At 47.6% G+C, this 251,639-nt stretch overlaps 10 protein-coding genes, 2 long non-coding RNA genes and 2 other non-coding genes across 56 annotated transcripts; 7 read left to right on the forward strand and 7 right to left on the reverse strand.

Moving 5' to 3' along the window:
• Window positions 1-389: 389 nt before the first annotated feature.
• On the forward strand, window positions 390-27,870 carry RPUSD3 (RNA pseudouridine synthase D3). 6 transcript variants are annotated; one of them, XM_019984475.2, is made up of 9 exons: window positions 390-538; window positions 863-1,002; window positions 1,856-1,900; window positions 2,023-2,122; window positions 2,895-3,002; window positions 3,083-3,167; window positions 3,392-3,515; window positions 7,104-7,243; window positions 8,004-8,433. In XM_019984475.2, the coding sequence occupies exons 1-9, from the start codon at window positions 438-440 to the stop codon at window positions 8,193-8,195; spliced, it is 1,035 nt and encodes a 344-aa protein (XP_019840034.2). In that variant the 5' UTR covers window positions 390-437; the 3' UTR covers window positions 8,196-8,433. The 6 variants fall into 6 exon arrangements, with proteins under 6 accessions (XP_019840034.2, XP_070632358.1, XP_070632356.1 ...); XM_070776257.1 differs by lacking the exons at window positions 7,104-7,243; window positions 8,004-8,433 and adding an exon at window positions 27,681-27,870; XM_070776255.1 differs by lacking the exons at window positions 7,104-7,243; window positions 8,004-8,433 and adding an exon at window positions 12,970-13,183.
• TTLL3 (tubulin tyrosine ligase like 3) lies at window positions 10,352-34,076 on the reverse strand. Of its 15 annotated transcripts, none has more exons than XM_070776241.1 (15): window positions 33,888-34,076; window positions 31,828-31,919; window positions 29,862-30,027; window positions 29,629-29,726; window positions 28,480-28,608; window positions 27,654-27,768; window positions 26,714-26,806; window positions 25,313-25,508; window positions 21,935-22,083; window positions 18,373-18,616; window positions 16,921-17,356; window positions 12,036-12,208; window positions 11,256-11,332; window positions 10,857-11,083; window positions 10,352-10,666 (listed from the first exon to the last, which is right to left on the reverse strand). In XM_070776241.1, the coding sequence occupies exons 1-15, from the start codon at window positions 33,928-33,930 to the stop codon at window positions 10,361-10,363; spliced, it is 2,544 nt and encodes an 847-aa protein (XP_070632342.1). In that variant the 5' UTR covers window positions 33,931-34,076; the 3' UTR covers window positions 10,352-10,360. The 15 variants fall into 15 exon arrangements, with proteins under 15 accessions (XP_070632342.1, XP_070632341.1, XP_070632336.1 ...); XM_070776240.1 differs by having other exon boundaries at window positions 29,862-30,030; XM_070776235.1 differs by lacking the exon at window positions 33,888-34,076 and adding an exon at window positions 32,080-32,504.
• A 474-nt stretch (window positions 34,077-34,550) lies between these two features.
• On the forward strand, window positions 34,551-41,000 carry LOC139178584 (uncharacterized). The gene is made up of 2 exons (XR_011562964.1): window positions 34,551-34,645; window positions 40,644-41,000. It is a non-coding gene; the product is annotated as an uncharacterized lncRNA (long non-coding RNA).
• On the reverse strand, window positions 35,139-44,936 carry ARPC4 (actin related protein 2/3 complex subunit 4). Its single transcript, XM_019984478.2, has 6 exons — window positions 44,818-44,936; window positions 42,215-42,333; window positions 40,889-41,000; window positions 39,498-39,593; window positions 38,382-38,552; window positions 35,139-36,049 (listed from the first exon to the last, which is right to left on the reverse strand). Exons 1-6 carry the CDS (start codon window positions 44,818-44,820, stop codon window positions 36,044-36,046), a joined length of 507 nt encoding a protein of 168 aa, XP_019840037.1. The 5' UTR covers window positions 44,821-44,936; the 3' UTR covers window positions 35,139-36,043.
• A 244-nt stretch (window positions 44,937-45,180) lies between these two features.
• On the forward strand, window positions 45,181-55,445 carry TADA3 (transcriptional adaptor 3). 3 transcript variants are annotated; one of them, XM_070776249.1, is made up of 10 exons: window positions 45,181-45,329; window positions 45,669-45,726; window positions 46,400-46,632; window positions 47,990-48,240; window positions 48,359-48,464; window positions 49,857-49,996; window positions 50,088-50,193; window positions 51,722-51,831; window positions 52,782-52,967; window positions 54,893-55,445. In XM_070776249.1, the coding sequence occupies exons 3-10, from the start codon at window positions 46,426-46,428 to the stop codon at window positions 55,083-55,085; spliced, it is 1,299 nt and encodes a 432-aa protein (XP_070632350.1). In that variant the 5' UTR covers window positions 45,181-45,329; window positions 45,669-45,726; window positions 46,400-46,425; the 3' UTR covers window positions 55,086-55,445. The 3 variants fall into 3 exon arrangements, with proteins under 3 accessions (XP_070632350.1, XP_070632351.1, XP_070632352.1); XM_070776250.1 differs by lacking the exon at window positions 45,181-45,329 and adding an exon at window positions 45,475-45,545; XM_070776251.1 differs by lacking the exon at window positions 45,181-45,329 and adding an exon at window positions 45,531-45,549.
• A 639-nt stretch (window positions 55,446-56,084) lies between these two features.
• OGG1 (8-oxoguanine DNA glycosylase) lies at window positions 56,085-84,986 on the reverse strand. 4 transcript variants are annotated; one of them, XM_019984717.2, is made up of 8 exons: window positions 84,829-84,986; window positions 83,962-84,069; window positions 83,407-83,654; window positions 82,666-82,845; window positions 80,744-80,925; window positions 79,554-79,704; window positions 79,337-79,386; window positions 78,770-79,107 (listed from the first exon to the last, which is right to left on the reverse strand). In XM_019984717.2, exons 2-8 carry the CDS (start codon window positions 84,066-84,068, stop codon window positions 79,018-79,020), a joined length of 1,008 nt encoding a protein of 335 aa, XP_019840276.1. In that variant the 5' UTR covers window position 84,069; window positions 84,829-84,986; the 3' UTR covers window positions 78,770-79,017. The 4 variants fall into 4 exon arrangements, with proteins under 4 accessions (XP_070632354.1, XP_070632353.1, XP_019840276.1 ...); XM_070776253.1 differs by lacking the exons at window positions 78,770-79,107; window positions 84,829-84,986 and adding an exon at window positions 56,085-65,965 and having other exon boundaries at window positions 83,962-84,813; XM_070776252.1 differs by lacking the exons at window positions 78,770-79,107; window positions 84,829-84,986 and adding an exon at window positions 70,770-70,972 and having other exon boundaries at window positions 83,962-84,813.
• On the forward strand, window positions 67,902-78,833 carry CAMK1 (calcium/calmodulin dependent protein kinase I). The gene is made up of 12 exons (XM_019984715.2): window positions 67,902-68,341; window positions 70,607-70,721; window positions 72,705-72,836; window positions 74,043-74,117; window positions 74,227-74,365; window positions 75,174-75,300; window positions 75,394-75,469; window positions 76,161-76,273; window positions 76,802-76,880; window positions 76,977-77,064; window positions 78,329-78,446; window positions 78,554-78,833. Exons 2-12 carry the CDS (start codon window positions 70,639-70,641, stop codon window positions 78,634-78,636), a joined length of 1,113 nt encoding a protein of 370 aa, XP_019840274.2. The 5' UTR covers window positions 67,902-68,341; window positions 70,607-70,638; the 3' UTR covers window positions 78,637-78,833.
• Window positions 84,987-86,095: 1,109 nt separating the features above from the next.
• BRPF1 (bromodomain and PHD finger containing 1) lies at window positions 86,096-101,682 on the reverse strand. Of its 5 annotated transcripts, none has more exons than XM_070776232.1 (14): window positions 101,340-101,682; window positions 98,881-99,489; window positions 94,460-95,419; window positions 93,495-93,657; window positions 92,837-92,968; window positions 92,331-92,459; window positions 91,227-91,536; window positions 90,582-90,902; window positions 89,974-90,258; window positions 89,333-89,480; window positions 88,400-88,536; window positions 88,179-88,297; window positions 87,677-87,831; window positions 86,096-86,946 (listed from the first exon to the last, which is right to left on the reverse strand). In XM_070776232.1, exons 2-14 carry the CDS (start codon window positions 99,477-99,479, stop codon window positions 86,763-86,765), a joined length of 3,642 nt encoding a protein of 1,213 aa, XP_070632333.1. In that variant the 5' UTR covers window positions 99,480-99,489; window positions 101,340-101,682; the 3' UTR covers window positions 86,096-86,762. The 5 variants fall into 5 exon arrangements, with proteins under 5 accessions (XP_070632333.1, XP_070632331.1, XP_019840273.1 ...); XM_070776230.1 differs by having other exon boundaries at window positions 92,313-92,459; XM_019984714.2 differs by lacking the exon at window positions 89,974-90,258.
• A 5,034-nt stretch (window positions 101,683-106,716) lies between these two features.
• On the reverse strand, window positions 106,717-128,943 carry CPNE9 (copine family member 9). 10 transcript variants are annotated; one of them, XM_019984778.2, is made up of 20 exons: window positions 127,560-128,943; window positions 127,002-127,042; window positions 126,829-126,875; window positions 126,630-126,733; window positions 126,156-126,192; window positions 125,582-125,658; window positions 121,910-121,973; window positions 121,694-121,797; window positions 121,396-121,500; window positions 119,661-119,702; window positions 119,275-119,350; window positions 119,114-119,167; window positions 118,614-118,675; window positions 117,855-117,901; window positions 116,516-116,697; window positions 116,160-116,287; window positions 110,686-110,788; window positions 109,983-110,040; window positions 109,530-109,603; window positions 106,717-107,119 (listed from the first exon to the last, which is right to left on the reverse strand). In XM_019984778.2, exons 1-20 carry the CDS (start codon window positions 127,625-127,627, stop codon window positions 106,934-106,936), a joined length of 1,659 nt encoding a protein of 552 aa, XP_019840337.2. In that variant the 5' UTR covers window positions 127,628-128,943; the 3' UTR covers window positions 106,717-106,933. The 10 variants fall into 10 exon arrangements, with proteins under 10 accessions (XP_019840337.2, XP_070632368.1, XP_070632367.1 ...); XM_070776267.1 differs by lacking the exon at window positions 126,829-126,875; XM_070776266.1 differs by lacking the exon at window positions 126,829-126,875 and having other exon boundaries at window positions 110,686-110,800.
• Window positions 128,944-129,074: 131 nt separating this feature from the next.
• On the reverse strand, window positions 129,075-173,754 carry MTMR14 (myotubularin related protein 14). Of its 6 annotated transcripts, none has more exons than XM_019984779.2 (19): window positions 173,450-173,753; window positions 171,641-171,789; window positions 165,493-165,601; window positions 158,221-158,296; window positions 157,843-157,903; window positions 156,250-156,372; window positions 155,206-155,279; window positions 150,615-150,685; window positions 149,938-150,012; window positions 145,169-145,235; window positions 144,235-144,320; window positions 143,898-143,974; window positions 143,624-143,660; window positions 141,176-141,246; window positions 140,165-140,223; window positions 139,857-139,995; window positions 138,949-139,128; window positions 132,396-132,551; window positions 129,075-129,666 (listed from the first exon to the last, which is right to left on the reverse strand). In XM_019984779.2, the coding sequence occupies exons 1-19, from the start codon at window positions 173,603-173,605 to the stop codon at window positions 129,483-129,485; spliced, it is 1,950 nt and encodes a 649-aa protein (XP_019840338.1). In that variant the 5' UTR covers window positions 173,606-173,753; the 3' UTR covers window positions 129,075-129,482. The 6 variants fall into 6 exon arrangements, with proteins under 6 accessions (XP_019840338.1, XP_070632359.1, XP_019840339.1 ...); XM_019984781.2 differs by having other exon boundaries at window positions 129,469-129,666; window positions 132,396-132,546; window positions 173,450-173,754; XM_070776258.1 differs by lacking the exon at window positions 149,938-150,012 and having other exon boundaries at window positions 173,450-173,754.
• A 6,012-nt stretch (window positions 173,755-179,766) lies between these two features.
• On the forward strand, window positions 179,767-179,873 carry LOC139178734 (U6 spliceosomal RNA). Its single transcript, XR_011563228.1, has one exon. It is a non-coding gene; the product is annotated as a U6 spliceosomal RNA (small nuclear RNA).
• Window positions 179,874-199,672: 19,799 nt separating this feature from the next.
• On the reverse strand, window positions 199,673-208,786 carry LOC139178585 (uncharacterized). The gene is made up of 3 exons (XR_011562965.1): window positions 208,253-208,786; window positions 207,280-207,433; window positions 199,673-205,218 (listed from the first exon to the last, which is right to left on the reverse strand). It is a non-coding gene; the product is annotated as an uncharacterized lncRNA (long non-coding RNA).
• A 38-nt stretch (window positions 208,787-208,824) lies between these two features.
• LHFPL4 (LHFPL tetraspan subfamily member 4) lies at window positions 208,825-240,279 on the forward strand. The gene is made up of 4 exons (XM_070776280.1): window positions 208,825-208,940; window positions 209,863-210,351; window positions 233,297-233,533; window positions 236,780-240,279. Exons 2-4 carry the CDS (start codon window positions 209,946-209,948, stop codon window positions 236,878-236,880), a joined length of 744 nt encoding a protein of 247 aa, XP_070632381.1. The 5' UTR covers window positions 208,825-208,940; window positions 209,863-209,945; the 3' UTR covers window positions 236,881-240,279.
• Window positions 230,161-230,233, forward strand: TRNAE-UUC (transfer RNA glutamic acid (anticodon UUC)). Its single transcript has one exon. It is a non-coding gene; the product is annotated as a tRNA-Glu (tRNA).
• Window positions 240,280-251,639: the final 11,360 nt, after the last annotated feature.

A 251,639-nucleotide genomic window follows, 5' to 3' on the forward strand; every position in this document is an offset into this window, starting at 1 on the left:
CTTTGGCCTTTTTTTTTTCCCTTTTGGATTATGCACCAGGCTGTACTCTTTGAAGCAGGTTCACGGGACAAATGAGTGTGGATTTTGTTTTTTCCAATTTGCCTTATAAAATTGTGCACAGGGGCGGTTTTTTGTTTTTGTTTTTTTTTTTTAAGTCAAAAGACTCCAGAGAATTGCAGTGAGGAGCAGAAAACCTGACTTTGTCCTAACACCGGTCCTCCGACCTGCAGTAAATACCTCCTCGGCTCTGTGCTTCGGTTTCCTCAAAATCACAGATCGTGAACTTCTGCATTTCCTTCCGGGGCAAAAGCAAAGCTCCGCTTTCTCACCACTCGGAGCCTCGCTATTCCGATTGACAGTCAATCTGACCAATCAGCGTGCTGTGGCAGATCCCGGGGCAGTCCTTCCGGACACAAGCGCGTGTCTTCGTTCCGGAGATGGGTGGCTGTCGGGTTTTGGGTCAGGCCTCGGGTGGCTGGCGGCGGGGTCTGGGGATCCGTGCAACGTCCACAGCCGCAGGCTTTGGCACCAAGGCCCGGTGATTACACAACCCCCGCCCCGCTTTGTGTAGAGGGAGGAGACTGGGGCCGGGGGAGGGTGTGTGCGGGATCTGGAGTTAGGTAGATATGGGTTCTAATTCATCTCTGCTGTGTGACCCTAAACTAGTCGTAGACCTCTCTGAGCCTCAGTTCTCTCTTCTGTACATTGGGGCCAGTAGAACCTGAGATTTCGGGAAGCTCAATCCAGGCTTCCTGAAGCATTCATAAGAAGCCGCAGGGTTTGGGAAGATGGGTGTGGAGATAAGAATGGGCAGCACCTCTGGAAGCAGTAATTCCCCTGTTGTTTACAAAACCGTTCCCAGGCATCAGCTGCAACGTCGAGGCGCCAGCAAACCGTCGGATCCCCCGGGTGACCAGCCTTTCCCAGGACTGCTGAGACCGGGGACCTTCAGTCGGGAAGAACTGGTCGATGTATTGAGGGCGGCTGTGGTGGACCGTAAAGGTGAGGGGTGGGAGGGACAGGTGCCGAGAGACCCGGAAGGGGAGGAGTCTTCACCCGAGCCTTCTGAGGATCTGGTTCGGTACTTTACGAAAACCTGTGAGGTCAAATCCTGGTTCTCCCACTCACGAACCTCACTAGCTGCGACCAGCCACGTACTCTCTGCCTCAGCATCATGGGATGCAGCTGTGGAGAGCGAGAGTGTAAATAACCAGAGAGCTTTGCACTAGTAGGCTCTCAGTAAAGTGTTAATATATTGAGGGACAAAACGGGCTTTGGAGTCATATCTAGCTCTGTAATCAGCTTGCTGTGTGGCTTTAGGAAAATAACAATGTCTCTGTGCCTCAGTCTCCAGTGACTTATGAATTTTCTCAGCTATTTATTGAGCACAGGTTGTGTTCCAGGCACTGCTCTAGAACATAGCTGTCCAGTGCTGAACAAAATAAATATGGTTCCTGCCTTCATGGAGCCAACATTTCAGTGGGAGAAAATAAATGAAAAAAGTACTTACTAGTGATCAGTACTGTTAATAAAACAGCAGTGGTAAGGATCTGCAAGAAAGGAGCAGACATCAGATTGGAGACTCAGGCCTCTTTGTGATGATCACATTTGATGATGTGATGATGATATAAGGAGCAAGCCACGTGAAAATCAGACATGGAAAGCAACAGGTGCAAAGGTCCTGAGGTTGAGGCAGCAAGCTGAGCATATGCAAGGTTCAGAAAGAAGTTCATTTCAGGGAGTGGTTGATAACTCCTGTATGAGAGTTGTACTGGGACCACATGATAATACAAATTGAGAAAGTCTTTGTAAACTGTTTTTGCTGTTGCTCACGTTTATCTATTACATGTTTCAGGACCTCTGGTGACATTGAACAAGCCACAGGGTCTGCCAGTGACAGGTATGGGCAGGGAAAAGAGATGCAGTGAAAGGGGTTTTGATATGTGTGAGAGCAGACAATATCAAAGAGAAGGGATGTTGCCTCTGAGAGCAACTTGTACTCTTCCTTTTTTTTTCACCTAGGAAAACCAGGAGAGCTGACGTTGTTGTCAGTGCTGCCAGAACTGAGCCGGTCCCTGGGGCTTGGGGAGCAGGAGGTCCAGGTTGTCCGAGCATCTGGGAAGTAAGTGGTGGAGGTGATAGAAAGGTAGGAAGATAAGCATCTATTTGGGATGGGGGCAGAGCCACTTAGGAATAAACATTTTCCACTGGCTGCTTTGGGATCACAGAGGTAGGAAACAAGGAAAAAGAGGAGGAAGTGGACAGATCTGGGTTCAAATCTTTATGCACAAACTGATCTTAGGTGTCACTGAGCCTTAGTTTCTTTAATCATAAAACAGCTCAGTGTATAGTCACTTCTCCAGGCCAGTATTGTTAACTGATCTGTGATACTCTTTCCTCATAGCCATCGGTAGAGATGGTGCTTGAGATGAGATGTTTCTGCAATTCCACAAACTCATAAGCTTGTTTGTGGGGAATTGAGCCATTCCCTTCTCCAAGGGATCTTCCCAACCCAGGAATCAGACCCAGATCTCTGACATTACAGGCAGATTCTTTACCATCTGAGCCACCAGGGAAGCCCATTTAATAGCTAATATATGTGAAATTCCTAGTAGAGTGCCTACTGGTAGACAGTCAGCAGTTGGTGGTAATTGTTATGATGTTTGGCTCTGAGCTCCCTGGGAGCCAGAGCAAAATGAGAAACACGTTTAAGCTATGTACTCTTTATTATCAAACACGGGGAAGACGTACTTGTTTCTCAGGAGGAGGTCTGCGTTGTAGTCCAGATGTTACTCCTTGGCCTTCAGCAGGTCCGTGTTTCTTCCTCAGGGTCTCCTTCTTTTGCCAGTGGTCCCAGGGGATTTTAACTTCTGTGATTTGTCTCCTTTCTCCAGGGAGGCCTCGGGCCTTGTGCTCCTCTCCAGTTGTCCCCAGACAGCAAGCCGCCTCCAGAAGTTCTTCACTCACTCACGGAGAGCCAGGAAACCCACAGCCACGTACTGGTGAGAAGGGCTGGGAGGCTCCAGGGCAGCGGGGAGGTCCCAGCAAACAACTCTGTGACCTCCTCTTGCCTCTTTCTCAGTGCTGTCACTGATGGGATCCCAGTTACTTCTGAAGGGAAGATACAAGCAGCTCTGAAACTGGAACACATTGATGGGGTCAATCTCGTGAGTCAGGGCCTGGGTGGGGAAGACGGGACCCTCAGACATACCCCTCAAGAAGAGTCAAGGGTATAGATATGGGGTGGCTGGCCCTTCATTCCCCTAAAACAGGTGAGTGACCACGGCCTATACTGTGGCCCTTGTCCTCGGTCTGGTGGGAACAGGGAGGGTTTGGGGGCAGCTCCCAGGTGTGTGTGAAGCTTGTTCACCCTTGGGGGCTGACACCACAGGTTGTTCCAGTGCAGTCCCCATCCCGAAAGGACATCATGGAAGGTGTCAAGAGGACCCTTAGCCACTTCCGTGTGGTTGCCACGGGCTCTGGCTGTGCCCTGGTCCAGCTGCAGCCACTGACAGGTGGGTCTGGAGCCCCAGCTAGACTTGACAAACTGTATTTGGTTGGGGAGGCAGGGAATGGGAGGAAGGTGGTAGTTTCACTGGCGGCCTGGGGAGTCTTTAATGGACTGTAAGGGTGTATGTGACCAGCTCCACCTGGAGGGGGCAGTGCTTCTCCTGTCAGTCTGATGGTCACCCCTTTGCAACTCACCTATTTTTTTTCTTACTGCTCTCAGCATCTCTTTACCTTCGATGTTCTCTAGTTTCACTGTGATGAATCAAGGTGTGTGGGTTTAGTTTTATTTCTCAGGATTCAGTGTGTTTGCTGAATCTGAAGATTAACCTGTTTAATCCATCCTGAAAAGTTCTTCAAATATTGTGCCTCTTGCATCCTCCCTTTTGAATGCCTGATAGCATCTGAGTTTCTCATTCACCTGCTATGTCTCAACTTTTCTAACACATTTTTCACATCTTTATCTTTGCCGCATTCTGGGTAATCTTCAGACGTACCTTCCAGCTGAGTAATTTTCTCTTCAGTTGGATCTAACCTGCTAGTTTAACCTACCCATTGATTGTATTGTTTACATCTACAAATTCAAGTTGGTTGTTTTACAAATACAGATGGCCTTTAAAAAAAAATAAGGCATCTGTTTTTTTCTTTCACATCAAACTTTTTAATTTGCATAATGCTTTTAACAAAAATAGCTTCCCCCCAAAAATTTTAAAACACTTATTTACAATCTTTGGTCTTCAAAAGCTGTGAGTGTTCCTATCCAACAGTCAAGCAGCCAGGGCTGCCCATGTGCACGTAGCTCTGTTACAGAGCAGCCCATATTCTCTCTGCTGAGGTGTGGGCCCTGGCAGGACTGCACCCAGCAAGGGAGCAGTGCTTTCCTCCAGTCCACACGAAGGCCAAGTCAGCCTGAAAATCGTGACTCAGTCCTGCCAACTGCAAGGTAAATGAACTTTTATAATACTTCTGAAAAAAAAAAAAGAATACTTCTAGACTTGTTGCCTGCATTTTTTTTTAAGATTTCTTTTAGTTTTTGGCTGCGGTGGGTCTTGTTGCTGCACGTGGGCTTCTCCTGTTGTGCAGTGAGGGCTTCTCTGTTGTGGTGGTCGAGTCTCGTTACGGTGGCTTCTCGTTGTAGAGCATGCGCTCTAGTTGTAGCTCAGTAGTTGTGACACACGGGCTTAGTTGCTCTGCGCATGTGGGATCTTCCCTGACCAGGAAGCTGTGTCCATTGCATTGCAAGGCAGATTCTTAACCACTGGACCACCAGGGAAGCCCTTGCCTGCGTTTTTTAACCAATGTTTTACTCATTCTTATTAAATCAGTTTTTTTTTTCTGGCTGCATGGCATGGCTTGAGGGATAGTTCCCTGACCAGGAATTACTGGGCCCACAGAAATGGAAGAGCAGAGTCCTAACCACTAGACCGCCAGGGAACTCCCAAAGTCCTAACATTTTTGTCTAGACTTCAATAAAACTAATGAGAACAGTATTCAAACCCAATAAAGCATGATGCTAAAATCTCAGATCTCAAAGGATATTCAAGTTATTATACCTCTAACCACCTTTACTGCACATACCGTGGACCACCACCCTGCCTTTCTGATTTAAAGTTTTGTCTGCTCACCAATTGCTGTGGTCCATCCTGTGGTTTTATTTTTCACACCAGTAAGTAAAGGTGACCAACAGCCACTGATTCAAGTTTTTCTAAGAATTATATGACCTGGTCAGTCTTCAGATTGCTTCGCACCTTCTCTTGCTGATCTGTCAGCTTTTTCTTTACCTATAAATCCCAAATGGCCAAGAACACACATCAACTGACGGTCCATGCTCTGGGCAAGCCTCTTTGTTGATCACCTCCTTCCCTGTGCTTGTCGTCCATCCATTCTCCTAGCCTTGAACCCAATTAGCGATGGCATCTGTTTTTTTCTCTCATTACTTGTTCTTGTTTGTTTTTACTCATTTAAAGCACACCTATATGGTGTTTCTATAATTCTTTTGTCTGGAGATTCTAAGGGTCTAATTCTGTTGTGATTTCTGCAGACTTGCTCCCCTTGGTGGAATGTCTCCTTATTGCTCTGGGGTTCAGGTTGTGCTGGGTCTTCATCTATGGAAATCCTTTACTGCCTCATTGGCGGTGGGGACTTGAGGGGTTCTGCCTTGCTTCTGCTGAGTGGGCTCACATCACTGCTTCAGGACCTAGAGATTAACACCTCAGTTGGAAGTTCACAGATCACTCAGGTGGTATTAGAACCTCAAGCCTGTGTGAGAGCAGCTCACAGTTGGGAATTCATCTTCCTTCCCCTCATCCATACCTACAGAGTTCATCTGCCTTCCTTGATGGCTGGCTTTTTCTCCTAGTCCACCCTTGCATGGAAGATGTAGCCTCTCAGATTTCATTTGGGCACAACCTCATCCCTGGCCCCTTGTCACTACTTAAACCCAAGCCCCCTTAGCCCCAAGATTGGAAATACCCCTAGAAGAGGTGAAATGTTGACTCTCTTGTGCTCTGGATTTGTTTTCCTTTTGTATTTTCATCCAGGGGACTTTACTTTCCCCTGTGTCCCGCTGTGTATTTAAAAGGATGATTGTTACAGTTTTCCAGTGTTTCTAGGTGGTTAATAAAAGATGGGTATTTAGATTACCCAGTCTACCATATTGCTAGACATGAAAGTAGACAGACAGCTCCTGGGTTTGAATCCCAGTCTGTGGTGGGCTGGTTACTTCTTGAGCTGAGATTTTCCTGTCTATAAGGTGGAATGATGCTGGGTCTCACATTATAGGGTTTTCAGGAGTATTAATAAGTTTACATATATGAACTATTTCATACCCATTACGTTTCCCCAAAACAAGTTCAAGTTGGTGTCACCCAAAAGAGCAATTTAATGACTCATATAACTTCTAAGTTCAGGCTTGTGCACGCTCTGGGGCCCACCAGCCACAACTAATGAGCCCCTGTGCTGCAACTATTGAAGCCCTCGCCCCTTGGAGCCAGCAAGTTGCAACTACCGAGCCTGCGTGCTGCAGCTCCTGAAAGCCTGCACACCCTAGAGCCTGTGCTCCACAACAGAAGCCACCACAATGAGAAGCCCATACACCGCAACTAGAGAGTAGCCCCCACTCTCCACAACTAGAGAAAGCCCGCATGCAGCAATGAAGACCCAGTGCAGCCAAAAAAAAATATAGTTCGGGCTTGGCTGCATCCAGGCTTGGAAGATGTCATCAGAAAGCCATTTCTCCCTCTCTTTCCACCTCCCGCGTGCTGGCTTCTTCCTCCCATAGGAGCAGCAGTTATCCCCCATGGAGGCAGAGATGCAGGTGCTCCAGCAGCTCCAGGCTCACTCTACAGCAGGAAAGAGTGCTCTTCATTCCCAGAAGCATCACAAAAAATTCAGGGTTGCGTCTCTTCATGGATGAGTCCCGCAAGGCTGGTGGCTTGACAGCTCTACCTGCCCCGACCTTGCTCCAGAGGCTGGGGTGGTCGTGTCCACCTCACTGAAACCACACCATCTGAGAATGGGGGCCAGGGGGCGCGGCAGTACTGGCTGGGACAGAATGAACTGCTTGCCTGCCATCTGTCCCATCTCCTGTCTTCTAGTGTTTCCCAGCCAGCTACAGGCACACATGGCCCTGCAGCTCTGCCCTGTGCTTGGGGATCACACATACTCTGCCCGCGTGGGCACTGTCCTCGGCCAGCGCTTTCTTCTGCCAGTCGAGAGCACCAAGCCCCAAAGACAGGTACCCAAGTCCACCTGCCTGCAGCCTTCTGGGGTGGGCTGGGGCTTGTTGGGGTGGAGGGATGGATAGCATCTCCAGACGTCCGCTACGCAACTCTGGCTTCCAAAGCTACCAGTAGCCCTGTCTTGCTGTGTGGCACTAAGTGACACCCTCTCTTATGGGTCTCTTCTGTTCAGTAAGGAAATCAAACCAGCCGATTTCTAAAGGTCCTTCTAAGTCTGCCATTCTGTAATGGGTGTAAGAGGTTGTGTATTCTGGTAACACTGCTTTAACAGAAAAACCTCAAGTACCAGAGTATTAACACAACAATTTCCTTCTGTATGAAGTCCAGTTAATGGGATGGGGTAGGGGCAGGCTTTGCTCCAAACAAGTCACTTGGGGGGGCCCCTGGCTGCTGCCATCTCATCAGCAGAGGAGACAGGGCAGGTTCGTGGAGGTGGGGGTTGGTTTCTCAGGCCAGGTCAGGAAGCGGGACACATACTCAACACTCCTGTTGTGCTGAGTGGGGCTCAATCACGGCCTCCCCAACCTGCAGGAGGTGCTGGGGAATGCAGTTTAGCGAAATGCCTAGGAAGCTGATTTGGTGACTCCTAGCTGGTCTATGCTGTAGTGTGTGTGTGTGTGAATGTGAAGGTATTTACGTGTGCAGAGGCACGCAGAACACGGATGCAGAGGGAGGACAAAGTATTTACCTTGCTCCTCTTTCGCTGAGCGCTGCTGGGAACTCCCCTGGCTGAATGCTGGCACGTCTCCGCCCCAGGTCCTGGATGAAGCCCTCCTCGGCCGCCTCTGCCTGACCGCCTCCCAGGCTGCCCGGTTGCCCCTGCACCTCCATTTGCACTGTCTTCGCCTCCCAGGCGCCAGGCCCAGGGACCCACCCATTGAGCTTCTGGCTCCTCTGCCCTCTTACTTCTCCAGGACCCTGCAGTGCCTGGGGCTCCACTACCAATAGTCCTGCTGGAAAGCGGTTGGGGTGGGAGGTGAATGGGCTGTGGTCAGGCCCCAGAAGAGTGTGGTCAGGCCCCAGAAGAGTGTGGTCAGTGCTCAGCATGCAGTCAGGCCACCGTGTAAAATGCTGGGCGCTCTAGTGGGATAGACCTGAGATCGCATCCTAAGGCCATTTGCTGTGTGGTGTTGGCCAAATTACCTCACCTCTCTGGGCTTTAAATAATAAAAGTACCTACCTCACAGGATCGTTTTCAGGATTTGCTGAGAAAGAAAATGTTTATCACGGACTGTGCTTTCTGCTGAGTTCAACACATAGTCTTTATGTTTGGCTGTTTCTGGCCTAATTCTAGCTGAGAGAAAATGTTAAGAGTTTTTTTTTTCTTTAATTTGTGCTAAAATACACTTCGTAGACTTTACGATCTTCACTGTTTTTAAGTGTATAGTTCAGTGGCATTAAGTACATTCACATGGTGGTGTAGCCATCTTCTGCATCCAACTCCAGAACTTTCTCATCCACCCAAACTGAAACTCTGTTCTCATTAAACACCAACTGCCCATCCCCTACCCATCTCAGCCCCAGTAGCCACTGTTTCCTGTCTCCAAGAATTTGACTACTCATTTAGATGTTAGATATTTTACTTTAAAAAACCATGTAACATATCAAACATACCGAGTGCATAAAACATCTGTGTGACTTAAAGAATAACTAAGGTGACACTCACGTAACCACCACTTGGCACAAAATAGAAGCATCCTTCTCCTGTCTTAGAACAAAGCTGTTCTCAACCCTGGCCCCATATTAGAACCCCCTACCCTGCCCCCTCAGAAAGCTTAAAAAAAAATCCCCATGCCTCCCCTGACTGCACCCCTAAGATACTTTTACCAGTCTTGGATAGAGACATCTTTTTTAAAAGCTCCAGAACGGGCACTAGTGTAAAGTCACAATTGGAAACCACTCCCCTGACTTGAGAGAATTCTTTCCTTGTCTGTTTTTTTAAAGTGTTACCACATACACATGCATCCCTAAACAATGTATTTTGTTTTGCTTGTTTCTCAAACTCCTGTGGAATGGAACTGTGCTATATATATCCTTTTGTGACTTGTTCTTGCTCCACCCTGGGAAATGCATCTGTTGTGTGGCATGGAGTTGGAATGCTGGGGCTTGCAGTCTATCCACCCAACGTTAATGGACACTTAGGTCATCGGCTGTGACCACAGTGCTGCTGTGGGTCTGCCTGTCTGCGTTTTCTCATTCAGCTGTGCAATAATTTCTGGATCAGAGTGTATTTATCTTGATTTGACTAGTGTGTTTGTTTCCTAGGGCCACTGCAATGAATTACCACAACCTGGGGCCTTCCCTGGAGGCTCAGTGGTTAAGACACTGCACTTCCATGGCAGGGGGCATGGGTTCAATTCCTGGCTGGGGAACTAAGATCCCATGTGCCACATGGCGCGGCCAAAAAATAGGGAAAAAAAAAATTACCACAACCTGAATGGTTTAAAATAGCACAAAATGGATTCTCTCTCCCAGTTTTAGAGGCTGGAAGTCCAAAATCAAGGTGTTGACAGGGCTGTGCTCTACCCAAAGGCTCTACGGGAGGATCTTTCCTTACCTCTTCCAACTTCTGGTGGCTTAAGCACCCTCTGACTTGTGGCCGTATCATGCCAACCTCTGCCTCTGTCTCCACACAGCCTCCTCCTCGATTGTCTTCTCTTCAGTCCCTTGTAAGGACAATTGTTATTGGATTGAGGCCCCATCTGGATGATCTCATCTCAAAATCTGAACTTTAACTTATATCTGCAAAGACCTTTTTTTCCAAATAGACATATCCACAGGTTCTAGGAAGACATACCAACATTCAACCCATTATAACTAAGGAATGTTGAGCTTTTTTCAGATGAGAGGGGCTTGTTGGATATTTCCTTTTGAGGTGACCTTGGCCCCTTGCAGAGGAAGGGACGGGCCCACTCCCTCAGGAGAGGGCTGGGGTTTAGCCAGGTCCACTCTTCTCCGCTGAGTCTCCTGTTGTTGCTGGGTGGGAGTGCGGGGCTGTGCTTTGGGGGGGAGTTGCTGACAGCCTCTGGCTCTTGTCCTGGGCCCTGGAGTACAGGGTCACACTATACCCTCTCTTCACCCTCCAAGAGAAAAGGAGCCGAGCCTCGAAGACCTCATTTGCTCTTTTTTATTTGGCGCTGCATCCAGGATAAGGGTGATGGTGATGGAAGCAAGGGCTTCTGTGGCCACCTGTCCCTTGTGCCCTGCAAACCCCGGTCTGTGACAAGGGTCAGAGGTCCTGGAAGGCTCAGTGTCGTCACGAGGTGTGTCTTGGCCTTTGGTCTGTCACAGAGTCTGGCCTTGCATTTGCCTTTGGTCTTGCTCTTCCTGTAGATGCTAGGAAGATTTCCGTCTTCAAAGGGCTGAGACCACACATTACTTCCAAAGTAGGGACCATGAAGGCGCTGGGGAGCAAGAGCCTCCGTGTGAAAGGAGGGGAGAAGGAGGAGAGATGATCAGGAATCTGTTCAGGAAGGGGGTCCTGAGGGATGCAAGCCCTTCCCTTGGGGCACAGGCCAGCCTGGGGGCTACCCTCTACCTGTGCCCTCCAGCCCTGACCCCGATAGTCAGCACTACCCAGCAGGGTACTGGTCACAGTTTGAGGCCCACCTTTTTTGGTTTCAGGGCGTTGGGTGCCAGCTTGAGCTCAGGGTTAGGTGGGAGGGAAATCAAAACCTTGGCGGTTGGTAGAGTCATCAAGGCCTTGTCTGTGGTCGACAGGGCCTTGGTGCCCACCAGCTTGCTGTGCTGTAGTCTGAGGACCTGCCCCTGGGGCCAGGGCACATGGGGAGAAGGCAGCCGGGGCTTGCTGTGGAGGCTTGGGAAGTGGTAAGGGGCTGTGGGAGCAAGAGGGGCCGTGAGGGGCTGGGGAGGGGCTAAGGCTGACCAGCTGCCCCTCAAGGTGTGCGTGGAAGGTGGGGAGGCAGGGGGAGATGAGGGCAGATGGAGCCCACCCAGTTCCTTCTCCAGAGACCATGGGAAGGACACAGGGTTTGAAGTCCAACAGACCTGGGTCTGCATCCCAGCTCTGCCCCTTCTGAGCTGTGCAACCTCGGGCAACTTCCTTACACTTCCTGATACCTCGGCTGGAAAATGGGGATCATAGCACCTCCCTCGCTAGGCTGTGAGAACTAAAGGAGCTGGTCAGGTAGTTACACAGTTTAAACTGTTATGTGCTGTACAGATATTAGTTCTTTCCCCCAGAGGCAACTTTGCATGGCAGCAAAGACAGAATACTACAGCAGGAAAAGTTGGGGCTCTGGAGTGAGATCAACCTGGGACTGAGTCCTGGCATCTTCAAAATGAGTACAACTGCCTCACCACGTGACTACTTTGCAGGGGGGTGGATCACAGTCATTCAGTCATGCAGTTTTTAAAAATACTTTGTAAGTGGTGGCTTTTACTTACTACCGGTGACTCTCTGGTGGGGCTGTGGGTGGGGGCAAACCCAGGTGGTTAGGAGGGGCTTGGAGAACAGGAAGAAGTTGTCTTGAGGCCCTGGGGTGTTTGGGGGGAAGGGTCTTACCCAGGGCCTGGGAGTTCTTCAGACTCAGTGGCAATCTGTTCAGAGAGTAGGGATGCCTGTCCCTGCTAGCTAAGGTCATGGTAAAAATGCAGCCCATCCTCGTGCTGGGGGTGTCCCACTTCCGGAGATTGGGATGGACCTGGGCTGTGGCACTTTTCGCCTTGCCTTTCTTCCCCTTTCCAGGGGCTGAGGTGGTGGCAGTGGAATCTGGCTTCTCAGTGTGCCCCAGGCTTCTGGCCCCAGCAACTTTCCTAGAAGCTGACCTGTGGATGGGGCTTCCTGAGTCCTTGCTTTCCCCAGAGCCTCTCGGGGCCAGCAGGTGAGGGAGGGCTGGGCGGACGGCCATCCGCCGGTGACTCATCGCCAGGGGCTTCTTGATGGTGGAGCCCTCTACTAGAAGCCGGATACCCACATACTGGGGCACCTCCACGGCAGGCTGTCGGGAAGAAGGGGAGACAAGGCCTGCTCAGACCATGGTGCTAGAATCCTAGGTCTAGAAAGACTTAGGGCAGGGTAGATGGAATTAACTTCTGGGGCACCTGGTCAGGAGACATTTCTGGGCTGAGAAATGCAAAGTCCGTCTCTGTCCTCTAAGGGGTCTGAATCAGTACCTGGAGGGTCACAGAGCCCCTGAGATAAATAAACCAGCGGAGTGGGAGGCAGTCTTAGCCAGGCCCCCACATCCACCCTTCCATCCACCTGCCCTCCTCAACTCCCTGGCCAGGAATGTGTGTGTTCTCCTCCACCAGCTGCTGTCAATGGACAGCTTCCTGAGATGAGCCAGATTCTCTGCTGAGAGCATGTGAGTTACAACACCCAGACAGATAAGAGGCCTGGAGCCTGACTAAATTCTCATTTGAACCAAGGGAAGCAGAACCTTAAAGAAGGCATTCTGTGGAGAGAATAATGTTGCAAATATACAGAGGGAGACAGAAAGATCCAAGAAAGGAGCTCCTGGGCCATGTTCAGTTCTTACTAAGCTGAGCTGTACTTCCTGCACTGGACACAGAAGAGCCCCTGCATATTGCTAGGAACACTCCTGTTAACCTAGGGCTAGGCTGAGGGGTTTTCCATGTCATCAACAGATCCTGATTAAAACCTATCTAAACATCAGTGTCATTTGGAGCTTGTTAAAAATACAGATATCAAGAGACTTCCCTGGTGGTCCAGTGGTTAAGAATCTGCTTTGCAATTCAGGGGACGCGGGTCCAATCCCTGCTCAAGGAATTAAGATTCCACATGCCATGGAACAACTAAGGCCCTGCACCGCAGCTACTGAGCCTTCACGCCACAACTAGAGAATCCGTGCCCTGCAGCAAAAGATCCGCAAGACGTAATGAAGATAATGAAGATCCTACATACCACAACTAAGATGTGATGCAGCCTAATAAATAAATATTTTAAAAATTTACAGATATTAACATCCTACTGTATAGCACAGGGAATTACATTCAATATCCTTGGATAAATCATAAAGGAAAAGAATATGAAAAAGAATATGTATATGTATAACCGAATCACTCTATAGAAAAATTAATACAACTATAATTTATATAAATTAATACAACTGTAAATCAGCTATATTTCAATTAAAAAAAAATACAGATATCAGAGCTCATGGGAAGCCCAGTTGATACAGAAAAACTCATCTTTATGGGAGAATCTCAGCTCATAAATGCAGAAAGAATGATAGAAATAGCAATGTACCATTCTGCAACACTAACAGAACAGGCAAGAATCAAAACTGGATATCAAAACAAGTAGGTGAAAAGGATGACAGGAAAATGTGTCATCTGCACACTGCCAAAGAATCACCTTACAAAGAAAATGATCGCTGCAAAGTGAAGGATGCAACTTACCATGCAGAGATCTGGTAGCATGACCTTAACCGCGTGATCAGACTTAGCATCACCAATCACGAGACACTCTGACAGTGGGTGTCTTGTGAAGCTGTATGAGGCACCCAGTATCACCTCTCAAGTGTTCTTGACAAAAATGTGTAATGTGAACCTCATCAAGCTGTGTGACCTAACTTCTAGTTTATAGGACATTCAGATAACAGAAGTTAAACACCACCATGAGGAAACAATCAGATAACTCCAGAATGTGGGACAGTTCCATAAAACAATCAGTCTGGTGCCTTCAAAAGATCCAAACATGGGTGGGAAAAAAAGCAGTGGGGCTGTTCTAACTTAAAGAGATTAAAGAACATCAAAGAAAATAAAATACCAGGAATAAATTTAACCAAGGAGGTGAAAAACCTGTACACTGCTGATGAAAGAAACTGAAGATGACACAAATAAATAGAAAAATATTCTGTACTCATAGAATGGAAGAATTAATATTATTAAAATGTCTATAGCACCCAAAGGAATCTATAGACTCAATGCAATCCCTATCAAAATTCCAATGACATTTTTCACAAAAATAGAAAAATCAATCCCCAAAGATGTACAGAATCACTTAAGACTTCCGAATAGCTGAAGAAATGTTGAGAAAGCACAAAGCTGGGAGCATCACACTTCCTGATTTCAAACTATTGAGTTGGCCAAAAAGTTCATTCGGTGTCCCCCCGCCCCCCCTGCACCCCCCCAAGCACATATGGAAACTCAAATGAACTTTTTGGCCAAACCAATGTATTACACAGTTATAGTGATCAAAACAGTATGATACTGGCATAAAAACAGACACACAGATCAGTGGAACAAAATTAAAACCCCAGAAATCAATCCATACATTTGTGGTCAATTAAGTCATGATAAACGAGGCATGAATATACAATCTCTTAATAAGTGGTGTTGGGAAAATGGGACGGCCACATGCAAAAGAAAGAACCTGAACCACTATCTTATACCATATAGAAAAATCAACTCAAATGGATTGAAGACTTGAACATAAGCCCTTAAACCATAAAACTTCTAGAAGAAAACAGCCAGGAAGTTCCTTAACTCAGTCTTGGCAATGATTTTTTGGATTTTGCAACAAAAGCACAAATAAAGAAACTAAAAATCTTCTAACAGCAAAGGAAATCAACAAAATCAAAAGACAACCCAGCAAATGGGAGAAAATGCAAATCACTTGTAAGAGGTTAATAACATACAAAGATATAAAGACAATCTTTTTTTCATGCAGGATCTTAGTTTTCCCAATTAGGGATCGAACCCACATACCCTGCACGGAAGTGTGAATGAAGTCTTAACCACTGGATTGCCAGGGAGGTCCCCAAAATATATAAGGACAATCTGATTAAAAAATGGACAGAGGATCTGAATAGACATTTTTCAAAAGAAGACATACAGATACATGAAACAGGGGCATGAAAAGGTGCTCAACATCACTAATCATCAGGGAAATGCAAATCAAAACCACAATGAGATACCATCTCTCACCTGGCAGAATGGCTATCGTCCAAAAGACAAAAAATTACAAGGGTTGGCAAGGATGTAAAGAAAAGGGAACTTTTTTGCAGGTTGGTGGGAAGGTAAATTGGTGTGCCCACTATGGAAAACAGTATGGATGTTCTTCAGAAAGTTAATGTTAGAGCTACCATACAATCCAGCAATTCCACTTCTGGGTATTTACCTAAAGGGAATGAAAAACCATTTGAAAAGATATCTGCAAGCCCATGTTCATGGCAGCTCTATTTATAATAACCAACATATGGAAGTGGCCTAAGCATCCACTGGCAGATGAACAGAGAAAATGTGTACATGTAAATATATTACGGAATATTACTCAGCCATTAAAAAGAACAAAATCTCAGGACTTCCCTGTCAGGCCAGTGGTTAAGACTCCACGCTTCCACTACAGGGAGCACAGATTTGGCCCCTGGTTGGGGAACTGCAGGGGCACTGGTTTGGTCCCTGTTTGGGGAACTAAGATCCCATGAGGTGCAGCCAAAAAAATAAAAATAATGAAATCTTGACATTTGTGACAACGTGGACAGACCATGGATATATTATGCTAAGTTAAATAAGTCAGCGAAAGACAAATATCATATGATCTCAATTATATGCAGAATCTAAAATAAAAAACGAACTGAACTCACTGATACAGAGAACAGATAGCTGATTGGTGGGCAAAATGGGTGAAGGGAATAAAAAATTACAAACTTTCAGTTACAAATATATAAGTCATGTATAGAATCATGACTATAGTTAATAATGTTGTATATTTGAAAGTTGCTGAGAAAGTAGATCTTAAAAGTTCTCATGCAAGAAAAAAATTTTTGTAACTATTTGATGATCTATGTTAACTAGACCTATGGTGGTGATCTTTTCACAATATATACAAATACTGTTATGTTGTACATCTGAAATTAACAATGTTGTATGTCAATGATATCTAAAAAGACAAAAACAAACAGAAAACTTCAGAGAAACCCAAGCCATGCCTATTAGGCCCTTTAAGGCAGCTACACATCTTTTAAGCATCCCAAGAGTATACCTATAGGTCTCAAGATTCAGTCTTGAACACATTTTGAGTGAAAAGACAGAGCTGCATGGCCTTTTGGTTAACAGTAGAGTGGCACCCCACTCCAGTACTCTTGCCTGGAAAATCCCATGGGCGGAGGAGCCTGGTAGGCTGCAGTCCATGGGGTCGCTAAGAATCGGACACGACTGAGCGACTTCCCTTTCACTTTTCACTTTCATGCATTGGAGAAGGAAATGGCAACCCATTCCAGTGTTCTTGCCTGGAGAATCCCAGGGATGGGGGAGCCTGGTGGGCTGCCGTCTATGGGGTCACACAGAGTCAGACACGACTGAAGTGACTTAGCAGTAGCAGTAGCAGAGCTTCTATAATTTTGAGGGCTGCTGTTTTACTGGAACCTCATGGAAGAGGAGTTATTTATTTGAGCAGGGATTTGAACCCAGGGAGGTTTCAGAGTCTATGCTTGTAACAGTATGCTACCAGCCTCTAGAAGTATTATCCAACACACTAACTCATTTCATCCCCTAAACCCCAGGAGAAAGATGGTAACAGCATGTCCATCTTACAGACAGGGAAATGGAGGCTCAAGAGGGTGGAGTGGCTGTACCCAGTCACTGCAGCAAGACCAGGACCCAAACTGGGTTTGTGTGACTGCAGAGCCCTAAGCTTTACTACAGGGAGGCCTCCCTGGGTCCTGCCTGGGCCTGGCCACCTCACCTGCTTGTAGATGAGCTCAAAGGCCCCCGTGTCACAGTTGCGGTCCAGTCGCCGGTCGATGACCACACGCAGGGTGTCGGCCTGCACGCCGGCACAGAGCCTGGCGGTGACAGCCGTGGAGGGTGCCATGGTGGGGCTGGCGTTGATCTCGATCAGCCAGGGCTGGAAGTCCTCACCGAACACAAAGTCAGCACCGTAGAGCTCGAAGCTGGCCTTCCGACACTGCACGGTGTCCTGGGAGGTCTGCAGGGCGTGGATCACTGCGGCCTTCATGCCAGGCACGATGACAGTGGACCAGGCGTTCGGGGCCCCCGTCTCCTGCAGGTGGGCCTGGAATTTCTGGCTTGACCACATGTTGTCTGGGGGCAGCAGTGGGTGCCGGTGGCATGAATTCTCCAGGTGCTTCTGGATGGAGTTGTTGCACAGGTGCACGGAGCTGGGACAGAGAGCAGGAAGCTGAGGACTGGCTCCCTGTGCCCCAGCCACTCAAATGTGGGGAGGGCAGGCAAACCCCAGAACCAGTCCTGCATACACTGAACTGTGCAGCTGAGTTGACAAAATGCTCATCACCATCTTCTAGGGCCGCTACCAGTCTGTGCTCAGGACCTCTCTGAGGGTACTAAGTATGGGGCCACAGTGCCAAGTGCTTCGTGACAGTGTCACAGTTAACTCTCCCAATGCCTGGAAGAAGGCAGCTCAGAGTACAGGGCTTGTAATCACCAAGACGTGTGCTCAAGTCCTGTCTTCATCGCTGACTGGTGAAATCTCATATAACTCGTTTAACCTGCGTGCTCCTTTCAACATGTAAAAGATAGGGGTAGTAACAGTACCCACTTGGCCAGGTTTTCATGAACGTCAGAGATAATATACATGAAGTGCTTGGCATTCGTCACATGCAAGCACTCAGTTAACCGACAGCTATGAGCTCCATGTTACTGGCTCCATTCTACAGATGGTGGTGACTGATGCTTAAACAGAGTTCCACTTGACCCAAGTCACAGAGCTTGGAAGCTGCAAAAAAGGAATTTGAATCCAGGGCTCCACAGGCTTCCTCTCACCTCCAAGTGAATGCTGCCTCTCTATTTCTCCTGATCCCCCTCTACCCTGCTCTACATCTTTTCTCTCATAACACGTATCACCTTTTAACCCATTGATGATTTTACTGATTATGTTCACGGCTTGTCTGTTTCTCCCTGCTGGAATGTGAACTCTTGAGGGCTGGGTTCATTTCATTCACTACTGTGTCCCAAGTGCCTAGAATGGTGAATGGCTCAGGGTACACGTGCCATAGGCATCTGCTGGGTGGAAGGATGGGTGGATGGATGACACCTGCCTGCCTGCAGAGGCTGTGTTCAGAGCCCAGCACCGCACTGGAAGCACTATTCCTTGCCAGCTCCCCAATTAGATTAGGAGCCCATGGGACTGAGGGGGCTGAGGGTTGGGGGGGCTCACTTGTCCAGGTTCTTCAGGGAGAAGGGCTGTGTGGAGAAGCGGATGTAGCTGTCACGGTAGAACCACACAGTAAGTGGGTTCCAGTCAGTCACCAGGAACCACTGCCTCAGATCAAATTTGGTGCCAAAGATGAGCAAGGGCCGCTCGATATACTTCTGCACCACCCACTTGCCGTCCTTCATCATCATGGGGTTGCAGTCCACCAGCTTCAGCATTTCCTCCAGGTGGTCCATGCACATGATACCTAAAGGGGGAAACAGGGCTGGTTAGGGATCAGGCCAGGCTTTGGCTGGGAGATGGGCTAGGGGACTATGAACAGTTCATCCTAAGCCCTCATCCCCTAAGGACAGGCCCGAGTGGGTAAGCCTGCCTTTCTCCATGTTCCCTCTGGGAAAGCTGAGAATCTGCCAAGGATTTTTTTTTTAATTAACCAATTTTGATGATGGAAAGGAATATATGCACATATAAAAATTTAAACAGTATTGGGTCTTTTTAAAACCATATACATATATGACTTTGATTCGTTTTTCATAATAACAGAATATAAAAGAGCAGAGGCAAAAAGTAGGCAGTACAAAAGGGTACACAATTAAGAAAAAAGCAACAACACACATCTCCTGCTCCAAAGAAGCCAGGTGCTGCTTCCAGGTCCTATGGATGGGCACTCAAGTTATGGGAGAGTCTGTGTGTGCCTCAGCTGCACAGCGTTCTATGCATTTAAACATCCTAAGGAACTGGAACAGTGCCTGGCACTTGGTGAGCATTAAGTAAATGTTAACTCATCCTAATTACTAGTTACCTGTGAAAAACATCTCTAGTTATAGATTTGCTGGCTCAAAGGGTATGTGCATTTTTTCAATTTACAGAACAAAGATGTTCTAACAACTTGCACTCCGAGTAAGAGTGTATGAGATTGTGTGTTTGCCCACATACTACCAACACTGTTGATGATTTATTTTTGCCATTCTCCTAGGTAGAATGGTATCTTTTAATTTTATCTGTTTTATAACAAGTGACGTTAAGCATCTTATGCTAATAAGGTATTTTAATGCTGATAAATACAGCTGACCATTGAACAATGCAGGGATTAGGAGTGCCAACCCTCTGAACAGTTGAAAATTATTGTATAACTTTACAGTAGGTCTTCTATATCCCTGGTTCTGCATCCACAGATTCAACTATAGATCATGTAGTACTAAAGTAGATACAAAGTGAAAGAATCTGCATATATGTGGACCCATGCAGTACATTCATGTTGTTCAAGGGTCTACAGTAAGAATCACACTGCAAACAAACACCTACACTCACAAATCAGTCATTTCTTCACTGCTTGGTCCTCCAAACAGTCTGACTGCCTGCCAATGGCACAGAACAACTTGTGCTTGGTTCCCAGGCCAGATACTTTCTCAAAAGCCCAGACTGATTACTAAGATTGCCAATATCATGATGACTTGTATAGCCACAGATTGAGACTGTTCACGACCTCTGACCCAGCAATTTCATTTTTAGGAATTTATCCTAAAGAAATAAGTGGAAAAACTACTATAAATGGAAAGATATCTGCACAAGATATTCATCAGTGTTGCTAACAGCAATTAACCAATCAATAATCAAATAAATAGGGGAAAAACTGATGGCCATCTAAATATCCATCAGAAAAGGATTAAGTAAAACCACAAGAGTACATATACACAAGATTAGACTGTGCAGCTGTAAGACAGAATGAGGTAGGAAAGTATATACTGTACTTTTATATAAAATTTAAAAACAGGCAACACGAATCTATGGTATTGTAAGTCAGAATAAGGGCTTCCACTGCAGGGAGGTAGAGACCAGGAGGTAGTACGGGGCCCTCTAGGGTAAAGGTAATGTTTTATTTTGTAATCTGGGTGCTGTGTTTCCACGAGTGTGTTCCCTATGTGACAATTCACTGAGTTGTATATTCACAAAGTGTAGCCTTGTCAATGAAGTGGACTGTATACATATTTCAATTAAGTTTTACTAAAAATGGAGAGAAAATGTTGAAATACACTGGAATTCACTGTACTGTTCTCTTTGCTTTTGTGTATGTTTGAAAGTGACTAACAATAAACTAAAAATGGGGGCCAGGGGGAAGCAGATCTAGATGTACAGAAATGGAGTGACTTCTAAGATCTATTAAGAAAAAATAAAGGTGAAAAAAAGTAAGTAATACTCACTGATATGGAAAGATAAATAATGAAAAAAGGAAGCTACAGAGTAGTATGCTATTATTTAGAATAAAACACACATACAGCCAACATGCATAGACCAGAGTATAGAAACACACCACAAGATAAACAGCAGTTATCTCAGTGAAATCAAAGGTGCCCTTAGTTTCTTCCACGTTTCTGTACTGTCTGATCTTTTTTTAATAACAAGTATGTATTTTCAAACCTAGAAAAGACCAACAAAACGACTTCCAAGGTAGAAGAAGACAAGACTATGATGCTAGTTTTAGAGAGACATCCCGAGAGTGTCCCACAGTGTGTGGAGCTGCGGCAGCTTCACTAGGACATGAACAAATTCTCCCAAGGGCAGTATGTGGGGCGATCCATTGCCAAAAGTCTGTTTTTTACATCTTCGAAGTCCTTAATGATCTTTTAAAGGCTGGGCTAATGCACCATCCCAGCCTGCTGGGTGCCCTGTTCAAATTCCATTCATGCTGAGCAGTCATAATAGTGGCTAAAAACTATAGCACTTACATAGCAGTTACTCTGACAGTATAGGATCAAAGCACTTTGCATATTGTACTCATGTAATCCTCTTGGGTAGGTATTATTGGCTTCATCTTACCAAGGATGAAAATAAGGCACAGAAGAGGTTAACTAACCTGCCCCAGGTCTTTCGAATATTAGGGAGCAGGGCTTGGGTTTGAACCAAGAAGTCTGACTCTCAGCATCCACACCCTTAACCACTAATCGGAGAGCCCTTAGATGACAAGTAACTGCAGTGAGTACCACCAGGCCTGCCTAAATCATTAACCTACACTCTCAGGGCAGGAGATGAGGCGCTGGTATCATCATGATGTTGTTTAGTTGCTAAGTCGTGTCCGAACTCTTTTGCGAAGCCATGAACTGTAGCCCGCCAGGCTTCTCTGTCCATGGGATTTCCCAGGTAAGAATACTGGAGTGGGTTGCCATTTCCTTCTCCAGTAGATTTCCCCGACCCAAGGATTGAACCCATATCTTCTGAATCGGTGAGCGGATTCTTTACTGCTGAGCTGCTAGGGAAGCCCTATCGTCATCACAGCAGCCAACACTCAAGGGGTGGCTATTGTGTCTGGCACTGTGCTGAGCGGTACATGCACTACCTCATTTAATCCTGGCCTCAAAGGAGGTATTATCATCAACTCTCACAGATGAGGGAACTGAGGTTCAAAGAGGTGATATAACTTCCTCAAGGTCACACAGCGCATCAGGAGCAGAGCTGGGATTCGAACCTAGGCAGTTTGGCTCCAACAGAGGCTATACTATTAACCTCCTGTGCCTCTGGTTGGGGAGGGTGTAGGGTGCTGGTACAGGAAGCAGGGGCAGACCCCCACCTCGTCCACGGGACTTGGCTCCCGGCTTCACGATCCAGATGTTGCGATCTCCTTCCATGTCCATCTGGGGTACCACAGCCCGCAGCTGCTGCAGGATGTCCTCACAGCGCTGGACCTGAGTGTCGAGGTACCTGAGTTCTGCCCCCTCGCTGTGGGGAGATGATGGGACTTGGGCAGGGCTGGGCCTGGGGGCATCCTGGTGAACAAGGCAAGGGGAGACACAAGCCCCCTGGCCATGGTCCCACCAGCTTTGGTCACACCCTTCCCCTCGAGACCCAGACAGGGCTCTCCCAATCCTCCACCCCCACCCTCAGGCTGTGCCCCCGATCCACCCTGCCCAGGGCATCGTCCCCAACTGCTGGAATGGGACTTCTACCTACCGTATCCCCTCCCACTCCAATACTCCACCTTCTGCCACCTCTCTATTATATTAAAACTGCTCTTTGGCAGAATTTAATCATACCAGCATCAAATGATGAGGCACCTCTACATGCCAGGCACTGTGCCAAGGGCTTTACATACATTATCACTAATCCATCTTCGGGGAGATGTTATTGGTCCCATCTTAGAGAAGTATAAACTGAAGCTTGCAGGGTTAAGGGATGTGCCCAAGGCCACACACTGAGTTAAGAGGCTGAGCCAGGATGCAAACTCTAGCCTGCCTGAATCTTTCATCCACAACTGTTTTTGGAGGTTCACTCCTCTCCTAATCTTTAACCTAACACTGGTAGATAGGCAGGCCCCTTCCTCATCTAATTCTTTTCTTGCACAACTATATCATACATCTCCTAGATTTATTTCTCCTCCCATCACTTACCACCTGACACCTACACTTATTTGGTGACTGCCTGTCTCTGCTCACTCGAATGTAACCTCTATGAGACCAACTTTCGTAGTCGTTATTCTCTGTTAGACTCCCGTCCCCAAGTAGTACCCCAGCACTTATCAGGTACTCCCTAGAAATTTGTTAAATGAATGAATGGTTGGATAAGGAAGTCTCTGGCAGCGACTGGGCTGTATGGATAAGAGTTCGGGGACAAAAAGGAACCTGATTCCTACAGGACACGAAATGTCCTCAACTAAACCAAGTCACAAAACATCCCAGATGGCGGCCTCAGCCAAACTCTCCCATTTCTTTTCTTTTGACTGAACAGGAAGGAAGCCTCCGCTAGATGGTAACCTCTCTTTTAACATCTCTCGGATGTTAAAGAGGCTGGAGCCTCTTGGATATCTCCAGCCACAGAGAACTTATCTCTGTTACTAAGGCTGGCATAGCAGTGGCAGCTGGGCAGTGCTGGGAACAAGGACAATCAAATGGAGGGGTCTTGGCAAGGCCTCCTTTTCACACACGAATCCTGGCCCTTCTATTTCCACAAGGTTTGCTGGAAACGTTTCTGTGGCCATGGCATAAAGAATATACTGAGCAAATCTGTGATCTGGCCCAGGAAAGTGTCACATGGCAGTGGCAGGGACACATGCAATCTGAAAAAGCATATTCAACATGACAGTATGATTTTATATTTAGTTAAAAAAAAAAAATTAGTTCTGTGGAAAGTGGACCTGACGGTCAGGGGATGGGGAAAAAAAAAAGCCTGGTTGGTGAGTTGTAGATTTGTTTTTAAAAGCTGAGAAGCAGCAATAAATATTGACTTAATTAATGTTAATTATCTAACAATTCAGTGCAATGTTACATGAGGTAATATTTTATGTAATCCTGATTTTTTTTTTAATTAACTTTTTTTTTTGGACTGCTTCATGTAGCATGTGGAATCTTAGTTCCCCGAGCAAGGATTGAACCTGCACCCCATGCACTGGAAGCAGAGTTTTAACCACTGGATGACCAGGGAAATTTCCTAATCCTGCTTTTGAGAGGTTCCTTCAGCCCTCGACCTGCCCCACATCCAGAAATGTAAAGGACTGACATTATTTCCACCAACTATTCTAACTCAGTCCTGACGATTCTTTTTCTTTCTTTTTTTAAATATTTTTAATTTATTTGGCTGTACTCGGTTTTACTTGCTTTCTTTGTGGCATGTAGGCTCTTTTAGTGGCAGCATGTGGAATCTAGTTCCCTAACCAGGGACTGAACCATGGCCCCGTGTATCAGGAGCTTGGAGTCTTAGCCACTGAATCACCAGGGAAGACCCCCAGTGATTCTTAATTTCAGAAGGGCAGCTTTATGTTTTCTGGCAGCTAAGGGGAAAGTATGGGATCACCTAGTTTTCCTTCTCTAATGTTTAAAAAAAAAGATACAAATGAATTATTCATCAATGATGTGGGTTTGCTGGCTAAGTCATTTGTTCAAAGTTCATGTACTAGTTCTTCAGTCTTCCCTATCAATCATTAAATCTGTCTGTTTCTTTCTATTCTAACACCACGCCACCTGAGGCCTTTAGCCCTCCCCCTGACTTGCTCCAAGTCTCCTCGCTTGAGCTGTCTGCTCGTGAGGGCACGGATTTTGCTTCATTTCTGGGGTCTGGCACAATGCCTGGCACATAGGAAGGGCTCAGTAAATGCTGAGTGTTTTCTTGCCTTCAGGCCCTCTTCCTGCCAGTTTTTCCTGCACATTGTGCTGAACAGCATCTCCCTACAACAGGCCCAGGCCCATCTCAATACTCCTTTCCTCTGCTCAAGAATCTTTCCCCACAATGTGTCCTGAAAATACAACCACTAAGGATTCTTGGGGCAGGGGACTGGGGTCACATAAGTACAGGATACACTGCACACTCTGTCTCTCTTGGGAGTTTACACCATCTTCTGAAAAGTCCTCTATCAAGGAAACCTATTTTAACTTTGTTCAACCCAGTGTTTTCCAAATGTGACTGGCCACAAACCCCTTTTTTCACAAACTCCATTTCAGCATATAGAACTAGCATGCTATATAATAGGCTTTGCAAAATGCTGGTTTCCAGGATAAAATCTAAATGACCTAACAGAGTCTTACTTTGTGAATGAATACTATGAGTCAGTGCTGAGCACATCATAAAAATTACCCTGTCTAATCCTACCTTTGAGGCAGAACATTATTTTTAAACCTATTCTGCACTTGAGAAAAGCTAAGATCAGATAGGTTAGTGAGATTCCCAAGGTCACAGAGCTTGGAAAGAGCAAAGGCAGAACTTGAACTCAGATCTGTCTGACAGCACAGGCCATGCTACACCGAGATCTGGGGAAGAGTAGTTTGGACCCTAATATGAAGCCAGTGAGAACTCCTGAGGGTTCTGGAGGAGAATAGTAGGGTGAATGAAAACAGGGAGACTTGGGGAGGAGCTGGGGGCGGTGGGCATTCGACAGAGAGGTTCTGTCCCTGACCATCAGGTGGGAACATGAAAGCTGCCCGAGAGCACGCCCCATGGCCCGGGCTGCAGAGGCACTCACTGGACCACTTGGTAGTAGCGCTGGAGGAAGAGGGACCAGCCCTCAGGGCCCAGGCAGGGCGGGGTCGCCACATCCTTGTCGATGTCCAGATGCGCCAGGTTGTTAAGGTGCTCCTCGCAGGCACACAGAGCCTCATCCACAAACTCTGGGGACACCGACACTGGCTTCTTCTCCTGTTTCTTTGGCTGCTTGTCTCCTGTAGAGATGGGGTAGAGGTGGGGGCTGTCACTATCCCACGCTCCACAGCTCCCACTGCCCCAAGGCCTGTCACTTACTCGTGATTTCACCAGAAACACACCTGCAGTCCCTACTGCTGTGGGACCTGCCACTCACCTGGGGCTTTGTTCTAAATTCACCTGTGGTCTCAGTGTGCATCCTTGCCCCTCACTGTGCAGGACCTGTCATTCATTTGAGGCTCCATCCTAAATGACCCCAAAGCATCTCAGCACCTAGAGTCCCAGCAGACACACCTGTAGCCTCTCTGTGCTTGGGAGCTCTGACACACCTGAGGCCCCTTGAGCCCCTGCTCCTGACACACCCAGGAGACAGCCATGGGGAGGTGTCCCTCTTGAAGAGCCAGGGACTTTCTTCTCACAGCAGAGCTGCCTCTCCGTTCAAATCCCTGAGGAATTCTGGGAACTCTGGCTGATGGGCCTCTGGCTACAGGATGGAAGCTGTGAGGTAGGAGCTAAGTCCAAAAAGGGAAAGGGCCAGCAACTGGTTGAGCCGACAAGTAGGGAGAGACTCTCTGGGTCCCCCTTCACACAGCACGAGGGGTCCTCAGACCATATGCAACTACATGGTTTTACTGCTGCCTCTCCTCACAGATCTGAGCTCCCCACAGGCAGGGATGGACCATGTCCTCTTAAGTCTGTCCTCTCTAGAGCACTCTGCCACACGCTAGGCCCATCGGAGGACTGAGCGAGGCAGTGGGTCAATTAACAGATAGGAAGACATGTGGGTAAGTGGGTGGGTGGGACAGAAGAATGATGAGTAGATGGGCCAGAAGATAGATTAAGTGGTGGATGGCAGGATGGAAAAGAAGTACACGGATGGGGAGGCGGGTCTGTGGAAGCATAAGTAGGTAGATAGGCAGGAAGGTGGAGTGGGTGGATAGGCAGTATGGAGTTGACAGAAGTAGGTGAATGAACAGATCGACAGTGCGGGGAAGGATGAATGGATGGATGGGTGGATGGGTAGGTGAATGTGAGATGGGTGGGTAAGTAGGTAAGCAGATGGATGAATAGACTGTGGACAGAAAGAAGGGGAGATGTATGGAAGAGTGGGTAGGAAGGGGTGGTGGATGGGCAGACGGATGAGAAAAATACCATGACAGATGGGTGAGGTGTGCTGGGTGGGAGGATAAATGGTTAGGGGGGCAGAGGTGACCACAGTACTTACTTGGGGCCTCTTCTTCTTCGACAGAGTTTGACTTCCACTCGCACTTTACCACCAGCTTGAGAACGTTGCGGGCAGCTGTCAGCCAGAAGTCCTCTGCTCCCAGGGCAGGGGATACCCTCCTCAGCCCCTAGGCTCCAGGCCTGTTCTGGTTCCGGAACCTGATCATGACCTGCCCCACTCTGGATCCGGAACCTGACTACCGTTTCTGGCTCTAGAATCCCACTTAGAACCTGGCTTCTGTTTCAACTGTGGAACGAGCCCCTGAATCTGACCTGACTTGGTTCATATTCCACCTTCAGAATCTTGCTTGGTTCTGCTGTCTGATTTCTCCTCCTCTGTTCCTGATCCACTTTTTTTTTTTTTATTGTGCATGTGTGTGATTTTCTATTTTTTTTATTTGAAGTATAGTCGATTTACAATGTCCTGATCCACTTTTGATACTTAATTCTAGCCTGAGAAGCAGACCTTGCCCCAAATCTATATAGGATTTGGAGACTAATTTAAACCTAGCATCTAATGTGGATCCAAATTCTGACCTGAATTTACAGCGTGTGCTGGAGTTGGAGCCTACTCTGTCCGTGAGCCCCAAAGTCTAGAAACTTTTCTTGGAACTAGACTTGGAACCAGATCTAGTCAGTGGAATCTGACAGGGGGCTGGAACTTATTCTGGATTCCAAACTCAACTAGGTGACCAACTTTTAGAATCTGCTCTAGAAAATAAGATAAACTATGTCAGCTCTTCTGGAGGTCTGGGGTGACCAAGGTCGGGGGGCTCATTAAGGGAGGCACATAAGGGAAAGATGAGGGTTGGGGATGGAGAAGGAAATCTGCTGGGGCAGATGAGGGCATGAGAGAGGCCCTTTGCTCTCCAACACCAGCCAGGGCTTTAGCCCTCCTCCTTCGGCTTGAGAGGCTAGGCATGGGGCTGGTATCTCCTTACCTATGAAGGCCTTTTTGTCATCCTCAGCCCCCAGGCGGTAGCAGCGTGGGAAGAAGGAGTCGGCATCAGCCTCATCGAACCACGGCAAATTCCGGAGATTGAGACACAGACCCACCTATGGAGTCAGCCGATGAGGAGGCAGGGTGGGACTTGCCCAGGGGGCCTCCAAGGGACTCTCCACACTGGGCACCCACCCAGAGAGCTCAAGGGGATGCTGTGTGGACAGGCTCAGAGCCTCTGCCCCACTTGCTAGGCTCATATCCAACTCCACGTGACGCTCATGTGGTTCCCTTTGCCCAGAATGCCCCGCATCCTTCCAAGCCACCCTTTTGCATCCTTAAAAACCTGCCTCTTTGAGGAATCCTTCCCAATCCACACTAACAATAGACTAGCAGGTCCCAATTATAAAGCCTATCATTCTTGCCATAACCCTAGAGGATAGGTCTTACTGGAATTCTTATTTAAAGAAGAGGAGCCTGAGGCTCAGAGAGGTGAAGTCACTTAACCAAGACAAGATATACTAGAACCATCAGCCAGACAGTTTCTACTTAGGAGAGAAGGTCCTCCTGCTCACAATCATTGGCCATGGTATTTGTTCTTACTCCAGACCCCGATTGGCTCCTGGAGTCTATTTACAGTCACCATGTCTATATGTGCCAGACATGCTGCACAGGTTGGATTTGAACCCAGGTGCGTCCAACTCCCACTGAATCACGTACTTCCCCACCTCCTGAGAACTCTTACTGACAAGGAGAACAGAAAAAGGGACTGCCAGCCCAAGAGCTGGGGGGTTGGCAGCTGCATGCCTGCGCTCTGAAGAGCTCACCTTTGTGGTAAAGGAGCCTGCCCGAGCATAGTGGTTTATCATCTGATCCTTGGAGAGGAAGCGACAGTCCAGGATGTCCCGACGAGTAGTCCAGATGAAGTAGGGGATCTCGTTCCGAACCATACGTGACTGGGGAGAGGGGAGGAGACAGGGAAGGTTGATGTGGGCACCACGAGGCCTGAGGAAGCTTCTCCCCGCCGTGCTGAGCAAGGTGGGTGAATGGAGGGAAAGGATCCTCCCAAGGGGGCCTCTAGCTCACATGTCATCTTTTTTAAGTTAAGAAAAGACATCTCTTCCCTTTCGGGCACACACTGGTGAGCAGAGAGCAGGCAGCCTTGCAGCTCTTTCAAGGTGCCCCTAGGCTGTGACTAAACCCCACAACTGAATGCCACACCTTGTTCTGGGTCTTGGCCGTTAGTGACTTACTCAGTGGCAGGGCAGTGACTCTAAGCTGATGGTCACAGAGCATGTGACAAAGGTTTTCTCGTGAGCTCCACTTCTCCCCAACCTTCCCAGAACTCTGGGAGGAAGGATTACTGATAACCAGTAACACCAGGTGCCAGGCCCTGTGCTTAAGCTTTCCATGTCAATTCATTCATTTATTTATTTTTTCATGTCAATTCATTTGATCCTCACCATAACCCTATGTGGTAGGTGCTACCATTATCCCCATTTCACAGATGAGGGAACTGAGGCTCAGGGACTTGTCCCAGGTTCACAATGTTGGGCCGTGTGGAACTGCCAGTCCTCAACCTCACCTGACAGACAAAAATGGCAGTTTGGCATAGTTCAATTCAGAAAGTGGTGGTACGAAGATTCAAAGCCAAGTGTCTTGATCTCAACACACATATCCTCCCCAAATCATATCAGCCTCTTTCAAAAATGTTTAAGTCCTTCCTTCTAACCTTCACTTGCCAAGGATGGAGGAAGATGAACTATGGGGTTTTATTTGGAAGGGGGAATTCCCAGGCCAGCCTCCTCTGTGTCACTCACCACTCCACTGGCCTACCTAGGCTTTAGAGAACCGATCGTTTTTACCGCAGACAGGGAAACTGAGATTAGAAAACGGCTTGTCTGGGGTCACCAAGCTGGACTCTAGTGCTTTCTCCTGAAAGAAGCAGCCCCCTATCCAGCCCGCTGGGTCCTCACCATCAGAGCGTGTGTCCCATGTAGGTCATCAAATTCCAATAACTCATCGAAGTCAAACAGCTGTGGTGGCCGGAATGCCTCCTCCTCATCTTCATCCTCTGTAAATGTACAGCCCATGTGTGGGAAGGCCCCGGTCCCCGCCCCTCAGCCCCACATCAAAGCCTCAACTTTGAGACAGTGAGAAGCAAAGCAAAGGGACTCAGGCAGCTTGTGGGAAGGGAGGGATATCTCACCATCCTCAGCTGTGTCACTGTCACCCATTACCGAGCTGTCCAGATCCTTATGTGGTTGTGGCAAAGTGGTACCCAAGTGATGGACCATCTTCTTCTCCACCCAGCCCCTTTGGCGCAAGAGGCACCGGATCACAGGGTAGCGACCTTGGATCATAAAGATCTTCTTCTGCTATAAGGTGACAGAAGAATACTTTTTCAGTTAAGTATAGCCTAAGTGCTGGTCACAGGGGAGATAATGGTGAGCCAGACAGCTATGGTCTCTGCCTTCATGAAATTTATATATTCTAGTAGGAGAGACAGACTGTAAACAAGCAGAAAAATAATCTGCATAATCATAATAGCAACTATATTTTCTAATATTTATTGAGTGTTTACTATGTGTTAAGCACTTAAATACATTACTAACAACAATGTATATTTTTAAGACACTGTTATTCCCACTTGGTGATTCCAAGGTGGTGCAGTGGTAAAGAATCCACCTGCCAATGCAGGAGATGCTAGAGAAACGGGTTCAAATCTTGGGTTGAGAAGACCTCCTGGAGGAGGAAATGGCAACCCACTCCCAGTATTCTTGCCTGGGAATCCCATGGACAGAGAAGCCTGGCTGGCTGCAGTCCATGGGATCACAAAAGAGTCAGACACGACTGAGCATCCGCATGCAACCAATCTCTACTTAACTGGTTATGAAACAGAGGCGTAGAGACACTGAGTAGCTTAGCCACCCAGTGGTTAAGTGAAAGAGCAGGAATTAACATCCAGGCTGGGAAGCTCAAGAAATAGGATTTTAATGGGGATCCAGAGAATCAATCAGGGGAAGCTGAGAAGGAGCCAGAAATGTACAGAGCTGGGCAAATGGCAGTTAAGGCAGAGGGAAAAGCACGTGCAAAGGCCTTGAGGCTGGAGGGGTCAGAAGGAATTGGAAGGGAGCCAGGGTATATGGAGTGTGGAAAATGAGGGGAGACCTCCTAGGAGGTGTGTGGAAGGCACTGACGGCCTTGGAATGAACTTGGATTTTATATTAAGAGCAGTGTGAAGCAATAAGGTGAAGGGAGGGAGTGACATGGTTGGAGGCTGTTAAGTGTGGCTTGCTGTCCTATGGAAAACAGATGGGGGGAAGGAGACTAGTGAGAAGGCTGTTGTGGTTTCTCTAGGTGCCTCCAGCAGAGATGGGAACAAGGTGGGAGTTGAGATTCCTTTTGGAAATAGAGACTAGTTTTGCTATTAGGATTAGACGTGTGGGTGAGGGAACAGAAAGATCAATTTCCTGGCTCGAGCAACTGGGAGATGGAAAAGACCCAAGAGCAGGGAGAAGAATGGGTCTGGGCAGGAAAATGAAGAGTATGGTTTAAGACATGGGTTTGAAATGCTTTGATGCTCCCTCGATGGAGATGTCAAGTGGGGGACTGGATCCACAGAGCGGTGCAGTCAGAAGCCAGGCTGGGCTGGAGAGGGAATGAAAAGAGTGCAGGATGGATTGAACTCACAGCCAAGGAGACAAATGTAGAGAGGGGTCCAGGGAAACAGGAATGTCCTGAGAAGTCTTCAGAGGCAACTGAAAAGTAGCTGCCTGGGAGGGAGAAAGGAAAAGCGTGTGCAGACAGCCAAGAGGAAAGGTGTGTTGGTGCAGAATGACACAAGGTGCCAAACCAAGGTCAGGACAGAAAAGGTGGATCTGGCTCCTTAGCGGTCACCAGTGACCTTAACTAGAGAGGTTCCTGATGAGAGTGGTGAAGGACAGGGACCCAGAGTGGTGGGGCCTGAGGACTGAAACCCAGATAAAGAAGTTGAATTCTGCCAAGAATTTTGGTTGTGAACGGGGTGTTGAAAACTGGAGAAGTATTTGAAGACAGGTGTGGGATCAAGGTTTTTTCTTCTTTATTTTCTAAGGAGGGGAGAATATAGTGCAAGGAGGCAGGGTGAGCCACCCTCCAGGCTTTTTCTAGCCCCTCCCCCAACCCCCTCCAACCTTGACAGCTCTCTCCACGTGGATCTTGGCGTTTCTGAGCCGGCCCATGTGTTGAGACGCCTTGGAGAATCCTCGCCAAAGGACAAGAGAACCTGCAGAAAGATGCGGCGAAGGGGTGGGGTAGGCACCCCTTCTTTCTCCACCCTTCATCCGATGCCTATCCTCTACCGCTCTTCTCCGGTTCCCCGGATTCTCATGTCCGCCCCAAGACTCAGCCCTGGGCCAGGAGGGGCGAGCCGCAAGTGGCCTCACCGTCCAGGGGCGGGGCGTCCTCCTGGGCCCGGGTAGGCGAGGGCCCAGGGAGGCGGGGATTCTCGGCGCCCTGGGCGTGGCTGTCGTGGGCCGAGGGGCGGAGGGCGCAGTCTAGGCGGCGCGCTGAGGCTGGGCTGCAGACCCAGTCTTGGCCGTGCGCCGGACCCTTCTCTGGAAGCCGGAACTCGGAGTGGCGCGCCCTGGGCCATGGGGCGGGGGAAGTGGCGCGGCGCTCGAGCGGCTGCGGCTTCCGTGGCCAGCTGCACACGGGGCCCCGCTCCTGGCGGTACCAGGCGGTGGAGTCCGGCTGTGCGGCCCCCAGCTCCCCCGCCCTCAGGAGCAGCGCCGCGGTGGGCCCCTGCATGAGACCCTCGCCGCGCGCGCGCGCATTCCCTGGGCCCCAGAGCCCGCCTCCCCTCCGCGCGCAGCCGCGTCTCGCGGGAGCGCCCTGCGGGGGCCTGAGCTGAACCCTCCGTTCTGAGGCCCCGCCCTCTGTTTTTTGTCGCCTTAGAAACGATTCCCCTGGCACAATCAGGCCTCGGGTGGCGGTTCGGGGGTCTACTTCCAGCGGGGCCAAACTCGGGGCCTTGCCTGCCCCAGACCCTTCATGAATGGGGCACTGAAGCTGGAAGCATAGAGCACTGGCTGCCCCACCAGTTTCTAATAGGGTCCTGATTCCTTATCCAGCGCTTCCTGGGGCTTCAGTTATTCCACAGTAGTCAGCGAAGACCACGTGCTAGGTAGTGGGCTAGGTGCTGGGGATCAGAAGAACAAACTACACATGGCCCCTGATTTCATGGCGCTTACTGCCCGGTGGAGGGGAAACAAAAAGCAAGCAACAGAGGAATAACACAGGTGTTTTATACTTTAGCTAAAGTGGTCAATGATGTCCTTTCTGAAGGGGTGACATTTAAACTGAAACCTACTGAATGCAAATTGGTGAGGAGTTGGCCAAGGGAGGAATAGCATTCCAGGGAGAGGGGTCTCTGCAACAGCCCTGAGAGGGTAAGAACTTTTCTGGGGCAACTAAAAGGAAGCTGACCAGACCTGCAGCTCCTGGCAGATGGAGCTTGGGTAAGGTCCTTGGGGGTAGATTTGAAAGCCAGGGCAGTATTATGGGGAAAATAAAAGGGCAGAACCCCCAGACCCTCCCCCCCCCCCCCCCGCCCCCCGCAAAAAAAAAAAAAAAAAAAAAAACACACAAAAAAGACAGCACTTGGAAATAGAAAATAAGTATCGTTTCAATCTACCAAAAAAAACAAGTTATGCAACAGCCCTCAAGACAAGACAGCAAGCAACCTTTTTGGATTGTATGAAACAGTATGAAAACTGTTACACCCTCAAATGTCACAGGTGAGAAAAATAAGGTTCCAAGATGTTAAATAATTTGCCTTAAATCGCATAGCAGAGCCCTGGAACCCAGGTCTGACTCCAAAGCCCCACTCTTAAACACAAGTCTGTAAGGGTTGCCTATCAGTCATGCAAGTACCAAATGGACAGTGTGAGAGGCAAACTCTAGCAATGCCCTCTCAAGCAGATTCCAGGAACCCAGCTCTGTCAATCACTGATAGATTGGCTCACACAAGTGAAGGTGGGTCCTCCACAGACCTCTCTAGTCAACCCCAACCACTAAGATCACCCTTTCTCAACCCTGCGGCTAATGACTGGGCTTCCCAAAAGGTATGCCCTCAGGAGAGGACTGGCTGATTGGAGACCATCCAGTCTGTTCTGATCAGCCAGCAAATTTGGTTTTAGCTCTGAACCCTGGGAGATGGATCCGTGACAAACTAGAATTCTGGCTGGCTCACCCAGGCATTGCTGTCCTGTGAGGGTTGAGTGAGCAGCTGCCATACTCTAGTGGATGTCCAGCTTCACCGCACCTTCACGTGAGCAACAATCACTGCAAAGCTAGGCCATGGCCGTGTGCCCCACAGAAGGGCACACCTAATTCTGCAAGACAGGAGGGGGAGGTCACAGAGGTAATGTCATAAAGGGGATGAGAGCAGTCCCCACCCCCAACCCCTCCTTGCTTTAAACAGTACCTTGTCCTGTTTCAAGAGACCCATTTTGGCCATATGGAAGACTCTTTTCAAAACTCGGCAGAGCCCAACTCTTCTCAAACTTTTCTTGGCATCCTCTTCCATAAAGATAACACCCTGTGGGCTCCCACTGACTTCCATTAGTGAACATGAAACACTTCAATGCACCTCTTTATTTACATATGCAACACTTCCACTGGCCCCCAAGTCTGAAACAGGGATGTCACCCCCCACAACCAGCACAATGGAAGTTACCAACAGCTTGGATACTGGGCTGGTGGAAAGATCAGTCATTGTTTATTCACTACTTGTAATGGCAGGTACTGTGTCAGACTGACATTATCTCCACTTTATAGATTTAAGAAACTGAGGCACAGAATATAAATAACTTGCTCAAATTCTTAAGAATAGGACTCAAACATAAGTTTTTGGTTTTTTTTTTTACTCCAAGGTGTAAGAGGCTTTAATCCTGTCCAACAGAATTTTCTGCAATGATGGAAATGTTTTATCTACGACCGTGTGATGTGGTAAGCATTAGCAGCCATGTAAGTGTTGAGCACTGGTGGGACTGAGGCAATAAATTTTAAATTTTAACTGTAATAATTTAAATAGCCACATGTGGCTAGTGATCAGTATCACAGCACAGGTAGAGGCAGATGTCTTACATCTGAATTCCACCCTCTTGCTCACTAGCTGGGAGATTTGGGGCAAGCTGCTGTATCTCATGATACCTCAGGTTTCTTAGCCATGAAATGGGATTATTTCTCTGTTACATTCTAGCCCACATGAGCTCACTATGTGAAAAGGGTCAAAACTCTATACAGGTAGAGAGCAGTTTCAGAAATGGGTGCAGCCTGGACTGTAATGGGTCTCTCGGATTAGGGCCTTCCAGCAGGGCTACTGTCAGAGGCCAATCACAAGGCTGTCTCTGGTGGGGACCCCCAGGCCCAAGTGCCTGCCACATGGTCTTAAGGAACAGCTCCACCTCCTTTCATCACATATACACACAGAGCACAGACCTCATGCAGCCCCAGAGGGGCAAAAAGAGACTTTAATTGGGGGAGGGAGGACCCACCAGAATAAGAAAAGGTACAGCGAGCGGGGAAGCAGAGGAGCCAGAGCAGGCAGGAGGTCCTGGCAGGGATGCTCTGGAGGACTCACCTCTCCACCTCTAGCACAGGCACTGCACTGACAGACAAGGCGAAACAGCGACCCCTCCCAGCTGGGAGGGCACGAAGCGGCCCCTGAGGCCGAAGGCTGCCTAGCTTCTAGGCCCCAGCTCCTTCCTAGGTGTGGCTGGTGGCCAGCAGTTCAGCCCTTGTCCCCAATCAGTGCTGGGTGGCCAACTGCAGGCAGGGCTCAGGAAGCTGGTAGAGGGTCCCCACCGCTTCTACTGAGCCTAAGGAGACAGGAGGACGAGGGAGAGGAACACAAGCCTGAAACCCCCCTCCCTCCCCACCTGGAATGGCTCCGGGGAGGAACAGTAGTCGCCTTTTGGCTCCAGGCCCGCCCAGACCCACAGCGACCAGTAAGGTACAATCACTGGGACCAGTCACAGCCACTGGAGGTGGAGATTGTTTTTTTTTAAAAAAAAAAAAAGACAAAAAGGTTACAGTCTCCTACAAGCACAGAGTTTTAAGTTTCAAGACATTAAAAAAAAAAATCTGTCCCGGCCCAGGGGACTGAACATCAGAAGCCAGCCTGACCAGGCACATGTGGCCTCGGGGCAGGTCCACTGCTGCTTTGTGGCCCAGCGAGCAAGCACACCACCCCCCTCCCGCATCTAATGCCCACCCTGACCCAGCTCCCCTCCGCTGCTGCTGCCGCTGCCGTCGCTGCACTGCTCTGGGAAGTTAACTCCAGGACGACTTCACAGAGACACGGGGGATCCTGAGGGGGAAGGCCACGAGATCCAGCCAGGTGGTTTAAAACTGTCAAGAGAACCAAGAGGCAGTGAATGATGGTTATTACTGTATCCTGGCAGGCCTGTTCTGGGGAGGGGGGCTGATCTGTGAGCTGTAACTATACTCACATTTCTGTGGGGCAGGACTAGGTCTGAGGACACACTGTGGGCATGCGCTAGTTGGTCCCAAATCAGCAGGCACTGGCCCTAAAACTTAGCATTAGACAAGGCAGAAAAATTATGGGTGACATGGGCTCTTCCACAGCTCCCCTTCGTTTTGCCGTGGAGACACCAAAAAGCCTTGTCACAGTGCCTTGCTTGCTGAACTGAGGTTGCCTTCTGTAGAAATGGGGGCTCATGTGCAAATGCCTGGGGATTCAGAAAGGGACCCAGGAGCTGGTGCTTTGCATCAAGCTCTGAGGGGTCCGCCAAGCAGGAGAGGCCCTGGATATGCTTTGTGCCCTTAAATATCCCCCACAGTGCCCAGACCCGCCCTGGACATTTTATAGACCAGATGCTGTGGACTTCTGGCCCACTTGCTAAACTCAGCCCAAAGATGAGCACTGTCTGGCTCACAGTGTTTCAAAGATTATGAACTAGTTGCTATGAATATGAATTAGACAACCTTGAAAAAACAGAAGACACTGCACACAAATCCAGATTCTGAAATTATTTTGATGAAGCCAGAGGGCTGGAGCTGTGTGGTGGTGACCCTCCTAGGGTGAGGCATGTGCTCCCTAGGTCCCCACAGAACCCACCTCACTCATGCACATAATGGCCTGAGCCTTACATGTACCTGAGTGTGTCACCCTGCCAGATGCCATGATACTATCTCAGATTTGTGAGTCAGAAAAACTGAGTCCTGGTACCTTCACTTACTGGCTGAGGCACTTTAAATATGTGACAACTTCAAGAGCCCAGCTGATACATCCATGAAGTGAGGATAAAGATTCAAAGACTGTTTTAGATGTTAAATGAGATATTGCTGATACTTGGCTTTTTGGATGTTTCTTTTGGCCATGCATGTGGCATGTGGAATCTTGGTTCCCTGATCAGGGATGGAACCCGTGCCCCCTGCATTGAAAGTGCAGGGTCTTAACCAGTGGACCACATGGGAAGTCTTTTTTTTTTCCCCTGAAATACTCATATGTACTTTTTCAGCTGTGTTACTATAGAAATGCAATTACTGTAACAACTAAATGACTACTGAATGAATGAGCCAATACTAAATTGGGACAAAAACTATTTTTCATTTTCTTCAGTTGAATTTAGAGGCCTGCCCGTGCCCTGGCCACATAACCTTTGTGCTATAATACAGGGAGAGTTTACTATGTACCAAGTGATATGCTTTATACACATTTCCTCATTTAATGCTCAACTACACTGAAAAGGTATATACTAATTAACAGTCTCATTTCAGGGTTGAGGAAACTGAGGCTTTGTCAAGAAGTTCTGTAAGATGCCTGAGGAGGCAGTGGACCCGGATGCACACAAAGGTGGTCTGACCCTGCCACCTGTGTGACCTGAACAAGCGTGCTCCCCTGGGTGCACAGCACAGCTACTCTGTACACTGCCTGCCCTCGGTATAATTAAAGCCCAGGGGAAGTGGGTTTAATTTCCATTTTTAGGAGCCTGAGCTCCTTCTAGGCTGGACCTGTATGCACTGGTAGGAGTAAACACTACTTCTACCATCTAGGGATCATAGTCAATTCTGAGTGGAACATGTCAACAAACCAAAGACTGTTTGGAAAAAGAAGAAAAAAAAAAAAAAGGTGGCATGCTGTGAATGTCTAAAAAAGAACTGTGTCATCAGTTCATTAATGTAAACAATCTGTCCTCCTCAGAGGGCTGCAGTCCTTTCTGTCAGGAAGGCACAAACAACTGAAGAGGGATCTGTAGGACTTAAGCCATGAAAATGATGGAAAACAGAGCGAAGAAATCATGACTTTAAGCCTGAGAAACAGATGCTGAAGGAAACTATTCGAGTCTGTTTGAGAAGTGGAATTATACTATGATTAACCGCCCTATATTCCCAGAAAATTCACATGTGGCTTTAACTTGACTCACTCAGGGACGAACAAGATACATGGAAGGACTCTATATATTCTGAGACGTAGAAATGAACGACTAAGAGAGGCACTACCCAGGGCCCTGGAGATGCTCTATAGCTCTCCAAGATGAACCTTGGGGCCCTCCCACACCAAAGCATGGGGCTGACCTGCTGCCCACCAGGGTTCCTAGAGGCCTCAGAAAATATTTATGCACAGTTGGCACCATTTCCCCACCAGATGCTAAGTTCTCAGCACAACCTTTAGGTCTTTCTACTTCTGTAAGGAAACCAGGAAGGCCACTCCACTTACATTCTTAAGGAACTCCTCAGCCACAATGCGTGCACGGGCATTGACAGACAGCTTCATCTCACTGATTTCTTTGTCAATTTCCTCCATGAAGTGGATCACAAAGTCCACCAACTTGTGCTTATACATCTGTTCTGTGTGGAAGTTGGTGATCAGAAAGCTGATGTCATACCCCTAGGGAAGGAAGACAGTGGAGAGGAGGGAGAGAATCAACATCCTGGGGCACTTCACTGGCCAGGCCCTCTATGTCACTCAGCCACATGCTTCCAGCTGACCTCCCAAGCTACACACCCTTCAGGCAGCAGCCCATCTGCTCTGGTGGCGATGTGTATGCTGGATCCAAGGAACTAACAGGTGGATCAACTGATCCCAATTGAGAATTTTGTCTGGCAGACTATCTGTGGTATAAACAATTGTGTTCAGAATGAATCAAGGGAGAGTGAAAGGACTTGAAATCTTGTTACAGAAAAATCTCATCAAACAACAGGAACATTTAGTCCAGAGAGAAAAGAAAATGCTGTGGGAGGACGGATTGAGGTTTTTAACTATAGGTCAAACTGTGTAGAACAGCAATTTTATTTATTCTTGGTGGCCCTGGAGGTTAGATCTAGGAACAGGAGAGATTTTAGCTCAGGATAAGGGCGAGTTTGGCCAACAACTAATGTGTCTGACAATGGTGTCCGCTGCTCTGTGTGGCAGTTGCTTAGTCACTGACCGGCAGGGAGTTGAGCAGGCAGAGAATCTGTAGTGAGCGCTCAAGTACAAAGTCAGGCAACAACTGACCCCATATTAACTGTGGCCTTGAGAGACTGACTCAGTTGGTGGCAGAATTTAGAATTCTGATTCGTCATGCCCTTTCTGCCACTACACTATAGGCTCTGGGAAGGTGAGCAATGCACCTCATCTTTTTTTGCCTTTTCCACAGCTGAGACAGACTCAACCTCCTAAGCTGATTCCCCTTATTCTTACTCCAGCCAAAATGAAGACCAATACTCAACTCAGGCTGTGGGTACCCTACAGCTTGAGGAGCAAGCAATCTCAGTTTTAGAAACAATCCGAGGCCACTAGCAGTGGACTCAGTAGTGAACTCTGGGTATTACCAACACATGGATCACACACCTCCACTGGTTTCCTTCGGAGGATAAAGAAGTTCTCTGCTCGCATCATCATGAAGCGCATGAACTTGTGACATAGAATCTTCTCGATTTCATCAGCCTGGTAAAAGCAAAGAAGAAATGTGTTTCCCTAAAGTCATTCCCTAAAGGCCAATAGAAATTTGTAGCCTGGTCTTCTGACCCCAATTTCCCCCACATTCGCTAGAGACACTGGGGTTGGGTATTGAAGTCTGAATCATGCAGTAACTGGTTGCCAGCTAAAAGGAAGGTCCACTACATTAGAGCTCTCCAACTTAATGGGGCATTATCATGATCTTGCCTTTACCCATTCCAGAAAGGTAACTCTGACAAACCCAAATCTTATTTTTTTTTAACTTAAAAACACATTTTGGCCACACCATGTGGCATGCAGGATCTTAGGTCCCAGACCAGGGATCGAACCCAAGTCTCCTGTAGTAGAAGCCCAGAGTCTTAACCACTGAACCACTAGGGAGGTCCTGGCAAGCCCCAATCTTTTATCCAATCCTTCCAGAATCCACATCTATATTCAAATCTGCCCTTTCCAGTCTCATTTCACTAATGCTACATCTTCCAGTCAGTGATACACACTATGAAGAATGTCAGATAACCTTAGATGCTCTCCACTTTAATAACAATGAACATCAAACAATCCCCAAAGTTTTTCCCTGATGAACTCTCAACATTTCTGATGAAAGAATTTTGTATTACGGGCTGGCAAGACCTTAAAAGCTCCCAATATTTATTAATCTCCTCTTTTAACAAAGAGCAGGCACTAGGGATAGAGCTTTCCGGAGGCAAAATTCTAACTCTGCTTTATTTTCAATGTGCTTGTATTTTAGTGTTGTCCTCAATTCGGCAAGGCATATTGTTTTTCTTTTTATGGTAAATTTAAGTAAAAGAAAATAAGTTAATTGAAAGAAATCTATTAAGTAAAGAAGTAGCCAAGTGGTCCATAAACATGGAAGAAATAATGGGGGTAGTGGGAATGTCAGACATTTGTGAAACAATGAAGAAACATTAAACTACACTTCATTTTCTTACCCTAAATCTCACTTTTGGAGTTTATGGCTATCAAATGGATACCATTACTACTTATTTGTCTGAACTGAACTTATTCTTCATTCATTAGGAAGAGTTTTATGACCTAACACCAAACTGGCCCATAGCCCTGGCTGCTACATTACCTGCCGTCTAATCCAGAGCAAAGCCTAGAAGATAAGGCTTTCCCTTTATTCTACTGATCTGGTAAGTTTAGCAAATCATTTCCTGGAAAGAGAACCTGGGTTTCATTGCACCCTGAATCTGGCATGTTGACCTCTTACAGAAGGGGTCCCTGGCCTCCCCAGGGAGGCAGGGGATCTAGGGTGAGCTTACCTGTTTCACAGCAATGCTGACCCTGACAGAGTTGATGGAGCCTTCAATCAGAACCTTTTCCTTTTCATTCCTGCTGATGGTCACGGGTTGTAGCAGGAGCTCTTTGCTACTCCTGAGAACACAAAATGACAGAGGTCTCTGTACTATAAAAGAACAGAATGGTCAGGGAGACTCCATGGCAGGTTCTAGAATCACTATCTGGGACCACAGAGTCCAAGGAATAAGAGACTCACAAGCAAGGGTGCTCCAAGATGGGGGCCAGAGAGCATGTTCTCCAGCAGAAGAGCACAGGCTCTAGAGTCAGGGTGAAAAGGTTCTGAAATTCAGCCTCCTTTGTTACTTCCGTTGGGCAAGTTATCTGTTGGAATCTCAACTTCCTCATTTGAAACACATCAAAAAGGGTCAAGTGTGTAACAAGTGAGCCTGGCACATTGTAGGAGCTTTACAAATGACAGCTCCTATTTTCTTAACTATGGGCAAACCCATACCCTGTTTAGGGAATGAGAGAGCCTGCCCCTTAGAGATAAGGACAAGCTAAAATCAAACAGTTTGGCCTCCTCTAATAATCAATCCAGAATAATTCACTTATTCAAAATTATGACCCCTCTCAACTCAGTTCCCATTTTGATGCCTCTGGATCCCTCTGACGGTAGTTAACGGTATTGGTGGTGTCTGTGAGCTATTATCCTTTAAAAATGCCTAGTGGAAACCATATATGTTAAGTAGCATAACAGGACACATTTTAACATCATGTCAGTTTTCTTACATTCAAATCATATCAATTTACTGTGGTAACAATCCTTATCTCAGTTGTATATGTACCAGATTAAACGTCAATGGGGAAAAAAAATTTACTTACAAAACATAAATCAGATAAAATAATCCAAAGTATAGAATATTTGTAGTAGGGGATGGGAGTCCAGTTGTTTGTTTGTTTTTTGAGGGGAGGGATCCTTGATCTTCAAATTTGAGAAGAGCAGAGATGGCATCTGAGATAACTCAATTCTCAAGTCTTCTCCTTAAATTGCTGGAGGGTTCAGTACCTCCTTGGGAGATATTTCCCAAATGGCCCTATGTTGAGAAGTCACAACTTGTGTCAAGCAAATCTTGGCTCCAGAGTAGCTTCTCCCGAGTTTTGTCCTGTCAACCCACTGAGACCCAATTTTCTGAACTTCAAATTGGGAACCATCATTTACCTGGCAGCAAGACAAAAAATGTGAATTGTAGTTGTTGTGACAACTCCAGGATGGAAGTTTATGGCCCCCTCTGACAACAGTCATCTCTGGGTGCTGCATCCATCACCCCCTAGCCCCTTTCCTCCCATACCTGACTTCTACTTCCGGCTTGTTGTGTCGTTCCACGACCTGGGAGGAGAAATTCTCCAGGCAGAGGGCAGCCTGCAGTGTGGCCCGCACGGCACTCAGGTAGGGGCGGAGAGTGGCAGTCTGGAGGAAAACCCCAAGGGACAATCAAACTCTGTCTCACAAAATCCGCTGATCCCATAGTCCAGCTACACAGGAGCCAGGCAGTACTGAGGTCCTTGGCTCTCAGACACTACAGTGAACACAACAGACTAGGCCTTCAAGATGTCTTTCATTTTAAGTCTAGAACAGTGGTTCTCAAAAGGAGACCATTTTGCCTACTAGGGGACATACGGCAATGGCAAGACAGTCTTCATTTTCACAACTGAGGTTGGGTAGGAGTTATTGGCACTGAATAGACAGAAGTCAGGGACACTGCTACATAGCTTACAATGTACAACAGAATTATTCAGCTCCAAATAGTGCTGAAGTTGAGAAACTGTGGTCTAGAGGCACACAGGTGAATGACTGTCTTCAATCTGCCCTTTGAGTCAACAAATGTATATATCTATAGTGTGCCAGGCACACGAGGGGTTGGGAATTCAATGACTAAGACCATTTCTACCCTTACATAGTTCAACCGGGTCAGGGAGACAGACAGTTAACTATGATACAATGGGTAAAATGTGAAATAGTTAAGATTTACAAATCATATTTGCAGAAGAAACTGGTTTTGATTTGAAGATGGAAATAGCATTAGGAGGATTTTACAATGATAAAAACAAAAATGATATTCCCGGTAGAGGAAATGCCATCTAGCAACAAAGGACTATCTTCAATTCCTTGTATTAGCTAAAAGTTCTTTCTCACCCCAGGCCTTCACACATGCTGAACCATCTATCTTGCAGGTTTCTCTCCCCCTTCTTTGCCTAAGTCATCCTTTAGATCTTGGCTTATTCAGAGAAGGCCTCTTCTTTCCTCAGAGGTCCTTCTGGACTTCCCTTTTCATAGCACTTATTATAATTTACGATAATACACCCTTCAAATAGCTCCAAGAAAAGTAATTTTCTCCTTTACTAAACTGAAAGCTCCATGGTTAACAGACCATATCTATTCTATTCAAATTTACATACCCTGCAACTTGCTCAGTCAGTACCTTTCCTATACACTCTTACTCAGTTTCTGTACAATAAGTGAATGAATGAAAAAATAACAAGATTAGAGTAACAAATAGGGGCATTAAAGTAGAAATGAGTACAATGTTGCCAGGAAGCATTTTAGATTCAATGGATGAGGTTGCAAATGGTGGTCCACAGATTCATGAGGAATCTCAAATGCCAGGCTACTGAGTTTAGCTCTTCTCTTAAAAGTGATAAGGAACTTCTGGGGCTTTCTGAGGAGGAAGTTACACAACTACAGCTGCATGGAGACTTTGTGGAGAATGGATTGGAGGAGAGGGAAGTGACAGAGCCAGCAGAGAGGGTTATTTAAGTCGGGTAATGAGAGCCTGGCCTGGGGCAATGAGGGACAAGCAAGATTGTATCTGTCAAAGGTCATAGCAAATCTGAAAAAGGTACATTTTAGGTGGTCAACCCTATGACGTCTGCCCTTTCACAAATGGAGTAAGCACCTTGTGTAATACTTCAACAAGTATGCTGTTTAAAAAAATCAAGAGGCATCCCCTCAGTTAAACAACAAAAACAAAAAGAAGATCCCAGGTTTCTAGTTGAGGTAAGAAAACACAGAGCAAGAATAAGGAATACAAGAGAACAAGCAAATTTAGGGAGAGGTGAGTTTTAATCCAGACGCCTAATTTCAAGGTGTCTTCAAGATATCCAGGTGAACCTTCAAAGAGAGCTAGGAAGGCAGATTTAGAAGTTATCATAAATTATATGCTCATGAAGACCTGTACATTAAATAGGTATCGACAGGAAGAGGATAAAGAAGGGGAAGGCAGTGAGCCAAACTCTCAATTGACGTTCAGAAACACCCACAATTATCAAAAGGGATGACTTCCTGAAAGGGAAAGGTCAGCGGCATCAGAGCTTAACATTCCATATTAAGGCTAATACGGTTGAATTCTGACCAGGAAAGGGTCTGCGTGGAGGCAGCAAAAGAGAGATCCTTCAGTGAGGTAAAAGTATGAGCTGGTGGCAACGTGAGGAGTGGGATAAGGAAGTACGGAGGCTTCCCTCAGAGAACTGTGGGATCAAGCAAGCGAGAAAGAAAACAGTGTATTTAGTGAAGGTCTACTCTGCGTAGAGAGGTATCCCTACTACATGCCTCAGCGGCCCTACTACGGGCTATAAGGTTACTACGTGCCTTCGAAGCGCTACCACAAACCGAGGAGGAGTCACTTCTGGCTTCCCTTCTTGCCTCAGTATCCCCCACCAGCTTCAAAGGACAGAATAGGACGCCTCAAAGCCTGCTTCTTACGAACGCGTCCCCCGCTCGCCCCTTCCTCACCTCAGCCCCTGCCCCGCCCTCTTTCTCCCAGCCTCAGGGTACCCCCGCACCCCCAGCATCCCTCGGCCCAGGGCCTCTCCGTTGCAAAGTCGCATCTCCCCGAGACCCAGAGCCTAGAGACAGAAGAGTGGGGGTCCCTGGCCCGAGGCCCGGCTCTCTCACCATCGCGGGCGCTGGCTGGGCCGGAAAGCGGAAGTGCGGAAGTGGCCAGCCCCGCGACGCCTGCCCTTTCTCCAGAAGCGCAGCCGCAGTGTCCGCCCGGACGTCCGGACCGTACCATCTGTGTTCCGAGCGGGGGAGGGGGAAGCTAAGAACATTTGGTCCCTCGGAAGTTTTCCCGTTAGGACTGTCTTAGTAGCTTTAGGCTCCTGAAGCTTAAAATCAGTACTCAAGCTTCTCCCGTTCCCCATGGAGCTCTTGCTTGTGACTTTGGCTTTCTCGTCTTTTTTTCCGCCGTCTTCCCTCATAGTCATGCAATGGTGCAGCCCGACCTCAGGTTGGGCACCATATTAGGGCAAAGCAAGGCGGAGGAGCTTTTCGATCCTTCCGGTTCTGAGCCCCATCCTATCTTCAGGCCCTTCCTACCTGCAGCCTTTGGGGCTCGGCGAAACTAACTGCCGGGCCGAAAACCTGGCTGCCGAGCCCCGCCCTCCAGCGCCGGGCTGTTCCCTAGGGTACGCCCGTGGCATACCTTCTGCACCCCACCTGCAGCGGGCTAGCTCGCTGCCCGCAACCCTCCCCCCTCTAAAGACTGGGGTTGGTACTCCCGTCTTCCCGTCCCCTTGTCAACTGCAGGGGGCCCTCACATAGTTAGTTCCGGGGCGGTTGCTCTCACCGACCGGAACTGTCCGCCCCTCCCGCGGCCCCGGGGCCGCTGGAGGCAGCGAGGAGTAGGTAGAGGGGGCGGGGGCCGCCATAGGGTGTCCTTAGAGGACTGGGACCCTGAAGGCGGGACATTGGGGCGATCCATGGGTGGGGCCAGCCATTAACCAGCCCCACTTTTCCTGTGCCAGGCACTGAACTGAGCTCTTGACTGGCATCAACTCTAAATCCTCAGAACATCCCAGGGAGGTAGGTACCATTATTACCCCCATTTTTACAGATTCAGACTTAAGGGAAAACAGACTCAGAGTTAATTAACATGTTCAGGGCTACATAGACATAGGTCAAGCCTGGGCTTGAATCCAGGTATATCTGGCTGTCCAGAGATCCAGGTATCTCTTTACTATCTGGGGCAAAGAGAAGGGGCAGAGGTGGGGAGGGGTGAGACAAGAAGAGGCTGGGAGGCACGAAGAACATTAGCGTTAAGTACCGGATGCTTGGAACTCTGGGCTCAGCAGAACCCAGGAAGAGTGGAAGTGAAGGGAAGAGCATCAGAAAGACAAGCATAGTAGTATAGTAGTATATCATGGCAGTTAGGTGATCAAATTCAAAACCACCTGGATTCAAATTGCATGTTGGTAAGCTTGGACCTGCACCATCCTTACAAAGTCTGTTTCCTCATCTGTAAAATGAAGATGAGCATGGTCCCTGCTCTTGGGGTTGAGTGAGGAATTCAGTGAGCAACCAGTAAAATGTCTGCCCCTCACTTGGCACACAGTAGGTGCTGGAGAATAGGAGCTAAGCCATCATCCTTGTCAATAGGGCGCTGAAACCTGACTCCGCGAAGTGTCGGTGGATGGAAGGAGCCCTTGGACTCTTCTAGTGCCACTTTCCCCCCCATCAATGGTCCTTTCCTCTCCAGCTCCACAGGGTCCCCTATCCTGAGCCATGAGTGAGCTGAAGGACTGCCCCTTGCAGTTCCACGACTTCAAGTCTGTGGACCACCTGAAGGTCTGTCCCCGCTACACAGCGGTGTTGGCCCGCTCTGAGGATGACGGCATCGGTATCGAGGAGCTGGACACATTGCAGCTGGAGCTTGAGACCCTGCTTTCCTCTGCCAGCCGACGCCTGCGGGTGCTTGAGGCTGAAACCCAGGTTATACCCTACAGAGGGGACATCACTACAGGGATGTCACTACAGGGACATCACTACAGTCCACTACAGGGATGGACTATGACAAGTTATGGGATGTGTCATTGAGTTAGCCTCAGCTGCTGAGGCCCAGGTTACAGGATCTCAGGGGTGAAGAGAGAGACCCAAACATTGCTCGTGTGACACATAAAATATGCAAGAATGTGCATGCTCCTTCTAAAATGTGAGATTTCTTATTCACTAAGCATCTAGGGACCCCCCCCACTCCACAATGTTCTGGGTCTGTAGAGTTAATTAGGACAATTCCAGCCTTTGGGGAGTGTGCCAACTAAAGGGAAGGGGAGGTCAGACACGTATCAGGTGAATTGCTGTTCTGATTAGGAGTACTGGGGGAACTGGAATGGGAGGCCTGGATTTGAATCCTGCTGTTTCTGAGCTGTGTGATGTTGCAAAACTTACCACCTGCTTCTGCAGATCAGTCCTCTGTCTGCAAAGTGGGCTGGATAATAGGACCTACCCTCAGCTTTTGTGAGGATTAAGAGAGATTTTTACAAAGGCTCAGCCCAACGTCTGACACTTAAGTAAGCATGTCAAATGTTATTTATTGGTCTGACTCTCATTATTTCTATTTATGGCATAAACATCCTCTGAGCCCTGTGTGCCAGGTGCTCTGCCAGGACCTGGGGACCAGAGATGGCTGAGATGAACTTCCTGGTCCCCAATAGCTTATAATCCTGTTGAAGAGACAAGGTACTCCGTTTATTCTAGTTATGACCAGATGACATGATCGGGCCTAGGGGTGCGAGGTACCAGAGACTCCTGTAGAAAGAAGATGCCATTTTAACTGAACCTCCAAGATGAATAAAATTAACTTGTGGTCCCTGGGAACCCATGGAAGCTTTTCGAGTGGGGCTGTGGCACAGTCTTTTAGCATCTAAGAAGTAGAAAGCTGGTACAGGAAAGGCTTTCTAGTCATGGTAACATTTAAAGTGAAGGTTTGCTGGGAGCCATACGTGCCTTCAGTAGAAAGTTACTGCCAGCATGTTTTCCTCAGGCTAATATGCACTGCATTGTCATCTACTTGTTGGACCTGCTAAACACTGTGTGACCAGGGTGGGTGCTGCAGAGGTGAATCAATACAGACAAGTGAATGGAATGAAGACAAGTATATGAAAACATCTTGTGAGCTGGGCACAGAAAAGGAGCTGAGTTTTGCAGTATGATTAGGAGTTTGCTAGATAAAAAAAGGAAGGGGAGAGACTTAGAGCCTTCTTGAGTTCCAGATCCTAATTTTTCATGGGGAGATGGAGTTGTCCTGTGTCTTCCCTTCTCAACCTCAGTGACAGTCTTTGAATTTCAGATCCTCACTGACTGGCAGGATAAGAAAGGTGACCGACGATTCCTGAAGCTGGGTCGAGACCATGAGCTTGGAGCTCCCCCCAAACATGGGAAGCCCAAGAAGCAGAAACTGGAAGGGAAGGCGGGACATGGGCCCGGCCCTGGCCCTGGGCGACCCAAATCCAAAAACCTTCAGCCCAAGATCCAGGAATATGAATTCACCGATGACCCAATTGATGTGCCACGTATCCCCAAGAATGACGCCCCCAACAGGTTCTGGGCCCAGGAACATAGATGGGCCTTGGGATTTGGGCACTGGAGGCTGTGGAGGGGCCTGGGGCTGAGGCTGGTGGGGCAGGGGCACCCCCTCAGGCTCTGCTTCTCCCTGCAGATTCTGGGCTTCGGTGGAGCCATACTGTGCTGATATCACCAGTGAGGAAGTGCGCACGCTAGAGGAGCTACTGAAACCCCCAGAAGATGAGGCTGAACATTACAAGGTGAAGACCCCAGGCCTAGATAGACATGATGGAGAACAAGAGGGCTCAGAGATGCCTCAGAATCAAAGATCACAGAGCTATATATCATCTTCTTTTTCTCTCTCCCCAGCCTCCTGACAGTTCCATTAACCCACTCAGACACCCAGGTTCTAGCTCTCAGCTTCCTCCCTTCCACCCCGCTACATCCTAAGGCATCTTCTTCAGTGAGGTCCTCCCTTTGTCTCTGTCATCCCCTTTGCTTTGGCTCAAAAATTCATCAGCTTTTACCTTTACAGCCTCTTAACACTTGCTTCCCTCTAGAGGGATTCTCTCTCCCTTTTTATTGGATGCACCAGATGGCATGTGGGATCTTAGTTCCCTGACCAGGGATCGATCCTGCACCCCTTGCAGTAGAAGTGAGCAGTCTTCAGCATTGAACCACCATGGAAGTTCCTCTCTCTCTTTTTTATTTTTTTAATGTATAGAAGTTTTTTTTATTTTTAGTCTTTATGATGAAAATAAAAGAGGTTCCGTTAAAGAAAATTTAGAAAATACAGAAAAATGTTGGAGGGGAATTCTCCCATAGGTCTGCTGTCATGATTAGAGGTGCTTAAAACACAGCCTCGTGTGGCTCCCACTGCCCACAGACTCAGGTCCAAGCCTCAGTCCTTGGTAGCACAGCCCAGGTGCCCCTCTCCAGTGTCCTTGGCCACACCACCTCTTTACTGCTGTTATTTGCCAGCCCCACCAAGCACCTTACCCTCACTCCAGGCTCACACAAGGTCCTTTCTGGTCTCTGGGCCTCTGCACATGCCCATCTCCTCTTGGCAAACTAACACCCTTCAAGTCCCGTATTGCACGTTACCTGCACCAAAATGGTTTTGCAGGTTTCCCAGCAGAAAGTTGGTCTGTCTTTTGCACTGCCACAACACCCTAACCTACTCTGTCACTCCACTTGTCTGAATTTTTAAAAAGCTTATTTGAAAAGGTAATCTGTACGGGCAGTCACAAGTTTAAGCAGTGCATAAGCTATTTCTCTCTCATTTCTGACCTTAAGGCCTGTAGTTCTCTCGAGAGATAATAGCTGTCAACTGAAATTGTCTGTGTACACACACCATTGTGCACCTTACATCGTGGAAATTTTCCTGTACTGCCTTCTGTGTGTTTTAGTTGTTTATGTACCTGGCTTCTTTTCTAAACTATGAGTGTAAAGATTTTTATCTCCTGTATCTCTTCTCACCTGAGGCTCAGGCCTCAGCCCTGGGCTAGATACTTGGGAGACAGATAAATGAAGGAATGAGGGTGAACTAAGAGCCTGTTAGCAGTTCCAAGGGCACAGAGAGACCATGCCACACCCCAGGCATCGGTGGCCTGTATTTATCTCTTTGGGGCTGGGTGGGATGTCTCCCACAGATCCCGCCCTTGGGGAAGCACTACTCCCAGCGCTGGGCACAGGAGGACCTGCTGGAGGAGCAGAAGGACGGGGCCCGGGCAGCAGCCGTGGCTGACAAGAAGAAAGGCCTCATGGGGCCCCTGACCGAACTGGACACTAAAGTTAAGTCCCTCACCTCCCCGCCCACCCCAGGCTAGGACTTGAGTTCCCAGAACTTCAGCCCACCAGTCTACCATGTTTCTGCCCAATGCAGATGTGGATGCCCTGCTGAAGAAGTCTGAGGCCCAGCATGAGCAGCCAGAAGACGGGTGTCCCTTTGGTGCCCTGACACAGCGCCTGCTGCAGGCCTTGGTGGAGGTGAGTACCCCCAGTGCAAAACAGGAACCACTATCACTCTATTTCAATGTTTAACTGTTTATTGAAGTGTATATTTAGAAAGGTACGTAAGTCATAAATGTACAGCTTGATTGATTTTCACAAATGAGCACCCTTGTGCAACTAGTCCCAAGATCACAAAATAAAACATCATTGGCATCCCTGAAGGCCCTCTCGTGCCCCTCCCAGTGTTTAACCTCCCCCACCTCCAGGGTAGCCACTACTCCACAGTTACTTTTGTGGAGCATTAGTGAAAGGCCCTGTGCAAAGGGCTTTCTACACATCCTCTTGTTAGAGGCAGATAGTGGTTAACCCCACATTACACCGAACAAGGTTGAGGCTCAAAAAAGGGAACTGTTTGCTTGACATCACACAGCTAATAAGCGGAAGCAGGTTTCAAACACCAGATTCAGCGTCCCTTTCTTTATGCCCACTGACTATCCCAAGGCATGTCTCGTCACCTTATGAGCCTCAGTTTTCCCTCTGGCTCAAACACAATAGCATTTTTCTCTCCCATGTAGTATTCTGGGCACATGTTCCAGATCAATTGAGCTTGGGGGAGATCTCTGTTCCACACCATCAGACAGGGACCCCAGGTTTGCTGGCTTTTGAATTGTTTAAAAAAATGCATATATGTATCTTTGGCTGTGCTGGGTCTTCGTTGCTGCTTAGGTTTTTCTCTAGTTGTGGCGATCAGGGGCTACTCTGTAGTTGGGGTGCTCGGGCTTGTAATTGCAGTGGCTTCTTTTGTTGTGGAGCACGGGCTCTGGGGTGCACAGGCTCAGTAGTAGCAGCTCCTGGCCTCTAGAGCACAGGCTCAGTAGTTGTGGTGCCCAGGCTTAGTTGCTCTGCGGCATGTGGGATCTTCCTGGTTCAGGGATCAAACCTATGTCTGCTGCATTCCACAGAGCCACCAGGGAAGCCCACTTTGCTGTTGTAAACATGAGCTCTGCACAGGGTCATTCCAAATGTGACTGGCACTCCAGCCCACAGAAAAAGAGCAAGGAGGAGTGTGTGAAGGTCCCACTGGCTGTGGCTCTTATCTCGTCTAATCACTTTCCATTGGAGAGTATTTGTCACATGACCACCCTGACCACAGGGGAGGCTGGGAAGTGGGGTGTATCTGGGTAGCCATTAGCCCAGCTCCTGTAGAGGGAAGACGAGAATGGCTTTTGGACAGCCAGCCACCTCTGCCACGGTACAGCCCCCGTGCTCAGCACAGCCCCTGGTGCACTGCAAATGCTTAACGAGCCCTAGTTCTTCTCATTACTGCTGTTGAATGTTACCATCACTCTTCTGTGCTCCCTTTTGTATCAGTACAAAAACAAGAATTTATAAAATGATGAAAGCTTTTTGGAGCCAGTTTGGGAAGACTTCCCAGAGTGGGTGGAATGCAAAGAAGAAAAGATTATTTCTGGTATGTGAAGACTGTCCATGTAGGTCAGAGGGAAGCAGGAAAATGATAATACTACAGCTCTTTCTTCTTCTGACCATCTCTGTGCTCTTCTAGGAAAATATTATTTCCCCCATGGAGGACTCTCCTATTCCAGACATGTCTGGGAAAGAATCGGGGGCGGATGGGGCAAGCACCTCTCCCCGCAATCAGAACAAGCCCTTCAGGTGAGTGACATCATGTCCACACTCCACAGTCTGGCCTCTGCTTCTGTTGACTTCTGTCAATCCCAGCCTGGGGTGGTCTTTATATTCATAGAGAGACTGAGGACATTTTTATAAAGTCCAATAGAAGTCACATGTGCGTGCTGGCCAAGCACTTCCACATACACAGAGTTAGTTCAGGGTTTTCATTATGGCCCTGTTCTCACTGTAAACCTAAATGTCCAACTGGAGGGGACTGGCTGGCTAACTCGTTGTAACTCCATATGATGAAATAACTTGCAACTATCAATCATATTAGAGAAATATAATTAATTGATATGAAAAGATGGGATCAGTAGAGTGATAAGTGGAAAACATTAGTTGTAGCACAATATGAACAGTATGACCCTATTTTTACTTAAGATATATTTAAATGTGTGTACATAGCAGGTAACAAGCTAAAATAATACATAATAAAAGTGGGAAGAGGGACTTCCCAGGTTGTCCAGTGGTTAAGACTCCACACTGCCAATGCAGGGGGTGCGGGTTCAATCCCTGGTCAGAGAACTAAGATCCCACAGGGCCATGAGTGTAGCCAAAAGATTTAAAAAAAAGTGAGACTAATATTTAACACAATCTAGAGTATGTATAGTATTTATATAATAGTAACATAAAATACATATTTTTATGTATATACCATATGGGAAAAAAATGGTGTGTAATAATAACAGATAACATAATAATTCTCTCTAGGTTGTTAGCATTATAGGTTTTCCTGTATTTTATATTAAATAATATATTGATATCTGTTGCTTGTGTCTGAAACAAGATCAAATGTGTCTGTCTCTATATTTTGATATGTAGATAGACAGAGAGGGTGTCCCAAAGAGAAGGGAAGGTGTTTGCTAGCTTGGGTGCCTCAGAGGGGCTCCCCCACAGGCTGGCCTTGAGCTGAGCACTGCCCTCCCCTGCAGTGTGCCGCATACGAAGTCCCTGGAGAGCCGCATTAAGGAGGAGCTGATCGCCCAGGGCCTGCTGGAGTCTGAGGACCGCCCTGCAGAGGACTCAGAGGACGAGGTTCTGGCAGAGCTGCGCAAGCGGCAGGCTGAGCTGAAGGCGCTCAGTGCCCACAACCGCACCAAGAAGCATGACCTGCTGAGGTGAGTGTGGATGGGAGGCCTCGGCCGCAATGGTCACCTTCTGGGAGCTTGACGGCAGGCTTTTCAAACCTGGCAGGGCCTCTGAAGACCTGAGGAGCTTTGAAAAAAAAGTCATTGCTGGGCACCACCCCACTGGTTATATCTCAAACATTCTAATTCCCCTGACTAGAGATGAGGCATCTGTGAGTTATTTATTTACCTCAAACTGTGGTAAAAACAAATAATAGAAAATTTTACCCTCTAAACCGTTTTCAAGTGTACAGTTTAGTAGTGTTAATTATATTCACATTGTTGTGTGGCTTAGTTTTTAATCCTCTCCATGCTGATTTTCTTTTTCTCCCAAAGTGTGCTTTTTTTTTTTTCTTGATTCTTGTTCTTTGTTTTTGGTGCCAAAACTCAGGATTGAACCAGGGACCTTTTGTTCCCCCCAAGTTTTATAGTGAAAATTTCATACATGTAGAAAATCTGACAGACTAGCACAGTAAACACCAATATACTCTCTACCTCAGATTATCAACTATTAATATTTAGTTGGGCATCTGTGATTATCAGCCTCTCACCAGGAATTGACCAGTGTTGAAGTGCAATGTCATTCATTTTGTATTCATTTCCATACATCTTGCCCTGCATTGGTCACAACAAGGATGCAGGTAGAAACCAGAGGGAGATCACGGGAGGCACTGCCATTTTATTGGGGAGATAGACAAACAGCCCAACTAAGTCCCCTTGCTTCTTATAGGCAGGTGCTGTGTCTTCACCTCACAGAGCCCCAACAGAGCAGGGCACACTCATCCATTTGGCCAGGTTGCCTATCTCTTAGACCTGGTGCTGTGGGTTAGGAGAAGAGGCAGGGCAAAGGGCTTACAGTCATTGCATGAGTGGTTGGCAAAGACATGCACCATTAGGAAAGAAAGTTGCTGACGAGCTGCTGGGGTATTTAAGGATGAGGGTGTACTGAGTGTCTACCATGTACCACGGGTTTTATGTCTGCCCTCTTACTTAATCTCCTGTACAGCCCAGAGAGTAGCTGGTAGTTTTTTCCCTGTGCACCAAATGAGGAAATAAAGGCCCAGTGAAATGAGTGCTCTGCTGAAGGCCACACAGCCAGCAAACAGCCAAGCTGTGACTCAAGCCCAAGGCTGAGTCCAAAGCCTCATTCTAGTTCCCTCTCAAGGGCAAGAAGAGGAAAATACAGATAAAAGAGTATGGAGGAAGGGAGGGCAAGGGCAGAGGGGGAGAGAGAAGTAGGGCTGTGCAGATGTGGAAGTCAGGGGCAGTGAAGGAACTAGATTGACTGTCAGAAGGCCCGCATGTACCCCTCAGCCCTGTATGGACAGGCTGCAAGGCATGTCCTGCCCCGAGCAGCAGCTTCCCCTTCTGAAAAATCAACAGGTTAAACTATGTGGATCTCTTTAGTGACCTTCCAGCTCCACCATCAATTGAATTGATAGGTCAGGTTCCATTCAGAGGCATCAATTTGGCGTCTCACTTGCCTCCTGTAGACCTCAGGCTGCCTGGACCCTTAGATGGCTCTGGAATTTGGATGCTGAAGTAAGCAGGTCTTTTGCTGGCCCCGGGACACCTTTTAAAGATAGTTGGGAGCCAGCCTGCTTCGATTCAGATTTCTGCTCACTAGCTGTGGGATCCTGGGGCGTTTCTTTCCCTCCTTGAGCCTCAGTTCCCTCAGTGGTAACAAGAATATTAGTAGTACCTACCTCACAAGGTTGTTATGAGGATTAGTTGAATTACTGTTTTTGAAGAGGCAGTACTTGACACAGGGCACCACCTAAGTGTGGCTCAGTAACTTTGCTTTTTGGTATGGAAAGGTCCACGGTCCCCGGGTAGCAGATGGGCTCAGTCTGGAAGAGGGAGGAGCCCCTGTCCTGGTGGGCTTCCCATAGCATCTGGTTGGCTGGTCCCCATAGGCTGGCGAAGGAGGAGGTGAGCCGACAGGAGCTGAGGCAGCGGGTCCGCATGGCAGACAATGAGGTCATGGATGCCTTCCGCAAGATCATGGCTGCCCGGCAGAAGAAACGGACCCCCACCAAGAAGGAGAAAGACCAGGCTTGGAAGACTCTGAAGGAGCGCGAGAGCATCCTGAAGCTGCTGGACGGGTAGCTCTCACCCCTGCTCAGGCCGCCTTCCCCTGGCCTGGGACGGGAGGCCCACTTCCTTCCGGCTTCCAGAAGTTTGGCCTGTGGCTGCCTAGCTAATGTCAAATGGCAGCGGTCTCTAGAGCCTGGGCCCTTCCCTGACATGTTCTGGCGTAAGTCTGTATAGCCAGGACATGAGAGGCCCTGCTGGGCTGGCCTGGGGCCCAGTCTCTGCTTGGTCCCCCAGATGAGGAGGGTCTTCATTTCTGGGTCTTCCTCACCCCCTACCCTCTCTACCCCTCACCCTCAAGGACTTCTCCATTGTGGTTTTGTAAAGTGCAGACTTAAGAATAAAGCGACTGAAACATGGTTTTTTTAAAAAGCATCCAGAATCTCTGCATGTCTGTTACTGTGGGGTAGAAAGGAACTGGTGGAGTGGCAGAGTTGACTAGGGCATGCTCGATGGCTCTCAGCCTGTGGCCACTCACCCAGGTCATTCATTCAGGGAGAACTTTCTGAAGATATCTGTGACCACAGGTAACAACATCTCAGCTCAGGGTGGTTTGACAATAAGGACATTGTGTTAGCTAGGGGTTTGGTGCTCTGGGGGCAGGGTGGCATCCACCAGGGTTGACCAAAGGGCCAGGGATCTCCACACTCCCATGGTGTCAGCTTTTGTCTGAAGTAGGTTCCCTTCCTGCTGTGCAGTGGCAGCCAGTAGCAGCTGATGGAGGCCAAATGCTTCCTTATTTCTGTCCAGCACAAGAGGGCAGGAAGGCATCAGCTGGCTTCCACGGCCCACCCCGAAGAGCAAGAAGCCTTTCCCAGCCACCATTAGGTCTCACCAGCCCAATCTCGGTCCTACATGCCCATTCTTGAACCCTGGTGGATGCCACCCTGCCCCCGGAGCACCAAACCCCTAGCTAACACAATGTCCTTATTGTCAAACCACCCTGAGCTGAGATGTTGTTACCTGTGGCCACAGATATCTTCAGAAAGTTCTCCCTGAATGAATGACCTGGGATGACTCTAATGGGTTTAAACCACTCTCTATGAGAAAGGAGTCTGCTTCCCCACTAAGCCTAAGGTAGTGGGGAGACAGGGTAGAACAGATGAATAAACAGACTCTTGTCTCTGTCTCCAATTGTTCCTAAACTATGATGTCAGAGAGTCGGAGAATAATTTGCAATTTACTGTGGGAAGGTTGAGGTCCACATGGAGGTGTGGGGGGGCAGAGATTCCCTAAGGAAGTGACCTATGAACTGAGCCTTAAAGGAGGATGGCCAGGATGGCCAACATTCTTATACGGCCAACACCTCTCCTGTTAGAGAACTGCCTTTTTCCCATTCCACCTAGCTCTGTGGGCTGTCAAAAGAGGGTGGACATGTGACACCAGAACGGCCAATCTCAGTCTGCCATCCCTCTAGCCACAATGATTGGTCCAAAGAGTGGGCAAGTGACTCAAGCTGGGCTAATCAGAGGCCTTCCGTAAGACTGCTCTATGGATGCTGAAAGAAAGGAGGACTTCTCTTTTGAGAGAAAAAAACACAGAATATAAGCTTGAACCACCCAGTAACCCATTTTCTGGCCACATGGAAAAGTCTGCCGGAGAATACAGCCAATTCAGGAAGCAGAGCCAGGAGATGGAAGACAGAGCTCTCGAACGATATAGCTGATGCCCTGGATCCTCCACTGGAGTTCAGTTATATTCGCCCACAAATGTTTATTTCAGCTTACGCTAGTCTACTTTGGAGCTTTGTCATTTGTCAACTAGAAAAGATGTGACTAATAAAAGTGTATTTTGGCAAAAAGAAGGGTGGCGTGCGGTCCTGAGAGAAAGGACAGTGTGAGGGAGGCTCTGCCTCCTGCTGTGTGGCAGTGGAGGGGCGGGGGAGGTGCTGCTGCAGATTTTCAGTGATTCACTGCCCTGCGGTTCTGTGCAGGCTTCTCAGAGAGAAACACCCACACTTAATTTCTAAAATTAAGTGCTCAATAAATTCGGCCTTGTACAAGGCACTGCTAAACTTTTTAAGCTATTGAATCTTCTCAAACATCCCGCATGTAGGTACTAACAATATCCCAGTCACAGATGAGGAAACTTAAGTCTTAGGAATTGATATACCTTGCCTGCTCAAGTAGCGGATTAGTGGTTGAGCATGGTTTCAAGCTCAGTTTGACTTGCAGAGTCTCTTTATGACGCAGCACATTAGGGCCCCACTTCCTTAGAGTCTGCGTGTGGTACTTCAGGTTTAGGTGGTGCGCAACCTCTACAGCAATACACGCAAGCCCTGCCTACAGACCCCCTGTTCTTAGTTACTGCTCGTTTCCATGTCCGTTACCATAAGTATAGTAGGCGTCATTAGCACAGTGTTCCAGGAACAGCGACGATTTTGTGGAGGAGGAAGGATGGCAGCCGAGGTCCCGAGATGAGGTAGAATTGTGAGAGAGGGAGGTAGACATTATAAGTAGAAGGAAAAACCCTAGAAGACTGACTGGGCCTAGTTCACGAGGGAAAAAACGGAACTTTGAAGGATTGGTTGTGAGAATTCTAGTTATTCTCTATTGCACATCTACCTTCTGCCTGGTACTGTGCTGGCCCTTTGCTCCATGTCTTATATGATGCTCATTACACACCTACAAGGCGAGGAGTAACATTTACCTTGCAGAGGAGGACATCCAGGCTCAAGAAGGTTGCACAGCCTCAGTGCAAGAACGGTTACAGCCCTGCTAGTACGATCCCTGACAGGGGTGACAACGACAACAGGACAGGGAGTCGCTCTTATGGCCACCCATGTCCATTAGAGCTGGAGAAGGCCTCCTTTATGGGGCTGGGGAAAGCTGGGTTCCCTTTGAGGAGGGGGAGATTCGTTTTGGCACCTCAAGGCTCCAATGTTTTTATTTTTTGTGGGATCTTAGTTCCCCGACTAGGAACTGAACCCAGGCCCCAGCAGTGAAAGTGTGGAATTCTAACCATTGGACTGCCAGGGAATTCCCTAGGCTACAGTTTTAATTGGAAAGGATATTGATCCCTTATCACCAATTTGGTAAAAAAAAAAAAAAAAAAGTCTTTTGTGTGTTGGCCCTGAAAATCGTCCACTAACATTGTTTACCCTGAGTCCCCAGTGCCTTACAACTAACTTTCAGAAACACCAGAGTGAGTGAGAACAGGATTGGGTAGAAGTGGAGTACGTGGGCTTGACCCATCCATGACCTAGCATGGGTCCCCAGGCCTCCCCAGCACTCTTGGGAACTGACTGGGGGATGCAAGGTCACACATGACTTCTGCTAAGGAAGCAATGAGGAATTCCCTGGTGGCCTAGTGGTTAGGATTCTGAGCTTTCATAGCTGTGACCCCTGGGTTCAATTGCTGGCAGGGGAACAGAGATCTTGCAAACCACAGGGTGTAGCTAAACAAAAAAAAGAAGGAAGCAATGGCTGGAAGTTTATGGGAAAATGGTCAGAGAATAAATTCCTTTCCTGATGAGTGGCTCAGGACTCAAAGGAGAGAACTAAGCATAAACAGACCAAAATTCACTTGTTCATGTATTAATTCACTCATTGCTTTTTCTCTTTATTCACTTCATAAAAACATTTATCGCTCCATCTGCTGCTGCTGCTGCTGCTAAGTCGCTTCAGTCGTGTCCGACTCTGTTCGACCCCATAGACGGAAGCCCACCAGGATCCTCCGTCCCTGGGATTCTCCAGGCAAGAACACTGGAGTGGGTTGCCATTTCCTTCTCCAATGTAGGAAAGTGAAAAGTGAAAGTGAAGTCGCTCAGTCGTGACCGACTCTTCGCAACCCCATGGACTGCAGCCTACCAGGCTCCTCCGTCCATGGGATTTTCCAGGCAAGAGTACTGAAGTGGGGTGCCATTGCCTTCTCGGATTGCTCCATCTACTTGCCTTTATTTCCTCATTCATACTTTTGTTTCCTTACTCAGTGATCCTGTTACCCTGGCTAAAAGCTATGTGGGTGACAATGGGAGGCAGCTGAGCAGACAACCAAAACACAAGGCAATAAAAGCAGATAGAAGAATGTATAAAATATGCACAGACTTGGGACAGAGACTGGTTTATAACAGCCCAGAGGGTTAGAGGGCTTCCCTGGTGGCTCAGACAGTAAAGAATCTGCCTGCCATGTTGGGAGACCCAGGTTTGATCCCTGGGTCAGGGAAGATCCCCTGGAGAAGGGAACAGCTACTCTCTCCAGTATTCTTGCCTGGAGAATTCCATGGACAGAGGAGTCTGGCAGGTTACAGTCCAAGAGGGCACAAAGACTCGGACACAACTGAGCAATTAACACTTCCATTTCATTTAGAGGGTCAGGAAAGACTTCGGGGAGAATGTGGAAAAGAAGTTGCAGGTCAGAAGACATTCCAAACAAAAGGAACAGCAAGGCACAGAGGTGCGAACAGCTGTTTTGCTTAGAGAGAGGTGAGAACTTGAGTGTGACTGGAGCCCTGGATGTGTGGAGGGGGAGGGCAGGATGAGATGTGAGGCCGAAAGTAGGTTGAGACCAGGCTGGGACAGGCTTTGAATGGCAGGTTAAGGTTCGCTAGTTTTATTCCTAAGGTCAGTGGTTGTTCTCAAAGTGTGATTCCTGAACCAGCAACATCAGCATCATCTGGGAACTTAATAATGATGCAAATTCTCATGGCCCAGATCTACCCAATCAGCAGGGCTCCAGGGGTGGGGGGCCAGATGTCTGTTTCAGCAGGCCCTAAGGCGATTCCTGATGCATTTTATAGTCTGGGCATCATTCTTCTAGGCATTAGGGAGTCAGGGGTGGTTTGTGAACAGGGGAGTGCCATAACAGCACCCTAAAATGGGAAGTACTCTGATAGCAGCAGGGAGGCTGCACTGAAAAGAGGGGGTGAGGGTGAAACTGCATCAGACAGGAGTGCAATCATGTGCAAAGGAACACATCTGAGATGGAGGATGTTGCAGAAACTGGCAGATGTCCTCCCAAATATATGCTCCCTTTCTTCTACAGTAATAGAACTCCTGATTTTTAGCTGGACATGTGCGTCTGAAAGACTAAATATCCTAGCTTCCTTTGCAATTAGGTATGATCATGTGATCAAGTTTCAGCTGACAGATGTGAGTGGAAGAGATGTGTGTTACTATGAGGTCTTGAGTCTCAAGGGCTGTGCCCTCCATGTTCCCTTCTCCCCATTGCTGGGATGAGGCATGGTGGCCACGCTTCTCAAAACATGTGGTCCAAGACCCCATAGAAACAGGTGAGTAAAAAGACAAAAAGTTAGGATTCTTCTTACCTTGTAGTCATTGTACCAGCCTGAGACTGCTGTAACAGATTGTTATACATTTCTATTTTAAGTCACAATTATTTTGGGTGTCTCCTAGAGAAACAAACCTATGTTCTAGTTGATAAAGTAAGTGGCATGCCAAGCCCTCTTTTCAAACTATACCTGCTTCCTTCTCTTCCCTTCGTCTCTTTCTTTTTCAAAAGAATTTGGGAAAACATAACTGAGGGTGTGTCTAATGAGTTTCATAAAGTTAAGCCCATCTGGTTTAATGGAGTCATGGTCATTAACCATTAGATTTAGCTCTAAGCTTCCTGGAAGCTACAGTGCAAAATGGAAATATGATGCATCAGTCTCAGAACATTTGATATCAGAGTAAAGGGCATCTCCCAGTTTTACTGACAAAAATTCTAGTAATTTGTCGTGCTGGCAAAATTTTTCAACTGGAGTCATATGTAGATAATATTCTCCATAAATTTGACAGGAAAAGGAGACTGAGTTTCACATGGTGATTTCTTATCACAACCTCTGATGAAAGCTCAGGACATATTGTTAAAACAACTCTGGAAGAATGGTTATGCAAGGGACCCCCAAGCTAGGGTGGTGCCAAGCACTGTACGTGAATTTGCTCCTTTCAACAACCCTATGTCAGAGCAGGCAATACTATTACCCTTATTTTACAGATGAGGAAACTAAGCTACAGAAAGGGGAAGGGCCAGATCAGATAGCTGGTGGTGAGCCAGTGTTGTAAGCCAGGTCTTAGACCTTAGAGGCCTTATTCTAAACGTCCCTCTCTGGGCTGGCCAGCACCATCACATACAAAATTGTAGGTACTGTGGGATGAGAATCAGCGAAAGGCCAAGAATATGTGCCCTAGAATATGCCTGGGTTAGCCAAGAGAAATTAGTGAGATCTGGTAAACAGTAGAGGGACCTCTGAGCCTCTAAAGATAGGCTGTTCCTAGGTGAGAAAGTAGGGGTAGGCACCACAGAGGCAGAGGGAAAACCCCAAATGTGGGGCTCAACTAGAACTTGTGGACCTTCAAGAATGGAAGGAGAAATAATATTGAGAGTGCTATCCTTGGGGACCTAATGTCTGGAAAAGGAGAGGAAAACTCTCTTAAATAGGCTGCTGCTGCTGCTGCTAAGTCACTTCAGTTGTGTCTGACTCTGTGCGACCCCATAGATGGAGCCCACCAGGCTCCCCTGTCCCTGGGATTCTCCAGGCAAGAACACTGGAGTGGGTTGCCATTTCCTTCTCCAATGCATGAAAGCGAAAAGTGAAAGTGAACTTGCTCAGTCGTGCCCGACTCTTCACAATCCCACGGACTGCAGCATACCAGGCTCCTCCATCCATGGGATTTTCCAGGCAAGAGTACTGGATGGGTTGCCATTGCCCTAATTTAGGATTATTTCCCTGAAATTGATTCCCAGAAGAGAAATTCCTGGGTCAAAAGGCTGGACATTATTTAAGCTTTTGATGCGTACTGCCAAATTGCTTTCCAAAAGAAAGATTTTTAGCAAGTCATTTTTCCACCAGAAATACTGAAGTACCCATTGCTCACACTAACATCAGCTATAAATGGTTTCTTCTTTTAATTTGTACTTCCTTGACTACTTTCAAGGTAGAGAATATTCCATGTTCATTGTGTTTTGTCTGTCTCCTTTGACCATTTATTGGTTCTTAGTTATCAATTTTATGTATTCTTTACATAATAGAAATATTAACCCACTGTCACTAAAACATTTCCTCAGTCAGAAGTTTGCCTTTTACTGTTAGCTATGATCTTGGAATAAGGTAGAGTTTTGGGTTTGTCTGTTTGTTTCCAACAACAGAGGTTAAGAATGTTTTTATAATTGTGATGCAACCGACAAGGGCTTAATTTCCAAAATATACAAACAGCTCATGCAACTCAACAACAGAAAACAATCCAATCAAAAAATGAGCAGAAGGCCTAAATAGACATTTTCCCAAAAAAGAAATTCAAATGGTCAACAGGCACATGAAAAGATGCTCAACATCTCTTATTATTGGAGAAATACAATCAAAACTACAAGGTACCACCTCATTCTGGTCAGAATGTCCATCATTAAAACTCTACAAATAACAAATTTTGGAGAGGATGTGGACAAGAGTGAACCTCCAAAATAAGTTGGTACAGCCACTATGGAAAAAAATATGGAAGGTCCTCAGAATAACTAAAAATAGAATTACCATAAGATGCAGAAATCCCACTCCTGAGCATATACCCAGATGAAAAGCTAATCCAAAAAGACACATGCACTCCTATGTCACCATTCACAATAGCCAAGACATGAAAACAATCTAAATGTCCAACTACAGATGAACGGATAAAGAAGACATGGTACATATATACAATGGAATACTATTTAGCCATCAGATCAGATCAGATCAGTCGCTCAGTCGTGTCTGACTCTTTGCGACCCCATGAATCGCAGCATGCCAGGCCTCCCTGTCCATCACCAACTCCCAGAGTTCACCCAGACTCACATACATCGAGTCAGTGATGCCATCCAGCCATCTCATCCTCTGTCGTCCCCTTCTCCTCCTGCCCCCAATCCCTCCCAGCATCAGAGTCTTTTCCAATGAGTCAACAGTTTGCATGAGGTGACCAAAGTACTGGAGTTTCAGCTTTAGCATCATTCCTTCCAAAGAAATCCCAGGGCTGATCTCCTTCAGAATGGACTAGTTGGATCTCCGTGCAGTCCAAGGAACTCTCAAGAGTCTTCTCCAACACCACAGTTCCAAAGCATCAATTCTTCGGCGCTCAGCCTTCTTCACAGTCCAACTCTCACATCCATACATGACCACTGGAAAAACCATAGCCTTGACTAGACGAACCTTTGTTGGCAAAGTAATGTCTCTGCTTTTGAATATGCTATCTAGGTTGGTCATAACTTTCCTTCCAAGGAGTAAGCGTCTTTTAATTTCATGGCTGCAGTCACCATCTGCAGTGATTTTGGAGCCCAGAAAAATAAAGTCTGACACTGTTTCCACTGTTTCCCCATCTATTTCCCATGAAGTGGTGGGACCGGATGCCATGATCTTCGTTTTCTGAATGTTGAGCTTTAATCCAACTTTTCCACTCTCCACTTTCACTTTCATCAAGAGGCTTTTTAGTTCCTCTTCACTTTCTGCCATAAGGGTGGTGTCATCTGCATATCTGAGGTTATTGATATTTCTCCAGGCAATCTTGATTCCAGTTTGTGTTTTTTCCAGTCCAGCGTTTCTCATGATGTATTCTGCATAGAAGTTAAATAAACAGGGTGACAATATACAGCCTTGACGAACTCCTTTTCCTATGTGGAACCAGTCTGTTGTTCCATGTCCAGTTCTAACTGTTGCTTCCTGACCTGCATACAAATTTCTCAAGAGGCAGGTCAGGTGGTCTGGTATTCCCATCTCTTTCAGAATTTCCCACAGTTTATTGTGATCCACACAGTCAAAGGCTTTGGCATAGTCAATAAAGCAGAAATAGATGCTTTTCTGGAACTCTCTTGCTTTTTCCATGATCCAGCGGATGTTGGCAATTTGATCTCTGGTTCCTCTGCCTTTTCTAAAACCAGCTTGAACATCAGGAAGTTCATGCTTCACGTATTGCTGAAGCCTGGCTTGGAGAATTTTGAGCATTACTTTACTAGCGTGTGAGATGAGTGCAATTGTGCGGTAGTTTGAGCATTCTTTGGCATTGCCTTTCTTTGGGATTGGAATGAAAACTGACCTTTTCCAGTCCTGTGGCCACTGCTGAGTTTTCCAAAGTTGCTGGCATATTGAGTGCAGCACTTTCACAGCATCATCTTTCAGGATTTGGAATAGCTCAACTGGAATTCCATCACCTCCACTAGCTTTGTTCGTAGTGATGCTTTCTAAGGCCCACTTGACTTCACATTCTAGGATGTCTGGCTCTAGGTCAGTGATCACACCATTGTGATTATCTGGGTCGTGAAGATCTTTTTGTACAGTTCTTCTGTGTATTCTTGCCACCTCTTCTTAATATCTTCTGCTTCTGTTAGGTCCATACCATTTCTGTCCTTTATTTCCTGGTCATTCCCTGGTCCAGTGGTTAGGAACTGGCACTTTCACTGCTGTGGCTCAGGTTCAAATCCTGGTCGGGGACTAAAGTCATGCAAACTGTGCCACAGCACAGCCAATAAATAAATAAATAAATAAAATATGGCACAAATGAACCTGTCTAAGAAACAGATTCACGGACACAGGGTACAGACGTGGTTGCCAAGTGGGAGGCAGGGAGGGGAGGGGTGGAGTGGAGGCTGGGGTTAGCAGATGTAAGTTATTATATATGGAATGGATAAACAGCAAGGTCCTACTGTATAGCACAGAGAACTGTATTTAGTATCCTATGATAAAATGGATAAGAATATAAAAAGAACGATGGAAAAGGATATAAAAAAAAAATATATATATATATATATACAGTTTTCCCAGTAGTCATGTGTGTATGTGAGAGTTAGACTACAAAGAAAGCTGAGTGCTGAAGAATTGATGCTTTTGAACTATAGTGTTGGAGAAGACTCTTGAGAGTCCCTTGGACTGCAAGGAGATCCAACCAGTCCATCCTAAAGGAAAAATCAGTCCTGAATATTCATTGGAAGGACTGACACTGAAGCTGAAACTCCAATACTTTGGCCACCTGATGCAAAGAACTGACTCACTGGAAAAGACCCTGATGCTGGGATAGATTGAAGGCGGGAGGAGAAGGAGACAACAGAGGATGAGATGGTTGGATGGCATCACCGACTCGATGAACATGAGTTTGAGTAAGCTCCAGGAGTTGGTGATGGACAGGGAAGCCTGGTGTGCTGCAATCCATGGGGTTGCAAAGAGTTGGACATGACTGAGCAGCTGAACGGAACTGAATCACTTTGCTGTACAGCAGAAATGAACACACTGTAAATCAACTATACCTCAATAAAAAAGGTTTTTATGTTTGTATATAAGCCTGTCCATCTTTTCCTTGTGATTTCTTCCATTTTTCTCTAATCTCAGAAGACCACACATCTAATGGTTAATTTTCTGTTGGATTCAAGAACTGATAGCGATGTCTGAGCTGTTTAGTCCTTTTTTAATTACAAAGGAGAAAAGGGAATTACTTCCTTTACTTTTTTCTTTTCTTGTTTCCATGTATTTTGACTTTCCTTGACTTACTTTTTTAGTACCTTGAAATATGCTCATTGAAGATGGGGGCTCATTGGAGAAGGGGGCTATAGGAGGAAATGGGTATATGTATACACATTATAAAAAGTCTGGAAGAGTAAGAAACAAAACATATTAACTGATTTTTTTTTTCTGATGGGAGCAGGACTGGGATGGATTTTGGTTGTGCCTGCCCAGCACTGCTATTCCTTTGGGCAATATAGCCGTCTTCACTCCTTGTGGCTCTGGTGGGGTTGCCCATGACAGTACATTTACCCTTTATAATACCTTAATCCTCTGCCAACAGGTACAGGGCTAAAGGCATAGGCGTGTCAGTTCAGCAGAGCCCATCATAGTCCTTCCCTGAGACTGATATACGAAACCGGGTGTAGCTCCTCTTTTGCTGGGTTCAGTTGGAAAGCTGGGGCTCTCACACCATGCTTGCTGCCAGGTAGAGGAGATCACTCTGCAGAGGAAAGGAAACCGAAGTGTAAAGAAAAATCAAGACAAGGAGAGATGAGAGGAAGCAAATTCTACAAGTACTGTGTCTCCAGTTCCAGTCTCAGACGCTGAGCCATGGTGTTCTTCCTTCTGTCTTGCTTCAGCTATGTTAAGCCCTAGGTTTCTCTCTGGTGAAGCTGGCTTAATTGGGTATTCTGTCACTTGACAAGTAAAAGAATCTAACCAGTGGAAAGGAGGTGTGGGGGAAGGAAATTGCCGCTTAGCCCCCTATTCACAGACAAATCAGGTCCCTTCTCTGAGCCTCTGTTTATACTAAGTTCACTTCAGTTCAGATCAGTCACTCAGTCGTGTCCGACTCTGCGACCCCATGAATCGCAGCATGCCAGGCCTCCCTGTCCATCACCAACTCCCGGAGTTCACCCAGACTCACATCCATCAAGTCAGTGATGCCATCCAGCCATCTCATCCTCTGTCGTCCCCTTCTCCTCCTGCCCCCAATCCCTCCCAGCATCAGAGTCTTTTCCAATAAGTCAACTCTTCGCACGAGGTGGCCAAAATACTGGAGTTTCAGCTTTAGCATCATTCCTTCCAAAGAAATTCCAGGGCTGATCTCCTTCAGAATGGACTGGTTGGATCTCCTTGCAGTCTAAGGGACTCTCAAGAGTCTTCTCCAACACCACAGTTCAAAAGCATCAATTCTTCGGCACTCAGCCTTCTTCTTTTATACTTCTGTTTATACTAAAGTAAAAGTAAATTTTAGCTGTCATATTTTAAATCCCAATGGTATTCCAGGCACTTCACATTCATCAGCTCATAGAATTCTCGGGAGAACTCTGAGTCAGTCATCACTATTCCCATATTCCAAATGAAGAAACTGAGACTCAGGGAGACAAAGTGTGACCCAGGTTAAGTCGTCCTAGAAACCTCAGCCATCTTCCTCTCTCACCTGTAAAATAGGCATAACAAACTGACTACCCTAGAACACAGTCTTGAGGATAAGAGAGGGAAAAGCCAGTTGAAACTGACTTGGGGTTAAGCCTCATCCTCTCCCCATGGTTGAGACAGTAAAGAATCTGCCTGCAATGCGGGAGACCTGGCTTCCATCTCTGGGTGGCAAAGATCCCCTGGAGAAGGGAATGACTACCAACTTCAGTATTCTTTGGAGAATTCCATGGACAGAGGGGCCTAGCGGGCTACAGTCAAAAAGAGTCGGACACGACTGACCGAGTGACTAACTCCCCATTTCCACATGGAAAAAGCACAACTCCCCATTTCCACATGGAAAAAGTGGGAATTCAAAAGTTGGGGGCAGTACTGGGTCGTGATGGAGGTGGAGTCGGGGGCCTTCAGGCTGGCTCCTCTGGCTGGCTCCAGTCCAGGCCCACCCCTACTTCCTGGGAGTTGCTCCTCCCCGCCCCACCATCTTCCCAAGGAAGGCCTGGCACAAGATGACGTCAGTCAGGTCCTTTGGCCCCCAGCCTGCCGGCCCGGAGCGGTTTCGGGCTTCCCCTCCCCAACCTGGCCCTGATCCACGGGCCCCAGGCGCCGGCCCCGTCACGTGATCCTCTTTGGCCGACTTCCCCCAGGATCCTGATTTAACTCTCCCTCCTCCCGCTTCCCTCCCCGCCCCAGGCCCTTCGGGCATCACACCTGTTCTGCCTGGCAGGTGTAGGGAATTAGAGCATCTGCTCTTCCTCAGCGAAGGACCTTTTAGTTTTCCCGCCAGTAGAATGCGGCCCCCACCCTACGATTGCCTCTATTCCCTTCATTGCTTACTTTTGCGTTGGCCTTTCCCTACGGCCCCATTCCTCCACCCCCATCAGTCTCCAAAGCCCTTCCCAGGGACTAATTCCCGGGGCGGGGAGGGGAGGTGGACAGAGCTCAACCCTAAGGAAGCTCACAGAACTGGTCTGAAAGAAACTTCTAGAGATAGGGTGAAAAAGGTCAGCTTCCGGCATCGGACAGACTTGGGTTCGAATTCAACTCTGCTTCTGACCAATTGCTGATTCTGAACCCTTCGTCTCTCTATGCCTCAGTGGTTCCTTTTGCGAAACGGGGACCCCGGCGGGAAACGAAAGATAGAACGAGTCCAGCGAATGCTCTGACTGAACAGAGGGGTTCCTCCGCGCACCCACCCCGTCCCGGGCGCCCCTTCCCCAGCCCCGGAGCGGGGCCTCACCTCCCCAGTCCCTCCGCCGCAGGCTCCTCCTCCACTGACATCAGAGCCGCAGGCGGGCGGAGGGAGCCAGAGGAGCCCGAACCGAGCCCCAGCGAGAGAGCGGGCTGGCGGGCCAGGAGCGCAGCAGCGGCGGACGGCGGCCGGAGCTCGGCCCCAGCCAAGTCGGGCCTCCCAGCCAGCCCCGCGGCGGGGCAGCCGCAGGTACCGCCCGGGAGCCGCCCCGCCCACGACCCTGGGCGCCGGAGGGCGGCGGGACCCCCCATCCGCTAGGTACCCTCTCCCAAAGATGGGAGGGGGTGCCTGGGCGTGCTGGACTCTACTTGAGCAGGGTAGGGCCTTTCTCCCCCAGCTCTGCCCCAGGCCCAGCAGGTGCCAGGTGGCCAGTGGGAAACTGAGCGGGTAAAAGAGGAAGGTGAGGAGGGATGTGTGTGTATGTGTCTGCCTTCAGCTGGGCCTGAGTGTGGAAGGACTGGGCATTTGGAGGTATAGCTGTGTGGCGGCCGTATTGAGGTGTGCGAATGTCTTAGCACAGGCAAGTGGATCAAATGTGAAGTTGCAGGTATGTTGGTGTGTAAGGGTATCCGTCTGGGTGGCGATGTCTGGGAATCCGTGTTTTTGTTGCAGACTGTATCCAAGTGTGTGTGCTGGGGTCTGGCTCAAAGGGTAGTAAGTCAGAGTTGGGGGGTATATAGTTGTGTCCTGAGGATGTTTGGAGTTAGATATAAGGATTTGGAGTTTAAGAGCTTCTAGGGTGTATAGGAGGGCTTCTGTGGTGGCTTAGTGGTAAAGAATTCACCTGCTAAGCAGGAGACACAGGATCGATCCCTGGGTGGGAAAGATCCCCTGGAGAAGGAAATGGCAACCCACTCAAGTATTCTTGGATGGGAAATCCCATGGAGAGAGGAGCCGGGTGGGCTACAGTCCATGGGGTCACAAGAGTCAGACATGATTTGAGCCACTGAACAGGGTGTGCAGGAGCTGCAGGGTGACAGGTGTGAGGAATCCAGGATGTCTGGTACACAGGTGAGGTAGGTGTGTGTGTGTGTATCTGTTCTGTCTAGGTGTCATCTTGTCCTGGTGTGTGTGGATTTGTTTTGGGGTGTGGGAGAGATGTCTGGGTGTGAGGGTGTCTGGGGGGTGAGTTGATGTGGGCTGATGTCTGGGTGTACATGTGAGATCAGAGACTCATCTGGAGATGGAGTGTGCAGATCTGGGGGCAGGCGTCTGGTTTCAGGGTTGTGTGTGGGTCTTGGTGCAGGGATATGTATGGAACTGTGAGTTTTTTTTTTTTTTTGCCAGGCCCCAGATGGATTTTAAAATTCTGCCCTCTGGAGCTTACCATCAATTCTCTTTTCCTAGAAGTTTCTGCCCCTGGGATGGGTGGTCAGGCCTCCCAGGAACAAAGTCCCATCCAAAGAGTGGATTCTCACGCCATGGGCTCTAGTTAGGGCACCTTCCCCCCTTTTTCCAGCAGAAGAAACAGAGAAGGAAAGTGCCCTCCCTGAGGTCACACAGCACACTGGGTTGTGTTTTGACCTCCCTTTCCGTGGGCTTATGATGGCATTGAGAGGCTGTGTTTTCTGGATGGGTCCTAGTCTGGCTGCAGTGCCCTCCAAGGCCTTTGCTTTCAGCAAGCTTAGCTGGGGCCTCATTGGGCAGCTATCCATCTCCAACCAAATCGTATCCATCTCCAACTTCAGCTCCCCATTCCCCATCTGATAACTGGGGAGAGAGTGCTCACCTGCTACTGCTGGTTGCGACAGAGGGCTCAACAGAGTAAAAGTATAGGCTGGATCAGGGTGAGATGAAGCCAGTAGGGGACAGGTTGGCGGGGGGGACCCTTTCTCAAGCTGCTGGGACCCAAATGGGGAGTCAGGACTGAGAGGGGTAACAGGAGGCCTGGGCAGTTCCAGCTGTGCCTGCTGTTGCTGTGGTAACAGTGCAGAAGGAGCTATTTAAAAACGTGGCTGAGATATTGCTGGAAGCCCAGGCTGCCGGAAACCTGATTTCCGAGAGGCTTGGCAAGGGAGGAGGAGGAGGGAGAGGAGACACCCCAGCGATTCCCAGGGTCGGGCAGCAACATCGCTGGTTCTGGGGACAGGGTGATTCTCTGGGGCTGTGTGTTTCTACAGATTGTTCTGGGGTCTTCTTTGCTGTCCTCCTAGAGTTCAGTGTCCCCTCGTGTGTTTGGATTTAGAGAGGGAGAAATTGGGAGGTGAGCTGAATGAATGAATGAGTGACTTTATTGAATAAAGAATTTTGCTGCCACCTGAAGGATTTTCCTCTAGGCTTAAGGATATAATGAATGGATGTTGCTGAATGAACAAATGGCCTGTGAATGAATGTTGGATGATTTTGTCAAATGAATGAATCAAGGATGAATAAATGCATGCTCAGTGGGGCCCTCACTAAGTTCCCACAAGGAAGTCTGAGCCCTGCTGAGTCTTCTTCCATTCCCTTTCCCAGGAGCCCTGGCTGTGGCCAGGGGGCAGTGGGCCATGCCGGGGGCAGTGGAATGCCCCAGCTGGAAGCAGGCAGAGGACATTAGAGACATTTACGACTTCCGAGATGTTCTGGGAACGTGAGTCTCCGTGGCAGGAGAGAAGGGGGAGCTGTCCCTGAGCTGGGGGGGAGGGTGGGGAGGGTCCTCACTCGTGGGCCTGGCTGGCTGGGGAGGCTGGGTCCAGGGTGGTGCTTCCTCTGGCCAGTTGATCACTGCTTCCTGTTTCCTACATCCCAGGCCCTGTGGTGGCCTTGTATGGCCCGAGTGGCCGGGAGTTTTCACTTCTGGCTGACAGGGGGTGGAACAGAGGCTGCTCTTGCTCTGGGTTCCTGTGACAAGAAGAAAGTAGGCGAGAATGAAGGAGCCAGTTTTTTAAACTGACTGCCAAGAACTGGGGGTTCTGGCCTAGGTTTTGGAACTGAAGCTGGGCATGGCTCTGTTCTCCATGGTGAGAATCCAGAAATAACTCAAACCTGATCTCTGCCCCTCAAGTTGATCCCAAACATGTGAGGGAGACAGACCCACGGAAAATGACAACCGGGCGTGTATGGTGCTCTAGCTAATTTTGCGAATGAGGACTTTGTTGAGCCCAGAGAGCAGCGGCTTCTGTATGGGGAATAACTTTCTGGAGAAGGGGGCATTAGAGCTGGGGATTGAAGGATGGGCAGGAGAGTACTTGTCAGACGGGGAGAAGGCATTCTAGGCAGGAGGAATAGCATAAACAAAGGCTCAGAGATATGTTATGTGTGGAAAGAGACAGAGTCTGGTAGAGCTTATAATCAGAGGCTGGGGAGAAGAGTGGAAGACACTGAGGAAAGAGAGGAACAGGTCAGGTAAGGCCTCGAAGCCAAGCTATAGAGGCTGGAAGTAATCTCATGAGCCACAGGATAACATTTAAGACTTTTTGGCAGATGTGCAATTCAGGATGGTCATTCTGGCCACGGTATAGAGGGTACATTGAAGAGGGACAAGACTGGAAGCCAGCAATGGGCTATCATAGTCACTAGTTAGTCTGATGATTGAGATTTCACCATGAGATGCTGTTCATTGACTATGACTTATGATCCCAGGAAAAGCAAATAGTTCTAGAGAGCACGAGTCAACACTCATTCCTTAACGAGTGAACTTTAGTGAAAATGAGTATGCTCCTTTCTAAGACTGTTCGAAAGCACTGCTTCTCCAGTGAGCATACATATCACTGGTTGTTCAGTTTCTAAGTCATGTCCGATTCTTTGTGACCCTATGGACTGTATGTAGCCTGCCAGGCTCCTCTGTCCTCCACTATCTCCTGGAGTTTGCTCAAATTCACCTCCATTGAGTTGGTGATGTTGTCGAACCATCTCATCCTCCACTGCCCCCTTCTCCTTTTGCCTTCAATCCTTTCCCAGCATCAGGGTCTTTTCCAGAGAGTTGGCTCTGCGCATTAGGTGGCCTAAGTATTGGATCTGGTTAAAATGCAGCTTCTGATTTTAGTAGGTCTAAGGTGGGGCCCAAGATTCCACAGTTCTGAAGAGCTACCAAGTGATGCTGATGTTCTTCATGGTTCTAAAGGGTGTTAAATAAGCCATGACTCAAATTGGCTTTTGCAGAAAAAGGAATGAATCAGTCATGCACATAATCAAAAAGCCTAGGGGGTAAACTTCAGGTATGGGATACAGGGGCTCACATGATGTTATTAGGAAACTGTCTTTGTTTCTCAGCTCTGATTTCCTTTGTGTTGGCTTCATTCTCAAGCAGGCTCTCCCCAAGTGGTGGCAAAGATGACCACCATTAGCTCCAGGCTTACATCCTACCAACTTAGCAGGAAAGAACACCTCATTCTCAAAGTGCCAGTAACCTGGCTTACATCACAGGACCCAGTTACCGTGGCCAGGGGATAGACGACTCTTATTGGCTAGGCTGGGGCACCTCTGGCACCAAAGAGGTGAATGGGTGATAGAGGGAGGCTCATTCCACTTCCTTGTCCTGGGGATGGTCATGTAACCCATAGTGGGATGGAGGAGAGGCTGGAGGGAAGCTGAGGTTCTGGTTCTCCATCTCATGAATCCCCTCTCCCTGCAGAGGAGCCTTCTCTGAGGTCATCCTGGCAGAAGATAAGAGGACTCAGAAGATGGTGGCCATCAAATGTATCGCCAAGAAGGCTCTGGAGGGCAAGGAGGGCAGCATGGAGAATGAGATTGCTGTCCTACACAAGTGCGTGGAGCAGATTCTGTCCCTGCTCTGGGTCAACCCTGCCTTGACCTGTCCCATGCCCCTCCTCTCTCTGCTTTGGGCAAATCACCTAACCTCTCTGAGCCTCAAACTGCTCATTTGTAAATGGGGGTAATTATCTCCACTTGGTAGGATGTGGGGAGCATCAGACATCCTTTACTTCAAGTGCCTGGCACGAGAGCAAACATGACTGATGTGATTAAGATGCCACTGCTTCTTTACAATGGTTTAATGTCCAGTCATATCTAAAGGTCAATCCTTGAACATGTCTTGAACCCATGTACCTCTGCTGATGCTATCTCTAGACCTACCTCAAGTTGCCCTACATATTACACCACCTCACAAGTTTAAAAACACCCATCTGCTGATACCCTGACAACAACGAGATGGTCTCTGAACTGCTAATGCTGATGGGAAACCTGCTGTTCTCACTGGAAAGCTCATATAGAATCTCCACTTCCAGCCTCCCACCTGAGCTTTCCCATCACCCTGAGCAGGGATGAAATAATCATTTCTACCACTGGGTCGGGAATACTGAGGCCCAGAGAGGACAAAGGACTTGCCTAAGGTCACACAGCAAGTCTGTGGCAGAGCCAAGCCTTCCATCAAACTCACTCGCCATCATTGGTTCATTTCTGGAGTGTTTAATGTGTGCCAGGCACTGTGCAAAGATTCTTCCCTGCATTTCTTCACGTGATCCTCACCTCAATACTTGGAGGGAAGTACTATCACTGGCTTCATGTTACAGATTTAAAAAAACAGGCCCGGAGAGGTTATACTCAATTCAATGAATATTAGTGAGCACTCAGTCTGCACCAGGTGTGGAGGCACAGTGGTCAGCAAGATAAAGCTGCTGGTCTTGTAGAGATGATATGCTGGTGGGAGAGGCTGGCAAATTTATAAACCCAGACAAGTGTTAAAATCCTATAGCAGTCAGCACTGTGAGGTGAGAAGACATGCCTTCAACAGCACGTGGCAGAGGCAGATGAGGACTCAGGTCTGTGCAATGCCAGAGCCCAGTGTTAACCTCCGTGACACTATAACACATCATGGTAAAGCAGCTGTTCCCTTTGGGACCCAGATCTTTGGCTCATCCTACCCAGGTTTGCAGGCAGTGGCTCCTTAAGATGAGGGTAGGGAGGTGGCTGAACTGTCCTCGACTCTGAACCACCTCATTTCTCCTTTCAGGATCAAGCACCCCAACATCGTAGCCCTGGATGACATCTACGAGAGTGGGGGACACCTCTATCTCATCATGCAGCTGTGAGTGGCCCTGTGTCAACCCCTTTCTCACACCCGTCCCTGCTTCCCCCTCCCTGGTCTCTCTGCATCCACTGGTGTCTTGGCCAGACTGTCCTGTCCCTGGCTGCAGGGTGTCAGGCGGTGAGCTGTTTGACCGAATTGTGGAAAAAGGCTTCTACACAGAACGGGATGCCAGCCGCCTCATCTTCCAGGTCCTGGATGCCGTCAAGTACCTGCATGACCTGGGCATCGTACACCGAGACCTCAAGGTGGGTGTGTGGGAAGCTAGGGCATCCAAGGGTGGGGCCTCCGCAAACTCCCCACTGTGACCTTGGGTACCTCTCACCCCCTTGCTGAGCCTTGCCTTTCTGTCTGACCTTGTAAGCCCTAAACTGCTTCCTCCCCATTCCAGTTCTGAAACTCGAACACAAAGGTGATTATCCCAGTAACATCTTAGGTTTTTTCTGATAATAAAACTCCCACTTGCTCTTTGTAGAAAACTTGGATGACAGCAAAACACAAAGAAGACAGCCAGAAATCCCCAAAGCCCTCCACCTCAGAGATGATGATGAGGCGCATGTTTGGTGGTCCATCACACTCTGCTGTAGGAGGAGAGCACCAGGGTGAAACAGAGCTGACTCTGAATTCTGGCCTAGCCACTCCCTGACTATAGATCCCCAACTGCAAGTCACTTTGCCTCTCAAGGCATCCGTTTACTCATCTGTAAAGAGCGATTATTCACAGTGGCCTGGCAGGGATGTGGTAAGGATGAACTGAAATGAAGCACAGCACAGGATCTGGCACACAGTAGGTGCTCAAAAATTCTTCAGGGCTTCACAATACACACCTGAGGTTTATAGGAAATTCCGCCCCCATACCCTGAGGTCCTTGTCCTTTTGGGAACTTCTGACTTCCTTGAGAACTGCTTGAGTTTCTTGTGCCTCCAACCAAGATGGCAGCTGTAAAACTACAGTAGCTTTGGGGAAGTGGGGCTCATTGGGGTGTTTGCAGAGGCAGAAGCTTCTGCTAGCCTCTGGCTATTTCCAATTCTCCTTTCCCTCCCTCCCGCCCTCCAAGCCAGAGAATCTGCTGTACTACAGCCTGGATGAAGACTCTAAGATCATGATCTCCGACTTTGGCCTCTCCAAGATGGAAGACCCCAGCAGTGTGCTCTCCACGGCCTGTGGGACCCCAGGATACGTGGGTGCGGAGGGCCCTGGTCTGGAGCTGTGGGCAGGGAAGAAGTGGGAGCTGCAGGGCAGAGATTTGTCAACACCATGTCCCATTCCCTCCACAGCCCCTGAAGTGCTGGCCCAGAAGCCCTACAGCAAGGCTGTGGATTGCTGGTCCATTGGGGTCATCGCCTATATCCTGTGAGTGGGGGCCTGGCTGTTACAGATGTGACTCCAGACTTCTCCTCTCCCCTACTTTGCTCTCTTCTTCCTCTGTGCTATTTCTTCCTTCCTGCCATCCATATTTATCTCTACCAGTTAATGACTGTATTATTTCACTCAATAGAGACTATGTTTCTGGCCACTGTGGCCAAGCACTGGGGATTTAGCAGAGGATAAAAACGACAAAGTGCTTGCCCTCAGGGAGCAGACATGCTAGTAGTAGGGGACACAGAAAATAAACAAGTAAATAAACCTGTACAATAATGGCAGGTAGTGAGACATGTATGAAGAAAAATCAAGCAGGGTAGGGAGATGGGATGGATGCTGTTTTAGATAAGCAGGTCAGGAGCCTCTCTGAGGAGGTGGCACATGAGTGGCATCCAGCATGAAGTGAGGGAGCCAGACACTCAAAAGTGTTCGGGGAGAGTGACTTAGAGCACAGAGCAAGCGCAAAGGCCCTGAGGAAGGACAGATGGTGGCACAATACGGAATTGAACGCTGGTGGAGTCGGACAGGAGTGAGCAAGGCAGAGAGCTAGATTTCCCCACTTTGTAGAAGGGGAACTCCTTCCTGGGGGTCCTGTCTGAACCTCAGCATCGCACCAAAGCTGCATCTGGGAGCCAGTGTGTACACTGACGGTAGAAATGAGAATGAGTTTCTCCCTGCCCAGGCTCTGTGGTTATCCTCCCTTCTATGACGAGAATGATGCCAAACTCTTTGAACAGATTTTGAAAGCCGAGTACGAGTTTGACTCTCCTTACTGGGACGACATCTCTGACTCTGGTATTTGGGGCTTTCCTTTCTTCCCCTGATCCTACCTCCAGTCCCTGCTTCATCTGCTTGGGTTGGGGGTGGGGGAAGGTCTCCTCACTTCACCAGGTTCCCCAGCCCCAGATTAAGCACTGTCTTTAGACCAGACACCTCACCCTGGGTGCTTTTCTCTGCCTGGCCCCTGGTCAGACATAGTATATTTCAGACTACCTCCCCACACTGACTTCCTAGTACCTAAAACAACACCATTAATGTTTTCATCTGTCCTTTTGTGCCTCCAGTTAGGCGGCAAAGCTTGTGAAGGCATTATTGATCATTTACATGTCAGTGTGAATCTTCTCTAAGAACAAGTTATTATTAAGGGAGAAAGCTGGAGAGCTAGGTTGGGTCGGGGGGCTTAGAGAAAGAGTACAGGTGGGGTGGGGCAGTGCATGGACAGATCTGGCTTTGATGCCAGGCGAGACCTGAGGGGGTGGGTTCTATCTTGGGGGTGTTCTCAGGCACCACCATGCTGTCTTTGCTCTTGTCTGGGGGGCTCAGCCAAAGACTTCATCCGGCACTTGATGGAGAAGGATCCAGAGAAGAGGTTCACCTGTGAGCAGGCCTTGCAGCACCCCTGGTGAGAGCTCCCACAAGCCTCGGGCTACGATGGGGTCTGGGGCCCCTAGGCCTGCCTCTCCCTTCACCGACAGCCCTCGATACACACCTATCCTAGGATTGCAGGAGATACTGCCCTAGATAAGAATATTCACCAGTCGGTGAGTGAGCAGATCAAGAAGAACTTCGCCAAAAGCAAGTGGAAGGTGAGCCCACGACCCCCATCTAGCCTCCAGCTCACACCAAGTGGGGCACACAGTAAATGCTCAGGGATGCGTACTGAAGGGTCTCATTCATTCATGCAATGCTGTGACACCCACTGTATTCCGGTGATGGTCTCTGATCTTCAAGACTAGAGGTATAACAGTGTATGCTTTTCAAGGAGACATAATCCAAGTTATGGGGTCCTGGAAGGGGCCTAAAGTGGTCATGGCCTGACAGACTGGTCAGGCCTGAGAGCCAAGTAGGAATTAGCCTAGCACAGCAGGATAAGGTCTGAGGCAGAGGGAACTAGGGTGCAAAGGGCCAGGAGAAGAGAGTACAGCCGTTTGGGCAGTGCCTGGCAGGACTGAAGGGGCTGCAGGAAGGAAACCAGGCTGAAGACAGGTCGGGGCCAGGCTGCCTGGCGGCTTGGGTCCCACAGTAGAGGGCTGACTTGATGCTGAGGAGCTCCGGAAGGATTTTCAGCTGAAACTTGACCTTTACAAGGGGCTCTCAAGATGCTGAAAGGCAGAGTGAAGGCTGGGAGGCCCTCTAGGGGACTGTGGCAGAGATGTGGTCAGGAGACAGTGAGGGCTTGAATCAGAATAGTGACAGTGGGAACAGAGGACACTGGACCAGGAGTTGTTTGGGAGGCAGAACTGACAAGAAGTGATGTTAGAATGGATACTGGAAGAGAGAGGAGGAGATGTCCAGGGCTCACCCAAGATTTTGGTTGGGGACAAGCTGGGTGATGGTACCATCACTTAGATGGAGATCCTGGGGCCAGAAACTTGTTTTTGGGGAGGTTTTGATTTAGGACATGGTAAATTCGAGGGACATTTCAGTGGACAGGTTGAGTAGAGAATGATACACACACAGTTGCACAAGGCATTTAACCTCTCTGTGCCTGTTTTCCTCCTTTAACAAGGCTGAAATAGTGCCCACCTCAAAGACTTTCAGGAAGATTAAATGATCTATTACGATAAGTACACACAATGCTATACAAAGTGTTTACTATTATGTGAATGTGAATTATATGAGAAATTATACATGTCTACATATATTATATACATGTGTGTGTATGTGTGTTTAACTGTATAATATGACTGAACATAATTTAATGAAGTCTTGTAGAGGTTTCAGGGAGTTTTGGGGATCAACCAATATTACTTGAATGAAAATAACAGAACTGCTATTAAGAATTCTACTGCCAGACCCTGCCCCACGATCTCCTACTCTCTCAAAAGTCCCTTCTGCCTTTCTCCACAGCAAGCCTTCAATGCTACAGCCGTGGTGCGGCACATGAGGAAGCTACAGCTGGGCACCAGCCAGGAGGGGCAGGGACAGACAGCGAGTCGTGGGGAGCTCCTGGCACCAGCAGCAGGGGGTGAGAACAGGGCTCTGTGCCAGGGCATGGGAGGTCTGTGGAGAGCGGCCCAGGCTGGAGTGGAGAGTCTGCTCCTGTGATCAGCTCTGCTCTGTCTTCCTATGTAGGGCCGGTGGCTGGCTGCTGCTGTCGCGACTGCTGTGTGGAGCCCAGCCCGAAACTGTCCCCCTCTCTGCACCCCCAGCTCTAGGGGCCTGGATCCAGGGTCAGGATCTGCTATGCAGGAAGGGTTGGGGATGGCCTACTCCCCCTCCCTCCCTGAACTGGGGAGGTACCCTGCCCCACTCCCTCCACACCCCTTTCTGTATCACCCCTCCACTGCATTTTCCATACAAATATTTCTATTTTATTGTTCCTTCTTATAATAAAGGGAAGAGATTAAACCCACAGGCAGCTCTGTCTCCTCAGACAACCTATACCCAACATGGTTGTGCAAACTGCTTGATTTGAGGGTGCCTGGTCCTTGAGGTAGCTGCAGGAAGTCCCCTTTCCAACATGAGACTGGATGGGGGAGAGTAGGAGGGAGCAGTAGGGAGGGGTGTTTGGGGAATCCCTTTTTCCATGCCCCCACCTAGCCTTCCGGCCCTGTGCACCTCTTTCTGCGCTTTGCTGGTGGCTCCTGAGCTTGCTGGAGTTGGCGCAAGTCAGCACTGAACAGCACCTGGGGCAAGAGGGGTGGGAGTCTGAGTGGGGAGAGGGCACATTGCAGTCAGGACTGGTGGGGCAGTGTGGGGAGCTGGAAGGGCTCATGGGTGGCAGGGCTGGGGTGGATAGAGAGTCCTTTAGGCTCAAATGGGACAGCAATGGAGGTAGAAGAAAATAGGTCAGGGCCAGGGAGAAGTCCTATGGGGTCTGGGCTGGAGATGGAGGGGAAGCCTAGGTACACTCACTGCTTGGGCCCAGCCAGCATAAGGTCCCCACAGGTTCCGGAAAAAGTTACCTAAACCAAAAAAAAAAAAAAAAAAATTACCTAAACCAGAAGTGGTGAGGTGACGTTAAATGGCCCCTTGTGCTCCCTGTCCACAAGGGTGGGGTTTTAGGGAGAGGTGTATTTCTACCACCTCAGCCCACACATCCCAGCCCTGACATCCCACTCTCTCTCCTTACCCAGTTCCTTGTTGGCCTGGGGGCTCGGGCCCTTGGCCTGGCTGGTGGTGGGGTGCCAGCTGTAGTCACGTTGGGCAATCTGCCACACATGGACGTCCACGGGCACAGCCTGGGGTTTGTCTAGCGCCATCAGGCAGATGCAGTCAGCCACCTTGGACAGACAGAGAGTAAGCCACAGTAAGCCACAGAGGAATGGCAGGGTCTAGTCAGCAACCTGCTTCTAGTTCCAAAGCCAGATGCTTCCTTCTCCACTCTGAGGACACTCTTACTGTATTTTCTATTAATAATTTAAAAAACAGCTGTGACGAGAGTGCTACTGGGTAAACATCTTATGTGTGCCAGTTTCATCATAACCTGAAAAGAAGGTTTATTGTAGACAAGAAAACAGGTCCTGAAGGTGAAGTGATTTGGCTGAAGTTACACAGATAGGGAGACTCAGAATCAAGATTTAATGTTAGGCTAGAGTTCAGAGCCCATTAAAAAGGGTAATTTAAATAAAAACTCATTTTTAAAGTACAGAGAAATATAAAAAAGAAAACAATAAATACCAAATTCCCAGTCATCCTTCTGATACCTAACCATTCTTGATATTGAACAAGAGGTCTATTATCCTTTAATAAAAAAAATTTTTTAATTCTGTAAAGCAATTATCCTTTAATAAGAAAATTTTTTAAAAAGTTCTGTAAGTATATATAATTTTAAGGGAAGAACAAAATGAAAAGTGGAAGGCTTCCCTGGTGATCCAGTGGTTAAGACTCTGAGCTCCCAATCCAGGGGGAATGGGTTCAATCCTGGTCAGGGAATTAAGATCTTGCATGTCACATTGACAGTGTTTTAAAAAAAAAAAAGTTGGAAACATCTTATTTGTCTTCCCAAAGGTAACCACTATTGAGTTTCCTATGATTCCTTCCAGAAGTTTCTGCACACATACGGCAGTGTATGTATGTACCTGAACAAATGGTTTTTCTAAAAATGCATTCAAAGAGCAATGTCTTTTATACCCTTTCTGCATTCTACATATTCTCTAATAAAACATCTGCTGGTATCCTTTCTCCCTCCCACTCTGCCTCCAGAAGCCAAGCCCACACCCAGCTCTCTGACTGCCTTGTCTCCTCCTCTGCTATTCTCTGCATGAAAAGTGAGAGTAGCTTCTTCCTGCTTCCTTCCTTCCCTTCAACCCCGGGCCTCACCTTGGTGCCTACTCCAGGCAGGGTGCAGAGGGCCTTGTGAGCCTCCTCATAGGGGGCCTTGCGCAGCTGCTGCAGCCAGGGAAGTCCACCCCGTTCTTCTAGGATGGCTCGGGCACTGGCACTCACAAAGCGGGCACGGTACCCCAGGCCCAGATTCCTGAGCTGAGCTTCCACCTCTGGCCCTGTGGGGGAGTGAGGAGGAGAACAGGGGTCAGACATTCTCAAATCCTTCCTGTCATCAGGCTAGTGCGTGAGCCCTGCATACGACACGTATGCTTTTCCTAAGTACCCTTCTCCTACCTTGCCGTTCTCTGGGAGACCCCAGGACACTTGCACATACAAAGGAAAGGGTTAAGCCTGGGTTCTGCCCCTCTACAAATGTTTTCTGAGCACTATGTGCTGTGCACTGGAGCAGAGATTGAGAAGGACTTGCTGTCATGGAGGAACTCCTCAGTTGAGTTCTTTAACCTTCCCAAAGGGTGTGAATTCATGAATTCACATTTATGATCTAAAATAATACACAGGGCTTCCCTGGTGGTCTAGTGGTTGAGAGTCTACCTGCCAATGCAGGGGACATGGGTTCAATCCCTGGTCCTGAAAGATCCCACATGCCGCAGAGCAACTAAACCTGTGTGCCACACTACTGAGCCTGTGCTCTAGAGCTGCAGCTACCGAAGCCCACAAGTCCTACAGGCTGTGCTCCACAAGAGAAGCCACAGCAATGAGAAGCCCAACCACCCCAATGAAGAGTAGGTCCTGCTTGCCACAACTAGAGAAAGCCCATGCACAGCAATGAAGACCCAGAGCAGACAAAGATAAATAATCTAAAAAATAAATAATAGTCATAATAACAGTAGCAGTTTCTATTATCATGCTTTTCTCAAGGACCTTGATGACAATACTACTGTTCTTCCCACTTTACAGATGAAGAAAATGAGTGCTTAGAGGAGGTTAAGTAACTCGCTCAAGAAAGGACATGACAGAGGTGGGACCTTGCACTGAGGTCTAGGACACCAAGCCGGTGCTCTTAACCCACTGCACTGCGCTACCTCATGACTGCCTTATTCATGCCTCAAACCCTTCTGGATAGAAATTGTCATTCCTATTCCACAAACAAGAGAAGCTTGGAGAAGTGAATGAATTCCCAGAGGTATTATGACTACTAAGCTGGGAGCTGAGACCCAAGACGGGTTTTCTAAGCACCCAAAACATTCTGTTTTCTCCAGCGAGGGCTGTGTCTTTGCTATGCAGGCACGAAGCACTTCCTCCAGCTTGGTTCTCACATCTGCCAACTGAGGTACTTGCCTCTGTAAATACTTCCCTCACAGCGCTCCCATGAAGAACATGTGTGTTTTTGGATGCAGAATTGTTGGGTTCACAGCAGAGATAGCAATTTGAATTTGCTGCTTACTTCATATATGCCAAACACTATGCAAGGTGAGCTATGTGCATTCCTTTACTCAACCCTCTTGAAACTCTGACAGGGCCTATTGGAGCTATTGTTATCCCATTGGAGCTATTGTTATCCCATTCAATGGATTAAGAACCTGAGGCACAGAGAGGCTACATAATGAGCTCAAGATCATATAGACAGAAGTCAAGTGCCAGAGTTGAAATTCAGACCCAGGCAGGCTATCTCTAGAACATGCATCTTAAGCCCAAACTACTGTACATTGTACACAAATGTCTTCTGATGAGCCATTGAACTCTGGGCAAAAAGCACAGACCACTGAAGTGCTGACATTTCAGGGACAAGGAAGATGACGTATAACTGGGGCTGACCAGACCAGGCAGGGTGGTTCTGGATGAGGGCAGTATTTAAAAAGGCAGGTAGCTTTGGGATGGAAGAAAGGCATCAGAGGAGAACTCAACAGGCCCTGAAAGCTGTCGTAAGGCCTGGAGGCAGGGACCCAGCTACTCACCAGCCAGGGCCTGCAAGCTGGGGAAGCCATGGTAGGTGACATCATCAAGCTGGATGAGCCGAGGTCCAAAGGTCTGGCAGAGCCGTTCCACCATGCCAGTGATGCGCGCAATGTTGTTGTTGGAGGAACAGATGAAAGAGAAAAGGCATTCGATGGGGTCCAGTTGCAGGAGTCGCACACCTGGGGACCAGAAAGGTAGGGAAATGAGAAATCACCTGCTGTTGGTAGTGACCTCTTCTTACCCTCAGATCCTAGGCTCCAAGGGGATCCTAGGGGAATGAGGGACAGCGTTGTTAAAGACAGTAACCCTGGAGCTCTCATTCTTTGTAGCATCTTGTGAGGTCCATGTTATCATCCCATTCCACAAAGAATGCACGGTGTAACCACTACGAGGTTGGGGATTTGTTTTGTTCACTGTGGTATTCCCAGTCACATAGATGATGCTCTGCAACATTTACAGAATGAACGATGTCACCAGCCCCAGATCACACAGCCAGGATTTGGCTCAATATCCCTGTCACTTCACTACGGTGGTCAGCAGGACATTAACAGTAGTAATGTCATTAACAGTAATAATAACTACTGTGTGTCAGGCACTATTCTAGGCACTTTATTTGTATTAGCTTCTTTAATCCTCATAAAATTCTGAGATAGATATAATCCCCATTTTACATATGGTGAAACCGAGTAACTTAACCAAATCACAAGCAACCCAACCTCTGCCTCAGGCTCTGTACTCACCCTTGAATTTCTGAGCCACCTCTTGAAAGTGGGGGTCCACGGAACTCCAATGGTGATACAGGGGAGCAAGGCTGACATCCAGCTGGAAGTACTGTTGCACGGCCTTTAGCTCTTCCAGTGTGGGCCTGCCAACCCTGCCCTTGTCCCCTCGGTACACAGTGCAGTAAAGATGCTCCTCAGTCTGGGTCAGGGTCCATACCTGGTCGGCCAGCACGCCACTCCAGTGCGCAGGGCTTTGCTCCCTCCACCTGCGCTTCCAGGCATATGGCAGCCCTAGCACTCAGTGCCCCTTTCTACACCCTTTGGGGCCCTCCTATCCTATAACTGCTTCACATACAAAACTAACTCACGAACTGCAAAACACAAGTGCTTTCTTTTACATCAATTATACAATGTAATCCTCGCAACAGCACCGCGCAGGCTTTTCCACCTTATAAAGGAGTTAACAAGGTCACTACTCGTGCTTCGGTCTCTTTTGTACCCTTCCTTCACCCCCAACGTTCCTTTGCACCCAGGGCCTGCGGTGCTGAGGAGCCAAGACTCAGGGTCACTCACCGGAAAGACTGTCCAGAAGCCAGAACCAGGTCCAGGCGCAGTTCAGATCGTGGACAGGGGATGGAGGCCCATAGGGCCGGGAAGGAGGCTAGAGTGCGATGCCCCATGCTACCCCGAAGAAGGGAGACCACTGACATTTCCATTCAGACCCCGCCCCGCGATGGTCCTGCCCACTCGGAAGGGGCTCTACCTGTCAAAAGACCTGGCCCCAAAGACCACGCCCCTCAAGGCCTCACCCACCAGATCCTAGCCTCTTAATTTGGATCCGCAGTTTTATTTAATTTCTCCACTCCCCGCAGGCCCTGCTCTCTCAACGCTTCTGCCCTTTCACTCTGTCTTGACCCTCCCGCCCTTCACAGCCTTTGGGCACGCAACCTAGTCCCTCAAGCTACCGGGACTTTGTGAAGCGCGCGCTAACGCGCTCTTCCGCTTTCTCTGGGGGCCGACCTCTCTCTCACCGGAAGGAGGGCTCAGGCCAGGCTGATTGGACCCAGAGGTAACCAATCCGCGGAGAGTTAGGAGGCGCCAATGAGAATCGGGCGTGGCGGCGAGTGGGCGGGCCTTTCTAGGCGCCGCAGCGGTTGGCGCGCGCTGGGCTCGGTGCCCGCTGTTGGCCTTTCCTCTGTGGGATTTGTCTGCACTCCGCACGCCGGCGCGTCCCATCCCCGCGCTCAGCGGCCAAGACGCACAGGGCGCCCTCAAGCCACAGTCCTCACCGCCTGATTTCCTCAGAGCCCTGTGATGCCTCAGGGCCTGCCCGCCCGCAGAACCAAGTGCTGTCCCCCGGCATCCTTGGGGCCTTTCTCAACGAGCCTCTTCGGGCTGATCTTCGCCTTTATCAGTCTGGCTACCCTGAACCCCCCTCACCGAGAATCGTGCCCGGATCGCAACTCCGGGCCAGCCGAAACCGAAACGTCTCTACAGCGTCTGGATCCCGAGGAATCTGCCTACTCCCTCGCTCTCTGAGTTTCTGCCCTCCAAGGGCTTGTCCCAGAGTCTCGACATCGAGCAACCTTAGGCCTCACTGACTTCCTCATCAGAGGCCTGCCTCCTGGGATTCTGCGCGGACTGCCCCATCTGGCGTCACCCGCCAATTGAAAACCCTACCGAAAGGGGCCTCTGTAGGCCCCCTCCAGGACTGCGCCCAGCGACCCAGAGAGGCCTCAGGACCACCAACTCTGTGGCCCCAGGGCACCCCCGTTGCCAGGGCCGGCTGTCTAGTCCAGGGAAGATGCAGCCAAACCTCCCTCCTGGAGAAAGACACCAAAACCACAGAGACAAGAACTGTATTTGGACGGTTTCTCCCCTTCTAGCATAGTGACTCTCGGTTACTGTATCTGAATGATCAGCCAGCAGATTCCTTAAGGGACAGACTGGCAGCTGATTTATCTGTCTCTCCCACACAGTATCTAGCAGAGGGCTGGAAACCTGGTAGCATCTCAGCCCACTGCTCAGTAGTCGCAAGACCCTGGGGCTGCTTCCTGTGCTTGTCTCTTCTGTAGGACACCAGCCCTCAGACGCCTAGCACCTAAAAGGGCATTCCTCCAGTAAATGTTTCAATCAGAAGAGAAGGTGTCAAAGTGGGGAATGAATGAAGAGTCACTCTGTACTCCTGCTCAGTCCCTAGCTAAACAGGGGAAGGTCACAGCTATAGTGACTCTGAAGAAGTACTTGGACCATCCAACTGGCAGAGGACTTGAAGCATCTGCAGTTCAAGAAGGCATGGGCACTAAACTCTTCCCTTCCAGCAGTTTGGCATACTGGTTACAGAACTTGCTTTGCAGACAGGCTTTTATTCAGAGTCTAGCTCTGCAACTTCCTAGTTGTGGGAACTTAGGCAAGTTACTTAATTTTTCTAAACTTTGGTGTCTTTATGGAATTAACTATCCTATTAACTTTCCCCATAGTTATTGTAAGGGTTATACAAAAGTGTGGATCTAAAGGTGTTTCAGCACAGAGTCTACCACTCAGTGAAATACATGGGGAATGGGAGCTGTCATATTATCTTTGTCTTACAAATGCAACAGCCAGCAACCACTTGAGCCCAATTATTTCCCATCCCTGAGGGATAGAGCCTCCCTTTTCATCCCTTTGCCCTGGCAGAAGGCAAGAACCAAGAATTCCAAACAGACCATTTATTTTCTAAGAATCAATATATTTTCTTCCTTTGAAATAAATACAAACCAGTTTGAAAGGTCGGGGAATCTATGGGAAGAAGGGAAGTGGGGACAGGCCCCAGTCTTTTTTTTTTAGTACCAAATGACTCTGGCGCGACCCGGAAACGCAGTTACAAATGAGAATAATTTAAATTCTCCGCTAATTACAGTATTTACAACAGCAGGGGAGGGGGTCACCTAGTGCCCCTCTTCCGGGCTGGACAGACATCAGTCCCACTGCTAGGCTGGGCGGATGCCCGCTCACCACACCACCTCAGAGGCCTTAGGCCACTAGGCAGTTAGGGATTCTCCCGGCACGAGTAGGCAGAGGTGGTGGGATGGCCTGTTTTACACAGTGTCCTAACCTTGGCCTACCACCCTGCGCTACAATGCCGTGAGGTCTCTGGAGCTTTCTGGCCTGTGGGACCTCCCCTCTCATTGCGCAGAGCCCCCAGGGACCCTTGGAGTGTTCTGTACAGTCCAGCTGCACTCAGGGCGGGAGGGACCTCCCCCACCCAGCTTCCCCTGAGACTGGCCCCAAGACCAGGAATGAGTCAGTGCAGAGGCCGGTGCCACTCCAGGACAGTGAGCCAAGGGGAGGAGAGAGGCGGCAGGGCACTGAAGGCTGGGCCGTGCTGGGCAGCGTCAGTCGCTGTCGCTGGTCTCGCTGCTCTGCTCGCCCTGCACCTTGCTGCGGTGCTGCAGGGCCCTGTGGTAGGCTATCTGTACTGACTTGCGGATGTTAGATTTCCGGCCCTCCAGCATCTTCTCCTTGTCAAGGTCCTGGTTCACGCCCAGAGGAACTAGCTTAGTCCTGGGTAGCCACTGCCTGTAGGATGAGACGAGGATCAAGTAAGTCATCTCTTATCTCTGGGAGGGCAACAAGCACCAGCCTCCCTTACTTGTTGCTTCCTTCTGAAACTCCTAAGTGCCCATTCTGGGCCAGGCTCTGGTGGGAGTTACAGAAACCGAGAGATGCAGTCCCTGCCCTCCAGGAACTGCTCACAGGCTAGTGATGAAAATAGCCCAGTTGACAGTCACACCAGGGGATAACCACAGGGCATTTATGAGTGCAAAAAGGAGCCCTGACCTAGCCTGAAATAGATACCTTGTCCCATGGGCTACAGGCAGACTTAACTGACATTAGATATCTTCCGCAGACAATTAACAACAATCGACTACGCTTGTAAGTGTGACAGAACAGGGGTTCAGAGACCCAATGATTATGTCTGCTTTATCCCCCACATCTTGTTACCATGGAGGCAGAGGTGGGAAAACTAAATCTAGAAGCCACCTTAGTCTGGGTGCAGAGCCGCCCCTACATTTTTCACAGTCACTTGTGGTCCTGTTTTCTAGCTACAGCTGTTTGTCAGCTGCTACCCACTCAGTCTCTCAGACTCTTGGTCAACACAACCCTTTTGCTCAGCGATCTAAGTCCCTCCCCCACTGATTTATGATCGCCCAGGCGGCAGTGCTGGAGTTTCCTGGCAGCCTGCCCCCAGTGGCTGGGGCTGCGTCTGTGGCTCTGAGTCACATCGACTGCTCCCCTCCTCCCTTACCAGGTTCTCTTGTTGTCAAAGAAGAGGACGAGGTAGAGATGCTCTCGGGCTTCTTGGGTCATCTGTTCCCCAAGTTTCAGCACCTCCAATGGGGGCACAGGGATGGGAACCCCATGGTGGAACATACCTTCCCGGGGCATCTTTGGATCAATGATCTAAGGGTGTAATAAGATCTTGGTTAGTTCAGTCTCCTCCTTCGCCCAGGCTTACCCTATCCAAGAATTTGGAGACTACCTCTAAAGTGGGGACAGAAAAACATAATCGTCTAACTAGGGTTGCAATCCTGACCCTCAGCTTCTTCCCATGCTGAACTATTTCAGAGCCCAAGAGGTAAAGGGAAGAGAAAGGGACAGATGGAGAAACTAATGAGGGACCTCTAAGTGACTATCTGCTAAAGACTCGTGTGCTCTGCAGCTCAGCAGAGAGTAGGAGGTCTGCTGCTTTTGAGTGTATGTCTTGGGGCTGGAAGACAAGGGGTATGACGAGAAAAGCAGAAGCCTACCAGAGCTGGGTACGATGGATACCCTCGGCATTTGGCCCACACCAGGTCCAGAGCGTCCAGGGGGGAGTCCTCATCCTCTGATAGCCAGCCAGCTCCCCGGCCCAGACTCTTCCTTACAACTTCACAGGAATGGGAGAGAGGGGACGGATCAGCAGCCAGGGGTCTGGCAAGGCCCTGACACCAGGCCCCCAGCATCCCTGGCTTTGGGCGGGCGTACTTACTGCTGTGGCCCACGCCGCGGCCAGTGCCCACGGAGTAGGCCTCATTCTCAGTGCCTGAGGTATCTTCGCTGCTGTCCTCTGGGAATGTGCCCCGAGAGAAGGAGGGCTTGCCCCGGCCTTGTTTTGAAGGCGTTGTGCTGTGGACAAAAGGGATGCTCAACTCAAGAGGAGGGCGAGAGTGGGAAATGGCATGGTGGGTGTCTTCTTTTGGCCCCTAAGGTCTAAGACTTTTGGAAAGCAGAGGCTAATTGAATAATTTCAGACTCAAGTGCCCTTAGGGATTTGGGGGTGATCTGACTGAAGTGGGCTGGATACAGCAGTAGTGATGAGTGTACGCCCTATCTTAAGGCAACAGTGGTCAGAACTGCTAGGTCTGATTTTTAAAGGGAATACAGAAACTGGGAATTTTATGTGGCACTTCTGGGTTTGTTTTTTTAAATATCATGCTGGCCAAACAAAATATGTCTGTAGGCCAAATCCAGGTCACCATGAATCAGTTTATGTACTCTGTTCTAAGTGAAAAGTGAAAGTGTTAGTTGCTCAATCATGTCCAATTCTTTGCAACCCCACGGACTGTAGTCTGCCAGGCTTCTCTGTCAATGGGATTTCCTACACAAGAATACTGGAGTGGGTTGCCATTTGCTTCTCCAGGGGATCTTTCTGACCCAGGGATCGAACCCAGGTCTCTCACATTGCAGGTGGATTCTTTACCATCTGAGCTACCAGGGAAGCCCTCTGTTCTAAAACATGAACTTAACCAAGGATGGTCCCCTCTAATTCATTATGGTGACAGTCTCATCCATTCTATTTATTTTGCAGAGAACCTTTGGTCTGAGCCCTCTTAATCTAGGTGGAGATGGCTGCCACCACACTCCCCACAGGGAAATTTGGAAGGCCATCCTGGAGGCAGGTTTAAACCAAGAGGGCTGGTACCTGGTCCGGTCGGAGGCAGCACTGCTGCTGCTACTGCTGCTGGATTCCGAGTCTGAGCTGCTCCGAGGAAGGCTGCAGTCATTACGATACACCAAGAAACTCTTCTTTACTGGCTGGTTTCCACCGCTGAAGCCATTGGCTGGTAAGTCTTGGTTGGGGGTGGTGGGGGGAAGGAAGGAATCAGTCAGTAAGATGCAGATCAGAGATCTACTGGGGGTAAGAGGGACTCAGAGCTTGGCTTTACGTTCTGTGCTGGAAAATTCCTCCAACCTCAGCCAGCAGAGCCAGCTCTGGGCAGTGTCCACCACAGCTGGCCACAGCCCTGCCCCACCCCTTGCACTTCCCTTGGCAGTTACTAGCCTTAGGACACAGTGGCTTAAAGGAGATTCCCCAAGGAGAATGAGAAGAGAAAAGGTGAAGTGATAAAATGAAGGGCACCCTGGATGGGAATCTGGTTGGGTTAGTGGCTCTGGGCTTCAGTTTCCCCATCTATAAAGTGAGGGGATTGAATGACAGGCTTCCTAAGGGCCCTTCTAGCTCTGATATATTATGGGCAAATGAAGGGCTAGGTGGGAGTTATACTGGGAAGGATGGCAGCTTCGCTCACTCTATTGGAGGGGCTGGGTGATGGTGAGGCTCACCCATTGGGGGGTCTTCTGTGGATTTATCACTGTCGCTGTCTGAACTCGAACTGGGCCGAGGGCTCCTACCCCGCTTGCGCTGACGTAGGGAGCCCATGATGGGGAGCTGGGGGGGCCCCACAGGACTGCCTCCGTGGCTGGGGGTCATCTGGCTCTCCCGGTTTTTGGGGGGCCGGCCCGGCCTCTTGGGCGGTCCAGCTGTCTTCGGGTTCTTTTTGGAGAACAGAACTGAGGTTCTCCTGCCCACCTCAAGTGCGGGGGTTGAGGACATGTTGGGACCCAGGCCTGGAGCAGAGAAAGAGAGAAGGAGAGTCGGTGAGGGGCCTGAAGTGGGAAGGGAGTCTGTCTACGGTAGACCCTGGGGATATAGGACATAACTTCAGCTAGAGTAGGGGAGATAGTTTTGGGGGCAGGGAGTTGGGAACACTGTCTCTCACACAAATAGCCAGAGAGAGGCAGCTAAGAGGCCCCTGAAGGGGGAAGGAGGGAGAAAGTGCAGCTAGCTGAGCAGGAGGGACCTCTGCCTGGGGGTCTGGCAGGGGCTGAGTGTGTGCTGCAGAGTCTCAGTCTGGCTGGCCTTGGGGTCCATCATGCCATGGGGTTCAGACCTTTGCTTGTCTCCTGGCTGCTGCTCTCCTCGGCGGCACTGTCTGTCTGCCCGTCCTTGTCACAGGCTGCTGGGTGGGGTGTCATGCCGCCCCGGCTGGAGGGGCCGTGTCGTTCAGGCCCATCCCGTCCCGTCTCCCGCTGGTGGGCAAGCTTCCTCCGCAGCGCCGTCATCTCTTTCTTGATCATCTTGGCGCGCCGAGAGCGGCCCACGCTCTGCTTGCTGGCGTTCACCTCATCCAGCCGTTCAAGCAGCAACTTGAGCTGCTCTTCCACTGGCAGGTGCTTCTGGTTCTCTAGCAGGACCAGCCGCTCTTCCTCTGCTGCAGGGGGTGGGAACAGGGGATGAGAGGTCAGTCTCAGGGCAGCCCTCTGGGCCCCGTGAACCTGGGCAGGCAACCAGAAAGTCACTCTTTTCCCTTCCACTTCTCACCAGGAGCAGCTGTAAAATAGTAGCACCGAGATGCAGAAAGGCGGGGATTGCTCTCCATTCACCCAGTCTGGCTTCGAGAGCATTCCTGGGGCTAGCGTGCCACTGCTCAGACTAGCTGCTTCCTGCCTACACTGCCTGCTCCCAGGAGGGGACTTTTGGAAAGCTGTTCATCCCTGGCATTGGCCTCTACGTGTATGTGTGACTTATCACCCACCATCTTCGGTGTGGTGTGGGGCCTCGTCTCCAGTCACGCTGGGGGGAATATGCATGCCCGTCTCAAAGTCAATGCCCATTTTTTCTGCCTGGCGCCGGGCCTGGCGGAGCACCGCGCCACCCTGCTCACGGAGCCGCACTGCTGCCCGGTAGAAGATGGTATCCTTGGCATTATACTTGAGGCAGTTGCTGACGATGAGGTTGAAGTCCTCCTCAAAATCATCAAAGTTCAGGTAGCGGTAAGCCTCCAAGTTCTGCTTCATGGTGAAAAAGTCCATAGGCTTTTTGATGTGGTCGAGGTAGTCGGGTACCTGGGAGAACACGGGAGGTGTAGCTCAGTGGAGGTATGTTCCTCATCCCCCCTGAACCCCTGTTCCTAACAACCTCCCTTGAAATGCATCCAGCAATCTCCTGCTCCTACAGTCAGAGGCAGGCATATAGCACAGGGGAAAAGAAAGCTGGATTCTAGTCTGGACTTTTCTAGTCACAAGCTGTGTGACCTTGGCAAGCCTCTTAGCCTCTCTGGGCTTTCTTTTCCTTGCTTGGAAAACAGTAATGCAATTACAGCCGAATCCTAGAGCCACATGAGGTTTTAATAAGCAAATGGCTAGGGGGAGCCTCTGGAAGTAACACCACCCTGCATTCCTATAGCTCTTTTTACTTATCAGTAAGCCATGTAAGGAGGCTGCTGCCTCAGGTCTCTCATTTTATACCTTTTAGAGAGAAGAGTCTGCCAGTCAGGACCTAGGGCTTCAGAGATGGTTCTTTAGGTGCTGAGCCTTCTAAATTCTCCGTTCTAGGGTTCAGCACCCGGAAAGTGTCTTCCTGCCCTGGGCTTATTCACTTGGCAGACTCAGTCCCTGCCTCTGGGGAAGGAGTGCAGACTGCCTCCCATTCTGGGCCCTTGAGGTACGACAGGGACAAGACAGAGTCCAGGTGATGCCTGTGGTTCCGGTTCATCCCGGAGCCCCAGAGCCACCAGCCCCTCTCTTCATGGTCCCCTCCTAGCCCCTGGCCCAGACCTGCGGCAAGGGTCCATCTGGGAGAGGAACAGAAAGAAGGTGGAGTGAGGGGAAGGGATTCTTACTTCGTCCAATTCGGTTACCTCAGACAGAGGGACCGGCTCGCTGAAGATGTTGCCTGTGTCCTTCTCTTGGAGCTGCTCCAAGGTTTTTCGAAGGAGGATGAGGAAGGGGGTCAGCTGCATCTCCATGGCGATCTGCTGGACCTTGATCTGCCACACATAAAGGCTCCATCAGCCAGGCCTAGGCTGGTCCCTTGGGGAGAGGTCTGGGGAGGTGGCTGTAGCTGGTGTGGGAACTCGCCTTCCTTCCTACCCCACACTGCTGGGTGCACTTCACTACTGTGGACTGCCCCTTCCTTGAACTCCTAGCACCAGCTACCTGCATCACATCATTCAGGAGTCCATTCATAAAACGCTCCTGTGACATTCTGCTTCTGAGGAGCCTGACAGCAAACTGAGCTCCAGGTTACCTGACTCTCAATTAGCTTTGCCGCTTCCCGGCCAGGGGACGCACACTTTTCTGGGTTTTCTGTTTTCCTGGGTCTGTTTTCTCCACTATAAAAAAAAGCTGGTCCGGGAGCACTCACCGTCTCCCTTTTGAGTTTCTCCCGCTTGCGAATCAGCTCCACCAGCAGCCGTGCTCGCTCCAGGTCATGCCGAAGCCGCTGCCAGGACTTAAGCTGTTCTTTGAGGGCCCAGTTCTTATCCTCGGAATCTCTCTGAAGAGGCAAAAGGGGGATCAGGAGATGATGAGAGAGCCAGAGGCAATGAGAGCCCAGGAAACTTGGGTCAAAGGCAGGAAAACCAAAGCTGGGAGCAGTGATCTCTTGGTAGGCTTGCCAGCTAAAGTGGAAGCTCTGCAACCCACTGTGGCTGTTGAGCCCAGTAGAGTTGGTGCTCGGTATATGCTTGTTGTGAATGAAAGGATGAACACAAGGAATAATGCATGAAGGATAATGTGTAAGGATTTCATCCTTAGCCTGATTTGAGGTCTAGTTTAAAGGAACAAACAGCCCAAGCCCTCAGGCATTGGAAACTGCAGTCACAAATCTGTTCTTGGGACCTCCCTGGTGGTCCAGTGGTTAAGACTTCGTGCTTCCAGTGCAGGGAGCATGGGTTCGATCCCTGGTTGGGGAACTAAGATCCCACATGCTGGGTGGTACAGAAAAACAAGCCAATGATAAGTCTCTGTCCTCATCCCCCTGGCATTAGTTCCCAGAGCCCACAGGGAATCTGACATAGTACCCCGACTTGGTCACAGTTCCTCTGAGATTGCAGGTGGGTCTGCAGGCGACGCAGCAGCGGGACCCCATTCCGCGACTGCCTCTTCAGCGTCCAATAGCTGTGCAGCCTCTGCATGAATTGGCTCTTCCTTTGGATGGTCAGGCGGTTAGTGATTTTACTGAGCCTGGGAAACAGGAGAGCAAAGAGAGGAAAAACCTCGTGGGCCTTGATTTTCTCACAGAGAACAGGGGTCTTTGGTCCATGAGTTTCCGAGTGGGGCTGAATAGGGAATAAATCTATTGTCAAGAAGGCCTGTGACACTGGGCTAGGGCAAAGAAGAGCAAACACAGCTGGCTGTCAAGGGCACCTCAGGAGACAGGAAGCCAAGCTCCGAGTGCTAACTCTGTTCACCACGGGGGTGAGTGAGCCTGGCCCCTAAGACTGCTTATTGTCACTGCAGCCCTGAGTACTAACTGACCCTGGGACACCCAACTTGGACTGAGTCTGGGAAGGTTTTAAGATGAAGTACTACAACATAGCAGTCAACTACTGGAAATTGTCTAGGTAGCACAAGAGTAAAAAGTAACTGATCCTCACAGCCCTCATCTGTGGCCATAACACAATTCCTTGAGCATTTCCTTCCCTCTTTTCCATTCTGTTCTCCCTTCAGAGTCAGACTGTTTCTTCCACTGTGGCTGGTGGCTACTCCATTGTCTTACTTCCTAACTTACACCACCCCAGCAATATGGAGGGCAGTTTCAAATACACCTGCCAAGTTGGCCAGAGAAGAGCTGAAGTCTCTGGTTCCTAACGTAAAAGTCAGGTGACCTGCTAGAGCTAATCTCTTTTGATATTAAAAACCATCACCACCTCTAGGTAGCTCCTGATAGGAAGAAGAAAACCCAAGCCTGTCACTCCACTCAGGGGACTGTCAGTCTCCAACAGGGCTTCTTCCCTCCCTGGCCCGCCCATCTGCTCCCCCGTACCTGTGTGGTGGAATGCAAGGCACAGACACCACAGGAGCCGCTGCCCGTTTCTCTGCCAGGATCTTCCGCGCCTTCTTCATCTTGATCCGGGACTTGGCCTTGGCCTTCTTGACCTTCTCTGAGCTCCAACTCTTACCCTCATCTTCCTCCTCCTCCTCATCCTCCTCGCCTTCACTGTGGGACAGGGCAGGCAGGCGGCGCGCTGAACCTGGGGGTGTGTGGATGTCGCAGTAGGCAGTCTTGCGGACGCTGAAGGAGGTGCCATTGGCCCCTGTCTCCCGCACAGGCTCCATCTTCATGTAAAGGCCAGCCTGTTGGGCACACGTCACGTGGAAGGCTGTGTAGCAGTTGGCCTTATGGCACTGGATGCAGGCCCCTGAGCCCCGCTGTTTGCAAATGTAGCAGGTCAGCTTCCAGCGTGCGGGCGGGATGTGCTCAATGCTGTCAATGGGCTCCAGGAAGACTGTGTTGGCAAAGCAGACCTCAGGGATCCAGAGGGCACACACCACATGGGCCCAGCGCCCATCATCTGTCTGCTTGAAGGCACCACCCTTGTTGGGGCACAGGGCGCAGTCCACAGCGCGGGAGGGTGACTGCAGGCAGCGGCGGCACAGCCACTGGCCCTCAGGGATGTAGGGGACACCGTAGCACTCCTGGTGCACAGCCAGGTTGCACATGTCACAGAAAAGGATGACATTGCTGTTCTGGCACTCGCCGTCATTGCAAATACAGCACACAGCATCCTCATCTACTAGAGCATTGGGGTCGCCTTTATTGTGGCTCTCAAAGTACGACTCCTTCTCCAGCCGGTCCATTAAGTACTCAAAGATCTCCTGCGGAATGGGACTCACACCCTCCGTCTTCCGCCGCTCGTTCATGATATCTAGCCAGATGTAGTCCTCCTCATCCATGTCGTACTCAACCTCCTCATCCAGCTCCTCCGCCGACTTCTCAATATACCTGCAGTGCACACAGGCAGCTCGGCATCAGAAGGTTGAGATTTCCCTCCCTTAAAGAACGTGGGTTACATCTGTGGAGCACTCACCCTGTTCCAGGCCCGTGCCTTGATGTATACGTGGTCTCATTCTAGCCTCACCTTTACTCCAGGCACCGTAAGGCCTGTCATCATTCTTGTTGTGCCGAAAAGGAAACCTAACGTTTGGGGCAGTGAATTCACCTGGGCCGGCTCTCTTGTGAGAAAGTGGAAGAGCTGGGATATGAACCCAGGCATGCCGAGCTCAAAGCTCACGTCCTAGCTGCCACACTGCCTCCTTTGAGATGCAGAGGCTCAGCAAGATCCTGAAGGGAGAAGGATGGGGCGGCTAGGACCCCTGATTGCAGTGGTCTGGGTGATGGTACAAAGAGTCGGGGGCAGGAAGGTCCTCAGTTTTCACTTGCCAATTTACATTTGTTTGAGTACCAGCCGGCTGTATCCTGAACGGAGCTGCTGTAGGTCTTCTCTCAGCTGGTGCAGCAGCAGCTCAGGGCTCCCTCAGAATCTAGGTACTCTTTGCTCTCTGGAAAGCCTTGGGAGATAACAGTCAGGATAGCTAATATTTACTGAGCATTTACTATGACCGGGCATTGTGCTAAGTTATCACAGTTATCTTCCTCACAGTCCTTGGGTCAATGTTCTTCTTGCCCTCACTTTATAGAGGAGGAAACCGGATGCTTTGGGAAGTTAAGTGCCCCACACAGGTGGTTCACACAACCAGGAAGTGGCAGAGCTAGGATTCAAACTCCACTCCACAGCACTCACTGGGCCCGCATGACTGCAGCCAGGGGCGGCTCTAGGCGCCTGGGGTACAGAGCAGGCTCCCCACTCCCCTGACGTGCACACTCCAGGTGGCCTGACTCTGCTATTGTAAAGCTACAGGGAGCAACGACGGAAAAGCACACGGCTTTGGCCTCTAACACACCTGGACACACACCTAACAGCCAGTTAGGTCCTGGCTCTGTTACTGTGGGATATCCAGGACATCCCTGCTCTTTTCTAAACTTCAGGTTTATGGATGAGAGAATGAGGATAATACCTTTCATTTTCTAAGACGTCAGGATTAAATGCAATTAATTAAAAATGAATGGGCTAAATCAAGTGGTACATAGCAGGCCCTAGATATATGTTAGTTCCTGGGCCTCCACTCTGCTCTCCACAAGGAAAATGCGACTCTGCGAGCTGCAGCAGGCCAGGCAAGCATAGGCTCTGGAGCTGTGCTCTGGGTGACAGCAGGCAAGTAAGCAAACCTCTCAGGGCCTTGGTTTCCACATGTGTAAAGTGGTGATCCTAACTTGAACCTCTTTCACACAGCTGTTGGAAACATTAGATGAGTTAATATAGGTAAAGTGCTCAGAACAGCACCTGGAGCAAGTAACTCAATAAATGTTAGCTTGATTATTAGCTTTGGTATAGCTCTGCCCGACCATGTCTTGCATTATAACTGTTTTCGTGTCTTAACCCCTGCACTACGTGGATAGAGGCAAGGACCATATCTGATTAACCACACAGAAAGAGGCAGTCAGTGTTGTTCATCTGAAAGACATTTTGAGAGTGGAAGGGAGGAGAGACTAAAGTACTGTGTCTATCAGAAGCAGCTTCTTGCTTAGCCCTTCACCTTGTCCCCAGGGTGACTGCAACATCTTCATCCTTGAAAAAGGTGTGGCTCAGGGCTAGTGTGAACCATCTGGCCCATTCCAGGCCTTGGCACCAGCTCTCAACCTTTTTCTGCCATGACACGCGTAACATTATGTGATGGTGCGCAGCACACTCCCACAGCACACTCAGATTACAGGCTGTGGCGCAGATAAGGTAGGCTGCGTGTCATGTGCGATTCCTGACACGCCAGCTGACACTCCACCCTCCCTCTCCCCCTCAAGAAAGTTTATCAGATGGGAGCAAGAGCCAGTGCTGTTGTTAAAGAGATGACCTCGAATCTTCTCACATTTACATAAAAAGTAAATCATTTCCAAAACAGGCAGTTCTGCTAAGAGTAGTAACAAATTACATGCAACACACCTCCCAACTGATTGCAGGGGACCAGCTGAGAGCTGCTGCCTGGAGAACAGATCTGATCCACAGGAGCAAAGAGTGACTCTGAGTGGAAGGATGAAGAAAATGAGCAGGAGCTAAGCTGTGCTACCTAAGGGAGCAGAGAGTGCTAAAGAATCATGAGGGGAGAGGGCGGGCCCGAAGAGGGGTCTATGTGTTGGGAGGTGGGCATGGCAGTGAGCACTAACAGATAAGAGAGACAGTGAAAAGCCAGAAGGACATGGAGCTGGACTGGACAGATGGAAGGATGGAAGAGAGGAGGAAAAGACAGGCTGGCATGTCAACAGGGGTGAGAGGAACGAAAATCACTTGAGTTCCCCAAATTTGCTTGTAAAGAACTGAGATTTAGTACCTACTATTGCACTTTTGGTAAAAACTACCTTTCACATAAAAACCTTTCTAAGAAGTCCTTGTCGGAGATCAGGCCTTCTGATTAGCTGATACCAAAGATAGCTCCTTAACTAACTCACCCAAGTGCCCTCTTTGACTTGGATGCCAAGACTCTCAGAAAGAAGTCTCACGCTTGGTGTTTGTTCCATCCTTTAGCTTGGGTTTCTGAATGTGGTTACCACCATACTTCCCCCACTCCATTTTTTTACCTCATGTTGAAGGAATTTAGCCTTTTGACTGTGATTTTTATTAGGAGCCACTGTGACAAATTTTTGGAAGGAAGCAGATACTAAGAAACAGTTAAATCAAATAAAAGGGTTCTCAGAGGAGTATGAAACATTGGTGATGAAAACACTGCTTCTGCATGCCAAAGGATGGGTGACAGTAACTGGATAAGCAATGGGGAAATTACTTATGCAGATTTACAAACAGCTTTTAGGACTCTATGAAGTCAGTGTCCCTAGTCTTCCACATTGAGGCTAGCAGAGGAATATTATATCTGCACTGCAGATGGGGTCACTGGAACACCAAAAGCCAGACAGATGCCTTTCCCAAGGTCACGGTGATGGAGTAGAAAGGGTCAAGATCAACAGATGGGACCCTTTGATACTGTAGAAATAGTGCCGCTTTGGAGTCAGAGGAATATGGGTTTGAATCCCAGTTCAGCTATCTACTGGCATGTGACTGCTCATAAGTCTGGTCCTTCTTCTGGACTGTGGTTTCCTCACCCATGAACAAAACCTACCTGAGCGAGTTGTGAGAATAAGACAAGGGAATGGCTATAAAGCGCCAGTGAGGGTCCGGCATGTGGCAGTGTACAGGAACTGCCATCACCGCTAGCTGGGGCACGTCTGCCTTGGCAGGGCCAGTGTGTTGCTGCTATGCTTTACCTCTGCCATTTCCTATCTGTTGCTTGTCACCTGTCTTTGGCTCCTAAGCCCTGCTTGACCAGTTTTCCAGAGTTGGGAGGCGGAGGTGGCCTTACCGGTAATAGGAGGTCGGCCGGGGCGGGGCATCAGGGGTATCTTGCTCCAACTCCCGGTAGACCACCTCTGGCAGCTTGGGAGTGGTGCTCGCAGAAGCATTGTGGTGGTGGTGATGGTTGGAGTCCTTGCGTTTCTCCTTGTTCTTATGCTTGCCTGACTTGGGAGTAGCGGCCGGTGTCTCAGTGTTCTCCTTATTGCTGCCGTTCTCAGGCGCCTCCTCGGGGGCCTCCTCATCCTCAGACACCACATCCAGGTTGTCAAAGATGCTGATGCGGTGCACGCGGCCGTGCAAGTCCACTTCCACCATGCGCTGGGCCTGTGCGTAACTCATCACCTCACGGCTGGGTGACTGGGATACCTCTGAGGGGCTGGGTGACTGCTTGTTGGCTGGGCGTGACTGGCGCCCCTTCTTCTTGTGCTTTCGGAGTGGAGTCTGCTGTGGGGGCGGTGGGTTGTCATGGTCATAGTGGTACAGATGGTACTCGATACCACTGTAACTCTTGTAGACCTTGCGGCAGGTCTCCACGGGGCACTCATAGGGTGGCTTAGTTGCCCGCAGGTTGTGGCAGAAAGTCTTCACGTCAAAGTCCACCCCCATGCTGTCACATCTAGAATGTACAGATCAGTTAGCGTAGGCCCGGGCCACCCACTCCACTCTCTCCAGCCCTCCCTCTCCCCAAGGGTCCTGGCCAGCCAACCTCTACAGCAGATCCAAATGCCATCTCCTCCACACCATGGCCATGGTCTTGGTATTATTACCTCTTGTCTGATCATCCTGCCCTATGTCTCAGTTCTAGCTTTTTCTCATATAAATGTGTCCAGAATGATCTTTCTACCAAGTAGAATTATTCATATCAGTGTTTTGATTGGAACCCTCCTGATGCCCCCCACTGATTTCAGGATAATATCCACATTCCTTATGATGACAGTCATGGTGTTCCTTTCATTCTGTGGCCTTAGTCTTCCTTTCTAGATCCTTCTTTTCACCAATTATAGCTGTATTTCTGTCTAACCAGGGCAACTTGCCATTCCCTGAATGTTACCAACTCTCATTCCCGCAAAATGATCTCTATTTAGAATGCCTTCCACCCTCCCTGATTAGTGAGCTCCTACTCATTCTTCAAAACATGGCTCAAATGTCACTTCTGTTATGATTTCTCCGTCTATCTCACAGAAAGCTGTGTTTCCACAGCATTTCATCCTCACCTCCACCACAGCACTCACCACACTGAAAGTTCTCTGTCTCTTTCCACTAGACTGGGAGCTGTACAGTGCAGACACCAGAGCCTACCCACTTCCATAGCCCCAGAACCTGGCATGCAATATTGTTTTGGCAAATGAATACATAATTTGTTGAATAATAGCTAAAAGAAGATTAGGGACTGAGACGGATGAAGGCTAATGTCAGCCCATGCAGAAGTTTGAATCGGTGGCCAAAATGATTTGGTCCTGGACTCCAGCAGAAATAAATGGATGACAGAAAAAATCGGTGACTTTCTAAGGCCTCTGGGGTAAGCCTATGCCCTGGCTCTGGGGATGACACCAGGCCTTAAGAGTATAAACAGGAACATGGCAGTGCAGCACACTCAGCTCCATGCTGGTCCTTAGAGCCCTCCCTTCCTTCTCTCCAGTGTTCCTGGGTGAGTGGAGACAGCAGATGGCACCAGCCCCCAGGAAGCCCAGCTTGGTCAGAGACTGCCCCAATTTCTCCAGGCCTAGCTGGATTCAACAATTTAACTATGGGCTGGGCACCATTCCAAGCAAAGCCACCCTGAGCTCCCTAACTAACAAGAGTTCTTCTCCTGTGACTTAACCCAGCCAGTGAACTGCTCCAGCCACTCTGTCCAAGCCCCAGATTGCCATTTCGTTAAAACTACTTAAACTGCCCTTACTTCCTACCTGTGGCTATCTTTAAACAAACCAATCAGAAGCACAAACTCTGTTTCAATGAGTCCCTGGTGAAGGCTGCAGCTCTGCTGCCCTAGCTCCCTAAGCAGCACAGAGCCCCCGGCAAATGTTCCGCTGGGACTCAGCAGCAGATGCACAGAGAAGAGACACGGAAACTTAGACCTGAAAGTCCGTGGGGAGGGCCCCAGGCCCTGGGGTATGACGACCGCATCTGCCCAAGGCTCTCAGGGGACTGGAGGAAGTAGGGGGCGGAGGCCAGAGGGATCAGGCCAGGCCCAGGCGGTGCCCGCAGCCCTCTCCCGGATGCGGCGACGTTTCCCCTTGATCAAAGTGTACAAGTTGAACAAGGCTCTCCTCCTGCCATTGACCCAGGCAGCCCCGAAGGGATACACTGTAGCCCAGGGATGCGGGCTGGGGGCGAATGCACTGTCAGTTCTTCCGGCTGGGGTGGCCCGACCCTCGGGCCGGGCAGTTTCAGTGCGTGCCCCACGAAACTAGCCTACCCCTTCCCGGCTTGCCACTCCCGCCCTGGTCCCTGGCCCGCACTCACCGGCCACCTCGAGTCCGGGCTCATCGCCGGGGACGCCCGCCGGGGCTCCGACCCCACTTAGGGAGGCCGGCGGGGAAAGACGGGTCGGGGAGGGAGAGCCCCAATTCCGGAGACTGCAGACCACGCCACCCCGACCCCCTGCCGCCCCACGCTCTGGCCCGGCTCCCTGGGATTCCCGCGCTGACCCCTGCCGCTCCCAGTCCCGCCGGCGCCCGAACGTCTCAATTCCGGCGGCCGCCGCCCCTTTCGAAGGCCCCTAGGTTGCCGAGTCTCGGGACCCGGCGCCACCGGAACAATGGAGGCTCCTGGAGGCAGCGCGGGGACGGCGGCGGCGGAGACGGTGGCGGCAAAGGCAGTGGCAGCGGCGGCGGCAGCAGCAGCGGCGACGGCGTCTGCGCAGGGTAAACTCGGCGCCGCGGCACTGCCGAGCTGCACTTTCGCCACAGATCCCCGCCCGCCCGCTGAGGCTCGAGAGGCCATTCTCTGGGATTCGGAAGGGCCCCTGGACACCTTACAGGGCTTTTCTAGCGCCTCCATCTAGAGTTGGGTTTCTGGATACAGAAGTTATGACACTCGGGATCCGGAGTTGTCGGGCCGTTTGTAGCGAATCTGCCGACACGGACGATGAGCGCGGGACTGGGCGTAAGGAGCCCGCCCTTCTCCCTTCCCCCTCTGCCTCTCCCCCCGCCTCCCTCCCTCCTGCTGGCGCCGCGGCTGCGGTAGGGACCTGGCCTTGGTCTCCGAGGAAGGCGGCGAGGCGGGGCCGGAGCCTCGGGGCGGGGCTGGGGGCAGGGCCAGGAGCAAGAGGGACGCGGACTGCAGCCTAAGGGGCACTGGGAGTTATGGGTAGTGGCGGGGCGGGGCTGGAAGAGAATAATCCAATCTATGGGGCGGGGTTTGCGGGGAGTGGGCGGGGCTATCTGTAAAGCAGGCCCCAGTAAGGAGAATAGGGACTCAACCGGGGGTGAGGGGTGGGACTAAACAGAAGAGGGGGCCTCAGAAAAGAAAGGGCGGGGCTTTGGATGGGCCTGGAACTTGGAGCTGGGCTGGGGAGAGGATAGAGCTGGGAAAAAACACGCGAGGCTGAAGGGAAAGGGCGGGGCTTGGAAAAGGTAAAAGGGCAGGGCTGGAGCAAAGGTGTGGATCTGAAAGTAGCGGCCTGTTTGGGGGCGGTGCAAAATGCTGGTTGGGTGTAAAACGGACTGTGTAAGTAAAATAAGATTCAGATGCTGGAACCTTGTAGGTAGGCGGGGAAAGGCTACGTGATGTCAAAACAGCTACTTTTAATGTGACTGGGTCACTTAGTAGCCATGTGAACTTGGGCAATTTGTTAAATTCTTCCTACCTCATATTGCTTATTTGTAAAGCTGAACTCGACAACTCTATTGTCAGTTTTGGGGGGCTTTTGAGAACTTGGGTGCCAAGAAGAGTCTACTTGTAAAACAGTACTTGTTGCTTAGCCTGTCCAGTTTTGCCATCAACGGGGAGCGTGAGAGGGTCTGCCAGGGTTCTGGGGCAAAGCCTAAAACGCCTGGAAACTTCTAATTTATCTTAGTATAAAACTTGCATTCGACCCACTATAAAGTATATGTTTTCATATACAATGTCTTCCCCTAAGATCAGATCAGATCAGTCGCTCAGTCGTGTCCGACTCTTTGCAACCCCATGAATCCCAGCACGCCAGGCCTCCGAGTCCATCACCAACTCCCGGAGATCACCCAGACTCACGTCCATCGAGTCAATGATGTCATCCAGCCATCTCATTCTCTGTCATCCCCTTCTCCTCCTGCCCCCAATCCCTCCCAGCATCAGAGTCTTTTCCAATGGGTCAACTCTTTGCATGAGGTGGCCAAAGTACTGGAGTTTCAGCTTTAGCATCATTCCTTCCAAAGAAATCCCAGGGCTGATCTCCTTCAGAATGGACTGGTTGGATCTCCTTGCAGTCCAAGGGACTCTCAAGAGTCTTCTCCAACACCACAATTCAAAAGCATCAATTCTTCAGTGCTCAGCCTTCTTCACAGTCCAACTCTCACATCCATACATGACCACAGGAAAAACCATAGCCTCGACTAGACGAACCTTTGTTGACAAAGTAATGTCTCTGCTTTTGAATATGCTATCTAGGTTGGTCATAACTTTCCTTCCAAGGAGTAAGCGTCTTTTAATTTCATGGCTGCAGTCACCATCTGCAGTGATTTTGGAGCCCAGAAAAATAAAGTCTGACACTGTTTCCCCATCTATTTCCCATGAAGTGATGGGACCGGATGCCATGATCTTCGTTTTCTGAATGTTGAGCTTTAAGCCAACTTTTCCACTCTCCACTTTCACTTTCACCAAGAGGCTTTTTAGTTCCTCTTCACTTTCTGCCATAAGGGTGGTGTCATCTGCATATCTGAGGTTATTGATATTTCTCCCAGCAATCTTGATTCCAGCTTGTGTTTCTTCCAGTCCAGCATTTCTCATGATGTACTCTGCATATAAGTTAAATAAACAGGGTGACAATATACAGCCTTGACGAACTCCTTTTCCTATTTGGAACCAGTCTGTTGTTCCATGTCCAGTTCTAACTGTTGCTTCCTGACCTGCATACAGATTTCTCAAGAGGCAGGTCAGGTGGTCTGGTATTCCCATCTCTTTCAGAATTTCCCACAGTTTATTGTGATCCACACAGTCAAAGGCTTTGACATAGTCAATAAAGCAGAAATAGATGCTTTTCTGTAACTCTCTTGCTTTTTCCATGATCCAGCGGATGTTGGCAGTTTGATCTCTGGTTCCTCTGCCTTTTCTAAAACCAGCTTGAACATCAGGAAGTTCACGGTTCACATATTGCTGAAGCCTGGCTTGGAGAATTTTGAGCATTACTGTACTAGCGTGTGAGATGAGTGCACTTGTGCGGGAGTTTGAGCATTCTTTGGCATTGCCTTTCTTTGGGATTGGAATGAAAACTGACCTTTTCCAGTCCTGTGGCCACTGCTGAGTTTTCCAAAGTTGCTGGCATATTGAGTGCAGCACTTTCACAGCATCATCTTTCAGGATTTGGAATAGCTCAACTGGAATTCCATCACCTCCACTAGCTTTGTCCGTAGTGATGCTTTCTAAGGCCCACTTGACTTCACATTCTAGGATGTCTGGCTCTAGGTCAGTGATCACACCATCGTGATTATCTGGGTCGTGAAGATCTTTTTTGTACAGTTCTTCTGTGTATTCTTGCCACCTCTTCTTAATATCTTCTGCTTCTGTTAGGTCCATACCATTTCTGTCCTTTACTGTGCCACTCTTTGCATGAAATGTTCCTTTGGCCTTCTTTCCCTAAACATCCTAATAAAATTGACACTCCAGGAAGAGATTTGCAGGTTAACCTCTTGGCCTCTGGAGCCAAACTGTTGGGTTCTGTTCAATACGTGACTTAACCTCTCTGAGCCTCAGATTCTTCATGCGCAAAAGATAACACAGTGCTTATCTCACAGGATTGCTGTGAGGATTAAATAAGATGATGCATGTAAATTACTTATCAATGTCTGATATGTAGTGAATACTCAAAAAAAATGGGACTTCCCTGGTGGCTCAAATGGTAAAGCATCTGCCTACAGTGTGGGAGACCTGGGTTCGATCTCTGGGTCAGGAAGATCCTCTGGAGAAGGAAATGGCAACCCACTCCAGTACTCTTGCCTGGAAAATCCCATAGACAGAGGAGCGTAGTAGGCTACAGTCCATGGGGTCACAAAGAGTCAGACATGACTGAGTGACTTCACTTCACTTCCCTTCACTCAAAGAAAATATCAGCTTTTTAAATTATCCTCACTCAAAAAACTTGAACTAGACCCATGAGAGCAGATGCTCAAACTACCGCACAATTGCACTCATCTCACACGCTAGTACAGTAATGCTCAAAATTCTCCAAGCCAGGCTTCAGCATATGTGAACCGTGAACTTCTTGATATTCAAGCTGGTTTTAGAAAAGGCAGAGGAACCAGAGATCAAACTGCCAACATCCGCTGGATCATGGAAAAAGCAAGAGAGTTACAGAAAAGCATCTATTTCTGCTTTATTGACTATGCCAAAGCCTTTGACTGTGTGGATCACAATAAACTGTGGGAAATTCTGAAAGAGATGGGAATACCAGACCACCTGATCTGCCTCTTGAGAAATCTGTATGCAGGTCAGGAAGCAACAGTTAGAACTGGACATGGAACAACAGACTGGTTCCAAATAGGAAAAGGAGTTCGTCAAGGCTGTATATTGTCACCCTGTTATTTAACTTATATGCAGAGTACATCATGAGAAATGCTGGACTGGAAGAAACACAAGCTGGAATCAAGATTGCTGGGAGAAATATCAATAACCTCAGATATGCAGATGACACCACCCTTATGGCAGAAAGTGAAGAGGAACTAAAAAGCCTCTTGGTGAAAGTGAAAGTGGAAAAGTTGGCTTAAAGCTCAACATTCAGAAAACGAAGATCATGGCATCCGGTCCCATCACTTCATGGGAAATAGATGGGGAAACAGTGTCAGACTTTATTTTTCTGGGCTCCAAAATCACTGCAGATGGTGACTGCAGCCATGAAATTAAAAGACGCTTACTCCTTGGAAGGAAAGTTATGACCAACCTAGATAGCATATTCAAAAGCAGAGACATTACTTTGTCAACAAAGGTTCGTCTAGTCGAGGCTATGGTTTTTCCTGTGGTCATGTATGGATGTGAGAGTTGGACTGTGAAGAAGGCTGAGCACTGAAGAATTGATGCTTTTGAATTGTGGTGTTGGAGAAGACTCTTGAGAGTCTCTTAGACTGCAAGGAGATCCAACCAGTCCATTCTGAAGGAGATCAGCCCTGGGATTTCTTTGGAAGGAATGATGCTAAAGCTGAAACTCCAGTACTTTGGCCACCTCATGCAAAGAGTTGACCCATTGGAAAAGACTCTGATGCTGGGAGGGATTGGGGGCAGGAGGAGAAGGGGATGACAGAGAATGAGATGGCTAGATGGCATCACTGACTCTATGGACGTGAGTCTGGGTGAACTCCGGGAGTTGGTGATGGACTCGGAGGCCTGGTGTGCTGCAATTCATGGGGTTGCAAAGAGTCGGACATGACTGAGCGACTGAACTGAACTGATCTTAAAGCTGACCCCTTTTGAGGTCAAGAATCCCTTTTAGAATCTGATAAAAGCTATGGGCCTTTCTCCTCAGGAAAATGTACACACATAAAGATTCACTTCTTTCTTAAAGTATTTGAAGAATATCTGAAGAAGGGTTAGATGGATGTGTGTTAGGATGGGGATGATCCCTAGCTGAAGCTGTCCTTGCTCCATCTTTCTCTTGGTGTGTCCCAGACCCTGGGCATCCCAGCCTCCCTTCCTAAGACCCATGAGACAGAAGTGAAGTAAAGATCAGCTTTATTATTGGCAAGAAGGCAGGGAGGTGGTGACAGTGCCAGGCCCTTCTGTGGGTGATGGGGCAGAGGGCTCGACCAGCCAATACTGATCCTCCAAGTTGCCCTCCCAATGAGGTCCAAGGTTCCAGGTGCCTCTGATTTTGAGCAGAAGCAATGGGTGGGCAGGCGGGCAGACTGCTGGGCGTTGGTTACGTGGGCTATTCAGGGATGCTCTGGAGCTGGCGTTGGGCTGGTGGTGGCAGGGGGTGGCGGGCGAGGCTGGATGTCCCTGGTGCGCATATAGGACAGTAGCTGCTCTGGGATCTCCGCCAGCACATCCTTGGCAAGTCGGGCCATGCTCAGCACCTGGTTCCCCGACCGGTCGACATAGTCTCGGAATGGGACGAACTGTGACAGGCACGATCAGATGTGGGTGGCCAGGAGAGAGAGGACCGGGGAGGGTGGCGGGGCGGAGGCTCCCTCTTTGGCCCCTAACATCTCCAAGCATCACTTGCTTTCCCACCTTATCTAGAGGAACTTTCCACATTTGCTTTCTCCCCACCCACTTTTTTTCCACCTTCCATTCACCCTTAAACCACTCTAACCTGGCTTCATGCAGTCTACTGAAACTGCTCTTGCTAACGAAGTCAACAGTACCATGTTCCCCAATCAGTCCAGCAAGCAATGATTGTCACGCATCTTGCTGACTCCCCTTGAGCTTTCCATTACATTTCACTATAATCTTCCTGAACACTTCCCACTCTTGACACATTACATTCTTCTAGATTTTCTCTACCTTTCTGGATGCCTCCCTGCACCAACCCCAATGCTCTAGGTCTGCCTAATCTCTAAAACTGATGCTTTTTCTTTCTTAATTCTCTTCCTGGGTGATTTCATACACTTTCAACACATTTACAAACTGTTCCCTGGATTAAGATGTACAAACTACTTAATATAGACAAAATAAATAAGCAACAAGGATAAACTGTATAACACGGTATTGTAGCTTTTATCTTGTAATAACTTTAAATGGAGTATAAACTAAAAGCACTGAATCACTATTCTGCATACGTGAAATTAACACAGTATTGTAAATCGACTGTATTTCAATTAAAAAAAAAACAACCCTGTTCCCTGGTAACTCCTACATTTATACATCCATCCCTACCTTCTTTTCTTTAAGGCCCAGAGTCACAACTTGGTTGCCCATATCACATCCCCTTTCGTTCCTCTTAGATAACTCAAGTCTAGTGTGTTTACAGCTGAATTCTAGGCTTTTCTGCCAAATCTGCCCCTCCTCCAGCCTTTCCTTTCCCAGCAAGTGAGACTATCACTCACCCAGGGGCTCAGTCTATGAAACTAAGAATCATTCTTGAAGCCCCCCTGACTCCCTATCACCATTTAATCAAATATTCAATTCTCATACATTTTTTCTTAAATTGTCTTTTGAACCTGTTTCTCCTCTCCCTCCTCACTGCTCCTATTCCCATCCAAATCCCTGGACTACTTCGAAGGCTTCCTCACTAACAGATCTCCCTGCCTTCTCCCTTGTCCTGCTGCAGTCCGCACTCCTGCAGCCTCTCTGCATGTCTCAAAATGCAAGACTGACCATCTCACTTCTCTATCTAAAATCCTTCAAGAGGTTTCTAATTATCTTAGAACAAAGCCCCAAACTTCACCATGACTGGCAGGGCCTTGCCTTCCTCTTCCACTCACTGCTGTGATCCTGCCACCCGGGCCTCTTGCCTTCTCCATGATTGGGCCAGTTATTTTGAACCTAAGGGCCTTCCCACCTGCTGCTTCTCTGCCTGTTATGCTTATGCCTTGTTTTAGATTTCAGTTCCAATGTAATTTCCTCGTAGTAGCCTTCCCTGATGGAGAAAGCAATGGCACCTCACTCCAGGACTGTCGCCTGGAAAATCCCATGGATGGAGGAGCCTGGTGGGCTGCAGTCCATGGGGTCGCTAAGAGTCGGGCACGACTGAGTGACTTCACTTTCACTTTTCACTTTCATGCACTGGAGAAGGAAATGGCAACCCACTCCAGTGTTCTTGCCTGGAGAATCCCAGGGATGGAGGAGCCTGGTGGGCTGCCATCTATGGGGTTGCACAGAGTCGGACACGACTCAAGCGACTTAGCAGCAGCAGCAGCAGCCTTCCCTGACAATCCTGCCTAATCAGATCCCAGTTACAGACTCTCACTGTGGCGTTTGCTGTCCCTCTGGAGCACTTAGCACAATCTAATGAACTGTGCCATTATTATTGGCTGCCTCCACTAGAGGGCAGGTGCCTTGGGGATCTCTCACACTATGAATCCACCATGGCTGCAGCAACCTGCGTTTCTCAAAAAGAATTTGTTGAATGAATGTAGGAAGGCCGAAAGAGTGAAGGGAAGAAAGGTAAATGATTAAGAAGGCAGTAAAGGGACTTCCCTGGTGGTCCAGTGGTTAAGAATCCACCTGCCAATGCAGGGACACAGGTTCAATCCCTGGTCCAGGAAGATCCCAATGCCTTGAGGCACCTAAGACCTTGCGTCACAACTACTGAGCCCACGGTCTGGAGGCCACGGGTCACAGAGCCCAAGCTCCGCAACAAGAGAAGCTCACACACATCAACTAGAGAGTAGCCTCCACTCCCGTAAATTTGATAAAGCCCCACATGCAGCAATGAAGACCCAGCAGAGCCAATAAATAAATAAAAATTGGGGAAAAAAAAAAAAAAGGAAGGCAGTAAAGGGGAATGGCTGCTAACTTAACCCCTCCTTCCCACCATGCCTTTGACACCATGACTTCCTTTTGACCTCATGACAGCAGGTCTACCTGAACGATGTCGCGCTCGGCATAGCGTCCCCGAGAGGACACGCGCACATCATCACCGTCCAGCTCTTCCATAGCTGCAGAAAAGACACCCCTCAGCTGATTGACCTTTCCCACAACAACCCATGCTGCCCTCTGCCTCTTCGCTCCCCTCTGGAGTCATCAAGAGACCACCTAATGGTTGTATCAAAGTCCTACAAATATTAGGCATTGTAATGGAGTTATTATTATTATTCCCTCCCATGCATTCCATCATCCTAGGAACCCCAGGAGGGAAGTATTTGTATCAACAACCTCGGTTATAATGAGGAAATGGTTCAGAGAAGGTCTGACTTGGCCAAGGTCTGACACAGGCATCCATCCTATCTTCTCTATGAGACAGGCCTGGGTTCCCAGATCCTCCTTTGTTTTCCCTAGTTCTTGGTCTCACTCATCAAAACCCCTCATCTTACTCACCTTCAAACATGGCTGGTCCCACACCGACAATAATGATAGACATGGGCAGTGATGAGGCCTGTGAGGGGAAAGAGGGGAAATTGTTGGGGTGAGCAGCCATAACAAGGGAAGTGACTGTTGGGGGACAATTCTCTCTGTGTATAATATTTTGGCACATCTTACAAGCAGAGGCACTGATTTCTTTTTGTGCCGGACTATCTTTTCAAGTATGTCTGCATATGTAACAGCCTTGAAAGATACAGGGTCTTCCTATACAGCAAAGGGCAGGTTTGTTTACTGTCTAGTATAATAAAATGTCTCATGATAAAAGGCTCAGGTTTTCTACACTCAGGGTGTATGTTCTATAATACAACCCACTGGTAATCTGGCCCTTGGCACATTATCTTCTGGGAAGTGGACTTAGTGAATCAGAGCCAATGCTGATAGTTGAGCTGTTGCTACTGCTGGGATAGTGGCATGTGGAATCTCAATTCCTCGACCAGGGATTGAACTCATGCCCCCTTCAGTGGAAGTGTTGAGTCTTAACCACTGGACTACCAGGGAAGTCCCACACACCTTTGCTTTTGATCCAGAAGTCTTGTGTCCACTGCGAGCATCCATGAAATTGGCAGCCTGACTTGTTAGCTTGCACGTAGGGCAAAATCTCAACCCCTGGACAGTTATTAACAGTGACCTCTTCCTGCCAAACCCTCCTCAGACTTACACTGACAATGGCCTCCTTTGTCTGTGTCATGTCAGAGATGACCCCATCAGTGATGATGAGCAGAACGTAGTACTGAGAACCATCAGAGATCTTGGCTGCAGCCCTGGGGGAGAGGCTAAAATCAGAATTCAGCTGAAAGCCCAGAGAGTCCAAAGGAATGTCTATCCCTAAAACTTCCCCAGCTGGCCCTGTAAGCAGAGGACAAGCACTGGGGCTTCGGAAGCTCATGCTCCTTCCCCAGAGCTGGCTGCCTGCCCCTCCTACCATCCCTCCAGTGACACTCACAGAGCATTTACTATGGTAGCTACTGTGTTAGGCATCGTGAGAAAGAAAGAGTCCCCCCAGTCCTCTTGAGAGTGGACACTGAACCAAGAATCACAGAAATAGCTATAGAATAGCATTTGTGAGGAGAGTTGGGAGAGAAAAAGCTACTGCTATGAGAGCGTCCTGTAAGGGATCTTGACATGGCCCAGGTCAATAAAGACTTCTTTAAGGAAACAATGTTGGAGGATGAAGGAGAAGAGGAGGGAGAGGAGGCTAAGTGAAGGGGAGGGGAGGTCATTCCAGACAGAAGAAACAGCATGGACAAAGTCCCTGTGATGAGACGGAGGAAGTCTACCCTGTCTGGGGCGCAGAAAGTGAGGGGAGCAGCAGGGACCATATGATTGAAATGGGGTGGGGCCCAGATCACCCAGGACTTTGTTGGCCCTGGAATGATCTTGGTGTTTATACAAGACCAAAGACTGAAGGCCTTCTTTCTCCCCTCTCTCACCCATTTCTCCTCCTCCCTTCTCCCTCTGCTCATCACATCCCATTGCCTAGGCTTCTGGGTCCTCACCCAGTCTTAACAGCTGCTCCCAGAGTCTTTTTCCTTCTCTCACTTTGACTCCCAAGATTTTTTGATCTGAAATGAGTTCAGAAGTCATTGAGTCCAGTCCCCTTATTTTATACATAAGAGAAACAAGAGCTCAGACAGCACAAAGGCCGTGGCAGACTTGGCCTCTTGACTTCTAGTCTCAAACCCTGTGAGGATTGGAAAGGATGGAGCTGTACTATCCAGTAAGGCAGTCGCCAGGTCCTATGGAAATTTATATAAATTAAATACAATTACCTCAGTTCCTTGTTCACCCTAGCGACACTCCAGGTGTTCACTATCTGTATGTGGCTGGGAGCTACCATACAGGACATCACAAGATACAGAACATCTCCGTCACTGCAGAGAGTTCTATCAGACAATGCTGATATATAAGCTTGATATAAAAAACCCAGAGGAAAGCACAGTGAGAGTGGAGAATTCAAACAGCTACAGCTGATTTTGCCCAGAGCCCAGGGTGGGAGTGGGCCATGATCCTCCCTAGCAGCCTTTGCTCTTTTCCTGAATTCTGGCTGCAGCCTCTTCATAGGCTTGGGCTGCCACCGTTTCCTGTCACTCACTCATTCTGCAAATAATCACTGCACACCTGCTGTGGGTCAGGCACCAAGTTTGGTGCTGAGCCTGCAGCAGAGAATCAGATGTTGTCCTGGGAGGAGATGGATGCTTACAGCACGACGATGCAGTGAGGCGAGGGCTTTGAGGACATGACATCTAACCTAAGACCTGAAAAGTGAGTAGGAGTTAGCCAGGAGGAGGTGGAGGTAGAGGTGGGGTGGGGGGAGGACGGGAGGGTAAAGGAAAGATGTTCCAGAGAGAAGGAATGGCATGTGCAAACCAAGAGAGAGCGTGTTCTAGGAGATGCAGGTAGGTCTACAGAAGAGAGAGGAGGTCAGAGCAATGGGTAAGGGCCCCCTCACAAAGGGATTTGTGAGCAGGAACATTGAGGGGTGTGGAAGGGTTTGGGGACTTGGGAGGCACATCCGTAGCTCCCTGCAGAAGCCTGGCACTCCCAAGGCCATTTAGACCTGGAGCTGGGTCATGGGCTGGGGAAAGCCACTGTGCCCCACTTGGCTTTGGGGTGGCAGGCAATGAAGAGGCATCTGTGGTCATCAAAATCATGGCTGCACACTTGACATACGTGATCTGATTGAATCCTCACTACCATTCTATAAGGTGGGCACATTTGTTATTCCAAAGTGAAGTTTACAGGCATGAGGAATAACATTCCAAAGGGGTGGTGAAGCTGGGGCCCCAGTCCACACTTGACCGACTAAGCCTAAAACCTGAGCTCTTGATGCCTCTAGGCTTCATTCCCGCCTGCTTTTTGGCTACTCCTCTGTGCACGCTGCACATTCTGATCTAGGTGTACTGTTCACTGTCTCCCAAGCTTGCCCCTTCATGCCTCTGTGCTCTTCACATGCAGTTCCTGCCGCCAGGCCTGTTCTGCACATCTTCCTCTGATAAAGTCCAGTTCGCCCTCTGCACCCAGCCAAGAAGTCAGGTCCCTCCACAACTAGGCTGCCTCCGGTCTCTTGGATGCCACCCACCAAGATGGGTTGTCCGCCCTTCCTGGGTCCTTACACCCATGAGTGTACCAACATGTATGCCAAGGGGAACTCAAGGTCACAGGATACCTGAAGCACCCATTACACTATATGGTCTGGTGGATAAAGCTAGATGACTCTAAGTATACTTAAAACACACCTCCCCACGCCTTAAATTATAGCAAATATGGACACAATGTCAGAAACATGTAAAATGTGCATGAATTGTTAAGATAAAATACGGGGATTTCAAAGACATTTTCAGGTTGGCTGCTTTCAACCGGGCCCCCAGTGTCCCCTAGGGGAAGCAGTTGTTTGCCTTTGCCAACAGGCGACTTGCTGGAAAAGTTTGGGAAGCTCTGGCCTGTAGAAGGTAATGATTTATTTATATTTCTGTCTCCTGCGCCAAGGCGGGAGATCTCAAGGGCAGAAACTAGATCTGATTCATCTGAATCTCCAGTGCCCCAGCAGATATCTGAGCACACGCAGATGCCCTTTGAATAGTAATAATGATAATAATAGTAACAGTAATAGCTTGCACCTATAGCACTTACCATGTGGCAGGCACTGTTCTATGTGCTTGATGAATATTAAGTTAGTCCTCACAACAGCCCCATGATGTAGCTACTATTATCCTCATTTACAGTTGAGGAAACAGACACAGAGAGGTTAGGAGTCTTGCCCAAAGTGACACAGCTAGTAAGCAGTAGAGTGGGTGTATTAACTTAGTCTAGCTCTACAGCCCACATTCATGCTACATTTTGCGTTATGGAATGTTCATTGAATCAGTAAATGAATGAGTGAATCAGCGAATTTGCCCAAGATAATATTTAAGTCTGTTTAATAACAATAACAAAAGAAAATGTGCTCAGGTTCCATTATTAAGTGAAAAGATCAGTAGTGAAATGTTACATCAAATTTGACTGCCATTATGGCTACATAAGGAAAAGACTATCATTAACTATATATATATTATATATATGTGTGTGTATATATCTTCACATTCTCATGGGCCATTTTCTGGGTCATTTCTTATTTAATTTCTCCATCCTTAAAATTTCAACAGCAATGTTACATTACTTTTGTAATTAAAGAAACTATTATCTCATGATGAATTAGAAGATAAACTAATCTTTATTAGAGGAAAATGGAGTCTCTAGATATATATATCTCCCTGAAATTCTTCCACTTTTATTATTTTTTTGTTTGTTTGTTTCATCTTTTTACTTTCAAGTTTCCTGAGGTATTTTGTTTTACATGGGTCTCTTCTATTTAGCATATAGTATGTATGTGAATGGAGAAGGCAATGGCACTCCACTCCAGTACTCTTGCCTGGAAAATCCCATGGACGGAGGAGCCTGGTAGGCTGCAGTCCATGGGGTCGCAAAGAGTCGGACACGACTGCTCGACTTCACTTTCACTTTTCCACTTTCATGCATTGGAGAAGGAAATGGCAACCCACTCCAGTGTTCTTGCCTGGAGAATCCCAGGGATGGGGGAGCCTGGTGGGCTGCCGTCTATGGGGCTGCACAGAGTCGGACACGACTGAAGTGACTTAGCAGCAGCAGCAGCAGCAGCAGCATGTATGTGAAAGTCACTCAGTCGTGGCCAACTCTTTGCAACCCCATGGACTCTATAGTCCATAGGATTCTCCAGGCCAGAATACTGGAGTGGGTAGCCTGTCCCTTTCCAGGGGATCTTCCAAACCCAGGGATCGAACCCAGGTCTCCCACATTGCGGGCAGATTCTTTACCAGCTGAGCCACAAGGGAAGTCCAGGAATACTGGAGTGGGTAGCCTATCCCTTCTCCAGGGGATCTTCCTGACCCAAGAATTGGAGCAAGGTCTCAGGTGGATTCTTTACCAACTGAGCTATCGGGGAAGCCCTTAGCATATAGTAGAATTATTATTTTTCATCCAATCAGAGAAACTTTTTCTTTTATTAGGTGAATTTATCCAACTTAAGTTCATTGACATACGTTTGGTTTTAGTTCAATCATTTTATTTTATTTGCATTAAAAATCAGAAAACTTAAATGCTGGTGCTGGTCATACTTTTTGTTTAGACTCTCTCATTCTTGAAATATAGTTTGTTTAAAGCATGCATACAAATTTATGTATTGAAATATAGTTTAAAAAAATCCAAAAAAAATCATTTGATATGTAAGTTGGATTTTCTTTGCTTTGTGTTTTTATTCTGAAAATTTGGAGTTACTCTTCTGTTTTTAGAAGTTACTCTTCCATCGTTAATCTACAATTTGAGCTCATTTTAATCTACCATGATTTAATCTACCATGAGCACTGACTATGGGCCAGACACTGTGCTAAGTATTATTATATTGTTACCTAGTTTTAAATCCCCAATAACCCTATAAAAAGAAGATGCTCTTATTATCCATTATTATACCCATTTACATGGATGAAATGGAGGCTTAGAAAGAAGTTAAGTTGCTTCAGGTCAGATGAGGTTAGTGAGTGGTGGACCCGGGGTCACTCCCAGGTTTGATGCCAAAGCTTGTGCCTTATCCACTGTTGTATAGGTCCTCTCTTCCCCAAACTTGAGGCCTGGTTTGTTGTTCCCAGGAAGTGGGGTTGAGGCAGTTCACTGACACTCTTTCTACTTTAGAATAAGGCCTGATGTAACCTCTTTATACCAGAGCTTGGCCAACATTGAAACTTTCACCCTCTCCCCAAAGCCTAAATTCACTATCCTTGGGAAGTCAATTCCCTGTCTGCTGCTACTGCTAAGTCGCTTCAGTCGTGTCCGACTCTGTGCGACCCCGTAGACAGCAGCCCACCAGGCTCCCCCGTCCCTGGGATTCTCCAGGCAAGAACACTGGAGTGGGTTGCCATTTCCTTCTCCAATGCATGAAAGTGAAAAGTGAAAGTGAAGTCGCTCAGTTGTGTCCGACTCTCAGCGACCCCATGGACTGCAGCCCACCAGGCTCCTCCGTCCTGGATTTTCCAGGCAAGAGTACTGGAGTGGAGTGCCATCGCCTTCTCCACAATCCCCTGTCTGGTCCCCTTAATTTCCCCCAGGTCCATCCAGTTTCCTTACCTGGCCACCTGGTTGATGACAGGGGCGAAGTAGGTGGGCCCGTAGAGCTGCACTGTGCGCAGGCTCTGGAAGTAGCTCTCCAACACACCCTCAATGCCCGCGCAGTTGGGGTCCTCATCATTGTTGTTCTGTCAGGGAAGATACCCTGCTGGACTGCTCACTCTTGCGTTTCTCCACTGCTTTTTCATACGCCCCTCCAGACTCCAGCCCAGCTCCCCTCCTTGCTCTGCCACCCTCCCCTAGATCCTTCTCTTCTGCATGTCCTTGACCCTTAGAAGAAAACCTAAGTAGAATTTTGTCAACTTGGGTGGGCCAGATTCCAGAGTGTGGAGTCTAGGATCTGGCCCATACTGTACCAGGGGGAACTGGTGGGAGATCCGTCCCTCTGGAGGGAGCTTGGCGCCAAAGCCATAAGCTGGGAAGAGCTTGTCACTGTCATAGTCCTGGATGATTTCTCCCACTGCCTTGAGGGCCATGGCATAGGCGCTGAGCTGATAAGGACTCATGTAGTGCAGGGAGGTGGGCTGCAGGGGATTCCCTGTAGGGAAACAGGAGCCCCACCCCATGGTCATACTGATGATCCATCTATTCGCCTGCCTGTCTTTGTTGCATCTATGTGCTGCCTATCCATTCATCCACTCTTAACCCATGCTGTTGGTGTTTTGTCTCTAAGTCGTGTCTGACTCTTTCATGACCCTGTGGACTGTAGCCCGCCAGGCTCCTCTGTCCATGGAATTCTCCAGGCAAGAATACTGCAGTGGGTTGCCATTCTCTTCTCCAGGGGATCTTCCCAACCCAGGGATCGAACCCATGTCACCTGTATTGGCAGGCAGATTCTTTACCACCGAGCCCCCAGAGAAGCCTCTTTACCCATGTACTCCTTATTATTTTACTCAGTCATCCAAATGTTCATTTTCAAACTATCCATGTACCAACCCTTATATCTATCCACCAGTTCATCCACCTGCTCATACATCTATTCACCCTTCCACTGGCCGTAAATCCATCTATCTCTTCATCTCTATCCATCTGCTTCTCCATCCTCTTATCCAGCTAGCCACCCACCTGTGCATCCAGCCAGCCAGCCTGCCATCTATCTACTTGCTCACCTGCCATTTCTCTTTCTTTCCCATCTGTCCATATAACCATATTCTTTTGTCCATCTACTCATTCATTCATCCTTCTCTATCCATCCCATTCATTCACCTGTCTATCTGTACTCATATGGATCCATCCACCTGTCCACTCATCTATTTCACCAATTTAAACACTTGTCCAGCTGTCCAGCTACATTCCAGTTCATGCATCTACCTCTTCAGCCTATTGTACTCACTCAGACCCATTTGCCTACTCTATTCATCTAGCTACCCACACAGTTATCCACCCATTTATGTATTCATCTGTTAGTACACTTCTCTTCCCTCCCATCCATTCATTTACTCATCCACTTCTCAAGCTATCTAGAGCTATTTATCCTTTCGATTTTCTTTGATCCATTTACCCACTTAAACCTTTCTGTACTCTCTCCCACCATTACCCCCACAACACTCCTGCCCCAGTATTAGCCTGACTGGGCCTTGCCTCAAGCCTGGGCTTCCTGGATAGGTTAACTCTTATTCCCAGGTTTTAATTCAGGCCCATCCCTAATGACTTCTTTAGAATCCCTCTGCACCCTGTTCCCCATCCATGCCTCACCATTGGAAGCTGTGAAGTCAATGGCTACTGTGAAGTTCAGCTGTGTCCTGTTGGGGAAATAGATGGATTGAGAAATGAGGGACTAATACTTACTAAGGATTTCTCAAACACTTGTACGCAACTGAATCACCTGGGAATTGTGTTAAAAAGTAAATTATGATCTGGATGGTCTGGGTGGAGCCTGAGATTCTACATTTCTAACAAAATCCCAAGTGAGGCAGATGCTGCTGGCCCATAGAACACACTTTGGGGAGTGTGTTCCCACATGCCCCATTCATTCCTAAATGCCTACCTCATCACATAATATGCATAATTTAATTTAACCCTTACTATAGTCCTGAAGTAGTAATTAACATCTCCATTTTACATTAAAATCAGGTTGAGAGAAGAAAAGTACCTTACTGACATCTGCTTGCATCCACTAAACCAAGGAGAATGTCCCCTACAGTCTGCTTGTCTTTTCCTTCTCTCTTGGCCTCTCCCTCTTGCCTCGCCATATCTTCTGTCTGGGCTCCAGTAAGGCTACGGGAGACCACTGGTCTGTCATCTTCCCAGGGGGGCTGGAAGCTAGGGCTGAAAGGCAGCCCTATGGAGAGAACTACGGTGGACAGCACCCTGCACTTTATAGTCTGCCAAGTGTTTTCAAGTTTGTTTTCATGATTTCATTGGATCCTGACCATTAATGAAGAGTAACACTGAGGCTGAGAACTGGGAGAAACTCATTGCTGGACTTTAGTCTGGAGCTTGGCTGTGACTCACCCTCCCTTGATGTAATCGACAAAAGTGAATTCAGAGTCCACAGAAAAGGAGAGCAGCGTCACCTGTGGGACAGAAGAGGCAGCCCTGCTACTTGGAAAAGGTGGCTGGGCTAGAGAAAGGCAAAGAGGCACTCTACTCCAGCCCCTGACCCATCCTGTCCGATTTCTGAAAGGGCAAAGGGGGAAGCCATCAGAAACATACTTGGATTTCCAAAAGTGTATTAAATCATGAAATAAAACTTAGGGTCCCCCCCCTGAAAAACCTGCAAAAGATTAAAAAGATCAAACAAATTTTCTTAGGTGAGAGGAAAAACAAGAAAAAAAAAAAACGAAACAAAAGGAAAACTGAAATGGTGCCACCTTGTATCCAGCATCACTGTGTGCAAGTAGTCTGCACCATAGCTCTCCCACACCCTCACCGCGTGGTCATGCTGGGTGTCCCCATTCTGGGGACAGAGACAGAAGGATCTACAGAGGGCCAGAGCTCTCGGGAGTACTCACGGTTCCCGAGTTGACGTATTTCTTCTTCTTACATTTCTTCCGGGGGTTAAGTACCTAAGTGAAGTAAGGTAGTGGTGACGGTGCGACACAGAGGAAGGGAGCACAGACCGAGCATACCTGGGGTGGAGGCCTGGGAAACCTGGGCGGGCCTGCGCTCTCACCTCATACACTGTGAACTGGTTCTGGGCCTTGCTCAGCTCTCGGTAGCTGGTGGTGAACTCACCGATGAAGTCGTGGCTGCAATGAGGCCAGGGGCAGGTAAGCGACTGCTGCTGGCTTGGAGCCACCCCTGAAACCAGTCTTTTAACCTCACTATCCCCTGCCTCTACTTGGTCTGCCAGGCACTGGGCCTTGGGTCAGAAGAGAGACCAACCTAAGAGGAAAAGAAGGACCTTGAACACAGCTGGTCCCCTTAGTTGTCTCTCTGGCACACTGTCTCTTCCCTTCTTTTCCTCTCTGGCTCCCAAGGCTAGTCTGGGGTTCCTAGTTAGTGTGCTACATATTTCAGGGAACTGTTTGGTTTAATTCTAGGAGAGGGCAGTGCTACCTTCCATCCCGGTCCCAGTCGTACACGTCAATCTTCACCGTTCTGAAATGTTGGAGATAAACATAGGCTAGGTTTGTAGGATAAGTCTGAGACACCCCCACCCATGATAGTCAAGATGATCTTGACTATATACAGATCATCCTTCCATCCATCCATTTGTCCTTCTCTCAACCTTCCTCCCATCTGTCTTATCCATTCATCAGTCCATGAATGTACCCAGCTACCTACTGAACTATCACTATTACTACTGCTGCTGCTATTTGTACTATTACTATTCTTTACTACTGACTTTTAAAAAATATTTTGGCCACGCTGCATGGCTTGTGGGATCTTGTTTCCCTGACCAGGAACTGAACAGCAGGAACCTCAGCAGTGCAAATGCAGAGTCCTAACCACTGTACCACCAGGGAATTCCATTGCTTCCCTGATGGCTCAAAAGGTAAAGACCACATGTAATGCAGGAGATGTGGATTTGATCCCTGGGTCAGGAGGACCTCTTAGAGTAGGAGACAGCAACCCACTCCCGTATTCTTGTCTGAAAAATCCCATGGACAGAGGAGCCTGGTTGGCTATAGACCAGAGGATCGCACAGTCAGACAAGACACAACTAAGTACACACACGTATTCCAGGCGTTGTTCTCAGCACTTTCACCGACTAATTTAACAAGCACTCTATAAAGCAAGTATTAATACTATTATTACTTTTGAATAAGGAAACTGAGGCCCCAAAACCAGTAACTTGACTAAGGACCATAGCAAGTAAATTGCTGAGCTGAAATTTAAACTCTGACATCCTGGTTCCAAAGACCATGTTCTTAACAGCTATGCCTAAGTCATCTCATATGGCCACTGATCTATGTGGCAGCTCATTCAACCATCCATCTAGTCACCCTTTTACCCATATAAATTTACCAATCAATTACTTATTAAACTCTATCACCCATATAACTATACATCCAGCCCTTCAATGACTCACCAATACATACAAGCATCCATCTGTATCTCCACGCATCTATCCAACCAAACACGCAGCCATCTGGTATTTGTCCATCTAATCATCCATTTGTCTACATAACCATCTACTTATGGGCCCACTCACCTACCTTCACGCTGCCCACTTGTGAATTCATATGGTCAGCCTGTCCATCTACGACACACTCACCATCCATTCCCTCTACCACCCATTCATCTGTCTGTCTATTAATGTACTGTCATTCCACCTGTTTATCCTCCTGCTTTTTCAGTCACCCCTCTGCCTCTCCAACCAACCACCAATCTCTCATATACCCATCCTGCCTCTCAAGCATTTAGCCATCCATCCATTAATCTGCCCATCATCTACCTATCCACTAATCCACCCAGCAGTCCACTCACTCACTCATCTGCTATCCATTCATCCATCCCACCCACCAGTCCTCTTGTACACCCATCCACATACCCATCTATTCATTCACCAGTTTATCCATTCGTCTGATTGTCTATCCATGTATCTGCTCATTCACTTATTCACTTGCCCTTTCATCCATTCATCCATCCACCCATCCATCCGTCCATCTACCTATTCATCCATGTGGCTATTCATATGCCTTCCCATGCACCCATATCCATGTCCAAAACTGCCTCACTGAGCAGGATCCTCCAATGCTATTATGGCACTTCAACCTTCATTCTTTGCCCCAAGAACCCCTCTCTCACACCCTTGTCCCCTTACTCCTTGGCTTATACTGATGCAGACCTGTCATAGTCTCCATTGCACAAAGCCCGCACAGGGATGCTGAAGGGCTGCCATACAGGATTCAGTGTGTTTTTCACAACCTCTGTCTTGTGGCAGATGGTGAACCTGGAGAGGACAAGAGGACTGGATCCTGCCTTTGGGGTAGGACTGAGCCCAGAGACAGGGCCTCATATGCTTGGTTTAAGCACATATTGGGTGCTGCCTTAAGTGAATTCTGGGCTCAGGTCCTGATGGAGTCTAAGATGTCCCAGCCTAAGAGCCCTAATGGGCCCACAGCAATAGTGGGAGAGTGACTCACGTGCCATCCTCATTGCTCCTGTAGAACACGAGGAAGGGGTCTGATTTCCCAAAGAAGTCCTTCTTGTCCAGCTTGTTTGCACACAGCTGCATGGTGGCAATGTCCTGTGGATGACATTGGACTATTGACACTCAAATTGCCCCCAGACTCAGCCCACTAAAGGGAGTTTGGGGAGAGAAGAGAGCCTCCTGGGTCTAGCATGTGGCCCTTAATTACCCGACAATTGCTAAGCTCCTCTGCAGTCAGCAATATGGTTCCACACTTCTTGCCTGGTACACCCCTGGAAGCAGAAAAAGCCTCTTCGTGAGGGGGGAGAGTAGGAAACAACGATTGGGGTGGCCAATCTGGGATTGGGTAGGCCAGGGGATTCAATTTGTCATTTACTAACTGTCCCGAGTGTTTCCATCCCTGGTGGGGTAGGACCTGACTTGGACTGGGGAGGGTCTCTGGTCTGGAAGGAAGGGGTTAATTTAGCCTGTGTGGACATCTCATAATGGTAGCATGGGAAAGACAGGATTTACAGTTCTGGGCAAGTTGTTTTCCCTTACCTTGGGCCCTTGGTTTTCTCTTTATGTAATGGGAATCTTGTCTACCTCTTAGGGTTGTGAAAAGATGAGAATGAATGCATGGAATAAAAAGCAGTTGGTAAGCTTGGTAGATATGAAGGTGGTTCTGTTTCTCAAAGCAGACTCTGCTATATGCCAGGCATTGTTCTAGGTACAATTTGGCCAGTTGGCATCTTCCAGCTCTGCTAGACCCTGCCTTCAGGGAGTTTCCAGGGGCAGCTGGGATGTCAAGGCCATAGGCAAGTACAGCGTGATGTGATGCAACAGTCCTGAATGAGGGACAGCAATTTCTACCCATGTCTGGGGCAGAAGGACTGGTTTGTTAGGTCAAAGATGCTGTGCTTTCAGAAGATTGTGAAGAGTGAGATCTAAAAGACCAGGGCAGCCTTATCCTCTTCTGATCCAAGAAGAGACACTTGCATATGCCTGGACATCCATCTCCAACTTGCTTTGGGTCTCCAAGCAGTCAGAGGCCTTGTGGATATGGGCCTGCCAACCCTAAACTCTGGAAGAGCCAAAGTGTGACAGAGAGGAAGCTAAGTTGGGAGTATTCTCAGTTCAAGTTTTGATTCCAACTTGCCCATGTGATTTTTGTCATCTTTAATATGAGAACTTGAACCATTTCATTGGCTCTTTTGATCTCTGACTCTCTGTGCTTTAAAAAGATAGTGTGTAATGAGTGCAGGGACTCTCCACCTGCACACCCAGAAGCGAGTCACTGATGCTACTGCCTTCTCACTGTTCTTTCTCTCCTTAATTTTCTCCCCCATCTCCTCACCCAGTGTGAATTCCAGTCACTCTGGACTATAATAATCGTTCCCTTCCATCCTACTCCTTTCCCCTAGCCCTTCTCTCACTTCTGTCTACTTATTTGGCAGAACCACAGCCTGAGTTAAATCCTATTCTCTGCCTAACCCATACCACACCTGTGCAACTGGATACGGCCAGAGGAAAACCCACACTCGTGCTAACTGGTTTCATTTTAGATGTGTGACCACAAACCTCAAGGTCCTTAATCATACTGTGCGAATGCACAGTATGATTAAGTGAGTCCCTTCACTCTCCAGTGCTGTGAGATGGCACTTGCACTCCTCCTCCTCTCTCCTCAGCCCAAAAAGCCTCCTCCTCCGTCCTCACTCTCAGCCAATGACCTTGTTTCCTACTTCACTGACAAAGCTGAAGCAACCAGAAGACACTGTCCACAGACCCGCCACACACCTACCCTGCCTCCAGTATCTTCTCCCACACGAGGCCTTCCTACCGTTGCTATAAATGACTACCATGTGCCTATTTATCCCTCCCCTGTGTGCTACATTCCACACCCTCCCTCTTGCCTGTACAGAGACATCACTCCAGCAACTGCCCCCCCTTTTTTTGATCATGCCATGAGGCATGTGGGATCTTAGTTCCCCGATCAGGGATCGAACCCACACCCTCTGCACTGGAAACATAGAGTCTTAACCACTGGACCACCAGAGAAGTTCTTTCCCTCTTTGTATGATGTCAGATTTTCAGATTCTACTAGATCACTTCCATTAGCATACAAATGTGATATAATTTTTTTCAGGTTAAAATATTACAAACCTCTTCTTGATCTCACTTCCCTCTCCAGCCACCCCTCCTTTTCTCTTCTTCTCTTTGCAGGAAAATTCCTTGAAAGACCCCTAATTCCCATTTCTCTCTTCCGTTCTCTTCTAAACCTCCCTAACCAGGCTGTTATCCAAACCTCTTCTTCAAAACTCTGACAAGCAGAGTCACCAGCGACTGACATCCTGCTAAACCCACTCTCCAGTTCCCAGTCCTCACCTTTCTTGACTGCAGCAGCATTTGACATGATCAGCCACTCTCTTGTCATTGATGCATGTCTTTTGCTTCCAGGACAGCACCACCTACTCTTGGTTATCCCCCCATTTCATTAATGCTCCTTCTCAGTCTCCCTTCCTAGCTCCAACTCATGGAGTTTTGGTCTTTGGTCTTCTCTCTCTCTCCTCACTCCCTTAGTGATCTCATCTAATCTCATGTCCTGAAAGAGCATATAAGATTTATGTTTCTTATTGCCTATTTGACACATCTACTTGTCTAATAAAAATTTATGAAATTCAGTACGTCATACTGAACTCCTCATTGACTTCCTCCCACAACTTACTCCTCCCTCACCTAAAAAAGAAAATCATCTCTATGGCAACTCCATCTTTCCACTTGTTCAGGCCAAAGGCCTTGGTGTCATCCTTGACTCCTCTTATTCTCTCACGTCCATATTCAGTCTGTCAGGAATCTGCTTCTCCATCTTCAATTTATATCCAGAATCTAACTAATTCTCCCCTCCTTCACTCGTGGCACCATGGATTACTTCTGCTTTTGCCCACCCAAGATGTAGTCTCAACCCAGCAGCATCCTTTGAAAGCAAGTTAGAGCATTTGTCTGCTCAGAACCCTCCACTGAGTCCCAACTCAGAGTAAAAACTAAAGTCCTCACAGTGGCTTCCAGGCCTTAAACGTGAATCCACCAAGCTCACCTCCTCCTTTCTCCCCGCTGCTCACCCAGTTCCACCCACACTGGCCTCTGTGCTGCTCTTTGAACACATCAGACTTCTGCACAGTTTCCTCTCCTGGAACATTCCTCCTCCAGGTATCAGCACAGCTCACTCCCTTACTTTCTTAAGATTATTGCTCCGAAGTTACCTTTCCATGAGGCCTCCTCAACCCTTCTGCAGAAAACTGCAACACCCATCACCCTGCATTTCCGGTCACTCTAATTCTGTTCTACTTTCATTCCACAGCACTTCATGTCTTCTAGCACATTATGTAATTTACTTATTTATTATTTCAGTTTTGTACTATTTCTCTCCCTCTTCTGTTACATAAGTTCCCTGAGGGCAGGAGCCTTTGTTTCGTTCACCACTGCAACCCAAGCCATTTGAACAGTGGCTCACATAGAGTATATGCCCAGTAGTGTTTGTGGAATGGATAAATCCTTGGTACCCAGCCCAGGGTATAGCATACAAAATGTGCTAATAAATATTTAGTGAGTGAATGTAATGTAAATTCCAGAGAACTTGATTTAGTGAGGAAGACTTGGAAATGGACCTTAAAGTCTGAATCAGATTCAGAAAAAGAGTGAGGAGAGAGAGTGAGAGAGAGAGGAGATATGTCAGGGCTGAGAGTGACTTGAGCAAAGCCCTGAAAATTGAATTTTCCCAGGAGGTGATGGGAGCCATTGAAGGCACCTGACCAGTCCCAGCCTCCAACGATACAGAGTCAGCTGCATCTTTAGGAGAATTGGAGGCCCGCCCCTCCCCCATTCCCCTTCGGGTTCAGCTCACGTGAGGGGTCGCTCAACTCGGCTGCCCTGGCCTCCAATCACCTCTCCCAGGGCCAGGAACGCTTGGCCCAGGAAATCCTGCACAGGGATACAGAGTCAGCGAGGACAGGAGCGACTGGTGGTGCAGAGTCCCAGCCCAGCCCTGATGCTGCTGCTGCACTGACCACTGCGACTGGAGGCAGTGGAACCACCCAGCCAGGGCTTTAGAGGAGGGACGGGGTCCCCAGACAAGCCGCCGTTCTTGGTCCTGACATCTGGAGCCCACTGCCTCTACCCTGCCAAGATACCATCCCACCCCTCACCTTTCACACACCACACACACTGACCCCGCCCAGCCCCATTCAGCCTCACCTTCTGAGGGTCCCAGCAGCAGTCGAGAAGGAAGAGTAGCAGTGAGTAAGAGGCACAGGTGGGAAACCGAGGCAGGAACAGGAGAGGAGGGCAGGGAGGGCAGGTTCGGGGCAGAAGAAGGTCGAGTCGGGTTTGAGGGGTAGGAGGGTTCTAAGGAGGGTCGTTTAACACACAGTGAGCGCCGCCTGTGTGCCCAGCCTGCCCGTGAGGGAATGGTCACTCACCGGTTTGGAGATGTTGGTTTTGGAGTCGACGTTGTACCTGGGAAGAGAGTGGGACCAACATGGGGAGGGGATGGTGGGAGAGAGCCTGGAAAAGGGGTCCGATTTCGAGTCCAGGTTAAAATTGTGGGTGGAGGGTGGGGCAGTCTTGTACCGGAATTCAACCTGGACCTCCTTGGGGCAGGAGTCGGGGTCAGAGGAAGTCAGACGTGGGCAAGGTCAAGTCCGGGGCCAGCTGGGGGCAGGGTCATCTCAGAGGTGGGACTTAGAAAGGGGCGGAGCCAATTAAGGAGAAGGGTTGTCAGCAGGACTAGGCCTGGGGAGTGGCCAACCTAGACTTGGGGCGGTGCTAAGCCTAGAGAGGAGTCCTTCAAAGTGCCACCGAACTGGGCCCGGGGGTGGAGCCAGGTCGGGGGCCCGCTGGGGGGCGGATCCAGGTTGGGGGAGGTCCAAGCCAGGTTTCTGGGCGGGGCTCACACATCGAAGCGCAGGTTTTGCTTTTCCTCAAAGAAGTAGTCGAGGACGAATTTGCGCACGAAGTCTGGGTTCAGTGTGTTGTCGATCACCTCGGTCCGTCCGAACTGAATGGGGAGTGGACAATCAGCATGGGGCCTGCTAAAGGGGGCAGGTGCTTCCCAGGCGCGGCGGTGGACTGGGTGAGGGTTCCAGGACTTACCTCCCGCCACTCCTGGCTGGCCCGGCTCTGCGTGTAAAGCACCACCACTGCAGGCGGGAGCGGGGGCGGGGAGGGAAGGACGTCAGGTCGGCCCGCCCCCCCCCTCCCCGCCCCCGGACCTCAGGTGCTCTCGGACCCCAAGTTCCCTCCCTCCCGACCCTGGTGCCGCCTACTGGGGTCGGACTTGGAGAAGGTGTCGAGGTCCAGCAGGTTTCTAGAGAAAGAGACAAACAGACGGACAGCGAGTGGATCATTCTGGAGCCCACTGCTGGTACCCTACCCAGAGGTGGGCACCTAGGGAGGCACGGGGTTCAAATCACACTTCCTTCCCCCGTAACTACACCCTGCCGGGGCCCGCGTTATCAGCACCCTGGACAACACCGGAAATCTCAGCCCAAGAGCTGTTTCTCTGCGGACTGGACGCGTCTAGACTGCCTCCAAGGGCCCAGGAAAGAGGGTTAGCCCCCAGAACTTTACCCTCCTGGGGCGCAGATCCTACTGGATCCCCGCGACCCATCCCTTCAAGCCTTAGGTTGAGCCCTCTTTTGTGGTTGGGGCTATTCAAGGAAACCCCCTCCCCGCGTCCGCTAGCAACTCCCCTGAGTCTGCACCCGTGATTTTCCCCGGCCCCGATCCTTCTTCTCCTGGGGTCTACCCCCTGCTCGTGCTGAGCCCCTGAGCTGGGTGGTGCTGGGGCAATGCCTAAGCCCTTCCTGGCATGGCCCGCTCACCGGCAGGACACGGTAATTTCAATCTTGGTGGCCGGGATGCTGCGCTCGGAGGCTCCGCTGAAAGACATGGCTGGTCGGGTGGCCGGAGCTGCGGGAGGCTGCGAGACGGGGGCTGCAAGGGTTGGCAGCGGCGGCGGGGCCGGCCCATGTGCCGCCGCGGCGGTGGTGGCGGAGGCTGCGCTCCCTCCAGCCCTGCTTGCGCTCTGGCTGCTCGCGCCTTCACTGTGGCCGGCCGCACAGCGGCTCCAGATGGCAATGCAGCCCCGCCCGGCCCGCGGGGGGCCCCCACTCCATTGGAGCAGCCTCCAGTAGGCCAGGAACCTTACACAGATCCGAACTCCAACTCACTAGGTGGGAGAGTCCTCCCAGTGCATCTCCCCGAGGAGAGAGCCAGGCCTGCCCCTACAAGAGCTGTCCAGAATGCTGACCGGCCCCGGATACCTAGTGGGCACTGGGGTAGATTGCTTTTCCTGAGCTGCTCCCTCAACAATCCGCTTCTTCCCCTTGCCACTCGCGCCTTTCCTGTCTCTGAATAGGAATACACATTTGTTCTCTTTGGCTGTGTGACCTTGGGCAAGTTACTCAACATCTCATTGGCTGAGTCAGTTCACTGGTAAGAATGGCCATAATAGCACATACTTGGGGTGTTGTAAAATTTCATCAAGATAACCTACAAACAGGATTTAACATAGGGGATTATACACAGTAAATACTCAAAAAATGTTCATTGGTATTATTTCCCTCTTCTGGGCATTTACACTAATGATCTCTTCTGTGTTGAGTCAGAGGTCAGTAAATGGTGCACTGTGCAAAACCTTTTGTCCATGTCTTTGAACCCACATGACTTCATGGTGTTAGAGACGAAGACGTACTCCGTGAGGATGCAGCTCACCACAGATCACACAGTAAATGAGGGTGGTGGTCGGCCAGGTTCACCCTCCCCATATCACCTACTGCCTTCGAGGCCCTGGAAACCAATCCCTCATCGAATGCAGGGCCTGCAGGTCACCTGTACCAAAAGCAGATTGTTTGCTGAACTTTTTAATAATAAAGATTACTTGGGAATTCCCTTGTGGTCCAATAGTTAGGAATCCCCATGCTTTCACTGCCAAGGGTGCAAGTTCAATCTCCAGCCAGGGAACTAAGATCCCAGGGCATGGCCAAAAATAGGCCCACCCCTTTTCCCAGCTTAATGAAGATCTCAGCAACTTCAAGTCCAACTTTCAGGCAGCCCTGGAAATCTGCATGGATAAACAGGCTCCCCAAGTGACTGGGGCCCATTCAGGCCTGAGGACCACTGTTCCCACCTTAAGAGCCTGTTGCTATGTGTTGCTATCTCACTGGAGACTTTCATGGCTCATGAATTAAGAGGCACGTCCAAGTCTCCAATCTCTTCTTGCTTCCTATGTACCTCCACCCCCCCTATAAAAACCCCTTCTTCTAGCAAAAGAAAGGAAAGTGAGAACCTTCTAATTAACTCCACAAAGACAGCAACCAAATGATGATGCAAGAAAATAGCTGTTCAAAAAGACTTTGATTTCATTTTGTGATCTGTGTTAAACTGCCTCATTTTCAGTGCAGGTGACCCCTCCTCCCCAGGAGACAAGAATGGAAAGTGGAGGTCTTTTGTGAAATCTCAGCCTCCCCCAAGGCCCCAGGGAAACGCTACACAGTTCTGAGAGTTGACAGGAATCCTGGCAAAGACTAAGGTGGGTGGGAGGCAGTGACAAGTGGGTCGGCAGACACCAGTCAGGAAGCTGGGGGTGGGAGAACCCCGTCCTCGGTCCTGCTCAGCTTCGGGGCTGCCATGTGCGTGATGGTGAAGGGAAGTTTCCCCCCAACCTTGAAGCACCCCTTAGCTGGGCATGGCTTTGATTCTGCTCAGGTGAGAGAGGATCAGGAAGCTGTTGTGAGCTGGCTGCTTCATAGGGTGCTGCTGCTGGTGCCCCGGAGTCCAACGCCACGGACAAACTGCTCCAGCAGGCCACCGATGGCACCAGAGGGACTGGGGGCTGCTGCGCGGAGCCCCACTGTGCTGCTATACGCAGCCAAGAAGGCTGAGCGCACCTCCTGTAGCCGGGTCTCCCGTTCACTCAGGGCTGTAAGTCTGTGGGGAGGGAGGGAAAGAGAGAATTAATGCATTATCCAGGGGCAGGATCCATCATCCTCATCCTTACACCCCACTGCCTGTCCTGCATTCGGCAGTACAAGGCCAGCACCTGCCCCTGGCCATGCTGCCTTGTGGTTCAGGCCCCTGAACCACCCGTGAAATGGTCAGTCCTGTTCCCATCTTAAACTCTCCCTCAGGCTGCTGTTCCTACCTGGAGAGGCCAGAGCCCTCACCTTTAGTCACTGCAGTCCCCACGGAAACGTCTAGGAAGGGGCTGGCTTTTCCAGCAGGATTTCCGTTCTGATTCTATCTGCTTTTCCTTTCTTGGCCTCTACAGGCACTTACCACAAGTCAAGAAGGGTAACAAAAAGTGTGAATTTCACATGAGGTTATCTGATAACCTGAAGGGTCATTCATAGAAAAGGGCTGAGGTACCAACCACACACAACCTCTGGACTCAAAGTTATAAAGTCTAGGGGCAGGAGGGATGCAATTAGGGAAAAAGTCACAGACCTACATGAGATGAGCCCTCATGTTCCTATCCACCTAAGCACCAAGACCAGCCCTGAACACCAACTCCCTCCAAAATTTCCCCTAAGAGACCAATGCCTGGGTAATTCCTCCTGTGAATCTGTCAGAAGCGGCAGCAATATCCCCAATTCCCAAGCCCAAATGACTTGTACCTGGGGCCTGGGGAGCCCATGGAAGTGTGAGGATAAATGACAGTCCAGGGCTTAAGTATGGAGACAGCAGACCCAGGAAAAGCAGACTGGTGGGAGTGGGGGCTGTGTATGTGTGCGTGTGCGACAGAGAGAGAAATACCAGCAATAGCAGAAGTAGCAGCAGGTTCTAGGGCGAAGAAAAGTCAAATAACTGTAGCGGCAGCACAAAGAAATGAGGCTGATCCTGGACTCCTGCAATACCATGAACAACTCCCAAGTCTCTCTTGGCATGTGGGGGAGACTCGTGGCCCTAGATCTTCTTTACTTCCTAATTAGTTTTCACATAGGCTGGAGACCATGTGTGCCTCTTTAGCTTTCCCTTAGAGCATATAACCAGGAGAAATTCAGATTAGTAGTTCATATTCACAGGGACTATCTGAAGGTCCGTATGTGTGCATTCTCACTGCCCCTATTTTGGGATGCAGAAAGGGGAAAGATCACAACCTCTTTTAGAAACAAGATACCTGGAGCCCAGAGAGGATATGTGATCCGCTTGAGGACACAAGGTGGGCAGAGCTACTACAGTGTCATTCCCTCTCAAGACAGGAGCTAGTAGGCTCATAGCAGTCAAGGGTTCAACCCCAAGACAGAACTTGTAAACCTAACAGCTGGGATTTGGATTCGATTTCTCTCAGACACCAAAGCCAAAGCACCGAACCCACATACTATGTGATCTCCCCAGTTATCAACCCTGAGCCCATGCCCACCCTGCAATCTCAGAGGCCATGGGATCATGGAGAACCTAGCCCTCCTCTGGGAACCACCCAGAACCTGAGGAATGGCTAGGGGCACAGAGAACTACCTAAGGCATTAATTACAGGATCCAGGGCTGAAGCTGCCCATTTCAGTGGATAATGCCAGGTAAGTGAGGGTGCTATTATGCAGGGGCAGAGATGTCAGCTTCCTCCAGCTCCTAGGCTCTTTGGCTTCAATAGCAAGAGCCTACGGAAACACGAAGAGAACTATGTCTTTAATTTTTCTAAGAGATCTTATTTCTGGCTTAAGGGAGTGGCTATAGAGAAAGCTGTGCCAAGCCCTAGAGGCCTTTGAAGTCCTTGGGCTACTCCTGAGCTGCAGGGCCAGGGCTTGTGAGGACCATCTGGGAATCCCAAGGTCTGGCCCCTGCCTGCCCTAGGCAGAATCCGTCTCAGCTCCCAAAGGCAACCTGCCTCCAACCTGTCAGTACTGGAGGGTATGAGCTGATCCTGAAGGTGGTGACGACCACCCAGCACCTGAAGTTCATTCAGCCCATGTCGGGGGCAGTAGTGGGCAGGGAGTTGAAGGCTGTCAGGCAGCCACAGTCAGATCCTGCTCCCCAGGCCAGCGGAGGCTCCCTGCCATCTGACATCCGTGAAACGGCAGAGCAGGCAGGGGGCAGGGCAGCCTGAGAGGCAGCTGCTCAAGTAGATGCACTGCTTGAGTTGGAGGCCCAGTACTGGAGCCTTGGAGGGAGAGGAGTTTATAGGCGTGGGCTTTAGTATTCCCGTCCAATTTTCTTTCCTGACCAAAGGCAAAAGCAGATGACAAAAGGGGGCAGGGAACAGCAAGGAACCCTCGGTTCCACTTGGGAGCACAGCCCTTGGGCTAACCCAGCTCCATTCTGGCTCTGTCTCCACCATACACCTACCTTCACTACCCCACTGTTCCGCTTTCAAAGGATTCTCATGTCAGGCAAAGCCTTGGACCGAAATAGCATCCTCTATAGTTAGAGTCCAGCCAGCTTTCCCTAAGGATGTGCCCCAAGACATCCATGGATGGGTTTCAGAGGCCGGGGAGAGTGAACACATTCCAGCACCCTTCCTGAGCAGCCCATCAGCCCCCTTCACACCTCAGGGTGCAGGACCAGTGAGGTATACTTAGCGGAGACATTCAGGAGGGGCAGGGAGCCCAGGCCAGCTCCCTTAGGCCAGCTGCTATCTCATTCCTGGCCAGCACTTGACTGCTTGCCAGCTTCTCACACAGGCAGGGGAAGGGGCATCCTGTCTTCTCAAGCAAGACACTTACAGACAATTGTTAGGGAGCTCATCCGGGAAGCTGAAAGGGAGAGAGGAGTCTGTGTGCAGGACAGCCCGTTCCTGAATACTGCCACAGCCTGTTACCATCTGCCAGCTGCCAAAGTCTGTGGAGAGAGAGGATCCGGGCAGGGGATGGTCCACTGATCTGGGGCAAAGAGGAGAGAGAGGGGAGATGATGTAGTCAGTCATATGCCTGACAGGGGAGGTCCTGGAAGAGTCGGGGTCGGGGTAGGGCTATGGTGGCCCTGGGACCTGGCCACAGGGGCCTACTGGAAGAGCATCTGTAGAGTCAACTTTTGCACTTTCTCCCAAAGTGCAAAAACTGCTGCACAGCTTATGACCAAGAAAAAAGAGTCAAGACCATAAGAGAGGATTAGCTGTGAGGACAATACTTCATGCAAAGATTTACAGGAGCAAAAGAACAAGAGCAAAGCATGGTGACAAAGGTGAGCAAGCAACCAAAGCCGGGGATCAGGGCGTGCCTGCTCTGCCTGACAAAACTAGTAAAATCTCAACAGCACCACAAGGAGGGGAGCAAGACTGAAGGCTCCAGGAGCCAAGATCACCTTACTCTCCTGGCATGAAGACTGGCAGGATGGGCAATGCAGAGCCCAGGGTCACTGAGGTCCTATCAAAGAGATGAGAGAACGAGTCTCCTGGGGATGGTGGATGTGGTGACCTAGATTGAAAAGGAGGGTGACGGGTGCCCTGAGCCCCACCCTCTTCCTCTGCAATGCCTTCCAGGAGCCAAAGTTTGTATTCACAAGCATCAACCCAGCAAACTCACTGTATGCCCAGAGGGGAGGGATGAATCCGGCAGCCAACTTGACAGCTTCATCAGACCTTTTTCAAATAGAGGTTTGCATGGTGTGGGGAAAGCAAAGCTGCACTGGGAATGTACCACTGCCACCAGCTCCCCACTCACAGCCAAGCCTTCTCTGCTGTCTCTGGACAGTGGCCTAGCCAGTGGGGGTGGGGGAGGAGGGGAGGAGCCGGGAAAACATCAAACAAGGCCCTTCCATTAGCAACACCAGGTCCCTGTCCCCAGAGGTGTATCATCTTTGATGCCTGACCCTTCATCCTTTAATTCAAGAACAGCAGCAGGTGTTCCTGAGGGACCCAGAAACAGAGCAGAAGCATGAATCGTGGTATAGGGGGTGGGGAACTGACAAATGAACTGACCTTGACCCACCAGCTGGCTGGTGTCAAGGGCTCCTAGACTGAGGTGACAGTCCCCTTGGGTCCCCAGGCCAGCTTTATCCACAAGCAGTGGCCAAACTGAGTGCAGCTCTGGCCAGCGCTACGTCTCTGCTGATCCTAAACCGTCTCTATCTTAGAGGCAGGGAAATGGCAGCCCAGGCAAGGGAAGACGCTTGCCCAAGGATCCACCACAGTTAGTGAGTGCAAGAAGAGATTTTTATTTTTTAGAGCCAAGCTTGATTACAGATTTGCCATACAACAGAATCACCTTGAGACCAGGGAAAACACATGGCTGTCCACATTAACGCTGCCATGATGGAATCTCCTGCAACACAGCGACTTGCCATATTCCTTGCTCCTGGCCTACCCCGAAGGTGTGTGACAACAGGGCGTGGATGAGGACAGGATGGGCCGCCTGGCGGAAGCCCTGGCGATGACAGAGCAGGCTCCCTTCTTCCCAGGCAGAGATGCTTGGTGGCCAGATGCTCTATCTTTGGTGATCCTTAACTGTTTATAAATCAAACAGCTGACTACACGTAAGAGCAAGCTGCAGGCCAGTGTGGGGCCGGTCCTGTGTCTTCTCTGGGTCATGCTGGGGTCTCATGTTGGTGCAACCCCTCTTGAGGTCAGTCTGGCTCCATAAACCTCATCTATTGCTCCAAGTTTAAGATGGACATTCTTTTCCAGTTTTTGGGAAAACAATCGTTAAACAGCAAAGTGTTGAGGGAATGAAAGTAATGTGAAGTAGAGGTGGCTGGGGAGGATGAGGGACTTCTAGAACAGGGAACATGGGGGTTTCCATGTTCCTAACCCCACTCCCCAGGGCTATCAGAGACTCACATTTCCAATGGGAAAAAGACAGCCAGGTAGAATGTGGTTACAGACAGGTTCCCAGCAAGGGCTCCTGGTCTTCTAGGCTGCGTTCCCTGTACTTGCCCTGTCCAGCAGGCAGCAGCGCCAGGCAAGAGCCATGCTTGAAGCAGTCAGGGGACAGCTGTGGCATGAAGTAGACAGCATAAATAGCAACAGGACGCTTGATCCCAGGGGTCACAAAGTAATCTCAGCAAGCAGCCAACCATCTTCTGCATCTTTTTCAAGAGTTGAGTACACAGGCTCCAAATGAACCTTTCTATCTGAGGCTTTTGTCAAAGAAAGGGTTGCAAAGTAACATAACCACTGAGTTCCTGGGTTTGAGAGCAAGGAGCTGTACAAAGCACAGAGGTGCTGGTAAGTGCCAATTTAAATTAGCTGGCGAGAGGGGACACCCTAAAGATGACAGGAAACAGTCACCAGAAGGAAGAAACTGCACCTGCCAAGTGAAAGGAGGGAAAACCTTCAAGTTAGCCCCAGTGCACAGGTAACGTAAGCAGCTTTAATAAGCCCCATGCCCTTCTTCCCTACACCTGAACTCAAGTACACATACAGCATCCACCTCCACCCATCTACCTACAGGACTGGAGGGGACATTGGGCCAAGCCATCCTTAAACTGGAAAATGGTCGAGCTGACAGTGCTTCCAAGGTCACCTCACTTAAACCCAAACTTATGAAGACAAAGATCACTGTTCCTACTTTAATGATGGGATGAAAAAATGAGCTCAGAAGGGAAGTGTTCGACCTCAGTGACAGCTAGGACAAGATTTATCAGATTTGAAAGATCATCAAGTTTCCCCCAGCCTGGACTTCAAACATTGCTCTGTGTGTCTGTGTGTGTGAACCAGGGACCTCTGCATTCATGCAGCAGCCCAAGGAAAAGTTTTTTGAGGCTCCAAGTTTTCTCTTATCCATCTCAGTCTCAAGCTGGTAATGCCTTAACGCTCCTCATCACTCATCCCTGGTCTGGACCTGTAGCCCCAAGTGCTGCTTCTGCTAAGTCGCTTCAGTCGTGTCCGACTCTGTGTGACAGATGGCAGCCCACCAGGCTCCCCCGTCCCCGGGATTCTCCAGGCAAGAATACTGGAGTGTGTTGCCATTTCCTTCTCCAATGCATGAAAGTGAAAAGTGAAAGTGAAGTCGATCAGTCGCGCCCGACTCTTAGCGACCCCATGGACTGCAGCCCACCAGGCTCCTCTGTCCATGGGATTTGCCAGGCAAGAGTACTGGAGTGGGGTGCCATTGCCTTCTCCGTAGCCCCAAGTGAGAACCCATCAAACATGGGACAGGAACCCTATGTGTCATAGAAAGCAACCTGGTTTTCCTGCCTCATTAAACACAGCCCGGGACACAGCACATGGCTTGTAACAACAAGTAGTCAGTAGGTGGGGAAAGGTGGGGGAGGAGCGGCTATCTGGGCAGCAGAGTTGGTGCCTATGTTGTCACTCAGCTATTCAACCAGGCTGCTGGATGTCCCTCAGACAAGTTCATCTGTTCTTCAGGCAGCTTGGCCTCCAGCTGGGCTCAGCGATAGCATCCTCCCACTCCAGGCATGTACAATGTTAGAAATCCCCAGCCCCCAAGATGTCTGACCCTGGAGCAGAGACCAAGACCATACGGAGAGGGGCACCTTACTGACCAGGCCTCAGGGAGGCGTCCTGCCTCTTCCCAGCCCAGCCCTGCAGATGATGAGAGATTTAACAGTGGTCCAGAAACACAACTCAGAAGCTACTGTAGTGACAACTAAGGACACAAAAGGGCCACCAGTCTTGCCAGGGGTATGGGGTTGGAACTTTAAGAATCAGCACCCCACAGAACCTTCTTTCTAACCCGACACCTATTTCTTAACTTTGGACAAAGCTCCCCCAATTTTTTTGCCAGATGCTGCTGCTGCTAAGTTGCTTCAGTCACGTCCGACTCTGTGCGACCCCATAGACAGCAGCCCACCAGGCTCCCCTGTCCCTGGGATTCTCCAGGCAAGAACACTGGAGTGGGTTGCCATTGCCTTCTCCAATGCATGAAAGTGAAAAGTGAAAGTGAAGTCGATCAGTCGCGCCCGACTCTTAGCGACCCCATGGACTGCAGCCCACCAGGCTCCTCCATCCATGGGATTTTCCAGGCGACAGTCCTGGAGTGGGGTGCCATTGCTTTCTTTGCCAGCAGTCCTACCTTAAACGAGATATGCTAATATGGACATGGTGGGGGGTGGGTGGGGAGGAGAGGGTGGGATGAACTGAGAGAGTAACACTGAAACACAGACATTACCATATGTAAAATAGGTAGCTAGTGGCAAGCTGCTGTATCACACAGGGAGCTCAGCCCAGTGTACACTTATGGCTGATTCACACATGGTAGTATGGGAGAAACCAACACAACACTGTAATTATCCTCCAATTAAAAATTAAAAAAAAAAGATACACTCGTAGAATTTAGGACTCTGCAGCATATGAAACCCAGAGAATTCATATTATTAGGGGAATTCTGGCTGTCACACATAGCTTTCCACACAGTTCCTCCTGCTGCATTAAAAAGCTGATTGGTTATTGTTTCCTAAGAGTAGCAGGAAAGCTAATGACAGAATCCCTCAGGCACTTTAAGATAAGAAGGACTAAATTAATTTTAATGTTAATGGAGATACATAATTATAATTAGAATGCTCTAAATCAGAATCTCGTCTTTCAAAACCCCTGGCAAACAAGCATCCAATCTGGAACCCTGTCTCCTAGCCAGCCTGTAGCCAGTCCAGCCTGGCTACAAGCAAGTACTGTCAGAACAGCCCAGCAGAGCCATCAGAAACCACACAGCAGTCCACCCCATGCCTCTCCAAGGCCTTGTGCCCCATTTTGGTTCAGTGATTCCAGCCTCCTCCACCAGGCCCCAGCTCACACAGTCCCAAGTTCAGAAGGACACTCCCAATCCTCCTCAGCCTTCTGACCATCCTGGACCAGCCATAGCATTTGAGCCCAGTGCAGGTGGAAAACTACCGGGGAGACAGAGGGAAATGATCACAAAATTGGAATGAATGTCAGGAAGAAGAAAATGATTAAGAGCTAAGGTGAGTGGTGGGGTGCTGCCTCAGTAGGGAGCCCTAACAATTGGACACTTAAGACCAGGAGGACCCAGGAGACTAGGGGAATCTTCTGGTTTCCTTCCCAGTTGTCCAGCAATGTTGCACAGGCAGAAAAGGAGGGATGGTGAACAGGAGCTCCAGCCCGCAAGAGTGAGGGTCACGCGGTGCCACGGCAGCCCCACAGCAGCCCTGAGGAAAGCTGACATGGACATGGGGCGGCACCAAGGATGTGCACGAGCACAGCTAGGGGGCTTATCTGCTGGGTGCCACCTCTGCTCAGCTGCCTCCACCAACCCGTGGGGACAGAGGGGTTGTGGCCTTTGCTTACCAGACTCAGCTATAGCACTGGCAGACATGGCAGTGCTCGGAATTGAAGGGCTCACCTTCAAGTGACCCCTCTGGACAGTGCAGCTCCTACTCGCCTAGAGCTGACCCGCTCAGCCTGCGAGGGGAGGGCGCTCTTCCCCACTTTCCTCCATTGCCTGTCTTTGCCCAGAAAGGGAAAACCAGAGGATGGCGAAGGAAGATTTTCCAAAGTTTCAGGTCTTTCCTTATATAATAAGTTTGCCACCTTTGGGCTCAGTTTCCTCTTTGGTAACATGTCTGCTACAAGGAGACCTGAAATTCTGGAAAATCTGACAGAGCTGGGCTTGAATCTGGAGTGGACTTCAACACTTATGATCTTTCTGCTAAAGGTCTTTCCTCCCTGGCATTTGTTAAGGACCTCTTCAGTCACACACTGCTTTGTTCTTTCCAGAAGGACTAGACATTCTCAAGGCTTTAGAAAACAAAAATAAATCACAGGATTTCTTCCCTGGCTGTATGACTTGGAAGGTATGAGGTCAGTGAGGAAATCCTTTCCCCAAATGCCAGGCCATCCCTCAATCCTAAACCTGCCCAGTGCTCAGCTTTAATCTCACCAGAGAAACATGATTTCTGCAGCACATTCCAGGCCCACCTGTCTGTCCTAGCTGAGTTGCTCTCCTGCCGGGTGTACAGTCTTGTGAGGTTTACCCCAGCCACACACATCTAGCCTGACTCCCTACTAGCCATTCTCTTCCATGCCCCACCAATTCAGACAAGGAATGGGAGATCCAGAAGCAACTCCAGAGGATCCAGCTTCATCTCTTTAATCAGAACGTGGCATTCTCAGGGGCTGAGACCTGGCAAAGGCAGCAGGTGGTGGCAGCCCCGACTCCCTGCCCATCACATCACAACTGCTCCACCTTCTCGAGTCCACATCGGCCAGCGTTCCAGGAAGGAGGGCTCTCACAAACAGTGGGTGAGCCTGCAAGTCTGTTGATCCCCTCTGGTCTCCTGGATATACCACCTACCAGGCCGCATGCCCTGGAATCCCAAGCTCCAGTCTTATCAAGAGGGAAGGACTTTGGAGCTCCTCACCTGGGCTTGGGGACCTCCAGGGGACTGCTACCCATCCTGAAAAAGTTGTCAGAATGGTTCGAGGACGAGGAGCTGGAGGACTTGGCTTCTACCAGTCCCTGGTGGGGAGGCAGGCGGTCCTCGGAGGGCTGTGGCCGGTTCCAGAGCATGCTCTGTGGAGAGGAGGAGTGGCTCTTCCTCCTGTGGTGGGGAGACAGGGCTGCTGGTGAAGGGCCACGTCAGGCCCACCCTCTGCTCACCTGAGCTGAGTCTCTGGGTCCAGTTTTTACTTCCACCAGAAAAATGCCACATGGGAGTGGGCACACTCACCACTCCCCTGGGCTTGGCTATAGGCAGCGAGAGCTGGGTCTTCACAGAGGGACTATGGCGTTCAAACACACTGACCTACTGGCCTCAGTGCACATGCTGGGCAACAGATTCTGAACTAACAGTTTTAAGGACTGCCCCTCCCTCCAAGTGTTGTACAAAATCTCGAGCCCTTTGTCCAGGGAGAAAAGTCATCTGATTCTCAAAGGAGCTGACCCTCAAACAAGCTCCCGATCCGCAACCATCATTTCGTACTCAGTACTTTTTTCTTTTTCTAAGCTTGGCCCCACCTCCCTGGCAATCGATACAAGGGAGTGCCCCCATGAAGTCCCTTTAATACCCTCCCCTCACCCCACCCTGTCTGCCCAGCCCTGCAGCTTCTTCCTTTGTCCCACAGGGAGCACTGGCCCTTGATGCTCTTGGGCCAGCATGGCAGCATCCCTCCCCAACCAGATGGCTGGCCTCTGAGGCCCAGTAGAGACAGCAGGGCAGGTAGCTGAGCTCTTAGGCCTACTGTTGGGGCCCCTTTGTTCCTGGGGCTCCCTGGAGCTGGAGCCCTGGCTCCCAGCTGTTAGCAAGCTCAGTTCCAGCCTGGCCCTCACCAAGCTGCCTGAGTCTGTGCTCCTGCAGGGACCAGCTCCACGGTCTCATAGGTGAAGCTCCCGGCGGCTCCTGGGGAGCTCTCCATGACTAGAGAGAAGTCACTGCCAAGGCTGGTGGTGCTGCCACGGTCCTTCCGCCCTGAAAAGAGGCCAGGACCATCAGTCAGCATATTATCTTCTCCTATGAGCGATTCCCCACCTCTTCTACACCATACAAATGGAGAGAGAAGTTTCTAGAACAAACAATCTCTATGTGGTCCATACTCAGAAAGATGCACAGAGGAAGTCTGCCGGGGCCCATGACTCACTCAGCATGCAGATATCTTCCACAGTGAAGCCTGCATCCCGAGCTGGCAAACTCTTCCTCCTATAAACAGAAGCCAGAACAGTGAGCTCCAGATTGGACTGGGGGTATCCTTTGTCTCCCACTATGCTGCCCACCTGGAAAAGAAGCTCCAACTCAGTGGAAACTCATGGAGACAGGTCCTACCTAGCCTGTTGCAAAAGGCCAAGGCCCACTTCAGGGAGGCCAGCAAAGCCTGCTTCCTGCCCGTCAGCATGGTCCCTCAGAGGTCAAGTCTGGCTCAACACATTAGGGGCCTGGATTTGGAAGGTGAGGGAACACGGCACAGACACCAATCCTCACAGGAGCCCTAAAGCATCACTCGGCCAAGACCCCTATGTGTGCCAAACTGGGAGCAGGCTGCTCTGTGGTGGGGGGCTGCACAGACATACCTCTGTAGCAACTCAGGGAGGAGAACTTTGGCCTTGGAGGTGGTGGCAAGGGCAGTTTGGGGGTCTCCCCATCCCTTCCCTCTAGCAATGTGCCCTGCACCCCTAGTCACAAGATGAGCCTCTTCACCCTCTGCTGCTGCTGCTGCTGCTGCTGCTGCTAAGTCGCTTCAGTCATGTCGGACTCTGTGCGACCCCATAGACCGCAGCCCACCAGGCTTTCCCATCCCTGGGATTCTTCAGGCAAGAACACTGGAGTGGGTTGCCATTTCCTTCTCCAATGCATGAAAGTGAAAAGTGAAAGTGAAGTCGCTCAGTCGTGTCTGACCCTTAGCATGGACTGCAGCCTACCAGGCTCCTCTGTCCATGGGATTTTCCAGGCAAGAGTACTGGAGTGGGGTGCCATTTCACCCTCTGGCCCTCTCCAATTACCCCTATCTGCCCTCAGAGGGAAGGCAGGGACGGAAGGCCAGCCTGCCCAACATGCAGGGAGGCAGGGTGGGGAGAAGACAGCAAGCGAGACCACCTGCCCTAGCACGGCCCCTCCCAGTGCACCTGCCTTCCAGCAAGAGCAGGTCTCTCCTTACCTCTGTGTCTTCAGAGCAGAGAACTCTTCAGAGATGATATGCTTCAAAAAATTGAAGCAGAAGAAAAAAATCTAAGAAACAGACCAAAAAGCAGCACATATGAGAAGATAGTCTTCCCCAGGGAGAAGGATCTAAGTGGCTAGACTCCCAGGAGAGGGCAGCCAGTGACCCTGGTCACCTCTGCCAGACAGCAGCCCCGCTCTGGGGACCCTGTCAGATATTCTGGTGTGGAAGCAGAATGGGTACCAGAGAGGGCGTAGCAGTTCAGGCAGGCATGCCGAGGCTGGGCAAGGAAGGAAAGGACTATGTTTCCTTCCTGAGAACGCACGAGGGTAAGCCAGGGATGTTTCAAACCATCTTCAAGTTCCACACATGTGTTCTCAAGCTACTGAAAAGGATGAAGATAACAGCCACTTCTTCCTCTCAGTCTTTCCTGAGAACACCATGGAGAGAGGGTCACAGGGAAGGACAGCTGGGAGAGAGAGGATCTGGAGGCAAGACACAGCAGGAACACCACAGAAGGGTAAGGAATCAGATTTCGTACGGGAAATACCCAGAAACAGTGTGGTTCAGGCCCACAGACTGCACTGCTCAGAGATCAGGGTCAGTATGAAGTCTGAGACAGGCCAAGGCAAGGGGAGGCCCTGAATTCTGGCCCCACATCCACATCCTCGTCTCTGTGGGCAAACGCTCTTTCCTTCCAGCCAGCACCCATGTCCATCGGGCCTCTGCGAAGTGCACACGATGCTCCGTCTCTGCAGTGATTCTGAAAGGTGTGGTCCATCCACCCCTCACTTGGGAGAAACACCTACAGAGTATCCCAGAGCCTGGTAAGATTTCCTCAAAAAGAGGAGGGAGAGCGCCAAGGTCAGTTCAGTTTGAAAACTTGGTTACAAAATTCCTTTTTTTTTGGCTTGTGGGATTTTAGTTCCCTGACCAAGGATTGAACCTGGGCCCTCAGCAATGAAGGCATGGAGTTCTGAACACAGAGTTCTAACCACTGGACTGCCAGGGAATTCCCTGTTAGATAAAATGAAACAGATGTCTTCATTACAGACTTTTCAGATTTTAATATGCTAATGTGCTCGGAGAATCTCAAAAGCAAAGGAAGGGTACAGAATGCTGTTTAACAGGTCCTAGCCTTTTGCATGTTTTTAAAGTATCGGTATCTTGAGTGTGTGAAGTGGGAGGGAGAGAAGGTGGGGCTAAGAGAAAAGCCCACCTTCTGCCCGCCCTCCTGGCTGAGGAGACCCTCTTGTTTATACTGAGACATGGCCAGGGTTTGAATCCAGAACCCACTGGGCTCAGCTGCATCTTCCGCCCAGTCTCTGAGGTGAAACCTGGCCTGCCTCGGGGGATGGGGGACAGCATGGCGGTGGGCGGGCAGTAGGTCCTGGGGCATCAGCACCTGGCAAGTCTCAAAACGAGAGGCTGCAAAGGGACTGTGTGTGCAGCTTTCCGTGCCAAAGTCACCGCCTCTGACAGAGTTCACGGAGGCCTCTGAGGAACAGGCTTATGAGCTCTGCAGTTCTGGCAGATGCGATAAGTGCTCAGAAGAGATTTGCAAGGGGAGAGGAGCAGCTGAGAGGGAGGAACAAAAGAAGAAGGCATAAGATAAGATCCCAGAAAGAGACAGCCTCAGGAAGGGAGGAGGATGCTTCAGGAAAATGGGGGGTGGGGGTGTGGAGAAAGAGACAGCACTGCGTGCAACTCCCACGCTGGGCATCTGGATTCGTTCTCCTTGTGAGGCGGCAGGATGGACACCAGGAGACTCAAGGTTAATCACACTTTCCAAGATCACCCAGGTATAAGTGGCATGACTAGGGTTCACACTTAAGTCTGACTCTAAGTCTGCGTGTAGGGAAAACAGGCTGAAAAAAGAGTAACAAGGCGAAGGCTACAAAAAGGATGCTGTATGGACAGGGCAGAGAGGAGGAAGGAGGGACAGTGCCCAGACAGGAAGGGGCCCCAGGGCCCCTGACTTGGCCTGGGCTGGTGGTGAGGGGCAGGCAGGCCTCTGCCTGCACGGACGGCCCTAGGGCTTGAAGTCGCCAAGTGGGTGTGACGAGGACAGAGGACAGGGAAGAGCTTCTGGGTTTCAGCGGTAAGGGTGAGGGGCACAGGAACGACTTGTGAATTACTTCCAAAGCTGAGTGCAGAAAACAAGGTCAGCCATAAAAAGGATGGCAGAGAAAGAGGGGAGGAGGACTGACACAGGAAGGTCACAGGTAAGTGTCCTTCCTGAGAGAGCAGGGGACTAAGGTGCAGTGCGGGGGCTGCTGGGCTGGATTTCTTCCTGCCATGCTGCCCAGCCCCAGCACACACCAGGCAAAGAACTGCCTCAAAGTGTGGATGCCAAACCGACCGTCATCCTGTCCCTCTTGGGAGTACAGGAGCCAGAGCTTGCGGAGCCCTGACACGTGCTCGCCAACTGTGAGCAGTACCCACCTCCTCTCCCTTGCTGAGTCGATCTACCAACATGTGCCTGAAACAAGAAGGCAAGGAAGTCAAAGCCAGCAGTGCGCAGGCAGGAGAACGGGGAGAGCCCATGGCACCGGCCCCACAGCCTCGGGGGGCCTGACCAGCGCCTCCTGTCTTCCCAAGGGGGTGGGACTGTCTTCACCTTCAACCCTGTCACAGGAGCCCCCACACCCACGCACACACTTGGTTCTGAGGCACTGCCCCCACTCCACGGCCTGCTGTCTGTCCCCCGAAGGCTCACCCAAAGAGGAACCAGTCGTAGGCCACTGTGAGGTAGAGGATCTCAGCGGGCTTCAGGGACGTGTGGATGAGCCCGTCCTGGAAGAGACGTGTCCAGATCAGAGAGAGAGGCCCCCTCCTGGCCTCAGGGGCTGAACCACACCCATAGAACCCCAACAACCAGGCTGCCCCACAGCCCAGGAACAGGGTCAAACTTTACAACTTCTGCTCTGGACACCTGAGGTCCCTCATGCCAAATCCTCTCTGCTTCTGGAGACAGGCTCAGAGCTCCCCAAGGGTAGACCCTGGAAGGGCCTCTGAAGGCTCCCTGACCCCCAGCCCAGCCCATGTGTACTCACAGCCCACAAGGAAAGGCGCAGGAGAGAGATGAAGAGGGGGGTCCGGTCCCAGCCTGAGATACAGTGTACCAGCAGCCCGCTGTCGTCTACGCAGCAACACAGGACAGGTGGCCCAGGAGAAAAGCAAACACAGGCTGATGAGAAGGGGATGTGCTACCACCCAGGTCTAGGGTGAGATCCAGGCTACCCCAGAACCACAGTCTAGCTCCAGGGGCAGGCAGGGGATGTCCCACCCAGCCCGCCACAGTTTAAGGATGGGCACTTGACCCAAACGGAGACAATGAGTGTGAGCTCTGGGACAGAGACTGTGTCTCTCTTCTGGAGGATTTAAGGTGGCAGGAGACAAGTCTGAAATGACTGCCGGTTTTGAGCTAACTAAACAGTGGATATGAGACAAGGAGAGACAGTTTCCGCTATTTGTCTTCTGGCTCTGCTCTTGGGCCTTCTTGGTTATATTGTTCAAGCAAGTGCAACCTCACACAAGTCCTAACTGATAAGGAGCAATCAGAGTCAGACTGCCCCAGGACACTGCGCGTCATGGGCTTATTCAACCAAAAGCAAACCAGCTGGAGCACCATCCAGAGAAGGGGCCTGCCATGGGCTTGTGTGTGACCAAGAAGAAGCCAAGGCTGACTTTCTCTCAACTTTCTGAACCGGAAGAGGCCACTGCAGCCCCACACAAAAGGCTGAGGTTCAAAGCTCAAAGGCCAGCTGAGCCAGTGTAGGAACACCCTGTGTGTGCTTCAGATTGTAGGAAGTTCATAATTTTGTTTTCTAGGGTTTTGAGAACATGGAATAAATCCGCCAATGATGAGCGAATCCCCATATCCTTCTCCCATAGAGTAAAAGGCTCCAACAATCACACACAGGTGCTGTCAAGACCTGGGAACACCCCGAACATCCACTGGCTTGAGGCAGGCCGAGGCGGACTCACCGTCATTGTTAATTATGGAAAGCAGCAGTTTCAGGTAGTTTTGTGTTTGTTGCACCAGGTCCCAACTCTGTTGGAAAAGAAAAAGGATTCCAGGAATAGGTATTTAACTCATAATGGGAATTTATACAATATTTAAAAAATAAAAGACCAATAAGTTATTTTGGGGCAAAAAGTACCCCAGATTCTCTGTGACTTCACTCCCCACATGTCCCTGCACCCTTTCCCACGGGCCCACCGCCCACCCAGGTGCGCTCTCACCCGAAGTGAGAGCTAGGAAGGGGAGCCATGCAGAGGCCCGGGCAACCCACACCCCCACACCCACTAGCAACAGCTGGATATTAACCTCCTGTGTGTCCTGGGCTCCAAGCACAGCTGTCCAGGGAGTTAACAGAAGTCAACAAAGAACCTCAAGCCTGTGGCCATTGTCATCAAACAGCAAGAGCTACTTCATCTGCCGTTATATCAGAGAAACTAAGGAAAATATCAACCTTCTCATCAATCGCTTCTTTACTGCTACTCACTATACTGTCTTTCGATGAATAACAAATGCAGTCTGGCAGACAAAACTTTTAAAACAGGAGATCCATGAGGTAGGAGATAAAAAAATAAGCAAAAGCTTCTTAGAGATTGGAACCTCTGTTCTAGCCCAAGCAAAAGGGCTAAACTAGACACTCTGAGAAACAGCCCACTTTGGAGTCTGGAACTCCACGGAGGGGCCTGACCCAGTTCTGTGGCCCCCGCCCCACCGAGCTGGGGACAGTCTCTCAACACAACTGCTTCTCAGTGTCTGGACTGTGCAGAGAGGCTGTGGTGAATGCCAGCAAGAGTGCTCCCACAGGGAGGGTGAACACAGCACCTGTAATTGGAATGGTTTTCCCAGGAATTTAAAACAGGCTCATTTACCTGACCCTCCCACAGACCCTGGAGAGTCCTGACCCACTTTCAGTGGCTCCAGAGAAAGCTGCTACAGCACCACATTAATAAAGTTATTACCCATGGCAGCTTGGGGGTCTCTCTGCTTGTCTGGTTCAACGTGTCAGATACACCACTGTCCACAGATTTCCTCCTCACTGTGAGTCCCAGAGGAGAAAGAGCAGGAGAAGCAGGAGACTCGCAGCAGATGCGCAGAGTGGTTGGACGGGTTGGGGGAGGGCTGCGGCAGCCAGGAGAGGGCAGGGGGCCACCAAGGATGAGCCTGCTGGGCCCCCCAACCACAGCAGCTGTTTGAAGGGGACACGAACGACCAGGAAGCGGCAGCAGACGCTACTGGCCATGGCACCTGGCGGGGGGGGGGGTGGGCAGGAACCACAGCCTGGGGAGCACTGGGTTGGCGGAAGCCCGAGGTCACACAGCTAAGCTGCGCTGGGGTCTGGACCCAGGCCTGTGGTCAGTCACACGCTACACTGTGATGTCTATTTCCTCAGATACGAGAGTGAGGAAACGAATGTCTAAGGAGAGTACAGAATGTGAAGAGGACCCTGGAAATGCATGAAAATCTACACTCATTTCTGATTCACCCCATGTGTGCCGTGAAAAAGCCTCCGGGTGCAGAGCCAAGTACCACATATCTGGCTTACATTTGTATGCCTGGAGTAGTCTCCCCTGGCCGGCAAATTCTTACTCATCCTTCAAAGGCCCAGCCCCATTATCTACATACAGTCTTCTTCTGTAGCCACTGGCCAATACTCTTTCTATGCAGATGACAATTATGTGTTGTCTCTTCTCCTAGATCAAGTCCAATGAGGGCTCTGCATCTATAAGGCTTAGTGCTTAGGGACTAGGAGGTACCCTTTGGAAAGTTCCCTCACTGCCTGTTCATGGTCAGGGATCTGTGTGAGGAGAAGCAGCCACTGGAAGGGGTCTTTGGGCACAGAATCAAAGAGCAGAGCTCTAGGGGATTCCATTCGGCTACTCAGAGGGCAGCACTGCTCCTTGCACGCTGGGAACACTGCAGTGAACACCACTGTGGGCCTGGCCCTGGGACACAGCAGTGAACACACAGCAGTGAACAACCCCAGCTCTCGCGGCTGCAGGGAACGGAAGGCAAAGTGAACTGCTGCAGGCGTGCTGACTAAAAGAAGCCCTATAAGATGCTGTGGAACCATGTAAGGGGAGATGAGCCTAGCCTGATCCTCGGGGACCATTAGGTAAGGCTTTTAAGAGATGGTGACATGCATGTGAGAAAAGGGTTTAAGGGAAGCAACCAGTGTTTCTGGCATAGAGAACAGCACGTGCAAAGTTGCAGAGCATCTTCTCTAGGGAAGACGGCCAGGGTGGCTGGAGGAGAGGGAGGGGACAGCCAATGAGTCACCAGAATGAGCTCGAGCCATGTGAGGGTCCTTGGACTTCTGAGGATAACAGGAAAAGTCAGATGGAATGTGGAAGGATGGAGTGAGAATGACAATCTTGGCCCGTTACCTAAGTACTGCTCTCTGCCAGGCCCTGTTCACATGCTTAGGTTCCTTACTTCCAGTTGGCTGCCCCTCAGTGTGGCCCCACTCTCAGCCCTTAGATGATGGTAGCCTGTATTAGGCCAGTGACATGAGACGGAAGCAGGAAGGACTGGAGAAAATCCCTGGGGCAGAGACTTAGAGAACTGACGGGAACTAGCCATCAAGTGAGGGATAAGAGCCTCCATCCCCAACATTCTGAGTTTGAGCATCTGGGTAAATGGTGGAAGGCCTGGGGGTGCTGTGGGTTTTGACAATTCCATTTTGGGCAGCTTGACTTTCAGGTGTGCACATGACTGGACACTTGGGAAAGACTGTAGATGTGGATCGCCAAGTGAGGCCTGGCCCAGAGCCCCAGGCCTGGGTGACCCGGCAGAGGGTGAAGGGAGTGGTGATGGGTGGACGGGCCTGGGAGCTGAAGAGTCAGTGCAGGGGCTGAAAGGACCAAGCTCATACCTGGCTGAGGAAGAGGACAGCAAAGCGCAGTGAGGCCAACTGGCTGAGCAACACCAGAGAGCAGGCAGAGCTGGGGGAGGCCCTGCCCCCTACCCTCGTGCCCGGGGCTTTATGAGTGCTCACTCCCAAGTTAGTAAGCCAGGATTCCCCCGCAATCATCACTAAGTTGGTCCGGCATTTCCGTTAACAGGACACTTTCATGCAGTGATCGTATCTGAACCTCACCACAACTCTGAAACAGGTGCTGTCAATTCTGCTTTCAGAGGGAAGTGAGGTCACTTGCTCAAGGTCACAGAGCCCCGTGAGAACAGCCGAAGGAGCTCACACCCAGGGCCTCTATCCACTAAACACAACTCCTCACACACAAGGGATCCTTCCCAAAGAGACAGACTTCCTTGGCAGCATCAATACTATCAACATAGTTGACAGCATTGATGTACAGTTATAGGGAATTTGGTGAGGAAGTGGTTCTCAGATCTGTATGCACAAGGGCAAAGAACGGTCCAGCAGAGAGAGCGGTGGTGGCTGGGTGGAGCCTACTTGAGGGCTCTGCACACAACAGATTCAGGAGGAGGCCTGCCGCTTTCTCTGGCTGTGCCGCCTGTCTGGGGACAGACTGGGGCCTGACAGTAGGGAACAAGGCTCCTCAGCCTGTTCCACCTTTCTGGGACACAACAAACAACCTATCAGCTCTCGTTCTTAAGTCCCCTCTCTTGCAAAAACACCTACACAGAGAAGACCCAAAACCCCTATAACTGGCTCATGCCAATAGTTATGTAGCATCTGCCTTGTGTCCGGGGGCACACGTACAAGAAAAAAACAGGGTAAGCATGGCCTCTGCCTTTACAGACCCTCTGCTACTAGGATAACAAAGTCCAAGGTGATACTGGAACACAGAGCTGCGTAACAGAGGGTGCTGGGCCTCTGGGAGAGGGAGATCTCAAGGCTGAATGGGAACTGTCCAGACCCAGGGGCAGATGAAAAGAGGACGGAAGCAGGATGTTTTCTAGGTATTCAGTGGCTCAGCCTTCTGGCTCCAGGCCATTTTCAGTTCTAGGATGCACAAGCCATGGTTCCCCATCCTCCTGGTGTTCAGTCTACAGAAGATGGGGAAGCAGCTCAATTATAAATCAGTAACTAGAGCTCAGTGGAAAACTCCAAGAAAGACACGCCCAGGGATTAATGGGAATGTAACACAAGCATCTAACTTCCCAGGGATGGGGACAGGAGGCACATCAGGCAAGTCTTCTTGGAATGGACACTCAAGCCAAACCCTGAAGGCAGGGTGTCAGCCAGACAAAAGGAGCCTGGGGCGGGGGGGGCCAGCCAGGCAGAGGGAATAGGCGTGGGGAAGGCAGTGGGCAGAATGAGGCTCCCTGTCCTGGCTGAAGCAGGTGGCAAGGAGACTGTTAATGGGCCACGGGCTTGTACAGTGTGGGCCAGACGTGGTAGACAGATGGGTTCATCCAGTAAGACTGGCGCCCCTTCCACGGCAGACAGTAACAAGAGAGATGTACAATGGAAATAATTTTCAGGTCTCTATGAGAAAATTAGGTCAGGGAGCGCTGCACTTCCTCTGATGGAACATGCATTTAAAAGGTAAAATGAAAAAAGTCACTAAGTCCCAGAGCCGGAAAAGCAAACTCCACGCAGTCCTCCTCTGGAAACAGAACCCCCTGGTGGATGCAAATCTTTCAGTGAGTCATGTTCAGAAAGCTTTGACTTTCTGGGCCAAGAGCAAATCAGGAGAGTCAGAGAGACTAGCAGCTCCTCCTTTCCGAGGCTGTCAGAGGTTGGAGGCGAGCCAGGCCTTCAGACCTCTGCCTGAGGGGCTTGTGGGTTGGGCACCAGGGGTCCCCTCACCTGATACTGGCTCCAGTCAATATTCAGAGAGCAAGTCAGGAAGTCAGGGATGCTCAGAGGGGCATCGACGTAGTCCTGGGGACAGAAAGACACTGTGAGACACAGGCTGGCCACCAGGAGACGCTATGGTGACAGGCGGAGGCCCTGAAGTTGCAGCTATCATGGGCAGGCAGGGTGTCCCCCTGACAGTGCTCGCCTTCTCTGAGCCAGATGCCTGTGCCACCCTGAGAGGGAAAGCTTAAAAAATCAAAGGGACCAGATATTGTTGCCAAGTGGAGTTTTTCAATTGGCCATTTGAGTGTTTGCTGCTGAGACGGAGGTGATGGACTAGATTCAGCCTCCAGCAGCTCCTGGGCTGCTCCCACCCACTGGGGAGGACCAGAAGGCTGCCCCTTCTTCCCACAGGAGGTGGTGGAGCAAAGACAAAGCATTTCTCCTACCTCGTCCCTGAAAACTTTTTTAAAGAAAGGGAGAAACTAAAAGGGGGAGAGAAAACAGTATGTGATAAGAGTTTAAACATGTATATCTAATGAGAAGAGGGAGAGAAAAAAAATGAGACTCATTCAGGGAAGAGAAAAGAAACGAAAAGGGTAGCTGTTTTCCCCTCAAAATTTTCTAGCTGGTTTCCCTTCACAAAGGAACAGAAGACCCAAGCTGACAAGTGGTACTGTTCATACCTGCTTCCAGTTAAAAATGAGCCCTTCAGCCATGTAATCCCGATCCTTATATTCCTTGAAAAATTCACAGCCTGGAAAAGAAGGGCAGAGTTACACCACCGCTCTTCCTGGCCCAGTGTCCTGAGACGCCCCTGGGCGCTGGAGGACGAAAGTGGCCACCAGCTGACACGAGTGGGGACTGGACTGGGCGGGCAGGCACCTCCAGCGCTCCTCCGGTTTCTAGTCACGACCCTTCCTGATGAGGTACCGCCTGCCTGCACGCCTCTCTCTCTCCCCATCTGTGCTCACTGGTTGCTGGTCACCTCTCCTTTCATTTCAGGTTCCTCTGTTCTATATGCCCCTGAAGTGCCAACAATCAGAGAACAAAAGCGTGGCGTACAATTTGAACCCTGGCAGCACGTTCTCAGCAACTTATCCAGTCACATAAGATCACCCTGCTACTACTCCAATAAAGCAAATACTGCAATAATGCAAGCCATGCAAATCTTTTGGTTTCCCAGTACATATTAAAGTCAGGCTTATACTATATTACAGTTTATTAAATGTGAAATTACATGATGTCTTAAAAAACCAATATATCTTAAATATAAAAAATACTTGAGGGAATTTCCTGGAGGTTCAGTGGCTAAGGCTCAAGAGTACTGCTGTGGGCCCGGTTCAACACCTGGTTGGGGAACCAAGAACCTACAAGGCACGTGGTGTGGCCAAAAAAAAAAGCTTTATTCCTTAAAATTGCTGACCAAAATCTAAGCCTACAATGAGTTGGAACAGTTAAGTCAAAGATTGCTGATCACACATTACCATAACAAGTGCAGTAATGATGAAAAATTTTGAAGTACTATGAAAGCTATCAAAATGGGACACAGAGACATCAAGTAAACAAATGTTGGAAAAATGGTACCAACAGACTTGATGCAGGGTTCCCACAAACATCCAATTTATAAAAGATGTAAAATGTAAAGTTTAATAAATCAAAGAGCAGTAAAACGAGGTCTGCCTATAGCAGCCCCACAGGCTTTCAGTGAGGACTGAGCACTGTAACATGCAGGAAAGGACCGTGGGCAGTGAACGGGACAGGTGCTCCAGACACACGCCCATCTCGACAAGTGAAACGCTGTAAGAAACACCACCAAAGTAAGACCTCAGGAACCAAGGGAAAACGAGTGAAAAGGGCCCTGCCAACGTTCCCAGCCTCAAACCTCAGCCTTTAGCTCAGCTCTGTGACCGTGAACAAGTGAATGTCTCTCAGCCTTGACTTTCTCATTTGTCAAGTGGTTAAGGACGAGATGAAATAATACACAGAAAACAGCTGGCAGAGCACTGACGGCCCTCAGGAGACAGCATACCGGTGCCACCTTCCTGCTGAAGCCGAAGCAAGAGACCCAGCGCAGCCCTGCAGCTCGATCCAGGCGGAACGAGGCCTGCCCTCACCACATGGCCAGGACGGCCAGGGCCGGGGGGTTGGCGGAGAGCTTCCTACATTCCTCTCAGGTCCTCTGCCGGAGCCAACACAAACTCTGAAGGACACAAGCCTTTGGCCACAGGTCCAAGACTGCGGAAGTCCCCAAAGACAACAGAACAACTGCCTGAATTCTGTCAAGGTAGCCACAGGCCATCAACATTCCCATGGGACTCTCTAGCTCCTCGGGCCACACTCAGCCTGAGGTCACTCCTGGGAACAAAGGAAAGGTTCCTCTGGTGGGGGAAAGTCTAGAGGCTGAGCCCCTGTGTCCTGGAGACGTGGCTCTTATCCACCCCCCACCTCTGCCCTCCTTCACTCTAAGTCCCCAGGCCCCTCTGTAGACGGGAAGTCAGGACACAATACTCAGCCCTAACACTTCAGCCTATTCCTAGGTGCCTCACTGGGAGAAAGAAGAAATATAAATATCAGACAGAGGCCCTGAGCTTATCAGCCCAGGTTTAGAAGAGACACCAATTATTCCTCAGAGCTCCTGTGAAGTGCTCTGCTTTCTCAGACTCAAGCACTCCAATCAACACCGCAGGCTCCAGGCCCAGCTCTGAGCAGCGTGTGATACAGAAGCAATAGACTGTGAAAAATGGAGGGAATTAAAACAACCTTGATACCCAGGGCAAGGCCTGACATTCATTACCTCAACGGGCTTCTGAGCCTGTTGAGAGGCAAAGGGATGGCACCAAAAGTGAAGTGAGAGCAGGCGCTCACTCGAGAAGGAAACAAATTAGACTTGTGCTGGGGAGTTTTCAGCCCCCTCTATTTTGGGGCCTGAGGGAAGTGCTCCCAGAACACTTCTCATTTTCAAGGGCCAGTCAAAGCCTAAGTTAGTCTGACAGAGAACTGATACCACCACAGTTCCTGTCTGGGCTTCAAACTCATCAGAGGGCTCAACGGAGACTCCCGAAATGGCAGCAGAGTGCATTTTAGGACTTGGTCTGGCTAATGTTAATTTTGTTATGAAGTAATACAGGCAGGTGAAGAAATTCAAGAACATAAGCACAGGAAGTAAAAGCTGCTTCTCCTGTGCCCTCACATGGCATCTCCTCCACCCCAGGCTTCTGAATTTTTATTGATTACCCACCCCCCCTTACTCTCCCCTCAACACACACACGACTATCAGATCCAGTCCATGATATTCTAGGAAGAATAGGGAAAAAAATTCAGAGATAGATAGTATCATCTTACCATTTTGGCATATTTCTTTCTTATCCTTTGTATAAGCACTTTTCCTCTCACACACTTGAGATTTTACTATTTCATTTTGTATTGTGCTTATTATTAGCACCTTAAGCATTTTTCTATGACTGTGTAATATCTCATTCTACAATACTATGGGTGGCTGTGCCGTTATTTACGTAATCCTTATTCTGATTAATGAAAATATTACCCATGTTTGGCTGGGTATAAATGGACGTGATGAAGGACCTCCCTTGGTGGTCCAGTGGTTAAGACTCTGCCTTCCAATGCAGGGGCACGGGTTCAATCTGCTTGGGGAAATAACATGCTGTGTGGCCAAAAAAATAAAACTCACATGATGAACATCTGCAGGCCCAGGCTGGCTGGATTACAGCCTAATGAATAACTGGGTCAAACGGTGTTAGTTTCAGGAGTCTTATAACAAGTTGCCCAATGACAGCAGAAAGGATATTGTGCCACTGTTCTGGCACAAAACAATTTTTGTAAACCAAATCCTATTGAGAACCTGAATACTAATACAGAAAGCTGACACCTGGGTCCTCAGCCAATACAGAGCTCTCCCATTAGGCAGAGTACTTCAGTCTGCAGACCCCAAAGCATCCCCTGAGAGTGGGGAGCCTGGTCTGAAAACCAAACTGAAAACTACACTATGGAAGCCCTCATGCAGACCCCCAGGTGGGACATCTTCTTGACAGCTCTGATGTTGCTGAGCCCAGGCATCACTGTAACGGTTCAGCATCTGGCCAAAACAAGCCTTTCCTCCCACGCACCCATCACTTGGCCCAGTGACAGCGAGCACCTGTCAGGGCTGGACCTGGCACATCACCCAGAAATAAACAGTGTTATCCTCATTTATCCTCGGAAGGGTTAGGGGACTTGTTCAAGGACATGGTGCTGCGGCTGAGATGCACGCTCAGCCCTACAAACCACCAAATGCTGAGCTGGCAGAGATTAGAAAGGAGAATCCCTGATGGAGGCCAAAGTGAGACAGCCAGGCCACCGGGGGTCGTAGTTCAGGTGCCACCGGCTCACAATGATGATACCCTCTGCCCACCAGGCACCAGATGAACCTGAGCTTCTAAAGAGAAGGCCTCATGGCTCGACAGCAACCTGGGGTCACCAGTCTGCTCTTGCCATTGGCCCCACGGCTCCAAGATGAAGAGACAAGATCCAGCACAGGACGGAAGGCAGGGACTAGCGTTGCGGAGCAGGAGAGAGGTTTTAAGGACGAGCTCACTTTTTGCCATCTGTTCACAAAGTCTGGCACTGAGATTAGGGCTCTCATACCTCCCTGAACAAGCAGGTGTTGCTAGACGGCTACAATGCTACCAATGGACCCATGCAGTGCAGAGAACACTGCCCTGGCTACAGACTGCATACAGTCTGTGCCAGAGACACATGTAGCCAACTGCGTGCTCACCACAGCGCTCTGCAACGTGGCGAGGCCACCAACCACGTGCAACTGAGGACAGAGTGCTTACGTCACCACAGTAACAGCCAGCAGGGCACGACTGGCGGCTGACCCCAAGAACAGCAAGTTAGTGGCACAGAGCACGCTGATCAACCTGACTTCACCTAAACCGACAAGACCCTGAGCTAAGCCTCACCGACTTCCATGATGCTTGAGAAAACCTGGGACTGGCATGGTGAAGGAACTCGCTCAAGGGCGCAGCACGGTGCATGTGAGTCCAGACTCCATCCCTGGGCCCCTCCCAGGGCAAACCCCTGCCAGGACAGTGTCCTACCCTGAGCTGAGAGCCACGGACCGGGAACCACACTGTCCTACACTGAGCGACAGTGTATGCTCCCGGGGAGCTCCAGGGCACCTGAGCACCTAAGTGGCCGGGGCCTGCAGGTGGCCTTCGGAGCCCCAGTCCTGGGAAGCCTGTCCCCTGACCGGACCCTGGAAGGAGCCCCTACCTGGATACGGGATGGAGAGGAGAGTGAAGTCGGCATAGCGCTGGGCTTTGTCCACCTTCTCAGAGGAGGTGACACTACAAGACAGGACACAACGTGTTACGGCATCAGAACCCACGCACGCCGTTCCCCACAAGCGTCACCACAGCTCGGATAAGCCTTCTGCTACAGAAACCCCTCTGAGTTGGGATGAGGCCCTTCAGTCAGGCTTACTTTGAGCAATTAAGAATGGGACCTCTCTGCCGCCTACCCGAAGTCACCAGGTGAGAGCGCTGACTCTCCCTGATACCACAGCACTTGTGATGGGACCTAAAGCCACAGAACCACAATCCTTATAAGCCTCCCAGATGAAGGAAGCAGAGACACCATTCAGGAGGGGCCCCGAGGGGGACTCTCCTCTCCACTGTCTTCTCCAGCATCGGCTGAGGATGCTCCCCAGCAGCATCTGAGAGACAGAGGTCTACTCTGACAGATGATGGAGGGGCAGGGGGACCTACAGACAGCTGAGCTGTAACTTATAAGTGTGGCTTATTTTCTAAGACAAACATGGCATAATTAAAGGTCAGTATTATAAAAAAAATTAACAAGCTACACTTTGGGAAAATTCCCCAAATTCATCACCCCAACCCAGGCTCCATTTTTTCTCATTTTTCTTTGTCCTGTGAATACTTGGTCCATACAGGATATAAAAATTGAGTGAATACTGATTTTCTGGATCCACCCTGTTTTTTTGGATCCACTTTAAAAGAGATGCTAATCCACCAGAGATGGCGGAGCGACAGCAGAGTACACATGAGACGTTGGCGGCTCTCTCGGTGCCTACTGGACCACCCTGAGCAAATGACTTAACCTCTCTGGCTTGTTTCTCCCCTGCACGAGGGGGATACAAGAACCTCCTCACAGGGAGGGCTGTGTGAGGATATAGGGAGAGGATGCTCAAGGCCTGGCACCCAGTGCGCCCTGGTGACTGCTTTGCCCCATCCCCGAGCCCACGAGCCTGTGAACACATGGCCTCCACCCACTTGGAGGGGGGTGCCCTGCACTCACTTCATGCCAAACTTCACCTTCTTGTTCTCCACCATCAGGTCACAGATGTACTTGACTGACAGGTACCGGAGCAGCTTGATGTCATAGCCTCTGACCTTATCAAAGAGATGCGTGTCGGAACTTCTGAAACAGACAGCCAGATGGAGAAACTCCACTGAGTGTCCATTCCCGGAAGTCTAGGTGCTACAGGAGCACTTCTGTTTCCCTTCTCCAGGAGAGGGAGGCTGGGAGGGCCAGACGGGACAGCAGTCCCAGTGAAGGTGAGGGAAGGTGACTTTCCAAGAGATTATTCTGCTCTCTGGGACACATTTCAAAGAGAAGCAATATGCAGCAGGGGCAGGAAAGGGCTTTCTGGTGCGGCTTGACATTAAGCCAGAAGACTCAAGATAATCTCAGAGTTCTAAAAAGCAGCAGGCTGGTGGCTGATCAAGTCTCTGAGCTTCCATTAGAGTTTCTCTCTCTCTACCCTCCTCCCTCTTCCCCATTTATGACCACTTTTAGCCATATGACTTGCTCAAAATGTAACAGATTGGAATTCTCACTGGGAGATGGACTTTTTAGAGCTATTTTATCAACTAATTGTGAAATACTAGCAAGTGAATTCCCTCTCCTTAGAAGGCCTCTGAAGCAAAGAGAAAGATGAGATTTTCCTAATCCCCAGGCTGCTTTCTGATCAGTCATACAGATAAAGGCAAAAGTAGAACAAATAAACAGTCACCGTTAATTTATTTTTTTAATGCCCACTGCTTTGCTGAACCCAGCAGATGCCTCGCCAAGAACAGTGCGCAGTGTGGAAGACGGCCTGGCTGGAGCAGAGGTCGTCTGATCTCGGGGCAAGAGCCAAACATTCCTGTGTGCAAGCCAGAGCTGCTGCTTGTGGAACCAGCAGGCAGAAGCTGGGCACAGCGAGATGCCTTTTCAAGCTCCGTGCTGTGATTTTGGGCAGCTGATCTGACTAGGGTGCTGATGTGCATTCCAGAGATGCCTGACACCCGTTAAAGACTTTCCATGTGGCACAGACCATGCAAAGGAGCTTTCCCAAAGTACCATTACTGTCATTTTCTAAAAAGTATTTAGAAAGGAGGTAGGAAGAGTGGGAGCCAGCCCCCTCCATCCCTTTCAGGGGACCTAAAGCACTCCTCTGTGTTGTACTCCCTTACGGCACTAATCACACAGCTGCGGAACTTCTGGTGCCTGCATCTCCGATGTGTTGACTAGTCCTCAGGCCAGGTGTGTCCGGCATCACCTGGTAGGCTGGACATCAACATCCTGGAAACCATGGGGCTTGAAGATACACAGATGTCTGCACCACGTCTTGGGCCTGCAGTGCCAGGAACCCCAGGACTGGGGCACTCTCCCTGGGGTCCTTGTGAGCAGCCCGGATAAAGACAGACTGCTCAGGCAGTTCATCAAATCAGCTGCGGGTGAGGCTATGGGGTGGACTTCAACAACTGTTTCAGGGATGTGGACGAAGGAAGCCAATCCATTCACCTGGACCACTGATGATGTCACGGCCATCAGTAGAAAATGGCCACCACTGGTCAGATACCTGCCCCTCACCCAAGCCCAGACCCATAACTGCCTGGCACTGACCGAAGAGCACAGTCCTCCTCCGTGAGATCTTCTGCATCTGCCCAGGCGTCGTCTGCACCCCCTGTGGGAGGAACCTGTGGTCAGCACTTGGGGCATGGCAGGGGCTCCATGCAAGGGCTGCTTGACCAGTCTACCCCTGGTTCCACCCCAAGGACCATGCTCCTCCCTTTCCCAGGACCGGATGCCCCACGTGCCTGGCATTCTTCTCACCATAAGCATCTTCTCAGGTGATGAGAGGAGGGGCTCTAGACACTCCTGCCCCCCCATCCCAGGTTGCTGCCCACCCCCATAATCACCACCACCGCTGTGGCCATGGGTAGCTGTTCTCCATGACTGGGGTCCTGTTCTTAGTTACAGAGGCTGCAGCTCAGTGCTCACCTGAGAAAATATAGTTGTAGCCAGTGCGTCCATACAGCTCCCCCCATCCAGCCAGTGTGGCTGACCTGCAAATGTGCTGGGAGAGAAACCACATTTTCAGGGTCAGATGGTTTTCTGGAGTTTTTTGGTTCTACTTTTCCCTGCTTTCTTGAGATATAATTGACCCATGACATTGTGTAAGTTTAAGGTGCACAACATGCTGATTTGTATCACTGCTGCTGCTGCTGCTAAGTCACTTCAGTTGTGTCCGACTCTGTGCAACCCCATAGACGGCAGCCCACCAGGCCCCGCCATCTCTGGGATTCTCCAGGCAAGACCACTAACATACTGCAAAACCATTACCACCACAGAGTTAGCTAACACCTGCATCAGGTCACATAATTACCATTTCTTTGTGTGGTGGAAACATTTAAGACCATCTCTCTCTACAACTTTCATGTACATAATACAGAATTATTAACTATAACCACCACGCTGTACATTAGACCCACAAACCTTATTCATCTTGCAACTGGAAGTTTGTACCCTCTGACCAACAGTCAGGTGGTTTTCTGAAGTGCACACAGTAGGGGGAAGCCCTGGAACTCTTCTGATCATTCCAGACCAGCAAAATGGGTGCATGAGCACTGCCCAAAGTCTCAGCATCAGGGCCACTGTGACAGCAGTCTCTCTGAAGCAAGCCTAGATTTTAACCTACAGCCTCTGTCAAGGGGTTCTCTCTCCCAAATGAGAGGCACCAGAGTGTCACTAATGGTAATGAGTAGACTCAGTGGTTGTCACATACAAGTGGTCTTACTTGGGTTAAGACCTGGCGATTATCACATGTGTATGTCAGCATGTGAGTGAAACACAAACACACCTTTCCACTGGGTTTTCACAAGCCCTTAAGGGAAGTGTGGCTGGGGGCAGGCACTGCTGCTGCTTCACAGATGAAAAGAGCAATGGGTGCAGGGAGATGAAGTAGGGCCTGAGGTCCCACAGTGAGGAATAAGCAGGGATCTGACCGAGCCCACATCCCTCCAGAGCGTCTGTGCTGTCACTGCAACTGCTTAGTGCAGGGAAGGGAAACCTTCCTGGAGCAGGAGGGTCAATTAAGGGAGAAATGTTTGGGGGCTTTTTTTTTTTTTTAAAGAAATTTTACCTTCTCTCTCCTACGTACTAAAGGAATGTAGTAACTGTAACTGTGCTTAACTTTGCTTTTACTCTTTGCTCATCACTGAAGCAGCATTACAAGAGCTAGAATTCTAGAAACCAGGCAATAGGTGTGAACTTCATTATCTAATTTTTTAGAAAAAGTTTATTTGGCTGTGTCAGGTCTCAGTTGCTCTCCAGCGTGTGGGATTCCAACTTCCAGACCAAGGCATGAACCCACATCCACTGCATTGCACAGCACATTCTTAACCACTAGATCGCCAGGGAAGCCTCTCACTATCTGATTCTAAGGCTGAATCTTTATAAACTGTGTTTGATGAGATCCAAGAGGGGTGGGGGAATGGGAAGAGGTATCTGGGATCTGGTGACCCCAGGGTTTAGCTACAGGCTGAGGGAGGCAGTGAGGGTGGCTGGGAGATTAAACTGGGGGTGGGGGGGGGGACATTTCTGAATGGGTCATGCAGCCTGGCAGTATAAGGAGGGTCCCTGGAAGATTGTAGAATATTGCCAGAGGGCGTCTCCTTCTCCACCTGTAAGACAGTGGGAAAGAAACACTTTTGCTATTACAGGAAAGAGGCTTGCTAGGAACTGGCAGGTCATCACTGGCAGCTTAGAACAGGGGGCAAATGATAGAAGAGCAACCTGCTACAATCCGGGGGGTGCTTTGCCAGTGCTGGGGGCAGAACACATTTGAGGTAGGGCTGTCCTGGAAGCCTGTAAAGAAGGGCTTGGGCAGAGAGTCCTGCTAGCCTGAGCACGATGCACTCTATGGGGGAATGTTTCACTTTCTCTGGGTCCAAAAGGATTTTGCAAATCTGATGATGATGACAAATTGTCTCCGGATAAAAATGTACATGCCAGAGTTTACCTATATCTCCAAGTCCATCCACAGATCCCTTTCCAGCCTCAAATAACATCCTCTACTTGGAAAAGACCAGCCCAGTAATTAGGAGTTGCAGCAACGGAGTGTCCACTTTCGGGTTGAGGACCCTCAAGATTCCAATGGTATTGGGGGAGGTCTGATTCCTGAGCAAACAAGTGAGGGGGGGTGGTGGCTGTTTTGAGTTTGACCAGCACATGTTACCATGTCCCCCTCCATCATTCAAGCTGCGGCACGAAATCTCACTCTTCTATTATTTCTATTAAATCTTTTTCAGGCAGACACATATCCCCTCATGAGCTGTTGAGCTCTGAGCTCTTTTCAAGGCTCAGATTCTTCTTTCTGCTCCCCAATTTCCCCAAATCCCCTTGATCTGTCCCTGTTTTTTTGGTCTCAGAGGCAGCCACACCCAGCCCAGGGGACTCATCAGGTGGAGGAGGATGGGCAAGCTGGCTGGCTTCCCAAGTGAAATACCAACCTCCACAGGAAGGTCCTGAGTGCTGGAGTTGGGGGAAGCCGTACCCCACGGGCGGGTCCATGTCTGACCTTGCTCCTGGGTTTCACGGCTCCAATGCACAGGCCACCATTTCCATACTTCAAGCTTAACTCTTGACTGAAAAAGCAGGATACACTCTGAAAGCTATCCATTTACCTAATTAGGGGTGGCCTCTAATGTTGCATGAGGAAGATGGCTCTGTAGGATTTATAAATTTAGTACCAACTTTGGCACGTAGAATAAAAGCAGCTGATCTCTGCTCCCCATTTCTTAAGGGAGGAAACAGAGAGAAAGAAGACCTGTTCCAATTTTAATTTTCTAAAAACCAGATACAAGTGATGGTGGAGAAAATGGCATGTGAGAACAGCTTACTCTTAAATGCTTGAACTGAGTTTTATTAAAAAATTAATAATATATCTTAGTTAAGCCTATATGTCCCAAGATATTACTATGTCAACATATAATCACTTTTTAAATTATTAATATTTTACATTTTTTGGATTAAGTCTTCAAAATCCAATATGTATTTATAATTACAGCACATCACAAGTAGGATGCTTTATTTTCAGTGTTTAAAGGGTAATGTAGTCCTACCTCAAAAGAAAATTGTATTTAATCGAAAAAAATTCTACATTGCTTCAATCAGAAAATGGAAATTAACTGAAATGAAACAAAATCAGACGTTTAGTTCCTAAGCTGCCCTAGCCACAACGGACTGAGTTTGGAAGGAAGCAGGAAGTCGGCACTTCTGAGCATACATTCCCCGGCTCAGCTTGGCTGGGTATGTTGGCAGCAAACACTGCTGTCACCAAACTCGTTAGGGCCTGCTGGGAGACCCCCCTGAGGACAAGATGCCCACCAAACAACAGAAGACCTTCTCCTGTTCTTCCCCATCTCTTGATCCTCAAGTTCATAGGTCTGCCTTCCCCACCCACTGAGCTCCAGGGTGACAGGACTGTCTCGGTCACCTGTCCCCCTACAACCCAGCACAGAGCCCACTACTGTGTAACCCAACAGCAGTGTCTTCCTAGAGAGCCTGCCCACACCAGCTGGGTAGGCAGCTGCTAGACACTGGGAGGATAGCAGTAATAAGACACGGCTTCTGTCCTCACAGGGATTACAGAAGAGAGGAGATAGCAGACTTATTCCTATCAAACACAATAGGAATAAAATGTACATAAGAAGGTATTAAGCCAGTGAACACGACTGAGTCAGGGGAAGCTACAGGGAACACAATGGGATCACATCAACAGACAAAAAGGTGCAAAGGGAGAAGAAAGCAGGATCAATGGTACAGCCCTTAGCGTCAAAGCCTCCTCAAAATAATACCACCCCTGCCCCCCAAAACGGAATTTGCTGGCAGTCCAGCAGTTAGGGCTCTCACGCCTTCACTGTCGATCAAGGCCTGGGTTTGATCCTTGGTTAGGGAACTAAGTAAGGTCCCACAAGCCTTGGGGTATGACAAAAAAAAAAAAAAAAATCCCTCCAACTCTTCACCCTCCCTCTGAAATGTGTTGCCTCGCGGCTCTTTCTCTCAGTCTCACCGCAATTTCCCAAGTGCATTCTGGAAACTCCCTTCTCAAGGTCTGCAGAGTGAGAAAGGACAACACCACACAGATTCCTCTGCTTCAGGACTTCTTAGAGCCTTTCCTACACTGACGTACACTTGCCAATGAACCTCCTGTATCTGGAGCTTGGGGGTCAGGGTGAATCTAGGGTATGATGTCTCTCAATCTTATTTGAGAGGGAATGCTTTGCACAAGCATATCCTTAAACTACTGTTCTATAGAACACACTGTGGGAAGTACTGGTTTGAGTGTTTCCTACATAATTTCTAGTGGGAATAAGTAAGCTTTAAGAAGATCTGTCTACGGCCATACCACCCTGAACGCGCCCGATCTCGTCTGATCTCGGAAGCTAAGCAGGGTCGGGCCTGGTTAGTACTTGGATGGGAGAAGATCAATTTCTGGAACTTTACTCGCAGACATACTTTCCCCTAGAACAGACCAACCCTATGAAGTCTGCGGCTTCCTGACTCACCTGTCACATTTGCCCTTCCTCCATTTACGAAAGATTGGCACAGGAGAGGAAACAGACCTACCCTATGAAAGTCTGTGGCTGCTTCTCCTTTCCTATCTCCTCCTGTCACATGAAGGCACAAAAGGAGAGGAATCAGGCTAGCATTTCTCTCTCCCAGTGCTGTGCCCCAGCCCTTGCCTGCATGCTAGGAGAATGGACTAAAGTCCCAGAGGCGCCAGGACCACAGCGCACACAGGCACCTACCAGATGAACAGAAGAGAGGGCAGACATTTCTGCTCTCCTCCCCTCCTCCAAGCTATTGGTCTGCTTCTTCTAGATTAATCTTTCTCAAAATGATATTTTATTCTGTATTTCCCTGTCCGGAAGTCACAGAGGCTTGTCTGGCAAATGCAAACACCTCAGCCAGCATCCAGCCTCCTGCATTCAGCCCCTTCCATCCTCAGCTCCGCCACCTACCTCACTCCCATCAGGTCGTCTCCCAGCCTTTCTCATGCCTGCCTCACTGTACGCCCCAGGCAGCTACCTGCCTGGGATACCCTCCCACTCTTCTGCCAAAGCTCGTAGCCTAGTCCCGCTCACTTAATGAGGCCATGCCTGTCAGTCCACACCACTGCCCGTCTTTAGTGGGTTCCTCTGATACCACACTATGTGGCACCAAGCTACAGTGTAGTAACTTGAGGGCGTTTTGCAGTAAGTTTAAATCTCAGCTCTCAAGTTGTGTAAAGTAAACTTGGGGAAGTTATTTAACCACTTTGAGCCTTCATTTCATCTGCAAAATGGGAATATCTAATACATCAAAGGATTATTAAAAATAGGTGAAATGAGACCCTATTTAGGTACCAAATTAACAACACTCAATAGAATATAAGCTTGATAAAGGTGCAAATTTTTGTTTATCATATATGCTGAGGTACCTTAAGGCCTGAATATGATACATATTCAATAAATACTTGGTAAATTACACTACTGAAAGGATGGACAAACAACTTATCTGATCTAATCTATTCACAAACTCGTGATGTAGGCGATTATTTTTCCCATTTGACAGAGGAGGAAATGGAGGTCTTGCACAGGCAGGAGGCAGCAGAGCCAGGATCAGAACCTAGGCAGCAGGGCTCCAGGACACAGGGTGGAGTCCTCCGCTATGACCATCCCTTGCCTACCTAGAATCACCCTTGAAAAAAGTGGTTTTGGAACTGGTCTGATTCTCTGGCCTGCTTCCCACCACACCAGGCACCCCGTAACCACCCTAACTTGTCTGGCAACAAGACAACTGTCAGTTTAGTTCAGTTCAGTCATTCAGTTGTGTCCGACTCTTTGCAACCCCATGGACTGCAGCATGCCAGGCCTCCGTGTCCATCACCAACTTTCAGAGTTTAGTCAAACTCATGTCTATTAAGTCGGATGCCATCCAATCATCTCATTCTCTGTCGTCCCCTTCTCCTCCCGCCTTCAATCTCTCCCAGCATCAGGGTCTTTTCAAATGAGTCAGCTCTTCGCATCAGATGGCCAAAGTACTGGGAGTTTCACCTTCAATATCAGTCCTTCCAATGAATATTCAGGACTGATTTCCCTTAGGATGGACTGGTTGGACCTTGCTTTCCAAGGTACTCTCAAGAGTCTTCTCCAACACCACAGTTCAAAAGCATCAATTCTTTTGTGCTCAGCTTTCTATATAGTCCAACTCTCACATCCATACATGACCACTGGAAAAACCATAGCCTTGACTAGACAGACCTTTGTTGGCAAAGTAATGTCTCTACTTTATAATATGCTATTTAGGTTGGTCATAACTTTCCTTCCAAGGAGTCAGTGTCTTTTAATTTCATGGCTGCAGTCACCATCTGCACTGATTTTGGAGCCCAGAAAAATAAAGTCTGACACTGTTTCCACTGTTTCCCCATCTATTTGCCATGAAGTGAAGGGACCAGATGCCATGATCTTTGTTTTCTGAATGTTGAGCTTTAAGCCAACTTTTTCACTCTCCTCTTTCACTTTCCTCAAGAAGTTTTTTAGGTCCTCTTCACTTTCTGCCATAAGGGTGGTGTCATCTGCATATCTGAGGTTATTGATATTTCTCCCGGTAATCCTGATTCCAGCTTGTGTTTCTTCCAGTCCAGTGTTTCTCATGATGTACTCTGCATATAAGTTAAATAAGCAGGGTAACAATATACAGCCTTGACGCACTGCTTTTCCTATTTGGAACCAGTCTGTTGTTCCATGTCCAGTTCTAACTGTTGCTTTCTGGCCTGCATACAGGTTTCTCAAGAGGCAGGTCAGGTGGTCTGGTATTCCCATCTCTTTAAGAATTTTTCCACAGTTTGTTGTGGTCCACACAGTCAAAGGCTTTGGCATAGTCAATAAAGCAGAAATACACGTTTTTCTGGAACTCGCTTGCTTTTTTGATGATCCAATGGATGCTGGCAATTTGATCTCTGGTTCCTCTGCCTTTTCTAACATCTGGAAGTTCATGGTTCAAGTACTGTTGAAGCCTGGCTTGGAGAATTTTGAGCATTACTTTACTAGCGTGTGAGATGAGTGCAATTGTTCGGTAGTTTGAGCATTCTTTGGCACTGCCTTTCTTTGAGACTGGAATGAAAACTGACCTTTTCCAGTCCTGTGGCCACTGCTGAGACAACTGTACACTCTGCATTAAGCCAGGTACCTCCAAGGGAGGGAGAGCGAGGCTATGGGGAGGTCTTACCTTGCCCTTGAACAGGATCACTGGGCAGACAAACCGTCCTCTGCACCTGGCTGTCTTGCTGCGATTGACGAGGTCCTGCAATTTGCTCACCTGCACGGTGCTCTGAAACCTAACACAAGGCAAGAGAGGTAGGTCAGGCTGCTTGTGCATGAGTACTGTGTAAGCCACGCTAGGGGTGTGTGTGTGTAAATATTCATTTCAAATCGAATAAACGCTCAGATTCCTAAATTCTAGATCACAGACATTTTAAGCTTTTCAAGAAAAGAAAAAAAAAAAGCTAGATTATAGGTACTAAAACTGAAATCATCCTGATTTCAAAACCTTTAAGATCAAAAGGTGCTCAGTTTTTCACTCCAAAAGTAGGACAAATATGTTGAGGACCCTCTGGCAATAACGGGGCCATCTTTGTGATCTTTCAGAGGGCAGGATATGATGAAGTTCACATTCCACATGGTTATGAGCCTCTGATACATTATCAACATTTCAACCAACACTAACAGTCTAAAATGTCAACAGGGCAGGGAATGCTGGAGCAAAGGTGGTGAAAAAGAAGCTATTTGTGGCCTTGAGAAGCATGGAAGTTAACACACCCAGCTTCTCAAGGCCACAAATAGCTTCTAGAACACACACCAAAAAAACACATTTAGAAATGAGTTTAAGTCAGTCACACCTATAGCACACCCTTAAAATAAGGGTCTACTGTCACAGATTCACCCACTGAGTCTTAACAAAAGGCTCCACATCAGCCAGTAAGAACTTCTGGTTCCAAGAGAAACAGGAGGCAGGAAGTTCAACAGTGGGAAGCTCTCCCGATTATGCAGAGTAATGGAGGAAAAGGAAGATAGTCAAGCTCCTTCCTTACAAGGGTTGAGTCTCCAGGCTGAGTCCAAGGGCATCATCCCTCCTACATGCCAGTCCTGCTAGTGTCATTGCATGACATGTGCACACAAATAACTGTTTCAGAATGAGTAAGTTCAGTGACTCCTAAACACCACTGGTACCTTTTTAAGCATATCTAAATTCTGTTGGCATTAATAAAAATATAGTCTTCTGAAAACACTGCTGATTTCTTAGTAGCCTTCATAGATATATTCTCAACCTAGTTGCTAATAAAATAACTACTATCAAGTGAGCATTTGAAACTGAAGTTACAACAAGGTCTTCAAATAAAAACCTGATATATGGAGTGTAGAAAAACAGTTCTGATGAACCTATTTAAGAGAAGAAATGGAGACACAGACATAGAGAATGATCTGGTGGAAACAGCAGGAAGGAGAGTGTAGGACAAACTGAGAAAGCAGCACTGACATATATATACTATCACATGTAAAATGGATAACAAGCGGGAAGCTGCTGTATAACACAGAGAGCCCAGCCTGGGACTCAGTGACGACCGAGAAGGGTGGAATGTAGAGGTGAAGATAGGCTCAAGAGAGAGGAGATATATATACATATGTTTGTGCATGCACGTGCGCGAAGTTACTGCAGTCATGCCTGACTCTTTGTGACCCCATGGACTGTAGCCCACCAGGCTCCTGTCAATGGGATTCTCTAGGCAAGAATACTGGAGCAGATTGCCATTTCCTCCTCTAGGGCATCTTTCCCACCCAAGGACTAAATCAGCATCTCTTATGTCTCCTACATTGGCAGGCAGGCTTTTTACCACTAACGCCACCATATATAATTATGACTGATTTGCACTGATGTAAAGCAAAGACCACCAGAACACTGTAAAGTAATTATTCTCCAATCCAAAAAATCGAAGGGAAAAAAAAAACAAAAAACAGAAAAATAAGAATCAATTAGATTCGAATAATAGAATAACTGAAATGAAATAAAAAATACAGTAGAGGGAATCAATACCAAATCAGATGATACAGAAGAACAGATGAGCAATCTGAAAGACAGTAAAATAAAAATCACCCAATGAGAACAGCAAGAAAAGTTTTTTAATGAGAGGAGCTTAAGAGACCCCTAAGACAACATCAAATGTACTAACATTTGCATTATATGAGTCTCAGAAAGAGGAGAGAGAGAGGGAGAGAAAAATTATTTGAAGAAATAATCAGTGAAAAATCCTCTTATTTAGGGATACAGGTTAGAGGTACAGGAAGCATAAAAAATAATAATAATAAAAAAATAACTTGGACCAAGTTTGGTGATTGTAGAAAGAAAACAAGAGGATAAAGGAAGAGGACTTAAACTTTCCATGGTGTATGTTTCTGTAAGGTATGATTTAAGACTTTTTCCCCATTTTTATTAAGCATTTTGTTTTAAATCACAAATTTATTACATCTTTACCATAATTCAAATAGATAAGTGACTACATAAGACTCTTTTTCTTTCTGTTTTTTTGGTTGCAGTGTGCAGCATGCAGGATCTTAGCTCCCTGACTAGGGAGTGAGTGGTCCCTGCAGTGGAAGCTCAGAGTTTTAACCACTGGACCACAAGGGAAGTCCCCATGTTATTTTTACGACCAAGATTTTTTTCTTTTCTGAAGGAAGGAAGAAGGCTGGAGTGCCTCTTCACAGTACGTACAGAGTGCTATGCTTAGTTGCTCAGTCATCTCCAACTCTGCGACCACATGTACTGTAGCCCACCAGGCTCCCCTGTCCATGGAGAGTCTCCAGGCAAGAATACTGGAGTGGGCTGCTATGCCTTTCTCCAGGGGATCTTCCCAACCCAGGGATGGAACCCAGGTCACCCGCATTGCAGGTGGACTCTTTACCATCTAAGCCATGAGGGAAGCCCAAGAATACTGGAGTGGGTAGCCTATCCCTTTTCCAGGGGATCTTTCCAACCTAGGAATCGAACTGGGGTCTCCTGCATTGCAGGCAGACTCTACCAGCTGAGTTACCAGGGAAGCTGGCACAGGCCAATCAGTCAGGCCCTAGAAAAAACATGGCTCACTGGAAACCAAGTTCTACCACCTTTCCCTCATTCTGTGAAATAAAAAGGCAACTGAGTTCAAAATAATTGCCTAATTAAACTCAGATGCCAAGAGAATATAAAACAAAATACACATAATACTGCTTACATTAGTCTTCCTCCCACCTTTTGGTGGCCCCAGGTCATTTGCACAGATGAGATCAGCACTATCTGCTGAGTTAAAAAAAAAAGTTATTTTTATTTATCTGACTTCATCAGATCTTAATTGAGGTATGTGGGAATCTTTAGTTATGGCAGGCAAAACCTAGTTCCCTGACCAGGGATTGAACCCAGGCCCCCTGCACTGGGAGCTCGGAAGTCCCAGCACTGCTTTAACTGACTCTGAGCTCACACCAGCAGCTCTAAATGCCTTGAAACCGCATTTGAGTCTCCCAGGCTAAATACTTCCATTCAACAAACGCTCCACAAAAACGAAGGAGAGAACATGCCAGCATTTTCAGCCTCAGGGTTCTGGGCAGTCTTATGTGGAGGAAGGCACACTTTTTTCATTAGGCTAGCTGGTGCTTTATTGTCCTGGGTCCCCTACTCAAAGAACCAATGCAGTTTCTGTTCTCAGTGGTTCCTGTTTTTATTTTTATTATTTCTTGGCCTTAGAATCTTTCTCTTAACATGCTAAGCACTGGGCTGTGTCTGACACATGATACTTTTATTCGAAGGAATGAAACTGGGCTATGTATTTATGTTTGTCTTGTGGGACTGAGCCCTTAACCTGTAAGATCTGAAGCTATCTCTGGGTAGATGGTGTCAGAGTTGAGTTGAATTGTAGAACACACAGCTGATGTTTGAAAATCAGTGGTATGAGGGAACCCCCCTACCCTACGCTCACATACCAGTGGGAATTATCAAGTGCAGGATTTTAACTTTGTCTCCCAATGCCTCACCTATACCTGCCCTAATTCTGGCCTTTGTTACAATCATTGCTCATTTATTGGTCTGTGTTACCGACCAGACCTAAAGGTAAGGATTTCATATCTCTGGCAGGGTCTCCAACTAGATCCCTGAGATGTGGCCCATGGCAGCAGTTTGTCTTGCTGATAAACACACATCTTGGCCATTCAGACAGCCCCATCCAGGCTTCTCTTCCCAGATGACGGGCTAAACTGGGGAGGTGGATTAATAGAACCAAACCACTTCCTGAATCCAGTTCTACCCTGTGCAACTCAGTCTAACTAGTGTCATAGTAACACCAAATCCAGGCATGTAAAGCAAAAAGTTCTATTTCTTCTCACCTACACATGCACATATTCCCTCTTCAACAGACATGGCCCACTTAGTATCACCTTGAGGCCTTGCAAGAAGTGAAAAGTAAAAACAGACTATAACTCCTCTAGGGTTAGCGATATACTGTGGTGGTCCTGGCCTGGAAAGAGAGACTCTGCTAGGCAAAGTGGAAGCTTCCTGGCAGTGATAGAAAGAAGAGGCAGGCATACACGTGCTATGATCTACATACAATTAATTCCCCCAGTAAGTTCCTTTTTCTCAGGGAACGCCACCTCGACCTGGTTAGAAGGCACACTTACATGTCTCCCATCTTACACATGAGCAAATTTGTCTATGTGAAAGCCCTCTCTGGCTCCCTGTGGTTCCAGGTTATAGCAAAGGAGTCATCTAGGAAGCTCTCTGTGATGTAGAAATTCTCATTTAGGGCCCCTGGAATCTGTGATTTCAATGAGTGCTCAGAGGGTACTAGCCCAAGAACCACTAACACCCACAAGTCTGCACTCCTTGGACCAATGATCAAGACCCTATACAAGCTAGTCCCTAACTAGGGACATTTAAGGGACATTTCTACTTGTCTGTGCAATTCCAGCTGAAAGGCATCTCCACCACAGGGTCTCCCCAAACACACACACGAGGCAGGATCTACCCTTCTCCCCAACTTGTCTACAGCAGCACTTCTCCAGCCTCTATGTATGTATGGGCCATCTTGTTATGCCATGATTTTGATTCAGTGGCTCTGGAACCTAGGACTGAGAATCTCTAGCCAGTGAGCTCTGAGCAGTGCTGTGAGCAATGATGGCCTGCTGCACCCCGTAGAATGACTCTACTGTAGCCTTTCTCATAACAGTGCTTCCCTGGGGCCAGAGTTTCAGATATTGTTGGCAACACCTCCTGGAATTCCCTTAAAATCAACAGCAAGCAGGAAGTCTAGCAGAACAAACTTTGAGATCAACATAAAGCACTTCCTAGAGCCTTATAAGCCTCTTGTAAGTACTTATTATTACTTATAAGCCTTATAAGTAATAAGTCTGATCACTTATCAGTGTCCAACAACTGCTATGTTAAGTCACTTCAGTCGTTTCCGATTCTGTGCGACCCCATAGACGGCAGCCCACCAGGCTCCCCCGTCCCTGGGATTCTCCAGGCAAGAACACTGGAGTGGGCTGCCATTTCCTTCTCCAATGCATGAAAGTGAAAAGTGAAAGTGAAGTCACTCATTCGTGTCCGACTCTTAGCGACCCCATGGATTGCGGCCTAACAGGCTCCTTCGTCCATGGGATTTTCCAAGCAAGAGGTACTGGAGTGGGGTGCCACTGCCTTCTCCGCCAACAACTGCTACCGTTTACTTACTGCCTACGGGCTGCATCCTGTGCTGGGTGCTCTGTGTCACTAGTACCTGGTGAACTGTTACCTCACAGAAAAGCACCCGGGCTTTGGTAGGTCCTCAATATACAGCAGCACTTATTTCTAACTCTTAGAGCACACACATCAAGCTTGGAATAGTCCCATTTATCAGCAGGGATTGCACTAGTCACTTTTGTAAATAGAGATAGAGACTGATGAGGAAACTAAGAGCCAAAGCAGTTCAACAACTTGCCCAAGTTAGTGATGCAGTCAGCAAGTACACTGACCTCAAGCTTTAAGCTTTTGACCTTTAAGCTCTATACATGTACATACCCTTAAGCATGTCCGCAAAGCATACCTCCCACTCACTCTTAAAAAAAGGAAACGCTGAGGTTTAGGGAGGTGGGGCATGGAGTCAGCTGTCTTAGGACAATGACTGATAGGGTGGGAGTAAAATAGGAGACCAGGACTGTGACTTTCAGCTTCTTCTTCTATGCTGTGCTATCAGGATGCCAACAAGGCTTAACATCTGGGAAAAGCGAGTCTGCCTTGCCCAATGACAGACTTTCCTGACCCTGGGGATGAGATGTCAAGGCCTTCCCAGAAGGGGATGCCTTGGTGACATGATGCTCACGTGTCTTTCTCCTTCTCCGAACTCTCATACTCCAGGAACACAATGTGCTGTGGGTAGTGGCCACAGATATCCCCATTCACATTCTGGATCACACTATAACAGTAGTCTCGGCCAAACAGCTCCAGACACCTCTTCTCAATGCGTTCAACCTGCACAGAGGAGGAGATATGAACATAAAGAAGATTCTGGGATTCAGAATTAGGCGGGTCCCACCCTGGAGAAATCTCTGGGAATAACCTTTCCCTCTATAATTATAATGCAATACAAGGAAGAGACCTGTTGCTAGGTCATAGGCCCTCAACGTGCAGTTCATGAACCCATGTAATAAACTTTGGTGGGGGCAGGGAGGGACTCTGAAGCCCTCAATGTTGTGGTGAAACTGTGTTTCTTAGGCATCCAAAGAGAGGATTACACCTTTCACGAGATTCTCAAAGGGGTCCACAGGCCCTAAGTATTAAGAACCTTTGCTCTAGGTTATTTTAACCAGCATCAATACATTATCTTCCTTTGGCTCCAGATGCTTCTCAATTCTCCAGTCATAAAACAGTACCCAGAAGCTCTAATTAGTGTAATGAGTAGAAGCTGCAGACAAAGGTGTCTCCTTACAATTTGCTTATGAAATAGAAGGAACAGCTCCCTTAAAACTGCTCTTATTTTGCTAATTTCGGGAAAGGCCCCATAGAAGAAGGACATAAAACCCGCAACATCTCAACAAGCCTGCAAAAGATCAGAAAGTTTAGCGCCAGCTGGAGTGAAAGTCAGACATAACTTTTTACAACACTGATTTTCATGCGTGTGTAAAATGAAAAGAGGCCCAGGAAAACCACTGACCCTGTAACCACCCAAAAGATCAATGGGGTGGGAAAAACTCACAGGAATGAGGAATCCTCAAACTTGAAGGGACATGAACATCATTAAGAAGCCTATTAAAAATTACAAATTCCAGGTTCCCAACCTCAGAAATACTAACTCAGTAGGACTGGGTGGGACCAAGTAACCTTTATTTTTAATAAACACCCCAGGTGATGCTGATGGTCTGGAGCCAAACCAGAGTTTCATGGCCCTGCATGGAAGAGAATTTCACTGGAAAACCTGATGCTAAACCTGCCGAAAGAACGTGAGGAATCAAAGATGGTAGGGTCAGTAAGATTCCCATCAGACTGCCAGGCAGTGCCTAAGATGGAAATGGCGTGACCACACTGGAAGCTTTCCAGGTCTAGCAATAAGGAGACTGAAGGGAATCCCAAGGGTAGAAAAACAGAGGAACTAAGACTTGCTTTTGATAAAGGAATAGAGAGTGTGGTTTGTCTTCCTACTCTATGGGAGAAGGAAATAAAGGGATGGATCCAATTCTAAGTCATGCTGAGACTGTTTAAGGAGGCAACACAACTCGGTTTACCTCTTTGCTCAATTCTGCACCAGCCCTCCAGCACCTTCACTCTAATCTCTATCTGACTTGCAGAAATCCTCTAGCCTTTAAAAAGTAGACTTGAGGGCTTTTGTCCCCATACCTGATGCAAGAGAATTATCCCCTCCCTTCAGCTCCCCCTCTCTAATCTCTGAACTTGGTCTCTCAGGGGTGATCCCTGACCTCCAACCTTTCTGTCTCAAACCAAAATGTCGTCCTTCCTTGGTTCACTCTGACCCCAGTTCCTCTTTTCGATATTTAAACCCGGACCCTTACTCTCCAAGTCCAGACTCTGGGAACTTCCCTCTCTTTCCGTCCTCTCACCCCTGACCTCAGCCTTTCCTCAGTTACTTCCCAAGGCAGGGACCTTCTCTTTCTGCTCACTGCTGCTCCGTACTCACCTTAGAGCCGCCCGTCCCACTGCAGTCTTTGGCCCGGTACTGAGTCCGGGAGAACTCCTCCAGCAGCTCCCCGAGTCCTGGCTCCTGTGGCTGTGGGCTGCCCGAAGAAGCCGAGGACCCCGCCGAGGCAGCAGCGGCGGCCCGAGCGCCAGCCATGGCCCAGCCTCCCGTCCCCTTCAGCGCCCCGCGGCCCCCTCAGCGCGGCTCAGCCCGGCACATGGCACTTGCAGGTACCAAGTACAAGTCCAGAATCTCCACAGCCGCCTCAGCCGCCGCCTTCGCCTTCCACTTCCGGTCCCGCCCCACCCAGACGGATGTTTACTCCGGCAGTGACCAATCGGAGCCCAAGACTCGCGTCCTGCCCCAAGATTACCCGCCCACCCCCCGACGCGGAGCGGTCCAAGTGGTCTCCGGGGAGGGGACTGCCGGCCACTCGCAGAAACCTCCTGCTCCGCCCCACGGGGTTTCCTCCGGAAAGTCAGGCTAAACCATTGGGACTGCGTGGGGGGAGGTGGACAGCGCGGGAACTAGGAGGAAAGAACCACGGAAAGACCGCGGAAGAGTGGAACGAACCATTACCGAGAGAGGAGGATGCTGCAATAGTCAACCCAATTTACTGAGGGAAAAGGGAGGGGAGGGACGGATCATGACTGGCTTGAAATTCTGTTAAGAAGCCCCATATTATTTTTCTTTTTTTAACAGACCATTTCAAACATTCACAGAAATGGAGAGAATAGTATAATGAACCCTCATATACATTAGCTGCTGTTGCTGCTGCTAAGTCGCTTCAGTCGTGTCCGACTCTGTGCGACCCCATAGACCATAGCCCACCAGGCTCCCCCGTCCCTGGGATTCTCCAGGCAAGAACACTGGAGTGGGTTGCCATTTCCTTCTCCAATGCATGAAAGTGAAAAGTGAAAGTGAAGTCGCTCAGTCATGTCTGACTCTTCGCGACCCCATGGACTGCAGCCTACCAGGCTCTTCCGTCCATGGGATTTTCCAGGCAAGAGCACTGGAGTGGGGTGCCATTGCCTTCTCCAATACATTAGCTTGTGTCAACAATAATCCAAATACTATCTATCTATCCTGTTTAGTCAATCTTTCCCCATCCAATAGGATTGTTTTAAAACACATCTCATTATTTAATCTGTGACTACTTCAGTATTTATAACAGATTAGTACTGTTCAGTTCAGTTCGCTCAGTCGTGTCCGACTCTTTGTGTGTCCGACTCTTTGAGACCCCAGGGACTGCAGCACGACAGGCCTCCGTGTCCATCACCAACTCCCGGAGTTTACTCAAATTCATGTCCATTGAGTTGGTGATGCCATCCGACCATCTCATCCTCTGTCGTCCCCTTCTCCTCCCGCCTTCAATGTTTCCCAGCATCAGGGTCTTTTCAAATGAGTCAGCTCTTCACATCAGGGGGCCAAAGTATTGGAGTTTCAGCTTCAACATCAGTCTTCCAATGAATATTTTAGACTGATTTTCTTTAGGATGGACTGGTTGGATCTCCTTGCAGTCCAAGGGACTCTCAAGAGTCTTCTCCAACACCACAGTTCAAAAACATCAATTCTTCCGCACTCAGCTTTCTTTATAGTCCAACTCTCACATCCATACATGACTACTGGAAAAACCATAGTCTTGACTAGACGGACCTTTGTTGGCAAAGTAATGTCTGCTTTTTAATATGCTATCTAGGTTGGCCATAGCTTTTCTTCCAAGGAGCAAGAATCTTTTTAATTTCATGGCTGCAGTCACCATGTGCAGTGATTTTGGAGCCCCAAAAAATAAAGTCTGCCACTGTTTCCCCATTTATTTGCCATGAAGTGATGGGACCATGATCTTAGTTTTCTGAATGTTGAGTTTTAAGCCAGCTTTTTCACTCTCTTTCATCAAGAGGCTCGTTAGTTCTTCTTCACTTTCTGCCATAAGGGTGGTGTCATCTGCATATCTGAGGTTATTGATATTTCTCCTGGTAATCTTGATTCCAGATTGTTCTTCATCCAGTCCAGCGTTTCTCATGATGTACTCTGCATACATGTTAAATAAGCAGGATGACTATATACAGCCTTGACATATTCCTTTCCCTATTTGGAACCAGTCTATTGTTCCATGACCAGTTCTAACTGTTGCTTCCTGACCTGCATACAGATTTCTCAAGAGGCAGATCAGGTATTCCCTGGTCTGGTATTCCCATCTCTTTAAAATTTTTCCACAGTTTGTTGTGGTCCACACAGTCAAAGGCTTTGGCATAGTCAATAAAGCAGAAATAGATGTTTTTCTGGAACTCACTTGCTTTTTCAATGATCCAATGGATGTTGGCAATTTGATCTCTGGTTCCTTTGCTTTTTCTAAAACCAGCTTGAACATCTGGAAGTTCACAGTTCACATACTGTTGAAGCCTGGCTTGGAGAATTTTGAGCATTACTTTACTAGCATGTGAAATAAGTGCAATTGTGCAGTGGTTTGAGCCTTTCTTTGGTATCAGAATGAAAACTGACCTTTTCCAGTCCAGTGACCACTGTTGAGTTTTCCAAATTTGCCGGTATATTGAGTGCAGCACTTTCACAGCATCATCTTTTAGGATTTGAAATAGCTCAACTGGAATTCCATCACCTCCACTAGCTTTGTTCGTAGTGATGCTTCCTAAGGCCCACTTGACTTCACATTCCAGGATGTCTGGCTCTAGGTGGGTGATCACACCATAATGATTATCTGGGTCGTGAAGATCTTTTATATAGTTCTTCTGTGTATTCTTGCCACCTCTTCTTAATATCTTCTGCTTTTGTTAGGTCCATACCATTTCTGTCCTTTATTGTGCCACTCTTTGCATGAAATGTTCCCTTGGTATCTCTAGTTTTCTTAAAGATATCTCTAGACTTTCACATTCTATTGTTTTCCTCTATTTCTTTGCACTGATGACTGAGGAAGGCTTTCTTATCTCTCCTTGCTATTCTTTGGAACTCTGCATTCAAATGGGTATATCTTTCGTTTTCCCCTTTGCCTTTCACTTCTCTTCTATTCACAGCCTTTTGTAAGGCCTCTTCAGACAACCATTTTGCCTTTTTGCATTTCTTTTCCTTGGGGATGGTCTTATCCCTGCCTCCTGTACAATGTCACAAACCTCCATCCATAGTTTTTTGGGCACTCTGTCTATCAGATCTAATTCCTGGAATCTATTTGTCACTTCCACTGTATAATCATAAGGGATTTGATTTAGGTCATACCTGAATGGTCTAGTGGTTTTCCCTACTTTCTTTAAGTCAGAATTTGGCAATAAGGAGTTCATGATCTGTGCCACAGTCAGTTCCCATCCTTGTTTTTGCTGATTGTATAGAGCTTCTCTATCTTTGGCTGCAGAGAATATAATCAATCTGATTTTGGTATTGACCATCTGGTGATGTCCATGTATAGAGTCTTTTCTTGTGTGGGTGGAAGAGGGTGTTTGCTATGACCAGTGCATTCTCTTGGCAAAACTCTGTTAGCCTTTGCCTTGCTTCATTCTGTACTCCAAGGCCAAATTTGCTTGTTACTCCAGGTATTTCTTAACTCCCTTCTTTTGCATTCCAATCCCCTATAATGAAAAAGGACATCTTTTTTGGGTGTTAGTTCTAGAAAGTCTTGTAGGTCTTCACAGAACTGTTCAACTTCAGCTTCTTCAGCATTACTGGTCGGGGCATAGGCTTGGATTACTGTGATATTGAATGGTTTGCCTCAGAAATGAACAGGGATCATTCTGTTGTTTTTGAGATTGCATCCAAGTACTGCATTTCAGACTCTTTTGTTGACTCTGATGGCTACTCCATTTCTTCTAAGGGATTCCTGCCCACAGTAGTACTGTTAAAAAACAAATGATTAAGGGGCATTCCCTGGTGGCCTAGTGGTTAGGATTCCATGCTTTCACTGCCATCACCCAAGTTCAATCCCTAGTCTAGGAGCTGAGATCCCACAAGTTGAGCAGCAGGTCAAAAAAAAAAAAAAGATTAAGGAAGAAAATGTAAGTGTTAAAACATATTCTCATTCTTCATGAAGTGACCAGTGTTTGTGCCCAAGGATCTAAAAAACTGCAAAATGGGGCTGAACTAAACAATAAGGAACAAGGAAGAGAAAAATAGAAAGTGAATGAAAAACCATGAAGTGAGTATAGAGCCCAGGGCTGGCTTAGTGTTTGGGGATTGGCCGAGTAGATATACTATGTTTCTGGTCAAGCAGAACACTAATAGAGACACCAAAGTTACTGAGTTTTGGTTTGTTGCTCTGGTACCCTGGGCAGGAGTGGTTCCAATATTTGTCATACAAATTTATGTCAGTGTTAGTTGCTCAGTCGTGTCCAACTCTTTGTGACCCCATGGACTGTAGCCCACCAGACTCTTCTGTCCATGGGATTCTTCAGGCAAGAATACTGGAGTGGGTTGCCATTCCCTTCTCCAGGAGATCTTCCTGATCTAGGGATGCATCTCAGGTTTCCTGCACCACAGGCAGATTCTTCATCATCTGAGCCGCCAGGGAAGTAATTCTCCCTTTTAACATTCTCTTGATCATTCACGCGGTTTGATCTTGGTCTTGATCATTCACAAGGTTTGGTCAAAAATATAAGTACTGGACTTCCCTGCTGGTTCAGTGGTTAAGAGTCTGCCTGCCAGTGTGGGAGATGTGGGTTTGATCCCTGGTCCAAGAAGATCTCATGTGCGGCAGGGCAGCTAATCCCATGGGCCACAACTACTGAGCCCACATGCCCTAGAGCTCGTGCTTTGCAACAAGAGAAGCCACTGCAATCAGAAGCCCATGCATCGCAGCTCGAGTGCAGCCCTGGTTCACTACAACTAGAGAAAGGCCACGTGTAGCAGTGAAGATCCAGGGCAGCCAAAAATTAAATAAATAAAAATGTTTAAAAAGCACCAGTACCAACATGACCCTCAGTCGCCATTGCCTCTTCTGTTCTCAGTGTAGTAGTCACAAGAGATGATGTCAGGTGATGTCTTGGAGCTGATTCCATTCCTCTGTTCTCTCTTCGTCCTTTCAGTCAGAGAGAAACCATCTGTTGGCTGATCAGCGGCTCCCTACGTGCATTTAAAACTTTGGGAGACCCCAGATTATTAGGGAGGCAATAATAATTACTAGAAACAAAATAATAGTCATGGTTTGGAGAGTACTCCTGAGCCAGGGTCCCCACGATCCAATCCAGCTAGAAAACTGGGGGCGTCTTTAAACCCGTTGACTTGTTTATATATTTTGTGTAACTATGTACCCCTTCCCCAGAAATGTTTAATCAGTGAGCTTGTTCCAGAGAAACAGAGGCGTTAGAAATCAGGGAGAAGTTTATGACAACCAGAAAGGACAAGCTCACCAGCATCAAAGCCAGTCCAAGAGTCAGTTTACCCTTCTTTGTAATGACCTGAGATGTGTGAAGAATTATCATTCCAGGCTAGAGCAAGGCAAAAGGTGGAGAGAAGAATCATGTAAGAATTCGAAAAAGAATGGTAAGGCAAGAAAGGAGAAATGGGAAGAAACGTTCTTAATCTGACTTCTTGGAAGAAAGCAGTCTACCTCAATGTTGCCTACTTCTCTCCATAGTCAATTGGAATTTGAGGTCTCCACATTTACACAGGGCCAGGTGTTAGGTGGGGCCTTCTTCAGTTGTGAAATACTGTGCATCCAAGTTGTGACACCCTGTAATTCGACAGTGATGATAGAGGTCCAGAACACTCCATGAGGTCCTTTCCAGGAATCTCATCTTCGCAAAAGCAACAAAGTAAAAAAGTAAATGACAAAGGACTGTAAAATGCCCACAACTGAAGATCTGATGAGAGTTCATTACAGTGGAATCAACAAAGAAATTTGATTATTTCTGTGACACCCAATATTTTTAAGATAATAACTAGAATTATGGCTGATAACTTTATAGAAGGCATATCAGATTTATAGAAAGTTTATAATTCCTGGAACACTTAGGCTAATAATGTACTCCTACAAAGATAAGCTAAATATCACTTGGCAGTGTTTCCTTTGTAATTTAAAATATCAAATAAGTCTAATTAGCTTAACATTTTTCTTTTTACACGGACAGAGAATAAATATTCTAGGGGTCCTTTGGAAAATCCTAGAGTTGGTTCCAGGTAAAAAAAAAAAAATTAATTTAGAATTTGATTTTGGGTAAGTTTGTTGAAAATATTTATTTAACCAAAGTAACATGTAAAGACTTTGAAGGCAAGCACAGAAAGTTACAGAGTTGTAAAAACCCTAAATCCTTAGTCTTTTAAAATTCAGGGTTTTTTATTTGCAGATTAACTGTCTTAAAAAATATGACTAGGCTTTTGTGCGCGCCTTAGCAGCACATATACTAAAATTAGAACGATACAGAGAAGATTAGCATGGCCCCTGTGCAAGGATGATATGCAAATTCGTGAAGCATTCCATACTTTTCTTGTTGATGTTTGACAGAAAACAACAAAATTCTGTAAAGCAATTGTCCTTCAATTAAAAAATAGAGTGGCAAGCAGCCTGAAAAAAAAAAGATTTATTAAAAAAAATATGCCTAGGCTTTTGAGAAAAAATAAACCTGCTAATAATCTTGAAAACCTCAACATATCGAAAGTGTTTATTTTTTGGCATTACATATAATTTTAGAGTTCTTCTTTCTCTTCATCAAAAGCATAGTCTAAAATAATTGGCCTCTAGTGCCTATCATTCTTTAATAATTTTGCAGTGCTGTTGTTAAAAATTGTCAAATATAAGTATGATAACTCTAGTGACTAAAATGTTGTAATCTAAGTACACATTATAAATAAAACTGCTAAGTCACTTCAGTCATGTCCAACTCTGTGCGACCCCATAGACGGCAGCCCATCAGGCTCCCCCGTCCCTGGGATTCTCCAGGCAAGAACACTGGAGTGGGTTGCCTTTTCCTTCTCTGATGCATGAAGGTGAAAAGTGAAAGTTTAGCGACCCCATGGCTGCAGCCTACCAGGCTCCTCCGTCCATGGGATTTTCCAGGCAAGAGTACTGGAGTGGGGTGCCACTGCCTTCTCCAATAAATAAAACAGCATTTGACAATAAGTTAAAATTTTTTGTACAGTTGGCAAAAGAGAGGTGGGTGGTATTAAGTTCCAATTACGTTATAGAATAGAGTAATGAATTTTTTGCTGTTTGATAAAGAGAAGTTACTTTTTATTTTGATAACTTCATTGGATTTTCAGGCAAATTGGAAAAATAAAAATCAAGTGAAAAAACCCTCTTGTAGCTGATAAGACAGTGCTGGTTTAGTTCAATAAGCAATGGGCTCCATGTCTGATTTTATTTGAGCTAAATAAAATTTTTCATTGAAAAAAAAATATTGAGCATTTCCTTAAGATAAACATAACATGAAGTACAGTAAATTATTTTGGTAAGACACAAAGTCTTTGCTTTCCAGGCAGATTATTCAAAAGGTATCTTTTCTCACCCATAAACACATACTACTTTTCTTTTATAAAGATGTTCCTTATATTATTTCCAGTAATTTTAATTATGCATGTGTTTTAGCATTCTTAATTCCTATTGAAAACTAAGAAGTAAGCAATCTGTTACATTAGTATTTTGTGGACTGGTAAACTTATAAATACATTTCACAATTTCTGGAAGTTTATTCTTCCTCATAGTAAATTTTTCACTGTGGCACAAAATACATTTATTAGCAGAACCAAGTATCTTTAGTTCCTCTGTAAAGGAAGCCAAAGTGGATAAACCTATGCCCAGAAGTTAATGTTTCAGTATTTTATCATATTTGGAAATGATCTAGATATTCAGTGAATATCTATCATTTAACTTATCTCAGTATAATTTCAGGGTTTCAAGTTGTCAAAAAAGATTTTGGAAACTATTTTTAGGTAGACATACCATTGTTGTTTAGTTGCTAAGTCGTGTCCGACTTTTTTGTGACCTTATGGACTATAGCCTTCCAGGCTACTCTGTCCATGGGACTTCCCAAGCAAGAATACTGGAGTGGGTTGCCATTTCCTTCTTCAGGGACTCTTTCATACCCAGGGATCAAACCCACATCTCCTGCAATGGCTGGAAGATTCTTTACCATTGAACCACCAAAGATGCCAGACCTACCATAAAGCATAATTATTGTCGAAAGTTCATTTGTAGGGAATTCCCTGGCAGTCCAGTGGTTAGGACTCTTTCATTGCCCTGGCTGGGGTTCAGTCCTTGGTTGGGAAACTAAATCCTGTAAGTGGAGCTGCACAGTTAAAAAAGAAAAAAAGAGAAAAGAAAAAGTTCGTTTGTAAACTTTTACTTACATCTATTTAATTTTCTTGTTTTTAACAATTATATTTGGATTATTCATGAAAATTTCGTGAAACGTTAAACTGACCATCATCTCTGGTTATCTTTTTGGCTAACAAAATCTTTAACAGGTGACAGGCACTTATTTGACTTTTAGTAATCCTATGTGGAATAAAAGTTGTATGTCTGAGTTGTATTTATTGCGAATAACTCTAAATACATGCCTGTTTTAAATAAACCAGCAAATTTAAACTAGCTTCCCCCATCAGGATTACCCTAGATCATGTGACCTTCAGAAATATTTGAATTAGTTTCTATATTTCTGAGAATATATTTGATTTATATAAATATTTAATTTCTTTAAGACAATTAAATAGAAGGGAAGTGAAGTGAAAGTCACTCAGTTGTGTTCTATTCTTTGCAACCCCATATACTGGGGCCTGTCCATGGAATTCCCCAGGCAAGAATACTGGAGTGGGTTGCCATTCCCTTCTCCAGGGGATCTTCCTAACCCAGGGAGCAAACCCAGGTCTCCTGCATTGTAGATTGATTACCATCTGAGCCACAAAGGAAGCCCCAATTAAAAAGAAATCTTTTTTTTTTTAATAGAAATCTTTACAAACAAATTTTGTAAATACCATCGGAAGGTAGAAAAATTATCACACATCTGTAATACACATATAAATATATACATACAGAACAGGAGCAAACTTCTATTTAAATTTTTAGCCATGAAACAGTTGCAGATTCAAATTATGTTTCTAACAGATGAAATAAGCTGACCTGTTGAGATGCCTTAAATTTTTTAGCAGTATTTATGAGAAAAACTCTCAAGACTTTTCGTTTGTCTAGGAGAAGGCAATGGCACCCCAATCCAGTACGCTTGCCTGGAAAATCCCATGGAAGGAGGAGCCTGGTGGGCTGCAGTCCTTGGGGTCGCTAAAAGTCAGACACGACTGAGCGACTTCACTTTCACTTTTCACTTTCATGCATTGGAGAAGGAAATGGCAACCCACTCCAGTGTTCTTGCCTGGAGAATCCCAGGGACAGGGGAGCCTGGTGGGCTGCCGTCTATGGGGTCGCACAGAGTCAGACACGACTGAAGTGACTTAGCAGCAGTAGCTTCCAAATAGCCTTTCCCTTTTTTTCTCTTTCTGATAAGAATTGCCTCCTTGAAGTTTGCATTTCAAGCAATCTGTTACACCAGTATTTTGTGGATTGGTAAATTTACAAATTTAATTACCTAGAGAAGAGCAGTTACAACATTTAAGTCTCAAAGACAGGGAAAAAGAATGTAAGTTCCTCCAATGAATAGGGCAGGTTTGGGGATTGGTTAAAAAGGATGGGTAAGGTTTTTTGTTCTTGTTCTAAATAAATGATGTGCGTGCTAAGTTGCTTCAGTTGTGTCTGACTCTTTGTGACCCACCAAGCTCCTCTGTCCATGGGATGCTCTAAGCAAGAATACTGGAGTGGGTTGCTAGGCCCTCCTCCAGGGGATCTTCCCAACCCAGGATTGAACTCATGTCTCATTATGTCTTCTGCATTTCAGGCAGGTTCTTTACCACTAGCAGCACCGGGGAAGCAATATAAAGGACTGATGCTGCTGCTGCTGTTAAGTGGCTTCAGTCGTGTCCGACTCTGTACGACCCCATAGACGGCAGCCCACCAGGCTCCCCCGTCCCTGGTATTCTCCAGGCAAGAATACTGGAGTGGGTTGCCATTGCCTTCTCCAATGCTCGAAAGTGAAAAGTGAAAGTGAAGTCGCTCAGTCGTGTCTGACTTTTAGTGACCCCATGGACTGCAGCCCACCAGGCTCCTCTGTCCATGGGATTTTCCAGGCAAGAGTACTGGAGTGGGGTGCCATCGCCTTCTCTGAAAATAAAGGACAATTGTCTTCAATTCCTCCAAAACTTGAGTTGCAACCTGAATGACACCACAGTCTCACCCACCCACCCAACTACTTTATTTGCTTCTTGTATCAGGGATAAGATGTTCAAATAATCAAGAGATTCCTATGTTCTAAATTTAGAGCTGTTTTTGGAATTCCCCCCTCCTCCCCACTGGATACATGGTTTCCTTAGGGGAGAGGGCCTAAAAAGAAGTTCCTAACCAACTCTACATATGAGCTTCCAATCTGGCCAACTTTTAACCATCAGTTCAGTTCAGTTGCTCAGTCGTGTCCGACTCTTTGCGACCCCATGAATCGCAGCACGCCAGGCCTCCCTGTCTATCACCAACTCCCGGAGTTCACTCAGACTCACGTCCATCGAGTCAGTGATGCCATTCAGCCATCTCATCCTCTGTCGTCCTCTTCTCCTCCTGCCCCCAATCCCTCCCAGCATCAGAGTCTTTTCCAATGAGTCAACTCTTCGCATGAGGTGGCCAAAATACTGGAGTTTCAGCTTCAGCATCATTCCCTCCAAAGAAATCCCAGGGCTGATCTCCTTCAGAATGGACTGGTTGGATCTCCTTGCAGTCCAAGGGACTCTCAAGAGTCTTCTCCAACACCACAGTTCAAAAGCATCAATTCTTCGGCGCTCAGCTTTCTCCACAGTCCAATTCTACAGCTACTTAAAAAAAAAAAAAATCCTTTCAAATATCTTGTTAGGCGTCATTTGGGAAAAAGAGTAAGTATTCCTGGAAGTGTTGAACAACACCATGGATGCAAGAGGCATGCCTGTAGAGTGCAAAAGACACTACCTCTCCCAAGATCCACAGCCACTCCCAAAGGTAGCCAAAGACTTAGATAATCCCCTTGAGAGCTGGTGTTGACTGAAAAGTTGCACAACCTAAAAGTTGAGAATTATGATTTATTCAGTTGACTTTCTGAGGACTTAAGTCTGAAAAATAGCCTCTTAGCTGTGAGGGGCTGCTACAAAGAGGTAAGGGAGGAGCCAGGATATATAGGAATTTTGTAACAAAAACCAGGTAGTCAGAACATCTGTTAATTAAAGCCATACATCTCAAGTTAATGAATTTAGTGCTTTTCTATACATGGGAAGATACAAGAGTGTGGGTTCATTGAAATCATTCCTCTGATTGGCACCTTAACTATGCAGGGCCAGTATGCTACTTTTCTCCATCCTGACTCACTTCAGAGTACACAGTCGGGGGTGGCTGCCTTGGCTGCTGGCTTGATGGCAGCTACATCCTTTGGAACCCAAGAAAAAGAGAAAGGGCTCCAAAATCACTGTGGATGGTGACTGCAGCCATGAAATTAAAAGGTGCTTTCTCCTTGGAAGAAAAGCTATGACAAACCTAGACACCATATTCAAAAACAGAAACATCATTTTGCCAACAAAGGTCCATTTAGTCAGGGCTATGGTTTTTCCAGTAGTCGTGTATGGATGTGAGAGTTGGACTATAAAGAAAGCTGAATGCAGAAGAATTGATGCTTTTGCACTGTGGCGTTGGAAAAGATTCTTGAGAGTCCCTTGGACAGCAAGGAGATCAAACCAGTCCATACTAAAGGGAATCAGTCCTGAATATTCATTGGAAGGACTGATGCTGAAGCTGAAACTCCAATACTTTGGCCACCTGATGCGAAGAACTGACTCACTGGAAAAGACCCTGATACTGGGCAAAATTTAAGGCAGGAACAGAAGGGGAAGACAGAGGATGAGATTGTTGGATGGGAAGTAGAGAAGGACAGGGAGGCCTGGTGTGCTGCAGTCCATGGGGTCACAAAGAGTTGGACATGACTTAGTGACTGAACAACAAACATCCTTTGTTTATTCATATGGCAGGTGACATTTTTCAAGCACCTTGGCAACAGTCAGTAGGACCATATCTGAGCCACATTTTTCGGTCCAGCCTAGTTTTGGGGCCCCCAACCTGCAAATGAGAGTGATGACCACCTGCATGCCCCAGGCAGGCAGAAACCTGAACCAAGATCTAAGGACACAAAACTAAACAGACAAGAAAACAATAACTGTCCCTAAGAAAGAAAGGATTTATAACCAACTGGTACCCCAAAACCAATTCACAAGAGCATTGTGCCTTCCTCCCTCAACTAGGCACTATGGAGATCCAGGGAAGCTGACACTGATCTTCACCTTTCTCAGGTTTCTGCCAGTTTTCCCAGCAGCCCATCTTCAAGCTCCAGAGCAAGTGAAGTTTAGAGAGTGCATTCCAGGTATCTACAAAAATCTGACATGGTTTTCCATTAATTTCAAATTTAGTTTCCCTTTGGCTTTTAAAGGAACTAACTGGTAGCAGTTTACCAGAAAACCCCTTAGAGTCCCACCAACCCTGGGAGGGGCCGAGACAGGGATCATCCTTCAAGGTTAAATGTGGGAGTGAAGGAGGAAACAGACAGAACATGCTCCATCTTGAAAGCAGGACTCCATCTTGGGCTGGACTGTGGACTTTGAGCTATATGCCCAGTATCTATGGAAACGACATCAGATCAGATCAGTTGCTCAGTTGTGTCCGACTCTTTGTGACCCCATGAATCGCAGCACGCCAGGATCCCTGTCCCTCACCAACTCCCAGAGTTCACTCAGACTCATGTCCATCAAGTCAGTGATGACATCCAGCCATCTCATCCTCTGTCGTCCCCTTCTCCTCCTGCCCCCCAATCCCTCCCAGCATCAGAGTCTTTTCCAATGAGTCAACTCTAACTCTTCGCATGAGGTGGCCAAAGTATTGGAGTTTCAGCTTTAGCATCATTCCTTCCAAAGAAATCCCAGGGCTGATCTCCTTCAGAATGGACTGGTTGGATCTCCTTGCAGTCCAAGGGACTCTCAAGAGTCTTCTCCAACACCACAGTTCAAAAGCATCAATTCTTCGGCGCTCAGCCTTCTTCACAGTCCAACTCTCACATTCATACATGACCACAGGAAAAACCATAGCCTTGACTAGACGAACCTTTGTTGGCAAAGTAATGTCTCTGCTTTTCAATATGCTATCTAGGTGGGTCATAACTTTCCTTCCAAGGAGTAAGCATCTTTTAATTTCATGGCTGCAGTCACCATCTGCACTGATTTTGGAGCCCCCCAAAATAAAGTCTGACACTGTTTCCACTGTTTCCCCATCTATTTCCCATGAAGTGGTGGGACCGGATGCCATGATCTTCATTTTCTGAATGTTGAGCTTCAAGCCAACTTTTTCACTACTTTCACTTTCATCAAGAGGCTTTTGAGTTCCTCTTCACTTTCTGCCATAAGGGTGGTGTCATCTGCATATCTGAGGTTATTGATATTTCTCCGGGAAATCTTGATTCCAGCTTGTGCTTCTTCCAGCCCAGCGTTTCTCATGATGTACTCTGCATATAAGTTAAATATGCAGGGTGACAATATACAGCCTTGACGAACTCCTTTTCCTATTTGGAACCAGTCTGTTGTTCCACGTCCAGTTCTAACTGTTGCTTCCTGACCTGCATACAAATTTCTCAAGAGGCAGATCAGGTGGTCTGGTATTCCCATTTCTTGAAGAATTTTCCACAGTTTATTGTGATCCACACAGTCAAAGGCTTTGGCATAGTCAATAAAGCAGAAATAGATGTTTTTCTGGAACTTGCTTGCTTTTTCGATGATCCAGCGGATGTTGGCAATTTGATCTCTGGTTCCTCTGCCTTTTCTAAAACCAGCTTGAACATCAGGAAGTTCACGGTTCACATATTGCTGAAGCCTGGCTTGGAGAATTTTGAGCATTACTTTACTAGCGTGTGACATGAGTGCAATTGTGCGGTAGTAAACGAAATACCAACTGGAAAACCAGACCCGCCCGCTCCCCTACCCATGGAAGAGCCCCAGGGCTCGTATCTAGACTCTCCATCGCCTAAAAGAATACACTAATTATCTGTGTAACCAAATAGAATCATAAATTCTATTATGCTTATTGGGGTATGACCACAGGCCTATTGATAATTGTCCACTGTTAACTACCTAGGCTTAAGGCATACGAATCATGGGTTTAAGGCATATGAATCATGGCTTAACTTTGATTGTATCTTTCTTTTCCTTTGATCAGACTAGTTTCAGAGGATTTGTGGAGGTGGGTTTGAAGATGTACACTTAGGGTATATAAGGTGTTCACAAAAACTAGTCAGGGTCCTTGGCTAAGAGGAGACTGTCTTGGGCCCGCCGGTGTAATAAACTGCACTTCACTATCTGCATCGTCCTTCTGAGTGAGTTTGTTTCCTGGAACGCGTGGCTACAATTGGTGCACTGGCCGGGAAACTCCTCACTTTTAGGAGACAGGTCTCAGTTGAGGCCACCCCGAGGCTTTGTGGCTTGAATCTCCTAGAGGGGGGAAGGCGCCTCGCCCCTCTGGAAGAATTCAGCCTTTCAACCCCCGGTTTCTTTGCTTTGGCAGGTAGTGAACGGCAGCAAGGGAACTGAGCGCTCAGATGAGGAGGAACCCACCTGGCAGGGTGAAAGAGGGGGCCTGATCACCCCCCTGGGAGGGACTAGAAGGGACATGGACCCACAGGGGCCTGGAATAGACAGGTGGCAGCGATTGCTTGGTACACGGGTCAACGAGCGTGTTAGGGCTTAGGAAGGAAATTTGTGAAGGTCATTTAGGAGGTGGTGTCCATGCAGTTTTGGGGAAAATTATTACTAAGCAATTGCCAGGGGATTTTTAGGAGAAGAAACTTGGTCCTTGTGTGCTCATATTCTACCCTCCCCCAGGACGTGTCCCATCTGCTGTGAAATTCTTCACCCCCTTGGAATTGTCAGGCTAGAAGGAGGGGAATACATAAGTGAGTACGAATTGGCTTTTCTGGAGATGGCCTATGATGTGGGATATTTAACCCATCTGTGTTTTCATCCGCACCTGATCAAGCCCACCAAGGCATAACGGACTTTAAAAGTTAAGGGAGAAACAGTCTTGGACCACGTGGTGTTCTGGTATGGCCGTGCTGACCAGCAGGTGAAGACACGCCGATCCCCCTTCTCCCTCTGGGATCTAGCAGGTAAGGCTCTTCTCACCCCAATTAGGAAGGAGGCAGAATGGCAATTTAAATGTTTCATTGAGTGGAAATATCAGAAGTACATAGGGTACTGAGAACTTCATAGAATGAAAAGGAAAAGTAGAAGGTCTGAGAAGGTAAGCAAGATGGGGGGAAGTGAATCTAAGGCAACTGTATTGGAGTGCATGATTAAAATTTTAAAGAAGGGATTTGGAGGAGACTATGGGGTGAAGATGACACCTAACTGCCTCCACATACTCTGTGAGGTCGAATGGCCCCCTGTGGGAGTAGGATGGCCACCAGAGAACACCATGAACTTACAAATAGTGGAAGCAGTCTCTACAGTAGTCACAGGAGACCCAGGACACCCGGATCAAAATCCATATATTGACTCATGGCTAGGGTTAGCTCAAGACCCTCCTTTTACTTGGACAAGGTTCTGTATTCCAGAAGGAAAAGGGAAAAATATTAATGGCACAAAAATTGACTGATGATAAAAAAGGAAATTCTATAGGATTTGGACGGGGATGACCTGACTCCTCCCCCATACTGGATAATGAGGCACCTGCCTCCCAGTGCTCCATCAGGACCAGAGGCCACCTTAATGCCGAACCCAGGGCCAGGGGAAGTCCTGAAGCAGCCGCTGCTCCTCCGCCAGCTCTCCCGGAGTTCGTAGAGCCGCCGTTTCGGCAGGCTCCGATCCCAGCGATGGAGACCTCTGGTCAATGCCCCCAGAATTCCATCTCAGCCGGACCTCCTAGATTGTATCCACCTCTGTCAGTGAGTATTGATGGAGAGGGGGAAGAAAACACAGGAATTAGACAGAGGCTGCGCTCTGCCAAGGAACAGGCGGAAAGAACCCCACTACAGATGCCTCTCAGAGAGCCTCCGGTTCAGGATGCACGTGGGCACTACCATCAGCCCCCTGTAGCCTATTATTATTTTCCTCTACAGATATATTAAACTGGCGGAGACACAGGATCCTAACTGAGGTCAGAAAATGGTTAAAAGAAATGGCACCTGAGGGTACCACAAACCCACAGCGGTGGGCAGAACTCGCCACCCCCGATGAGAGGCTCAACTGGGACTGTAACACAGAGGAGGGGAGCGGCCACCTGGAGAGATATTGGGCAGCTATTTTACAAGGCCTCAAGAGGGGGCCCCGAAAACCTATGAGTATGGCAAAACTCTCCAAAGTGATTCAAAGGGAAAGCGAATCACCCTCTGAGTTCTACGAAAGACTGTGGGAGGCCTGTAGACTTTATACGCCAATAGATCCAGAGGCTGCTGGGTCTCAGATGGTGATAAATGCAGACTTTGTGTCTCAAGACTATCTCGAAAATGTCAGATGGGGGGACACCAAGTGACTCATGAATTTTTATACTCCCTGAATGCCCAGTACCTTTGTTGGGAAGAGACTTGCTAAATTGGGGGCACAAGTGACCTTTCCCCGCCAAAAAAGACCCACTCTTCGAGTGGGATCAACCACCTATTTACTCTTCCTCTGGGTAACCCCTCAAGATGAATGGAGGTTGCTCGATCCCCCAGAAGAGAAACCGAACAGGCTACACAGTCGAGAAAGGGAGCTAACTCAACAATTCCCTGATGTCTTGGAGGCAGACAACCACCCCCAGCACCCCCAGGCTTGCAAAACAAGTCCCACTAGTAATAGAACTCAAACCCAGTACAATTACATCAGCACCCTCCTTGGGCCTGCCAGACCTATATAAACTATTTACTCTTTACCTGACTGAAAAGGACAAGGTGGCTATGGGAGCGTTGTCCCAGACTATGGGGCCATGGGACAGACCCGTGGCTTGTCTCCCAAAATGGCTGGACAATATTGCCACTGGGTGGCTGGGATGCTTATGGGCAGTTGCGGCAGTTGCCTTACTGGTCCGGGAGGCAACCAAGCTGACTCTGGGCCAAGATTTGATCATAAAAGTCCCACATGAGGTCAACACTCTCCTGCGAGGGGACCCCCATAAATGGCTGTCAACATCCAGGACTACTCAATACCAGGGACTGTTATATGAAAAAGCCCATGTTACTATTGAGCCTTGTCAGGCCCTGAATCTGGCCACCCTCCTTTCTGTGGGAGAAGGTGGGCCCTCCCATGATTGCAAGGAAATATGCCAGCAGACCTGACTTGAGAGACCAGCCAATCCCGGACCCAGATTAGGTCCTGCACACCAGTGGCACCAGCCTGGTGAAACAAGGACAATGACTGTCGGGATATGCAGTAGTCATGGAAGAAACCATCGCTGAGGCTAGCTTTCTGCCATCACACTGGTCCGCTCGATGGGCTGAACTATGCTCTAATCCAGACCCTCAAGCTGTCAAAAGGTAAGAAGACAAACATTTACACAGATTCTAGGTATGCTTTTGCCACAATACATGTACACAGGGCTCTGTATAAGGAGAGAGGCCTTTTGACAGCTAGTGAAAAAGAGATTAAATAAGGAAGAAATTAAGGCCCTATTAGATGCTGCCTGGGAACCAGAAAGGGTTGCAGTCATACACTCCCAAGGACATCAAAAAGAGGATACCCCCTGGTCTCGGGGAAACAGACTGGCTGATAAGACAGCTAAACAAGCAGCTGAGGGCTTGGGGTGACAAGTGAAGCCCCTATTAAAGCTCTCATATTGGTGAAGCTGCCTGAGCTAACGCTGGACTCTCCAAAATACACTGAACCCCAAAACCAAAGTCAAAGCAGAAGGGGCTATCAAGACTGAAAAGGGATGGTGGGAATTGCCAAGTGGCAAATTATTGATACTGGAGGAGCTGGCACCCATTCTGCTAAGCTAAATACACCAAGCAACCCACCTAGGCCATGATAAACTGGAAGAGCTAATTCGAAAATACTTCTTGGTTCCCCGCCTCTCTTCCCTATGCAGGACAGAATCTCAGAACTGCACTGCCTGCTCACAGGTCAATGCTGCCTCTGGCACAAACAGAAATCTTTGGGGATTCAGCTAAAAGGCACACTGCCCTTTGAACACCTGGAAGTGGACTTCACTGAAATGAAACCTCACCAACACTACTGTTACCTGCTGGTCATGGTATATACATTCTCAGGATGGGTAGAAGCTTTTCCTACCTGGACTGAAAGAGCATCAAAAGTAGCCCGGTGCCTGCTTAGGAAAATAGTTCCCAGATTTCGATTTCCTACCAGCATTGGATCAGACAATGGCCTTACTTTTGTAGCTGATTTAGTACAAGTAAGCAAAACTTTAAACATCACATGGAAACTGCACACTGCATATAGGCCCAGAGTTCTGGGATGGTGGAATGAACCAACCAGACACTTAAAGAGACTCTCCAAATGGATCATAGAGACTGACTGCTCCTGGGTGGACTTGCTTCTGACGGCTCTGCTCAGACTCAGGATGACCCCACAGTCCCAAGGCTGTTCTCCTTAGGAAACTGTGTATGGGAGGCCCCCTCCCATAATAAAACAGGTGTCAACAAATTTGCCTCAGGTAAGGAGGGATGGGATTTCACAGCAGACGGAACTGGGTAAGGTAATAAATCAGGTAACTAAGTTTGTACAAGAAAGAGTGCCGTTCCCCCTTGGGGAACAGATTCATAAGTTTAAGCTTGGTGACTAAGTATGGGTCAAAGATTGAAAACATGATTTGCTAGCCCCTTGGTGGAAGGGCCCTTATATTATTCTAACTACCCCTACAGCACTTAAAGTTGCAGATATTGCCCCTTGGATCCATCATACCAGGGTGAAGAGAGCATAACATGCAGACCCAGAAAACGCTGAGTGGACTGCACAGAGGGACCCCACTGACCCTCAAGAGACTAAGACCATCCTTAAGAAGAAGGAAAAGAAAATCCCAGATGAGCCCCTTCAGGATGAAGCCACATGATCAACCCCTGCTGCTTGACCTCATTGACATGCCAACTTCCACAATACCTCCGACTGTTGTGTATGTGGGGCTATGCCTCGGTCTATGATGGGTGGACTTCCCTGGTGGCTGTCACCGCTCCGCCAAGGAGACTTTAAACCACTCGGCTCTTTTCTGGGACACAATCATAATCTCTCCCTGCTCTCTTGATGTAAGCCAGACCTACAGTCAATAGACTTGGGTCATGGGGTTACATATTATGTAAACACCAGTTTCATAAAAGTAATTTGAATTAATTTAATTCAAATTAAAATGGTTTTGGACATGCTTACAGCTGCTCAAGGAAGGACCTGTGCTATAATTAAGGTTGAATGTTGTGTATATATTCCTGATTTATCTGACAATGTATCAGCTGCTTTAGATGTCGTGAAAAAACCAGGTAAAAACAATGTCAAATAAAAACATTCCTTTCTGGACTTTGGTACTATCCTTGGGTGAAGGGTGATTGGCAGAAAATTAATTTACCATTATTATAGTTGCCTTGATAGTTCTGTTCTGTGGACCTTGCATTTTACAATGTATTATGAACTTTGTAACCCGAAAGTTGGTGTCGTTCTCCCAGATTGGTGGTTGGAGAGCCAGGGTGCAATATATCCCTATGAGTGATGCTCATACTATGAATTAAGAGCATCAAGAGTGGGGAATGAAGGAGGAAACAGACAGAACAGGCTCCATCTTCAAAGCAGGACTCCATCTTGGGCCGGACTGTGGACTTTGAGCTATATGCCCAGTATCTATGGAAATGACACACCAACTGGAAAACCAGACCCCACCCCCCCGCCCCCGTGATGGAAGAGCCCCAGGGCTCGTATCTAGACTCTCCATCGCCTAAAAGAATACACTAATTATCTGTGTAACCAAATAAACCATAAATTCTATTATGCTTATTGGGGTATGACCACAGGCCTATTGATAATTGTCCACTGTTAACTACCTAGGCTTAAGGCATACGAATCATGGGTTTAAGGCATATGAATCACGGGTTAACTTTGATTGTATCTTTCTTTTCCTTTGATCAGACTAGTTTCAGAGAATTTGGGGAGGTGGGTTTGAACATGTACACTTAGGGTATAGAAAGTTTTCACAAAAACTGGTCGGGGTCCTTGGCTAAGAGGAGACTCTGCCTTGGGCTCGCTGGTGTAATAAACTGCACTTCACTATCTGCATCGTCCTTCTGAGTGAGTTTGCTTCCTGGAACATGAGGCTACAACAGGAGCATTCGAGACAGTGTGGAAGGATTTGACAAACTTTCAAGGATATTTTCCCAGTGTCCCAGTTGACTGCAAAAGAGACATCAAATTCTGGACCAATGCCTTGATGATAGACCTCTAAGAGGGTGCAAAGGAGGATGTCCCCTGTTTTAGATTTCTGGCCTTGGAACTGTTGCAGTTATAAGGTCACCAACTTGGAAGACTATTGTTAAGGGTCTTGTAGTCTGTTTGGAATAGAAAGACAATTAAGATTGAGAACTAGTAGACTATGAGTACCCAGGTAAAGGAGGCTAGAGCAGAGTAGTAGGGGTCATGTCAGTCTTACAATCTTAGTGTTAATTTCTGCTTTACATTGATTCAGTTACAAATAATGGAACTACTTCATATATACTATTGAGTTTTCTTTTTTATATTCTTTTCCATTATGGTTTATCACAGAATATTGAAATAGTTCCCTGTGCTATACAGGAGCATCTTGCTATTCATCCATTTTATACATAATAGTTTGGACATGAGTTTGGGTGAACTCCGGGAGTTGGTGATGGACAGGGATCCTGGCGTGCTGCAATTCATGGGGTTGCAAAGAGTCGGACATGACTGAGCGACTGAACTGAATTGAACTGATGTGTATTTAGGATATACAAAGCTCCAGATGGTCAGGTTAGAAGCAGTGTGGGAATGTTTCTCTGGCGTTTGCTAGTCTTTGAGAATTTCCCAGGAGCAATCACTTCTGTTTCTTATATCCTTCCTGTGTCAAGATCTAAGGCTGTAACTTAGTCACTGTTCTCCTATGTGAGGAATGGAATTGCTGGGTCATACAGTACCCACAATGTTTAACATTTTGAGAAACTTCCAAATTGTTTTCCATTTTGTATTACTACCCATGTATGAGGATTCTAATTTTTCCATCCTCATCAACACTTATTATCTCTCTTTTTAATTTTAGCCACCCTCTTTTTAATTTTAATCACAGCCACCCTGGTGGTTGTGAAGAGGTATCTCAGTGTGATTCAACTGATTTTTGACAAAGGTGCAAAGGCTATTCAAAGGAGAAAAGATAGTCTTTTCAATAAACAGTGCCAGAACAATAGGATCAGTTCACTTCAGTCGCTCAGTCATGTCTGACTCTTTGTGACCCCATGAACTGCAGCATGCCAGGCCTCCCTGTCCATCACCAACTCCCGTAGTCCACCCAAACTCATGTCCATTGAGTTGGTGATGCCATCCAACCATCTCATCCTCTGTCGTCCCCTTCTCCTCCTGCCCCAATCCCTCCCAGCATAAGGGTCTTTTCAAATGAGTCAGCTCTTTGCATCAGGTGGTCAAAGTATTGGAGTTTCAGCTTCAACATCAGTCCTAGCAATGAACACCCAGGACTGATCTCCTTTAGAATGGACTGGTTGGATCTCCTTGCAGTCCAAGGGACTCTCAAGAATCTTCTCCAACACCACAGTTCAAAAGCATCAATTCTTTGGTGCTCAGCTTTCTTTATAGTCCAACTCTCACATCCATATACGACCACTGGAAAAACTATAGCCGTGACTAGACAGACCTTTGTTGACAAACTAATGTCTCTGCTTTTTAATATGCTGTCTAGGTTGGTCATCACTTTCCTTCCAAGGAGTAAGCATCTTTTAATTTTGTCTTTTAACAACAGGATAACCATATGCAAAAGATGACAGTCTAATCAAACTGTCATCATATACAAAAATTAACTCGAGGGCCTCCCCGGTGGTCTAGTGGTTAAGAATCTGCTTGCCAATGCAGGGCACATGGATTTGATCCCTGGTCCAGGAAAATTCCATATGCCGTGGAGCAACTAAGCCTGTGAGACACAACTACTGAGCCAGCCCTCTAGAGACAGCAAGCCACAGCTACTGAGCTCATATGCCACAATTACTGACGTGTGCACACCTAAAGCCCATACTCTACAACAAGAGAAGCCATGGCAATGAGAAGCCTGAGCACCAAGGTGAAGAGTAGCCCCTGCTCTCTGCAACTAGAGAAAGCCTGTGCACAGTAATGAGGACCCAGTGCAGCCAAAAATAAATAATAAAAAAAAACAACTCAAAATGGATTACAGACTTGCATGTAAAGAATAAAACCATAAAGCTTCTGAAAGGAAATATAGAGGAAAAATTTTATTAACTAGATCAAGGAAAAATTTCTAAGATACTATATAAAAATGATCCATAAAATAAAAAATGATAATTTGGCCTTCATCAAAATTTTGAACTTTTGCTCTTACAAAAGACACTGTTAAGAGAATGAAAAGATGAGTCACAGATTAGGAGGAAATATTCACAAAACATATCTAATGAAGGATTTGTATCCATAATATATAAAGAACTCTTAATACTTTAAATGAGATAGCTAACAGTTCAATAAAAAACAGGAAAAGGATATTTGAACAGACAGTTCACCAGTGATGCAAGTAAGAACATGAAGAGATGTTCAACATCATTAGTCATTTGCTGTTGTTCAGTCGCTAAGTCTTGTCTGACTCTTTGCAACCCCATGGACTGCAGTACGCCAGGTTTCCCTGTCTTTCACTATCTCCCAGAGTTTGCTCAAAATCATGTCCCTTTTATTGGTGATGCTATCCAACCATCTCATGTTCTGTCACCCTCTTCTCTTCCTGCCCTCAATCTTTCCCAACATCAGGGTCTTTTCCAATGAGTCAGCTCTTCACATCAGGTGGCCAAAGAATTGGAGCTTCAGCATCAGTCCTTCCAATGAATATTCAGGACTGATTTCCTTTAGGATTCACGGGTTTGATCTCCTTGCTGCCTAAAGGACTCTCAAGAATTTTCTCCAGCACCAAAATTAGAAAGCATCAATTCTTTGGTGCTTGACCTTCTTTATGGTCCAACTCTCACATCCGAACATGACCACTGGAAAAACCATAGCTTTGACTATACGTGAAGAGATGTTCAATATCATTAGTTATTTGCGGTTGTTCAGTCGCTAAGTCTTGTCTGACTCTTTGCAACCCCCTGGACTGCAGTACGCCAGGTTTCCCTGTCTTTCACTATCTCCCAGAGTTTCACTATCTCCCAAAGCTTTGACCTTTGTTGGGCAAGTGATGTCTCTGCTTTTGAATATGCTGTCTAGGTTTCTCATAACTTTCTTTCCAAGGAGAAAAGTGTCTTTTAATTACACGGCTGCAGTCAGAGTCTGCAGTGATACTGGATCCTGAGAAAAGAAAATCTGTCATTTTCCACATTATTCCCTTCTATTTGCCATGAAGTGATGGGACCAGATGCCATGATCTTCGCTTGTTGAATGTTGAGTTTTTTTTTGTTTGTTTGTTTGTTTTTTTTTAATTAAAAAAAATATCATTTATTTGGCTGTGTCAAGTCTTAGTTCAGCACACAGGATCTTTAATTGTGACATGTGGGATCTAGTTACCTGACTAGGGATCAAACCCAGGCCCCCTGCATTGGGAGCTCAGAATCTCAGCCACTGGCCCACCAGAGAAGTTCCTGAACTTGAATTTTCAATGCACATTGTTTTAAATCACATCCTGGGTGATCACATATAAAGCAATGGGAAATCACATATAAAAATGGACTAATTAAACATTATGGGCTAATCATTTAGAGAGCAGACCCCTGTAAGAGAAAATGCCACAAACTGCTACATGTATTCACAGGAGCTTATCTCAGTCTTGGAAGTATTGAGGAACAAGAAATGCAGGGTCATTACAGCCTCTCATGATGCAACTAGGGAAGTAAGTTTCCTGCATCTGTGGCTGCCATATTACATCTGCAATGGGTAGAGGTAGGAAACGTTCACTGTTAGAAGAACAAGATGTTTCCCACAGAAATCATGCAATTAGGAGAATCCTTGGACATGAAGAGGGTCACAGGATATGAGAAAATCACTGAGGGATCTTCGGAAGCCTGAAGAAGTAGCCTGATGGACCTCAAAGAGCCACAGGAACATGCAGGGAATTGTGTGAACTTGAAAACCAAAGAGGACCCAGGAAAAGGGCCTTGTCCACACTGCTGAGCAGAGTCCACACTGCTGCCCAGCAGGTAACTAACATCAAACATGTGTCTGACTGGGGCTGTTCCACACAGGCAGAGCCAGAAGTGAGAAAGCAGTGCTGGAGCTCAGGCCACCAGGCTGCCCTGCAGCTCTGTCTCCTGATGGTACAGAAGAGCTGAGAATCATGGTTTCCTCACTCCAGCGCCAGACTTCATGCATCTTCCTCTTCTCAAAAACTTTAACTCAGAATCACTAACAGAAGGACTGTGGATATAGTTTCCCACCTTACCCAAGATGACAACACAGTCCAGTAGAATCATCTAGACAGCAGCTTTCATCTCCACGTCAACAAGTCCTTCTTCTTAACTCAGTGTTTTGTGTCCAATTTCTAACCAAGGTCAAGGACAATGAGCAGAGGCCAAATTACAAACATTACCAGGCAAGACAGAAGGTCCTTTAAGACCTTCCACAATTACTAATTACTGTGAAGAATACAGATATGGTATCCATTGTCTACAAAGAAACATAGAAGACACATCTTTCAGTATAAAGGTTCTGCTGCTGCCGCTGCTAAGTCGCTTCAGTCGTGTCCGACTCTGTGTGACCCCATAGACGGCAGCCCACCAGGCTCCCCCGTCCCTGGGATTCTCCAGGCAAGAACACTGAAGTGGGCTGCCATTTCCTTCTCCAGTGCATGAAAGTGAAAAGTGAAAGTGAATTTGCTCAGTCGTGTCTGACTCCTAGCAACCCAATGGACTGCAGCCCACCAGGCTCCTCCATCCATGGGATTTTCCAGGCAAGAGTATTGGAGTGGGGTGCCATTGCCTTCTCCCGAATGTTGAGTTTTAAGCCAGCATTTTCACTCTCCTCTTCCACCCTCATCTAGAGTCTTTGGTTCTTCTTTGCTTCCTGCCATTGATATCATCTGCATATCTGAGGTTGTTGATATTTCTCCTGGCAATCTTGATTCCAGCTAGTGATTCATCCAACCCAGCATTTCACATGTTGTACTCTGCATATAAGTTAAATAAGCAGGGTGATAATATACAGCCTTGATGTATTCCTTTCCCAATTTGAACCAGTCCACTGTTGTATGTGTGGTTCTAACTGTTACTTCTTGACTTGCATATAGGTTTCTCAGGAGACAGGTAAGGTGATCTGGTATTCCCAACTTTTTAAGAATTTTCCAGTTTGTTGTGATCCACACAGTCAAAGGCTTTCATGTAGTCAATGAAGCAGAAATAGATATTTTTCTGGAATTCCCTTGCTTTCTCTCTTATCCAATGAATGTTGGCAATTTGATCTCCAGTTCTTCTGCCTTTTCTAAATCCAGTTTGAACATCTGGAAGTTCTTGGTTCATATACTGCTGAAGCCTGACTTGAAGGATTTTGAATATGACCTTGCTAGCATGTAAAACGAGTGCAATTGTACAGGAGTTTGAACATTCTTTGTATTGCCCTTCTTTGGATTTGAAATGAAAACTGACATTTTCCAGTCCTGTGGTGGCCACTGCTGACTCTTCCATATCTGCTGGCATATTGAGTGCCCCACTGATGACACAGCATTCTCACTTCTAGGTATTTACATTAGGAAGTAAGAACTTATATTCTTACAAAAGCCTATATATGAATGTTTAGAGTAGCCTTATTTATAATTATCAAAATGTGGAAACAATCCAAGTGGCCCTCAGTTGGTGAACAGATAAACTATGGTTCATCTGTACAACGGATCCCTACTCAGTAACTAAAAGAAACAAATTACTGATCCATCCAAGAACACAGTTGAATTGCAAATGCATTATGTCAACTTAAAGAATTAAGGCTGAAAAGGGTACATACTGCATAATTCCATTTATGTGACATTGTTGAAAAAGCAAAACCCACAGTGAAAGAAAACAAACAACGGAGGGAGTTTGGGATTGCAATATGCACACTATTTTATTTAAAATAGATAAGCAACAAGGACCCATCGTAAAGCACAGGGAACTCTTCTCAATATTCCATAATAATCTAAACGGGAAAATAATTTTTAAAAGAATAGATATATGTATATGTATAACTGAGTTACTTTGCTGTACTCCTGAAACTAACACAACATTGTACATCAACTATAGCCCAATATAAAATAAAATTAAAAAAAAAAACAAAACAAGAAAAAAAAGTGGTTACGTAAGGTTCAAGGTATGGTGAGGAGCCAATATCAGAGGAAGTTTTGGGGAGTGGGTGAACTGTGGATATACAACTTTATGTGTCTGTCATTACGGAAATGAGTGAATTTTATCATTTCTGAATATACCTCTGAGACTTCCCTATTGGTCCAACGATTAAGACTCCACCCTTCCACTGTAGAGGGCATGGATTTGATTCTTGATCCTGGAACTAAGATACCACATACTGCATGGCAAGGCTAATAATAATAAAATAATTAAAAATTTAAAAATTTATCAATAAAACTGACTTTTAAAAATTACACTTAAGGGAGCTTTAACCTCTTGAGAAACCTGTATGTAGGTCAGGAAGCAACAGTTACAACTGGACATGGAACAACAGACTGGTTCCAAATAGGAAAAGGAGTCCATCAAGGCTGTATATTGTCACCCTGCTTATTTAACTTATATGCAGAGTACATCATGAGAAATGCTGGGCTGGAAGAAGCACAAGCTGGAATCAAGATTGCTGGGAGAAATATCAATAATCTCAGATATGCAGATGACACCACCCTTACAGCAGAAAGTAAAGAAGAACTAAAGAGCCTCTTGATGAAAGTAAAAGAGGAGAGTGAAAAAGTTGACTTAAAGCTCAACATTCAGAAAACTAAGATCATGGCATCTGGTCCCATCACTACATGGCAAATAGATGGGAAAACAGTGGAAACAGTGGCTGACTTTATTTTTTGGGACTCCAAAATCACTGCAGATGGTGACTGCAGCCATGAAATTAAAAGATGCTTACTCCTCTGAAGGAAAGTTATGACCAACCTAGACAGCAGAGACATTACTTTGCCAACAAAGGTCTGTCTAATCAAGGCTATGGTTTTTCCAATAGTCATGTATGAATGTGAGAGTTGGACTATAAAGAAAGCTGAGCATCGAAGAATTAATGCTTGTGAACTGTGGTGTTGGAGAAGACTCTTGAGAGTCCCTTGGACTGCAAGGAGATCCAACCAGTCCATCCTAAGGGACATCAGTCCTGAATATTCACTGGAAGGACTGATGCTGAAGCTGAAACTCCAATACTTTGGTCACCTGATGAGAAGAACTGACTCATTTGAAAAGACCCTGATGCTGGGAAAGATTGAAGGCGGGAGGAGAAGGGAATGACAGAGGATGAGATGGTTGGATGGCATCACTGACTCAATGGACATGAGTTTGGGTCAACTCCGGGAGTTGGTGATCGACATGGAGGCCTGGTGTGCTGCAGTTCATGGGGTCGCAGAGTCAGACACAACTGAGCGACTGAATGGAACTGAAGATGGGACTAAAAATATACAGACAACAACAACAAAGATGGAAGAATACGATTCTAAGCTAAAATATTCTAATATCCATTTTGGCACAGAAGGAGTATAAAAATCTTAATTTACTTTAGATATCATGTTAAGTATTTCTGTTTACAAATAAAGGACAGAAATAAAATACAAGAATCTCTTGCTTAACATTAGTAATCTGTGTCAGAAATCAGACGTTCTATGTGGAAGCACAGAGCAGAAGGGAGTGTGGTTCCCATTATTTTAACTGGGAAAAATTATAATGCATGATGTGTCTCCACCAAACCCAAACAATTTCCTAAAACATAAATAAAATATAGTGAAACACCTGTACATAAGCAACAGTCTATTGTATTAAGATTTTATATGATTAAAACCGCTATTTCCTTCAAACAGCATAGTACTACCATAAGGATAGACATACAGATGAATAGAATTGACTAAAGACTAGAAAGTCTAGAATTAAAGCCTCACATACAGGCTAACTGATTTTCAACAAGGGTGCCAAAACCACTCAATGGGGGAAAGGACAGTCTTTTCAATAAATGATGCTGGGACAACTGAATAAGTTACATGCGAAACAAGGAAGTTTGACCCTTACCTTACGCCATACACAAAAACTAATTCAAATAGATCAAAGATCTAAACATATGAGCTAAAACTATAAAACCGTTAGGAAAAACACAGTGAAAAAGCTTCACATCATTGTATTTGTTAATGATTTCTTGGATATAACACAAAAGCACAGGCAATAAAAGAAAAAAAAAATGATAAATCAGACTTCATTGAAATTTAAAACATTTGTGTATCAAAGGATACTATCCAGAGAGTGCAAAGACAAACCACTGAATGGGAGAAAATATTTACAAATCATATATCTGATAAGAGATTCATATTCGGAGAACATAAAGAACTCCTACAACTCAACAACAAACAATCATCCCAGTCCAAAAATGAGGAAAGAATGTGAATAGATATTTCTCCAGAGAAGATGTATGAACCATCAATAAGCACATGAAAAGATGTTTAACATCTCTAGTCATTAGAGAAATGCAAATTAAAACCACAATGAGATACCACTTCATACCAAGTAGGATGAAAATTATAATAAAACAAAACAAAACAGAAAATAACAAGTGTTGGCAAGGATGTGGAGAAATCAGAACACTTGGCATTGCTGCTTGGAATGTAAAATGGTGCAGCTGCTGTGGAAACAGTTTGGTGGGTTCTCAAGAAGATAAACATAGGATTACCATATGATCTAGCAATTTCACTAATAGGTATACAGCCAAAAGAATTGAAAGCAGAGACTCAAATGGATATTTAAAAACCAGTGTTCACAGCAGCATTATTCCCAATAGTCCAAAGGTGGAAACAATACAAATGCCCATCAACTGATAAATGGATAATATAGTAACCTTAGAAATAGAATACAATGAAACAGTAACCTTAGAAAAGAATACAACTTCGACATGGATGAACCTTGGAAACCTTATGCTAAGAGAAATAAGTCAGATACAAAAGGACAAATATTGTATGATTTCACTTAGATAAGATATTTGCTGCTGCTGCATCACTTTAGTCGTGTCCGACTCTGTGTGACCCCATAGACGGCAGCCCACCAGGCTCCCCCGTCCCTGGGATTCTCCAGGCAAGAACACTGGAGTGGGTTGCCATTTCCTTCTCCAATGCATGAAAGTGAAAAGTGAAAGTGAAGTCGCTCAGTCGTGTCCGACTCTTAGCGACCCCATGGACTGCGGCCTACCAGGCCCCTCCGATCATGGGATTTTCCAGGCAAGGTACTTAGAATAGGCCAATTAACAGACAGAAAGTAGAACAGAGGTTACCAGGGGCTGGGGGACACAGAGGAAATAAGGAGTTATTGTTTAATAGATACAGAGTTTGAGATGATTAAAAAGTTCTAGAAATGGAAGCATTGATGGTTGCACAATGTACTTGATGCCACTGAGTGAACACTTAAAAATCATTGAAAGAATAAGCTTTGTTATGTATATTTTACTACACACAAAAAGCAAAATGAAAAACTCTGCTTCCTAACCACCAAACGCTACTGCTGGTAGCAAACAGCTTCAACAATCTCGTGTGCAATAACTTGATACACTGATTTCTCTCTCCGCACCAAAGATATCTTGAGATACACATTCTTTTTGTGGGTGTGGAGGCACAATTTACAAAGAACACTTAATTCTGATATTGTATCAATAGTGGTTTGAATATAGCTTAAGCTATTTCCTACACTGAGTTTTGTTTAAAACAGTGTGATGAATTTTAGGGATGTAAATTTAAAATTTTCTTATCTAAATATTGGCCAGAAAATATTGTGTTGAGAGATAAGAAATCTCTGTGATGTTCTGGTATTGAAAACCAAGAGGATTCTCTTGAGAAACGTCTCACAAAAGTAAGAATTACAGATCTTCCAAACCAGAAGAAGCAAAACCAAGAAAAAAGAAAATGAAACCATTAAAATAAAAATGGTTGAAAAAACCTTGAAAAAAAAATAGAAGGCTTGGAAGGAGAAAAAAATACATAGAAAAAGCATAGTAAAGATAAAACACAAAATTAGATGGTAGAAATAAGTTCAAATTGATCAATAATCATGATAAATGTAAACAGATCAATGTTTACCTATTATGAGGCAGAGGCTTTCATATTGGATTTTTTTATGAAGCTTTTCGATTTTTACAAAAGACACTCCAAAAACATGATGACAGAAAGACTAAAGATAAAAGAATAGACAGAAGGAAAATACTGGTCAAAAGAAAGCTATTATGCATCTAATAACTTAGTCTCAATACATATCGCAAAAAAATCAATAGACTCAGAAAGAGAAATTGGCAAATCAATCATAATGGCAGATTTTCCTCCTCAATATTTTTTAATGAAAAATTTCAAATGTACCACAAGCTAGAAGAATCTTAGAGCATACATCCAAATACTTACCGTCTAGTTCTACCAATAACACTTTTACTCTGCATTTGCTTCTTCACATATCAACCTCTGCACCTTTCTATCCATTTATTACACCATCTTATTTTGTATGCACTTCAAAGTAAATTCAGTCACTTTTCAAAGACTTCATTAAGTAAGGTTGATTATCTGATTGCAATTTTTTCATTTGTAATGAATTTTATATCCAATGAAACACACAAATCTTAAGTGCATGTTTGCTGAATTTTGACAAATGTATATATCTGTGTAAGCTAAACTCCAGGTAAGACACAGAACATTACCATCAATCCATAAAATTTTCTCATCTCCCTTCATAGTCAATCGTAACATATTTTTCTAGAAATGAATGGATCAAGTAGACAGGAAAAAAAAGAGTAATGATCTAGAAAATGTGAACAATGCAATTAATAGGCTTGAGCTAACAGACATAGAAAGAACTTCCTTCCATTAACAAGGAAATCACATTCTTTGCAAGCACATTTATGAAAATGAACCATGTACTAGGCCTCAAATGGATCTTCCACAAATTCCAAAGTCTGAGTTTCACAGAGACCATATTCTCTGATCACAAAGACAACGGACATATCTTGCCATGGCTTAGGAATATCTTGCCTGGGCATGGACCTAACCACAGAAGGGAAAGCAGGGTTCATGGGGAGATATGATTCCCATCACATGAACTGCTGGATTATGCTGGAACCTATTCCTGCTTATGCCAGTTTTTACTGGGTCTCTGTCATTTGCAACCCAAGAGTCCTGAAGAAAACACGTACTTCCTAGGAGAGACACAGTACAGCTATGAAAGCATTTTATAATTGAATGAACAATTCTTTACACTTCTAGCTTGCTTCAAGTATAAAGCACATTATTTAATCATTCATGAAACCACTGAGATTCCAAAAGTTGAAGTGACTCATTCAAGACTCCAGCTCCAGTGAGCCCCTGCACATGGCTCTGAAAATCTCTGAGTGAACTTCTGTCATGCTTATTCTACTCCATCTGCTTCCTAGGAGAGACAAGATAGAGAGTTCTTTCAGGGCAGGGACTGGGTCTTCCTCATCTTTGTGTCCCCACTGCCTAGCAAAGATCCTGTCAAATAAAAGGTGCCACTGATACCTATTGGCTGAGTGGCTGAAGTAATGAATGATTTCTCTAGTCAAAGAGCAAGATTTAATGTGAGAGTTTGAGGGAGGAAAGAGAAAGAGAGGGCCTTTACTTTGACTCTTTCAGAGACATTAGACATTCTAGCTCCCCTAATCATTGCTTTAAATATGTTGCCTCAGTTAATCTTCACAATAACCCTATGAGATTGTGTTATCGGCTGAACTGTATCCCTCCTCCCTGCACCCAAATTCAGACTATTGTAAAGAAAAGAGAGGGATTCAAGAAAACCATGGAAAGACAGGCATAACTTTTGCCATAGGCTCTTAAAAGTACTGGGGCTTCCCTTGTGGCTCAGCTGGTAAAGACTCCATCTGCAATGTGGGAGACCTGGGTTCCATCCCTAGGTTGGGAAGATCCCCTGGGGAAGGGAAAGGCTACCCACACCAGTATTTTAGCCTGGAGAATTCCAGGGACTGTATAGTCCATGGGGTTGCAAAGAGTCAAACACGACTGAGCAACTTTCACTCACTTAACTTAAAAGTATTAAGAACCTCTCTCTCTCTCTGAGGACACATTGGCTTATCCTCTTGGGTTTTGTCATGAAACTGTGAACACGACCATATACAGCCTAAAGGTTGCATCCTTACAGCCTATGATCCAAGGGATGAAAAACTGAGACTTGAATCCAGATGGTCTGATGTCAGTAAACAAATGATATGGAAATAAAAAGGAAACCCCGGGTGGTTGAGAAGAATTTAACTCGCTCTACAGAATTATCTATAGGGCACAGTAATTAAGAATGTGGGTGCGACATAAATCCCAGCTGTTTCACTTGCTAGAGGTGTGACTTTGGGGAAGTAATTTAACTTCTCTGTCCTCATCTGTAATACAGGCATACCTCACTGTCCTCATCTGTAAGATAGTACCTATTTGTATTAGTTTCCTAGGGCTGCCATTATAAAATACTACAAGCTGGGTGGCTTAAACAACAGAAATGCATCTTCTCACAGTTCTGGAGGCTAGAAGTCCATGATCAAGGTGTCAGCAAGTCTGGTTTCTTCTGAAGCCCCTCAGAAGATAGCTGCTTTCTTTCTGTGTTCCCATGGTCATCATCTAGTCTCTGTCCTCAATTCCTCTTTTCATAGGGACACTTGTGATACTGGATTAGAGCCCACTCATATCACCTCACTTTACCCTAACCACCTCTTTAAAGGCCATATTTCCAAATAGCCACCTTCTGAGATACTGGAAGTTAGGACCTGAACATATGAATTTGGGGGCAGGGAGGAGGGATACAATTCAGCCAATAACATGATCCCATAGGGTTATTGTGAAGATTAAATGAGGCAATATTTTTAAAGCAAAAATCAGGAGAGCTAAAATGTTTTAAGTGCTCAATAACTGTTCATTGTAACTGAATATTTACTTTAGGCATACGGGTATCTAGCAAGTCACAAATCTTCCTTTGCTAGGGTACTGGCTGGAAACGACCCTATCTTAGCAAGAACTCTCAGTTCTTGCCTGGAAAGAGAATAGTAAGTGGACTTCTGTGATTCCCCCCTCCCCTCCACCTCCCCGCTGGAGTGCCTAACTTGCCTCAGCAGGATAGGCAAAAAAAAAAAAGGCAATAATTCATGGCAGGATAAGGAGAAAAGATGGAGCTTCTGGCTCCAGTAACTTATGTTCAGAACAGTACCCATACCAGGAGAACCCACAGAAGACTTCAAGGTGCCCTATGAGGATGACTTCCCTCCCTGCTCCTCCCGGCACCTTCTATCTCCTCATGAAGCTGTATGCTTCAGGATGGCAGCGACCACATCTGTTTTACCTGATCTTCTCCCCAGGGCACAGCACAGTGCTGTGCTGGCACGTTGCAGGAGCCTCTCACATATTTATTGGGTAGGTAAAAAAAAGTAATGAATCAGGTTGATCAGTTTAATTGTACTGATCAGTAAGGACTCACCTTTTCGTATAAGTCAATCCTCCTCTTGGCCTCTGTTCTCCATCTGTCAAGTGGGAGAAGGTATGGAATGAGGCTCTCTCCACAACCCCTTCCAGTTCAATGCTTCCGGGATCTTAGGGTTCTCAGGAGACAGTCTGGATGCCTCTTCAAAGAACTAACGGAAGGGGAAACCAAACTGACTGAGCAAACTGTCTCAGGTGAAATGATTTCATGTGGGTCTGTGGTCCTCAAATTGTGGAGGACTGCACATAATTTTTTTTGTTTAATTTGGAAACAACATGGCCTATCTATTATTTTGCCAAATTTGGACATTGAAGGAAAAAAAATCCCATTAACTATCAACACCAGTTCTTTAAAAAAGATATATATATATTTAATACCAAGAAAGCAAGAAGTACATCGTCTCAGCAAAAAAAAAAACAAAAAAAAAAAACCCAAAACCAAAAACACAAACAACCAAAAACCCCACAAAAACCCACTCCCTCTCCCCATGGGAAAAAAGACAGGTGGCAACCTCACATGATTATTAGTATTTTCTTTGTAGATAGTCCTTAATTTCATCAGACTGATCCCTGTGTATAGTCCAGTCCTTGGGTCGTACTAACATTATTTTCACTACCCCTCAATACCTGTCAAGTGGGGCTTAATCTGCCCACTTTACAGATGGGGAAACAGAGGTTCAAAGAGCAAGTGCAAGATCAGGGAGACAGTAAGTAGTAGCGAGTTTTCTGGATGCCAACTTAGACCACCTTGGCAGAACCTAAACCAAAAGCTATTTCACAGCGGGGAAGAAATGACCTGCACTGGCCCCCCTGGTACGCCCCCTCGTGTTCTCAGTGAGTCTGGACTTGGATGCTTTGTCCTTTAACATACTACACGCTCATGATGTATCCACTTCATGCCAGGCACCGGGAAAGTGAAGGAAGACAAACCACACGTCCCCAGCCTCCTTGTCTCCTGTTCCCATACTCACCCTGGGTCCTGCTCTCCAGGCCTAACTCCTAATGCACTGGCGGCCAACGAATCCCCACCGCGGAAGTGGCTGTTAACAGTTTTGCTAGGGGGTTCCCTCTCCCAGAGGTGTTGGCGGTTTCCTAGGAGCCTCTGGGAACTTTCAACGCCTCCAAGACCCAAAGGACTGGGAGTGTAACGGTGCAACTCGAGGCACTGGGATAGGCTTTACCTGAGTTAACTTGGGAGCCAGGGGTCAGTTCAAACTCTTATCAACTAATACCCTGCTCGGACCCTCCCCCGTTCCCATGGGCTTTGCGTGGGCCCCGCAAACCCACAGCTCGGGCTGGGAAAACGGGGTCCCCCAAATTAGAAGGCCTTACTGTGGAGGAGGCTTACTGCTAGGGCTTGGGGACCCCCCGGACCGTGCCTACCCAGCTCCCTGACTGGACTGCCAGAACACGGAGCTCCCCTTTCCTGTTCCGCTCCGCTCCGCCCCGCACGCCGGCTGCAGGAACGCGCCTCCGTCGGGCCGCGCCGGTGCACGAGAGCTCGCGCCTCGGCGCGGGAGCGCGCCCCGGGGAGAACCCGAGCAAGATGGAGGCCGCGCAGAGGCCGCCGCCTGGGCCCGGCAAGCCGCCTCTGGGAGCGCAGAGCCGCGGCGCCTAGGCCGTGCCAGTCCCGGACCCACCGCTCCGGACCGGGCCCAGGTTGGTCTCCCCGCACCCCCTCCCCCCGGCCGCAGCCTCCGCGCGCGTCCGGCCTGGGCGCGGGGTAGCCGCCCCCCACCCCCCACTCCCGGCCCTACTGGGGCCCGGCCGCTCCCCCGCGCCCCGGCGACGGCCCCCTGCCCCTTGCCCACTAACTCGCGGCCCGGGCTGCCCGCCGGCCCCGGTCCGTCGTCCCCTTGGCCTGGAAAACCTCTCTCCCTAGCCCTGGCGCGCCAAACCTAGGCTCCCCTCAGCCTCCATCCAGCCCTGTCTTCTGAGGGACCCTCCCAACCCCCCGCCCCGTGTTCAGACCCTGCAGTCCCGGTCCCCCGATGTTCCTCTAGCCTCATCCTGGTTCTTGCACTTCGCCCTCCCTGTCCCAGCCCCCATATCACCTTCCCAGTCCCCTAGTACTTGCCCCGTATATCCCTTTCTTATCCTCTCATGGAAGCGCCCACCTCCCTCTCCACAGACCCCTTTTAGACACCCAATACCAGACCTCCTTTTACCCCTAATACCAACCCCCAAATTCCCTTCCGACCTCCCTGTAAAACCCCTCAGCCAATTCTTCAGTACCGGACCACAGCCTCCATTCCATCTCCCCACGATCCCCTCTTACTCCGCCAATACTAGTCCCCAAGCCCCCTCCCCAACTCCACCATAACCACTTTCTAGCACTCCCCCCAGCTCCCATATTCTCATTCCAGCCCCCTCATCCCAGCCCCCCAACTTTCACATGGCCTCTTCCTAGGTCCCCGAATTGGAGATCTTTGCCAGTCTGCCCCTACCCCGACACCTCCCCAGTACTCTCCTGACCCCCTCCTAGCTCCTTCAAACCAGCCCCCGGGTCCACTCAGCTCCGCCTCAAGCCCCGCCCTCGCGGGTACCTTGGCTCAGGGCCGCTTCTCGCGTGCGTCCCCAGCTCCCGCCCGGCAGCCCGGCGGTCGGTCCCGGGCCGGCGGCCCCCGCCAGCCGCCGCCGCCGCCGGCTCCGCCCCCGGGCACCATGCTGCCCTCGCAGGAGGCCTCCAAGCTCTACCACGAGCACTACATGCGGAACTCGCGGGCCATCGGCGTGCTATGGGCCATCTTCACCATCTGCTTCGCCATCATCAACGTGGTGGTCTTCATACAGCCCTACTGGGTGGGCGACAGCGTGAGCACCCCAAAACCTGGCTACTTCGGCCTCTTCCACTACTGTGTGGGCAGCGGGCTGGCGGGCCGTGAGCTCACCTGCCGCGGCTCGTTCACCGACTTCAGCACCATCCCGTCCGGCGCCTTCAAGGCGGCCGCCTTCTTCGTGCTGCTCTCCATGGTGCTGATCCTCGGCTGCATCACCTGCTTTGCGCTTTTCTTCTTCTGCAACACGGCCACGGTCTACAAGATCTGCGCCTGGATGCAGCTCTTGGCAGGTAGGGGAGGGGCGGGGGCGGGACCCCTGGAACAGACGCCGAGGACGGGGCTCTTTTCTTCCGAGACCCCTTTTTGAAGGAGTCAGAGAGAGATTCTGCTCCTCTGTCTAAAGACACACCTCCTTCACTGACTCTCAGTAGCCACAGGGGAGGGGATTCTATGAGAGAGACACATTGGGGCAGAGGGCAGAGGCTTAGAGCTGAGTCTATAGGTTTGTGTGCTTGGAAGTGGGAAGATTGCGTTTATTGATGTGTTAAGCATTTTGTCTGAGTTTCTGAGGGTCTCTGAGAGTCTCTTTTGGCTGTCTTAGGGGAAATAATTGTCTGAAAGAGGAGTTACTCTATATGTGAGCGATTTCTGTTGCACTGAAAAAAAGCATGAGATGGGGAATCAAGAGCTCTGACTTTGACCTTTAACTTGCTTATATTATCAACTTCGATGTTTCACTTTACTTCTCTGAGGCTCTGTTTTCTCATCTGTAAAACAGTGGAGAAGATTCCAAATATGCATGAAAAAGTATTTTGTAAACTATGAAGTGCTGCGAAAAGATGAGGGGGGTTGGAGAAGGCTGTCTATTGTGTCTATCTAGTGTTTGAAATGTGGGTGGTTGACAACACCTGGAAACATGGGTCTCTGGGGGGCAAGTCTCCAGCACCCCCTACCCCAAAGGCAGAAAGGGTTCTGGTGCCATGCCTAGTGAGAATGAGTCTCTGGGGACTCTCTGAAATGTTTGGCTCAGACAGACACCTTGCCCTAAAGACCAGAGAAGGGCCTTTTTGGGAGTAGGAACTGCTGAGACAGTTTTCCAGGATCCATTAGAGACTCCCTCCCCCCATCCCTGCCTACCTTTCAATCGAAGACAGATTTTGAAGATTCAGCAGCTTGGGTATTTGCCTCATTGCAGGCAGGGAAGAGAGTTTGGCTGGGGAAAATGGGGCCAGGATATGGCAGGGATATGGAGAAGGAAGACAGATGAAGATTTGGTGAAGGAAAAAGCTTAGAGCATTCCAGGGTTGAGAAAGAAAAGGGAAAATGTGATGCTTATGCAGCTAAGATGGTTTTTAAAAATAAGTATCTCAGGATATTCAACAAGTGTCAGCCCCTTCAAAAGAGACCTCCTGTAGGTGTTCTGTCACTTGCTGATGATTCCACTGCTTAAAACACTGTAAGGAATTGTCTTTGGATTGTGAGGCATATGCTCTTGAACATTGTCATGGAGGGAAAACTACCATCTTTTCAAGGAGGTCTCTGGTTTTTGGAAATGGCCAAGTGTAGAAAACACAGGAGGTGATCAAATTGAGAATGGTCACTGGAGATGAAGGTCAAGGTGTGAAAGCAAAATCAGGAGACTGGTTTGCTTGCTCAGGAGGACTGTTACAAATGCTTGGAGGAATTATGGGCTCATTGGAAGAACTAATCAAGCTCTCAAAAGGACTGCCTTGCAGAAGTCAGCATTTATTCAGTATGGACATTCTGGTGGGCTTGTTTCAAGTCCATCTCACTACAATCAACTTAGACAGAGGTCTTTTAAGATTCTGGGGAAAATGAGAAAGGAGAATTGTAGGATGTGTGTGGGGGTATCTGTCAATTCCCAGAAAGTGATTTCCATTCTACTCTTATAAGGTGAGCCAGAAAGAATATAAACTCAGCTGGAACTCCCATTTCCTGAACCTTAATTTGTAGTCTGCAGATGGGTTGTTGACCTATTGCTCTTCCAATTCTCTGTAATCCATGTGGGTTTAATCTTGGGGATTTGATGAACTATCCAACAACCCCATGTAAATATAGAATTTCAGGGATCTGAGAAATCAGCTTCTTTGAACCCTGCCTTCTTCCACTCCTGTCTTAGAGGAAACTGAGCCTGGAGAAGTGAAGGTCACACAGCCGGTAATAGAGTAAACTAGGCTTGACTCCTGGCCCAGTGCTCTTTCCCTTGTCTTACTGCCCCACTCCAAAGGTGGTTATCAGAGTTGAGCAGTTCATTCTATCTGACTTAGAGATTTCTGAGCTCTGGGCAAGTGATTGATTCACTCTGCTTAATAAAGGGCAGGGGCTGGAGCACTGGACTACTAGTCATGGCATTGTGCTGGGATGTGTGTGTGTATCTTAGCTAATTCTGCCTGTGACTCACCATGCAATGTTAAGCAACCATTTTTAGCTTAAATCTCAGTTTCCTCATCTGTACAATGGGGGACTAATCAGTGAGATTAGTGGATTTAAAATATGTCTTTCAGCCATGTGGGGTTCCTAGAATACCTCTTTCACTAAGATCATTCTACTTAGAAAGGGAGAAATCAGTCATCCTCAGAGAAACTGCAGAGAAGAAGAGGACCTTGTTTGTATCACATAAGAAGTAGAGAGCCTTCTCTGGCAGTCCAGTGGTTAAGACTCTGTGCTTCTACTGCAAGCAACATGGGTTCAATCCCTGGTTGGGGAACTAAGATCCTGCATGCCATGCAGCAAAAAAAAAAAAAAAAAAAAAAAAATTAGAATGCCTGTTGTATAGTTTTTGTTCAAGTGAACATTTACTCAGGTTGTTTGTTTGTTTTTGTTTTTGGCTGCATTATGAAGCATGTTGGGTATTAGTTCCCCTCCTAAAGATAAAACCCCTACCCCCTGCATTGAGAACATAGAGTCTTAACCACTAGACTGCCAGGGAAGTCCCTTTACTTAAATATTTTAGAGTCTTCTGAGTGCAGAGCACTGGACCATTGGGAAAATACAAAGAGATATTTATTCCCTTCTGTATTTCTCACCTGCTCAGTGAACATCCTTCTGCTAGGTGCTGCAACACTGAGATCAACTCTGACCTCAAGGCTCCTAGGTCGAATAGCACAATCTCTGCTCACAGGAAGCTTACCGTCTAGCTGAATCACTATATTGGTCAGCACTCTCTCAGTGAAGTGACAGAAAGCCAACTCAAGCTGACTTAAGTAAATTAAAATCAGGTAAAGGGGGTAGATATGCAGATGACACCACCCTTATGGCAGAAAGCAAAGAACAAAAGAGCCTCTTGATGAAAGTGAAAGAGGAGGGTGAAAAAGTTGGCTTAAAACTCAATTCAGAAATCTAAGATCATCCCATCGCTTCATGGCAAATAGATGGGGAAACAATGGAAACAGTGACAGACTTTATTTTCTTGGGCTCCAGAGTCACTGCAGATGGTAACTGCAGCCATGAAATTAAAAGACACTTGTTCCTTGGAAGAAAAACTATGACCAACCTAGACAGCATATTAAAAAGCAGAGATATTACTTTGTCAACAAAGATCTGTCTAGTCAAAGCTATAGTTTTTCCAGTAGTCATGTATGGATGTGAGACTTGGACTATAAAGAAAGCTAAGCGCCAAAGGATTGATGGTTTCGAACTGTGGTGCTGGAGAAGGCTCTTGAGAGTCCCTTGGACTGCAAGGAGATCCAACCAGTCAATTCTAAAGGAGATCAGTCCTGAATATTCATTGGAAGGACTGATGCTGCAGCTGAAACTCCAATACTTTGGCTACTTGATGCAAAGAACTGACTCATTTGAAAAGACCCTGATGCTGGGAAAGATTGAAGGTGGGAGGAGAAGGGGACAACAGAGGATGAGATGGTTGGATGGCATCACCGACTCAACGGACATGAGTTTGAGTAAGCTCTGGGAGTTGGTGATGGACAGGGAAGCCTGGCATGCTGCAGTCCATGGGGTCACAAAGAGTTGGACATGACTGAGCAACTGAACTGAACTGAACTGGAAGAGGGTAGTGGTTTTGGCTCACATACATTAATAGTCAGGAGCACTGGCTTCAGGCATGGATGGATCCAGATGCTCAAATAATGTCATTAAAAAATAAGTCTGTCTCCATTTTCTGATTCCTCTATGTTGGCTTGTTGTTAAGTTCACTTCTCTTCTGAAGGTGATAAGTATGGCTACCAGCAGCTCTGAATTTACATTGCTTCAACTTAGCACTGCCTGTGGACAAAAGAACACTTGTTATTCAGTGATTGCAGAAAAAGTTCCAGGGCTCATTCTGATTGGCTCAGCTTTGGTCAAGTGTCCACCTCTTCATGAATCAGTGAGACTTTATCTAAGGTCTCGGCCACATGCCCATTCCTGGGACACATGAACTGATAGGGGAGAAAGAAATTCCCACACAGGGAAATCAGTGTGACCACTGGAGGAGAGGTACTGTAGGTTAGACAATTGCAGACAGAAACCTCCCCCTGGACAGTCTGAGCACTAATATGTGCTCAACCTTAGGTGCTGTGGAAACCCAGAGCAGTTGAGGAGGCTGCTGGCTTATTGGGAGGTGAAGCTTGAATAGGGCTGGGTGTGGCTAGATGTGAGGTTTGAGAGAGCATTCTGAACGGAGGGGAAGATCATGGTGGAGAAACAGAGAGGAGAAAGCCACATCTGGCTTGAGTGTGGGCTTCACTTAGGGGAACAGCAGGGAACGAGGCCAGGAAGGAATGATGGAGCTCCAGTTTGTGAGGCTCTGAGCACTGGGTCAGAAATTTTAGATTTTAATCAGCAGGTAGTTCAAAGCTATGACCACTGTTATTATTCAGGAAAAAACAGTTAACAATTTCTGAGCCTTTATTATATGCTTGACCACATGCTAAACATTTACTTGCACACTATTATTGACTCCTCACAACCTCCCTATGGAGTAGGTACCCTAATGAATATTTCATAGGTGCGAACACTGAGCCTCAGAAAGGAGAGTCATTTGTCCAAGGTCATACAGTGGGTAAGCGGTCGAGCCAGAATTGTAACCCTGTCTGTCTAACTTGAAAGCCCAAGGATTTATGAAGGATTTATAAAGAAACATTCAGGATGGGAATAAAGACAGGATGAATTTGCCAGAAGAGCTGAATGCTAAGTGGAAAGACTGGGAGACTCAGGTGGCTCTTTGTGGAGTGAGGCGTCAGCTTTTCAGGGCTTGTCAGAATCTCTCTGCTGTGCTTTATCTGGTCTTTCCCATTTACGAGGTGCTAGCCATTTTCACATTCATTATGTCATTTGCTCTTCATCTGTTAAAATGACTTGTCTAAAGGTCAGACATCTAGAGAAGGAAGGAGCTGAAACTTCATATGAGTCTAAATGGATCTAGAACCTGTTTTTACCTCTGAACTGGAACCCAAGATGTGAATACACAGATTACAACAGTAAGGTCAATGTACTGAGTGCTTACCTGTGGGCTGAGTGAGGTTAGCCAAGGGGAGGTTGCTGGCTGGAAGCCTGCTTCCAGCAGGGCAGCAGGCAGGGCAGTGTGGAGAAGTGGTGGAGGACTTAGAATTCCTGCTCTGCCACCTCCCAGTTGTGTTCCTTGGATAAATGGGGTTTCTTCTCCGATTCTCAGTTCCCTTTTCTGTAAGATGGAGATGTTTATTGTACCTACTTCAGAGGTGATGGAAAGAAAGAAATGAAGCCATGGGGCTGAAATGCTGATTGTGGTTCCTGGCGTACAGTGATCAACCAATGAATGGTCACTCTTCTTTCTGTGACGTAGTCTGAGTGAAGAGCTGCTTGTGAGGAGTCCTTGCTGCTCAGGTGAAAGACTCTGGACTTGCTGAGATGATCAGAGGCCTTGAGAAGCCAAGGACTGTTAGCTAGGAAGGGTCCTACTCATCAGCTGGCTCCATACCCTCACTGTAGTGATGAAAAAACTGAGTTCCAGAGAGAAGAGACAGGTTCATGGTCACAAAGTGAGACTCTTCTGTCTACAGAAGGGAGATGATTCTGACCACAATTACTCAGTGTTGAGAGCCTACTATGTGCAAGGTACTGACTGGTGCTAGAATCACCATGGAGAAGAGAGCATGTGAGATGGAGTGGGAGCTGGGGAGACTGATGGTGACACCAGGGGTTGGGTAGTGATCAGAGGTGAGCATCTTCCAGCCTAAGATGTGTGTCCTGAATCATCAGGGGTCTCTACTACAAACAGCAATGTCACTACAGCTTAGAATATGTATCCACATTCTTCCCCACTTGCTTGGATTGTGTTTCACATCTGGTTTGGGGCTTTCTTCATCCAGAGAGTCTTTGTTGTATGCAGTGAGACTGCTGTGCACATTTGGGGACTTTCTTTCCTCCTACCCTTTTTCCCTCCCTCCTTTTCTTTCTCCACCAACTCTCCTTCCTTTCTTGCTTTCACCTTCCTTCCCTCCCTCCCTTCTTTCATTTTTTGCTTTGTTCCCTCTCTCCCTACACCCTTCCTTTCTTTCTCACACCAGTCCTCTTACTGACAGCCTCCTCTGTGTGTTAGGCTCAGGGAAGCCTGAGTGAGTCCTCTTTCCCAGGTATTTCCCATGTGGTCCAGTGGTTGAGATTCCGAACTTCCCCTGCAGGGGGCGCGGGTTCCATCTCTGGTCAGGAAAGTTCTGCATACTGCGTGGTTTGTGCTGTGCTGTGCTGTGCTGTGCTGTGCTTAGTCCCTCAGTCGTGTCGGACTCTTTGTGACCCCATGGACTGTAGCCCGCTAGGCTCCTCTGTCCATGGGGATTCTCCAGGCAAGAATACTAGGGTGAGTTGCAATGCCCTCCTCCAGGGGATCTTCCCAACCCAGGGATCGAACCCAGGTCTCCAGCACTGCAGGCAGATTCTTTACCATCTGAGACACCAAGGAAGCCCAAGAATACTAAAGTGGGTAGCCTATCCCTTCTTCAGGGGATCTTCCCAACCTAGGAATTGAACCGGGGTCTCCTGCATTGCAGGCGGATTCTTTACCATCCAAGCTACCAGGGAAGCCCATGGTATTGCCAAGGGGGAAAAAAAAGGAGTCCTTGCTCATAGTCCAATGGGAGATTTGGGAAAGAAATCACATCATCACACTGTAGGATGACGCATGAAATGACTGAATCTCGCAAGGGTATCTTGGGGGCACGCACTTCTGACACATTAAGGACAGCCAGGGAAGTCTTCCAGAAAAGTTCAGCGTTTGAGATGAGTCTTAAAGGATGCGGAGGAAGGAGAAGCGGAACCAGGCACAAGAGACAGTATGATTTAAGGTGTGGAGGAGGGGAAAGCCTGGTGCACTTCAGGCGCCACAATCACATGGTGTGAGGGGAGGTGAGCGCGGAGACTGGGAAGATGGACAAGGGCTGCCCGTGGATGCCTTGTACACCACGCTGAGGAGTTTAGACTTTATAAGCAGCAGGCAGTTGCTGACTTTTTAAAAAATGTTTCAAATTCTTTGACTTTTGTTTTCCTTTTGGAAAAGTTAATACATTGCACATGAAACAAAATTCAAAAGATAAAATGACATACAATCAGATATGTGTCCTCCCTGCTCTCATCCCTCAGGGATCCTCCCAGAGGTCTCTTCCCAGGGGCAAACACTTTTACCATTTCTTGAGTATCCTTTCTGAGAAACTGCATAAATATACAAGCAAATGCCAACAATGTATTTTTTTTTTTTCCATCAACGGTATACTAGTTATCTATTGCTGCAGAGAAAATTACTCCCAAACCCAGTGGCTTACGCATTTCTTATCTCTGTTTCTGTGAGTCACAGGAATTTGGGAGCAGCTTAGATGGGTAGTTCTGGCTCGAGGTCTCTCATGAAGTTGCACCCAAGACCTCAGTGAGGACTGGGGTCAGCTGAAGCTTGATTTGGGTTGGAGAAGACCTCAGAATGAGTGATCTGAGAGAGAGAAAGAAGAAGATACATTGCTCATCCCCCTCTTTTGGTAACAACTTTATTGGGATATAAATCATGTGCCACAAAATTCACATGTATAAAGTGTACAATTCAGTGGTTTTTAGTATATTTACAGAGTTGTGTAACCATTACCACAATTGATTTTAAGATATTTACATCACCTCAAGAAGAAGGCTTATACCCTTAGGTTGTCACCCCCTAAGCCTACCATCCCCATCCTCTCCCTCCTCTAAGCAACCTTTAACCTACTGTCTTACCTAGTAAGACCGTTCTGGGCATTTTGTATAAATTGTTGTTGTTTAGTCACTAAGACATCTCTGATTCTTTTGCAGTCTCGTGGACTGTAGCCTGCCAGGCTTCTCTGTCCGTGGGGTTTCCCAGGCAAGAACAGGAGTGGCTCGCCATTTCCGTCTCCACTTGTGTGAATAGAATCATATAATTTGTGGTCTTTGTGACTGACCTCTTTCACTTAGCACAATGTTTTCAAGGTTCATTCATGATGTAGCATATGTCCATATTTCTCCCTTTTTATGGCGGAATAATATTCCCTTGTACGGATATACCACATTGTGCTTATCCATTTATCAGCTGTCGGACATTTGGGTTGTTTCTATCTTTTGGCTATTTGGAATACTGTTGCTGTGAATATTTGTGTACAAGTTTTTGTGTGGATACATGTTTTCGGTTCCCTTGGATATAACATGTTTTCAGTTCCCTTGGATATATATGTGGGAGTGGAATTGCTGGCTCAAGTGGCAACTTCAGCATTTTGAAGAGCTGCTAGATTGTTTTCCAAAGTGGCAGTATCATTTTACATTCCCACCAGCAAGTGTGTGAGGGTTCTTATTCATATCCTCATCAACACTTGTGTTATTATCTTTTTTTTTTAATCTGACTTTTTGATTATAGCCATCCTAGTGGGTATGAACTGGTAATTCACTGTGGGTTTGGTTTGCATTTCTCTAACGATTAAACATCTTCACATGCTTGTTTGCCATTTGCATATCTTCTTTGGAGAAACATTTATTCAAGTCCTTTGCCCATTTTTTTTCCTGTCAGTTTTATTGAGATATAATTGACACATAGCACTGTATAAGTTTCAGACATACAGCATAATCTGGTTTACATATGAATAATTATCACAATAAGTTTAGCAAACATCCATCAGCTTCAGTTCAGTTCAGTTTGCTCAGTCGTGTCCGACTCTTTGAGACCCCAGGGACTGTAGCACGCCAGGCCTCCCTCCATGTCTGTCACCAACTCCCGGAGTTCACTCAAACTCATGTCCATCGAGTCGGTGATGCCATCCAGCCATCTCATCCTCTGTCGTCCCCTTCTCCTCCTGCCCCCAGTCCCTCCCAGCATCAGGGTCTTTTCCAATGAGTCAACTCTTCGCATGAGGTGGCCAAAGTATTGGAATTTCAGCTTTAGCATCAGTCCTTCCAATGAACACCCAGGACTGGTCTCCTTTAGGATGGACTGGTTGGATCTCCTTGCAGTCCAAGGGACTCTCAAGAGTCTTCTCCAACACCACAGTTCAAAAGCATCAATTCTTCAGCACTCAGCTTTCTTCACAGTCCAACTCTCACATCCACACATGACCACTGGAAAAACCATAGCCTTGACTAGACGGACCTTTGTTGGCAAAGTAATATCTCTGCTTTTCAATATACTATCTAGGTTGGTCATAACTTTCCTTCCAAGGAGTAAGCGTCTTTTAATTTCATTTTTTGCTGCAATCACCATCTGCAGTGATTATGTAGATACAAAATTAAAGAAATAGAAAAATATTTTTTGTGTGATAAGAACTCTTATGATTTACTGTTTTTTGTTTGTTTTTAGGGTTTATTCTCAACAACTTTCATATATAATATACAGCAGTGGCAATTGTATTTCTAATACTGTACATTACATTCGTAGTACTTATTTATCTTATCCCTGGAAGTCTGTACCTTTTGACCACCTTCATCCTATTCTGTCTCACCCCACCCCCACCTCTGATAACCACAAGTCATCTGATTTCTTTTTCTGATTTTTTTTAAGTATAATTTACCTACTGTGCTATGTTAGTTCCTATCATACAACTTAGTGATTTGTATTTCTATATATTTCAGAATGATCCCCGTGATAACTCTGGTTACTCTGTTACTGTACAAAGATATTACATAGTTACTGACTATATTCCCCACACTGTACCTCACATACCCATAACTTGTTTATTTTGCAGCTGGGAGTTTGTACCTCTTAATCTCTCATTCACCTGTTTCTTTCCTCTACATCCCCTTCCCCTTTACCCATTTTCAAATTGGGTTATTTTTCTTTTGACTATTGAGTTGTAAGAGTTGTTTTTATTCTTGGTGTAAGTCCCTTATCAGATATATGATTTGCATATATTTTCTAGTATTCTGTGGCTATCTTTTCACCTTGATAGTGTTCTTTGTAGCACTAAAGTTTTAAATTTGTATAAAGTCCAGCTATCATTCTGTTGTTGTTGTTGCTTGTGCTTTAGGTGTCATATCTAAGAATCCGTTTCCAAATCCAAGGTTACAAAAATTTACCTGTATGTTTTTTTCTAAGAGTTTTATAGTTTTCATGCTTACACTTAGGGCTCTGATCCATTTGAGTTAATTTTTGTGTATGGCGTAAGGTAAGGGTTCAGCTTCGTTCTTTTACTTGTGGCTGTCCAGTTGTCCCAGCAGTGTTTATTGAAAACAGTGTTCTTTCTGAGTTGAATGGTCTTGGCGCCCTCACCTAAAATCAGCTGACTGTGGGTTAATTTCTGGACTCTCACTTCTGCTCTGTTGATCTCTGTGTCCACCCTTATGCCAGTAACAGACTGTCCCGATGACTGTTGCTTTCTAGTGAGTTTTCCAATCAGCAAGTGTAAGTCCTCCAACTGCATTCCTTTTTCAAGATTGTTTTGGGCATCATACTGCCTTTTTCTAAAAAGACTGAAGTATAGTTGATTTACACAATATTTAATATTGTGTTAGTTTCATGTACACAACAAAGTGATTCAGTTATATATTTTTCAGATTATATTTCATTATAAGTTATTATAAGATACTGAGTATAGTTCCCTGTGTTATATAGTAAATCCTTGTTGTGTATCTATTTTATGTATAGAATTTTGTGTCTGTGCATCCCTTATTCTTCATTTATTCCTTTCCCCTCTGGTAGCAATAAGCTGGTTTTCTAGTCGTGAGTCTGTTTCTGTTTTGTATGAGATTCTCTGAGTCCGTCCATGTTGCCGCAGGTGACAGTATTTCATTATTTTTATGACTGAATAATATTCCACTGTGTGTGTGTGTGTGTATATATATATATATATATCACTTTTTTTGGGTCTTTTCTGGACATATGCCCAGGGGTGGGATAGCTGGATCATATGTTGCCTCTATTTTTAGTATTTTAGGGAACCTGCATACTGTTCTCCATTGTGGCTGCAATAATTTGCATCCCCACCAACAGTGTAGGAGGGTTCTCTGTGCTCCACATCCTCTCCAGCATTTGTTATTTGTAGACTTTTCGAGGATAGCCATTCTGACTAGTGTGCGGTGATAACCTCATTGTGGTTTTTATTTGCATTTCTCTAATAATGAGCGATGTTGAGCATCTTTTCAGGTGCCTATTGGCCATCTGTATGTCTTCTTCAGAGAAATGTCTTCTGCCTTGCTCATTTAAAAATTGGATTATTTGGTTCTTTTGAGTTGTATGAGCTATTTATGTATTTTGGTTATTAACCCCTTGTCAGTTGCACAGTTTGTAAATATTTTCTCCCATTCTGTAGGGTGTCTTTTCATTTTGTTGATGGTTTTCTTCGGTATGCGAAAGTTTTTAAATTTGATTAGGTTCCATTTGCTTATTTTTGCTTTTATTTCTTTTGCCTTGGGAGACTGATTCAAGAAAATATTGCTGTGCTTTATTTCAGAGAATGTTTTGCCTATGTTCTCTTTTAGGAGTTTTATGGTGTCATGTCTTATATTTAGGTCTTTAAGCCACTTTGAGTTTATTTTTGTATATGGTGTGAGGGAATGTTCTAATTTAATTGATTTACATGTGGCTGTCCAGCTTTCCCAACACCCCTTGCTGAAGAGACTATCTTTTTCGCATTGTACCTTCTTGCCTCCTTTGTCGTAGCAACTGCCTTTTATGTTCTAATCTCAGACATCACAGACCACTTCTGCCACACTCTATTTTTAGAAGTGAGTTACTAAATCCAGCCCACATTCAAGGGGAGGAGAATTCAGCTCCTCCTCTTGAAAAGAAGTATATTTTAAAAGTTGTGGACATATTTAAAAACCACCACAAATGGTAGGATACTAAACAGTTGGTTTGTCTTGCTTTTTAAACTCAACAACACATTTGGAAATTGTAGCAAATCAGTGTATAGAGAGTTACTTTTTCTTTAAGAGCTGCATAATATACTTTTTTTTCCCAAAATTTCTTTGGTGTGGACCATTTTTAAAGTCTTTAATGAATTAGTTACAATATTGGTTCTGTTTTATGTTTTTGGTTTTTTGGCCACGAGGCATGTGGAGATTCTTAGTTCTCCCCGACCAAGGATTGAACTGACACCCCCTGCACTGGAAGGCAAAGTCTTAACCATTGGGATGCCAGGGAATTCCTATAATATTCCTATATTATTCCTATAAAATTCCTATAATATACTTTTGTATGGATGCGTCATCATTTAGAAATCAATATTTAAATTGTTTACAACATCTTGCCATAACAATATTTCAATGGATAATGTTGTATATAAATAATTAAGACACATATGTAAGTATTAGGATAAAATAAAGACCTAGAGTGGAATTGCTGGATTAAATGGTCTCTGTGTTTACAATTTTGACAGATTCAGTCATAGGCTCCTCCACAGAAGTTACACAAAGATATACTCATAGCAACAGTGTATGAGGGTACCTGTTTCCCCACATTCTTGCCAACTGAATGTGTTATCAAATATTTTGACAACCCAATGGGCAAAAAGTACTCTATTATGGTAGTAATTTGTCTTTCTTTTAGGAATGAGGTTGAGTGCCTTTTATATATACAGGCAAACCTCCTTTTACTGCAGTTCACTTTATTACACCTCACAGATATTGCCCCCCTCCTTTTTTTAATAACAATTTGAAGCTTTGTGGCAACCCTGTGTTGAGCAAGTTGATTGGTGCCATTTACCCGATAGCATTTGCTCCCTTTGTGTCTCTTTGTCACATTTTGGTAATTCTCACAATATTTCAAACTTTTTCATTATTTTATTTCTTATGGTTGATCTGTGATCAGTGATCTTTGTAATTGTTTTGGCATTTATTTTAGCTATAAAGGATTTTAAAATTAAGTTTGTACTTTTTTTAAGACATAATGCTATCGTGCACTTAATAGACTACAGTATAGTGTCAACATAACTTTTATATGTGCTGGGAAACCCAAAATAAGTTTGTGTAACTCGCTTTATTGTGATATTTGCTTTATTGTGGTGGTCTGGAACTAAACCCACAATATTTCCAAGGTGTTCCTATCTTTTTTCTATAAACTGTCAGTTCATAAATATTTTTCTACCAAGCTAATGGTATTTTCCTCCTTTGATTTGTAAGAACTCTTTATAAGTTAAAAGTTAGCTCTTGGTGATATGAGTTGCAAATATTATCCATCAGTTTATTTTTTGATTTTGTCTATGGGTGTTTTCTCCACGGTGAAATTCTATTTTTCTCAGCTTAAGCAAATTACCAGTTCCTTCTGGTATGGCTCCTGAGTGTAGTATAATACCTAGAAAGGTCTTGGAGTGTTTTGAGTGGGGGTGGGAAGCAGAGATCTGCTTGTTGGTAGAGAGGATGGGCTGGAGGTGTAACGAGGTTGAGGGCTGAACTATTCTTATTCTGACAGTCTTTTATTTTTGTTTTATTCTTTTCATTTCCATTTCATCTTATCCATCATTATGAACCTTTAATCCCAGAGCTGTTTAATGGCATAATGAGAGCCTTGGATCAGGAGTCTGCCTGGCACAGAGTGTCTATTGAATAAACAGATGATGAGCTCTGATTTAAGTCCTAGCTCCACCACCCTCTCCTTTGGAGGCAGCATATTCAGTGGTCAGCTAACCTGAATTTGAATCCTGAGTGTGGCATTACCAACTAAAGTGTCCTTTGGAAGGTTATACAATTTCTGACTCTAAGTTTCCTCCACTATAAAATGGAGACTATAATAGTAACTAGCTCATATCCAATGGTTAAGACTTTGTCTTCCAATGCAGGGGGTGTGGGTTGGATCCCTGATGGAGAAGAAAAGATCCTACATGCCTTGTGATGAAAAAACCAAAACATAAAACAGAAGCAATATTATAATTACTTCAATAAAGACTTTTAAAATAGAACACATCAAAAAAAATCTTAAAAAAAAGAGAAGGGTCTCTCATCTTCTGGGACTGGAGGGAAGTTAAGATTAGAGTGAATCTAGGTAAAATTGTGGTCAATTAAAAACACAAAAAGAAAGATTGAAAACTGAGAACTGGGAGATACACCTAGAAAAGCAGGGAGCTTAGAAAGTTTGGCCTTGGAATTTGGGGTCTTATTCCTAGGTTCTGAGCAATTACATGGAGGCATGGGAATGATCAGGGCCAGAGGTGGGTTTAGCAAGATGACTTGGGCAGCTGCCGCAGGGATCGGACTGGATGGAGACTTGATGGAAGATCAGGAGCCTGGTGGAGGGCATGGCAGTGGTCCAGGTGAAAGGCGCTGGAGGAGGGGAAGGAGGAGATCTTATTTAGGAGCCCAGCAGCTGTGTGTCTGGTGGGGCGAGGTGAAGACAGACAGGCTTTGCAGATGATTCCAGGTCCCCTCGTTGAACGATTGTGTCTTGGAATGACATGCCAAAGGACCCAGTAGGAGATCTGCTCAGTCTGGGAAAGGCTGAATTTGTCAGAGGGAGGGTCTGACAGCTGTTGGCTTTTCAGGCCTTGGCCTGAGGAGAGAGGTCTCAGCTGGAGATGCAGATGTGAGTCTGTGTGTGGGTGAAATGGCCCGGGGGCGAGGGGAGAGCCTGTGGAAGCAAAAGAGGAGACAGCCCAGAAACACCAACCTTTCAGATGCAAGGAGGAGGAGGAGCCAGAAAAGGCGGCTTGGAGAGAAGAGCCAGAGCAGCTGCTCAAATTAGCAACAGAGAAGCTGAGGAGAACAGCCCCGAGAAAGGACGGCTTCCTGGAGGAGCCAGAGGGGACAGGGAAGGGATGGGGCCACCTGGATGGGCCTGGGCCAGACTGGAGGAGTGAGGCAGGAAGCAGGGAGAGCAGCAGGGGGCTTCTGCCCGAGTCCTTGAGCTGAGTGTGGCAGAGCTGAGCCAGGGCAGTGGGAGATGCAGCGGGTGGCGGATTCCAGGGTTGTCCAGAGGCCACGCGAGGGCTCTGTACAGGCTGGACCCAGGGGTGGTGTGGTAGATACTGTTCCCAAATATTATCATTACTGCACAAAGTGACGGGTACCCCCATTTCTCTGTAACAGCATCTGTGACACCAGGTACAATTATTTGTGTTCCTAACAGTCCCCTGACTAAACTGTAGTCTCCTCGAGATCAGGAACCACAACCCAGGGACTGAATGGCTTGGAGGAAGTGTCCCAGGGAAAGGGAGCAGTCAGTGCCAAGACCTCCGGGGGAGTCGGGGTAGGGCTGAACAAGAAAAGGTAGTTAGGTTAGTGTTAGGATGACGGTTGGAAAGGAGGTGCAGTATGGCAGGAGTGTAGGGATCGAGAGGCCGAGTGGCTTGGAGGCAAGTAGGGGGAGCCTGAGGGCCACACAGTCTGGGATGAGGCCTCAGGGATTATCCTGAGCGTAAAGGGCAACTTGGGAAGGTGTTGAGCAGGTGAGTGAGTGGCACGGTCTGCTTTGGAAAGCTTCCTCTGAATGCTGAGTGCAGAGCAGACGAAGAGAGGGCAGGGATGAGAGCAGAGAATCCAGTTAGGAGCCACTGCGGTCACTCGGGAGGGAGACCACGCGGCCTCGACAGATGGCTGCAGTGGAGACAGAGAAAAGAGGTCAGCCCGAGATACGTTTTGGAGGTCAAGCTAGTCAGCCCTGCAAGTGGATGGGATGTGGGGGTGAGGGAAAGGGAGGAGTCAGGGTGCCTCCATCATCTGGGTGCTGGGGGGGGCCATGGGGAGCCCCGGCACAGGATTCCCACCCTTGAGCTCCCCAGCTGACAGAAGCGCTAAGATTGGACCTATTCTTCAGATCCAGCGGGTCGGGGTGACTGTTAAGAGACCCCGTCTCCCCTGTGCCATAAGCCCCTGCCCTGGGGGGGCATGACGGAGCTGGTGTGAAGGACATGAGGACAGTCTCTGTCTCAGGGTGGAGGAGGGTTCCATCGGGCCTGGGGAAGCACTCCCTTGGAAAGCTGTGGTCACAGTGCCAACACAGACCCTTTTCCAGGCTCCTCTCAGCCCCAAAGTCGGCCTGGTTCTTTCCAGAAAAACCTTCCTAAAGGTGAGGAAGGGACTCACAGAGGATACAGGACACGAGCAGCCATCCGTGTATCCTGCGCTATGCTGCCCCTCCGTATCTCTCACCTACAGCTTTTTCAAATGATCATTGTTCTTTGTATGAACACTGGAGAATATAGATAAGCAAGATTACACATGTCATCTCACCCTCCCAGAAGCAGTCATCTTAACTGTTGGTCTGCATCGTACAGAGTACTGATTATGAGCAGGCTCTGGAGCCAGACTAGCTGAGTCCAAATCCTGGTTCTGTAACTTATCAGCTCTGTGGCCTTAGATAAGTTGGATTACCTCTTTGTGCCTTTATGTCCTCAACTGTAAAAAGAAGATAATAACAGCACTTATTCCGCAGAGTGTTGTGGGGATTAAATGAAGTAATGTGTGTAAGATACTTAGCATAGGACCTGGTGTGGTAAATTTATATGACTATTGCTATAACTATGTAAGTATCCCCAAAATGAAATTATATTGTATGTTATTTTTCACATTCTTTTGAAACCTAACGTATCATGAGTAATTTCTGTATCATTAAATCTTACTCAATATAATAGGGGAATAGTATTCCATGGTATGAAAGAATATTCCTGTGATGTTGGACAATTAGCTGCTTATTTCTTTCCTTCTTTGTTTTATTGTATCTCCCCCTCTGCCTTCCTTCTCATCGCTTCCTTCTTTTCTTGCAAATGACGTGATAGACATCCACACAGCTAAACCTTAGAGCACATGCTTGAGCATTTTCTTAGGATACATTCCTAGAAATTGGCAAGCTCAGTCAATAGGGGTCTAGAGATTTTTGGTTTTGTTTTTTTGTATGTGATTAATTCATTATTTCTGTGAGTTTCATTTGGCTTGTGCGTTTTGATTGCTTGTTGCTTTAATTATTTCATTGAGTGAAAAATCTCTGGCAATAGTCACTTATTAGTGGTCAACTCCCACCTACCTTATGGTTTCAGTAGGTCACTTATCCACGTGGTCCTGAATTCAAAAGGGGCCACAGGTTGGCAGTGCGAGGTCTCTGTCCTGTCCTGTCCTCAGCCCCTAAGTTCCCTCCTTAGAAGTGACCAGGGTTATCAGTATGAATGTTATATAAGGGGATTCAGTTCTTCCCGGTGTTATGACTCTAAGATGCATCCAAACTGTTACATGTAGCTACAACAACAAAATACCATAGACTGGGTGGCTTGCGCTTATTTTCTCTTAGTTCTGGAAACTAGAATTCCAAGACCTAGGTTCTGTTGAGAGTCCTCTTCTAGGCCTGCAGACGGCTACCTCCTTCCTTCTTGCCGTGTCCTCACATGGCAGGTGAGGAGAGAGAGCAAACTCTCTGGTATCTCTTTTTAAAGATTTATTTATTTTTATTTACCTATTTTGGGCTGTGCTGGCTCTTGGTTGCTGTGAGCTTTCTCTGGCTGCGGTGAGCGGTGGCTACTCTGTTGGGATGCGTGGGCACTCACTGCGGTAGCTTCTCTGTTTGTGGAGCACAGGCTGTAGACACGCAGGCTTCAGTAGCTGTGGCACACGGGCTTAGCTGCCCAGTGACATGTGGGATCCTCCCAGACCAGGGATCAAACCTGTGCTCCCTGCCGTGGCAGGTGGATTCTCCACCACTGGACCACTAGGGAAGCCCCGGTGTCTCTTCTTATAAGGACACTAATCCCATCATGGGGCCCTACCCTTATGACCTCAACCAACCCTGATTACCTCCCCAAGGCCTCTTCCACAAATACTCTCACACTGGAGGTTAGGGCTTCAAAATATCACTTTTGTGGGGACCCAGTTCAGTCCATAGCAAACCTCTTTGGAGTCTGCTCAGGAAAAGAAAGCCCTGGGGGACATCCAATCTGACCTCCTAGTAATGGGTAGCAGCTGTGATATATCAGGCATGGAGGGGCCAGCTGAGCATAAACAAAGGCCTCCATCTAGGAGTGACTGGCCCTGTGGATGTCCCTTGAGGATAGTGTAATGCTATCATAATGAAACTCTGCTAAAATAGCTAAGCATAAAATGCATAATTAAAAAGCTTTATATAAAGGCACATTTACAGCACACACACAATTTAAAGAAAACAAATATTGTTTATTTTCTTTTACTAATTCATCACTTTTTTAGTCTCATTCTGGGTTTATTCCCCAAACCCAAGTTATCATTTTTCCTTTCAACTTTCCTTTAGTTTTTTAAAGTATTCTTAAAGGCTTACACCTTTAAGAGGATTTCATGGCCAGACGTAGGTGGAAAAGGACTGAACATAATAATATCGTTTTTATCATCAAAGTAATTCGTGCACACGTTAAACACTTCCAACAGTACGGGAGGGCAGAGAATAGTGTCTCCCTCCTTTGCTCCACCACACCGGGGTGTGTTTCAGAGGTGCCCATCATTAAGTTGCTTCTGTATCCTTCCAGAAATATTTATATAGACTTGCAAGCTTATGTGTGTATATATGTGTATTCTCTGAAAAACCAGGATTTTTAATTATGTTTTTTAATTTTATGCTGCTAAGTCGCTTCAGTCGTGTCCGACTCTGTGAGATCCCATAGATGGCAACCACCAGGCTCCCCCGTCCCTGGGATTCTCCAGGCAAGAACACTGGAGTGGGCTGCCATTTCTTGGAGAAGGCAATGGCACCCCACTTCAGTACTTTTGCCTGGAAAATCTCATGGATGGAGGAGCCTGGTAGGCTGCAGTCCATGGGGTCGCTGAAAGTTGGATATGACTGAGCGTCTTCACTTTCACTTTTCACTTTCATGCATTGGAGAAGGAAATGGCAACCCACTCCAGTGTTCTTGCCTGGAGAATCCCAGGGATGGGGGAGCCTGGTGGGCTGCCGTCTATGGGGTTGCACAGAGTCGGACATGACTGAAGTGACTTAGCAGCAATACATGAATACATTCACTCCATGAAGAGCTGAAGTATTACAGACAGGTTAAAGTTCCCATCCTCTCCTTGCCCAAAGGCCACCATGGTTATAAACTTAATTTCTGTATTTCCAAGATATTTTTGTGTGCATTACATACACATCCACGAGGAAAATACATCATGTCATTTTCTGTGTTCCCGTTCCTCCCTTCCTTCCTCTCTCTCTTTTCTGGTAAAATACACATTACATAAAATTTACCATTTTACCAATTCCTAGGTATCCAGTTCTGTGGCATTAAGTACGTCCGCACCGTTGTGCAGTCATCCATACCGTCTATCCGCACAGCTCCCTCTTCACCTGCAGAACTGAGACTCTGTCCCCATTAAACGCTAACTCCCCACACCCTCCCCTGTCATCTCTGATGCCCAGCGTTCTGCGTGTAGGAATCTGACTGCTTTCGGTTCCTCTTGTAAGTGGAATCATACAATATTTGACCTTTTGTGACTGACTCATTTAATTTAGCATAGTGTCCTCAAGATCCCTCCTGTCAGAATTTCCTTCCTTTTCAGGGTACTCTGAGGTGGCTCAGAGCATCTGACAGGTAAAAGTGTCCAGCTTGGACCTGAGAACAACGTGTGGTTTCACTCTACCATGGGGTCGCAGAGAGTCGGACGTGATTTCGTGACTGAGCACACACATACTTGTGATTATAGTTTCCTTCTGTCTATGGCAAATGATCCTGGTTTCCTTTCTTTGATACTGATATAAAGCTTACTTTGTAAGTGAATGCCTCAGTTAAAAAGTTAGTCTACGGAATTCCCTGGTGGTCCAGTGGTTAGGACTTTGTGCTTTCAACACCGAGGCCCTGGGTTCAATTCCTAGTCGGGGAACTAAGATCTCACAAACCGTGTAGTGTGGCCAGAGAAAAAAAAAAAAGTGAGTCTGCTCAAAGAGAAACATGAAGTGAAGACCTGTCTGGGTTTGAATACAGAGCCCACCACTTCCTAGCTGTGTGACATGGGTATGATACTTAGTTCCTCTGTGCCTCAATTTCCTCATCTGTAAATGAGGCTGATCATTTTTCCCTCCTCTAGATTTCTTATTGGATTAAATGAGATCATGCATGTTAGGAGCTTAGTACCCTAGTACATAGTTAAGCACTCAATACTATTTGTTAGCATTATCATATTATTAATAACTTTAACTTCATTCATCTTAAATTTCTCACACCTCCTGGCTGCTTGGGAAGTCAGTGGACGCTAGGGTGACTGGACAGTTGCGCCCCATCTGAGAGCGCCTCCCCCTAGACCAGTGGTTCTCAACCAGGGACAGCTTTGCCCCCAAGGCAACATCTGACAGTGTCGTAAGACACCGTGGGTGGTGGGTCGAGGCCGAGGCTGATGCTGTATGTCCCACAATGCACCCACCTGCCCCACCCTGCACCTTGCACCTGTGTCTACCCAATTCAGCCAGCTCATCACTTCAAAAAGACACTTGAACTTGTACTCCAAAGACCTCAGTCTCGGTTTCTCATCCATCAAATGGGGATGTTGAAGGCTGCCTTGCCTCTAGTTCTTACACTGACTGTTGAGCCTCTTGATCACTTACCTGGCCTACACTGTCCCTAGAGGTCTCTTCCTGTCTTTCCCAGGTCTTAGGAAACCTGTCCGATTGACTTTTCTCCATTTGCATTATTTTTGGGTGTTTCTTGTTCCCAGAGCAGTCTCTGGGGCCCCATCGCCACCACCTAGAACACTGCAGAGCAGAGGAGGCAGAGAGAGTGAGTGAGAGATGGAGAGGTCCTAGCCCCTGCCTTCTCTGAGTGTCCCTGTAATCCTGGGTCTCTTTCCAGTCACTCCCTGACACGTATAAGTATTCTATTTGTATATTGATTTGATTCCTCTCCACACACCTCTCCTCCTAAGGACAAGAAACCATGCCTGCCAGTGTCCCCAGCAGCCTGCACAGTGCCTGACACATAGCAGATATTCATGAAGAGTCAGAGAGGGGGAAGGGTGAGGGGATAGGTAAAGAGAAGGAAGAGAAGTGAGAAAAGACAGAAGAGGGGGGGTGTTGAATGAATGTCAGATGCTGAGATCTAAGGAGAAAAGAGGGTCAGGACCGAGGCTTGAGCACTGATGGACTAGCTGGAGAGAGGGGGAGGCATGTGAAGATAGAGGCAAAAAAGGATGAAAAGGGTGGAGAAGAGAAAGGAATGGAGACGCACGACTAGAGAGGCACGTAAGTGATGAGGCACGGAGACCAAGAGAACGTGCAGGCGCAGAGCCCTGGGGAAGAAAAACTCACTCAACGCTGAGCTTGCGGAGGGAGGAGGACCACCCGCAGGATACTGCCGTGTTTCTATGGAGACGGGGATGCTCTGGGCGGGAGAGGAAACACTGTACACGAGAGAGGAGGCAGAGGGATGGGGTGGGTTTTCCTCCTCCCTAGGCTCTTTCCTCACCCCTGCCTCAAGCTGGAGATTCAGGACCAAGAATGGGGAGGTGGGAGTGCACTCCCCCGACCCCTCAGAGCGCCCTGGGGATGCCATCTGCCACTTCTTCATCCCTGGCAACTGACCTTCCTCCTCTCTCCAGGGTCCTGGAGGGTCTTGGAAAGTGCTAGGGGAATATGGGGAGATGAATGGGTCAAGCCCTCTCCAGAGGCTCCTTCTCTTGTCCTGCCCCATAAATGATAGAGCACCTCTGGGCTCAGTTCTGGGTCTTCTCATCAGTTTCTATAATGTCTAGCCCCGGGAATTTCCACGTCTACAGCTCCCACATTTATATCTCCAGCCCTGAGTGCTCCCTGAGTTTTCTTCCCTATTTGGGTTTCTCAAGGGCATCTTCAAACTATGGAACTCTTTCAACTCACCAAGCTCATTCTTGCCTCAAGGCTTTTTGCATTTGCCATCCCCTTTGCCGCAAACTCGTTTCCCAGCCGTTAAATAGAGGCGGCCTCCCCTTGAACATTGTATGGACTAGCTGTATGGAGAATTGTCTTGAAGAAGGCGAGCACAGGAGAGGGGAATGAAGGCCTGCTCCTGTGTGTGTGTGTGTAAGATCAGAGTGCTGTTGAGGCGCCCTGTGTCAGTGTGAGGAACACATCCTTGGGGATGTGCGGAAGGACTGTCCTATTGGAAGGTGGGGGATGAGACCAGAAGAGGCAGAACTCAGGCAGGGAGGAGTCTGTGCTGTGGTGAACGCTTTCTCACATATGGTAGTTGAAGGAAGGAGATGGCAAAGCCAGGGGTCCCTACCCACCCTGGGGACTAGCTGTGTCTTGTAGGCAGTGGGTAGAACTGACTACCACCCCCACCTTGTCATCACTGTCATCTTAAACTCAGGTCTAGCACCCTGTGGGCCTGGCATGGGGTCAAGGGCCCCCTTGCTCCAACCTGAGCCTTTGGGAGCCTTTGCGTCTCAGACACAGTGATGCAGTCTCTGTCGGACTGTCAGACACTAAAAAGGCAATGTCACTCCAGCAAACACAGTCAAAAACTCTCACTGCCAGGAGGGGGAGATCCCAGCCTGGAGGTGGCCTACTGAGCCTGGAAAATGGCACTCAATAAAAATTTGTTGAGTAAATGACAGAAATAGAAAATAAAGAATGACGAGGATGAGGGAGTGATGTGCCAAGATACTAAAGGGAGATGAAGGAGGTGACCCTGGTTTGCTATTTTCCCCTGTCTCCAGGAGGGCTTCCTGGAGGGGTTGTTGATCTGATGGGGCAGGCAAAGGCCTTGCGTTTCTGCTCACCAGGCATGAGGCCCTCCTAGAGTCTAGTTTCTAGGTCGGTGAGGGATTAATAAGCTCCTGGGTTGATGGGTGGAGTCGGGGTGCGGGGTCCCAGCCTACGGGGGGCTTTTGGTGGTCCTCAGGCTCTGGGAAGTAATCAACCCCTTCTCTCTTGCTTCCTGACCTGGCGGTGGGCTCGGCCCGGCGCCCCCTCAGCTCTGTGCCTCGTGTTGGGCTGCATGATCTTCCCCGACGGCTGGGACGCCGAGACGATCCGAGACATGTGCGGGGCCAAGACTGGGAAGTACTCCCTGGGGGACTGTTCGGTGCGCTGGGCGTACATCCTGGCCATCATCGGCATCCTCAACGCCCTCATCCTCTCCTTCCTTGCCTTCGTGCTGGGGAACCGGCAAACTGACCTGCTGCAGGAAGAGCTCAAGCAGGAGAACAAAGGCGAGTGGGCGTGCTTGGCGGCGGCTGCCGGGTGGGGCGGGACACCTTCCGAGTCAAGGGAAGCCCAAGTAGGAGCCCTTACAGAGAGGCCGACTGCCTTGGAGACAGTTTGAGGTTATCCCTCAATCTAAACATTTGCAGGGGCCTGACCCAGCAAACCCTACCATGAGTATAAACCCAGGAGAAATGTGCATAAATGCTCTTGGCAGCAGTTTCAAAATCGCAAGCAACTAAAAGCAGCTTGGAGGATGGATAAATACATGGTGATGTAGTCACATCACGGGATTGTTTACACGTGTGGAAATGAATGAATGCCAGTTTTAACAATGAATGGCTACATCCTAGAAACACAGTATTGAGGCAGGGGGACTCAAATTCCAGAAGATGACAGAGTGATAATTTTTTAAAGCTAAAAACTAAGTAACACTACACTAAATACAGTTTAATATTGTATTTAAAAACAAACAAACCAAAAAACCCAAATGATCAATACAGAAGGTAGGATGGTGGTTCTCTGTGGTCGGAATGGAAGCAGAGAGGCAAGGATGTGAGGTGGGGGACAGGTGGATGGGTACACATTATTGGTGAGTTAAGTTCCTGCATGGTGAGCCTACAGATGTTTGGTACAGTATGCTTTATACCTAGTACAGTACACATAAACCTCCATATGTATCAGGTAACATTAATATAAAAAAGAAATTGACACCACCAAGGCCAGAGGCTTAACCACTGTTATCAGATGCTTACTTATGTATCTACGTACATCCCTTTATGAAATCCATGTTCGTGTCATGTTGATACAGGAGAGGCATCATGGAAACAGATCCCTCCTCAGATTGCCCTTGGTGCTCAGTTCTAGAGCACATCTTTAAGACCTTTATCATTTTATGGAATGCTTAGTGTTACGTAAGATGACAGAATTGTAGGTTCTTAACCATTCTCCTTGTAGGGGCTGTTAGGGAGGCTCCCTGTTTTTTCTTTCTTTTTTCTGTTACTGGGAAGGTCATTACAAGAATGACCGTCCTGGTCTTTGTTTTCTGTTTTCTCAGCGTCTTTCCCTGAAGTGGAATTGCACACTCAAAATTGTAATGATAATTCCAGATTGTTTTCTAAAGGAAGATCCAGCCTCTGACCCAGGGGCCCACACTGCCCCTGGAGAAGGCGGGGACACTCTGCCTGTCTGGGTGCCTGTTTTCTGCCTTGAGAAATCGGATTTCACCGTTTTCTTAGTCTCAACCTTCCTTGAACTGCTGGCAGATGCTGGATCTATGCTCAGCACTTACCTTTAATTACGTTCATCTGAGTCTCTCGTCTATAAAATGGGCATAATGATAGTGATGGTTATTAGCTCATTTGCCAGGAGGTAGTCTGGTATTGTGGTGTGAATACACCTGGGCCATGATGGCAAATTGTTTGTGTTCGAAGTAGGATGAGCTAAGAAATGACTTTACCTCTTTGAGCCTGTTTCCTGCAGTACCTAAATGAAAACGGTGGACAAAAGAGAGTAAGACTCAGGTCCTTTTTATCCCCTGAGGATACTCAGAGACCTGATCTGTGGAGGTGTCCATCCTCTTCTCAGTATAATGGGACCTGGATACAAGCAGGCACACCAGATGACCACAGGAACACTTGCCCTGGTGCTAGGCTTTGACTCCCCAGACTCTACCCAACTCATCCCACCTGCCCAGAAGAACCCCTCAGAATTGTCTTCATGAGATGAGACCAGGGATGAGGGGAGGCCCTCCAGGTTCAGAACAACCTTTTCATTTCATCCTTCTGAGAAGCTTCCTTCTACAAGTCAGACGTTTCTCATTTTAGAGGAATCTGAGTGATACTGACTCATGTCCCAATCCCTGTTCTCCATGAGGTTTCCTGCTCTGAGGAGAGTGATCCCCTCCCCATGATAGGGAAGACTCAGCCTCCAGTCTAACATGTCTTAGAGGTGACTATTAGAGTAAGAGAAAGAAGAAAGAGCAGATTTTGTCTAATCATCAGCACTTCCCCAGCTGTGGTTTGTGTAAAAATTTCAGAATGCCAAAAAATATTGAGGATTTTGTAGCCTATTTCACGTAATGTAGGTTATGTAAATTTAATGTGTTTTAAATGAAGGTTACCATATATTAAGCATTTAGTAAATTAGAAAAAAATTAAATTGGTTGCTAATACTTTCACAGTATATAAGTCAAATCATTATGCTGTACACCTCCAACTTATACAGTGCTGTATGTCAGTTATATCTCAATAAAACTAAAAAAAAAAAAAAAAAAAAACGACGGTGTTGAGAAAGGTGCCACCTTACAGGGCTGTCCGGCAATGAAGCAAAATTATGCCTATGAAGGGGCAGGTGGTGAAAGCTCAGTGAGAGCTGTCACTTGTCACAGCTTCCCATTAGGCAGGCACCGTGACCATTTTATAAGTGGGATGGCCGAGGTCTGGAGAGGTCCAGTAACTTACCTGAGGTCACCTAACTGGTGGAGCCAGGATTTGAGCCCAGGTCCAAGTCCGAAGGCCAAGTTCTTCCCTGCTGGCAGGCCCCCTTTCAGAGCCCTCCTGAGCCTCTGAGCCTCTGAGGCTCCTGTCTCTGGAGTCACAGACGCCTGGTGCTTTCTATGGTCTTCGTGTGAGGTCAGAGCCTGCCCTCTGGTGGCCGCTTCCAGAAGTGCAGTACAAAGACAGACATGTGGCCTTTTGGAGGGGGTTTGGCCATGTGGGTCCCACTCAGCGTCCTCTCCTCCTTCCCCAAAGCGCCCTAAAAATGACATAAGGGAGCCCGTTTGCCTTCCTTCAGCATTTGGGGATTTCCTTCCCTCACTGGGCACTCAAGGTGAGTGAGCTTCACAGCTCAGTTCTGAGCCAAAGCCCTCTGGAACAAAATTAAGCTCTGCCGTGCTGGCATTTTCACCGTGTACTATGTGCAGAGCCTGGCGTGCTGCAGTTCATGTGGTCACAAAGAGTCGGATACGACTGAGCGACTGAATTGAACTGAGAGTCCTCGGCAGGCATCATTTATGTCTTTTGACCCCTCAGAATCACTCTGAAGAAGTAGGCTATTATGTCCGTTGTACAGATGAGGAAATTGGGGCTCAGGTTGAATGAGCTGGCTCAAGGCCTCCCAGCTCATCAGGCCTGGTGGCATTTCAGAACCTGTGCAGCTCACCCCTCCACCCAGCTCTGCCCTGAGGAGAGGCTGAGGGAGCCCCAGTGCCGGGCGGCCTCTGACTTTCTCCAATTCTCTGTTTCTCTTAGATTTTGTGGGCTCTACAGTAAGCTCTGTGTTGCGGCCAGGGGGTGATGTCTCCGGATGGGGAGTCCTCCCGTGTCCTGTTGCTCACACACAGGGACCCTGAAGGCCGGAATCACAGCCCAGGAGTTGATCTGCCCTCAGCTTGTCCTGTCTCCTGCCCTCTCATCCCTCCATTCACGCTCCGAGGGAAGACCCCGATCTTGGACTGACCTCACCTGCTATCTGCCTGCGAACTCTGGGCTTTGAAGAGAGGTTGGGCCTGACATGCAGCCTGGGGGAGGGGAGAGGCCCTGCAGACCCTGGGGGTCTGCACTTCCTTCAGCTGACCTAAGGGAGCTGGCCCCCAGCCCCTGGCCACCTCCTCCTCTCCAGCCTGGCTGGGGCCCTGCTGAGTCTCTGGGGAAAGAGGAGCTGTGGCTCCCCACCAGGCTCCCCGAGTCTGGGGGGCTGCGGCCTGGCTCCATCCTCGCCTCCTCTGGTCCCCACCTCCTGCAGAAACTATTCAAGATACTGCTCCAGGGCAGACTGGACTCTTTCCTACCTTTTTTCTTTTTTGCCAACAACGGTTCCATCATCTCCTTACAGAGCTCCAGGCACCACCGGCCTCCCCGAGGCCCCTCTGCTCCAGCCTGCTTCTAGCTCTCCTGAAGGAATCCGAGCTGCACCAAGGGAGAAAGCACAGGGCCTCCAAGTCTGCTGCTGACTGGGGCCCTGTCAGCGCGGACTCTGAGCCAAGACGGGCCGCTCTGGAGGCTGCGCTGACTCCTGTCTTGGTGGCACGTGGCTGCTGCAGGCTGGGGCTGAAAGTGGCTCAGCCTGGGGCTGGCCGTCTCCTCCCTGCGTGGACGGCTCACCAGGGACTGGACCTTGACCCTGGCCTGTTTTGTACAGCATAGACTTCTTGGCCCTGTTGTCAGGGTTAGGGGTTGGGGGAGGGGCCCATGAGTGGGGAATTAGGGGACGCCTCACCCCTCTGCCCCATCTCATGTTGTCCCCCCTACCCCTTCTGCCAAGGGCAGAGACTGTCTTGCCTCTTTGATACTTTTCTGCATAACTTGAACTTGCAGGTCACCTCTGAACAGGGTACCCCCTGTCCCCATCCCCAGGCCTTGTAACCCTGTCCCCACCTCTTCTTTCTCCCTGCCCACCTCTCACCTTGTGGTTTGCCCACGGTCTCAAACTCAGTGGGCACGCTTGGAGCCGAGGCATGAGTGAATGTGTGTGTGTGTGTGTGTGCGCGCGCGCGTGTGTGTTGGGGGCAGATGAAGGGTCTTCTTTCTCTCCCCTGCCCCTGGGAGCACAGGATAGAGACTGCAGGTGTGTCTGACCTCCCGTCACTGCCTGGGGGTCCTGGTGGTAGAGCCATCTGGCCTGGGGTGTGGATGGCCCCCTCCAGCCCCCTGTTGGGTGGCTGCTTAGCTTCATCTTGTGTGCCTACTTCTGTCTTCAGGTACCTGCTGCCTGGCCCACTGTGGAGGGGCAGCGGGAGGCCCCTGCAGTCTTAGTGGGGAAGCACGTGGTCACCATGTCATGTCGGCCTCAGCTGAAGGAGAGAGGAAAGCAGCGAGTGCCATGTGTTCACAACCTGTGTTCATTTTCCCTGGACCTGGACCTCAGAGTTAGGGCTGCCAAGAGACCCTAGAAATCCTCTGCCCGAGTCCCCCAGCTGGACCCTAACTGGAATCAGATGCTCGGTTCTGGGAGGATTCCTGAAACCTGGAACGTGCTCAGTCCTGATCCCTGCCCTCTCTATTCCCTCCTCCTGGGCAAACACCCCCCCTCCCCCCTCCCCCATGCTCGGGCCCCTGCACTGTGCCCCTCCTCCTGCTCCCCCCAGGGTCCCGCGCTGAGTGAGAGGGTGGGGGGAGCTTGGGGGGGGGGGTGCAGAAGTGAGTTCCTTCAAGATCCTAACCAAAGCCCGATGTTGGAAGCCATCAGGAGGAGGGAACAGGAACAAGTGATTAGAAATGGGAAGACAGACACAGGGGAAAGAGGAGGAGGCACAAAGATTGGGAGAAGAGGGAGGGATGGAGCTATGAGAAGGAGATTGAACGAGGTATTACAAAATACAGAAAGAGTGACCAGAGACAAGGCAGGACAGGAATGGTAAGGAGGCAGAGGAAGAGGTGAGTTGCAGGGGGCCAGGTGCTGGGGAAGAAAGGAAGGGGAGGGCAATGGGGAATGGGGAGCCGCTGCCACCCGCGGGAGCCACAAACCCCTGTGCGCTGCTGGCAGGAAGCTTGGGACCTAGCTCCTAAGAGGCAGAGGTGGGGCCCAGGCAGCCATGCCCCACCCTGTTGGGAAGGAATTGCATCTAGGTGATTGCCCAGCAGGTTAGCGCCACTGGAGTGGGTTAGTGGTAGAGAAGGGGGTGGTTTCCTTTGGAGTGGTTGGACGGTTTCCCTGTCACCGTCCGCCCAGCCCCCTGCTGCCCTGACTGAGGGGCAGTGGGCAATGCACCCAGGAGCCTGGGGTTAGGAGGAGAGTGTTGGTGGGACTGAAGGAACACCAGGGTACCTTAGGGAAGGGAAGGAGGCTGGAGTGGGTACCAAACCAAAGTCCTGTCCCAGAGGCTTCAGCAGAGGTGGGAGCAGAGCAGGAAGGAGGTGCTTCAGCAAGGCCCCTGGTGAGGCTAAAGCGGCAGCGAGCCAGGACCCAGATGGCTCTCCGGGGCCAGGAAGCCACCACAGCGAGGACGTTTGTGTTTCACCTCACTCATACCCGGCAACTTGGCTTAAGCCTTTGGGAGGAGGCGGAAGCAGAGGAGATCGCCTGTTCCCAGCTGAAAGAGGCTGAGCTGGGGGTGAGCGGTCCACTGAGGCACTCCTCCCCTCGCCATGCCTGGACCAGAAAGGGATTCCTCTGCCTGATGCAGGACTCTCAGGAGAGGCCAAGGCAGCTCCAACCTCAAGGGGGTTCAGAGCACTGCTTGCTCAAGTCCTTCCAGGTCTCAGGATGTGAGCACTTTCCTCTTTGGGGATCAGTACCATGGGTAGGTTCAAGATCTTTTTCAGGCCTGTTATAGCCAAGAAGTTGGGAGCTTTTAGAGAAGGCTGTGTGGGGAAAAATTCCTGCCTGGCTGCCTGTTGAGGTTCCTGCTTGGGCACAGGGGACTCACCCTTCTGCAGCTCCCAGTGTGAACTGAGGGAAACCAAAAAACCCTCTCTTTGGAGAAGCTGGGATCTTCCTGGCACGAGAAACTTCCGCAGGCCCCTGCCTGGCTCAGGGCTAGCCTTCAGGTGGGACTGGAGTTTCCTGAGAAGGGAACAGGGAGCCACAGTCCTCCCCTGAGCTCTGACCAGCAGAGGGCCCGTGCTGTGTGTCATTAGGATAGCTTGGTGTTGTCTACAACCATTAGTAAGTTCTGTCTGAATGTGTCCTCGCTGTTCATCGTCCAATTTGGTAACATTGATTTTGGTCCTGACCCCTTCTGCTGCTGCTGAATTTGAGCTTCAGTGCAGGTGGAATGATGTTCAAATAAAGACACACTTTATATCACCCATGCTAGCTTCTCCTTCTCTGAGTTGGCCCCCAGGGGATTAAGAGGGGTGAGATTCAACCTGACCCTTTGTACCAGGTATAGCCGTGTATTAACAGACTTTACATGAAGGTAGCTGGACCACGACTGACACAGAACTCAGCACCGTCTTCAACCCTGGCTTTCATCTTCAAGGACACCTCATGGCCTTGTTTGGACTTGTCACTTTGGTCCACATTTCATTTTAAGGAGACTTCCTGAGATCCCACAGGACTGAGTCACACCACACACCTAACTGAAATGTAGTCTGTTAACAACTAAAACTGGAGTTATTTCCAGGAGAGAGAATAGTTGGCCATCTTTGCCAGCTCCTGATTGCATGGGCTGGAACACAAGGCTCCACCGTTTCCTCCTGAGTTGCTGTGGGCAAGTCCTTTCACCTCTAAATCCCCACTGAGTAAATGGGGATGATGACAGCGCTCTCAGGGAACTTGGAACAGATGAGGGAATGCCTGTGAATTGTGTTGCAGTGTCTTACACATAGTAACGTGGCCCAGATGGCAGCTCTATTGACTATAACTTTTGCATTTGGGAACTGAGCCTTCATTCAACACATTTTGAGCACACAGTTATCTGCTTAGAACTTGAAAAAGAAAATCAGAGCCTCTGTCTTAATGGTCTGGTTGGGGATATTAACATGTAACAATAATGTGAAATCTGCCTGGTGCAGGGTACTGTGGGTAAAGGGATACGTTACATGGCTTTAGGTGGGGTGGGTAGAGCAGGGGATGGATGGTCTTACTGTAGAATGAACAGGAGGTAAGTAGGCAGGAGCCAGGAAAGCCATTCATGAAAGAAGGCAGCTGGGGGAAAAAGGCTGAGATGAGAAACAGAATTGAACCTGTGGAGAAGAGCAATTTAATAATGCTGAACTGCAAAGTGTGAGGTAGGGAAGGTCAGAAATTCATCTGGAGAGATCAGCAAAGGCCAGATGATGACAAAGCTGGGACTGTTTACAGCAGTTCAGACCTAAGAGCAACAGGGAAGGATTTTAAGCAGAAAAAGGACACAATTAGATATGCATTTCAGATAGATCCCTCTTCTTGTGGTGTTATGGGGGCTGAGTTAGTTGGGGAAAATTTAATAAAAAGGAAAGCAGAAGTCTGGCCTGAAGCAAGGTGGTGGCAGTGGTTTTGAGAGAGGTAAAGAATTTAACATTTAGGAATCTGAATTATACTTACTGACAGGGGTGGTGGTGGTGGTGGTAAGGGATTAAATGGCAATGAGGAGAGTTAAATTTTTTGTTTGAGGGGAAAGGGAAAAATTGCCAGTATAGCAAGGGATGAGATAATCAATTTGAGACATACATGTGGGACATCCTGATGGACTGTCCAGTAGTCAGCTAACTGACATGGCTTTGGGGGCTCAAGAGAAAGATCTGGGCCAGAAACCTGAGCATGCAGGTAACAGAGACAAGTGAAGCACAGACGAGCTTATTCAGGGTGGCTGTGTTGTGTGAAAAGAGAACTGAGTTGCAAAATGCTGGCAAACACTAATGTATAATGGTCAGAGGAATGGACGTCCAGGAAGAGTCAGAACTTTGACGAGAATGATGAGAATGTGGTGTTAGGGAAACCAAGGATTTAGAATTCAAGGGGAAGTTCAACTGGTCAAATGTAGTGGAGAGGTCCAGACTTAGGGACTTAAAAACGGGTCCCTTAGATTTGGGGACAAAGAGTCCACTGTTGAATTTGATAAAAGCATGTCCAGAGGAGTGAGAGTAGAACTGAATTGAGGTCTGTTCAGGGAGAGAACGGCAGGTGACTGAGGATCACCGTAGAAGTGTGGATAAGAAGGGGACATCAGTGGAATTTTTTCAGGAACTATGAAGTATAGTGAACCAGCAGTGGACAAGGATCAGCATGTGATCCAGAGGAGACTATGGAATCTCTTTTCAACATGGAACAGTTCTGAGTGTTTGTAGGTCACGGCTGCTAAGAGTTTAAAGATAAAGAGAGGATGACAAACGGAAGAGAGGAAGACTCTTTTGTGGGGTAGAGTACAGGGCTTAAGTACAAGGTTTAGGGAGCTCTTGATGGCAACCTGCTCCAGTACTCTTGCCTGGGGAATCCCACGGACAGAGGAGCCTGGCAGGCTACAATTCATAGGGTCACAGAGTCAGACATGACTGAAGCAACTTAATATGCACGCACGCATGCATGCCTGATGGCATCCAGTTCTTCAGTGAAGCAGGAGGCAAGACTGTCTACTGAAAGTGAAGGGAATGAGTAAGAATTATCAAACTTTAGAACAGTTGCTAATGAAGCTGTCAAAGGATAAAAAAGGATCAATAGAAGGACTGACAGGTGACTGAATTTGTGGTGGCACCAACAGATAGGAGGGCAGGCACAGAAGGTAGACTATAGACTGAAAGGCAAGTGCAAGGTAAGGCGACTCAGAGATCCACCAACAGATCAAGGCTGGATATGGGAAAAGGAGAGACTGCAGTGGGGCAGACTGATGCAGAAAATGGAGAAATGAAAGCACTGAAGTTTACACAAAGCAGCTGCAAGGTTAGGAGACTGTAGCTAATCAGAAAGTTGGGTATTTGACCTAAATAGTCTGGGTAATTCTTGAAAAAGATTTTGAGATGCGAGGTACCCTGGCTAGGATGTCCACCCCCAATGGTGACAATAATGGCAGAAATGTAGGGGCAGGAGACAGGCCAAAGTTGCTCCAAGTATCAAAGAATCAGAGTTTGGATGATTAAGACCACAGCAGGAAGAGGGATGAAAGCACAATAACCAGTGCGTGAGCAGCAGAAGAAATACAGATTTTTAATAGAAGGTACAAGATGTATTTTGTCTGGAAACACTGAGGGAGAGCCTCCATGTGATAGGGTATGAGAAAGGAGCAGCCTCCATGTCAAAGATCTCAAAGGAGAGGGTGTCCTAAGGAGAGGACCACATTCAGTTAAGGTCAAGACACAATATGGAGGAGCTAAGGGTTTGTCTATCATAGAAAACAGCACTGCAGGAAAGACTAGAGAAGGGCGGGACAGAGAAAGACAGAAGGATGGTGCGCTGTCAAAGCAGAAGCACTGGGCAGCCAGGTGGCACGGACAGCTGTCATCATGCGAAGTGACTAAGGAGCGTGAAGCCTGCAGAGCTTGCCAGACTCCAAGTTTACAACAGAGCTCTAGTTTAAAACCCTTTCAAATCTCCTGAGGCAGGGCAGGACTGGTGATGGCATACGCTGGCACCCGTACAGATCTGGAGGTGCTGGAAAGCTCACCTAGGTATCGAAATTCAACCTGAGTGGTTGGCGGCTTCTTCAGATTCATCTACTCATTCAACCAAACATAGGTCGAATGCCTGTTCTAGTCAGGTACTGCTCTAGGCTCTAGAAATATGCAAATAAGTCAGACAGAGGCCCTGGGTTCAAATGACCTTTGCAGGGCTGTTTGCCTGTTTATTGTGGCTATGTAAGATTCTGCTCCTTGTTTTGTTAGACATGTTGCAGTATAAAACAAATGTACAGGTAGATGAACTATTATACATAATCTTCTAACCATAACCAAAGAGACTCTTGCTAACCACCCCAGAAGCCTTTCAAGCGCTCCCAAACACTATCCCCTTCCTTCTCTCCTAAGGGTAACTAACCACTGCCTGGAGTTTTAGAGTAATCACTTCCCAACTTTTGTAATGTCTTCATCCAAGAGAGCATCTTCAAACAAAATGGTTTAGTTTTGACTATTCTTTGGATATGTCTTTACCACTTGGTTTCTTTTTATCCCTCCTTGCAATGTGTTGAAGAAACTGGACCATTTGTTATGTAGAGTTCTGTAGCTGGGAGTTTGCTGGCTCTATTCTTGTGGTTCAGTTAAACGAGTTTCCTCTGTTCTCTGTATTTCCAGCAAATTGGATCTAGATGCTTATTCACATTCAAGTGTGTGTTTGCACATTTTAATGACTGCTTCATAGTTGTTTTCTTCAGCAAGATACTGTCTAATTGCTTTTGTGTAATTAGGGGTTGAAAAATAGTGATGCTCCAATTCGATCATCCTCTTATTTGTGGGAAAGCTTCTATAAAGAAAAGCATCCTCATTTTCGATCTAGCCTATACAGTTGTATAGGAAAGGCAAGACTGCTGAATTCTTTCCTTTTCTAGTTTTCAGAAAGAGTTGCTTTCCTAACATTCTCCCAAGATGAACAATTATTTGTGTTTTGTTACCATTATGAACTCATGGATTTAAATGTATTTGATTCTGACACATTTATCATAACTAATGCTCAAAATGTTGTATCATTGGTCAGCAGAAGCCTCTTTAAACGTAAATCATCTTTGATAGTGTCATTGCTCCCTTGAAGGGCTTCCCTGGTAGCTCAGCTGATAAAGAATCCGCCTGCAATGCAGGAGACCTGGGTTCAATCCCTGGGTTGGGAAGATCTCCTGGAGAAGGGACGGGTTACCCACTCCAGTTTTCTGGCCTGGAGAATTCCACAGACTGTATACTCCACTGGGTTGCAAACAGTGGGACATGAATGAGCAACTTTCACTTTCTGATATGATAAGATGTTCCAGGGTGGTCCTGGTACATTTCCTCCCTCAGACTAAAATCTGCCATTTCTCTAAGAAGCCTTGCCAGTTGACAGAGTTAAGACAGACACATATATATGTAGATATGGGATCTATCAATCTAATCTATCTGTGACAAGATACATCAAGTTAATACTGATACACGGAAGGTTTTGGCCTAACATCTGTTAACTTTTTATCTCTAAGTGAACTCTGGTTCTCATGACTGGATTCATTTATCTCACATTAAAGCCATCAGATATAATACCATCAATGTAACCACCATTACAAGAATATGTAAAACCATATTCTTTCCTGTTTATTTCTTTGTAGTTGCACTGTATTTACAACTAATTTACACATACACCAGCTGCTGTTGCAGTTTCACCTTACATTCTGCATTCATTCTTAGTTCTAACTGCATATAATTAACTATCAGACTTTCTGCTGATGTTTCTCCAGACAGTTTAAAACGGTCACCTCAATCAGCTGTTTCTAACAGATTCCTACGAAAGAGAATTAACAGGAAAAAAGCTCCCCAAGTTCTATAACATAGTTGGTATGAAACTTTTGGTTCATAGTCTGAGTATTTTAAATGTATCATTCTCTCTTGCCATAAAGTGTTGCTGTCAGGAAGCCTGATAGAGCTTAACATTCTTCCATTAGAAATAACTTTGTTAGGAGGGCTGGATATCTACCAAGGTTTTCATTTTTGCTTCTTCTTTTAATGCCAACAATTTTAGGATGTTTTGATATTGGGTTTGAATCCTGGGTTGAATTTACAAGGTATGCAATATATTCTTTCAATTTGTGGTTTGAAATATTTCAGGAAAAGTTTTCTCAAATTATAACTTTTGGTATTGTTTTGTCTGTCTTTGGAAACATCTATTTTACGTGTCTTTTTTCCCCCTGGTCTTTGTCACTTAAGGAAAAAAGAGACTTTTTTAGAGCAATTTTAAGTTCACAACAAAAGTCAGAAGGTAGAGATTTCCCATATTCTCTCTGCCCCACATATGCACAGACACCCCCATTATCCACAACCACCATCAAATGGGACATGTTACAACTGATGGACCTACACTGACACACCATAAAGTACATAGTTTACCTTAGAGTCACATTCTGTGGATTTGGGCAAATGGAAAAGTACAAGTCTCTCTCATTACAGTATTATACAAAATAGTCTCACCACTGTAAAAATACTGTGTTCTGCCCATTCATCCTCCTGTCTCTTCAACTGCTGATTTTGTTACTGTTTCTACAATTTTGCATTATCATTGGAATCACACAGTATGTAGCCTTTCCGGATTGGTTTTCTCTACTAGTAGTATGTATTAAACGTTTCTCCATTTCTTTATGGCTTGATAATTTGTTTCATTCTAGTGCTGAATAATAATCCACTTTTCAGAAATACCAGTTTATTTACCCATTCACCTACTGAAGGACATCTTGGTTGCTTCCAAGATTTGGCCATTTATCAATAAAGCTGCTGTAAACATCTATGTGCAGGCTTTTGTGCGGACATACATTTTCCCCTTCATAGGGCAAACACAAAGAATCCCGACTGCTGCACTGGTGCGGTAGGAGTACAGCATGTTGAGTTTTTAAAGAAACTACCAACCTATTTTCCAAAGCGGTTTCATCTGTTTGCACTCCCACCAGCAATGAATGAGAGTTCCTGTTGCTTTACATCCTCATCAGCATGAGGCAGTGTCACCGTTTTGGATGTTGGTCATTCTAATAGGTAATGACATCACACTATTGCGTCAATCTGCAGTTTCCCAGTGACGTGTGCTGTTGAACATCTTTTCACATGCTCCTTGACCATTTGTACATTAAGTATCTGATCAAGGTCTTTTGCCCATTTAAAAACAAGGCTGTTTTCTTTATTCTTGCCAAGGGTATGATAAGAAAGCATTCTCCAGGTAACTGCAAATAGAGCTTTATTTGAACTGAAGAGCTCTAGTAGGCTGTATACCTCCTTGTGGGTTTCAATTCTGTTGGACCTTAAAATGTATCCACATCTTGAAGTAGAGTCTTTAAAAACCAACTTGTCTGACTGATTTGCTAAACCCTTTCAGTAAATTAAACACTACTCCTTTCCTTACCACCATTTCTGTTCTGCAAGTTTTTCCAGGTAAAAATTTTTCTCTACTTCATGAATTCAACATTGTCTACCGGATCTTCTAATTAGGAAAATCCATTTACTTCTCAAAAAAGTGCTATTCCTTCTCATTTCCCTTCTGTCAATTTTCTCAAAGAGTTAAGCACAACCTGTATGCAAAGCTCTATAAACATAGTAAAATCCTGACCGTAAAGAAGCTAGAGTCGTATTAGTTGACATAAAAAGTTTATGTAAGTGAAATAAAGCTAGACGTGTAGGCTGGACCTACAATGTGAAGGCTATGTAGATCTGCTGTCATACTGTCCTCAACTTCTAATTTAAAAAAAAAAAAACAAAAAAACTGAGGTTATCATCAACATTTTAGTTTCTCGTATATAACAAGTCCCATTGTGAAATGATAACCACAATGTCTAATCAACATCCATCACCACAGCTACAAAACTGTTTTCTTGTGAGGAGAACTTTTAAGATCTACTCCTTTAGTAACTGGCAAATGCAGTATTATTAACTACAGTCATCACACTGTAGTTACATCCCTAAGACTGACTTAGTAAAGTCCAAGATTGACCTTTTTATCGCCTTCACCCATTTTGCCTACTCCTATTCTCAACCTCTGGCAACCCATTACCAATCTGTTCTCTGTATTCATGACTTGATTTTAAGATTGCCCATGTAAGTGAGACCATATGGTATCTGGTCTTTTCTCTTATTTCACTTAGCATAATGCTCTCAAGGAACATTTGTGTTGCAAATGGCAAGATTTCATTTTTTGCTTATGGCTGTCATTGTCAATATACATTTTATTCATCCATTAATAGACACACAGGTTGTTTCTGTATCTTGGCTACTGTAAATAATGCTGCAGTGAACTTGGGGGTGCAAATGTCTTTTTGGGTTGCCGTTTTTTTTTATCAGATAAATATCCACAAGTGGAACTGTTGGATTGTATGGTAGTTCTATTTTTAATTTTTTGAGGAACATCCATATTGGTTTCCATAAAGCTTGTACCAATTTACACCCCCACCAAAAGTGCACATGGGTTCACTTTTCTCCAGATCCTCACTAGAACTGATGTCTTTTTGATAACAGCCATGCTAACAGGCGTGAAATGATACATTACTATAGTTTTTGATTTGCATTTCCCTGTCGCTTAGTAATGCGGAGTATCTTTTATGGTACTTGTTTGCCATCTGTATGTCTTATTTGGAAAAATGTATTTTCAGATCTTCTGGTCATTTTTTAATTTCAACTTTTTATTTTTGAGTTATGATTTGCAAATATCTTCTCCCATTCATTTTGCCCATTATTCCTTTCATTTGCTTGTGCAGAGGCTTTTTAGTCTGATGTGGTCCCTTGTTTACTCTGGCTTTTGTTGCTTTTGCTTGTGGTGTCAAATCCAAAAAACCATCACCAAGTCCAATGGCAAGGAGCAGACTGCCTTATGTTTCCTTCTAGAAGTTTCCGTTCTTACATTCTAGTCTTTAATCCATCATGAGTTAATTTTGGAATATGGTGTAAGATAGCTATCCCATTTTATTCTTTTACATGTGGCTGTCCTGTTTTCTCACTTATTGAAGAGACTCTTTTCCCTATTTATTCTGGGCTCTTCTGTCATAAATTAATCAATCGTACATGCACGGATTTATTTTGGGGTTCTCTGTCCTGTTCCATTCATCTGTCTGTTATTATGCCAGTACCATACTGCTGTAATCACCATACCTTTGTAGTATAGTTTGAAATTAGGAAGCATGAAACTGGCCTCCAGCTTTGTTCTTTCTTAAAATTGCTCTGGCTATTCAGGGTATTCTGTGGCTCCATATGTATTTTAGAATTGTCTATTTCTGTGAAAAATGCCACCGGAATTTCGTTAAGGATTACACTGAATCTGAAGATTGTCTGATTACTTACCGTTGAGTTTTAAGAGCTTTTTGTATGTTGGGTAACAGTCCTTTAATTAGAGGTGTCTTCTCCAAGTATCTTCTCCCAGTATGTGGCTTTTCTTCTCTTGACACAGTCTTTTGCAGAACAGATGTTAGTTTTAATCAAGTTCAGCTTACTTCTTTCAAGGATGGTGGTATTGGTGTTATACTTTCTAGATTGTTATCATCTAGGTTTGTTTAACAGTCACTTTTATGTTTAGGTCTGTGATCCATTCTGAGTTAATTTTTGTGAAGTGTAAGGTTTGAGTCTAGATTCACTTTTTTTGCATATGGATGTCCAGTTATTCAAGCCCCATTAGTTGAAGACTATTTTTTCTCTATTGTATTGCCCTTGCTGGTCAAGTAACATTGACTGTATTTGTGTGGGTTTGTTTTGGGTGCTATATTCTGTTCCACTGATCTATTTGTCTATTCTTATTTCAATGCCAGGCTGTCTTGATTAGCTTGATATTAAAGCCTGGCTGACTTTATTCGTCCCTTTTAGCACTGTGTTCGCTATTCTGGGCCTTCTTCTTCTGCTTATGAACTTCAGAATCATTCTGTTGATATCCTGAAAATAATCAGCTGGGAATCTGATTAGGATTACAAATCTAAAGATCAAGTTGAGATCATTCATCCTGACATTGAGTCTTCCCATTCATGGCCATGGAACATTTCTTTTTAGTTCTTTCACCAAGAGTTTTGTAGTTTTACCCATATAGATTTTTAGGTCTTTTATTAGATGTCTACTTGTTTCATTTTTTTTGGTTCAAATGTAAATGTTGTGTTTTAACTTTCAAATTCCACTTGTTTGTTGTTGATATATAGGGAAATGACTGACATTTGTTATTAACCTCATTCCCTGCAACCTTGCTATAAATGCTTATTAGTTGCATGGAGTTTGTTTTTGTGAGCAGTCATTTCTTTTTAAGATATTTATGTCCTCTGTGAACAGTTGCTGCTGCTGCTAAGTCGCTTCAGTCATGTCCGACTCTGTGCAACCCCATAGACGGCAGCCCACCAGGCCCCACCGTCCCTGGGATTCTCCAGGCAAGAACACTGGAGTGGGGTGCCATTTCCTCCTCCAATGCATGAAAGTGAAAAGTGAAAGTGAAGTCGCTCAGTCGTGTCCGACTCTTAGCGATCCCATGGACTGCAGCCTACCAGGCTCCTCTGTCCATGGGATTTTCCTTATTTCTTCCTTATCAATCTGTATACTGCTATTTCCTTTTCCTGTCATATTGTATTAGTATGCACTTACTGTCTGTGGGGATATTATTCTGCTCCTTTCTTGTAAATGTTTGGATTTGACTTTGGTACTATTACCCACTTTTAAGGGGTCAATAAAGGGAGGAATGATTCCCTCCCCACCTCCAGTTTCAAGGACATATTTTGTGTGTGCAAAATACTAAAATATGGACTTTACAAACAGCAGCTGATGAAATCCAACTGACCAATTTACGACCAACTGTTTCTCTCAGGAGTTAAAAACAAAGTAAAGTTATTTAACACCTTTATGGAGAATCCTAGTTTTACTCATTCAAAATACTTCATTTAATGTGATCCTTCACCCCTGAAAAATTCCATTTAGAATTTTCTTGGGCCCAGACAGCTGCAGCACCTTCAGATTTAACCACACACCCTCTGTACACACTGCAAACCCATCTAGTTTGACTGTTGTTCTCACACTGCCTTGTTGAACTTCCAAGTGAGTGTTCATTTGGAGTCTGAGACCTAGCCGACATGCCACTGCTTCCTCTGGAAGAGAACATGGTAACATCAAAGTCCTGTGCTTTCTTCGTTTTGCGCTGATGGGGATATGTAGGCTTCTTATAATATAAACTTGTCCAAGGTTCTGTTTTGCTATCATGGCTGCCCTGTGTGCTTTTATGGAGTCCTTGAGAAATATTCAAAACTATTATCTTCCCAGAGTTAAGTTTTGAGTGTAGGAGCAGGGAAGAGCATCTCCTTCAGTAGCTATGCTTATCTCCAAGCTCTGTTCTTTACTGATCTTTACTGATCTACTCCTGTGCTTTACTGAAAAGCACAGGAACTTTTCTGTCTCAGCCTCATAGCAAGTTACTAAGGCTGTTCCAGTTCTGGTTGATGAACTGATGGTCAGTGTGGTTTCGAAGTAAATACATAGTCCATTTGGAGAACAGTACACTTTTTTCTTCAGGGTGAGCTCTGTCAAACAGAGAAACTGTACCACAAAAATGATTCCTCAGAGCTAAAAAGGCCAGGCTGATATTTTTAAGGCAAGAAAGGGTATGATACAATTTTTCAGTTAGTTAAGTGATTTTTAGTTAGTTTCAAAGCATCTTTATTTGTCTCCTGGGTAAACTGCAAAATTTCCAAGACTGTCAGCTTGAGCCTGTCATTTGGATGAGAGGATACACATTGTATCCTCTGAAACTTATAAAAAAAATTATAGAATGAGAGTAATATACCTACCTTATACATTTTAAGGATCAATGAGATAGCAAATGACTTCAGTGGAAGAGCCTGGTTAACTATGAAGGTGTGTACAACGTGCACTTGCTTATTTCTTTACCACAGTTCAGTTTCTAACATCTGTATCACACTGAAAGCAAAGCACCCAGGAATGGAGTAGGTGGCTGTCTTATCTTCACATTCCCAGCACCTTATATATAGTTCAGCACACAGCAACTCTTTAGTAAAGGATTATTGCCTGATGTTTTTTTTGGGCCATGCTGGGTCTTTGTTGCGGCACGTGGGCTCTTCACTGCAGTGTGCTGGCT

This window comes from Bos indicus, chromosome 22 (assembly GCF_029378745.1).
Source record: "Bos indicus isolate NIAB-ARS_2022 breed Sahiwal x Tharparkar chromosome 22, NIAB-ARS_B.indTharparkar_mat_pri_1.0, whole genome shotgun sequence".
Taxonomy (NCBI): domain Eukaryota; kingdom Metazoa; phylum Chordata; class Mammalia; order Artiodactyla; family Bovidae; genus Bos; species Bos indicus.

Excerpts from the sequence above, each read along its gene's own strand:
- RPUSD3 (XM_019984475.2), top strand. The coding sequence starts at position 438 with ATGGGTGGCTGTCGGGTTTTGGGTCAGGCCTCGGGTGGCTGGCGGCGG. Across the intron at positions 3,168-3,391 it reads ACATTGATGGGGTCAATCTC|GTTGTTCCAGTGCAGTCCCC; the intron begins GTGAGTCAGGGC and ends CTGACACCACAG. Across the intron at positions 3,516-7,103 it reads CCAGCTGCAGCCACTGACAG|TGTTTCCCAGCCAGCTACAG; the intron begins GTGGGTCTGGAG and ends CCTGTCTTCTAG.
- TTLL3 (XM_070776234.1), bottom strand. The coding sequence starts at position 32,443 with ATGCAGGGGCCCACCGCGGCGCTGCTCCTGAGGGCGGGGGAGCTGGGG. Across the intron at positions 29,727-29,861 it reads CAGTGACACAGCTGAGGATG|AGGATGAAGATGAGGAGGAG; the intron begins GTGAGATATCCC and ends GTACATTTACAG. Across the intron at positions 22,084-25,312 it reads CGCTACTACCAAGTGGTCCA|CGAGGGGGCAGAACTCAGGT; the intron begins GTGAGTGCCTCT and ends ATCTCCCCACAG.
- ARPC4 (XM_019984478.2), bottom strand. Across the intron at positions 41,001-42,214 it reads AAGCCGGAAGTAGAAGTCAG|GAGTAGCAAAGAGCTCCTGC; the intron begins GTATGGGAGGAA and ends TTGTGTTCTCAG. Across the intron at positions 39,594-40,888 it reads TCAGCATTGCTGTGAAACAG|GCTGATGAAATCGAGAAGAT; the intron begins GTAAGCTCACCC and ends TGCTTTTACCAG.
- TADA3 (XM_070776249.1), top strand. The coding sequence starts at position 46,426 with ATGAGTGAGCTGAAGGACTGCCCCTTGCAGTTCCACGACTTCAAGTCT. Across the intron at positions 49,997-50,087 it reads CTGACCGAACTGGACACTAA|AGATGTGGATGCCCTGCTGA; the intron begins AGTTAAGTCCCT and ends TCTGCCCAATGC. Across the intron at positions 50,194-51,721 it reads TGCTGCAGGCCTTGGTGGAG|GAAAATATTATTTCCCCCAT; the intron begins GTGAGTACCCCC and ends GTGCTCTTCTAG.
- CAMK1 (XM_019984715.2), top strand. The coding sequence starts at position 70,639 with ATGCCGGGGGCAGTGGAATGCCCCAGCTGGAAGCAGGCAGAGGACATT. Across the intron at positions 76,274-76,801 it reads GGACGACATCTCTGACTCTG|CCAAAGACTTCATCCGGCAC; the intron begins GTATTTGGGGCT and ends TGGGGGGCTCAG. Across the intron at positions 76,881-76,976 it reads CAGGCCTTGCAGCACCCCTG|GATTGCAGGAGATACTGCCC; the intron begins GTGAGAGCTCCC and ends CACCTATCCTAG.
- OGG1 (XM_019984716.2), bottom strand. The coding sequence starts at position 84,104 with ATGGAAATGTCAGTGGTCTCCCTTCTTCGGGGTAGCATGGGGCATCGC. Across the intron at positions 79,387-79,553 it reads CCAGGCCAACAAGGAACTGG|GTAACTTTTTCCGGAACCTG; the intron begins GTAAGGAGAGAG and ends TTTTTGGTTTAG. Across the intron at positions 79,108-79,336 it reads ATGCTGGCTGGGCCCAAGCA|GTGCTGTTCAGTGCTGACTT; the intron begins GTGAGTGTACCT and ends CTCTTGCCCCAG.
- BRPF1 (XM_019984710.2), bottom strand. The coding sequence starts at position 99,479 with ATGGGGGTGGACTTTGACGTGAAGACTTTCTGCCACAACCTGCGGGCA. Across the intron at positions 95,420-98,880 it reads CGGCCGACCTCCTATTACCG|GTATATTGAGAAGTCGGCGG; the intron begins GTAAGGCCACCT and ends TGTGCACTGCAG. Across the intron at positions 88,537-89,332 it reads GCTGCCTCCGACCGGACCAG|CACAACGCCTTCAAAACAAG; the intron begins GTACCAGCCCTC and ends TTTTGTCCACAG.
- CPNE9 (XM_070776261.1), bottom strand. The coding sequence starts at position 127,707 with ATGGGCCGGCCCCGCCGCCGCTGCCAACCCTTGCAGCCCCCGTCTCGC. Across the intron at positions 116,288-116,515 it reads TCTCCCACCAGTTCCCCCTG|AACAACAATGATGAGGACCC; the intron begins GTACAGTATGGG and ends CTTCCCTGACAG. Across the intron at positions 110,801-116,159 it reads GTCATCAACCAGGTGGCCAG|CCTCTCCCCCAGGGCTGCAG; the intron begins GTAAGGAAACTG and ends TTCTGATTTTAG.
- MTMR14 (XM_019984779.2), bottom strand. The coding sequence starts at position 173,605 with ATGGCTGGCGCTCGGGCCGCCGCTGCTGCCTCGGCGGGGTCCTCGGCT. Across the intron at positions 143,661-143,897 it reads TACGACTGGTTCCTCTTTGG|GCACATGTTGGTAGATCGAC; the intron begins GTGAGCCTTCGG and ends TTCTTGTTTCAG. Across the intron at positions 139,129-139,856 it reads GCACAGACTCAGGCAGCTTG|GAGGAAGAGCCACTCCTCCT; the intron begins GTGAGGGCCAGG and ends TCCCCACCACAG.
- LHFPL4 (XM_070776280.1), top strand. The coding sequence starts at position 209,946 with ATGCTGCCCTCGCAGGAGGCCTCCAAGCTCTACCACGAGCACTACATG. Across the intron at positions 210,352-233,296 it reads CTGGATGCAGCTCTTGGCAG|CTCTGTGCCTCGTGTTGGGC; the intron begins GTAGGGGAGGGG and ends GCGCCCCCTCAG. Across the intron at positions 233,534-236,779 it reads GCTCAAGCAGGAGAACAAAG|ATTTTGTGGGCTCTACAGTA; the intron begins GCGAGTGGGCGT and ends TGTTTCTCTTAG.